This window comes from Taudactylus pleione, unplaced genomic scaffold, assembly GCF_031769625.1.
Source record: "Taudactylus pleione unplaced genomic scaffold, aTauple2 ptg000151l, whole genome shotgun sequence".
Classification (NCBI taxonomy): domain Eukaryota; kingdom Metazoa; phylum Chordata; class Amphibia; order Anura; family Myobatrachidae; genus Taudactylus; species Taudactylus pleione.
In genome coordinates, this window is record NW_028284553.1 from 3,092,105 (window position 1) to 3,380,462 (window position 288,358).

Consider the following 288,358-nt stretch of genomic DNA (forward strand, 5'->3'; position numbering starts at 1 on the left):
GACAGATAAAAAGCTCGCAAACTGCCGTACGCACATGCGCAGTGTAACACCGACGCATGCGTGGTTAGTCAACATCGGAACGCAACGAGCGTACTGCTGTTTGCGAGTGGCTCTGAATGAGGGCCTCAGTTTCCTCTAACTGAGAGATTGTGCTCCCAGCATGTCCAGTACAGTGGTCAGCCTCATCAAACAACCAGTGGTAGGGAAGTACTTATAGTGCACCAGTTCTCCACTAATTTGTGGGACCTTGATGTAGCACTGAATGCAGGGGAGTCTGTCCTTTAGTAGTGGGGATAGAGCGGTGGCTAAGGCAGGTGGTTGGTACTCAGGGCCTGATTCAGACCAGGTCGCAAGCACTGTGCGCTCGCAACTGGGTCGATGGTGGGCCAGTGCACATGCGCACAACGGAGCCGGCTCCATCGTGCGCATGCGCGAGACCCGGATAGCGACCGGCACTCCGTTGCTCCGGGTCTCGCACCAAAGGGGGCGAACTGTCGATGTTGAGTGACAGCTTGCCCCCTTTGGTGGGTGGACCGGTGGGTGGCTGCCCAAACAGAAGCGTTCCCATGAGAATGTCTTTTATTTGGGGGCGGCCCCACTGATATCACAAGCTCTATGGGGCTTGCGGCCATGAGACCCTACCACAAGGGTCTTGTCACAAGCCCTATGGTCACGATGGTCTTGACCATCATGGCTATCATCATGGCCGCTTGCTATAGCTGTGGGTGGTTACCCACAGCTATGCGAGCAGCCAGGAAGCCATTCTAAAAAAAAAAACGCCCTGATTCAGAGCAAGCGCTCTGTCAGAGCGTCCGGCTCTGAATCAGGCCCTCAGTCTGCTGTTAGTCTCGAACCTCCACCATCCCTGCTGTGCACACCACTATGCTGCTGGCATCTTCTCTGTGTTAGTGCTGCTGTAATCAAAGTGCAAGCAAACAACCAATGTAGCAGATTGTTGTGGTGGGCCCTAGGAAATAATTAGGCTGAATCTATGGTATCCCTATTGCCTTAGGCCAAGAAATTGTCCATTCTGCCTCTATTACATGTGGTACTGCTCAAAAGTGACTTGAGTTTCTCATGCTATGAACAAGTCATACACAGCCTCTCATTACTGCCAAAATAGAGCAATTTGAGCTTAAGTTCCAGGAAGATATTATATACTGTTCTTATTTATTTTTCATTTATCACAATGTTTATGTACTGTTCTTATGTGTTTACTTTTAATATAAACTGTCATTTTGACAAATCACATTTAATATTAATTTCTGATCTTGGTACTGGAAAAACTAAGTGACCTACACTGTCAGCCACAAGTCTGTCAAGTTTCTGGATCTTAGGATTTATGTGAGGGACTTAGCTACTAACAGTGGGCCTGATTCAGACCCACTCGCGAGCGGCTGTCCGCTCGCATGTGGGTCGATGGTGTGCACTGCGCATGCGCACGACGGAGGGAGCTCCGTCATGCGCATGCGCGAGACGCGACGAGCGAAGGACTTTCCTTCGCTCATTGTGTCTGATCAAAGGGGGCGTGCTGTCGATGTTGATTAACAGCACGCCCCCTTTGGTGGGCGTGCCAGGGGCGAGCCTCCCAGACGAGGGCGTTCCCAAGGGAACGCCTACCGTCAGAAGCCGGCCCCACTGACATCACTAGTGATGTCAGTAGGAGTGATTTTGGCTCTGATAGAGCCAAAATCACTCCGGGCCTTGCGGTTGAGAAACTCAACCGCAGGCTCCGGCTCGCAGTGGCGATGGTCGCGATGGTCAAGACCATCGCGACCATCAACCCGCATGCTCATATAGGCTGTGGGTGGTGACCCACAGCTATATGAGCATCCAGGAGGACGCTCCATAATTATGGAGGTGGGCCCTGATTCAGAGCGAGGCTCTGGTCAGAGCGTCCAGCTCTGAATCAAGGCCAGTGTCCTCTAATCCCCACTTTCCACCCACCATCAAGAACATACATAATGGAAAGTTTCTGAGGCTGATCCGTAACTGTTCTGATGATGAGACCTTTGAAAAAAGTTGTGACAATTTAACCACTCACCTCCTTAACTAGGGGATATAGTAAGAGGTCCATGAAGCAAGTCAAATACCATGCATCTCATATCAATAGTATATTAGCAACAGAGCCGCAACTAGACTTTTTGGTGCCGTGTGCCAGAGAGAGCATTGGTGCCCCCCTCCCTTTTTCAAAATAGGAACATAAGATAGTGCACCTGATAAAGGGGTATGGCCTCATGGGGAAGGGCCAGGGAAGAAATAGGGAAGGCCAGGAGATGCTGGGGATAAAAGAAGAGGAAGCTACAAGTGAGAATGAATATAAACAGGAAAATTGACAGGGTCCAAACAGTGCCCCCTGCCCTGCGGTGTCCTGTTCCATGGCACAGGTTGCACCACCCTAGTTATGGCCCTGATTAATAATCATAAAATTTCACCACGAACAAGAAGGACAACAACAAGGATACAAAGAAATGCTTGTAGGAGAGTTTTGCAGAGAATAGCAGGAACTGCAGAGGATAATAAACAGACATTGTCATATGCTCCTAATAGATGCTGACCTCAAGGATGTTTTTTCAGTTGGGGGAGAGCTAACAATCTCCTGGATAATTTTAAAAATAATTCAAAGAAGGAAACTAAAGAGTACCTAACTGTATGAGAACTGCAAGGCGTGCATATTCACTATGAAGAAAACATGGTAGTGGAGATCGATTCGGAAACACAATCGAGATAAAGTATTTCTTCATTTGCAACACCATGGGCATGATTTACTGTCTCAAATGCACAGTTGGATTAAGATATGTGGGTATGACGTCATGTATCTTGAAGCAAAGCACCCTTAAACAGGTTTGCAACATCAAAAATCCTCTAACATGAAAATGTAACAAATTTCCATCTGTGACAAGACATTTCTTGAACACACAAAAAAGGATCATCTAAAGACCTGAACGTTTTTGGCTTAGAACATGTGAATCTAGGAATTAGAGGTAGGCAACAACTCCACTTTTAAAAACCCACACTTTAGTAAATATATGCCTTAGAGTGCCAGTCTGCACTGCAAGCATCAGACCAGACCTGGGGGTGTTTCCAAAAGCAGATGTCATTATCTTTCTTCTATCTACCAGGTATAGGATCTGCTCACACATCATTCACTATCACTGACAAATTATGTGCAGCAGCCATCCTTTCCAAACAACACTGGAAGATTCTATTTCTAATTTTACTATTCCTTAAGTATTCAAAATGGTCTTACTTGCATATGATTAGGGTCTTGTATCCTCATGCCTCATGCTGCATACAAATATAAGAGGCATGAGATACTGTTGCTTTCAATTCAAAATATTATTGAGGACTAGAGATGAGCAGGTCTGTTTCTCTGAGAACCAGACCCACCGGAACATAGCGAATCTGAATAGGTTCCGAGACAGGTTTGTGTCTTCCTACATGACTCGGATCTGAAAACAAGAAAAAATGTCACCAATCCTGCTTTGGATTCTCATGGGTTTTGGACTGCATATAAGTCCCTTCACACGGTGATCAGCACCATTTGCTTTACTGCTGTGGTACTCTGCTATGACTGTGCTGTTTCCATCTAAGGGCTGTGCTGTCCATCCAGGGGGGCTGTGTTGTGTCCATCAAGGGTCTAGGCTGTGTTCATCGAGTTGCTAGGCTGCGTCCATCCATGGTTATGTTTCATCCTGGGGATGTGCTGTTCCATACAGAGGGCTGTGTCCATCCAGGGGCTAGGCAGTGTCCATCCACAGCATTGCTCCATCCAGGAGCTGTACTGTTCTATCCAGGGGGCTGTTTTTTATCCATCCAGGGGCGAGTCTTTATCAATCCAGGGGCTGGCTGTGTCCATCCAGGGGGGCTGTGTGCCATGCTTGTGTTTTTTATGGAACCAGGGTCAGGTAGATCTGTTTGAGCAGTGGGAGGTGTGTATGCAAAGCTGGCAGGCCTGAGGAGACCTCTTGACATGTGAATGGATGCTTCCTTGACAGGGAATCAAACCTGGGTCTTGACAGAGAGATTCCAGATCATACCCAGTAGACAACCAGAGACATTGGTGTTTTTGATTGTATGATATATGCAGCAGACAAGAGTAACAGGCTGAACTATGTTGTTAGTTGAAAATGAAAGCACTTACAGTACTTGATTCTGTAGTCCAGGACACTTGAGTGTCAGATCTTGGCAGAAGTATTGATCAGGCTTGGACTGGGTTTTCTCTGCTGTCTGGGAGCACTCTAATAATGACAGGGATGGATACAGACTGAAAATCAAAATGGATGGTAGCTGTACAGCAATTTGGCACTGAAACAGAGAAGCAGAAGTGGCTAATATACCTGAGTAGACAAGTGGATATTTGCACAGGTGTAACACAGATTCAGAAAACAGGAGTGCGCTGGAATTACCTGTGCAACTTGAGATGCTGATTACACAGGAGTAGAATGGTATAAAAAACTATTGCTGCAAATACAACAGAACTGCATCAGCATGATAACAAATGAATGTAACTGGAGCACAGTTGAGCTTCACTCAGTAGGGACTGAGCTAGAAAACACACAGTTGATTAGTGGTTGGCCAGAGATGAAGTAGAAGAAGAACTGGACCTAGAGACACCAATATCAGCCCTATCAACACTCCAGCAGCACACAAAGTTACACTCCCACCCCTATGACCAACCCCAGCAGCACCCAGAGACACACTTATGTCCTCTACCAACACCCCAACAGCACCCAGTTGCCCTCCCTCCATTGACCAACACCCCAACACCAGCAGCAGTTAAACCCCCCCACCTAACACCAGCAACAGTTACACCCCCCACCTAATACCAGACGCAGTTACACCCCCCACCTAACACCAGCAGCAGTTGCACCCCCCCACCTAGCACCGGCAGCAGTTACACCCCCCCACCTAACACCAGCAGCAGTTACACCCCCCACCTAACACCAGCAGCAGTTACACCCGCCCCACATAACACCAGCAGCAGCAGTTTCACCCCCCACCTAACACCAGCAGTTACACCCCCCACCTAACACCAGAAGCAGTAACACACTCCCACCCCTTTACCAACACCAATTAACCCCTCTTACCAACACTGCAGCACCAGTTGCATATTCCCCCCCTTACCAAAACCCCAACACCAGCAGCACTTACAAACCTCCCCCCTTACCAACACCGGCAGTACACTAGTTAAAAAACAAACTTCCTTACCTGATGCTGGTCTTCCAGTCCGGGTTGGCTCTGTAGGACTAGGCTGTACTGCTCTCAGCCTAGCACACACGTGTCACAACAAGCAGCCATGCCCAGGAACAGGAAGCTCCCAAAGCAGAGCTTAAGGAGGCAGACCTTCTCAGGCTCAGGACCTGAGCACGCTGCTGCTGCTATTTATCCGGATGATCCAGCTATCTGTAGCCACAGCTGCCCGGCTTCAATTACAATTAAAAAAATATATATGCCAGAAAATGACAGCCAGAACCCCCCCTTGCGTGATGATGATGATGCAATTCAGGTCTGCAGCGGCACGGCTACTGGCTGCATTGCAAGTGAGTGACACACACTGTTTGTGACAGTCTGTCAAGCATTTTGTGTTGTCATGTTTTGTCATGTTCTTAATGTTTATTATTGAAGAGAGCTTTAGCAGGCTTTGCCAGCATTCTTAGCTCTCTGACTATACCAAATTATGCAACAACATTGACTTCTTTCTTCCAACTGTGTCAAAATGATGACTTTGCAAGGACCCTGCTGTACTGTGAGCTGCCAACATTTTACACATGGAATGCCTCTCCCAGTCTTTCTGCGCAGAAAACAGGGAGTCGCTGTAGATGGTCATCCTGGTATCAGAGCAACAGAAGCTCTTGGCTGTGTTTACACTGTACATACTAAAATTTTTGAATGCTTCAATCTCCAAAGTTTGCTTTACACTGTTACAGGTCCTACTTCCTTTGAAGACCTTAGGACTGTTGATGGGGAAGTTTGTCACACTTTTTGTGAGGCCTGCCTAAGGAGAGGTTGGTTGGAGGATGATGTGTAAACAAACATTCTTAAAATAATGGGCAACGCTGTGTACTCCAGCTAGTAGTAAATAAATTCAAAAGTAACACAAAAATATGAACGAGATATTTTAGAGTAAATTATAACATCATATATTTGTTTACAATACAAAAGTGAAGACAATGTGGAAGAGCTCTGGAACTGGACCAAACAACCTTGGTATATTAAAAATATATTCAGGGTCCAGCAGGTTATAAGTCTTGTACCACAAAGTGCTACCAAAGCAGTGATGGATTGCCTCCTTAGTGGAGGCAGGGAGAACATAATATAAATCTCCCACATTCCAAAGAATCGTTCAGAACAGATGTGCCCAGATAGTTTGATGTTCATGGCACAGCATTCAGGCCTCTGTGTCGCACCATGGAACATTATGTGATGGCTGGACCTTGGCATACAATGGTATTCTTAAACTAAGGATACGCTAGAGCATGTAATACAGTGCTTAACCGCTGGGTGGCGAGTACTCCACTGTTGTAATTTGTACTGAATACCATACTGTTAAATTGGTTGGATATCACATTCACGCACTGTACAGTATTTGCATGTTTGCCCAACCAATCTTTTTAATATCACTTACATAAGCTCTTAGAATGGGACGCAAATCAGTACACATACTGTACATAACTGTACGGTAGTGTAGTTGCCCAAGTTGTTATGATGATATAACTGATACTTTAGATTAATGAGATGCATGCACAGCTTTCAATGAGATGGGATGAGTTGTTCTCTAATGGTGGGGTACTGTGTGTACTAATATAATATTTTGAAAGGAAGACACATTTTTTATTATTAAAAACAGCAGCGGGTGGGTGGAGTGCACAAGGACGAGTCTGCTATGTGCGGTTCTTAATATACAGTAGTTGGCTTGTGGACTAGAGGTTAGGTGATCGCTTTGCAACAGTTCTTGTTTCATGTTCGAGCCCTGGAAAATATATTTTTTTTGGCACTGTCGGCTCTGGACACTATTGGGCTGTTTAAAAGTGAGGCACTACAAACTGATGTGTTTAAAACCGCAAACTTCTGCCAATGTCGGCACGTCAGCACTGTGGTGGCTGTCCACTTTGAGAGTTTACAATGGGATCTATAGTGCATGCCCAGTGGAGGGGTTGTAATGGGATATCTGGCGCATGCCCAGTGGAGCCACTCCATACACTATGAAGCGCTATGTCATGGTGTATGGAAGATCATAGCACTGTGTATGCCCAGTGGATTGGGAATCACAAAGAGAAAGTGGGATGGCTGTATTACAGTACATACTGACTTTGCGGTTGAAGTTACACCCTTGCGACACTGTCAGCACTGCCCCAGACTTTTACACTATAGTGATTTCATGACTTCAGAAACTGGTAGTGGGCTCTGTTTGAGAGAGAGGTCTCTGTATTACAAACTGATTGTGCATTTAAAAATGCAAACTTGCACCAATGTCAGCACGCCGGTGGTGTGGTGGCAGCCAGCTGCAGGGGGTTACAATGGGATCTCTGGTGCATGCCCAGTCGAAGGGATGCAATGGAATATCTTGCACATGCCCAGTGGAGCCACGCCATACGCAATGTAGCACTATGCCATGGTGTATGGAAAATCAAAGCACTGCACATGCCCAGTGGGTCAGGAGTCACTCTACATCATCCACCCACACATCAATCTACATACATTTCATAATTTGATTGTGATTTTTCCATATCACTATGCGCAGTATCTATAGTTTTTTCTTTTAGTTTCTATTTTAACATATAGTGACTCAGAAATACATAGCAGAACCTATGAATTATGGTGTGAATGTAGTCACTAGGCGCTAACTTTGAAACTGATGGACAAGTCTTGAAAATAAATCTCTTAAAATTACATATATACCACTCCTATGTGGTTATACTTAGCATGTCAATGAACCGACCAGTGTCATAGATATCAAAACATGCACATTTTATTATAATAAAGACAATGGTAAAATAAATGAATAAAACTTTGCCAGGGTGGCACCACATAGGAGTGGTATATATGTAATTTTAAGTGATCTATTTTCAAGACTTGTCCATCAGTTTCAAAGGTAGCGCCTAGTGACTACATTCACACCACAATTCATATGCTTTACCACTAAGGTCTGGGGTAGACCTAGAACGTTCTCATAGGCTGCTCTCCTTATGTTAGTGCAGCGCCGCTGTGCATCCCGAAACATATCCAACATAGCAGAACCTATCTCGCTAAGTCTCACATGTAATGCTTCATGAAGTTGTTGGAATAATCATACTACATCTGAAACTAAACACAATATTGTTTCTGTGTTAGACAATCACTTGATCTATGACTTGATACTACTGTTTATTCCTGTTAAAAATCTGATACAAGGAATACTAAGTATCCACTTGTCAATACATTTGATACTCTGTTTTCTCTGCACATGGCATTTATGAGGAATACAACTATAGAGAAACAGGAATAAGCATATTTATTGGGATAAAAACATTTATACACGACGATTCAGCTTAAATATACTGTAAATATCAATTCATCAGTGTGGAACATTAAGACCGCTTTAATTAAGAGTAATACATGTTAATACATGAGGCTCTAAACGTTCTATAGTTAAATGTAATTTTATTTACACTTATTTCTTCCTACTTAACACTATTCTATCTTTTTTTATTTCACTGTTTTAATCAAATAAATACCAATATTTTATTATATAAACAATAAAGGTTATGTTTTAAATTAAGTGCATCGAACAACAACAATTATTTTATTTTTATTTTTGATATATTACATTCTTTATTGAAAGGTAGCACCCCCTGACCCATACTTGAGTATATCTGAATAATTGAAATGATCTGATACATAAAGGGAAAATCAGTATACATATAATTTCTTGATCTTTAAAGTACAAACCTGTGTGGATGATGTAATTTCTTATGTCATTAAAAAAAGTGATAGGTGCTGTGCCATAATTTGTGCTGTGCTGTTTGATGGGTGCTGTGCTTGGAGAGGGGTGATGGATGTTGTACTGTAATCTGTTGGTGCTGGGTGGGGGCTGATGGGTGCCTCTCCGTAATTTGTACTGTGCTGTGTGGCAGTTGCTGAGCTGGGAGATGGGTGCTGGGTTAGGGGCAGGGGCAGATTGGGCCACTGGGACAGTGGGAAGGTACCCACTGGGCCGGTCCCATCCCTTCCTCTGCCGGGCCGGCAGGCCTGACCCTGTCTGACATCCAGGCTGCTTTATAAAATTGCCTGTACCAGCAGCCACTCTTGGAAGTTATCATGATGCTGATGTGGGGGGTGGGGCTAGGTGGGTGGATGCTGAAAGACTTGGAATTTTACTGCTGCTGAGGCTCTGGGTAGTAGCAGGCAGCAGCATCACAGCAAGAGCAGAAGCTCGACAGCCGGTAAGTAGCTAGCTTAGCTGGGAGGAGGGCACCATGTTCCGTCACACTCCTGCACTAGTAAGATGCCATTATTATGTGTAACAGAAGCAAGGGATTTGTCAGACAGAGGGTGGGGACAGTTCAGCCGACAGTATACAACCATGAGCTACATAGTATAACAATACTATGACGCACATGATTGTGTACTTACAGCTGCCCTCTGTACTTTCTGACAAACACTTGGCTTCAGTTATTACATACAAGGAAATCAGACCCTCTCCCACTGTGCACAGAGTGAGTACAGTAGGCAGCATGGGAGGGGGCATGGCCACGTATATTGGAGGCGGGGTGGGCTGTCCTGGGAGCTCAACTGCTGAATTATGAAGATCCAGACCCAGCAGAAAATTGCCACCACCAGGTAGCCAGGGGTGTGTAGGGAGGGTGATGCAGAATAAGGGCACTACCAGGTTGTGTTTGTGTGGGGATGTGTATGCAGAGATGGCCACCACCAGGGGAGAGTGTGTGTGTGTGTGCGTGCATGTAGGGGGGGTATGGGCACTACCAGGTGGAAGTGTGTGTGTGGTGGGGGGTGTACCCAGAAGATGGCCACCATCAGGGGAGAGAGAGCGTGTGGGTAGGGAGGAGAATACCAGGTGTGTGTGTGTGTGTGTGTGGGTGGGGTGTATGTAGTAGATGGCCACCACCAGGGGAGAGAGAATGTGTGTGTGTGTTTTGTGTGTGTGTGTGCAGGGAGGGTATGGGCACTACCAGGTGCATGTGTTTGGGGGGGTGTATGTAGAAGATGGCCACCACCAGGGGAGAGAGAGACTGTGTGTGTGTTTTGTGTGTGCATGCAGGGGGGGTATGGGCACTACCAGGTGTGTGTGTGGGGGGAGGGGTATGGGCACTGCCAGATATGTGTGTGTGGGTTGGGGGGGTGCATGTAGAAAATGGCCACCACCAGGGGAGAGAGACTGTTTGTGTGTTGTCAAAGCTGGATAATTGGCTGAGACAAGATCAGCTTAAAATTAGACTGAAACGACGCCATCTTGCGAATGGCCACAAGACACCATCTTGAAAATGAGATCTGCGAGACACCATTTTGCGAATGGCCGCTCAGCGCCATTTTAGCTAAACTCACACTTAAGTACATATGGCGATGCTATTATTAGCATCATGTGATCGCATATTTTACCATACCCCATACACACATTAATACACACAGTTGCGCTGTTAACATGTCGCACATTAGCAACTGCAAAATACCCCACATGCGAACGCTGTTTATTAGCTTTATGCGGATGCATCTGCCCCAAGTTAACTAGCATATTTTCCCAAACCCCTAATACTTACACAGTGCACACTCACATAAAAGGTTCCATAGCTTCAACGTACAGTATTAAATTCAAGTTTTATTTAGCACTATTGCTGTGAAATACAGACTATTTGGTATCTAAGGTTTAATGCATGATAAGTAAACCGTGTTTGGTGTTGTACTGATCTGCACTTTCTCAACAGCTTTCCGGTATCATCGGTGTGAAGATCGCAACATGCATTCTCAACTTATGGACCGTAGAAAGTTAAAGCACCAACATGTACTTTGTAAAATTAACAGCTTAGGTTTGCATGAGGCGGGAAAACGGAGACAAAAGGCTGTCGGAGGCTGGTCTGTGTCCATTTGATTCAACCTGTTAAATGTCCTGTAATAGAAGCACCGTGATGTAGAACCAATGGGATTGCAACAAACGTCTCTATTGTATAGTCTATTTCTGTAAGGGTATATATATGTGTGTTCTGACCCCAGTCTTCCGTCTTCATGCTGATGCTGTTGATGGAGGTTTCTTATTGATGCCGGAATCTGGTCCCAGAGCACGTGCGTATGTATAACTGTACCTTGGGTCTGTATAATTTATTTGCGCTAAATTGTATTTAGATCACAGCATGTAACTATATGTACTTTGCTTGGATAATATACCTTGTGCATTGGAAACACATTTTCTCAAAGTCTGAGTGTATTTATTTACCGTATGACTGCATACGCAAATAGCGTCAATTTTAGAAGGTATAGGCAGGTTTTAGAAGGTATAGGCAGGAGCGTATAAAGGTTTAAATTCAGTATCCTAAGTTGGGGGCTTGTAGAGTGAGGTCACTTACCTATTCACATGATAAACATATGGTTATCGATATCTCAACTAAGAGTGGAGTGTGGCCACACGCAGTTTACCTGCAACCACTTGATGCTGAGAAATCGCTACCCGTTATAGTGTGAGTCAAGGTACACTGACTAGAATCCAGGGACAAGAAAGGAAAAAGTTTGTTTTCCTTTGTTGATAGAATTTCACGCTAAAAAGGATGGTGCAGAATTGCGCACGCGGCTGAGTCGCATTTTTGTGCGCGCAGTAGAGACGCACTTTTGCATACACAGCTAAGGGTAAGTCATACGGTTGTGTATATTAGTCGCATTATTGTGTATGCAACTAGTCGTACAATAGCATATACGTATTTCCGGTTGTGCTGCCACGTGTTTAAACAAAGCCATTGAGTTTACATTATTAACTGTTGCCAATAACTGGGTTAACGTGTATTTTTCTGCACTGGAAAAAATTGTGGAACGGTGAGTATTTGTTTAGGGTGTAACAGGGGACCTAAATGTTAAGGGTATCTTAGGACCCTTAAGTACTAGGTGCAGGAGTTGGCCTAGTAACTCGGTAGCAGCTTACCATTTACTTTACACAAGGCAGGAGTATGGGTTGTTATTTTTGTTAGGGTTCAGCTCCCAGTGTGAATATAGTATTCAATAATCAGTGTGTGTGATCTGTTAGGCTTATTTGAGCACTATAATTGAACCGCATAGTTTTGGGATAAACTATGATTGTGAACTGATGAGTGGGTGGATGAAATCAACTACCTCCTTGCAGTTGGAAAGTACTCAAAAAGGGATTGCTGAGTGGAAGCGGCCTTTCTTCCATAGGTGAGTGGAGGCATCTAGAGGTCTTCCACAGGGTTCGTGGATACAACCTTTTTCCAAGGCGACCGCAGGTAAGTGAAAGTATCTTGAATGTCTTTCACCAGCTTAAATCTTTATTGAAAATCATAGGAGTTGTCCCAAGATGGGAGCCACGCACACAATAGAGATGTTAGACAAGGATGTGCTGCTAATGGAAGTACGGCTTGGATCGGCCCGTCGTATTATGCATACTAAGTATGGTGCTTATGCAATAAGGTATTGTGACATATGGTTTAAGATAATGATGAAGAGTGTTAGGCTATTTCCCAGAATTGGTAGTTTTGATAAAGATGTATTGAATAATGTCAGAGATCACATCAGCCTGATGCATTCTCGAGTAAAAAAGGTAAAACATAACGAATGTTTAAAATTGTGGCAGCATGAAGGGAATGCGTGGCTTAAAAATGTGCAAGCAAAGCAAACTAGCGTTGCAAATGCATTGCCAGAAAGTACATCCGTGGCACTAAATCGCAATGCGTGCGAGCCCCAAAATGGCGCACACAGTCGGCAAGGTAGTGTTGTGGAAGGTATTGCCAGTAGTTCACACGCACCACCACCACCTTATTTGGATGGGGGTGCAGGTACAGTTATTGAAAAAACCCATAAAAACGTAACAAGCAATTTGTACCCTCTCTTAAGCAACCATAAGGAAAATGTTTATGATGTGGATAATGAGCCTATTGTCATGTCTGCCATTTCCCATGCTGTACACATGTTAGATGCTGCACCACGACAAGCACAAGTGGTGCCACCATCTCCATCATTAACAGCACGGGAAGTGTTATCATCCTCTGCACCCGTAGAGGAAGTTGTTAATACTATACTTTGCAGCAACAGAGTAAAACCCCAGCCAGGTAATAAGGTCAAAGGAAGCAGTGCGGCCGGTCTGCATCCTATCCAGACAATAACTGTTCCAAATGGGAATGCAGATGCGAACGGAGTAGTTCCCACAAGGGAAGTAGTAATGCACTGTCCTTGGACAAAAGTGGAGCAAAATTGCATAATGAATGATTTCCCCAATCCCAAGAAGGAATTAGCAAAATTTGAAAGATTTGTGAAAAATTTGGGTAGTTCTCACGAGCCAAATAACAAAGATTGGTGAGTAATGTAAAGGGCTTGTCTTCCATGCAATATCGATGTGACAAAATTTATCACGGATTGATTATTGGATGGAGACGTTCCCTTAACAGACCGAATTAATCAAGATAACATTTCCCGCATTGTAACTCAATTGGGTATATATTTTCCAGTAGTAGTTAACTGGAACAAAATATTCACCATAAAACAAAAAGAGAGTGAATCTGCAGAAGATTATTGTGACCGGGCTCTGCAGGCTATCACCCAGTACACTGGTTTATAAGATATTAAAGATAGCACTCACTACAGGGAAATGATTGTCACTGTACTCATGGATGGTCTTAAAGAGAACCTAAAGACCCAGGTTCTGACATCACAGCCTGGCTGGAGAGGAGTCACAATAGATACCCTCATAGAATCCACCAGAGAACATGACAAAAACATCTCTAAAAAGAGAGAGACCCAGAGTGAGAAACTAATGGCTGTCAGTATTCAAGCTCTAGAAGGAATGATGGTAACATCACAGCCAAACACCACACCTGCACCCACATCCACACCTGCACCTTAACAATTACACATCCTCACTAATCCCACACCACAGCAAACACAGCCCTACCCCACTTATCATACACAACCACAGGTCCCATACTACCCACAAACTCCATACCTCCCACAATATCCTTTTCCTCAATATCCTTACCCATACCCACCACCTTTCTCTCCTGCTCAACCCCCACAACAATCCTTTCATCCACTTCCACAAAAGTGTTTTAATTGCAACTAGCCAGGACATGTAAGTAAAAACTGTACGGCAAAAAGGGTAGGACCCCCAAACCAGGGAGTACCTGGACGTGCCCATAAATGATATACACAGTCACCAGCTCCAATTGTGTCCGTTAATGCTTTATTGGAGAGTGGGAGCCAACGCTAGGGGTCAGGTCTGTCGAAGACTAATTTACATAATTCCATATTTACATATGCTGAGAGAATGCTGTTTCTGAGGAGTGTTAGGAATGAGATGAAAATAGTGTAAATACTTCATCTATATTAGAGGGGTCTAATAAACATGATCCTATATACTTCCTATGTTCAGAGCAGGATTGTAAACTTTTGTAATGACAATCTGTTTAACTTGTTCTTTCAGTATTTTCAGAGTGAGAAACTGTCTGCCTGTGTAAGTTTGTGCGTCAGTGTGAGTTTAACTCTCTCTCTGTGTATACCCCTCCCAGATCGAGAAGCTGCACCAAGGAGAAGAAAAAATAAATAAATAAGTTTTGTTTCAGACAAATGCTTTAACTATCTCAGAGCATGAAACTGTGTCTGTATTCTTGCATCATAGGTTTCTTTTGTACCTCAGCTAGGGTACTAATAAAAGAAAGTTATGAAACATACTTTTTAGTAAATATACGTAGTATCTACATAATGTTTTAATAAAGCAAAAGGATATATTCTGAAAAAGTTTACAAACAGTTTACAATATTTTCAAAATAATCTGCAATTTTTTATGTTCTTCCAGATGACGCAGTCCTTATCTCACAGTGATCTGTGGTTATATTCAATGTTATTTTAAACTTCATTAAGAGCTGCTAACAAACAATTATGTTTCTTTTGTAGAAGCAAGTTAAAAGTTTATTGGGACAAAATCCAACTGTATACTGATAATTTTAAATATACAGGACATTGTTTTCCACAATCTCGAAGACATTTATATCCTTAAAGGGTGGCATTAATTGTAAAGTGTTGAATAGTATCTATTAGTTTTACATATTGTTATGCAGATATTTAATAATGCTCAACTTAAACATGTTCCTACAGTCAGATTTTCTCAATGGGGGATAATATCTTAGACTCATATCAATCTTACTTAGGTCATAATTTCAATTGTGCTACATTGATCTTCTTTATCCTCAACAGGGGGGGATATGGTTGATTATGGTTAATGGTGAGGAAAAAGGAAGACAATGAACATGTTTGCAATAATGAAATATAAAAATATTTTTCAGTAATGGGAAGTTTCATTAGATAATCCTGACATAGTTCTCTGTACTGATGATAACTGTTACTGACAGATACATAATGTTTTTTTTTTGGTTATAGGGAATGCATTACAGTGACTACCACATTCAATGTAGTTAGCTGAATGTAATCTACAGTATTGATTATAGCAATTGGAAGCATAGGGGTTACAGCATAGCTTCTGGGAACTACAATTTTACATGTACAAACAGTTAAAGAACTGAAAGAAGCAATATGTTTACTAATAATAAGTTGCAGTAATTAAGTGTCAGATACAAACTAAAGAGATTGATATTATTTTCATGGGTAACATATGACAGGGTAGTATGAGAGGTAATTTTAAGTACATATGATGAATCAGTTATAGAAACTCAGTTGATGGTGTTTAAGGATATCACATTTGATCAATTAAGACAATATCAGGAAAATACTTCTCACAATAAGGTCAATGTCTGGAAATTAGAGCATTGTTACAAGAGAAGATGATAATGGGTATTTGAGTAGAATTGAAATTATTACAAGCCTTATAGAGGTTGTTCATGGGTTAGTACATTTAAGAGCAGATAATATGAATCACATTGTAGAATCTTACTGGTATGCTCGAGCCAGAGATAAAGTGAAAATGTGAATGTTTATGTAATTCAGATGATAAATAATGAAGAGAAAATGATACCTACTAAAACATTTTCAAAGTACTATTGATAATTGATATTATTCAGTTACCAATGAAGAAAAAGGAAGGATTGAAGCATGTCATTTAAGAGGATTAAAGTATGTTCTTGTTAAGGTTTTAGGATGTTGTAAAATATAGTGTTTGCATGTTCGTGGAGTTTACTGAATTTATAGCTCCATAATGCTAAGAGAAGAGATTTTGGAGGAATTTGTATGTAAAGTATAGTTTGCTTACTGTAAGTGTTATTGAAAGATACAGGGGACGTTTTTCAAGTAAGTGAAATGATGGGAATAAAATGAAAGTTACACACAATGGTGTTATAAAAAACAAATGAGTTAAACTTACAAAAAAGACAGGAATGGCATTGTTTGAAGGCCTACATTTGGTGCTTCATAGTAATAGAATCACACCTGAAACTTATCTCAATCTCTCCTTATTATTAATTTTTTTTTAACTACAATCAAGATGTGTTACTAAACCAAAGACTGATTTAAGATTACAACATGATTTGACTGTTCAATATTTTATACAATTGTCTAAGCAGCTACAACAAGAAGACTTTTGGGGAAGCTCAACAGGATATTCAACTAACATCAGCATTTGATGCAGAAGATGAAATACAGTCTAGAGACTATGATGGTATGATTAGAAATTTAATACATTCTGGTTCCCTTACAGATCAATGGGATGGTCCTTGTCATGGCAAAAGTGATGCTGACAGCAGATACAGCAATAAAGATTGCTGAGAAGGACACCTGGATCCATGGCTCACAGTGAAAAAGGTCAGAGAGAGATCAGAGCTTAAAGGGGACTTATTATCAGATTCAAGTGCTGATATAGAGACTGAGCTATAAAGACTGTGATATAAGACTATGAGAACTCTTCAATCAAGATGGAGTTTATTGCTCACAATAGACTATGATATAGACTGATGACAAAGGAACCATAATTTTTCTTAGCTGCGTGATGGAAACAATCGTGTTTATTGCAACATTGAGACTTATTTTTATTTTGAAGAGAGGGCGAGCAAGGGTTCATGGTCTGGTAAGACTACACATCCAGTAGTGTGGATGATGGGGTTATTCTAATAAGTCCTTTCCTTCCTCTTTTCTAAGCAGGGAAAATGATCTGTATCAGAAATCTGATTTATCGTCTATTGAAAAGTGCATTTGCATTTACTGTACTAAACCAGAAGAAAGATGTATACTATGGTGTATGGATATTATTCAAAAGAGTATCCAATTCTACAAAAAATATTAATTGATGGGTAAAGTATTAAATGCTACTAATTGTTGAATTTGTGCCAGAACCATTCTTGAGTTGAAATATACTGAAAATACTAAGATAACTAACATAAAACCATGTGAGAATTGTGAAAAAAGGTTGTAAACAGGAAAAGGGGTTACTGATAACTATAACTTGACAAAACCACTAATAATTATGTTATTTTCATATGTAAGTGAAAGTATTCCATTTTGTTTTAATAAGGAAATATGAAGCAGACTACACTTCAGATCTGAATAACTACAGGAATATTTACTAATCCAATACAAGTAGAAAATGATGAGTCATAATATTGTAATAAACTCTTTACTGTGTACAAACCTTAAATTCCTTGCTATAATGAACAATGTAAGGAAGATTTTAAAAGGACTAAATGCTTATTATGTACAATGTATTTTTACAATGAGGCATTTGATTATACACTGCTATGGATTAGTTCCAATGTTGAGTGTTCCAAATAGTGATACAGATCATATTACTACCATATTTGGGTTTGATGTTATATTCTTGTTACCATATAATCTTTATTACCTATGAGGAAAGTATGCTTACAAATTATTGCCAATTAATTTAGAAGATATTTCCTTTTTAGGCAAAATGATACTACAATTTTATGTTATAACTCATAATAATTTGTGATAAGTTCTTTTGCAAGATGCCAGACGTTTTACAAGAGATATTGATCCAGTGAATAAAAATACATTTCTCTGATTGATACTTCAGTGAGACATCATGTTGGAAACAACTTTGCTAACATCCTTACGTATGATAATTGGGGATATTTGAATAATCAACATGAAATTATTGAACTGGAGAAATTTATTGACAATGATACTGGACTTTATATGATAAGACATTTATATATGGTGGACATTTATTTAAATATTCCGGAATGAACTATTACTACAACACCGGACATAATTGATTGCTTAATTGTACAGACTGGAGGATATTATTGAACTTTTTATACAAATCTTGAAATTCAATGTTGAAGTTATTTGACCAATAATACCACAGATGAAGAAACCATTATTATCAATTACATAAATGAGGCTTATATTATAAAAGAAGAATTTCTATGAATGCATTGTGATAGAGACTCTAAAGTGATTTATGATGATCATGATTAGATACTAATTGTTGAATTTCAGGTTTACAAATGTTTTTTAACATATTTTATGTACAGACAAAGTTTATTCTTGAAATATTAATCCTGATTTTCTTTGTAGTTGGCCTATGCTGTATTCAGATGGCTACTTTAAAAATGAAAACATACAAGAGATGGAGATGAGATATAGCACATGTAATTAATGTGCTTATCTAAGGGTGGAGCTGTCGAAAACTAATTTACATAATTCCATATTTACATATTGTTTATGCTGTATAATGAAGCAGTACATGAGATTTAATAGGGCATTTGTACTTCCATTTTGTTTCTCTGTCCAAACTCAGATTTAAATGGAAACTAGTGTGATGTCTTTAAGGCCGCACCCTAGGGAAACTGTTTATCTAACAAAGTGAACAAAATCATGCCTATATATGTTTGCTTGTGCTGAGGAAACTATTTTGACTAAATATGGGATGCAGCACGCCATGAGTATCACTCAAAAGGAATTCAGTTTCGAGTCTGATTCCTAAGGAGGAGTTAGAAAGAACAAGCTTTGTCTATTATCTGATAATGGTAATGGGTGTATAAGGAGTGTATAATCTGAATATTGTAATAATGTATAAGTACTGTGTGACAATGTCAATCATTGTTATTCCTGCATTATAACCCTGGGAGAATATGTCCCAGTTAAATGGGCTTGATCTAATTATTTAATTAATTAATAAAATGACAAATTCTTAAGTATCATGGTTTGGAGAATATTACTTATTATGGAACAACACCTGTTAAAGGTAACATAAACAGGTCATACCTGTAGTCTACAAATAGTCAGGTTAATGGGAACTACTAGGGAAGAGTCAGTCATGATGGTTGATGTAGCTGGTACTTAATATCCTTTTCTTGTAGACACAGGGGCGACCAGGTCAGTGATAAAATCTCCCGTTAATTTACAGGTAACCAATGAGACAGTACCAGCAATGGGCATAACAGGTAAAGTGCAACATTATCCTTTAACAAAATCCACAGAGGTTACTATTGGGCCATTGCATACCAGGCATTCTTTCCTCCTGGCAGCAGCAGTGCCTACTAACCTACTGGGAAGAGATTTGTTATGTAAGATGGGATATGTCATATATTGTACCCCTGATGGTGTATTTTTAGATATCCCAGAGAGAGTTGCACATGAGGTGAGGGATATGCTGGACACTCCCCAAAGGATAATGTATCACTCTACCAGTTTAAATGAAAATCCATCCCAGATAGATCAAATGTTATCCCAAATTCCAGATTCACTTTGGACCAAGGATGGACAGGACACTGGAATAATGGCAAACATAAACTCCGTAATGGTAAATTTAAAAGGCGGTAGGCAAGCTCCAAAAATTCCCCACTACCCACTAAAACAGGAGGTAGAATTAGGGGTTTATCCAATAATTGAGCGATTATTACAGCAGGGAATTTTAGTTCGTACATATAGTGTATCCAACAGTCCCATCTTTCCGGTAAAGAAGAGTGATGGGAGGGGTTATAGGCTGGTACAAGACCTTAGAGGTGTTAATAAGGTAGTAGAGAGCCAATTTCCCGTATTGCCAAATCCAGCTGTCATTCTCATGCAGATCCCACCCAATGCAACCCATTTTACTGTCATTGACCTCTGTTCTGCTTTCTTCTCTGTGCCTCTTCATCCTGACTGTCAGTACCTATTCGCTTTCACATACAGGGGTGTACAATACACATCAACACAATTTCCCCAGGGTTTCATAGACAGCCCCAGTATCTTCTCCCAGGCCTTGCACGACCGTTTACAATCTTTTCAACCTGCAAATGGGTCTGTTCTAATTCAATATGTGGATGATATATTGCTATGTTCTGATTCATTTATGTCATGTTTAATTGTTACTAAACTTGTGTTGCTTCACCTCTCGCACACAGGACACAAGGTTGCTAAGGACAAACTACAGCTGTGCCAATCCAGAGTAAAATATTTGGGACACTACCTAACTCAGTGGTTATGACATCTCACAAATGATAGAATCTAAGCCATATAGAACATGACACTGCCGCAGAACCACAGCAAATCCGTACCTTCTTGGGACTGTGTGGATACTGTAGAATGTGGATCCCAGGTTTTTCTATTTTGGCCTTGCCATTACAGGACTTAGGGCCTGATTCAGAGCCAGACACTCTGACAAGAGTGCTTGCTCTGACTCAGGGCCCTCTTACCTAACATTGGAGCTGCCTCCTGGCCACTCACATAGCTGTGGGTGACCACCCACAGCTTATGCGAGCGGCGAAAAAGATGGTCATGATGCTCAAGACCCTCGCGACCATCAGGCTTGTGACGAGATCCTGCGGTAGGGTCTCGCTGCCACAAGCCCAGGAGTGCTTTTGGCTCTTTCAGAGCAAAAAGCACTCCCACTGACATCACTAGTGATATCAGTGGGGCCGGCCCCAGACGGTAGTCGTTCCCATGGGAACGCCTCCGTCTGGGCAGCAACGCCCACGGCATGCCCACCAAAGGGGGCGTGCTGTCACTCACCATTGACAGCACGCCCTCTTTGGTGCGAGACCCATAGTGATGGCTTGACCATTGCTATACATGCGCACTAGGGCACCATCAACCCACTTGCGTGCGCTCAGCACTCATGAGCGGGTCTGAATCAGGTTCTTAGTCTCTTCCTCAAAGCCCAATCATGTCGTACAACAGAGGAATCAGTGCAGGCTTTTCTTAATCTTAAGGATAGTCTGACAAAAGCACCTGCATTGGGAATACCTGATTATGAGAAACCTTTTGATTTGTATTGCACGGAAGCCATTGGTTGTGCTGCAGGTGTTCTCACACAAAAACATGGTGATGCCAGTAGGCCCATACCATACTACAGTGCCCAATTGGACACTTTGGCAAGATCACTCCCAACATGTTTAAGAAGTGCGGCAGCAACAGCTCTATTGGCGAGTAAAAGTGAGGACGTAGTATTGGGCCATGATATGATTGTCTATACTCCCCACACTGTATCTGCTCTGCTGAACTCACCAAAGCCAGACATGTTTCTTCAGCTAGGTTTTCCAAATGGGAACTAGCTCTAATTGCTCCTGCAAACACCACTGTTAAACAATGCAATACACTGAATCCAGCAACGTATTTACCATATGTACAACATGATGTACAAAGGGTGGAAGGAGATGAGTTGCTGGCGGGAAGTTAGTTCAGCGGACATAATGATACACATGATTGTATGGAATATCTGAATCAGACCTTTACTGCTAGACCTGACATACGTGACACACCTTTAGAGAATGTGGATGTGACATTTTACACTGAAGGGTGTTGTCATAGACAAACAGACACAGGTGAATTATGTACAGGTTATGCTGTTGTAAATGACACAGACATCATAGAAGCTGAACCCCTTGGTCCTCCTCACTCAGCCCAGGTGGCAGAGTTAGTAGCACTAAAAAGAGAGTGTGAACTGGCAGCAGGCAAACCTGCTAAAATTTACACTGACTCTAGGTATGCGTTCGGAGTGGTACACGACTTCTGAGCTTTATGGCATCTGAGAAATTTTATGACAGCAGCAGGCACACCAGTTGCACATTCCAGACATATAAAACAATTACTAAAAGCAATCCAACTGCCCAAAACGGTGGCAGGAATTAAGTGTAAAGCCCATAAATGTGAGGATGATCTGGTGTCACTGGGCAACAACAGAGCAGATGAAACTGCAAAATGGGCAGCAGGGTTAAAAATGAACATACCAACGGAACAAATTATGTCTTTCCAAACAATTGATATGCTGAAATTAATTAACCTGCAAAATTTGTGTTCAATCCAGGAAAAGTCAGTCTGGAAGTCCAAGGGATGTGGGCATGAGTCCTCTGGGCTCTGGAGGGATGGACAAGGTAAGCCAGTAGCCCCCAAGGCATATTACCCCAGTGTGGCTGAGGCAGCACATGGTCTGACTCATCTGGGAAAGCAAGGTATGTGCAAATTGGTGAGAGCATACTGGTGTGCACCGGGTTATCTTCACAAGCAGAAAAGAGCAATGTCCTGTCTGACCTGCTTGAGGAAGAACATAGGGAAAGCGATCCCTACTGAACCATCCCACATTCCACCAACTGATGGACCTTTCCAGGTAATATAAATTGATTTCATCTAATTACCACCCTGCAGGAATCTCAAGTATGTATTAGTGTGCACTGATGTGTTTTCAAATTGGGTTGAGGCCTACCCAGCGGCCACTAATACTGCTGCGTTTACTGCCAAGAAATTTGTACAGGAGTTTGTATGCAGATACGGTATCCCTAAAATTATCGAGAGTGACAGGGGTACTCATTTCACAGGTGATGTTTTCAAAATATGTGTAAACTGATGGGTATTAATTGTCGACTTCACACCCCTTACCGACCACAGGCCAGCGCCAAGGTAGAGAGAATGAACGGGACTATTAAAAATAAGTTAAGTAAAATCATGGCAGACACAGGACTTGGATGGCCAGAAGCATTACCGTTGGTCCTACATAGTATAAGGACCACTCATAGACTCCCTCTAAATCTGTCCCCCTTTGAAACACTGTTTGGTAGACAACCTCATTTGATTATAAGTCCACAGGAAGACTTGAAGGGTAACAACGAGGTAACTGTAAGGTATCTTATATCAATGAGTAAACAGTTAAAACAGCAACAGCAACAGCAGAAACTGAAATTGTTGTCCCATGATATGCCTGAAACTAACTGTCATGATGTTGAACCTGGAGAATATGTTCTGATCAGAAATTTCTTGCGTTCAGGTTGTTTGACTAATCGGTGGGAAGGCCTGTACCAGGTTTTGCTAATGAGTACCACATCCTTGAAGGTGGCTGAGAGAGCTATCCTGGGACCATTCAACTCACTGCAAAAAGGACAACCAAGCGGTGGAGAAACAAGTAGGAGACAAGGCAGATGACGTGGACCTGTCGATTGCAAGCTTGTTCTGGGAGGATTAAAAGGTTGTAGTGAGATACCTGATTAAATAATGTAAGTCCCTATTCTCCCTCAAGACTGCCTATATAGGATTGATGCATCCCCACATCACTCCCATGATCTTCCAAGATCCGTGATGTGCGTATAATGGTACTTTTATGTCCCCTCCCAGAGACACATTATTGATGTATTAAGAACCACCTTATGCCATCCCATAATAACATTAAATAATTTATATAAATGTAAGCCTAAATCAATATGTTTAACACCAGAGTGTGATAGCATGTTGTTCACTATCAAAGGGTGGACTGTCGAAGCTGGATAATTGGCTGAGACAAGATCAGCTTAAAATTAGATCGAAACGACGCCATTTTGCGAATGGCCACTCAGCACCATTTTAGCTAAACTCACACTTAAGTACATATGGCGATGCTATTATTAGTATCATCCGATCGCATATTTTACCATTCCCCATACACACATTAATACACACAGTTGTGCTGTTAACATGTCGCACATTAGCGAATGCATAATACCCCGCATGTGAATGCTGTATATTAGCTTTATGCATATGCATGTGCCCCAAGTTAACTAGCATCTTTTCCCAAACCCCTAATACTTACACAATGCACACTCACATAAAAGGTTCCATAGCTTCAACGTACAGTATTAAATTCAAGTTTTATTCATTTAGCACTATTGCTGTGAAATAGAGACTATTTGGTATCTAAGGTATAACACATGATAAGTAAACTGTGTTTGGTGTTGTACTGATCTGCACTTTTTCAACAGCTTTCCGGTATCTTCGGTGTGAAGATCGCAACATGCATTCTCAACTTATGGACCATAGAAAGTTAAAGCACCACAATGTACTTTGTAAAATTAACAGCTTAGGTTTGCATGAGGTGGGAAAACGGAGACAAAAGGCTGTCGGAGGCTGGTCTGTGCCCATTTGAATCAACCTGTTAAATGTCCTGTAACAGAAGCACCCTGATGGAGAACCAATGGGATTGCAACAAACCTCTCTACTGTATAGTCTATTTCTGTAAGGGCATATATATGTGTGTTCTGACCCCACTCTACAGTCTTCATGCTGATGCTATTGATGGAGGTTTCTTGTTGATGCCAGAATCTGGTCCCAGAGCATGTGCATATGTATAACTGTTCCTTGGGTCTGTATAATTTATTTGCGCTAAATTGTATTTATATCACAGCATGTAACTATATGTACCTTGTGCATTGTAAACACATTTTCTCAAAGTCTGAGTGTATTTATTTACTGTATGACTGCTTACGCAAATAGCATACATTTTAGAAGGTATAGGCAGGTTTTAGAAGGTATAGGCAGGAGCATATAGAGGTTTAAATTCAGTATCCTTATTGTGTGTATGGGGGGGTATGGGCATTACCAGGTGTGTGTGTTTGGGGGGTTAAATCAGAAGATGGCCACCACCAGAGGGGATAGAAAGTGTTTGTATGGGGGGAGGGGTATGGGCACCACAGCCACTGTGGGTTGGCTGTGGGGTGTATGTAGAAGATGGCCACCACCAGGGGAGAGAGACTGTTTGTGTGTGTAAGGGGGGTATGGGCACTATCAGGTGTGTGTGTGTGGGAAGGGGTGTATTCAGAAGATGGCCACCACCAGAGGGGGGAGAGAGTGTGTGTGTAGGGTGGGAGAATATGGGAACTACAAGATGTGTGTGTGTGTGGGGGTTTATGTAGATGATTGCCACCACCAGAGGAAAGAGACTGTGTGTGTGCATGCATGTGTGTATTAGGGGTATGGGCACTACCATGTGTGTGTGTGTATGTGGTGGAGGAGCGGGGTGGTATGTGCACTACCAGGTATGTGTGTGTGTGTGGCACCCACAACACACACACACAGGAGTATCTGCAGGAGATGGCCTCCACCAGGGGGAGTGTGTGTATAGGGGGGTATGGACACTACCAGATGTGTGTGTATATGTGAAGAGGGAGGGTGAATGTAGAAGATGGACACCACCAGGAGACATAGAGGGGAATTCAATTAGGAGTGAAAACATTCGCCTGGCATAATCTGCGCGGCATCCGCACCACTTTATGACAGCGGGATCTTGCTCAAAACTCTTTGCTACCCCATAGGGTAGTGAGCTGTTTTGAGGGAATTGGGCATTCAGCTGATTTGGCGAAGGGTGCGGGACAGGCTCCTGCTGCTGGTGTTTAAATGTTGTGGCAATGGCAAATTTGCACTCTTCACCTGCAATTGAATTCCCCTCATAGAGCGTGAGTGTGTATGTGTAAGGGGGGTTATGCAGAATATGGGCACAACCATGGGGGGTGTATGCAGAAGATGGCCACCACCAGGAGAGGGAGAGTGTGTGTGTAGGGGGAGATATGCAAAATGTGGGCACTACCAAGATCAGGGTGGTGCATACAGAAGATGGCAACCACCAGGAAAGTGTGTGATGTTGGTGAGGGGGTATGTAGGAGATGGCCACCACCAGGAGTGTGTGTGTGTAGGGGGGTTATGAAGAATAAGGGCACTACCAGGTGTGTGTGTGGGGGGGAGGGGAGAGTAGTATGTAAAAGATGGGCACCACCAGAATTGTATTGTATTGGAGGGGATGTAGAAGATACACATCACCAGGAGTGTGCACAGGGGTACCTGGGCACTACCAGTTATGTGGGTGAAGTGAGAGTTACAGAAATGGACACTATCAGGAGTGTATCCAGTAAGAGAAGGGTATCACCAGGAGTTAGAGGGGACTACAAGAGATGGGCATTAGGAGTGTAGTTGGGGGAGTGTAGGAGTTGAGGAATGTGTTGCGATTGTAGGAGATGGACTCTGCCAGGAATGTGTCGAGCACTGAGGTCATGGGCACAATTCCCACCATGACCCTAAACAGTGTGGTATATTCTCCCTGTGCTTGCAAGATTTCCTACCACAATCCAAAAATATAGTGGTTGTTTACCTGGCTTCAGATAATCCTAGGGTGTACATCTGCATGTGCTGGACAGACTAGATGGGCAAAGTGGTTCTTATCTGCCATCAAATTCTATGTTTCTATTACATCACCCTCCATGTTTGTCTCATCCTGTCATTAACTTCACTCTCCCTATGTGTTTGTTACCATTTTTATGTTTTTCTGTCAGCAACATATATGTGAGCTACTCTGTCCCCCCCTTTGTGTGTATGTCTCCCATTGTCTCCCCATCCCATATGTTCCCCTTCTTTTTCTCCCATCTGCTCCCACAACACACTGTCCAATTGCCACACACATCCTCCTCCCTTGTCTTATACTTCTCCCTTCTTTACAGGGTAAGATCAGCACAATTTACTCTTTGAAGAGGGTGATAGATTAATAAGCGTAGAAAGTTATTTTAAGTGGAAGAACATTTGAGTCTCAACTGGTGACAGGAATGTTGAATACATCTAAAATGTATTTCACACTATCAATATCCCTATAGTTTCTGGGGGCCTAGGTGGCCCCCAGGTCCCTATCTGTTACCTTAAATATTCCATTCATGAATGTGGTGTTCATTTCTATAATATTGATGTTTTCACATTGCCCTTAAGCTTCCCTATTTTTTGTTTCCAGTACGTTTTTATTTGAATATAAATGTAAGAATTTTACGGAACAGTTTTCAAGGAGCTCCATTTTCTTATTTGTCCTGGGCGCCATCAACTCTGGTATTAATGTAGTAATAGGTGATGGGTGCTTAATAGGTGATAGGTGCAAATTTAGTAATAGGTGCTTGGAAAATGAATGGGTGCTGTGGGTAAATGTAATAATAGGTGCTATGTGTGAATTTAGTAATGGGAGCTGGGAAACTTATTGGGTGCTGGAGTTTTTTTTCTTGAGGGGCTAAAGTGATCTTTTTCCCATGTGGGAGCCCATGTGTATATTGTTTTTTCCTGTGATTGCTAATGGGTTATGTTTTATCCTGTTGGGGGCCAATGTTTGTCTATTCCTATTGGGGCCAATGTGTTTTTTATTTTTTTCCATCATGCATCCCGATAATGTTTGTACAGAGTCACAGTACAGAATCTGGCGCATGCATGAAGAAGTATATTAAAAATGTGTTTGGCCTTCTATACCTGGGTGGTTACAGAGGGTTGGCTAATCAGATGTAGGTGAGTGAGGGTGTTATTAGAGTGACACTGCATATTGTTGATAGTTTTTTTGTACAGAGACATGAATGACGCTGTAACTTATGTCATCAGTGCGACTGATGGGGGGTCTAAAATGCACAAAGCATGATTGCAGCATCTGTAGACATTAAAATTGGTTGTCTCAGTCTTGCAAATTCAGATGCATGGATGTACACCAGGGAAGGGCTCTATAGCAGCATTAGCATTATGCTGCCTGCGCAACTACAGCAAAAGATGCAAAGAAAGCCACCACTGCATCTAACTCAGAGTAACCCACCACCTCCCTCTTGACAAACCCCACCCCCTCAATAGACCCCTCCCCCATTAGGGCTGCTTCCAGAAATTTCCTGGGCTGGTTTTCAATCCCAATCCACCCCAAGTGAGGGATGATGTTTACTGTTCTTTGATTTGTGCTGGTTGAGGGGTGCTGTACTGGTTGACGGGTGATGGGTGCTGTGCTGTAATCTTTGTTGTAAGGGGTGCTGTGCTGGATGATGGGTGCTGGATGAGTAGAGAGGGGTATTGTGTTGTAAAGGGGTTTTGGGTGATGGATGCTGTGCTGTGATCTGTGCTAGGTGAAGATTGCAGTGCTGGCAGAGCAGTGATGTGATCTGTTCTGTGGGGATCGGTAATGTGGTGTAATCTGTGGTATGAGGGGTGCTGTGCTGAGTGGGGGGAACAGTGCTGAGTGAGGGGTGCAGTACTGGGAGAGGGGTGCTGGGTGAGGGGTATTGTGAAGGGTGCTGTGAAGTGATGGAAAAGGAGTGCTGTGAGGGGAGAATGTGCCTTCTAAAATGCCTTCTGAGATGGGGTATAAGAGACTTTCCCCTAAAACTTGTCCCAGTGTGCTGTGAGGGGAGAGCCTGTAATTATCTGCTGGGGGCACCCTCCAAAATCTTGCTTAGGGCACCAACTTGGCTCGGGTCAGTTCTGGGAATACTCCTCCTCCTCTCCCAATGTAAATGCTTGTTGTTTATCAGTGGATGGATTTTTGCTGTTCAGCCATCTGCTGAAGCATAAAAAGGGTGGAATTCCATCTGGTTACTACATATAACTTCAGTTGGTGACAGGGCAAATTCAACTGTTCTTGCAGCTGCTGCAATCTCCTGCATGCTGTGGCTTAATGGTGAAAATGTCTGGAAACTTTTTGGGCCACAGTCAGCATCTTAGTTTTTCTAAGAGGTTGTCAGTGGAATGCCTCTTAGTGAACTTGGGGCCTGATTCAAACCCGGTCGCAAGCGCTGAGCACTCGCAACTGGTTTGATGGTGGCCCACAGTGCATGTGCATGACGGAGCCGGCTCGTGATGGTCACTATGTCGCCCCCCGGTCTCACACCAAAGGGGGCGAGCTGTCGATGTTGAGTGACAGCTGCCACCTTTGGTGGGCAAGCCGGGGGGATGGCTGCCCAAATGGAGGCGTTCCCATGAGAATGCCTGCCATTTGGGGGTGGCCCCACCATCATCACAAGTGATGTCAGTGGAGAGCTTCCGGCTCTGTTAGAGCCGAAAGCTCTCTGGGGCTTGCGATATAGAGACCCTACCCCAAGGGTCTTGTCGCAAGCCCGATGGTCGTGATGGTCTTGACCATCGCGACCATCATCATGGCCGCTCGCTATAGCTGTGGGTGGTCACCAACAGCTATGCAAGTGGCCAAGAGGCCGCTCCAAAAAAAAAAAAGCCCGGCCCTGATTCAGAATGAGTGCTCTGTCAGAGCAAACGGCTCTGAATCAGGCCTTCAGTACACATAGTAGCCTTTCTATGAATGAGCTGGCCTTGTTTGTTAGATACTGCTGCTGCTGCTGCTAAAGACAAATCACCCACCCAGTGGGCTGTCATTGTCATGTAATCTTTAGTTTCTCACTACTACTTCTCCACATACAGTTTGTGTAGTGAGGTGGACAGTGGGTACATTGACATTTTGTAGGCCAATAATTAACATCCTGGTACTGCTGTGGAATGGATTTTTGGGTAAAATGGAACCAAGATGGAATTTGGTATTGGGAACACAGGACATCAATTACAGTAACTGTGTGAAACCCACTGCATTAATGGTGTATATTGGATGCAGACATTATACTAGCATAGCCATGATGGTATCAGTGATCCACTGTGTGACTGGGTGAGAGCTGCCATGCTTTCTACCCCTTGCAAAGGATTGTTTCAGTCAGTAGGATTTTTTGTCCCCATCTGAAATGAAAATACATCCCCAGCAGCAACAGAGCCTACACAGAAGGATTCATCTGAGTCACCTAGAAATTGGATGCATGACTAACTGTGATCATTACTGTGGATATTCAGTATGATGGTTTAAAACATTTTTTAGTTCACTGCAAGTGATGTAACCGGAAGGAGGTTCCAAGACTTTTAATGTCCCTACCTCTGCTTACTGTGGTTTTACAAATGCTACAGATGGCTTGACAATTGTTGTCAGGATTTGGTTAAAAATAATTCCACACATACGTAAAAGGTGCATTTGTTGGTCCTATGCCCAGGCATGACAATGTCCTTCCTCTGATCATAGCCAAAAGCTGCTTCCACTGGTGCCTGACTTACAGTATACAAACAGCATCCTCATCCACAACATCCTCATTAGTGCCGGCATCAGCTATACAAATATCCCCCTCATCCTCTTGCACTTCCTTTGTGGCATCCTCAATTTCTATGTCATCAGCTATATTTTTGTTGGTCATCCTCACATTAGCATAGGGAGCAAAATTGGTGGAAGGCAGCTTATCTTAGCTAAACTGTGAGTACAACAGTATCAGAAAGGTCAGGCTCACACATCACACTTGTGGACACACTTAAGGTGCATACACATGTAACGATTCTGTAACCAACGATTTTCTTTCAGATTTTCTGTCAGATTTTCCCTTGAAAAGTAAACAATTTTTTGAATTGTAAAGAACAATTTTTTGAATGATGAATGAATAATGTTCCTTCCCATAATGAATATCGTCATGTTGAACAGTCTGAAATTGAACGATAACAAACTACAAATGAGAGTGCGCATATGTGATTATCGTTCATCGTTATAACTTATAAACTGAATGATTTTTTTGAATGATGTAATTATAATGACATCCTTATCGACAATTTGTTCAAAAAATCATTACGTATGTATGCACCTTTAGACTCTCCTCAGGGATTTGTGACATCTCTGTTTCTCAACACATTTTGTTTTACTGCCTTAGTGGTTTTCATTTCTTGTTATACCTTTTTTACACTCTGAGTGATAAGGTATTGCATCATCATGAAAGGCAGAGGAAAATGCCTCACTGACACTCATAGAACCACCACTCACAAATAAAGGCCAAGGCCTCAGTTTTTTCTTGCCACTGCGAGTGGTAAATGGCATGTTGCTAATTGTATGTTTTTTTGCACCACACTTTCCATTTATTAGATGTGTTATTTTCTTAAGCACTGTATTTTTTTTCTTATTTTAGATGCCCTGACTTAGGGCCTGATTCAGACCCACTCGCGAGCAGCTGTCCGCTTGCAAGTGGGTCGATGTTGTGCACTGCGCATGTGCACGACAGCAGGAGCTCCGTCGTGCGCATGTGCCAAACGTGACGAGCGATCAAAGGGGGCGTGCTGTCGATGTTGATTGACAGCACACCCCCTTTGGTGGGCATGCCTCCTTGACGGGGGTGTTCCCAAGGGAACGCCTACCGTCAGAAGCCGGCCCACTGACATCACTAGTGATGTCAGTGGGAGTGATTTAAGCTCTGATAGAGCCAAAATCACTCGGGCCTTGCGGTTGAAAACCTCAACCACAGGCTCCGGCTCGCAGTGGCGATGGTCGCGATGGTCAAGACCATCGCGGCCATCAAACTACATGCTCGTTTAGGCTGTAGGTGGTGACCCACAGCTATACGAGCGTCCAGGAGGACGCTCCATAATTTTGGAGGGCGGCCCTCATTCAGAGCGTGCGCTCTGCTCAGAGCATACGGCTCTGAATGAGGGCCTTAGACCCTTCCTGCTCTTGAGCATCAGCTTTAGTAGATGATGTTGAAGGACTAGCATTGTCATCACTACTGGTGGCAGCAGCTGCAGCGACAGTATTTGGTTGCTCTTCTCTAAACAGTATGTTATCCATTTTTTCAATCCGCAGATCACTGCATGAGTTATATATGCACGTGAGTGAATCAAAGTGCACCAAACAGTATAAACAATACAAATTTTTTATTTTTTTTATGGTGCATCTGTATTCCTGTTTGGACTGGAGCCACAGGGCTTATAAATACATGTGAGCAAAACAAAGCACACCAATCAGTACAAAAAAATATAATAATTTATTTATTTGATGGCTGTCACGTGGATTGAAAAGATACACAAATGAGACAATTGCTACAATTGATTCGCCATTTGCGCAAATGGAACAGCAGTCTCTCAACCATTAATGTCAGCATAATGCAGCTAACTGACACTGTTGGAAACATTAATTCTAATATTAATGCTAATCTTACAAAATGTCTGATTAATGGAATCCAACCACCGTGTGCTTGAGGCACAAACCAATGCAAACATTATATTTCAAATGTGTATATTTACTAAGATTCATGTTTGGTCAAGATTACAATCTCGGGTGTGTTAAGGCATTTTTTTCAACTCTCAAATTTAATAATGACAAACTCAGGAGAGATTTCTCTGAAAACTTGGGTGAGAATGCAAACCCTATTGAATACACCATCGACCAAACTCTTTCAGTGTAAAAGCTATAACTCTAGAATTTACCAAGAGTAGTGATTACAATCCCAGGTATAATTGAAGCAAACTTGAACCTAAATAGAAGTTTCAAATAGACTTCCTCCTGAGCAGTGAGTTTGGCAGAAACATACACAGATCCGTGTGATTTGTATATGTTTCTGCATATAATCTACCTAAAGACTTAATTTAAAAAAATTCTACAAAAAGTCTAACCAGCCCCGAGCATCTCAGCCATTCCTGGTTCATAAAAATATGGGGGAAAAAATGTGTAGGGTTCCTCCGTATTTTAGGAACCAGCACTGGGCTGCTGAGCTAGTCCTGGTTTTAAAAATAGGAGGGAAAAATTGCGTAGGGCTCCCCCTGTTTATCAATTCAGAACTAGGCTTAAATTTGGCCGGGGTGTAATGCCATAGTCAGGGGACCGTTTCACAGGTTTGAAACCTGCCAAAGCATTATTACTCCAAGCTGGTCAGCCCAAGCAGGGGATTTAAGGGGAGGTGGATTCCCCCCAATTTAGGGTCCCTCCCTCTTCCGAGCACTTCTGGCCATGAAGTGCAGGGATAATGATCTGGAAAATAGAATTAAACTATTATTTTTTCAGTGGAACTACAAGTGCCAGCAGGCAGTTAGAACCCATACCCTTGCTGTAAAAAAAATAGTTAAAAAACAACAAGACACACACACCATAGTAAGTAAAATGTTATTCCATGCCTACGGCTGTACTATCCATTAAGAGGCATGCTTTCCAGGGCTGTGTTGTCCATCCAGTGTGCTGTGCATCCTCAGGCTGTAAAATAAAAGTTTCAAGTATAAAAAATAAGTTAAAAAAGTTAAAAATGTTTGTGATGCTGTATGCTTTAACCCCCAGTGTATCCAAAGCACTGTAATGCTGCCCATATTGCGAGTGATGCTATAGGTTCATAATAATGCAGTGTGTAATTTGTAAAGTATTGTAAGTGATGCTGTCGCTCAGTAACACTGCAGTGTAATATTATTAATACAAGTCTTGTGACACTGTTGGTCAGCAATACCATACAAATATTGTGACACTGTAAGTGGTAGCGCAATGTTTTCATAAAAAATGTTGTGATGCTGTAAGTGGAAACGCAGTGTATTATTCATAAAAAATATTGTGACACTGTAGGAGAGAGCACAGTGTTTCATTCATAAAAAATATTGTGATATTGTCAGTGGAACCGCAGTGTATTATTCATGTCTTCCTACAGTGCCTGATTCGGATCCAAAAATGAGGCAAACTGTCACCAATCCTGCTTCAAATTCTCATGGGTTTGTATGGCATAATAGTCCCTCCCTACAGTGATCAGCACCATTTGCTTTACTGCTGTGGTGCTCTGCTGTGGCTGTCCTGTGTCCATCTGAGGGCTATGCTGTCCATCCAGGAGGGCTGTGTTGTGTCCATCCAGTGTCTAGGTTGTCTCCATCCAGTTGCTAGGATGTGTCTATCCATGCCTTTGCTCCATCCAGGGTCTTTACTGTTCCATCCAAGGGGCTGTGTCCATCCATTAACTAGGCTGTGTCCATCTATGGCTTTGCTCCATCCAGGGGCTGTACCTATTTATCAAGGGGGGCTGTGTCCATCCAGGGGGGTTGTGTTGTGTCCATCCATGGGCTAGGCTGTGTCCATACAGGGTTGTTCTCCGTCCAGGTGCTGTACTGTTTCATCCAGTGAGGCTTTCCCCATTCAGAGGGGCTGTATTGTGTCCATCCAGCGAGGCTGTGTTGTGTCCATCCAGGGGGCCTGTGTGTCATGCTTGTGTTTGTGAAACCAGGGTCAAGTAAATGTCTGTTTGAGTAGTGGGAGGTATGTATGCAAAGCTGGCAGGCCTGAGTAGATCTCTTGACATATGAATAGATGGCAGGGAATCAAACCTGGGTCTCGTCAGAGAGATGCTGGATCTTACCCACTAGACCACCAGGGACATCGGTATTGTTGATGGTATGATGCCCAAGGTTGTTAGTGGGATAGAATTCACTAAGTGTATAGTAGCAAAATACCAAACCCCCAACACGAGTCATCTAATAAGAGGACATGCCCAAAAACAGTGGTAAAGATCAAGAGATGGATATATAAAAGAATAATTGCACTTCACTCAAGGATTAAATGTAGGTGCAAGGCCAGTTCATCGTATATCCATATCCATCCATTGTTTGATGCTCCACCACGGGCTCAAGCAAAGATGAGGCTAACACTCTTTCTCCAAATTGCCATTTTTACTTTCCAAGTGATCTTACATAGGCACGATAAATAGCAGCATGTCAGTTATTCCAGCATAGCATACACTACATATCTAGTATGTGTAAGCATAACTGGAGTCCCATATCATTCCCAGTGCATGATATCAACAGCTGTTTTGGTTAGTACGGTTTCCTGGCATAGGGGATGGTGGGTATTACCTGTGAGGGTACTGTGGCGTGGTCCTTCCAGTGGAGGAGCTGGTGTCTGGTGGCAGGTGTTGGCTGTGCGAGGTGTTCCACAGGCACTGTGTCTTTCTGGCTGGGGTAAGCCTAGTGGTGTTTCCATTGCATTCTGGTATGGGCGTCGCCATCTTCCTTCTGGTTATGTGATTTAGTTGCTCCAATCCTTGCATGTCATATGCTCTCTCTGACCATTCACGATACTGCACTGAGTACTTAAGGGAGTTCAGAGCTCCCCATAGTTGCCAGTACAACATGTTTCACAGCATATGCTGTGAGAGAGTTCCTGTGCTCGTGAGACCTGTCTGTTCCATGCTCACCTGTGCTCTTGCTTGATCACAGCTTCCAAGCAGCCTGCATTGCTCTGTCTGCCCCCAGTCTCCTGCTGGATCCACCCTGCACCTTCCATTAACCCTCTCCCTGCCTAAAGACCTGAGTGTGCAGCTATCCTGTTTCTACACTGAGCCATCTCCGTGCTACTTGTCAGCTATTCAACTACTCCACAACCTTTCTGGATTTCATCACGCCAGTATCAATTTGTAACCTGTTATCCTGTCTGTAGCCTCACAGTAACCATTTGGATTACAAATACTTTTTATTATTTCTGTCACTGCCTGGACATTACCCACTCTTGCTTCACTTCAGTTTCAAGTCATCGTCTCCTCATCTATATTCTGGACTTTATATTATCAGTGTACATGTCTTCAACTTCACCCATTAAAAAAATGACTTTTCAGTTTGTCTGTTCAGGTGTCTGCTCCTGTTACCACCCCGGGTCCACAACAAACCCAGATCCTGACAGTTTACACTGGCCCAATGGACTTGGCCATGAAACAGGAGTCTGTAACAGATTTTATTTGGTGCATAGCAGGCTGTTTGGAAACCTGGAAGCTATGCAGCACCAAATGGCTGAATTTTTACAAGAAATAACTAAATGTCAAGATATTCTACAAAATTATTTTACTTCTTCAAATGCAACAGTGGTTACACCTACTCCTCCTTCTGACTATACAGGTTACAGGACATTCCCCTGGCTGCACCTACCTTTGCCAAGCAAATTTGATGACAGTCCCAAGCTTTGCCACGGATTTATTAATCAGTGTGGTGTACATTTTACTTTGCAGCCAGATAACTTTCCTTCTGCCAAAACAAAAGTGGCCTATATTGTATCCTTATTGTCCAGCTCAGATTTGGATTGGGCTTATCCACTTTGGGAGCATTCAGACCCCCTTCTGGACAATTATACTGAATTCCTAATATCATGCAGCAGGATTTTTGATTAGCCATTTCAGCCCCATCCACTATTATGACTCTAAACAGGGAACCTGTCCTGTCAGCCAGTATGTTGTACAGTTTCAGATTGTGGCATCAGAGCTCAAGTGGAATGAGGAAGCCCTTACCTCAGCTTTTTGGCACAGACATTTTGAATTATTAAAGGATGATCTGATCACCTGCGAGCTTCTACTACTACTTCTACTAATCTTAATGATATGATTTCTCTCTGCTATAAAATAGACCTATGCTTTAGAGAACATTAGGATGAGAAGCATAGTTCTGACTGTTACATTCAACTCCCACTGTCCTCTCCTACCCGCCTTCCTCCTTCTCCAACAGATGAAGAGCCCATGCATGTGAACCATACCCATATCTCCAAAGACGAATGACAGAGAAGAATAGTAAAAAACCTCTGCCCATATTGTGGAGATTCAGGTCACCTGGTGGCCTTCTGTTCCTGTAAGTCAGGAAATACCCATTCCTAACTGACACCAGGGACATCAAGTTAGGAGTAACAAGTCCGTCCCCAAAATTTAAAGATTCAGTTTTAACCATAGCTTTAGACTTGATGAATAAACCGGTTTTTGTCACTGCTCTGTTAGATTCTGGAGCAGCAGGAAACTTCATGACCTCTAGTTTTGTGGAAAAGTTACAAATTCTTTGTACATCTCTTCAACACTCTAACTCCCTGACCTCTGTAGATGGGTGACCTCTCTTAAATGCAACCGTCTCTAAGGAAACCCAGCAGTCAGGTGTGACACCGTGACAAAGACGCCAGAATAGCGTTGAAACGCGTAGGTGAACTTTCTGCCAAGATTCCCTGATTGCTGCAGAGATTTGACTTTTAAATGACACACCTATTTATTCAGCCACCTTTACTTATGGATGTCTTCATGGAATATTTCACTGATTAAGCCTACAGGCATACATCCATCTGCCGCTTCAATAGCCGGCTAATCCACCTGCTGACTAACACATGTGACCACTTTCCTGTTTCAGGATACCGCACACCAGTGCTCCACTCCCCCTGAATCCACCGGGGTTTTCTGTTAGATGAGCTTCACTGTATACCTCACAGGAACCTGCCGCTGCTGCAGACTCTACACGGAGATCCAGGCTCCCATTACAAGGTCTGAGCCCCACTAGTGACACAGTGAACTCTGCTGTTCTAAACAGAGGACACTGCATAACAGCGTTATACTCCCGCTGATTTCAACGGGGGCTGTTGCAGGACGAGGAGCCCAGTGTCCCTAATCAGGGCAACTGCAGCAGGTACAGAAGATTCATGGAGATCCAGGCTCCCTTCAATTAGGTTTGAGCCTTCATAGTGACCCCGTGATCTCTACTATAATTCCCTATATAAGGACTCTGGCTATCAGTGATATTTAACATCTTTCCAGGACTTTATTTTTTCAACATTCCATTTGGCTCTCAAGTATATATCTATACATTTTGAACTTGTTCCTAATACACTAGAAATAATTGAAGACTCTGTGTGAGTCACAGTACTATATGTTCAAACTCTGCAACAATTTTTGTTTTAATGTTCATTTTATATTATAAGCAATACTATAGGCATAAGAACTTATGTTCTGATATATTTTAAATATTTGATAATAAACACTGTTTAAAATTATCGAACCTGTTACATTGTTTACACAACCTGATTTTCCAGCTGCTTTTTCTCTTTTTATTCTAGGATTTACATGGTTAATGACAGCACAATCCCAGAATTGACTGGTGCACAATGCAGGTCCTCTCTTGGAGTACAAATTGTCAGGAACCTTGTCTTCCCAAAGTACGACCTGGGAGGAAAATAGCATCATTAGTATCTCCAGCAATACTTAAAGAATATCAATCCTTTGCTGATGTCTTTTCTGAATAACAAGCTAATGTTTTACCGCCTCACAGAAAATGGGATTGTCCAGTCGATTTATTACCTTACAAGATGCCTCCTTGTGGTCATACTTATTCTTTTCCCTGCCAGAGACCAAAGCCATGTCAGAGTATATCCAGGAGAATCTGGAAAAAGGTTTAATTTGACCTTCCACTTCTCCTGCTGGAGCAGGTTTCTTTTTTGTTGCTAAGAAGGATGGTGGGCTAAGACTGTGTATAGACTACAGAGGCCTTAATGATGTTATGTTTAAGAACAGCTATCCACTCCCATTGATTACTGAATTATTTGATAGAGTTTAGGAATATATCATATTCTCCAAGTTAGACCTATGCATGGCTTATAATCTTATTCATATATGTGCCGGAGATGAGTGGAAGACCACATTCAATACAAAGGATGGACACTTCAAATAAATTGTCATGCCCTTTGGGTTGTGCAACTCACCTGCGGTTTTTCAAGGTTTTCTCAATGAGATCTTCAAAGATCTGTTATACATCTCCGTTGTTGTCTACCTAGATGACATTCTGATATTTTCTTCATCCCTAGAGGACCACCACAAGCAAGTAAAAGAAGTCCTGTCTTGTCTGAGGGAGAACCATCTCTACTGTAAACTGGAAAAATGTGTCTTCAGCATTTCAATTTTACCATTCCTTGGATATATCATCTCTGGTTCCAGCTTGGAAATGGATCCTAAAAAAGTTCAAGTGATTCTGGGCTGGTCTCGACCTCAGACATTGAAGGATGTTCAGAGGCTGCTCAGATGTGCCAATTAGTATAGATGTTTCATAAGCTATTTTCATCTTTAATGGCTCCCATTAAAGCATTAACTTGCAAAAATGCCAAACCAGCTCTGTGGTCTCCTGAGGCAGAAACCACCTTCCAACTTGTGAAGCAGGCATTCATAACAGCTCCAGTCTTAAAACAACCTTACTTGGATAGACCCTTCCTATTAGAAGTGGATGCATCTTCAGAGGCTGTGGGAGCTGTCCTCTCTCAACTATTTGAGGATAATTGAATTCATCCATGCGGGTTCTTCTCTAAGAAGTTCTCTCCAGCCAAGAGGAACTATGCCATAGGTGAACAACAACTGTTAGCCATTAAGTTGGCATTAAAAGAAAGGTGGTACATTTTGGAAGGCACTAAATTCCCCTTTACCATCTTCACTGATCATAGGAATCTTTTCTTAAAAAATATCCAGTGCGTGAGTCCTCATCTGGCCCGCTGGCCAATATGTTTTGCTCATTTTCAATTTACTTTGTCATTCCACTCAGAAACTCTCAACCAAAAGGCTGATGCCTTGTCAGGGTCCCTATCCTGTTATAATAATTCTGAGTTTTTTGTGAAGTACCCCTGTGCTAGAGTCAAAAGTATTTGCTACAATTCAACTACAACCTCCTGTCAGGGAAACCTTTGTGGCCCCGGAGTTAAGGAAGCAGCTACTTACATGGGTTCATTCTTCATGGTTTGCAGGACACTCTGGCATTCAGAAAACTCTGGAGTTCCTAGAAAGGTCTTACTGGTGGCCATCAATGAAAAGTGACATAATAGAGTTCATATCTTCCTGTACTTCAAGTCTCCTCGGCAATCTCCAGCTGGTGAACTATTACCTCTACCCATACCATCCCACTCATGGACACATCTCTCCATGGATTTTGTGATGGATTTGACAAATTCTAATGGCTATACCACCATCTGGGTTGTGATAGACCAGTTTTCAAAAATGGTTCACAATGTTCATCTGAAGAAATTACCTACTGTATCGGATCTGGCTCATCTTTTTGATCATCACATATTTAGTTTCCATGGACTTCCTGCCGAGATTGTCTTGGATCGTCGTGTTCAGTTTGTAGCAAAGTTTTGGAGAGCTCTCTGTTCTGTTTTACAAGTGAAGTTGAATTTCTCTATAGCCTATCATCCGCAAAGTAATGGATCTACAGAGAGAGTAACTCAGGATCTCGAGACCTTTTTAAGAATGTTCATGTCCTCCTCTCAAGATAATTGGTCTGAATTTCTTCCCTGAGCTAAGTTTGTGCACAACGCTTCTTATCATTCCTTCATGAATCAAACTTTTATTGTGTACGGCCTTCACCCTCCAATCCCTGAATTTCAGAGTCTGCCTGTATTTGATGTACCGGCTGTGGAAAACACTGTACGGAAGACCACCTCTATGTGGGATCAAGTATGCACAGTTTTGGAGAAGACCTCCCTATGTTACAAAATTCAGGCAGACTGGAAGCGAATGAAAGTGCCTCAAATGCAAGTCGGGAGTCAAGTTTGGCTTTCCACCCGTAATTTGCATCTCAGAGTTCCATCAATGAAGTTTGCCCCATGATTCTTTGGACCCTTTCCCATTACTGAAATAATTAACCCAGTTTCTTACTGTCTCCAACTTCCCTCCTACCTAAGAATCCCAAATTATTTCCACATATCCCTGCTCAAGCTGTTGATTCTCAGCAAGTTCCTCAAAGTCCTGCCAGTTCCTCCCCTTGTCTAAACTGAGAGAGGTGTGGAATTTGAAGTATTCCAAGTCATGGATTCCCATGTTTGACGAGGACAGTTACAGTATCTTCTAGATTGTAAAGGTTATGGCCCCAAAGAACACTGCTGGACTAATTCCCAAGACATCCACGCTCGTAAACTCATCAGGAAGTTTCACTCTGCCCATCCAGAGAAACCTGGTGTAAGGACTGTGACTATTTCAGTACATAAAGATAATTACTTGTTCCAAAGTTCATTTGTGGTCGTTGGAGGAGCTATCCTGCTTGCTGGCGTTCTTCACATACAGGGGATAGAGAGTTAAATTGATCATCTGTTTCCAAGGTGTTGTCAGGTTGTGAGATTCCTAGATTGCTCATTATTTCAAACCTGATTCCATTTGGGTCACATGTTCTGAACTTCCTATGGATCACAGACCTCTAGTATAAAGTCGGTTACTAACTGTGTCTCAGTGTCTGTGCAATGTTACTTTCAGGTCTTTCTTGGACACCTGCCAGATCCCTGCTGTGCCTATGGGTTGCTGTGGACTTTGCTATATCTCCGCTCATGTTCCAGCTAAACTTCTGATGCCAGTTACTAGCCGCACTACAGAGCTCAGCATAGCCATTGCCTAAGTATTGCTTTCTGCTCCACTGTTGTGGTTTCACCTTTTGCTGCACTATTTACTTTGCCTGTTGTCTCTTACTCCAGTGGACATCGAACCCATCTTTGTTACAGTTGTCAACTGCACCGTTAAAGTTATCATCACCGCATCATGGGGCTCAACCCTGTTCCAGATTCTAGTCACACCGCAGGGCTCAAACCTGTTCCAGAACCACACTGCTTCACAGGGCTCAACCCTGCTTCAACCTTCATTGCATCGCGGGGCTCAACCCCGTTCCGGATTCTTGTCACACCGCAGGGCTCAACCCTGTTCCGGAACCACACCGCTTCACAGGGCTCAACCCTGCATCAACCTCATTGCTTCACAGGGCTCAACCCTGCTCTGACCTCACCGCATCACAGGGCTCAGCCCTGCTCTGACCTCACCACATCACAGGGCTTAACCCTGCTTCAACCTCACCACATCACATGGCTCAACCCTGCTTCAACCTCACAGCATCACAGGGCTCAACCCTGCTCCATCTTTCACTGCATCACAGGGCTCACTCTGCTCCAGATCTCCATCACTAAAGAGTTCCACCCTGGTAAAGCTCCTCTATACCATCCTGAGGTGTTAGCCTCATACTGGACTCGGGGTACCCTACCATATTAGCTCTTCTGTGTTAAAGACTATATGGGGGGTTTTCTCCTATGCTCATTATTGCTTATGTGAACCTATGTGTTGTTGAGACTTTATGTGAGACATTGCTATTACATTTCTCCTGTGAATAAATTCTATTTACTTTTATTCCATTCTACCGAGATTTCATGAAAAGGTCATTCCTAAAGCAACCCCAGTTTATTATGCCTAGTAGGCCTGCCTAAGTCCCAGGAGTCTCAAGTGTCAGCAGCCATGACAGTGTGCACAAAACTAAAAATGAATCTGGATCTGGAACAGGCTACTGGGGTACAGTTGCTTCAGGGTTTGACTGCTCATTTGGAAGTACAGGAAAACACCCAAGTTCAAGTTTTGCAATGTCTACAGGATCTTTCCACATGTCTTGATACACTTAAGATTCCTGTTGCAAGTACATCAGGGGTTTCTGCTTCTCATTTACGTTTACCGACTCCTACCTCTTATGATGGTAATCCAAAAACATGTAGAGGATTTCTCAACCAATGTGAGATTCATTTTGAATTACTACCTCAAAGTTTTACCACCTCTCCTGTTAAAGTGGCTTATATGTCATAATTGTCTGGTGCTGCTCTTGAGTGGGCCTCTCCTTTATGGGAGAGAAATGATGCCTTAATGTCTAATTACCAAGCTTTTGTTTCTACTTTCAAAAGGATATTTGACGAACCTGGAAGATCAGTGGCTGCATCTGTGGATATTTTGTGAGTAAAGCAAGGAACAGCTCCAGTTGGTCAGTATGTGGTTTGTTTTCAAACTATAGCCACAGAACTTAAATGGAATAATGAGGCAGCATATTGGAATGGTCTCTCTGAGAGACTTAAAGAAGAGTTGGTGACTTGGGATCTTCCTGTGAATTTGGATGCATTAATTTCATTGACTATTAAAATTGATCTGCTTAGGCGATAATGAGGGGTTCAGAAGAGTCACTCTGAGTGTTCTAAAAGAGTAGTATAGAGCACACTTTCCCAGCAAACGAAAAAGTGACAGGTGTCCCGCCCATGTTCCTCCCATGACATGCTCACTCCCCTCCCACACTATACCCACTCTCCTCACATAACATGCCCACTCTCTGCCCTAAACCCACCCATATCACTACTCCTGACACTCCCTGTTTTATGCCCCTTTTTTATATAAATGTCATATAAATTTTATATCCTATTAATATTAACTGTATATAAATGTTATATGTGGTTGATAATAATGGGTTTTCAAATTAATATAGCATAATATATGATGATATTAATGGGGTATCAAATTAATATGGTATTTATATAAAATGTGTAATACGTAATGCATTATTGACAGTGTATAATGAATATTATTAACCCCTATAAGAGTAATAAGCGGATTATGTCTACAATCAAAAACCTCGATGTGTGATGCCACGCTGCTAGCCGGAAAATGCGGATGAAAAAAGCGTATTACACGGTATTAAATTGGAATTGATAAGTTTTATGCTGCAAATAACAGCTGGTTAAAAGAACTGATTATTAACCCTTAGACAAACAAAGTATTTAAAAGGCCATATGAACATTTGGTGTGTAGCTATAAAAGTAAAAAGCAGAATATGCCCACAAACAAAAACCTCAGCTTTTTACGCCATGCATCTAGCCGGAAAATGCAGATGAAAAAGGGGTATTATACAGTATTATTTCCCTGTAGTTATAGCGGCATTGATAAGTTTTATGTGTCAAATAAAGGCAGGTTTAAAAGGTCAGATATTCAAAAAAATAATAAAATAAAAATGGTTGCATACATGGATATAGCATTATTTCACAGCTCTGAATACTTACAGATATATAGACATTTTACAGGACTTCATGTACAGCAGTAAGAACAAAACATACCACAGAACGATTAAGTGTACGCTGTGTGAAATGATTCCCTCTAACGTATTGTGAAATTTCAAGGCCACGAACGGTGAATACTTTAAAGTCAGTAAACACACCCCGCACTGACTGTGTATAATGAATATTGTTGACATTTAGACAAACCGAACATTTAAAAACCATATGAACAGTCGGTAGATGATTCAGGATTTCAGAAGGGTTACGTTCGATGACTTGCTTAAAACATCTTCATGCAAAACTAACCACACCCTTAGAAAATGTGTTTTAGTAGATAAGAATGCCTGTACATACTGTATTCAACAGGGTTCAAATAACAAGCAACAAAATAACTTAACTATTTAAGAAACTGAATGAAATATTTATTACCACATCAATATAGTTTAACATCCTTTGATTTCAAATGATAATTGTTATAACAACTATTTAAGAAACTGTTTGATTTGTTTATTACCAGCAGGGCTGCCATCAGGAATTGTGGGGCCCGGTACTGACACAAAAGGCAGGGCCCCCCAGGGAAGGGAGGGGATTGGGGGGGCAAGGTAGGCAGAGCTGTGTATAATGCGGGTTGAGCTACAGTGGGGGTGGGGCATCAATTGGCCCATAAACCAGTTTAAAAATTCTCAAAGTTTTGGCTGTGGGGGTTGGTGTTATTATATAACATATCAATCTATCATCTAATATATGAAACTATACAAATACATAAATATAGGAGAGCACATGGAAGGCTGGCTGGACTGAGGGAACCCTGTCATAATCCATGTAAATAAAAATATAAAAAGTATATATTGGCACAAAAAATCTGTCCTTAGTTTATTTATAAAAAAAAACATTTGAAAAGATGTTTGAAAGTACTAAGGTATTACATGCATAGAAGTACAGTGTCTCAATAATGCAAAATGTATGTTTCTATAATGCTGTATAGACCTGCATTTGGGACCTCTCAATTAAGATTATTTACAAATATGATGATAAAATGATAAATAATAATTATGCATTTTAAAAGAAAAAAGTTATTTTAAAAAGTAGATTTTTTGCTAGGGGTTGTGTACATAGAAAAAAGTATTCCAACAGGTACTACAATCCCTTTGTTGCTTGGGATGTTGGGAGTCTCTTCGTATCACCAGGGGTTTGAAAGTACAGGGCATGCATCTCCTACCTTCTGGTGATCTGGTCTTCCTTCCTTGTTCTAGTTGCTATGTTCCCACTACCACTGCACTCAGCCCTCTGAGTGAGTCATAATCCTGGTTGCAGCTGGTGCCCTGGCAGCTAACCAGGCATGGAAGAATAGAGACGGCATTTTGCATATAGTGCTGGCCGCGAGCCAATCACAGCTCACGGACCGGCAGCCAATCAGGAGCGGCCGCTGCAGTCTCTCCTAATTGGCTGCCGGTCCATTAGCTCCGATCCTCCATTTGGCTTGCGGACAACAGCCAGGCACCGCATATTCAAAACGCTGCTGCTAGCTGCCTGGACAACCAGGTAGTTTATGACTCACTCAGCAGGAGGAACGCAGCTAGCGGACCAGCTGAAATCGACATTGCTGCCACCCGGGCCCCCTTTCTCTCTGGGCCCGGGACTCCGGTCCCTGCAGTCCCCCCCTGATGGCGGCCCTGATTACCAGATCAATATAGTTTAACAACCTTTGATTTCAATTGATAATTATTATAAAATAAGATGTATTTAAACCCTTTATATAAAATTTGTATTTTGTAATGAGTTATTGACTGTGTATAATGCATATTATTAACCCTTAGACAAAGTATTTAAAAGGCCATATGAACATTCGGTGTGTAGGTATAAAAGTAAAAAAGCAGAATATGCCCACAAACAAAAACCCAGCGTGTTACACCACGCGGCTAACCGGAAAATGCTGATGAAAAAACGTGTATTACAGGGTATTATTTCCCGGCAGTTATAGCAGCGTTGATAAGTTTCTGCGCCAAATAAAGGCAGGTTTAAAAGGTCCGATATTAAAAAAAAAAAATGGTTGCATACTGTACATGGATGTGTCTCAATTTCACAGCTCAGAATACTTACAGATAAATAGATGTTTTACAGTACTTCATATACAGCCATAAAGACACACCGCAGAGTGATTAAGTATACACCGTGTAAAGTAAATCCCACTAATGTTTTGAGAATTTTCAAGACCATGTACCATGAATACTTTAAAGCCAATAAATCTGTGTTTAATCATCGGTGTACATGTACGCATCTCCAAATATAGGGATATATTTCAGAAAGGCTTCAATAAGAATTATTCTGGGGAGATGTTTGTAATACACAGGGTAGTTAAGCTATGACAGGCAGTTTTACACCGAAGAGCTTCAAAGCAGACCAACATTGCAGAATGCCACTGGACTTTGGTGGCTGTTTGGGTGGTATAAGACAATACAACCATTGGCCCAGTTGCTTGTGTAATTTTGTGCTCAGATAGGGCTTCACAGGGTGTATGTATTGATGGGGGATGTGTGTGTGAAATTGGACACGTGGGGAAAAAAACAATAACTATAGGCATTTCAAGAGCAGGGTCAGGATGCTGAATTGTCAGATTAATTATATTATATATATATATATATATATATTATATATATAGAATATAGCCTCTTTCGATTTAAAATGTATGCACATTTTTCACTGATTTAGTGTATTTTTAATAAATATTATAGAAGCTACTATAATATTTTGTGGTTTCATTATTTATTTATTACCAATTATTTATATAGCACACACATATTCCGCAGTGCTTTACAGAGAGAATACAGTATTTGTCCATACACTTCAGTCCCTGCCCCAGCCTCTATATTCCCTACCACATGTACACACACATTTACACACTAGGGGTAATTTTTGTTGGGAGCCAATTAACCTACCAGTATATTTTTGGAGTGTGAGAGGAAACCGGAATACCTAGAGGAAACCCATGCAAGCACAGGGAGAATATACTGTACAAACTCCACAATGTTAGGGCCGTACTGGGAATCAAACCCTTGGTGCTGTGAGGCAGTAATGCTAACCACTACAACATCTGTGCCACCAATTATCATAATGTTCATACAGTATATGTACTATATAGTTTTCAATGTAAAGTATTTTAGATTGAATAATAATTACCTTTAGCCAAAGTGATTTTTCCTTTCTGTATGGTTTTCAAAAACATATTTAATTTCTTCTTGTTTAACATTGTATTGTCTATTGTTGTCGACATTTATTAATAATTTGTTCATTAGCTCGTATATCATTCTATTACTGTACACATGAAATCACATTTTTTTCAAATGACAAACTAATAACTTTTAGGGTAAAAAAATGTATGAAAGCTTTTAAATAAAAATTTGGTTTGTATTTTAGTTCGTCCTCCCATTAAACTTGAGCAATCACTGATATCCATTTTGATGCACAAAACTGTAACTTTACAATGTATTGCTAGTGGAATTTATGGTCCCCACATTACTTTACTAAAAGATTGATGACCGTTTAATGTTGTTAAAGGAAATTTCGTGAGTATGAGTATTTTTTACCTGTGATTCACTTATGTAGAACAGTAAATATAATTTTTTAATAGCATGTCGGTGAAAGTGGTTGCATACACATGTGCTTGACGGCACTATGATGATGATATTAATGGGGTATCAAATTAATATGGTATTTATATAAAATGTGTAATTCGTAATGCGTTATTGACAGCGTATAATAAATGTTATTAACCCCTATAACAGTAATAAGCGGATTATGTCTACAATCAAAAACCTAAGCGTGTGACGACACACGACTACCCGGAAAATGCGGAAAAATATTAAATCTGGGTAGTTATAGCGGCGTTGATAGGTTTTATGATGCAAATAACGGCCGGTTAAAAGAACCAATTACTAACCCTTAGACAAAGTATGTAAAAGACCATATAAACATTCGATGTGTAGCTATAAAAGTAAAAAGCAGAATAATACAGATATATAGACATTCTACAGGACTTCATGTACAGCCGTAATAACACATACCGCAGAACAATTAAGTATTCACCGTACATGGCCTTGAAAATTCACATTACGTTAGAGGGAATAATTTCACACGGAGTACACTTAATTGTTCTGCAGTATGTGTTATTACGGCTGTACATGACGTCCTGTAGAATGTCTATATATCTGTATTATTCTGCTTTTTACTTTTATAGCTACACGCCGAATGTTCATATGGTCTTTTAAATACTTTGTTTGTCTAAGGGTTAGTAATCGGTTCTTTTAAACAGGCCGTTATTTGCAGCATAAAACCTATCAACGCCGCTATAACTACCCAGATTTAATATTGTGTAATATGCCTTTCTCATCCGCATTGGCCTTGAAAATGCACAATACGATAGAGGGAATAATTTCACACAGCGTACACTTAATCGTTCTATGGTATGTGTTATTACGGCTGTACATGAAGTCCTGTAAAATGTCTATACAGCTGTACGTATTCAGAGCTATGAAATAATGCTATATCCATGTATGCAACCATTTTTGTTTAAACTTTTTTTGAATATCAGACCTTTTAAACCTGCCTTTATTTGACACATAAAACTTATCAATTCAGCTATAACTACAGAGAAATAATACCGTATAATACGCCTTTTTCATCTGCATTTTCTGGCTAGCTGCACGGTGTAACAAGCTGAGGTTTTTGTTTGTGGGCAACTTCTGCTTTTTACTTTTATAGTTACACACCAAATGTTCATATGGCCTTTTAAATACTTTGTTTTTCTAAGGGTTAATAATAGGTTCTTTTAACCAGCTGTTATTTGCAGCATAAAACTTATCAACGCCACTATAACTACCCGATTTAATACCGTGTAATACGCTTTTTTCATCCGCATTTTCCGGCTAGCAGCGTGGCGTTACAAGCCGAGGTTTTTGATTGTAGACATAATCCACTTATTACTCTTATAGGGGTTAATAATATTCATTATACAATGTCAATAATGCATTACAAATTACACATTTTATATAAATACCATATTAATTTAATACCCCATTAATATCATCATATATTATGCTATATTAATTTGAAAACCCATTATTATCAACCACATATAACATTTATATACAGTTAATATTAATAGGATATAAAATTTATATGACATTTATATAAAAAAGGGGCATAAAACAGGGAGTGTCAGGAGTAGTTATATGGGTGGGTTTAGGGCAGAGAGTGGGCATGTCATGGGAGGAGAGTGAGTGTGGTGTGGGTTGAGAGTGGGCGTGTCATGGGAGGAACGTGGGCAGGGCACCTGTCACTTTTGAGTTTGACAGAAAGTGTGCTCTATACTACTTAAAATTTCTCTTCCCCAGTCTCGCTCTTTTCATAGTACATCTGATGAACCTATGCAAATTAATAAAGCTAAATTGTCTGAAGTTGAGAAGCAATGTAGGGGCGTTCTAATTTTTGCTTGTATTGTGCATCCTCAGAACATTTCTTGGCTAAATGTCCAACAAGGCCGGGAAACGATCATCCCTAGTTGATGGAAGGGAAGTCAAACTAGGGGTACTTTCTAAAATTTCCCCCAAAAAGGATTGTTTAATTTCTGTGAGCATTCCTGATTTTGGTTCTTTGTGTCAAGAGTTTTCTGCATTGATAGATTCTGGAGCAGCTGGCAATTTTTATTTCATTGTCTTTGGTTCAGAAATTAAAAATCCTGTTGTCAATTTAACCCGTTCTTTTTCCATTTCTGCAGTTAATGGGACTAGAATTTCTAATGGAAAAGTTACACATCAAACAAAGTCTGTGAAGTTGAGAGTAGGAGCTTTGCATGAAGAAAGTTTAGAGTTTTTGGTATTACCCATTTCTATGTATGATATAGTTCTTGGTTTACCATGTTTAACTCTTCATAAACCTCATATTGATTGGACTTGTTCTCAAATTCTTTCTTGGAGTCCTAAATGCAAATTAAATTTTTTGACTCCTGTGGTACGATTGGCTGAAGAGAAAGCAGATGTTTCACCTTCTCTCCCACAGCCTTATCATGAATTTGCTGATGTCTTTTCTGAGCAGGCGGCAGATGAACTTTCTCCACATTGTCCCTGGGATTGTCCTATTGAACTTATTCCTGGTAAAATGCCACTCAAAGTTCGGGTATACCCTCTCTCTGTTTCTTGGACTCAAGCCGTGTTGCAATATGTACAAGATAACCTATGAAAGGGGTTTATCAGGCCTTCTTCATCTCCCGCTGGAGCGGGCTTCTGTTTTGTAAAGAAAAAAGATGGTGGTCTTCATCCATGTATCAACTTTAGAGGTCTAAATGAGATCACGGTAAAAAATAAATATCCTATGCCTCTCATTACAGAATTGTTTGACAGAGCTAAGGGTTCTCAACTGTTTACCAAACTTGATCTAAAGGGAGCTTACAACTTGATCAGAGTTAAAGAGGGTGATGAGTGGAAAACTGCAATTAATATGCGAGATGGCCATTATGAGAACCTCTTCATGCCTATTGGTTTACGTAATGCTCCTTCGGTGTTCCAGGAGATTGTGAATAAAATTTTCCCATATATACTTTATAAGTTTATTATTGTTTATCTTGATGATATTTTGATTTTTTCCAGAAATCTTTCTGATCATCGTACCCATGTTAAAGAGGTATTAAGTCATCTTCGAGATAATAAGCTTTATGGTAAGATCTCCAAGTGTGTTTTTGAAGTCCCAGTGATACCCTTTTTTGGGTATATCATTTCCGGTTCCGAACTTCAGATGGACCCTAAGAAGTTAAAGGCTATTCAAGACTGGGTTTTGCCCACTTCATTAAGGTCTTATCAGAGCTTTTTAGGCTGTGCCAATTATTACATAAAGTTTATCAAAGCATTTTCAACGATTGTAGCTCCACTTACTGCTATGACAAAAAAAGGGGCTAATCCCAAAGTGTGGTCCCCAGAGGCATTGGATGCCTGCCAGAATCTTAAAGATGCATTTTCTGCAGCCCCCATTCTATTTCAACCTGTTGTTGAGAAGCCATTTATGCTAGAAGTGGATGCCTCCACTTATGGAGTTAGGGCTATTTTCTCTCAAGTGGCTGTAGATGGGAGAACAGTGGATTCTTTTCACAAACGTTTTCTAGTGCTGAGAGTAGTTACTCCATCGGGAACCAAGAGTTGTTAGTTATTTAGTTAGCTTTGGAGGAATGGAGATATTTATTAGAAGGCGCAAAGCATCCTGTTACTATTTTTACAGACCATAAAAATTTTAATGTATTTGAAAACTGCCCATTGTCTGAAACCACGACAAGCTTGTTGGGCACTATTTTTTTCTCGTTTTGATTTTGTCCTCAGGTTTCGTCCAGGTTCATTGAATAAAAAGGCAGTTGCACTTTCACGCTCAATGTTGGAAGTGAAAGAACAAAATGAGGATCAAAGGTACCCTATAATAAACCCTCTGGCTTTTTCTTCAATTTCCATCTCTCCTGATCATCCTCCTGGGAATATATTTGTGGCACCAGAGTTACAAGGTAAACTTCTTTCCTGGGCTCATAATTCTCATTTCTCTGGACATCCAGGGGTTCATAAAATGTACTCATTTTTGCAACGTTCCTATTGGTGGTCTTCCATGAAAAAGATGTCCAAGAGATTATACGTTCTTGCTCTAAATGTGTACAACATACAGTAAGTCCTCCCAGCAGTCTATAGTGGGTCCTCTTCATCCACTACCCATTCCCACCCAACCATGGACCCATCTTTCCATGGATTTTATTACAGATCTTCCTGAATCTAGGGGCTGTACAGTTATTTGGGTAGTGGTGGATCGTTTTACCAAGATGGCTCATTTTTGTCCTTTGGCTCGAATTCCATCAGGCCCCAAATTAGCACAAATATTTATCAAAGAGATATTTAATCTTCATGGATTTCCTACTAAGATAGTGTCTGATCGGGGTGTCCAGTTTGTTGCTCGGTTTTGGAGGGCTTTATGTTCATCATTGCAAATTAAATTACAGTTTTCTTCTGCATATCACCCTCAGTGAAATGGACAAACCAAAAGAGTGAACCAGGAGTTGGAGAGAATGTATATTTCTTCTTCTCAAGATGATTGGATGGATTTCTTGCCTTGGGCTGAGTTTGCTCATAACTTTGATTATACGTCTGCTAGAGGTGTAAGTTCTTTTTTTGCCAATTCTGGTCGGCATCCTCGAGTACCTGAGCTTCAATCAATTCCTACAGTGGACATTCCAGCAGCCAAAGCTACCCTCCAACATTTTTCTGGAATTAAGAGACAGGTACATAAGTGTCTTAGGAAAGCCTCTCATAATTATAAGGTCTTTCCTGATAGAAAATGTTCGGCAATTCCTAAATATTCTGTTGGGGATCGTGTATGGTTGTCTACTAGAAATCTATGACTTAAAGTACCTACTATGAAGTTTGCTCCCTGGTATATTGGTCCTTTTCGTTTTATAAAAATTATCATCACAGTGGCATGTAAGTAACAGTTACCTCCAACTATGCGTGTACCTAACTCCTTTCGTGTCTCCTTGCTGAGACCATTGATTCTTAATCGATTTCATGACAGCTTGCCTAAAGTACCTCCCATAACAACTGCTCGAGGTGTGGAGTTTGAGATTGATAAGATTCTGTATTCTTGTAAGCATCAAAATCAATTACAACACCTTGTAGACTGGAAGGGTTATGACTCGGAGGAGAGATCTTGGTATAAAGACTCTGATGTCCATGCTCCTTAGTTGATATGGAAATTTTCATGCTCAATTCCCTTTAAAACCTGGTCGGTGTTCGGAGACCACCCAAAAGGGGGGGGGGGGTACTGTCAGGACTGTGACTATTTCAGTACATAAAGATAGATTACTTGTTTCCAAGTTCCTCTGTGGTCATTTCAAGGAGCTATCCTGCTTGCTGGCATTCTTCACATACAGGGGATAGAGAGTTAAAGTGATCATCTGTTTCCAAGGGGTTGTCAGGTTGTGGGATTCCTAGATTGCTCATTATTTCAAACCTGATTCCATTTGGGTTACATGTTCTGAACATCCTATGGATCACAGACCTCTAGTATAAAGCCTGTTACTAACTGTGTCTCAGTGTCTGTGCAACGTTACTTTCAGGTCTTTCTTGGACTCCTGCCAGATCCCTTCTGTGCCTGTGGGTTGCTGTAGACTTTGCTAAATCTCCACTCATTTTCCAGCTAAACTTCTGATGCCAGTTACCAGCCGCACTACAGAGCTCAGCATAGCCATTGCCCAAGTATTGCTTTCTGCTCCACTGCTGTGGTTTCACCTTTTGCTGCACTATTTACTTTGCCTGTTGTCTCTTACTCCTGTGGACATCGAATTTATCTTCATTACAGTTGTCAACTGCACCATCACAGTTATCATCACCACATCATTGGGCTCAACCCTGATTTTAGTCACACTGCAGGGCTCAATCCTGTTCCAGAAACACACTGCTTCACATGGCTCAACCCTGCTTCAACCTTCATTGCATCATGGGGCTCAACTCCATTCCAGATTCTAGTCATACCGCAGGGCTCAACCCTGTTCTGGAACCACACCACTTAACAGGGCTCAACCCTGCTTCAACTTCATTGCATCACAGGGCTCAACCATGCTCCGACCTCACCACATCACAGGGCTCAACCCTGCTCAGACCTCACCACATCACAGGGCCCAACCCTGCTCCGACCTCATCGCATCACAGGGTTCAACCCTGCTCCGACCATATTGCATCACAGGGCTCAACCCTGCTTCAACCTCACAGCATCACAGGGCTCAACCCTGCTTCATCTTTCACCGCATCACAGGGCTCACTCTGCTCTGTATCTCCATCACTAGAGGATTCCACCCAGGTGAATCTCCTCTATACCATCCTGAGGTGTTAGCCTCATACTGTACTCAGGGTTCCCTACCGTAGCTCTTCTGTGTTAAAGACTATATGGGGGGTTTTCTCCTATACTCATTATTGTTTATGTGAACCTCTGTGTTGTTGAGACTTTATGTGAGATGTTGCTCTTATATTTCTCCTATGAATTAATTCTATTTACTTTTATTCTGTGCTACCGAGATTTCATGAAAAGGTAACTTATAAAGCCACCCCAGTTTATTATGCCTAGTAGGCCTGCCTTCTCCCAGGAGTCTCAAGTGTCGGCAGCTGTGACACCAGGTAAGTTTCCTGAGGCCACTCATCAGGAAGGGGGTACTGTCATGTCCAGGGTTTCCCGGCATAGGAGATGATGGGTATTACCTGTGAGGGTGCTGTGGCGTGGTCCTTCCGGCAGAGGAAGTGTCATCTGGTGGCATGCGCTGGCTGTGCAAGGAGTTCCGCAGGCACTGTGTCTTTCTGTCTGGGGTTAGACTGGTGGTGTTTCCATTCTGTTCTGGTATGGGCGCCGCCATCTTGCTTCTGGTCACATGACTTAGTTGCTCCAATCCTTGAATGTCTCATGCTCTCTCCAACCATTCACAATCCTGCACTGAGTACTTAAGGTAGTTCAGAGCTCCCCATAGTTGCCAGTGCAACATGTTTCACAGCATATGCTGTGAGAGAGTTCCTGTTCTCCTAAGACCTGTCTGTTCCATGCTCACCTGTGCTCTTGCTGGATCCTAGCATCCAAGCAGCCTGCATTGTTCTGCCTACTCCCAGTATCCTGCTGGAACCACCCTGCACCTTCCATTAACCTTCTCCTTGCCTAAAGACCTGAGTGTGCAGTTAACCCTATCCCTACACTGCCTCCTGTTACGTAGCTCTCTGCAGCTATCCTGTTTCTACACTGAGCCATCTCAGTGCTACTCATCAGTTATTCAACTACTCCATAACCTCTCTTGATTTCATCATACAAGTATCAATTTGTAACCTGATATCCTGTCTGCAGCCTCACAGTAACTATTTGGATTATAAATACATTTTATTATTTCTGTCACTACTTGGACATTACCCACTCTTGCTTCACTTCAGTTTCAAGTCATCACTTCCCCATCTATATTCTGGACTTTATATTATCAGTGCACATGTCTTAAACTTCACCCAATAAAAAAATGACTTTTCAGTTTAAGTATGTTCAGGTGTCTGCTCCTGTTACTATCCCAGGTCCACAACAAAATCAGGTTCTAACACAGCTGCTGATATCATTCACTGGGAATGATATGGGAACCCAGTTATGCTTACACATATGAGATATGTAATGTATATGATATGCTGGAATAACTGATATGCTGCTATTTAATGTGCCTATGTAAAGGATCACTTGGAAAGTAAAAATGGTGAGTTGGAGAGAGTGCTGGCCTCATCTTTGCTTGAGCCACTGGTGGAGCATCAAACAGTGGATGGATGTGGATATATATACCATATATATATATATACTATATATATATATATATATATATATATATATATTGTGACAACTTGGGGTAATTAGCCTGGTAGATTGGTGTCATTGGTGCAATGATTAGGTGCAGAATTAGAGTCCACACATGGCATTCCAGTGAAATAAATGAAAATGGTGCTTTACTTCCAGCATGGAAACCAGTAAACAGAAATAAAATAATAAACTACCTAGCCCTTTCTTAGGGCACTAGCTCACTTCTTGAACCCTCTCTATAGAAGCAGCTAATCTGTGTGAAAGTCTTTTACAGTCTCTGAGATTTGTGGTCCTTCCTGCCACATGCAGGACTGGACACTGGCCTCCTGGCCTGGTATAGCTTTCTCAGCTTGTTGGCTGCCGCCTCTCACAAGGACAGTGTCAGATGTATATGGATCTGCCTGCCTCCTTGCAGGTATGATCCTGACCACCTGGTCTGCTTAACTCAAATTGCAGCCCCACCTGGACTGTCTGACTGTGTCCACCAGCAGCCTCACCTGAGATCTGGTCATATGGTAGGCATTACACATCTTCCCATAATGATTTTGTACTTTGTGTGGGTGGATCTATCCTGCCACACACAGAATCTGCTGCTCACCAGCACCATCTCTGGTGATACTGCCACATATCCCCCTCCCCAGCTTGAAACCCCTGGGTTCAGCTACATGGGATGAGGCATTCACATTGCAAAGTCCCTCTTCATTATTCTCAGAACCATCCACCGGATCCAAGATCATCCAGACTCTGGTAAGTTCTGGGGGTCACATCCTTCAAGTTCCGGAGGTAATTTTTCTCCTTACTTTATGGTACCAATGGTGGTACTTGCTTTCTTTATGTTGTACTTGAGGCTCACTCTTGGTTACTGCAACAGACATAAAGAACTTGAGATAACATTTCCTAAAGCAACACACTTCCTCTTTACTCTTGCCACTTAAACCTACTAAAGGCACATCTTTTGGCCAACTTCTACTTGACCCATCTTTAACCTGCAGCCTTGAAGCCCTGTATTGGCTACTGGCATACTTCACTGATGGCCCCTTGGAAGAAGAGGAGCTAACAGTACCCTGAGAGTCACCAGCATCACAACTTCTGGACCTTGTATTTATGTCAACATACCATGTACTGGCACTGTCACCCTCATACTCTGGACCCTCATGTCCACATAAGTTAATTAAGTGTTTACTCCATTGATCCACAGACTTGATCTCATGGCTCTGATGGCTACCTGCCACTTCATTAAAGCATAGTTTTCTTGGACTTTCTTGTGCTCCCGCTATTTGAGCCTTGAAAATATGATGAACAATTTCAACATGTTCCACCAGCACAGGTTGAAGTTCACTCTCCACAGAGGTCTTTATTTTCAAATACTATCTAGCTGGAACTTCTACCACACTGGCTTCAGCGAAGACATCGAATGACATTTTGGGTCCCGAATACAACTTCAGAATGTTATTTAACTTATTTTCCTCTTCTTACTTTCCCACCACCCTGTGGAACTGTTTCTGAGCCATAGACATGTGCTCTTCCAGCTGGGCAAATTTCTCCATGGTGCCTTCCAACTTACTCTCAGCTTGTAGCAGATTGCTCTCCACAACTTCAAATTCAGCCACTCTCAACTTTTGTACAATTACTTCAGACTCTGCCATGTTTAATTCAGATTGCAACTCCATTTCTTTGCTATTCCTCTAAAATTGGAATCATTTCAACTGGTCCCATGTACTTAGCAGACACTTCTCAAGGTTCTCACTCTGTTATTGCAACTTCCAAGCCCTGCAATGAGCAAGGTTAAGCTCCCTCTCCAAATATTCACTGTGCTCTGCTGCTTTATGAAGACTTTCCTCCAGGAATACATTTCTTTCTGTCAGACCTTCTGAAACTGTTCTAGCTGCAGCTAAATTGGAGTGGAGAGTTTGTAATTGCTCCTTACAGCTGACTTTAAGATTGACCACCTCCATCTCTTTTCCATCAAGATCAATTTCCCACTGAGTGCGAGTGTGAGTCTGCAGCATCTGGATATACTTCTCTTTTACTTCACAAAACTTTCCAGCCAGAGAATTTTTTTTCCAATTCACAATCTTTTAAATTTACTTGAGTGGAGGCAATTAAAGAGTATTTTTCCTTTAACAGCAGAGCCACTTTCACTTGCATGCGCTCTGCATCACTCCGATGTCTCTGCACCCCTTCTTGCAATTCCTCCACTTCCTGCTGAAGTACCACACACTTTTGCTGCAATTCAACAATACCTTGCTGTAATATGTAATTCTTTGCTAGCAGCACATCATTCTCACACTTTGTAACACATTTGAAAAGTTTAGCTTCCTCAAGGCGTTCAGACATGGCTGCCAATTTAAGGTCTGTCTCATTAAGAACTTCACGTATTTTTATTTTATCCTGCTCAAATGCCATTTTCAAAGAGGACAATTAACTTCATAATTTCCTTGCAGATTGCTCATGAAAATTTATCTCATCAGCCAATCGTTCCATTAAGTCATCAATCTTCCCAGCATAATACGCATTACCTTCATTCAAGACTTTACACATACTGTCAAATTCTTCCAGGCTGATATAGTCGTATCTGGATGGACCTTTGACCTACACACTATCATCTTTATATATAGATTATAAACTCCACCCCGGGTTTTCTATCTCTCTAGACTGAGAATGAAACTTTGTAGCAAGAATTTTGCCATTAGAATTTTTTTTTATTTCCCATGATTCTTGGCACAAAATACACTGGAATAACTTTTTTTTTCACTGTATCACACTTTGACTTCAAAAGTATTTTCAACACGGCAAAACATTTTTCTTCATGTGGCACTACAATTACAGGCATGTATCAAACAGTCTCAATAGCCTTTCAATAGGAACCTCTGCTCCCTCAGTACCACACCTTGACTTAATGAGCATGAGCAATTCACCAGGATAAACCACACAATTTCTTTTAACCCTTCCAATGCTGAGGAAGTACACATTTGCAAACTTTTTTGTTGTTTAAACAACAGACTTATCTCCACTCACCAGCTTGATGAGCATTCCACCATGTAGGTGCAGTGAGTCTCCTTTTGGCTTTCTAGGAGAGTCCAATTATGCAGTGCAATAAGCGTCCATATTTCCATTCGTATTCCACATTTTCTGCAGCATAGATCTTTTTGTGTAGACTCTGTATGTCCGCATTCTCTACCACATGTGACGACTTGGGGTAATTAGCCTTGTAGATTGGTTTCAGTGGTGCAATGAGTAGGTGCAGAATTAGAGTCCACACATGGCATTCCAGTGAAATAAATGAAAATTGTGCTTTACTTCCAGCATGGAAACCAGTAAACAGAAATAAAATAATAAACAATCTAGACCATTATTAGGGCACTCGCTCACATCTTAAACCCTCTCTGTAAAAGCAGCTAATCTGTGTGAAAGTTTTTCAAGTCTCTGAGATTTGTGGTCCCTCCTGCCACGTGCAGGACTGCACCCTGGCCTGGTATAGCTTTCTCAGCTTGCTGGCTGCTGCCTCTCACACGGACAGTGTCAGAGGTATATGGATCTGCCTGCCTCCTTGCAGATATGATCCTGACCACCTGGTCTGCTTCACTCACACTGCAGGCCCACCTGGACTGTCTGACTGAGTCCACCAGTGGCCTCACCTGAGCTCTGGTCATATGGCAGGCAGTACACCTATCATCCCACAATGCTTTTGTACTCTGTGTGGGCGGATCTCTCCTGCCACACACAAAATCTGCTGCTCACCGGCAACATCTCTAGTGATACTGCCACAATATATATATATATATAATTTATATATATGTATATATATATATATATATATAAATATATAATGCAATGTATACCTGCTACACCTGTCAGGGCAAGGGATAGCAGCAGGTCCATGGTGAGCAGCCAGGCAGCATGAAGGACAAGAATGTCAGGTCCTCTGCACGTGCGTTTCTATGTGCTCTGCTCCCTATCCTTCCACCTCATGCCAGATAATAAAACTAATTCAAGTAAACATCAAAAGAAGTAGATTTCTGCTATAGGCCCTGAAGATAAATAGGCTGAAACTGTGGTCTCCCTATTGCTTTGTGTCCCAGGAGATTGACCATTCTGTCACTATTACAATATACTACTGCTCACAAGTGACTTGGGTTTCTCAGGTTCTCGTTACTGCCAACATTGAGCAATATGAGCTTAAGTTCTAGGAAGATATTGTATACTGTTTTTTTTATTGTTCCACTTTTTATGTACTTTCTCCAAATGTATGAAGTGTATGGACTGGCAGATGAATCTTAACATACTGTTCTTATGTGTTTACTTTTTAATATAAACTGTAATTTTGTCATAGCACATCATGTTTGCACATCATTAAATTGCTCATCTGTTTTGCTGTTAGTAAAATAACACAATTGTCAGGTACTAGACTTTTTTCTGTGCAGAAAATTTGCAGTCTGAGGCCCTCCGAGCAACAGGCAACATTGTCTTGTCTGTTTTTAATTTGACAAATCTTTTATTATAGGGATGACTATTGACCATCAGTAGCTAAAAGCCTTTATTGATTTTCCACCAATTGTTGATGGTTTTGCCATTGGAGATCCAATGGTTATCTGCCATTGTTGGATGTGGGGCTATTATTTTATTTTACTTAGAACAGGAGGCATGGAGCTTAGCCCTGCTCCCAGTGACCTGTTAACCCTGCTCTGTTACCTGATTGTACTGCCGCCTGCTGTTTCCCACAGCAGGCATGTCCATCAATAAGTGAAAACCATCTGTGATTCCCCAATGAGTTTTTTTTTTATTTGACATAGATGTTAAATATTGCTGGCATCGTCAATGGTGATCCTCGATGGTTAAACCACTGATGGCTACCCCTACTCTATTATAAATGTAAGTTACAATAATTCTAGATAGAAGTATGCTTGTTTCATCTTTCTTTCAAAATTACATATCTAAAAAGGCCCCAGTATGTCCAAAACCAAACCATTAGGTCTAATAACACATGTTATTGCATTTTCAGTGTAAATTATAGTAATGCATGTTTGCTATTCCCTTCTGTTTCCTTGTATAATGTTCCTATGGCATTACCAGGGCTATAGCTAGGGTAGTGTGGCCGGTGCCATCGCACAGGGCACCACAGGTCAGGCGCCGCTGTTTGGGCCTGTAAAATTTCTGTTTATTATCATTCTCACTTATAACTTTCTCTTATTTCATCCCCAGCATCTCCTGGCCTCCCCTATCTCTTCCCTGGCCCTTACCCATGAAGCCATGACCCTTTTTCAGGTGCACTATCTTATGTCCCTTTTTAAAAAATGGGGGGGCAATGCTCCCTCTGGCACAGGGCACCAAAAAGTCTAGTTATGGCTCTGGGCATCACTATTACCCTGCTTCTGGGCCTGATTTAGAGGTGCACACAAAAAGCCAATGTTCACATAGTTGAACAAATTTTTGCATTTGCAAATGCACTAAAACTTCTAAAAGCTCCTATGGCGCATGCATCACACAGAGTATATACACACAGTTGATATTGTGATCGAGACATACAATGTTGTGGAGAAGTTGTGGGCATTCCTGGGTAGTGATAGGGGATGACAAGAAATATAAGGTAAAATGGTCCATTTAGTGGGTGTGTTATGGTAGTGTCACAGGCAGGTGAAAGCAAGCGGCTGCATTTATAAACACACATTTGCAGGCATAAGAGACCATAGTCAGATGGAGTAACCGCAACCTTTCATAGGGATAATGCAAGCTTGGATCAAGCTTGGATCAAGCTTGGATCAATTTAGGTGTATAAGTAAGTTTTACATACTAACCCTTTAAACCAGAACACTCATGGATCACATAGGTTCTGCGGCTTTTTAAAACCAGGTGAAATGTAGGATTGAAGTCAGCCAGCCACATAACCTGTCCTGGTTTAAAAAGATGGTATGGAAAACCTACGTATAAGGACATAATCAGTATTACATTGTGCGTGGATTGTAGAAGTGGGCTAAGACGAAGAGTGGCCACAAAATGAGGAGTATGTGGTTCTTGTGAGAGAAGTTATGGAAAACTACTGTATGAAGATTTGTTTGGCTGGTATGCCTCTAGAACAAGTGGAGGCAAAAAGTCACTCATTTGGCAGACTGGGGGTGGTTCCCATTATCACATAAATGGCTGGAATATGAGGAGCCACAATATAGCATTATTCCACCAGAAGTTGTGCAAGTTACCAATGTGCATGACTTTGATGCTTCACCCACAATAAATAAGTAATGTTGTCATGATAACCTTTGTATTGTTAGATAAATATTTAGTAAAATGACATAATGTGATTTTATACAGATTTTAAGCACCTTTTATCCTAATCTGCATAGTACTGTACAAACAATGGCCTGTGTTATTTGCAAACATAGAAATGTTACTTAGGAATCCAAACAACCATAATATTTTTTGTAACATTATTTTTACATCTTTTGCAAACTCATCAAAGTACAATATAGGACTATTTTTTTTTTAAAAAGTGTGCAAAATCCATGTGCATTTCTTTTAGCTAGTGAATTTAAAAAGGTATGTTTCCATGTTGTAAAGGGTATACTTTATGGCTATACAAAGTAAAGATTTCCACCCGAAAATTTTTGCTAGTTTTGGTTCTAACATAATTTTAATCTTTTTTGTTCCAAGAGTATTAATAACCTCAATAACATTATTTTCTACTCATTTTTAATAATTTATTTTATTATTGATCAACTTCCATCATGGCACATAATGAAACAAATGTTTTATTAATCAAGAGGCCTGGGGGAGTTGGAGTATTTAAGTAGTTGAAGATAGGTAAAAGGAGGGTTAATTTGTAGTAAACTTAATTACATTTTTTGAATCTAAGGCAAATTTATGAGGTAGAAGGGGAGGCATTTACAAATAAATATTTGACTCATTCACATCAGTACTTGCCTCTGTGGAACTTTCGGTGTTCCTGATTTAAAACAATGAAAGGGGCATACAGGAGATCTGTCTATGGCCATACAAATTTCTGGACATTTTTGTATTTATCAAATGCAGGTAGAACATTTCAGTTCAACTTTCAACATAGTGCATCTAGGAAACAGAGTGGCAGTAACTTTTCAGTTCTTGGGTTTTCTGGCCAGGCTCGGATTAAAAATTGAGGCAAAACTTCATCATCCTGGCATTAGATTGCACAGGTCTTAGATTTGATATAAGTCCCTCTTTTCTACATCATCAACTGCATGTACAGTAGAAGTTTTCAGCAGCTGTGTCTGTTCAATTACCATATTTTGAGGAAATAGCCTCTATGCCAATCACTTATAAAGTTCCTGTCAGTGCAGAAAACTCTTTCTGAGTGCACACTTGAGGGTGGAAAGTTTAGGTAATGCAAAGCCAGCCTGTACAAGGGCATCCAAATTGCCTTTTTGTCTTTCCAGTAGTCAACGGAACTCTTTTATATGCCTAAGTTTCTGGTATAATGAAAATATTCCTCTGTGCTTGGAGAGGGGTGTTGGTTGAGGGGTGTTGTATGTTGTACTGTAATCTGTGTGAAGGGTGCTGAGTGAGGGCTGATGGGTGCCTTTCTGTAAGTTTTACTATGCTGTGTGGCAGGTGCTGTGTTGGGAGATGGGTGCTGGGTGAGGGGTGCTGTGCTGGGAGAGGGATGTTAAGTGAGGGGTGATAGATGCTGTTCTTTGATTTGTGTTAAGTGAGGGTGCTGTACCAGGTGAGGGGTAATTGGTGCTGTGCTGTAATATTTGCTGTAATGGGTGCTGTGCTGGGAGGTGGTTGCTGTGCTTGGTGAGTATAGAGGGGTACTGTGATGTAAAGGGGTTTTGGGTGATGAATGCTGTGCTTTGATCTATATTGGTGAGGGATGCAGTGCTGGAAGACGGGTGCTGTTCTGGGGGAGGGATGATGGATACTGTGGTGTAAGCTGTGGTATGAGGGGTGCTCTGCTGAATGTGGGGGTACAGTTCTGAGTTAGGGGTGCTGTACTGGGAGAGGGGTGCTGGGTGAGGGGTATTGTGAAGGGTGCTGTGCAGTGATGGGAAAGGAGTGCTGTGATGGAAGAATGTGCCCTATAAAATCCCTTCTGAGATGGGATATAAGTGACTTTCCCCTAAAACTTGTCCCAGTGGCTGTGAGGGGAGAGCCTGGAATTATCTGCTGGGGGCACCCTCCAAAATCTTGTTTAGGGCACCAAATTGGCTCGGTCAGTTCTGGGAATACTCCCCCTCCTCTCCCAATGCCATGGCTTGTTGTACAACTGTGGATGGGTTTTTACTGTTCAGCCATCTGCTGCATAATAAGGGTGGAATTCCATCTGGTTACTACCTATAACTTCAGTTGCTGGCAGGGCAAATTCAACTGTTCTTGCAGCTGCTGCAATCTCCTGCATGCTGTGACTGAATGGTGAAAATGTATGGAAACTTTTTGGGCCACAGACAGCATCTTAGGGCCTGATTCAGACCCACTTGCGAGCGGCTGTCCGCTCGCAAGTGGGTCAATGTTATGGACTGAGCATGCACACGACGGAGGGAGCTCCGTCGTGCGCATGCGCCAGACGCGACGAGCGAAGGAAAGTCCTTCGCTCGTTGTGTCCGATCAAAGGGGGCATGCTGTCAATGTTGATTGACAGCACGCCCCCTTTGGTGGGCGTGCCGGGGGCGTGCCTCCCTGATGGGGGCGTTCCCACGGGAACGCCTCCCGTCAGAAGCCGGCCCACTGACATCACTAGTGATGTCAGTGGGAGTGATTTTGGCTCTGATAGAGCCAAAATCACTCTGGAGCTTGCGGTTGAAAACCTCAACCGCAGGCTCCGGCTCGCAAATTCGATGGTCGCGATGGTCTCGACCATCGCGACCATCACAATGCACGCTCGTATAGCCTGTGGGTGGTGACCCACAGCGATACGAGCGTCCAGGAGGACGCTCCATGAAAATGGAGCCCGGCCCTCATTCAGAGCGTGCGCTCTGCTCAGAGCGTACGGCTCTGAATGAGGGCCTTAGTTTTTCTAAGAGGTTGTCAGTGGAATGCCTCTTAGTGAATTTGGTATACAGAGTACACAGCCTTCCTCTGAATGAGCTGGCATTGTTTGTTTTATATTGCTGCTGCTAAAGACAAATCACCCCCAGTGGGCTGTTATAGACATGTAATCTTTAGTTTCTCACTATTTATTTTATTTATTTATTTACAGTTTCTTATATAGCGCAGCATATTCCATTGCACTGTACAATTGTCAACATTGATAGAACAAAACTGGGTAATAACAGACAGATATATAAGTAGGAAGGCCCTGCTCGCAAGCTTACAATCTATAGGGAAATAGGCATTGATACACAAGGATAGGTGCTATATATTGCATCTTGGTCCAGCCACAATGCACAGTTTCTTGATTGGCGGCATGATCCAGTCACACAGGAATGTCGGCCAAATGTCATGAGGATGTGAGAGAAAGACAATGTGTGAGGTTATGTGTGGACTGTAAGAGGGGATGTAATTAGATATGGTAACTATGAAGGTTGTGAGGGCGGTTCTGGGATCTGATAAGCTTGCCTGAAGAGGTGAGTTTTCAGGGATCACTTGAAGGATTGGAGACTAGAGGAAAGTCGTATTTTGCATGGTAAGGCATTCCATAGAGTGGGTGCAGCCCTAAAAAAGTTCTGTAACTGTGAGTGGTAGCAAGTAATGCATTGGGATGAGAGACGCAGATCTTGTGCTGAGCGGAGAGGTCGGGTAGGGCGATATTTTGAGATGAGTGAAGAGATGTATGTTGGTGTGGTTTGGTTAATAGCCTTATGTGTAAGTAAGAGTATTTTGTATTGAATACGGTAGAAAACCGGCAACCAATGGAGGGACTGATAGAGCGGGGCAGCAGACGATGAACGTTTGGCAAGGAAGATAAGCCTTGCAGCTGCATTCATAATTGATTGTAATGGCGATAGCCTGTTTTTGGGAAGACCAGTAAGGAGACAATTGCAATAGTCAAGGTGGGAATTAATAAGTGCATGGATTAGAGTTTTTGCAGTGTCTTGTGAGAGATATGGTCGAATTTTGGATATGTTTTTTAGATGTATGTAACATGATTTAGAGACAGATTGAATGTGGGGAACAAAGGACAGTTCAGAGTCAAGGATGACACCAAGGCAGCGAGCTTGTGGGGCAGGGTGGATTGTCGACTTATCAACTGTGATAGAGAGATCATGTTGGTAACTGTTGTTGGCTGGTGGAAATATAATTAATTCTGTTTTAGAAATATTAAGTTTCAGGTGGCGAGATGACATCCAAGAAGAAATTGCAGAAAGACATTCAGTGACACGGACTAGTACAGTTGGTGATAAATCTGGGGAAGATAGGTAGATTTGAGTATCATCCGCATACAGATGGTACTGAAATCCAAAAGAGCTGATTAGTTTGCCAAGAGAGGAGGTATAGATTGAGAATAACAGAGGCCCTAACAAAGAGCCTTGAGGTACTCCAACTGATAGAGGTAGCGAAGAGGAGGCAGAATCAGAAAAACGAACAGTGAAAGAGCGATCAGATAGGTAGGAAGAGAACCAAGAAAGAGCAGTGTTCTTAAAACCCAGGGATTGTAGTGTTTGTATGAGAAGAGAGTGGTCAACAGTGTCAAAAGCAGCAGAGAGATCTAGAAGAATTAGGAGTGAGTAATGGCCTTTAGCCTTGGCAGTGACCAGATCATTTACTACCTTAGTCAGTGCTGTCTCTGTGGATTGTTGGGAACGGAAGCCAGACTGAAGTGGGTCCAATAGGTTGTGTGAGTTAAGAAAGTGTGTGAGGCGAGTGTAGAAAAGTCTCTCAAGTAGCTTGGAGGGGCATGGGAGCTGGGAGATAGGAAGGTAATTTGAGAGAGTGTTGGGGTCAGAGTTTTGCTTTTTCAGAATAGGAGTAATCACTGCATGCTTGAACAGTGATGGAAAAATGCCAGTAGAGAGAAAGAGATTACAGATTTTAGTTAGGGTTGGGATAAGCACAGGAGACAGAGCTTTACTGATTTGTGAGGGTATAGGATCTAGAGAAGAGGTAATAGAGTAGGAGGATGAGAAGAGAGAAGATACTTCATCTTCATTTGTGAGATCAAATGAAGAGAATGTGCCAGAGGATACAGGTAGCGATTTGAGCAGGTCACTAGCTGAGGAAGAGCATACCATTTCATTTCGAATCTCATCAATCTTGTCCCTAAAATAGGAAGCAAAATCTTGTGCACAGATAGTAGCAGGTGGTTTGGGTGAGGGAGGGGTAAGAAGCAGTTTAAATGTATTAAAAAGTCGCTTGGGGTTAGAGGCTTGAGCAGAGATAAGAGATTGGAAATATGTTTGTTTGGCAGTGTCCAGAGCAGTACGATAAGAGTTGTAGATAGTCTTATATGTGAGGAAGTCACTTGGAGTATGAGACTTTCGCAACTGACGTTCTACTTTACGTGAGAGTTTTTGTAGATGCCTTGTAAAGTTAGAATGCCACGGTTGACGTCTAAGTTTACGTGGTGTGTGATGGGTAGCTGGAGCTACTTCATCATGGGCTTTTTCTAGAATCTGGTTTAAGTGTGATGCAGCAGTCTCTGGAGAAGTGAATGTAGAAATTGGTGAGAGTTGTTGTTGTAGAGAGGTAGATAGTTGATGAAAGTTAATAGCATTAATATTTCTGCGGGTTTTAGGAGGTGTGGTTGATTTCACTGACGTTGAGGTTGATGTAATTGAGGAGAGTGTGCAGGTGATAAGGTTGTGATCTGAGAGAGGGAGAAGAGCATTAGTTAAATCAGAGACTGAGCATAGTTGGGTGAATACAAGATCAAGGCAGTGGCCCTACTTATGAGTAGCGGAGTCAGTCCATTGGGAGAGGCCAAGAGAGGAGGTTAGAGAGAGTAGTTTGGAGGCATGAGGAGATTGTGGACTGTCAATGGGGATATTGAAATCACCCATAATGATGGTGGAGATGTCAGAAGATAGGAAGTGAGGGAGCCAGGCAGAAAAATGTTCCAGAAATTGTTGAGGTGGCCCAGGTGGGCGATAGATAACAGCAACTCGCAGAGAGAAAGGGGTGAAAGTCCTAATACAATGTACTTCAAATGATGTAAATGTGAGTGAAGGTACCTGTGGGAGAACTGTGTATGTAAAAGATTGGGAGAGTAATAGTCCTACCCCACCTCCTTTACAATTACCAGGCCTGGAGGTGTGTGAGAAGTGTAGGTTACCATATGAAAGTGCAGCAGGGGAGACAGTGTCTGATTGCATGAGCCATGTTTCTGTTATCACCAGAAGGTTGAGGTTAGTTGAAATAAAGAGGTCATGGATGGATGTTAGTTTGTTGCAGACAGAGCGTGCATTCCATAAGGCACATTTTAGTGACTTGGAGGGTGAGGGGAGGCACGCAATATTTATAAGGTTAGCTGGATTTATAGCTCGTTGTGGGTGTGGCATGTGTGTTGGACCTGGATTTTGTGCTATGTCACCAGCTAATAGAAGCAGAAGGAGAGAGATATAAATATATTGGCGGGATTTGTATGATAGATGTTTATGCTGACAGGTTGTGGATGTCATTGTCAATGCGTGTAGATAAGATAAAAGCTCATGTGTGTTTGTAAGAGGGGAATGGATTAATGAGGCAGCAATATGTACAAAAGGATGAGCTGCAGGGAGAGTAAAGGATATAGTATCACTACTACTTGTCCACATACAGTTTCTGTGGTGAGGTGGACAGGGGGCATACTGGCATTTGGTAGGCCAACAATTAATGTCCTGGTACTGCCGAGGAATGGGTTTTTTGGTAAAATAAAATTTGTTATTAGGAACACAGGACGTCATTTAACTGTGTAAAACCCACTGCATTAATGGTGTATATTGGATGCAGACCTTATACTAGCTTAGCCATGATTGTATCAGAAATCATGCTGTGTGACTGGGTGAGAGCTGTCATACTTGCTTGCCCTTGCAAAGGATTGTTTCACAGTCAGTAGTTTTTTTGTCCCTATCTGGAATGAAAATCCATCCCTAGCAGCAGCAGAGCCTATGCAGAAGGATTCGTCTTAGGAATCCTGGATAGAGGAGGAGTCACCTAGCCTTCAGAAATTGGATGCAGTACTAGCTCTGATCATTACTGCAAGTGACATAACAGGGAGGAGGTACCAAGATGGTTAATGTCCCTACCCCTGCTTACTGTAGTTTTACAAATGCTACAGATGATTTGACAATTGTCAGGATTTGTGTAAAAATAATTCCACACATTAAAAGCTGCATTTGTTGGTACTATGCCCAGGCATGACAATGGCCTTCCTCTTATCATAACACTCATAGAAACACCACTCACAAATAAAGGCCAAGGCCTCAGTTTTTTCTTGCCACTGCGAGTGGTGAATGGCATGTTGCTAATTGTATTGTTTTATGCACCACACTTTCCATTTATTAGATGTGTTATTTTCTTTAGCACTGTATTTTTTTTTCTTATTTTAGATGCCCTGACATAGACCCTTTATGCTTTCGAGAATCAGCTTTAGTAGATGATGCTGAAGGACTAGCATTGTCATCATTACTGGTGGCAGCAGCTGCAGCGACAGTATTTAGTTGCTCTTATCTAAACAGTACGTTATCCATTTTTTTCAATCCGCAGATCACTGCACGACTTATATATGCACGTGAGTGAATCAAAGTACACCAAACAGTATAAACAATACAAATTTTTAATTTTTTTAAGGCACATCTGTATTCCTGCTTGGACTAGAGCCACAGGGCTTATAAATACAGGTGAGCAAAACAAATCACACCAAGCAGTACAAAAAATAAAATTAAAATTATTTATTTATTTGATGGCTATCATGTGGAATGAAAAGATACACAAATGAGACAATTGCTACAATTGATTCGCTATTTGCATAAATGGAACAACAGTCTAACCACCATTAATGTCAACATAATGCAGCTAACTGACACTGTTGGAAACATTAATTTTAATATTAATGCTAATCTTACAAAATATCTGAATAATGGAATCCAACCACCATGTGCTTGAGGTGCTTTTTAAGAATGTACCAAACTCAATGAAATATAATTAGGGTTATGAATGTTAACATAATATCATTAGGTAGAGAAATAATGAACTAGTTAGCAGACCCACAAACTAGTGGCAGCACCATACCTCACTAGCTCCAATGCCACCCAGGAGTGGGGCCTGCACCACAGGTGGTGCTGAAGGTCCTACACACTGTACACCCTCCTCTATACAGCCTCCTAAAATACTTTAAGGTGTAAATTTACTAAGATTCATGTTTATCGAGATTGCAATATCGGGTGTGTTTAGGCATGTTTTTCAACTCGCAAATTTACAAATGACAAACTCGTGCGAGATTTCTCTGTTTTCGCTGAAAAACTTGGGTGAGAATGCAAACCCTATTGAATAGACCATTGACCAAACTCGAAAGTACTTTCAGTGAAAAAGGTACAACTTGGGAATTTTTCCAACAATAGTGATTATAATCAAGGTTGTCATTGTAGCAAACTAAAACCTAAATATAAGTTTCAAATAGACTACCTCCTGAGCAGCGAGTTTGGCAGACACATACATAGATCAGTGTGATTTGTGTATGCTTCTGCATGTAAACTACCTAAAGAGTTAATTTAACAAAAAAAATTATGTAGAGCACCCCCGCAAACAGTTTAACCAGCCATGGGCATCTTAGCCATTCCTGGTTCCTAAAAATACAGGGGGAAAATGTGTAGGGTTCCTCCATATTTTAGGAACCAGCACTGGGCTACTAAGATAGTCCTGGTTTTAAAAAAGGAGGGAAAAATTGCTTGGGGCTCCCCCTATTTATCAAACCAGAAGTAGGCTTTAAATTCCACAGGGGACACTGGAGGTGCTTATGCTGGGGTATAGAGGCGTGGATAGCTGGAGCCGGCACTTTAAATAATTTAGAAGTGTGAAGCTCCTCCCTATGCCCTCTATGCCCCACCAGCCCTCAGTTTAGAAAATGAAGGCCTAGAGGAGATGGAGAACAAGCGGAGTAAAAAAGGGAGAGAAGAACACTCAATAACTGAATCATACAACATACGGAACAAGCCGAACAGGCAGGCTAAGAGCGCATAGGTGGGCGTCCTGTGTTCCCTGTGGAATCAGAGAAAAGGATTTACCGGTAGGTACCAAAATCCCATTTTCTCTTTCATCCACTAGGGGACACTGGAGGTGCTTATGCTGGAGATGTCCCAAAGTTTTCCCTATGGGTGGGAGCGCTCAGCGGCAGCTGCAGGCGGCCAAAATGGGATGCCGACATAGCACACGTATCAAATTTGTCAAATCTGACAACGTGTGAACTGAAGACCAAATGGTCGCACGGCACAATTGTGACGTGGAGGCTCCTCTACCGGCCGCCCATGATGCACCCACAGAACGTGTGGGATGAGCTGAAATAGACTAAGGATGTCAACGGTCGGCACTCACATAAGCCTGATGAATAGTCAGTCGGATCCAACGTGCTTAGATGCTGGCCAACCCATGCGAATAGCATCATAGAGGACAAAAAGCAACTCGGACTTACGGAGGGACGCTGTCCTGGCAACATAGATCCGGAGAGCCCTAACCACATCCAAGGTAGAAGGACCACCAGAGTCCTCCACCAACGATGGTACCACAATAGGCTGATTAATATGAAAAGCCGACACTACCCTGGGAAGGAAGGCGGCTACTGTCCGGAGTTCTGCCCTATCGGCATGAAACACAAGGTAAGGTGGCTTATAGGAAAGAGCACCCAATTCCGAAACCCTACGAGCCAAAGTGAGAGCCAAGAGGAGGACAGTCTTCCAAGACAGGTACTTAAGATTAACCTTCTCCAAAGGTTCAAACATGGGTGACTGAGGAAACAGAAGCACCAAGTTAAGGTCCTAGGGAGCTATTGGAGGTACAAAAAGGAGGCTGCACGCACAAGACCCCTTCAAGAAACATCTGCACCACAGGAATGAGGGCCAATTTCCTTTGAAAGAAAATGGAGAGGGCAGAAAACCTGTACCTTTAAGGTTCCCAGACGAAGGCCAGAATCCAGACCCATCCGAAGGAAAAGCAAAAACTGGGACAAACTAAAAGTCCTAGATGGAAGAGCCTGACTGGAGCACCGTGAGATATAAGCATGCCAGATGCGATGATAATGCGCAGCTGAAACGGGCTTCCTGGTGTGTAGCATGGTGGGAATAACCATGTTTGGGATAACTTTGCATCTTAGGATATCGGTTTCAAGAGTCACCCATTAAACGCAGCTGCGCTAAGTTGTGGTGTATGAAAAGGCCCTGCTGTAGAAGATCCGGGTGCAGAGGAAGGAGCCACTGATCGTCCAACAACTTCTCCGAGGCCAGTTTGGAGCCACGAGAATTACAGAGGCTGTCTCTTCTTTGATCCTTTCTAAAAGACGAGGAAGAACTGGAATCAGAGGAAAAAGGTAAACAAAGTCGTAGATCCACGGACTTGTCAGAGCGTTTACTGCTTCCGCCTGCGGATCTTGACTTGACACATATAATGGGAGCTGATGATTCAATCGTGATGCCATGAGGTCCACCTGAGGACATCCCCATTGACATATCAGCACGTTGAACACGTCTGGATGAAGCTGCCATTCTGACTGGTTCTCGGCCCACCGGAGGGTCTGAGCTACTTCTCGCATAGCCATGCGACTCTGAGTCCCTCCTTGGCGGTTGATGTAAGTGACGGCCGTCGCGTTGTCAGTCTGAACTCTTACCGGATGAGTCTTTAAAATCTCTGTCTATCAGAGCATTGTAATTCGCTCTGAGTTCCAATACATTTATGGGCCACTTCTGTTCTAGAGGGGACCATCGACCCTGAAAGTAATAATCGAGGACTACTGCTCCCCATCCTCGAAGACTGGCATCCGTTGTTACAATGATCCAGTCCCACACTCCAAATCTTCTGCCTGCTAACAGATTGTTGGATTGTGTCCACCAAAGAAGGGCTACTCTGGTAACCGGGCTCAGATGGATCTGTCGATGTAGAAGCAGATTAGACCCTGACTCCTGTGTTAGCAGGTCCAGCTGAAATACCCTGGAGTGGAACCGGCCAATCTGTAGTGCTCCGCAAGCAGCTACCATCTTCCCCAAGAGATGCAGACAAAGAAGCATTGACACCTTCTTTGGTCTGAGGACCAGTTGAACCAATAACCGGATATCCCTGGCCTTGTCTGTTGGAAGAAAAATCCTCTGTGATTTCGTATCCAATATCACGCCCAGAATCTTCTGTTTCTGGGACAGACTGAGATTCGACTTCTTGATGTTGATTATCCAACAGTGTTGGATTAGAGTGTAATATGTCAGTAAGGCATGATCTGATAGAATAGACACCGATGGAGCCTTGATTAACAGGTCATCCAAATAAGGGATTATGTTCACTCCTGATGACCGAAGGAGAGCGATCATGACTGACATGAGTTTGGTGAATATGCGGAGAGCCGAGGATAACCCAAACAGCAATGCCTGAAACTGATAATGATCTTTCAATATGGCAAAATGCAGAAAGGTCAGGTGTGGTTCCCAGATGGGAACATGGAGATAGGCATCCTTGAAATCCAGGGATAATAGGAACTCCCCTGGTTCCAAGCTCGCTATGACTTACTGCAGAGACTCCATTTTGAAAAGATACATCTTCAGAAAGAGGTTCAAGGTTTAAAATGGGCCCTGACCGAGCCATCCGGCTTGGGTACTACCAACAGGCTTGAGTAAAATCCCATACCTCTTTAATGTTCCGGAACCGGAACTAACACAGACGATACCACTAGAGACTGGATAGCCTTCTGTAGAACCCTGTCTACAGGTGTTGACAGACTTGTAGTGAAGAACTGAGGTGGAGGGGGGACTTCAAAGTCTATTCGGAACCCCAGAGAAATTAGTCTGCGGATCCACTGGTCTGTAGAGGTCTGGTTGTTCCAAACTTGTTGAAAGTTATGCAGATGGGCTCCCACTGCAGAAGGTACCAGGTGGGACGGAAGACCGTCATGCCACCTGTTTTTTTTTTTTTTGCTGGTTTAGGCTCTGGTCTATGTGCAACCATGTGTGGACAACCTCTACCCCTGCCATCTAGGTTGTGTGGGAGCTCCTCTGGCTCTACCACGAAAGGAATGAAATGAAGATCCATTGTAAGATCTTCTAGGGGTCGGAGCAGTTGATGGGAGGAAGGAAGACTTACCCCCCGTGGACTGGAATATCCATTTGGATAATTCTAGGCCAAAGAGCATATTGCTAGTGAATGGTAAACCCTCCACCGCACGCGAAGATTCTGCGTCCGCATGCCAAGCGCGGAACCAGAGGGCTCTGCACCCTGAAATAGCAGAAGCGGATATGCGAGCACTAATCTGACTGATATCTTTTGAAGCTTCGCCCAAGTAAACTGCAGACACACATATGTGTTCTGTAAGTAGACGTAACTCTGCTCTGGAGGTACCAGAGTCCAAACCGGTAATCAACTGGTCAGCCCAGCAAATCACCGCCTTGTTAACCCAAGCAGAAACAAGGGTGGGTCTAAGTTGAGCACCCGCTGCAGTATAAATACATCTTAGCGTTGTCTCCAACTTAACATCCCAAGGATCTTTTAGTACTGTAGCCCCGGTACTGGGAGTGCTGTTTTCTTAGAGAGACGGGAGACGGACGCATCTACTGGAGGAGGCATTTCCCACTTGTCCATCATGGATGATGAAAAAGGGTAGCTAGACGGAAACTGGCACAGAATTTGGAACCGTTTATTTGGTTGTTTCCAGGCCACTGAGAGCTGCTGTTGAAGTTGCTGTGAGAACGGAAAAACCACCGAGCTCTTTGTTCATGAAATAATTCACACTCCTGGGATGCAGGAATTACATCCTCAGGTAAATTCAGTGTTTTTTTTTTTCTAACTGCCAAAATTGGAGATTCCACCCCGGGAGAAGTGGACGCCAACTCCTGAGAGGTACCGTCCTGTAACGTGTCCTCCAATTCTCCTCTTCTGTATCCTCCGCAGTGAGGAATTCTTCATCCGACTCCTCTGACTGGAGAACAGTCATCAGAGTACGCTTTTGTGTCATGGAGGGTGCGGATGCCGCTGTACCCATAAGCTGTACCAGGGTGTCTAAAAAGACTTGGTTAAATCAGCCACCTAGTAAGGCTGAGACTTATGTGCCTCAGCTAACTCTGACGTTAAATCCATCATTACTCCTACCATGTCAGCGGCCCATGGAGGAGCAGGTCTGGCCCTAATAGCCATCGGTGAATCTAATGCTATACAAGCATCACATAACGTGGATCCAGCGGCATGAGGCTTGGATAGTTTGTTGTTACACTTAGAACAGACAAACATCTTTTGAGCCGCTTTTGTTCTGTTTGACATAGATACACACAGTCACCCAGAGGTACACCAGAAGTGAATTAGAAATAAAACAGAAGGCTGGTTTGGGACACAGAGGAAGAGGTACCCCCTCCCACAGATTAGATTCCCTGCACTTACACCCCAGTGATTACTCACAGCCTCTTGCCAGGGATGTAGTCAGGAGAATCAGCCTTCTGCATGTGCTGCACCCTACCTATAATGGAGAGATGCAGGCAACAGTGGGTTAAACAAACAGCAGACATGCTGTTCTCACAGCCACTGCCACGTAAATGGGACAGGGAGCCCACGCTGTTAAGCTCCGCCCCCCTTCCTCAAGCCCACAGGGGCTCTAATATGGTTGCCACACTAAGCAATCATCTCCCCCTGCAAGCCCCCGCTGTGCTAAGCAGTGGGGAGAGGGGAGATGCAATTCAATGAGCAGCGCTGTAGCCGCTGTTCAAGCCCCGCTGAACAGGAGCCTCCAGCCGCTCAGCAGTGGGAAGAGGGGAGAAGCTCTATTAACAGTGCCATAGTGCTCTCTGCATCCCACGCTGGCCTTGGGGCAGGAGATGGGGGATGCGCAGGTGATTTACTCACTGCGCTCCCTGGACGGCTTCCCTCAGAACAGCACTTCCTTCTTGAGGGGGAGTCACCTGACTGGCAGCCGCTTCTGTAGACTGCCCGGCAGCCCGGCTTTGTAGAAGTGCTGTGTGTGCAGCGGTAAGGAGCTGTCAGTGCTTTTAGTATAAGCACTGTTCACTCCTTCCTGCCTTCGATTAAGGACAGGGCGCCAGGTACCCAGACCCCACCTTTAGAGAGGTGGCGAAGGGTACCTAAAAGGTGTTAAAAAAGATGTTAGAAAATAATAAAACTAATTCAATAAAATAAATGTGTTGCTGGAGCACAGCAGGTTGTGACCAGCTCCGTAGGCACATTTTCTAAACTGAGGGCTGGTGGGGCATAGAGGTGGAGGAGCTTCACACTTCTAAATTTTTTAAAGTGCCGGCTCCAGCTATCCACGCCTATATACCCCAGCATAGGCACCTCCAGTGTCCCCTAGTGGATGAAAGAGAAATGTTATTCCATGCCTAACACTGTACTATCCATTAAGGGGCATGCTGTCCATCCAGTGTGCTGTGTACTGTGTATACAGAGGCTGTAAAATAAAAGTTACTAAAAGTTTAAAATATAAAAATAAGTTAAAAAAGTAAAAAAAAATTGTGATGCTGTATGCTGTAACCCTCCAGTGTATCCAAAGCACTATAATGCTGCTGCCCATATTGCGAGTGATGCTATAGATTCATCATACTGCAGTGTGTAATTTGTAAAGTATTGTGAGTGGCGGTGTTGCTCAGTAATACTGCAGTGTAATATTATTAATTCAAGTATTGTGACACTGTTGGTCAGCAATACCATACAAGCATTGTGACATTGTAAGTGGTAGCACAGTGTAATATTCATAAAAAATATTGTGACACTGTAAGTTGTAGCACAATATATTCATAAAACATATTGTGATGCTGTAAGAGGAAACACAGGGCCTGATTCAGACCCGCTCGTGAGCTCTGAGCGCTCGCAAGCGGGTCGATGGTGCCCTAGTGCGCATCATGGACGCTCGCATAAGCTGTGGGTGGTAACCCACAGCTATGCGAGCATCCAGGAGGACACAGCCAAAAAAAAATAAACACACCCTGATTCAGAGCGGGCGCTCATTCAGAGCATCTGGCTCTGAATCAGGCCCACAGTGTATTATTCATAAAAAATATTGTGACACTGTAAGGTATAGAGCAGTGTTTCATTCATAAAAAATATTGTGACACTAAGTGGAACCGCAGTGTATTATTCATATCTTCCTACAGTACCTGACTCGGATCCAAAAATTAGGCCAACTGTCAGCAATCCTGTTTCGAATTCTCATGGGTTTTGGATTGCATATTAGTCCCTCCCCACAGTGACCAGCACCATTTGCTTTACTGTTGTGGTGCTCTTCTGTGGCTGTGCTGTGACCATCTAAGGTCTGTGCTGTCCATCCAGGGGGCTGTGTTGTGTCCATCCAGTTGCCTCCATAGGCAAACACAGGGGGTTTTCCGTCTGCCTGGAAACCCCCTCCCCAGCCCACACCATGACCACAATAGAAATAGTAATGTAATAGAATTTTACTAGTGCTGCATGTTCTTCACAGTATCACAAATGAAATAATTAGCACCACCTGTGATTCTTTTAGTCAGTAATAAATAACCTGTGCACTAACTAGTAGATCTGGAAAACATTCACTGATAGGGATGTGCTGCTATAGAGCTCAATACGTACATATATGTCCAGGACAGTGCTAGGTTATTCTGCTGCTCCCCCAGACTTGCTCCAGTGCTAAGGAATGGTGCCCACATCTCAAATAAAAACATTCAGCTCAGGCAGGATGTCTCTACTGCCACATTTAATGGCTTACTGTGATTGCTGATCCTGTATATGCTGATATTATGACACACAATACACTTTGTATGATGCATATTAAAGCTGGTTAAGTGCTAATCCAACCCTCTTCATGGACTGGCCACACTCACTCTAAAATCAAGCATTTGGAAACCCCCCTCTAGAAATCCTGCGTTTGCCACTGGCCTCCATTCCCAGTGCATGATCCCAAAAGCTGTTTCGGTTTGTACAAACTGAAACAACTGTTGGGATCATGCACTGGGAATTAGATGGGACCCCAGTTATGCTTACACATATGAGAAATGTAATGTATGATATACTGGAATAACTGACATGCTGCCATTTATTGTGCCTATGTAAATGATCACTTGCAAAGTAAAAATGGTGATTTGGAAAAAGAGTGCTGGCCTCATCTCTGCTTGAGTCCCTGGTAGAGCATCAAACAGTGGATGGATATGGATATATATATATATATATATATATATATATATATATATATATATATATATATATATGTCATGGAGCTATACCTGCTACACCTATCAGGGCAAGGGATAAATAACCAGCAGCAGGACCATGGTGAGAAGCCAGCCATCATAAAGGACAAGAATGTCAGGTCCTCTGCAGGCGAATTTCTATGCAATCTGCTCCGTATATTCCACCTCATGCCAGATAATAAAACTAATGCAAGTAAACATCAAAAGAAGTAGATTTCTGCTGTAGGCCCTGAAGATAAATAGGCTGAAACTGTGGTCCCCCTATTGCCTTGGGACATTGACCATTCTGCCTGTATTACAATGTACTACTGCTCACAAGTGACTTTGGTTTCTCAGGTTCTCGTTACTGCCAACATTGAGCAATATGAGCTTAAGTTCTAGGAAGATATTGTTCACTGTTCTTATTTATTGTTCTACTCTTTTTCATTCATCACATTATTATATACTTTCTCCAAATGTATAATGTGTGTGGACTGGCAGATGAATCTCCGCTTACTGTTCTTATGTGTTTGCCTTTTAATATAAACTGTAATTTTGACATAGCACATTTAATATTAATTTCTCCCCCTGGTACTGGAAAAACTAAGTGGTGTGCACTTAATTAAATTGCTCCTCTGTTTTGCTGTTAGTAAAATAACACAATTGTCAGGTGCTGGACTTTTTTCTGTGCAGGAAAATTGCAGTCTGAGGCCTTCAGAGCACAAGGCAACATTGTCTTGTCTGTTTTTAGTTTTACATATCTTTTATTATAGGGATGACAATTGACCATCAGTGGATAACAACCATTATTGGTTTTCCACCAATGGTTGATGGTTTTGCCATTAGAGATCCAATGGTTCTCTGCCATTGATGGATGTGGGGCTTCTATTATTTTTTTTCTACTTAGAACAGGAGGCATAGAGCTTATCCCTGCTCCCAGTGACCTGTTAAACCTGCTCTGTTCCCTGATTGTACTGCCACCTGCTATTTCCCACAGCAGACATGTCCCTGGATAAGTGAAAACCATCAATTATTCCCCAATGAGTTTTTATTAACTTGCCATAGATGTTAAATATTGCTGGTGATCCTCGATGGTTAACCCACTGATGGATACCCCTACTCTATTTTAAATGTAAGTTACGATAATTCTAGAAGGAGGTCTGCATGTTTCATGTTCAGTACAAATCTGCATATCTCAAAAGACCCAAGATTGTCCAAAACCAAACCATTAGGTGTAGTAACACATGTGTAAATTATAGTAATGCATGTTTATTATTCCCTTTTGGTTCGTCTTATAATGCTCCTATGGCATCACTAATACCCTGCTTCTGTGCCTGATTCAGAGATGCACACAAAGCCAATGTTCACATATTTGAACAAAACAGTTTTGCATTTGCAAATGCACTAAAACTTCTAAAAGCTCTAATGGTGCATGCATCACACAGAGTGTATACACACAGTTGCTATTGTGATCATGACAGACAGTGTTGTGGAGAAGTTCTGGGCATTCCTGGGTAGTGACAGGGGATGACAAGAAAAAAGGTCCACTCAGTGGGTGTTTTATGGGAGTGTCACAGGCATGTGAAAACAAGCGACCGCATAGTCAAATGCACAGCTGCAGGTATAGAAAACAAAAGTCAGATGGAGTAGCCATAACCTACCATAGGGATAATGCAAGCTTGGATCAATTTAGATGTATGTGTAGAGAAAAGAAGACTCTTTGTTGGGGGCACTCAGTGTAAATATTAGATATTAAAAGTTAACTTTTAATGAGTATGAGACTAAAATATAGACTTACACACAAAAAAAGACAACAACAATAATAATATATAAATACAAACAATGGTAACCAAATTATGGAAACCATTCATAAGTAAGTCTGAATGAAGGCGAATATTGAAAGAACAAAGGACTGATCCATTAGAAATATACCGACAGTACCTGCCTAATTAGTGTTAATATATTCAGTACTTGGTTAATAAATCAGCATAGTGTCGATATCTAATGAAAGTCCAAGATTGAGTCTGTTTAGATACCAATTTGATACATAGATATATATATATATAATAGTATCTCTACTGTATATCAGAAAAAAAACCCTCTTAGAGAGACGGCATACACACATAAAAAGTACAATGTTTTCCCACTTTAAATGATCCTGGTTATACAGAGTTAGTATTAGGAAGAGAGACAACTCGTCATATCATACTGCAAGTAAAGAAATACAATGGTAGGGTAAAGTATACCAACAGTTTAACTGCAATAAGAGTGAATTGAATAAATAGTGTCACCTTAATAGTGTCAGTTAATCAATACATAATAGGAATCATATTATCCAATCATATGCAAGAATTTCTAATACCTAATAGTCCAATAACTCTTTTGTTAGAAGTACATTTTATACATCCCCTTCCTTAACATTGAGGCATTAATGATAAATTGTCACCTATAAGAATTGGCTAGTTAGATATGACAATATCAGTATTAGTAGTGAACACTTTTAGCAAAAAAATCCAATAAATGGTAAATAGCACAATATGTCAGCTTGTGACAGTATGCCCTATCAGAGTGACCATAAGATTAAAAAAAAAAAAGGACCCAGAGTCTATCTCCCCCACTTCAGCTTTCGCCACGTGTTGAAAAGACAGAGGACATGGGATGAGAGAGTGGAATTGGCAGCTGGTGGGAAGGAAGGGGTAAGAGCACTTCTGCTGTCAGTGTGCGCAAATCCTGGCTATCCTGATATTTAAAAACATTGCAGGACAGGCAGAGCTGGTTAGCTGATGAGAGAGTGTGAAAAGAGATATAGGGTACAGCATGTAAATTGACCTGATAAGGTAAATTCGCAAAAGAGCGGGGAGAGGAAACCTTGGATTATGTTCTAAGAGCTACAAGATGTCCGATTTAGCAACCAAGATACTAGGCTAATGTAAATTACATCTAATACAGTAAATAGTGAGAAGTGATAAACTCAAAGACATATTATCTGGATTTATAACCTCTTTTCACTCTCCCAAGCGAATAGTAAACATCAAATTGGTATCTAAACAGACTCAATTTTGGACTTTCATTAGATATCGACACTATGCTGATTTATTAACCAAGTATTGAATATATTAACACTAATTAGGCAGGTACTGTTGGTATATTTGTAATGGATCAGTACTTTGTTCTTTCAATATTCGCCTTCATTCAGACCTACTTATGAATGTTTGTTTTTCATGGTTTCCATAATTTGGTTACCATTGTTTGCATTTATATATTATTTTTGTTGTCTTTTTTGTGTGTAAGTCTATATTTTAGTCTCATACTTAGTGTAAATATTATATATTAAAATGTAACTTTTAATATCTAATATTTACACTGAGTGTCCCCAACAAAGAGTCTTCTTTTCTCTACACACATATATATATATATATATATATATATATATATATATATACTAACCTGTTCTGACTCTGGGGAGCACCACCAACTCCAAAAAGGTACTATACCCAATTTGGGTGTTACAACTTCTATTAGTTGGTTTCCTGAACTACTTCACCACAATTTTCTCATATCATTGTGATATTTTAGGGTGGTAACTAATTTTATACTTAAACCCCCTGTCAGATTTGTCCTGTGCAAACTCAAACCAACTTAACCTTCATCAATTTAGATGTATAAGTAGGTTTACCATACTAACCCTTTAAACCAGAACACTCATGAATCACACAGGTTCTGTGGCTGATTAAAACCAGATGAAATCTAGGCTTGAAGTCAGCCAGTCAAAGAACTTGCCCTGGTTTAAAAGCATAGTATGGTAAGCCTATGTATAAGGACATAACAATCAGTATTACATTGTGCATGGATGCTAGTAAATTTACCCCTGAGTCTTATCCCACTTCTAAGAATCGAGTTTGAGTGAGTTTGGTTGTATTTGCAAACTCATGTGAGTTTAGCCTTTTTTTAAAACTTGCAAATTTACTAACTCCAAACAGTTGTGTGTTTTAACAAAACTGACATCAAAACTCGCATGAGTTTTCAAAACTCACCCAAGTACACCATCGCCAAAATTCTCAAATACTTCCCATAGGAAAGCATACAACTCGCAAATTTACCAAGAATCGAGATTGTAAACTCGTTTAAGAAATTAACAAACTCGCAAATAAATAAACTTTTCAAATAGACAACCCCCTGAGATGAGCGTTTGGGCAGAGTTTTCATGTGTTTGCAAGTGTTCACAGGTGTTTGTAGTTTCACTTATTGGCAACACAATGATGATGCTATAAAAGTTGCTAAAGCTGCAGCATACATTTGTCTGGAGTTACAATGGCAGAGTTCTGCAGCACAGATATGAATATGATGTGGCTGGGATTTATGGAGCTCGGAACACAGAAAAAAGGGATTTTCCCTCCAGCACACTGTAGCAAAATCAGCAATAAATACTTAAATCCTACATGATAATAGAGATTCAGAGGTGTTAGTTACATACATTTGCAAACACATGGGGTTCCTTAATGTTAGGGACACCAGTATAGAAGAGCCTTGACAATTGACCTGGCGCTTATTCATATATTTACAAATGTATGTAACTAATACCTCTGAATCTCTATTATCATGTAGGATTTAAGTATTTTTTTTTATTTTGCTACAGTGTGCTAGAGGACAAATCCCCTTCTTTCTATGTTCAGTGTAAACCCCACCCTTTACAAGCACCTGTGCTATGTCAATAAGCTGATATGAGCAACCACCATATTTTTTGTTTTTTATTTATGGGGCTCTACCAGCAGGCTGAAAACAAACAGGAGCAAGAAACTGAGCAAGCTTAGGAGGTAATGTCAGTTCCCCAAAGCCTGCACAGGGCAAGTTTTTTTAGAAGGCATTTGAACCTGAATGCATTGGCCTATGGCGAGGTCATACAGATGTTCTGGCTGATCCATAACAACATCTTCCATCTATATGACCAAGTCAAACTGGACCTAGATCCTGACATAGCACATTCCCACTCCATCTCAGGCCTACATAAGCTTCTGGCTGTGTTGAACTTTCTGGCTACTGGGAATTTCCAGTCTGTTACTTGTAAAGTTCTTGGTATATCCCAGTCCACATTCTCCAGATACCTCACCCAGGAACGGGCATCATTTCAGCCACTTATGGATTCCTGCATCTGCTTCCCTAGCCATGATACAAAGTGGCATGCAGTCAGGATAGCTTTTATGGCATTGCAGGTATGTCAAATGACTTTGGTGCTATTGACTGCACACACATTGAGCTGAGACCACCTAGGCCCAAGGCACATGTATACCTTAATAGGCACCATGCCCATTCTACAAATGTGCAGGTGGTGTGTGATCCAAAAATGAAAATCATGAGAGTTGTAGTCGGCTACCCTGGCTCATTTCATGATTCCTTCATCCTTAGTCAATCATCCCTTCATGATCATTTTGATGCCAGACAAAGGTCAGAGGCATGGTTGCTGGGTCAGTACCTTAGACAGTCTCACTTTACTTTTGTTATGCATGCTTAGATATTTTTATTAAATACACTGCTCAAAAAAATAAAGGGAACACTTAAACAACACAATGTAACTCCAAGTCATTCACACTTCTGTGAAATCAAACTGTCCACTTAGGAAGCAACATTGATTGACAATCAATTTCTCATGCTGTTGTGCAAATGGAATAGACAAGAGGTGGAAATTATAGGCAATTAGCAAGACACCACCAATAAAGGAGTGGTTCTGCAGGTGGTGACCACAGACCACTTCTCAGTTCCTATGCTTTTTGGCTGATGTTTTGGTCACTTTTGAATACTGGAGGTGCTTTCACTCTAGTGGTAGCATGAGACGGAGTCTACCTACCACACAAGTGGCTCAGGTAGTGCAACTCATCCAAGATGGCACATCAATGGGAGCTGTGGCAAGAAGGTTTGCTGTGTCTGTCAGCGTAGTGTCCAGAGCATGGAGGCGCTAAAAAGAGACAGGCCAGTACATCAGGAGACATGGAGGAGGCCGTAGGAGGGCAACAACACAACAGCAGGACCGCCACCTCCGCCTTTGTGCAAGGAGGAACAGGAGGAGCACTGCCAGAGCCCAGCAAAATGACCTCCAGCAGGCCACAAATGTGCATGTGTCTGCTCAAACAGTCAGAAACAGACTCCATGAGGGTGGTATGAGGACCCGACGTCAACAGGTGGGGGTTGTGCTTACAGCCCAACACCGTGCAGGACGTTTGGCATTTGCCAGAGACACCAAGATTGGCAAATTCATCACTGGCACCCTGTGCTCTTCACAGATGAAAGCAGGTTCACACTGAGCACATGTGACAGATGTGACAGAGTCTGGAGACGTCAAGGAGAACATTCTGCTGCCTGCAACATCCTCCAGCATGACCGGTTTGGCAGTGGGTCAGTAATGGTGTGGGGTGGCATTTCTTTGGGGGACCGCACAGCCCTCCATGTGCTCGCTAGGGGTAGCCTGACTGCCATTAGGTACCGAGATGAGATCCTCAGACCCCTTGTGAGACCATATGCTGGTGCAGTTGGCCCTGGGTTCCTCCTAATGCAAGATAATGCTAGACCTCATGTGGCTCGAGTGTGTGAGCAGTTCCTGCATGACGAAGGCATTGATGCTATGGACGGGCCCACCCGTTCCCCAGACCTGAATCCAATTGAGAACATCTGGGACGTCATGTCTCGCTCCATCCACCAACGCCACGTTGCACCACAGACTGTCCAGGAGTTGGCAGATGCTTTAGTCTAGGTCTGGGAGGAGATCCCTTAGGAGTCCATCCGCCACCTCATCAGGAGCATGCCAAGGCATTGTAGGGAGGTCATACAGGCACGTGGAGGCCACACACACTAGTGAGCCTCAGTTTGACTTGTTTTAAGGACATTACATCAAAGTTGGAGCAGCCTGTAGTGTGTTTTTCCACTTTCATTTTGAGTGTGGCTCCAAAACCAGACCTCCATGGGTTAATAAATTTGATTTCTAATTATATTTTTTGTGTGATTTTGGTGTCAGCACATTCAACTATGTAAAGAACAAAGTATTTAATAAGAATATTTCATTCATTCAGATCTAGGATGTGTTATTTTAGTATTCCCTTTATTTTTTTGAGCAGTGTATATTTTTAATGTATTTACAGGTGATGCTGGGTATGGGGTGTCTTAGTTGGCTTCTGACTTCATTGGCACTTCCAGTTTCTCCTGCTGAGCATAATTGTAATAGAGCACATAAGTCCATTAGATCTGTGACAGTGCGTACATTTGGCCTGCTTAAATCTAATTCTGATGTCTGGATAAATCTGGTGGTCTTTTGTTATATTCTATTGCTAAAGTTTCAGATATTGTGCTCAGCTGCTGTCTATTGCGTAGTTTGTGTTTGCAGCAGCCAATCATGGCTGAATTTGTTTTAGACAGTGAGCAGGCAGGGGACTCTGTTGTATCTGGTGACAATTTGACAACAGATAGTGGGAGGCAGATCAGGCTGCAGGTCATCAGACATCATTTTAGATGTAAGTATCCTTTACCACAGCAGTACTGTCTGTTTTTTTGACTTGTGCCCCCTTTTTTTAAAATCAAGTGTCATTTAAATAGGATGTTCCCCATAGCAATTGGGTTCTCTAATTTATCTTAGAAAGTGTTAGTTAATGTAAAGTACATTACTCACCATTTGGTTTTGCACATGTTTGTTACCACTGTTTTTTTTATTTTTGGCATAAAACGTTTACTTTGGGTTTTACCATAGGAAGTCCATACTTCCCCAAGATTTCTCTCCTGCCATGTTTTAGTTTGGCAAAACTATTTTCTCCTTTTAAGTCATACACATTGAGGTTTCTTTTAATTTGCGGCTTATTTTGTGGCCTGACTTTTATTAGCGGTTAGCACAATTTTTTTAATGAATCTAGTATTTGGATGTCCTCAAATCACAATTTGTATTTAAAAATGGTATTTGCGGGGTTATGTATCCTATATTGGGTTTATATTTTTTGGGGGCCAGTACAACTGTGTGTTTATCTAAGAATTTGTATTCTGAAAATCATGCCTATGTACTACTGGCCAGTGGTAACTGCTATACCTCACAGTTATATCCTTGCCATTTAGGAGAAGACACCTTGTAAATGTGAAGTCTACAACATAGGAATATGGCACTGTGCATGTGCGTAGTGGAAGTTTCCAGACATGGAGGTGCACTGAAAGGTAAATAAACAAAAGCTATTACTGTGGGTCCTGGACACCACATACACAAACTGGAGTTTTCAGCATCAGAAGATGTTGTATTATTCTTGGGGAAAAGGGCAATATGTTTTTTTTTTAGGTTTCTACATGAAAGTCCTAACTTTATACCCATATAGATCCATTGGGTCTGGTATGATAAGACATTTTTTATAATTTATTTTTATTAGAATTTATAAGTTAGTGAATTGCCCATTTCTAATCTAAACAAATATATTTAATTGTTTTTTTCTAAATTAAAAAGCAACAATTAAGGTAAATTCAGGATACATAGGCACCTTTTTATTTTTGTGTTTGCCACAAAAAAAACACATGTTGAAACTGCTGTAAGTCTATGTGGGCTACATAAGCTGGAAAGTGCACTATAAAAAACTCTACTGCAGTCCCCCACCCAGCATCGTAAGGTGACACTATGTGCACGCTCACTGTCATCTTCCCATGGTTGTAGTTTAATTTGCAAGTGTTATTACTAAACATTTCACACATACTAATGTTTTTGGATACTATGTTGTCAGTTTACAGAAGTCTTTTTGGATATTGATGTTGTCCATATCCAACAATCTGTTTGGTTGGTTTTAAAGATCCGATGGTGATAGGTGCCTTGTTTTTATATTAGATTGGTTGTTATGGGAAACATCAGTTTAAACAAGTACTGCTCTAAACTGCAAAGTAAATTGGTTGTTCATAATTAAGCACATTATTTTAATAAAAAACTCACCCACTAGTCCTTTAGTTAGCATTTGAAGATAGGATGGTTCTTTAGCCTACTTCCAATACTAGCCCAGGTGTGCCATTAAGGTCAAAATACCAGGTTAAATGTTATGGAGGGCACTATGCCTCATTCACAAATTAAATTTAGTCCGTTCTCAAACACATATCTTTGTTTTTATTTGTTAGTGCAAACAGTTGGTTTGTTTATAATATACAAATACAGTGTACACTTGAAAATTTGGCAATGTACAAATTAACATTCCAAAAACTATACCTAGTTAGTATTTGTAAGGCAAATATGGTAATTAAAATAGTTAAAATGTGTTGTTGTTTTTTGCAATTTAAGGAAGGAAAATACAATGGTAAATAAACACATTATTACAAATATAGAATATCATCTTGGTAGCTATTTATAAACTATCCCTTGGCCCAACCTTTCTGCCACGGCCATGTGGAGTAGTGACCTAAGTATTGGCCTGGGATGTGCTGGCACCAGAAGTATTGGCATTAGTGTCAAGAATCCTAGCTAACATCTGGGTGCCGAAGGTTCCATTAAGATCACAAAAAATGCTTGATTCTATTGCTGTAATAAGTGTCCCAAAAAAAGTTTGAAAACTTCCATTTGCTTCATGAAAACAATTCTGGCCTTCAAACATCGTAATTACTGTAGGGTGTGATGGTGTGAAGTATTTGTCGCCCAAATCTGTTCCAGACTGTTTGCCATCCTGGTCTGCTGTAATGTTTGTGCAGACATGGAGCGATTCCGCCTGTAAAAGAATGTATTCATTAAATGTAACTGCTGCACTTGTGATGTCAGGAGGTTTATTTGCTGCTCTTGAAAGCCAGCCATACTATTTAAAAAATCCCGATCTGGCTATGTAGGAGGAGGAGGGGTAAGACCGAGTAGTGGTGGTGTTGTATCCCCTGAGTGGTGAGCTGGCATGGTTGGAATGAAGGGTATTATGTTAAGTGAATTTAAATCTTCTTCTGCCTCCACAGGGTTCTCATCAAAGCTGGCATCCACATTTTGAAATGGTGTTTCGTCCAAACCTACATGGAAAGCATTGGTAAGTTTGGTAATACATTGATAAAGATGTTGGTATTAATCTTTAGGCCATATTTTACATTGTACAAATATATTAAATGTACACCTGGTTCATGCCCAAATGCATACAATGTTAAATTTGGCAACTATGCTCTACCATGGAAGGGTCTAGCTATGTCATACAAACAGAATTCCCTTTTTTGTTGATTAGATCTAAATTTGGATTTTATCCTAACAAATCCCGGTATAAATGTGTGGCACGTACAGAAGGCACCAACGTAACTGTAAATTGGAAAGAGTATTGTGTTTGTATTTAAATTTAGCCGTGATTGTCCCTAGATGGTTCATTCCGGCTGTTATATTGATTATGGTTGTTCATCTCTAAAGCTACCTTAATGTTTTCCAGTAAGTATTATGATGTGAGTGTTTTATTGTGTAGAATTCATTTATAGGCTTTAAGTTTTTATAGAAATTTTAAACTTCAAATATTTTAGGGTGGTAAATACTATAGGAAATGCAGACAGTTTAGTGATATTCAAATGTTCTTAAAAAATCCTTCAACATCCATACACACATCTCCAACAACTCTGGTAATACTGTAAAGGCATGTACCAGGCAATTGTGGCTGCTGCTATAATAATAATAATAATAATAATAATAATAATAATAATAATACACATTAGATTGTATGACACAAGATAAAGCCTCAAATTGTCATAAAAAGGGCAAAATAACATCAATGAGGGTGTCACATACTTAAAAGTCAATTAAACTCTGCAACTGACTATTGTGTTTCCAAAGATGTTTCAAATGTAAGATCTATGGTAAATATGCTTATCTTGACCTTAACATCTTTGACACAGTTTTAATGCCTTCGAGCTTGTTTAGTTTAATACAGTACCCCCCCCCCAACCCACAAAAGCCTTGGACACGTACTTAGATGTAAATTACCCAGATTAAAATGAGGCAAAAAAATTAAGTAAAAAACATTGTTTGTGTTGTTTAAAGTTCTTTGTTTTGCCTTTGGGGGGCTGTACCTTGAGCTCAGAGTTGGGGTACCACATTGTGCATGCACTCTGGCCATTTTAATTTTAAAATGGATAATCAAAGAGTATACACATGCAAGTTATTTTTAAATAACAAATATGTGACGCAGTTGCCCAACACTGACTGACACACAGAAATCACCAAATGTACTTAGGTAATGTTTAGCATAGTGAAATGGAGTTGCTTTTATTCACACACCTCACAAGATGAAGATCTATCTTGCGTTAAATGTAGTTAGACGTTGTTAAGGACTAGCATCAACATCAAAATGTGTATTTTTGAGTAGTTAATACACAGACTCACCTGCAAAAAGAGGCGACTCAGGGGCGTCTGATGGAGACAATGTTGTTTGTGAATCAATTCTGAATGTTTGGGTGTTTGTTAGATTAATTTTTGGCCAAGGATGGTCCTTAAAGGAAATCAAAACAACATTGCTAACAAGTGTATCTACCCATGTTGCATGCTCAACCATAGCAATTCCAAATGATCTACCTTGATCCTCTGATTCTGATGGCTCACGCAGCCTTATCTGCTTCCTTAGGTCATTTATTGGCAAGGTCCTGGAGGTTCCTTGTTAATGAAACAAACAAATTAATACTGTAGATACACATTTGTTTGTCAAAAAAAGTCAGACATTATGTATGTACCTGAATCCTCGCAATCAGACCCCTCACAGCCCCTAGAATGCCTTTGCTGTGCTGCTGTGGCCTGTGTTCTTGCGGATCCTTGGTAAACAAGTTTTTTTAATTTGAATTTGAGGCAAACATATGGAGATTGAAACAAAACTTTGTGTCATTTCTTTACCTTCATCATCAGAATCTGAGGCCTCACGCACCCATGTCAACTTACCCAGAGCTGCTGGTGCCTGTGTCCTGGGGGCTACTTGGAGCAAAATATTAGATCTCAAAAGTAGGTAAGTAGACATTTTGTATGCATGCCAAAGTACTGTACCATGAAAGTACCAGCATGCTTGGAATCAGACCCCTCATGGCCCATGTAATACTTTTGCAATGCTGCTGTGGCCTCTGTCATTGTGGATCCTTGCAAAATAACAAATGTATCATTACAATTGTAGGCACACATTTGGAGGCTGCCCCAAGACTTTGTACATTTAGGTACCTGCTTCTTCTGTATCTGAGGCCTCATGCCCCCCTGATAGCTATTGGTGTGCTGCTGGTGCCTGTGTCCTAGAGGCTATTTGTACAAAAACAAAACATCTATAACAACGGTAAGTACATGTCTTGTATACAGGACCAAGTATTGTAAGATGCATGTACCTGCATCCTTAGAATAAGACATGTAATGACCCCTAAACATTTTTGCAGTTTTGCTATGGCCTGTATCCTGCTGGTTCCTTGTTAAACAACAATTTTGTCATTCCAATTGAAGGTACACATGTGGATGCAGCACAAAGACTAAGCACATTTATGTACCTGCATCTTCAGTATCCGAGGCCTCATGCCCCTGTGTCCTTTTGTGATGACCTGCTGGTGCCTGTGTCCTGGAGGATACTTGGCAAAAAAAATACAGCACTAACAAATGTAAGTACACATCGTGTATGCTGGGCCAAGTATTGTAAGATGCATGTGCCTGAATCCTTTGAATAAGACAGGTCATGGTCCCTTGAATGCTTTGCCAGTGTTGCTATGGCCTGTGTCCTGCTGGCTCCTAGGTAATCAACATTTTAATTATTACAATTGTAGGTACATATGTGAAGGGAGCCCCGAAAATTGAGAACATTTATTTACCTGCATCATCTGAATCAGTGCCATCACGCTCCTATGTCCATCTGCGATAACCTGCTGAGGCCTGTTTCCTGGAGGATCCTCTTTTGAAACATAAAAAAAACCTAAGAACTAAAAGTACACATCTTTGAATCTGGACAAAGTCAAAGAACATGCATGTACCTGCTTCCTTTGTTAAAGATCCTTCACACACCCTTGTCCACTTTTGATGTGCTGCTGTGGATTGTGTTTTGGAGGTACCTTTGAAAATGTATTCGATGTGGTTACAAGTGAAGGGACACATTTTGAGGCAGGTGAAAAACTTTGATCATTTATGTACCCGCATTAACATATTCAGAGGCCTCACACACCCTTGTCTGTTTCCTGTGGCTTCTGGAGAGCTGTGTACTAGAGGGACTTTTGGAGACAACTTATTTAATCCATTAAATGTATGTTCATATTTGAAGGAAGGACAAGGTCATGTAATATTTAATTACCTGCATCATCCAAATCTGAGGCCTCACACATCCTTGCATGCTTCCTGTGGCCTGTTGATGACTGAGTCCGAGAGGGTCCTTTGAAACAAACATTTATAATAAAACAAATGTAGGGACACATTGGGAGAAAGGACAAAGTTATGTTATATTTTAATACCTGCATCTTCAGAATTAGAGGACTCTTGCAACCTGGCCTGATTCATCTGGCCTGCTGTATGTTGTGCTGTGAATAATTGATAATGCAAACTAAAATTAATCTTGTGTAAAAGTAAAGGCTTTGTATTTATTATGTGTTTCCAAAAATGCAGACACTGGAACCATACATATTCTTCAAAAATTAGGATTGCTAATAAATATAAGGATTAAATACTTACAAAATGATGTAACATTTAATTTCCATACATTTTTCAAAAATATTATAATGTTTACATTGGATTCCAAATGGGAAATACATGTTAAACTAGGAAACATGGAAACACAACAAGACACAGACCTGATGAGTAATTGTTGGCCAAAAATAGATTTAACTAAACAACACATACTGTACCAGCATATACTGACAAACCAAAAAACATGGAATAATGACACCACTCTGACAAGGCCATGCTGGGATGTCCAGGAACACAGAATTACAAGGTTCAAGAGGAGCAAACCATTGAATGATGTGTGTTAATATGTTTGTTATTCATGAAAAATGAAAAACAAGCAACTTTAGAAAATATCAGCAATCATTAGCTAAACAATGTTCTATTCTTGAAATCCCATAAAAGTATAGAGGTTGACCCAAACAAACAATTACACCAGGGGCAGAACTATGGGAGACAATGGAGGCACCTGCCACCGGGCGCCAGTACTGAAGGGGCAGCTCCTCCATTGCCCACATTATATTCACCCCACTTTGGGCTGTAAATATGTACCTGGAGTGTACCGTCATGGCCACCGAATACATGGCACCTCTTCTCAAAGTCCTCACATCAGTTGGTTTTCTCTTCTATCAGGGGTATCAGGAGGGCTCCCCACCCCATACCAGTTGGCTTTCACCTCCATAAGGACTCTGAGCCTCATGCTAATTGCACTATACAGGTCACTTTCTTATCTGTGATGAATGCATAGCTGTATATACCCGAAAAAGGGGGGGGATATCCTGCAAATTTACTTAAGTAAATAAGCCTAATAGAAACAAATTCACATATTCTATATTAGTGTTTTTGTGCGGATAGATAGATAGATAGATAGATAGATAGATAGATAGATAGATAGATAGATATGCACCATATTTATTTTCCCTTTTTTTAGGGGGGGGGGGGGCACCAAATTAGAACTTGCTTCTGGGCATCTGGGATGAACTTATGCCACTGAATTACACTGACCAAAAAAACTACAAATGCAACACTTAAATAATAAAAAAAGAATGGTATTGGAGGAACAACATCTTCACATCTTAAAACTGCAAGTAGTCAGCCCCTATGTGTTTACATAAAGTATAACCCAAATGTTTCATGTGTGGTTTAAGCATACAAAGCACAAATAACATAAAAATTTAAGGCCTTGAGGAAAGCAAGGCAGATCCTAAACTGTACGAATAAAAATAACTCAAACAAGATACAGGTAATCTGGCTAAGCAAAGATGAGGATTATCCAGAGACTAATTCAACTGAAAATAACTAAAATAATAACACTTAACCAGCTGCCCTTCACATGTAAGCCCCCCCCCTTCCTGCAACATCAACCTAGTTTGACATGGATAATTTTAACATTAAGTAAATATTTTACATTGAATCCCAAAAAAACAGAAAAAAAAATGACCATGCGGCTTTGGGGCATCTGTATTCATGCACATTGATGTGAGATATTACCTCCGGTGGGATCATAGCCTGAACTGGTATATCGTAGTCCAGGTAGTCTGGCTAGTATGGAGATCCACCACCGGTTTTTGGGCTGCCTTTGCCTCTCAGCCATCTTGTCCTTCACGTTCCATTTGATATCAGAAAAACAATTTTTTAATTTATCCATGGTGCGTTAAATGGTCCGGTCTGCATTGACAGCACTGGCAACAGCACTCCAGATGGAACTCTTACGTCGTGCAGTTATGCTGAGAGACTTGCACCCAAAAAGGAGATGGTGCAACCTCATCACTGTCTCCATGAGGGCTATATCCTCCTCAAAAGTAAATAAAGTCTTAGTCGTCCCCCTCTGCCTGGGTGCATCATTAATGCTGTCATCATAGCTCAATTGGGCTTGAGACCCAGCCACTTCTTCCACCTCACTCTTTCCCTGACCTTCACATCCCCTAGGCATAGTCTGCCTACTCACAAAACACACAAACATAGAAAAACACAGGACAACTTACACACACCAAGCAACAAGCACTATATGCCTCTTCCACACAATTTCACAAGCTCCTACTGTACACTCTTCCTCTTCAGACTTCAAACTGACAACCATACAATGATCCAGCAGTTTGGCCTGTTTATATGTGCTTTGTGATTCAGGACATAACATGTGACAAATTCAACCAATCAACACAGGTTTCCACCCTCATGAGTGCATTCTCACTTCCATTCTCACGCAAGTTTACACTTGTTGGAGTTTAACAAATACGTATCATATGAGTTTGGTATCGTGTTTGGGTGCAAACTCACAACAAACATGAAGTCCAACCCCATCAAAAAACATGAGGGTAAACAAACACACTTCTTTAGTAAATTTGCGAGTTTAAAAAAAAAAACTTGAGCGAGTTTGTGCAAACCTGATCGAGTTTAATGTTATCCAAACTAGACCAAACTGGATTCTTAGTAAATTTACCCCTACGAGTGGCCTCTAAATGCCATTCTCCTTTGAGGAGTATGTGGTCCTTGTGAGAGAAGTTATGGAAACCTATGAAGTTATGTTTGGCTTATATGCCTCCAGGGCAAGTGTTGGCAAAAAGTCACTAATTTGGCACACTGGGGGTGGTTCCCCATTATCGCAGGAATGGCTGGAATATGAGGAGCCACAACATAGCATTATTCCACCAGAAGTTGTGCAGGTTACCGATGTACATGACTCTGATGCTACACCCAAAAAGAGTGAGTAATGTCGTCATGATAACCATTGTATTGTTAGATAAATATTTAGTAAAATTACATAATGTGATTTTATACTGATGTTAAACACCTTTTCTCCAAATATGCTTAGTACTGTACAAACATACAAACAATGGCCTGTGTTATTTGTAAACATGGAAATGTTACTTAGGAATCCACACAACCATAATATTTTTTGCACCATTATTTTTGCATTTTTTGCAAACTCATCAAAGTACAATATAGGACTATTTTTTTTTTTTAAAAAGTGTGCAAAATCCACTTGCATGTCTTTCAGCTAAGTGTATTTGAAAAGGTGTAATTCCATGTATATTTTATGGCTATAGAAAGTAAATTTATGTGCTGGACAATTTTTGCTGGTTTTGGTTCTATTTAGTCATCCTGTTTTGGTTTTGCAAAAATGCAATGACTGGTTTGGGAATTTTCCAAAACTTTATAAAAAAGATAAAATCACATAATTTGAGTATTTTTTTGTTAGAAGAGTATTAATAACCTCAATAACTATATTTTCCACACTTTTTTAATAATTTATTTTATTATTGATCATCTTCCAACATGGCACATCAGGAAACAAATGTTTTTATTAATCAAGAGGCCTAAGGGAGTTGAAGTATGTATATAGTATAAGACAGAAAAAGGAAGGGTTAATTCATAGTAAATTTAATTTAAGTTTTGGATTTGGAGACAAATTTATGAGGGAGAAGGGGAGGCTTTTACAAAAAATATTTTACTCATTCACATCAGTACTTGCCTCTGTGGAACTTTCTGGCCAGGCTCGGATTAAAAATAGAGGCAAGACACCATCATCCCGGCATTGGATTTCACAGGTTTTGGATTTGATATAAGTCCCTCTTGTGTGCATTTGGGTGACATTTCACACTGGACCACTGGAACAAGAGTTTACACTAGACTGTCAGGGCAGAAATTAATTAATAATTACACCTGGGTGAACATGACCCATGTTCTGCCCACCCAATATACTTGGTAGTTCAGAATTTGTTTTAGAAATGTAATGGGCATGCAGATGATGCTGTCTTTGTCCATAAACATTTTTACATTGTGGCATTCATCAACCACATGTACAGTAGAAGATTTCAGTGGTTGTGGCTGTTCAGTTATGACATTTTGAAGAAGTAGCCTTCTACACCAATCAATGATAAGGTTCCTGGCTGTGTAGAAAACCTTTCCAAATACACACTAGAGGGTGGGAAGCTTAGGTAATGCAAAAAAAGGTCTGTACAAGGGCATCCAAATTACTTTTTGTCTTTCCAGTAGTTAACGGGACTCTGCGATATGCTAATGTTTCTGGTGTAATTAAAATATTCCTCCACTATTCTTTGGATGGTGACCCACTCAGATGGAGTTGTGGTATCATTGTAGCTCATTTTCTAAATGTTTTTTAGACCCAACCAGATGTCACAAATTGACTCCTCTGTATCACCACTGGGTCTTTTGGGAAAGTCATACACAATGAAAAGGAAAAACAGGTATTCTTATATAGAGCACACACAGATTATATCTTTCTCACACTGACATACTGTATCAGGATAAAAATCAGGTTAAAGTGTTAAAACGTAACTTTTATTAGATAAATTATAACATCAAAATATAACAAACTAATGAGTATAAACTGATGTGAAATTAAAATTATGACTATATACCTCTGTTGCATGTTATTTTGCAATTTATTCTTAAATAAATTTAGTATTATTTGTTTATAATCTTATTGACCACTATGTTGGATATAAATTATTCCTTGTTGTACATAAAAAGCCTAGTGGCATACAATTAGGCTTACTCAATTATCACTATTGAGGGTTGTATCAATAATGAGTCCAGATATATAACTGACGCCAAAGCTGGGCATCCACTATAAAATTTTCTGTCAGATTTCTGTCCAATCTGGCTGGTTGGAATGAAAACCTGGTAATATATGGGAGCAAATGACAATCGTCCATTTGCTCACAAACACTGGGAAATAGCCAAAAATGGTTGTTCAGACAAATTGGTTAAAACACACAAATTTTACCAATTTGAACAATTTTTTTGTCCTTTTTTCAGTGTTTAAAACCATATGATCTCCCATACATTATCAGGTTTTCATTCCAAACAGCAAGATTGTACAGCTATCTGACAGAAAACTGTATAGTGGATGCCCAGTTTAAGATTATACACAACCTCTGGAGAGAAGTAAATATAAATATAAAGTGTAAAGAGTTGACTCTAAAATATTAATACCACCAACCTTTGCATTATATATTGATCTAATTTCCTTGAGGTTATATATCTGTGGGAGTCAATATTACAGTTCTCTCCTTAATAAAGTATTAGAATATAATGATGTTTTATGATCTTCTTCATTCCCAATGTGTCAGAATAATCTGGGGATTACCTTAGAAAATATATATATATATAGTTTTGTAGTAAATGAACTGACTCTGATCTTAATGGCACTATGTATGTTCTTCGCTATAAAATTAATATCAGGTAACTAGGAATAATGCCGCTTTTTGTTATAGACCATTAAGCTTATTGTTGCAACATAAGTGCTTCAAAATATTTGCTTAAAAATCTCCCTAGAAGCACTATAGTAATTCAGCCATGCTTATGAATCTCACATAGGGCTCTATTTACTACAATCCGCATTGGTAATGCAGATTGTAGTGTGATATTACCGAGTGAATTCGCATTGCAAATTAATGCAAAATCACAGGGATTTACTACAAATCCCTTGCAGGGACAAAGCTTGCGATAAAGCTCTGTCCCTGATAATCCCCTTCGGTGCCTTATCACGGTATTTTTGGAAACAACACCATGATTAAGAGCCCGCGCATGCGCCGACCGATTGCCACAGCTACCCCCCGCCCCCTGGCCCTAAGCCCCGCCCCCACGATCTCGGACCCCCCACGACCCCCCCTCCCTTACTTACACTTACCTGCATGCTCCAGGCCTCCGGTGATGTTCTCCATTCCTCCGGTCAGGTGATCTCCCATACTGCACTGGGGCCCGATCACCTGATGACCGGGCAGTAGTGCACTGTGGGAGACCAGCTGACCGGAGGGGAGACATCACCGGAGGCCCGATCACCGGTCCCTGGAGTCAGGTAAGTAATTTTTTTTTTAATTATTATTTTTTCTTTTTTTTTTTACAGTTATCAGCTTGCGGTCTGTTTAGAGCACACAGCTGATTACAGGGACCGACTCCCGGCTCTGCTCTCCCTGTTAGAGTAGAGCAGGAGTCCGGTAACCAGGGGAGACCCTGGATAACACCGCCTCCTGGTGGCAATATTATCACAGGGCTTTCCCCGGTATTTTTTTCACATTTATTTTTAGTAACTATGGTCAGATTACATTTCCCATTACAGTTATGGGAAATGCGATCTGCTTACTAAAAATAAGTGATACTTAGGGGTTGGAGTAGAATTTTACGAATTCTACTCCAATTGCCATGTAATAACTATAGGTGATACTAAAATAATGTGAAATGGGTGTGAAAACACCCTTTTTCACATTATTTTAGTAAAAATAATGTTGATAAATAGAGCCCATACTATTAATTCCAAATAAAGAGTGTATTGCTGCTCATCTGATTCAACTAGACACAATGTATCAGTTCACAAGCACCAAATACAACACCACCATATTAATTAAACCACATATGGTATGCGGTTTAATAAGCATGCATTTTGTGTGTCACGAATAGTCCTTAAATAGCTATTTACTCATTCATTAGTGGAACAGCATAGATTCATGTATAAATTGGGACCCAAGTGCTTTAAAATATGTGCTTACAATCTCACTAATTCAGCTGTACTCCTTATTCTTGCATAGTATCATTTCCCAATACACAGTGTACTGCTGCTCGTCTTAATTCACATAGACTCCATATATCTAATATAGAAATACAAAATGTAACACCACTGTTTCTTCATTTACACATGGTATGCTGTTGATAAGCAGAGCATTCTGTATGTCACTAATAGTCCTTGAGTAATATTGAGAAAATAGCTACTCAAGGACTTTCCGTGACACACAGAATGAATAAATACAGTGGTGTTACATTTGGTGCTTGTGAACTGATACTTAAGTCACCCAAAGTTTTATTATTTTAAACACCACTCTTAAGCTGAACGTAACTAAATAAATAAGACACAGACAACTGTATTGGCTTGGAAAAAAAGGTGTCACAGCCAATTTATTTATATAAATTAGAATTCAATTAATTAATTAGTCCTGGTGGCAAAAAAAAGCAGTGCTACCTTGGTCTACAGCTTGTAATTAATTATTTGCTTTACCAAAATGGGGTGGAGCTTTCCACTCAATGTGCTAGCCATCCTGGGTAGTACAACCTCCCATTTACTAGCACAGTGCTGCTCCCTCCCTAGGATGAAGACCTGGTTCTCCCCTAAAGTAGAAACTGACTCACCTGTCTCAAAAGGGGAATGGTAGCCAAGTTCTGCTGTGCTAAATTGAGCCACCGAGGAGCACTGCTTTCCGCCTGCTGCGCTTCACCTGCTGGAACAAGAAACACAATATATTCCAATGAAAAATGTATTGGTACAAACCAATTTCTCAGAACGAATGAATATTGGAACAAACCAATTTCTGAATATCAAGGGTGGGTGGGTGGGATCACAAACTGGAAAGAGGTAGTTGACTCCTCCTCCAGTTTTAATATACCAGTGCTAAACCCCGCCTCAACAGGGCAGCTAATAGGCTAACAGAATATGACTGGCATCTGACCTCTACCAATTGTAAGCTAACAACACAAACCAGCTTTAACTAGTACTGTACCAAATAAAAAACAGTGTGCTTATATCTTCTCAAGCTTACTAAAACATTTGAATATTTTAAGTCACCCATAGTTTTATTATTTTAAACACCACTTTTAAGCTTAACTTAACTAAATAAATAAGACACAGACAACTGTATATAATTGGAAAAAGAGGTTGCAGCCAATTTATTTATATAAATTAGAATTTAATTAATTCATTAGTCCTGGTGGCAAAAAAGCAGTGCTACCTTGGTCTACAGCTTGTAATTAATTATTTGCTTTACCAAAATGGGGTGGAGTTTTCCACCCAATGCGCTAGCCATCCTGGGTAGTACCACCTCCCCTTAACTAGCACAGTGCTGGTCCCTCCCTAGGATGAAGACCTGGTTCTCCCCTAAACTAGAAACCAACTCACCTCACTCAATGGGGGAATGCTAGCCAAGTTCTGCTTTGCAAAATTGACCCACTGAGGAGCACTGCTTTCCGCCAATGACGTGGTCAAGCAATTGGCCATATAATGCCACCAAAGAAAAAACCTAGCCCCTCTATATTATTGCAATGAGGCCATAATATGCAATCCAAAAAACTCTAAACCTTCCTCGGTGAGGTGCACTCCATCCACCCTATATAAATGCACCTCCTCAGAATGAAGACGAGTGTGCCTTAAAACACTCCCATCCATACCAACCACAAACTTAGACACCGCAGCATTCAGCTTCCTTCTAACTCTGTCTAGGGCTGCCCCACCTTGAGTGCCATGCCAAAACCTCCAGATCTTAACCTGTGGTCATCACTCGGTTATTAACTTCAAATCCCTCTTATTGGCGATTATCAGTTCAACTCCCTTACACGTGCCAAGGTCATTACCACCTAAGTGCAATACTAGACAGTCAGGGATCCCCCATTTGCTCTCAGACTGCTGAAGAAGGTCCAAAAGGTTGCTCCAACTAAAACCTCTTAACCCAATCCATTGGACCTTAAAAGGGGCTAAGCTGGCACAGATATGCCTGCTAGCCCAGTACACAAAAGAGTGGCCAACAATCCACATCCAGAAATCTTTCCTCAAAAAATCTATGGTGGAAAAAAATGGTATAACATAGCATTAATACAATATAATAATAATATTAACAAATCTTAACCAGGAACAAAAACCAGGGGGGGACTGAGTTGTTTAGATGACCCATGGAGGTGAACAACACAAAACCTCTATATTTGGGGGAAAGTGAAAAGAGCTCCAATACTTCCTAGCGGCGGGAAGCATAAGGCACTGGGTTTCCTAAAGAACAAACAAGCCAGGAGCGCCACTACTTCTGCAACTTATCTCCCCTTAAATAACTCTTGTAAGCCAAAGATTCCATCTACCTAAGTGCTTAATTGCCTCCACAGAAGAATCTAATGCTGCAGCTCAAATTGCAGCCCCAATCCTAAATGAGCGGGTGCCGTAATCTTCAGTCAGCATGTCTAAGGCTACCAGGTAACTGTTGAATACGCTTGTATACTGGAACTTAGATAGGGGGCTAAGATCTTCATGAACAAGCCATTGAGCCTCCCCTTTTGGATGCTGCTGATTATACCTATTGGCTAGAGTTACTGGGCAGATGCTTGGCTCCGGATGCGAGGGGACAGAAATCCAACACCTCTCCCCATCTGATCCGTTTTTGACTTCTGAATTTTTAACAATATTAAATTAGCCTTAACTACAATGTTACCCATAAGCAACCCTGAGTTGGCTGGCTTTTTACTTGCTGCTACAAACTTCCCAACCTGTAAAGAGCCAAAAAATGCCAGCGCAAAGGACAAGCCAAACATAGCTGCATCAAAATTACTCTTACCTATGTCTGACAATGCTAAAACCAACTCCTGTAGCATACCCACATCTATTGGTCTACGTGAATCACATAAAGTTGCCTGCTCCCTCACCCAGCCTCGAAGGGCTTTAGTGATAATAAATTACTTTGTTGGATCAGTCAAACCATTCAGCCATGAGAAGTTGGAAATGCCAGTCAAAGCACAAGACCTAGAAACCTTTGAACACCCGCTCTCATGCCCATGCAATACAAACTTAGACATACTGACATGCAGCTCCTTATCTGCCTCTGATCTTGCCACAAAAAAACCTGCCATTCATTCCAAGCTGCAGAATAGGACCTCAACGTACTTGGAGCCAGAGCTCTCAAATTGAGTCCCTCAATGCCAGATTTATGATCTGCCAGACAAAATCAGCACAAGGCAATCCATGAGTCCTGGCTGCCGGAGCCAAGAACCTAAACTTATCCCACTGTAAATGAGACAAGGCATCAGCAATCTCATTTTCCACACCCGGAACATGCTTGGCCATAAGAACAATATTCCTCAGCAGGCAGACTGTCAGGACTGTGACTATCTCAGTACATAAAGATAAACTACATTTGCCAAAGTTCCATTGTGGTCGTTGGAGAAGCTAACCTGCTTGCTGGCATTTCCCACATACAGGGGATAAAGAGTTAAAATGATCATCTGTCTCAAAGGTGTTGTGGGATTTCTGATTGTTTATTATTTCAAACCTGATTCCATTTGGGTCACATTTTCTGAACGTCCTATGGATCACAGACCCATAGTATAAAGCCTGTTACTAACTGTGTCTCAGTGTCTGTGCAACATTACTTTCAGGCCTTTCTTGGACTCCTGCCAGATCCCTGCTGTGCCTGTGGTTTGCTGTGGACTTTGCTATATATCTGCCTGTGTTCCGGTTAAGCTTCTGATACTGGTTTCCAGCCACTTTTCAGAGCTCAGCATTGCCATTGCCTAAGTATTGATATTCTGCTCCATTGCTGGTGGTTGCATCCCCTGCTGGATTATTTACACTGCCTGGTGTCTTCTACTTCCATGGACTTTGAATTCACCTTTACTACACAGTTGTCAACTGCACCATTACAGTTATCATCACCGGACCCATCATGCATTGCAGGGCTCAACCCTGCTCCGGATCCCAGTCACGCCACTGGGCTCAGCCCTATTCTGGCCCCTTCGTGCATCGCGGGGCTCAACCCCGCTCTGGATCCCCATCATGCCGCAGGGCTCAGCCCTGCTCCGGACCCACACTACATTGCGGAGCTCAACCCTGCTCCAGATCCTCATCATGCTGCAGGGCTCATCCCCATTGCAGGGCTCAAACCTGTCCCAGATCTTCATTATATCACAGGGCTCAACCCTGCTCCAGATCTTTACTGCATTGCAGGGCTCAACCCTGTCACTGATATTCACTGCATCACAGGGCTTAACCCTGCTTCACATCACAGGGCTCAAGCCTGCCTCGGATTTTCACCATGTCTTGGGCTCAACCCTATTCCGGATCTGCACTACATTGCAGGGCTCAACCCTGTTCTGGATTTTTATCACACTACAGGGATCAAACCTAGTAATGTCCTTTATAACATCCTGAGGTCTTAGCCTCATATTGGACTCATGGTTCCCTACCACATTAGTATCAGAAACTTTATTTACATATGGGGGTTTACTCCTATATTGACTACTGCATATTTGAACTTCTGTGTTGTTGAGACTTTATGTGAAACATTGCTATATATTTTGCCTGTGAATAAATTCTATTTACCTTTATTCCGTGTTACTGAGATTCAATGAAAAGGTCAATCCTTAAACCACCTCAGTTTATAGTGCCCAGTAGGCCTGACTCCTTCCAGGAGTCGCAAGTGTCAGCAGCCATGACACAGACGACAACTAAATGCCTAATCAGCGTCAACACTTGGGGGCAGACCGACCACTGATTGTTAATACATATACAAGAGAGCAGCTCTAGATGATCGACCCATACAATGTTAGTAAGAAATATGAAAGATTTATTACAATTATATAAAATATCTCAATGAATCATTGACAAGTAATGGAACAGTTAAAACAAATTAGAGCATATAAAACATTTGGCCTCTCTTTCAATTAAGGTAAAAATAGCCTGTCCCTATAAATTTCTGGATTTTGGATAGACGTTAATCACGCTCTCAGTCTTTTCTAGGTATAACGTATATGTCCAACGTATATTTACCAATTCTCGTTACCAAATAGAGGGATTTTCCTATTAGCATACAGTCCTGTATGTGGCATTTGGAGCCCTCAAATGTCCTTGGTGTTCATTAAAATCCAATCCCTTGCACTTGACATGTATAGTATCACCAGGTAGTGGGATATTCCTAATAGCATACAGATTTGTATGTGACACTCGGAATCCTCAGATGTCCATGGTGTTTTTCAAATTCCATACACTTGGTATAGACTGGCCAGAAATAAATCCACTTGTATCAGGAAACTGGTTCAGGCTCAATAAATTATCATTAAAAAAGACCTTTAGGGTAGAGGCTAACCATCTTACGTGTTTCGCTGTGTAAGAGGTACAGCTTTTCAAAGGTGAAATTATGGTGTCCAGGAGGGTCTTCTTATACCCCTCTAATGAACTGCTCTTTTTCACATGATTGTAATTAGTCATCAATTCAATACAAGAATTAAAACAAACATACATAATAATATATGGAGGAAGGTCACTTTCCATAGTGTATCTAGTTTATATATACGATCTTATATTATAATCATTTCTTTAGCTAATTAGATTATCCTTACCTTTAATTTCTACGGAACCCACTCCGGTCATGTGACACTAAGTATCACCTTTGACCGGAGTGAGGTCCGTCTGAGGTTTTGCATCATTCTGTTGTCATGGGGATCCTTTCCTCTCACTGTCTCATTGGACAGGAGGTAACCCCATGACTTCAATCACATGACTGGTGATGTTTCCTCGGCATCTACGTAAACATAAGGCACCGGTTCTCCAGTCATGTGATGTTAGCCGCATAATTAGCTACGTAAGCACTGGTCGAAGCATCAAGAATTATGGATATTGTAGTTCTAAGCCTTAGATTCCGGTTCTCCAATCACGTGACCTTAGTCACTTGATTGCAAAAACCAATCAAAATATTGGAATTATGGGTATTGTAGTCTCAGTCAATTTTCAACAATGCCAAAAAACCTTTTTTTAAAATATATATAATAATAATACCAGTATAAATCTTAGCGAGATAACTAGTATGGGAAATTCTTCACCCAAATTTAAAATGTTAATAATTCAATCTTGTGGCATTAGACTCCACTTTATATCTATAGATCATATCACCATTTAAACATATTATTAAAATTTATTAAGGTTAGAAATCAATATCTAGTACAAACTACAACTAACACAAAGCATTACATTGAATGCGATTTTCAGAAAGAGAGAAGAAAAGAAAGACCAAAAACTATTATTCTTAACATATTTAATATACTAACAGTAAATATACCCTATTATCAATTTGTCAGCAATTCTTTGCTCCCTAAGATATACATGCACAATAGGGGTCATATTCCCAAACAGGTATTGGACACTCAATTCACATTAAAGGTAATTAGGGGTAATTTTAATATTTATTTATATTCCTTTAAATTACCATATTCAGTTCTACTGCTTCATTTAGTCCTTCTGGATATATAGAATTCATCAGAAACATCCAGAAGACTTCACAAATTTTTATAGCACCCCCTCATTTGGTTACTGGAATATATTCATATATTCAATTCCTATCAATTAGAGACAATTTGGGTCTCCATTATGGGCATCGCAGAAATGTCTGGACACACTATGAGGGGTATTCAATATGGGAGCGATAACATTGTTTTTGCATTAATATCGCACTTATGATGTCATTATCGCAGGTTTTAGTTTTACACCGTATTCAATTTCAAAGACTTATCGCAGTTTTGAAAAGTCTGATAAAAAATGATGATAACTTTTCACCATTGAATAGGTGTCGAAAAAAAGTGCATAATTGGGGTTTAGGGGTGCAGGCTTAAAAAAATAGCCTGCACCCCTGGGAATGACATTTAAAAAAGAACTGTGTCAAAAAAAACAATAGGGACACCCCAAAAAATTAATAAAAAAATTGGGGTAAAAAAAAAATTGGAAAAAAATGATTAACAATAGGGAAATAGGTTCAGGGCTATTCTTCAAGTATGCAGCAGGTGTTTTCTAGAATAGATTTATAGCGGCAGGTGCACAATTGCAGAATTTTTAAAAACTTACTTTAGGGACATAAAAATATGCTAGTACCCATTTTCATGTACCCCAAATTTGATGGGACCACTTAAAAAAACAAAAAAAAATAACCTAAGTGCTCTTCTGCAACACTTCTTCAATGTCGGGAAAAAATACCTGCTGTGGCTATTTAAATCCCTGACTTTCATTTAAAGGCTAAAACATGGGTACCCATAGTGATCCCCCATGTTTTTACAACTTTAGGGGGGTCTTACAATTTTTTTAAGGAAAAATTCATAACTTTACGCAAATCCAACTTTGGATGCTCCCGTTTTCGTTAATTTTATATTGAATACAGGGATAAGCGGGCGCGCGCCCGATACTTTAACGCAGGTAAAATCTCCGATATGAAACGTTAACTTCGACAGTGAAGTTAACGTTTCATATTGAATACACTTCTATGTGTCTATACTTTTTTAATAATATTTCTGCGATGCTCTAAAAATCTTACTTTGAGTGGCCTTGTTGTCCTCCCAATATATTTATATACAGTCACATGTAATCATGTACACAACATAGCTTGTATTACAATTAATTAAGCTTTTAATATTATAGATTTTATTTTCAGCTTTGGTATTGATGGAAATAATCCTGTTTAGTACATGGTTGCATGTGAGGCATTTATTTGCTCCAAACTTGTAAAAACCATTAGGTTTGGGTTGTAACCGAAAGATGTGGGTGTTACTCTTTTCTGTTTTTTCTTTTATGAGTTTTAGGAAGCTAGGAGCCAAGAGAGTTTTTAGAGATCTATTTTTTCTAAAAATGAATATAGGTTTATCTGGAATGCATTCCTTTAATACATAATCCTGTTTTAAGATATTATAATTATTCCATATAATATTCTTGATTTCCGAATAATGATCATTGTAAGTAGATATAAATGCCACTTCCTTGTCATTTTCTTTATCTGTATGATTTTGTATTTTAGGTTTCTTCTCTAGGAGTTTATTTCTATCTAAGGCTTGAACCTCTTCAAATGCTTTTTCCACAATTCTCTCTGGGTATTCTCTTTGGGAGAATGACTCCATAATATCAGTTGCTTGGCTCTTAAAGACTTCTGGTTCTGAGCAGTTTCATTTTAAGCGAAGTAGTTGTCCCTTTGGGATGTTTTTCTTCCATGGGAAGTAATGAGCACTTTTAAAGTGTAGATAGGCATCCCTTCCTACCTCTTTTAAATAATTTGATGTACAAATTTTATTATTACTAACTTCTAAAGTTAAATCCAGAATATTCATTTGGTTCTTGTGATATTTATTTGTAAATTTCAAATTATAAGAATTTTCATTAGTGAAGTGACAAATTTCAGTGCAGTGTTGTGATCCCCGTCTCAAATAATAAAAAGATCATCAATATAACGGCCATAGAAGACCAGGTTTGCACCAAAGTCCCCGCCCCACACTAGACGTTCTTCCACTTCGCCCCTATATAGGTTGGTGTAACTCGGCGCGAACCTGGTCCCCATGGCCGTCCCCAACACCTGTAGATAGTAAGTGTCGAAAAATAACAAATAATTGTGATGTAAGATATAAGTAATAGAGTCCAGAATAAATATCCTATGTCTCTCTGTAAGATCTTTGTCCAAATCCATTCTTTTAGTAATAGCTTGTATGCCTAAATCATGGGGAATATTGGAATAAAGACTTTGGACATCCAGAGTCAGAAAGCTATAGGATTCATTCCATACAATATTCTTAATTAGCTGTAAAAAATTAGTTGTGTCTTTAACATGTGACTTAAGAGTGGACAACCGTGGTTGCAAAAACGAATCAACATAAAAAGAAAGATTAGATGATAAAGAATTACGTAGTGCTGATGTAGCTAATTATGCGATCCATAATTCTTGATGCTCCGACCAGTGCTTACGTAGCTAATTATGTGACTAAGGTCACGTGATCGGAGAACCAGAATCTAAGGCTGGAACTAAAATATCCATTATTCTTGATGCTCCGACCAGTGGTTACGTAGCTAATTATGCAGCTAACATCACATGACCAGAGAACCAGCACCTTATGTTTATGTAGACGCTGAGGAAACATCATCAGTCATGTGATTGAAGTCATGGGGTTCCCTCCTGTCCAATGAGACAGTGAGAGGAAATGATCCCCTTGACAACAGAATGACGCAAATCCTCAGACAGACCTCACTCCGGTCAAAGGTGTCACGTGACCGGAGTGGGTTCCATAGAAATTAAAGGTAAGGATAATCTAATTAGCTAAAGAAATGATTATAATATAAGGTCGTATATATAAACTAGATACACTATGGAAAGTGACCTGCCTCCATATATTATTATGTATGTTTGTTTTAATTCTTGTATTGAATTGATGACTAATTACAATCATGTGAAAAAGAGCAGTTAATTAGAGGGGTATAAGAAGACCCTCCTGGACACCATAATATCACCTTTGAAAAAGCTGTACCTCTTACACAGCGAAACACGTTAGGTGGTTAGCCTCTACCCTAAAGGTCTTTTTTAATGAGAATTTATTGAGCCTGAACCAGTTTCCTGATACAAGTGGATTTATTTCTGGCCAGTCTATACCAAGTATGTAAAACAAGGTATTAATAATCTGAGCGCTTCACGTATAAGAAGGAAATGCTTCAACAGGTTATAAAGATGTATACCCACAATGCACCCAAGTTATAACAGAAAAATACACAGATAAACCCTGCGCATAACCTTCAATAGGGGTAATATTTAATGGTTTGTTATGATTTAAACCACCATAGAAGATCACTAAAAATTTCCCAAAACAAATGTTCTTGTAGCGATATGTTCAATATTAAATAATTTTCATGCTTCTAAATCCTCTTCTTAAGAGTATATCGGTCTGCCCAAAAAGTCACAAATGTCACTCGCTGATTTCTTCATATACACTGTGGGATCTCTTTGTTCCTCAATGAAGAAAATGGGAGACAAAAGAGGGCCACAATAGTGTAATACAATTTTTATTTGACAATGTGTTTAAAATATATTGAAGCTGCGTACCAGATTATAGGATGTATAATAACACCATCAAGCATTTGTAGATAACAACAGGGTACCTCCTGGGTTCAAGAATCCACCCTCATCTCTTTCCTGTCTGGGATAGCTGGTCCTCAAGATAGTCACCAACGCGTTTCAGCTTACTGAAGAGCCTTTGTCAAGGTGTGTTTGGGCTAGACCACAGATCTTCCTTATATCTCTCCCCATGTGTTATGATTGGTTAATACCCGTTTCTTACAGTCATTAGGGGTATCACTTCATTAACAAGAAATACATCATAAGGGACGTTTTATGTGTCCCCCCTTTGATTATTTGGATGTTAATAATTGTCATACAATGTGTATAATTTATTAAAATCCATATGCGTTCCACTGCGATTTCCACGTGGAACGCTTACTCTTCCGGGGTTCCCTTCCGGGGCTCTACCTATTGTGCATTCCACCGATGCTTAAGGGTGGAACGCATCAACTTCCAGCTTCCGCCGGAAGGATTTCTGTGATGTTCATCTGCCAGAAGTAGGTGGTGTCCACAGCGTTCCATCTCTTTGCTGCATGGAACGCAGACACTTCTGCTACCTCCCCGCTGAGTACAGCTATGTAGTCAAAGCAATGCGGTATCCATAAGTCCAATTTTGGAACCATCACATACCATGCAAGGTCAATTAATTAATGGATTTAGTGTGACTCATATCATCCAATAATCGGGGACACATAACTATAGTTAAATAAAGTGCATAAGTGTATATAAATATATATCCAAAAATACATAAATATATAAAAAGTATATAAAAAATACATGCAAATCTGAAGAAATTACAAATGGGAAAAATAAAAAGGGATTACTATACATATAAAAGAAAACAATTAAAAATGCATCTTTAAAAATCAACTTTAAAACCACTATAAAAACCACTTCAGCTCAAAATCCATATTTAATCCTTAAGGGTGGAGCGTTCCCATCTCATAGATCATTTTCATTTCTGTTTTTGCTAGACTATTATCTATTTTCTTTTTCCTTCAATGCTTTTCAACTATTTTTATACCCATTATCTTGTTAATACCGGAAATAGAGCTATTGTGGTATTCTTTGAAATGACTGGAAACTGAGTGTTTGTCAAACCCATTTTTAATGTTTCTCACATGCTCAGACCATCTTTCTTTCAGGGAACGAGTGGTGCAGCCTATATATTGTAGACTGCACTTACACTCAATGAGGTATATGCAATTGGTACTGTTACATGTGATAAATTGAGAAATATCATGTACGATCCCAGTATTTTTTGAAAAGTATTGTTCCAATTTGTTTGGTTGTGTTAGATAGTACTTACAGATCTGGCACATACCACAACGATAAAATCCTTTTGATTTAATCCTATTTGTTCTTTTTAGTGGGATCGCACTCTTTACCAATTTATTCTTTAAATTACCCGCTTTCCTATATATAAAAGTCGGTTTGTCTGGAATGAATGGTTTTAAGACTGGATCTTTTTGTAAAAGGTACCAGTATTTTCTAATCAATTTTTCAATAGTTTTATATTGTCCATTAAAGGTGGTAATGAACGGTATTTTCAAAGTCTTTTGATTTGTATTTTTAGGTTTTGGTACCAGTAAGGATTCTCTGTTGATTTGTTCCATTTCTCTGATCAGGTTCTCTAACTCTTTGTTGGAGTAACCTTTGGCATAAAATTTCTTTCGCATAACTCCTGCTTGTTCCAAGAAGACTTCTTTTTCCGTACAGTTTTGCATTATTCTTCTAATTTGTCCTTTCTGTATGTTTTTGAGCCAAACTGGATGGTGGTTACTTTTTATGTTTATATATGAATTACTATCAGTGGGTTTCGTATGGTTCTTCGTATGTATGTGATTATCCTTGATATAAATATTGAGGTCTAAAAATATAATATCTGTTTTACTATGATTGAATAAAAGACAAATATTAAAAACATTCAGATTCAATTTATTGCAAAAGGTTGTTAGTTCTTCTTTATTTCCTTTCCAGATAAATATATCATCGATGAATCTATACCATAATATTAGATTTTCTATGAATGCATTATTAGTCCATATGTTTTCTTCTTCCCATAATCCAATAAAAAGATTGGCATAAAAGGGGGCAAAACGAGTTGCCATAGCGGTCCCCCTCTTCTGTTCATAAAAAGTCCCATTGTGCCAATAGAAATTGTTTGTTAAGATAAAATAAATACTCTCTAGAATAAAATTCATTTTGTTCTCACTCATAACGCTTTTGCTTAAAAAGAACTTAGTGGCTTCTATGCCTTTTGTATGTTCGATAATAGTGTAAAGACTACTCACATCTGCCGTTACTAAGATGTAGTCCTCTTGCCACTCCAGATTATTAATTTTGTTGAGGATGTCTGTGGTATCTTTAATATAAGATTTAAATTTTGTAACTTCAGGTTGCAGATGGAAATCTGTATAGTGTGATAAATTGGACGTCAAGGATTCTGTACCAGCTACAATTGGTCTTCCTGGATGGTCAGTTAAGCTTTTGTGAATTTTAGGGAGTATGTAGAAGACTGGGAAAGAGGGATTATCAGTGATAATGTATTTAGCTTCATTATCCGTGATAGTATTGTTCTCTTTGTATCTATCTACCAATCTCACCAATTCTTTCTCAATGCAATCACTGGGATTTGTTTTTAGTGGTTTATAAGTGGTTCTGTCTTGTAGTTGGCGGAGGATCTCTCTTTCATATTTCTTTATGTCCATTATAACAATACTACCCCCTTTATCTGACGGTTTGATTGTGATCGCCTCGTTTTTCTCCAGATTTTCTATAGCTTCTCTTTCTTTTTTATTTAAATTGTTTTTAATATTATTCCAAGCTTGTTTGATATTGTCTAAATCCTCACAGATGGCTTTTTGGAAGCTTTCAATGAAACATCCATGGTTAAATGTGGGATTTTTCATCTTGGGTAAGAGTATGTGTGCTAAGATTGTAGATTTTAGTTTTTACCTGGTTGATGTTTCCATATTGATTTTTCTGTTTTCTAGAGTTTCTTTATTTCTGTGTCTGTTAGTCCCTTTCCCTCTAGAGCCCCTCTTATGTTTCTTTTTTATACCTCTGATTATGGTTTTTTGTTCCTCCTCCAACTCCTGTCTAAAAAATTCTTGTCCTTAAGAATTTTAAACCTGTTGGTTGACCTTCCTTTGTCTGGACGATATTGATTTGAATACCATTCATCTTTTATGATATATTGATCATTGGTGAAGGGTGTTCTATGATACCTTTCATGATTATGTGATTCCAAAGGTCTTTTATTTCTAGTTGTGTTAGGATATGGCATTGTACGGCAGTTTTTAACATCCAAATAATCAAAGGGGGGATGCAAAAAACGTCCCTTATGATGTATTTCTTGTTAATGAAGTGATACCCCTATTGACTGTAAGAAACGGGTATTAACCAATCATAACACATGGGGAGGGATATAAGGAAGATCTGTGGTCTAGCCCAAACACACCTTGACAAAGGCTCTTCAGTAAGCTGAAATGCGTTGGTGACTATCTTGAGGACCAGCTATCCCAGACTGGAAAGCGATGAGGGTGGATTCTTGAACCCAGGAGGTACCCTGTTGTTATCTACACACGCTTGATGGTGTTATGATACACCCTATAATCTGGTACGCAGCCTCAATATATTTTAAACACATTGTCAAATAAAAATTGTATTACACTATTGTGGCCCTCTTTTGTCTCCCATTTTCTTCATTGAGGAACAAAGAGATCCCACAGTGTATATGAAGAAATCAGCGAGTGACATTTGTGACTTTTTGGGCAGACCGATATACTCTTAAGAAGAGGATTTAGAAGCATGAAAATTTTTTAATATTGAACATATCGCTACAAGAACATTTGTTTCGGGAAATTTTTAGTGATCTTCTATGGTGGTTTAAATGATAACAAACCATTTAACAATTACCCCTATTGAAGGTTCTGCGCAGGGTTTATCTGTGTATTTTTCAGTCTATACCAAGTGTACGGAATTTGAAAAACACCATGGACATCTGAGGATTCCGAGTGCCACATACAGGACTGTATGCTAATAGGAAAATCCATCTACATGGTGATGAGAATTGGTAAATATACATTGGACATATACATTATACCTAGAAAAGACAGAGTGTGATTAACGTCTTTCCAAAATCCGGAAACATTTATAGGTACACGCTATTTTACCTTAATTGAAAGAGAGGCCAAATGTTTTATATGCTCTAATTTGTTTTAACTTTTCCATTACTTGTCAATGATTCATTGAGATATTTTATATAATTGTAATAAATCTTTCATATTACTTACTAACATTGTATGGGTCGATCATCTAGTGCTGCTCTCTTGTATATGTATTTTGTATATTGGGTCTGACAAACCCTTTTTTTTTTTCAAGCAGCTGCTTAGTCAAACAGTTCATTCCAGCACCTGTGTATTCCTCCAATTCACTGATTGTTAATAGCCTGAACCACCCCCAAGGTTGTCGCACCAAAATACAATATTCCTATTGCTGAACCTTGAAGCCCAGAGTTCAACTGCTACTACATTTGGAAATAGTTCCAACAGGAGTAAATTACATACCAAACCCTCCAAGTGCCAGAAATCAGACCAAGACTCTGTGCACCATTCGCCATAAAAAAATACTCTATACCCCAATGCCCCTGAAGCATCTGTGAACAACTGAAGTTCACTATTAGCCACAGATGAAGCTAGCCAACTCCATTATATTCCTGTAGGAATCATAACCAGACCTTAAAATCCTCCTTCATGTCCGCCGAAAGGCGAATCATATAGTGAACTTTCTTGACACCTGCGGAGGCTCGCTTCAGCCTGCGACAAAAAACCTTACCCATGGAAATGATGCAACAAGCAAAATTGAGCAAACCTACCAGTAACTGCAGCTTCTTCAAGGATATTTTCCTAACTGATTCAAATTCCAATAACAACTCGCTAATCTTTTGCACTTTTTCATATGGGAGCCTACACAAACCCAAATCAGTGTCAATTTCAATAGTCAGGTAAGACAACCTAGGTAACAGGCCCTGTCATTTTGTGTGCAATGGAAACCCCCATTGAACAAAAAAACGCCTGTGCCAAAAACAGCAGCTCGCTACATACTGCGCTATCGGCCGGCCCTACCAAAAGAAAATAGTCAAGGTAATGAGTGGCGCCTGACTGGCCAGTACCTGTTTGAAGACACCACTGTAAAAAATAGCTAAAACAGTCAAAAAAGTAACAAGAAATAGCACAGCCCATAGGTAGACACTTATCCATGTAAAATGAACTGCCTACCCGAAAACCCATGAACCTGAATGACTCAGGACATAAAGGCAGCAACCTGAAAGCTGATTCAGTGTTCTTCTTTGCCAACAATGCTCCTTTACCAAAATCCTGCACACTACAGAGTGCATCCTCAAATGACTGGTATGTGACATTACATTCTACTGGATCTAGAGCATCAATTACTGACCCTCTTTCCGGGAAAGATAGGTCTTGTATTAATCTGAACTTTTCTTGTTCCTTCTTTGGAACCATGCCCAGCGGGGAAATGCAAAGATTCTCCACTGGTGGGGAGGTAAAAGGGCCAAACATACACCCCAAACTCAACTATACCTCTATTTTTTCTGCCACAACTTCTGGAAAATCCCTAGCTGACTTCAAATTCCTTTTGGCCACTACTAGAACTGGACGAACCAATGGTAACCTAAATCCCTCCTTAAAGCCCTGTAATAAGAAGGCCACTTCCTCCCTAAGAGGATACCACCTCAACCAATGCTCTAACACCTCCTCCTTAATTGGTGTCAATGCTTTACTTAGTGCCTGCACGCTGATCCCCCATTCCTGCTGTGGAACTTCCGGGATGACTGCAGTCCTTTGCTGGGTGACTTCCCCCACAAAGCGTGCAGATGTGCCGATAGTGGTAACTAGCCCCTCTGCTACACTGGGCATTATTAATCCCTGTAGCACTACCTCTTCCCTCCGGTGTTAAAAACTGGGCGGGCTGGAATAGGGTGTTTACATCCAATGGTAGGCTCGACAACTGTTCGGGCCTGCTGCGTAACTTCCAGCCACACCTCTATGTCTTTAAATCCTGAAAATGTTCTGGTCATCCAGCTTTTTCCTATAAAGCTCATCATACTGCCTCCAAGCATTGTGCTTAGCCAACACCTGCATGCCCTGCACCAAATGTAAATATTTCAGCACATTCATGCATTCAGTTGGGTGTGGCTCAACGTATCAGGCAGCAAACACATACATACCAGTAAGCCAATTTTGATAACTCCTCCTGGCTTCCTCCACTGCCACTCCCCCTTTTTTTCCTGCATCTAACGCTTTCTTAGCATCATGCGTGATAGTGAACATGTCAACATAATGACCTCTTCATATCCACTCCCTGATCTTGGACCCAACGCCCCCCAATATTGCCATGTTGGAGCAATGTACTGCATCCCCTGTAGCATCCGGAACCAAGCTGACCGCTACACTACCTGCTCTTTTAGGACTTGTGCCCTTACCCTTCAACTGCTGCACAAAATATTTCATGAGCTTTTGGAATGCGATAGTTGAGAAATGGAAGGAACTGCAATACTCATCTCACTTGATCCAGATGCCGACAGGATTGCAGGAGCGTCCCTGGATGTGGAGGCATGTCCCTCAGTTTGCAGTTTGCCCACCATGCTTTGACACGATGACAGGCAATCATCTGCCACGACATCCATAGAAAACGATTTGGACACCAACGGCCGTCCTATGGGCTTGAGACAATTTCATTAGGAACAGGAGCTGAAGGTGCACATGTAGAAATGGGTGCAGGGGGGGTGATCTGTGGTGGGGGAGTTCATGGGGGCTGCGCACTAGGTGCTGAAATAAACCCCATACCTCTTGTTCCTAGGACAGATAGTCTGAGGAGGTTAAAACCTCCCCAGCACCTAAAATGGATGCCGGAGACAAGGGGGTGTTGCTATCGGCCAGTGAACCTGGCACACAGCCCCATTATTATTTATGAGACTGGCCATGCAGTGGGTGCCTGGCACACTCGTCGCACCCCTCGCCGGCAAAGCTTGAAGGACAGACGATGCAGGAGCCAGTGGGGTGAGTTTGTAGCTCCCGCCTGCTGCTGCAGCATCAGGCAAGAGGCGGGGGCACTCATGGCTTTAAATGGCCGCTGAAGGTGAGGAGGTGAGGCTAGCGGTCGGGGGAAGCCTGGCATGCAGTTCCACCAATGCTCGGGGAACTAGTAAAGTGGGGGGTTCCAGGTGCACTCGTGGCACCCCTCGCCAACCAAACCTGCAGGCCGGATGGAGAAGGGGCCAGCAGAGTGGGAGTGGATAGTTCACCTGCTGCTGTAGCTGCGGACGGGGGGTGGGGACCCACGTGCGCTGCTGACAGGAGCAAACCCCGGGCCAAAAGAGAGGCCTTGGTGACCACTAAAGGTCTGGCCATTTCAACAAGGCAGTGGGGTGGGGGGGCATTACAGCGGGGACGGGACACATTTAATAAAAGGGGTGGAGGATATAAGAGTAGAATTGAGGAGAAGGAAATTGAGGTAAAGAGAGGGGGGTGAGAAGAATAGAGAGACAGAAAAGGAGCTGAGAACATGCAGTGAACTAAATAAAACAATAAATCTAAGGTTTTTATGCTATATAGGCAAAAAACAACAGCAATGGAGATACTGGGTACTTAGCAGTCTGGGATCACAAACTGGAAAGAGGCAGTTGACTCCTCCTCCAGCTTTAATATTCCAGTGCTAAACCCCGCCTCAACAGGGCAGCTAATAGGCTAACAGAATATGACTGGCAACTGACCTCTACCAAGTGTAAACTAACAACAAAAACCAGCTTTAACTAATACTGTACCAAATAAAAAAAGGGTGCTTATATTGTCTCAAGCTTATTAAAGCTTTTGAATATTTTTGTGTCTAATTGAATCAGACGAGCAGCAATGCACTTTTTATTTGGAATTAATATTGTGTGAGATTAATAAGCATGGCTGTATTATTATAGTGCTTCTAGAGAGATTATATGCAAATATTTTGAAGCACTTGTGTTACAACAATAAGCTTAATGGTCAATAACAAATAGTGTCATTATTCCTAGTTACCTGATATTTTATAGTAAAGAACATATATAGTGCATTGATATCAGAGCCAGTTCATTCACTACAAAACTCATATTTTCTAAGGTAATCCTCAGATTATTCTGACACACTGGGAATGAACAAAGAGAAAAACTAAGACTTTTTGTTGGGGGCACTGCTATGAAATGTTAAATTCAGTTTAAAAATTAACTTTTAATTAATTCTTTATAAAATACAGGTTTAAACAGACAATAAAAAACAAACAAAGTATACATGTAACATAAATAACCCTTTTGAAAAAAAGGGGAAAATAATATTATATTGTATAATCCAATCACTTATATGGGATCAATGCCCAATTATCATATCATGAACAAAACAGATTCAATCTGTCAGTGCAAGCAAGAATTTTAACTCAAATATTAGCCTCATTAGCTTGATAATAATACACACAACTCCGTAAGTCGATAGCATAAAGTCTAAGCACCATCCCAAATCAGCATAATATACAATCAATCTTATTGACATTAGTAATCATACAGTATATTGCTGAGCGTAGTATGGGAGCTGAAACAGAGCATACGTGCATGTGCTTGTAAGTTGTGGGTGATCAGTAGAGATAAAGTATACTTTTTTCTCATCTAATATGCAGCGGCTTCCTAGGTCGAACCTGTGCATTAATCAGCAAGTAGCTCAACATGTACTCATATATGTAATAAGTCTCTAATCAAATAATAACCTTTATTGCCTGAAAAAAAAATGCATAGTTAAAATGAATAAATAGCGATAAGGCATGCATAATCAAGAGTCAGCTTATTATTTAATTATACAAATAAAATTCACAATCATACAATATAATTGCTGACCATAATATGTGAGTTATAGCAGTGGCTCAATATATATGCTGTATAATTCTAAGCAGGACATAACAGATTAGATATACATTGTTTTTTATAGACTGATGTAAATACCGGTCTCTTAAATCGGACCTGTAGTCTGATCCAAACTGCCTCATGCAAACATATAGAAAATTTCCTGGACTTGATCATCAGGAATAAGTTGCCAATTATATGGTTCATTTAGCACCCACTAAATTTGTATATAGTGCCAAGTGTCAAACTGACAGTGAGATATGCATCCAGACTGATACCAAGTTATAACATAGATAAAACTTTCCTCCGGAGATCCCCTCCTAAGAAACTAGGAGACAAGACTCTCAAACAGCAACATAATTGCACATCTGCACAGAGAATAAATGACAGTGTAACAATGTAGCAATCACGCTACAATATACTTAGCTTGTGTTGTAAATACTGGTTACCCAGCACTCCAGCTACTGTTCAAAGTGAATTGCTTCAAGATGCAGGAGTCTGTGAGTATGTATGAGGGACAAGTCGGAGTGGTAACAGCAGCGGGAGTCTCCTTCCACGCTGCTTCACAGGATGGTGCCCGGCCGCTCCATCCACTGGCCTCGTTCTATTTCAAAGGGATGACGTACATTCGCAACAGAAAGTGCTTGATCAAATCATAGTGACTTGCACCTGGGGAAACCCCTTCTTTATAGGGAAACAAGACCAATCAAAAGTGTTCAGATAAAAATCCAATTAAATTACAACTGAGTATAGGTGGAAATGGTGAGCAGATTTAAACAGTTAAAAGCTTCTGTTATGCCACTCATTATTCACTTAATGTGAGACAACGGTAAAAGATTAATTATTTATCCTAAAATCTTGGAAGAAAAAAAAAAAAAAAATATCTATCTATCTATCTATCTATCTATCTATATCTCTTTCAAAATATGGGCACTCATAAATAAAACGAGCAAAATATATCCTGCTGAGGTGCTCACACCTCCACATAATACCAAATAACAAAGTAGCACTCTGTCCATTTTCAGTGAAAAAAATTCATACTTCACTGTATCAGTGCATCAATGTTTCGGGGTCCAACCCCCATCTTCAGGACACAAATAGTGAATAACAAATAAAGCAATTTATACTTTCAGGTGAGTGGACATTTCCTGCAGCATGCCAACCAGGTCCCCGGTGTTTGGCGTCTATCTTCCGGTTATTGCGATGACATCACACCGGAAGTGATGCTAGCCGAGTCCACGGACTGGCTCAGCTGGTAGGAATAACAGTGCTTATTACCATAGTGTCAGATGTCCTAGAAAAACGTATAACACAATAAAATATAAATACATGTAAAATGGCCTAATCACAGCAATACCTTATTATACCAATTTAATAATAAACATGTATATATCTTAAACATTCTTTTGAAAGAATATTCTCAAAAAGTCGTGATCTGTTATTATTAAAAGATCATCTAGTGGTAAAAATAGAGACTACATTTTTTATATATTGAAAACAGAGTATCAGTTATCAGTTTTACCTTATAATATCATTCTATATTTAATTAATTCATTATATCAAATAATCATGCATTGTTACCTACATATTTCTATTGCATATCAATTTCTACATTCCAAATAATATATCAGTGACAATAATCTCTCTCATGAAGCGGATACATTTTTGTTATCTCCCAATTAAATTTTATAAGAAACAGTTAAGATTAAGCGCTTCATTTAAGCCATATGGACTCACTGTATTCAATGTGAATATCCAATGGCTTTCAATCTGAAGTAGTCTTTTAGCCTGATCACCGCCCCTGATTGTCCAAAGGACATGGTCTATCATGCGATACCTTAAGGTGGCCATAGAATGATTGGCTTCCATGAAATGTCGGGCTACTGCCTGCTCATTATTACCTTGTGTTAGAGCAACCCTAATCGCTGCTCTGTGCTGGGCCATACTTTCTTTAAATTGTCTCTCTGTCTTGCCCACGTAGTTCAACCCACATGGGCAAGACAGGAGATAGACCATGCATATAGATGTACAAGTTAGGGAATGTTTTATGAAATAAGTTTTGCTTGTGGATGGGTGTTTATCACCCGAAGTTAGAAAACTACATGTTACACACCCCAAACTTTTCTAGCCAGAAAATTGGTGCTTATTGGATTTTGGCTATATCTGTGCATACCAGTAGAACCTTTAAATTAGGTCCCTGGGTCCAAGTTGGGGATACGTTGTCACTATTGGCAAAGATGTTTTGCCCATTTAGTGATTTCCTTGCTTTTATGGGTAAAGCGATTAACCCATGGTATGCAGTTCTCTTTTGATCGATTGCTGCTTTTTTCTTGCAGCAACAGAGATCTGTCTGTCTATCTCAGCAGCCTTCTTTTTAGCATCCTCAACCAGCCTTATTGGATAGCCTCTATATAAAAATGTTTTGCCATTTCGTTTAGCTGTCCCTCTTTTTCAATGGGATCACTATTGATACTGCATACTCTAACAAATTGTGAAAAAGGCAAACTAGCCACTGTTGATCTCGGGTGACAGCTCTCATATTTTAATAGTATTTCTATCTGTTTCCATGGAAAATAACTTAGTATTAATTTTGTTAGCTCTGACACTCAGATTGACGTCTAAAAAAATAATGTAATCATGGCTAAACTTCAATGTGAGTTTAGCTGGGCTACAGGTCAAGTTGGGTGTATCAATTAACTGTTCTAAAGCATTACTGGGTCCCGTCCATAGAATAAGATAGTCTATATGTAACGCCAATATTTGAAAATATATTGACTGACTTCTATGGAGCTGAAGAACAATTATTTTTCGACTTGGTACATGCAAGTTTGCAAGCACCGGGGCTGCACATGAGCCCATGGCACATACCGCTATTTGCAAATAGAATTTACCATCGTAAACAAAATAATTATGAGTCAAGGTGAATTGTAATAGGCCCAGAAAAAATTCTATATCATGACCCTTATACAGCACATTATCCTTAATTAATGATCTTATAGCTCCCAGGCCAGCTTGATGAGGGATGCAAGTGTAAAGGCTCACCACATCATTACTGGCTAATTCAAGATCATCAGGAACCAAATTAATTTGTGCTAAATTACGTAAAAGTGATGACATATCTTTTAAGTGGGAAACCGTATTAACTATGCATGGCTGCAAGTATGCATCTAAAAAAAATTGCTAATGGTTCACATACAGATCCTCTGGCAGAAATTGTTGGTCTGCCAGGGGGTTGTTTCACATTTTTGTGGATTTTGAGAATGATGTAAAATAATGGAGTTTTAGGACAATGTGTGTGCAGAACTTTCTGTGTTTCTGCTGTAATAAATCACTAAATGGACAAAACATCTTTGGCCCATAGTGACAACGGATCCCCAACTTGAAATGTTAAAAGACAGCCATTTATTGCCTAGTTACACCCGGGGACCTTAAATTAAAGGATCTACTGCTATGCACAGATCAAAATTAATCCAATAAGCACCAATTTTCTGGCTAGAAAAGCAGGTTTCCACAAATGTTTGGGGTGTGTAACATGTAGTTTTTTTAATTCTGGTTGATAAATTTAAACACCCATATACAGGCAAAACTTATTTCATTAAACGTTCCCTAACTTGTACATCTAAATGCATGGTCTATCTCCTGTCTTGCCCATGTGGGTTGAACTACGTGGGCAAGACAGAGAGACAATTTAAAGAAAAGGATGGCCCAGCACAGAGCAGCAATTAGGGCTGCTCTAACACAAGGTAATAGTGAACAGGCAGTAGCTCGACATTTCATGGAAGCCAATCATTCTATGGCCACCTTAAGGTATCGCATGATAGACCATGTCCCTTGGACAATCAGGAGCGGTGATAGGGCTAAAAGACTACTTCAGATTGAAAACCATTGGATATTCATGTTGAATACAGTGAGTCCATATGTCATAAATGAGGCGCTTAATCTTAACTGTTTCTTATAAAATTTAATTGGGAGATAACAAAAATGTATCCGCTTCATGAGAGAGATTAATGTCACTGATATATTATTTGGAATGTAGAAATTGATATGCAATAGAAATATGTAGGTAACAATGCATGATTATTTGATATATTGAATTAATTAAATATAGAATGATATTATAAGGTAAAACTGATAACTGATACTCTGTTTTCAATATATAAAAATGTTAGTCTATATTTTTACCACTAGATGATGATCTTGTAATAATAACAGATCACGACTTTTTGAGAATATTCATTCAAAAGAATGTTTAAGATATATACTTTATTATTATTAAATTGGTATCATTAGGTATTGCTGTGATTAGGCCATTTTACATGTATTTATATTTTTATTGTGTTGTCCTAGAAAAACGGACATCTGACACTATTTTAATAAGCACTGTTATTCCTACCAGCTGAGCCAGTCCGTGGACCCGGCTAGCGTCACTTCCGGTTATTGCGATGACATCACAGCAGAAGATAGACGTCAAACACTTGGACCTGGTTGGCATGCAGCAGGAAATGTCCACTCACCTGTAAGTATAAATTGCTTTATTTGTTATTCACTATTTGTGCCCTGAAGACGGGGGTTGGACCCCGTAACATTGATGCACTGATACAGTAAAGTATGTACTTCTTTCACTGAAAACAGACTGAGTGTGCCACTTTGTTATTTGGTATAGGTATATATATATATATATATATATATATATATATACATATACACACACCTCCATCAGAAAGAATGTAATCATCGGGAAATTTTTTTTAAAAAGAGATGTTGCTGGATAATATTATTGACATGATTAGTGCCATATTAAGGGGACATGGTAGGTTGTTGGTACATGATAATATTTAAAGGATTGCTGGTTCAAAGTAATTATCTATAATGATACATAGTACACATATTTCATCATTCTTATTGCTAATACATTCTTATTATTTTCTGTATGGGTCTGATTATATATACTGCATTGCCCACAAAACGTGTGGCCCATAAGCCGTGGAAACACTCTGTGTCGGTAAGGCATATATAATTACATGAGTCTTACAAGATTATCACTGCCTAATTGGTAGATTAGCTAAAAGTGCAAGCCATGCATTAGAAAACAATATATACTCATAATAGAGTATCTATTGTGATAGTATAAATAACATATCCTAGGTGCTAAGAATATTCTAATAGATATATCTTAACCCAGGTTTCATATAAACACAGTATCTAATTATTTACAACCTCAAAAGCCCAAAAAACATTTATCAGTAAGAATCTTGCAGTACCCTTTTGAAATCATTGTTGAATAATGAATATATCTGATATAAAACATGTGACACTGTCATCATATAGATTGGTATATCCACAAATACCATAATAGTATGAAACTATTGTCTATGCTATTTGTATCTATATGGATAATTCATCACATCCAATGGGCATACTGTATACACAAGGATTCCAGATGAGATAATTGACACATATAATTCCAAATGATATCGTCTCCATATACTATTCAATGAAAAAAAATCACACATAAGTTGCAAGAAACAAAACCAATAAATATTTATAGGTTTTAGAGAGTGGGACTATAGTTAATGTATTCATTGAGTCCACCCGGTGAAAGAACTCCCAATCTAAAAGTCCAAAAACTCTCACTTTTTAGGAGTTATTTTGTCAAATCGCCACCTCTTATTCCTAGATGTACTTGCTACAGACCAAAAGCCTTGAGATTTTTCAAATCTCCATTATGCGTGTAATGGAAATGTTTGGCTACTACAGGCAACTGTTTGAATTTGGTAAGATTTGAGGCAGCGTTTCTCATGTTGCCAACATGTGCTAAAATATGCGCTTTTAGCATCCGTGTCATCATGCCTATGTATTTCATATTGCAGTTGCATGTTATACAGTAGATTACACCTTTTGTTCTATAATTAATGTAGTTCGTAATCTCCATATCGTTACCATATCTATCCATTACTTCTTTTGTCTTGATCATATATAGACAGGCTTTACACGATCCACATGGGAATGATCCTTTTATTATGGATGGTCTAGGTATTGTACGTTTGTAGTGACTTTGAGTTATTTGGTCTCATAAGTTGGGAGATCTTCTCCAATTTAACGAGACCCTGTTCCCTACAACTTTAGACAGATCCTTACCTAGGTGTAGGATGTGACAATACTTTTGTGTAATGTCTCTTATACTTCTCCATTCCTGGCAGAAATCTCGCACAAATCTTGTCACTTCTCTAGTATCTTCAGTCCAAATGGTAGTTCCAAAGATAAGAGTCTCTCTATTGATTTCTAGTATAGATGACTTAGCTCTCTTGATACTCTTATGGCTATATCCACGTTGTTTCAATCTAGTTGTTAAGGCCATACATTGCTGTTTGAAAAATTCTGAATCAGAGCAATTACGTCGTAAGCATAGAAACTCCCCTTTAGGGATATTTTCAATTGTTGGTGGAAAATGCGAGCTAGTTTGATGTAATACACTGTTCGTCGAAGTGCTTTTATGATATGAATCAGTTGCAAGCATTCCTTCAGGGCTTTTATACATTTTTAAATCCAGGAAAGAGATGGATGTATTGCACATTGGGAATGAAGAAGATAATAAAACATAATTATAGTCTCCTACTTTATTAAGGAGAAAATTAATATTGACTCCCACAGATATATCCTCAAGGAAATTAGATCAATATATAATTCAAAGGTTGGTGGTAATATTTTAGAGTCAAAGCATTACACTTCATATTTATATTTACTTCTCCCTACAGGTTATGTACAATTTTAGTGTCAGTGATATATCTGGACTCATTATTGATACAAACCTCAATAGTGATAATTGAGTATGCCTAATTGTATGCCACTAGGCTTTATATGTACAACAAGGAATGATTTATATCCAACATAGTGGTCAGTAAGATTCTAAACAAATAATACTATATTTATTGAAGAACAAATTGCAAACAAATATGCAACAGAGGTATATAGTCAATTTTAATTTGACATCATTTTATACACATTAGTTTGTTATATTTTGCCGTTATAATTTATCTAATAAAAGTTACATTTTAATACTCTAACCAGATTTCTATCCTGATACAGTATGACAGTATGAGAAAGATATAATCTGTGTGTGCCCTGTCGAAGTAAAATAATTGAATATGATCGCTTACAATTATTATCTGATGATCTGGTCATCTATAGTCTGATGTCAAGTAAATCGTATGCTACTTTGCGTCGGTGCAATCCGATGCACAGAAATGTGAATCCAACACACACATATCCTGATGCACATAACGCACACACAAACTTATATGCATACACATAGACACTTGTATGTTTATCCACTTGTGTACACATAGACGCTCACATGCGTATTCACATACATACATACGAACATTTCCTATTCAATGCACAGCCGCACATATGCGAACACATATGTATAAAATGGTTCCCATTCACAATAGTTACTAACCAGAGTTATTAAAAGGTATTTTTAACTAATAATTATTATGTAATATGTACTTAAATGAGATCTAAGGTTTAGAACATAGTGGACATGTCATGTTTGGTCTCATACTAAATCCCTGCTTATTTGCAGCCTTCCATTCCTATCAGCAAAGTAGTCGCATCTTACGTCCGCTAGTTATGGATGATAGGGGGTTATTGCTTAGAATGATATTATCTGTATTCTGTGTTGTAGCTAGTATTAACCAGTTGTTCGGCGGGAAACTACACAATGTGATCGTTTGAGGACTGAGCCATGCCCCTGATGACACCGTATGAACTGACCAATTACCAGATTATCCTGAAGCAAGGACCAATGGAAACCTGTCAACTAGTTCCTTTGTTAACATTCAACTCTGTAAGGTATATAGGCTGTGACCCGACTCCAGTGAACAGACATCCACTTTGATGACCAAAGCCTTCTGGATTGATGACTGTATACTGGGACCAGTGCGCATGTGTATGTATTGGCTTGTACTTATTGATTGCATTTTACTCTAATTGTTAAATTTACCATTGCATTACTTTTTCTTTACATAAATAACTTTTTGTGCTTTGAAACCATATTATTGGACTGGAAAGCAATTCTTTCTTAAAAGACTTGCAGTGCTAAATAGCAACTAGCGACTATTAGGAATCAACAGCCCTATATAAGAATACTTGTTTTTCCTTTTCCTTGTGTATGACTTTAAAAATGTATTCTTAGGTGCACCTCCCCATAGAAAATAAGAAATTAAGTGTAAATTAAGTTTACATTTAAAGGGTAATATATTTACATTAAACATATGGAGCTCCGGTGCAGATAAACAAACAATTTTATTTCTATAGTCTTTTGGAAAAGCTCAGTTGTTTCATGGCAGCTGCCTGAGAAACTGAAGATGTCATATGTTGTGTACCACTTGAGCTGCCACCTTGCTCACCAGGAGCTTTTTTGCATCACTTAAGATATGGGTCAGTTGGAAAGAAAATCATAACATATGACTTAAACCTATTATCAAGCACAATCACCAAAATGTAGTAATCAGATTTGAAGATATTGGCAACTCTTGGATCCTGGTGAAGCAAACAAAGAACTTGATATAAAAGTCTGACATACTTATCAGAATCTCCTCTTTCTCCAAAAGCCTAATTAGGGGAATCACCTGACTCAAGCTAATAGTGTCTGAACTCACTTGGGAGTATGGGCCCAGCGGCATATGACATTGCTATGGGCATGGGTGTACTCCATCATCCATATTGGTAAGAAGGGAGCCAGCATGTGGACTAGTGATCATGGTCTCCATGATGGAAGGAGGTAGGGAGCAATGACAAGATGCAACCATTGGCTACAATTCTATTGAGTAGTGCTGCAACTGCCTACATGGGTGTCTTGCAAACTTAATTGCATCAGGTGGGGTTGGGGTCCACCTGTACTGTGAGTGATGGGTGCTGTGATCTGTGCAAGTTGAGGGTTGACAGGAGCTGTGTTGTAATCTGGGCTGTTAGGGGTGCTGTGCTGAGTGAGGGGTGATGGGTGCTGTGCCATCATTTGTGCTGTGCTTGGAGAGGGGTGTTGGTTCAGGGGTGATGGATGCTGTACTTTATTCTGTGTGAAGGTTGCTGCATTAGGGCTGATGGGTGCTGTTCTGTCATTTGTACTGTTCTGTGCTGAGAGATGGGTGCCAGAAGAGAGGTGCTGTGCTGGGAGAGGGGTGTCAAATGAAGGGTGATGGATGCTGTTTTATGATCTGTGCTTGGTGAGTGGTACTGTACTGGGTGAGGGGTGATTAGTGCTGTGCTGTAATCTTTGCTGTGAGGGGTGCTGTGCCAGGAGATGGGTGCTGTGCTTGGTGAGTAGAGAGGGGTGCTTTGCTGGAAAGGGGTGTTTGGTGATGGATGCTGTGCTGTGATCTGTATTGGGTGAGGGTTGCAGTGCTGGGAGAGGGGTGATGTGATCTGTGTTGTGCTACTTGAGGGGTGCTGTGCTGGAAGAGGGGTGCTGTTCTGGGGGAGGGATGATGGGTACTGTGGTGTAATCTTTGGTATGAGGGGTGCTCTGCTGAATGTAGGGGTACAGTTCTGAGTGAGGGGTGCTGTACTGGGAAATGGGTGCTGGGTGAGAGGTATTGTGAAGGGTGCTGTGCAGTGATGGGAAAGGAGAGCAGTGAAGGGAGAATGTGCCTTATAAAATGCCTTCTGAGATGGGGTATAAGAGACTTTTCCTTAAAACTTGTCCCAGTGTGCTATGAGGGTAGAGCCTGTAATTATCTGCTGGGGACATCCTCCAAAATTTTGCTTAGGGCACCAAATTGGCTAGGGTCAGTTCTGGGAATACTCCCCCCTCCTCTCCCAATGTCAATGCTTGTTGTATAACTGTGGATGGCTTTTTATTGTTTAGCCATCTGCTGAAGCATAAAAAGGGTGGAATTCCATCTGATTACTACCTATAACTTCAGTAGGTGAGAGGGCAAATTCAACTGTTCTTGCAGCTGCTGCAATCTCCTGCATGCTGTGGCTGAATGGTGAAAATTATCCAAAATTTTTTGGGCCAAAGACAGCATCTTAGTTTTTTAAGAGGTTGTCAGTAAAATGTATCTTAGTGAAGTTGGTAATACACAGAGTAGCCTTCCTCTGAATGAGCTGACATTGCTAGTTAGATACTGCTCCTGCTGCTTATAAAGAAAAATCACCTACCTAGTGGGCTGTCATAGTCATGTAATCTTTAGTTTCTCACTACCACTTCTCCACATATAGTTTCTGTGGTGAGGTGGACAGTGGGTACTTTGGAATTTTGTAGGCCAATAGTTAACGTCCTGGTACTGCCGAGGAATGGCTTTTTGGGTAAAATGGAACCAATATGGAATTTTGTACTGGGAACAAAGGGCCCAATTTAGAGCCGCTCGCAAGGCTGTGTTCTCTTGCAGCTGACCAATTTTTGCTATCAGCGCATGTGTATAAGTCACAATGTGGGTGCGTAAGCCAGTCACTGCAAATGGGAAGCAATTGCATGTTAAGCTCAGACGGCCTGAAAGAGTCAGTGACAGGACGAGCAATTTTTTTGTGGTGACAGGGGAAGGACAATGAACACAGGGGTGTGGATGTGCAAATGCAGGTGTGCCTGTGCACAGGGGCGCCAAGAAAGGGGGGAGAGCAGGTACAGATTACCCGGGCCTGGGCTTCCTGAGGGGCCCGGGTCTGGCACTGCCCCCCCTCCCTCCCTCACAGCAGCCCAGCACACGGCATGTGCTGAGCTGCAGTGGGAGACAGCTTGTGGCTGCTGAGCAGCAGCCACAGCAGTCTCTTATGCCTGTGCAGGGGAGCGATCACACCGATTGCACCCCCTGGCATTGCACCAGGCTGAGGGGGCTCAGCATGCAGCGCAGCTTCGCAGTGGTGCAAATGTTTTTTCTTTTTTTTGGGAAGGTAGCGTGGCCATGCTTCCCGTGTTTAGCCCATGCCCTGTTATACGGGCCTTCCACAGCTCTTGGCGGGCCTGCCTGTGCATTATATCAGTGTTTCATGGGCATGCATAATTAACATGAAGTGTCATTGTACACATCACATGGTTGTATCTCACACTGCAGCGATTGCAGTGCTTGCAGCGGGGTATGGTCAACCTCAAGTGCTGCGAACAGCTCTGATGGCATTCGATGTTATATATATTGCATACACTTCCTGGAGATGCCATGTACTGCAATGGGAAAGGGGCCATCATTAGACTGACTTGTTATTGCATTGCCACCACACGCTAAGATGTAGTGGGCATACTAATGTCTTACCTTGCAATCACAGCATATGCATATATTAGCAGCTGACAGCTGCATACAAATACAGCCTCTTGTGTGGCTCTGAATTATGCCCACAGGACCTCAATCTACTGTGTGAAACCCACTGCTAAATGTTGTTTATTGAATGCATATCTTATACTAGCATAGCCATGATGGCATTAGTCACTGTGTGACTGGTTGAGAGCTATCATACTTGCTTCCCCTTGCAAAGGATTGTTTCACAGTCAGTAGTTTTTTTTTTTTTTAAATATGAGTATTCTTGTTCCCCTTCTGGAGGGAAAATCCATCCCCAGCAGCTATAGAGCCTGAACTGAAAAATTAATCTAAGGAATCCTGGATAGGGGTAAGGGTCACATAGATTTAACAAATTGGATGCAGGACTACCTCTGATCATTACAGTGGATATTGAGGATAAAGGTGTCAAGTTTGCTGAAAGAGACATAACATGGTGGAGGTTTCAAGATAATTAATGTCCCTACCTCTGCTTAACATGGTTTTACAAATGCTACAGATGGCTTGACAATTGTTGTCAGGATTTGGGTAAAAAAACAATTCTACACATAAGAGGTGCATTTATTGGTCCTATGCCCAAGCATGACAATGGCCTTCCTCTTATCATAGCCAAAAGTTGCTTCCACTGGTGCCTGACTTACACATACAACATCCTCATCCACAACATGCTCATTAGCACCGGCATTAGCTATGCAAAGATTCCCTTCATCCTCTTGCACTTCCATGGGGGCATCCTAAATTTCTATAGCATCAGCTATATTTGTGTTGCTCATCCACACATTTGCAAAAATAGCAAAAATGGTGGAAGGCAACTTATCTGCAAGTACAACAGTATCAGACAGGTAAGGTGCAAACATTGCACTCATGGAATACTTAGACTCTCCTCAGGGATTTGTGACATTTCTGTTTCTGCTGCCTTAGTGTTTTACATTTCTATTTACATCTTTTTACTCTGAGTGATAAGGTATTGCATCATCATGAGAGGCAGAGGAAGATGCCTCACTGACACTCTTAGAACCACCACTCATAAATAATGGCCAAGGCCTCAATTTTTCCTTTCCACTGCATGTGGTGAATGTCATGTTGCTAATTTTATGATTTTCTATACCACACTTTTCATTTATTAGATGTATTTTTTTCTTTAGCACTGTCATTTTTTTTTCTTATTTTAGATGCCCTGACTTGGACACTCTATGCTCGAGCATCGGCTTTATGATGTTGAAGGACTAGCGTTGTCACCATTACTGGTGGCAGCAGCTGCAGCAACAGTATTTGTTTGCTCTTCTCTAAAAAGAATGTTATCCATTTTTTGAATCTGCAGATCACTGCATGACTTATATATGCATGTGAGCAAAACAAAGTGCACCAAACAGTATAAACAATACAATTTTTTTTAGTATGGCGCATCTGTATTCCTGCTTGGACTGGAGCCACATGGCTTATATATGCATGTGAGCAAGACAAAGCACACAAAACAGTGCAAACAATACAATTATTATTATTTTTTGATGGGGCAGCTCTATTCCTGAGTGGATAAGAGACACAGGGCATATATATGCATGGGAGCAAAACAAAGCACACCAAACAGTACAAGCAATATAATTATTTATTTTTTGATGGCACAGCTCTATTCCTTCGTGTACTGGATCCACAGGGCTTATAAATGCAGGTGAGCAAAATACAGCACACCAACCAGTACAAACAATACAATTATTTATATATTTGATGGCTGTCATGTGAAATGAATGGACACACAAATGAGACAGTTGCTACAATTGATTCGCCATTTGTGTAAATAGAACAGCAGTCTCACAGCCATTAATGTTAGCATAATGCAGCTGACACTGTTGGAAACATTAATTCTAATCTTACAAAATGTCTAATTGATGGAATCCAACCACTGTGTGCTTGAGGCACAAACCAATGCAAACATTATATTTCAAAGGTGCTTTTTAAGAATGTACCAAACTCAATTAAATATAATTAGGGTTATGAATGTTATCATTAGGTAGAGAAATAATGAACTAGTTAGCAGAGCCACAAACTTATGGCAGCACCAGCTTAAATACCTTATTAGCTCCAATGCCACCCAGGCGTTGGGCCTGCACCAGAGGTGGCGCTGCAAGTCCTACCCACTGTAAAAACTCCTCTGAACAGCTTCCTAAAAATACTTTAAGTTGTAAATTTACTAAGATTCTTGTATGGTTGAGACTGCAATCTCAGGTGTGTTTAGGCATTTTTTTCAACTCGCAAATTTAATAAAAGCCATACTCGGGAGAGATTTCTCTATTTACACTGAAAAACTTGGGTGAGAATGCAAACTCCATTGAATAGGCCATCAACCAAACTCGAAAGTACTTTCAGGGAAAAAGATACAACTCGGGAATTTACCAATAATCGTGATTACAATTAACTGCAGATTCAGCACTCACAGAATGAGATTGCTGTCACTCACAAAATGGTGGAGCTGCTAATTCACAGAATTGTGTGTTCATTGGTATACACACATTAACCACAGGGTGTGAGGGTATACCATATCTGTATTGCACAAGGAACATATCCATTAAGGCATCAGCCTTAATGATCACAGGCCCTCATTCAGAGCCGTACGCTCTGAGCAGAGCGCACGCTCTGAATGAGGGCGCCCTCCATAATTATGGAGCATCCTCCTGGACGCTCATATAGCTGTGGGTCACCACCCACAGCCTATATGAGCGTGCAGTTTGACGGGCTCGATGGTCTTGACCATCGCGAACATCGCCACTGCGAGCCGGAGCCTGTGGTTGAGGTTTTCAACCGCAAGGCCCAGAGTGATTTTGGCTCTATCAGAGCCAAAATTACTCCCACTGACATCACGAGTGATGTCAGTGGGCCGGCTTCAGACGGTAGGCGTTTCCTTGGGAACGCCCCCGTCAGGGAGGCCCGCCCCCGCCCCGCCCACCAAAGGGGGTGTGCTGTCAATCAACATCAACAGCACGCCCCCTTTGATCAGACACAACGAGCGAAGGAAAGTCCTTCGCTCGTCACGTCTGACGCATGCGCACGACGGAGCTCCCGTCGTCGTGCGCATGCGCAGTGCACAACATCGACCCACTTGCGAGCGGACAGCCGCTCGTGAGTGGGTCTGAATCAGGCCCATAATTTCATTGCTTTTTGAAGTTTGAGTGGCATAAAATCAATAGGTTTTGTGAATTTTCAGATCATAACTAAGCAGCCTTAAAGGGACATATGAAACTTTAAGGTGTTTTGGCTATGGAATATATACAGTAAATATATATATCCCATACGTGCATGCAGGGGGGCTTCTGAGTACCTAGAAACCCCCCTGGATGCCGCTCCATCGCAGCTGAACCACTTTATCCCCTTGCTGAATATTTAGTCTGCTTTCCCTGCTCTGCTCAGCAGGAGTTAGTGAAGAGAGGGACAGTAAGGAGATTGGTGGTGAGTTTTTGGGGGTGTCTGTATATGTGATTGTTGATTGGTGAGTGGATTTTGTCTGGTGCCTATTTGTAGTCTTGTCATTTTATTGTGGGTGTCTATTTTTTGGTCTCTTGTTGTTTTAATTTGGACCTGTCAGTGTTTGTGTGTGTTGTGTGTACATTGCTAGTGCTGGTGGGTTTGTTTTGTGTTTGTCTTTTATTTTTATTTGTAATTTGTTTAATTGTGGAGAGGTTGATGTCTGGGGAGCAGGAGAGACAGGGAGATATTGAGGGTGTGGAGGTGTCATGTACCCAGACTCATGTTACTTTTAGTGAGGAGAGTGAGGTTGAGCAACGCCAGAGGGGCAAGACTAAAACAGGCAGAAATGTAATGTTTACATTTGACCAGAATGTTGCTCTTGTGACTGAGGTCATGAGGCACCAGTACTTGCTATTGGCCAACAGGCTGCCCACACCTCTGCCCAGTATAAAAGTTCTATTTGGGCAGGTGGTGTCAATGCAGTGAATGTGGTGGGGCCGACTAATCATGATGAGTGCCACTGCAAGAAGCAACATGTTAAAGAGAAGATGGTGGATGAGATGAAGTCTGCCTGTGGTACTGGCAGTGGATCACCATATGAGATATATTTAGATTATGAGGAACCCCTGAAAGTGTTCATACCTCCTGAAGTGGTGCACAAGAGTTATGTTCGGGACACAGATGCCCCTAAGCAGACATGTGAGTTTTTATTTTTTGCTTTTTGGTGTGTGTTCTAATAGTAACAATGAGTTGTTTTCAACAATCACTGTCCTGTGTTGTTGTTCAAGTTACTGAAATGGATCATGTGTATTAATGTATGTACACATTGTTATGGGCAGACTTCTTGAATTCTTTGTTTCTTTTTTTAAGAACTTAGAATTATTTTTGATTTTGTGCGGTAACCCACACCAACAAATGTTTAGTTTTGGATTATATTAGCAATAGCACATACATTCTTTTAGCTGGTTTTACAATGCTTGCTGTTTTGTTTTCTTGTTATGTGAAACACAATTGTTATTTATTTTTCAAACATCTTTTGATTATATTCAGGGCTTTGGACATTTTATTTATAGTCTACCAACACAGCTTGTACTGTATTTTATTGGATACAACATGATTTTTTAGGGCAAAAATGAGGAGTAGTCAATTTTCTTAGTTTGCATACAAGCTATTCTATCTTTATGTAAAGGTGATATACATTCCTCACCTACACACATTAGTAACCATGATCCTTTTTAGTAAATGACAATGTCATTAATTATGCATAAACAGATTTATCATGGCTAATTGATCTCAACAAATGTCAGATATATGTGTAATTGTTTTTATTTTTTTTTCTCTTTCATATAGTAGCTAAGAAACAAAAACAAAAGGACACTTCCACAAAGGGAGCAGCAGCAGCAGGAGTCAGAGGAGGCTGGTAAGTAAAGGGCCACTAGTCTTTTGAAGACACATAGTAAGGTAAATTACATAAAGACACTGTGAATGTTGCTCTGTAAATTCCTTTAATCTGCCCCTTAAAAAGAGGTACATTACACCAATCATTAAAACAGCCAACAACACCACCAATATGTCAGGATGTGGTTGTTTTTTCTCAGGGACCCTCTTCACCTCATCTGGTTGGTGAGTTTTTGTTGATCAGAAATTGGATAGATATGTGTTGATTAGGAAATTATGCATCTAGCATTCATGCTTTGTGGTGTTAAAAGCTACATATTGGTATTGGTGAGAAAAGGACATGTGTGTTTGCTCACCTTGTTTTGACTTTGTCCAGTTGCTGTTATGTTGATTTTCCTTTGGTGCAGTCGGAAAGAAGTGTTTTTTTTTCTGGTAATTTTTTTTTTTAAAGTACCACTATCCTCCTTTTTTGACCTTTTGAGGTATATATGGCCCTTGAAGTAAAAATATTACTTAGTTTTAATTTAATGAGTTATTCTCTAATACTCTATTTTGAACCATTTTGAAAATTTCTCATCTCTTGTTTTTTAAATGTAATCTGCAATGGTTTTGAACCCGTCTCATTATTCCATAAATGTAAATTTAGGCAAATACAATAAGTCTGATTAAATTCGAAGCTAGAATTACTGTCCAGATTGCCTGCCTAAGGTGGTTCTGTTTTACCTGTTGGAATAGTAGTTGGTCTGCAATTGACTTGTATGTCCCGCACACTACATCACGCATTGTTTTGTTGTTGATGAAGTACTAGATGTCATGTTCCAACAGTAGAGTTGTTGCTGTTTGATGGTTTGTCCTTTTAAAGGTGAATAAAAGACTTCATCCTGAAATATAGTATTCATGAAATAAAAACAGGGGGTTAAGCAGTGCAATTTTACAAGTATAACCCTGTTTTTGTTTTGCTTTTTCTTTTTTTGGGGGGGTGGGTGAAATCCAATGAAGTACAACATTAATAAAAGGAAAATAAACTGCAATCCTGGACCATGATCATTTAAATGGTTACTCCAAAATTTACAACTAGCACAAACCAAAAAATCCACAGGCCAACAGTTCATGTTAGTACAATTAGTAGTTGAGAATACAGTCACACAGTACGTTTATATCTGAACAACAAAAATGGTTTAATGTTTTAAAATGTTTACAAACAAGAAAATGCTATACTGTACATTGTTTAAACATGCAAAAAAAACAATACATACCCAAGTGTCTCTTATAGATTCATCTGAACAACCTGACCTTACCCAAGACACATTTTCAGATGCTGAAGGCCTATACAAAAGTGAAGAACAGAATACATTAACACTTATCCCTCCAATGCCAACTATGCCGACAACAAACACTGTGCCATCCACTCTACCCATTTTACTACCTACTCCACCCCCTCCACCTCCACGTCCCCAGCCAGAATCAACATACTGGCAAGAATGTTTGCATTCCAAGAGCAACAAATAGATTTGCTATGCAGACACATCACTCAAAGTGAAACAATAAATAAAATAGGACAAATGTGTTTTACAATCTAATGTTATACGTCTGTTGCGGAACAACAAAGTTGCAAAGTGGAGATGTATATTTTGGTGTGTCTAGAGCCACACATTTTGGAGAATGTAATGGTAAAATTAGTATATGCATTTTCTGTTTTTTTTCTTGAAGCATTAAAAAAAATGTCCTTGTGCATTTCTGACATTTCTATAGTTAAAATATGCATTAACAATGTGATTTTGAATAATAAGTATACATATCCAAAGTTTGGATACTAAACAACATAAATAAACATTTTGGAAAGAACACATGGCTCAATATTGTTTATTTAATACATTTGGATGTCCTTATGTTTACACCAGGTATTAACCATGTAATTTTAAGGATAAGTTTAGGGTATAATAAATGCAGCACAAACCCAAAACAAACCAAATACACAGTACAACAATCATTGTTGGACAACATGCAGCACACATACACATATTGAACACAGATTAGGGAACTACAATACTATTTAAAAAAAACGTACAGTACACCAGAAAATTGGGCAAAACAACTAACCTTGCAAAAATGGACAAAATTTTATGGAATAATTGTGTTTGTTTAGAGTTTATGTTTAAGAATGCAACATTCAGGCAATTCAAAGGGCCAACACAATGGAAAATGCATCAAAGTGTAGTGAAAGCTTACTTCACAATATACACTTTATTACAAACCATTTTGAATGTGTAGTTTACAAACAAAACATTAAACATGTGAGGAATGACACTTACCAGTAAAGTGCTACACAATGAGATTCTGCCTCACCTGTCTTCCAGTTTCTGTGCTCCAGCTGTAACCTGATGCCTCCATAATTTCAGCCTGCTCGCTGCTCTCCACATAATCAGCGGTTAAAGGCTGCTGCAAACACATATTATGCAAAAGACAGCAGCAGAGCACAATATCTGACACTTTATTGGGCGCATACAAAAATCTTCTACCAGATTTATCTAGACAATGTAACCTAGACTTTAATAGACCAGAAGTAAGTTCTATCACACATCTGGTGGACTTAAGTGCATCATTATACTTGTGCTCTGCTGGAGAATTTTAAAGGACAGTGGAGTCAGTAACCAAGAGCAACACCCATAGCCAGAGTCACCTATTGTGGAGAAATGAAAAAAAAAAAATCAACAAATTTTTAATTTTAAAAGCAGGGAGAAACAGTATTGCTAAATACTTACCCAACAGCCATCCTTCCGGCATTTGACCAGCCTTGAATTTGTCATGGAGGGATAACTGACTGAGGACAAAGGCATCATGACATGAGCCAGGGTAGCTGACTACAACACATGATTTTGAGTTTTGTATCACAAACCACCTGTACATTTGTAGAGTGGGCATGGTGCCTATTCAAAAATATGTTTGCCCTATCCAGAGGTGGTCTCAGCTCAATGTGTGTGCAGTTTATTGCACAAAGGATATTTGGCATGCCTTCAATGCCATAAAAGCTACATTGACTGCATGCCATTGTGACTCTTGGTTAGGGTAGCAGATTGAAACTTGGAGGAGAGGCTGAAATGAAGCCATCACCTGGGTTAGACATCTGGAGAATGTGGACTGAGATATCCTTACTACCCTCCCAGTTACAGACTGGAAGTTTCCGGTTTTAAAAAAGTGCAACACATTCAATGCTTATGCATTCCTGAGACAGCGTGTGAGTGACCTGTCTCAGGGTCTATGTCAAGTTTGACAAGGTCATACAGATAAAATATGTTGGAACAATTGAGCCTGAACATCTGTAAGACCTCACCATCGACCAATGCGTTCAAGTTCAAACGCCCCGTACAAAAAAACGCTGCCTGCGCAGTCTCCATGGTACCTGCATAACCTCTTCTGCCTGCTCAGTTTCTTGCTCCAGTTTACTTCCACCCTGGTGGTAGAGCCTCTGGTATCCTAGCCACATACCAAACACCAGCATTCACAAAACACAGCCATCTTCCCTCACTACAAATAAATTTAAAAAAAAGTTAGCCCCTTTTATAGTCTTAAATGAGAAAAAGTGGGAGTGACTCTGCACAGAAAATGAATATATTATACCATAGTATTAAACCAACATCCTAATATATATTCAAGAACAATATGTCAATTTCTTCGTTGGTGGTGCTCCCTACAGCCTTTAAGTATGGACAGAAAAAAAGAAAAAGAAGGCTCTTTTCATGGGGCAGTCTTGTGTAAAGTTTATTTAGTTAAAATGTAACAATTATTTATAGCCTTTAAAATTAAAAATCTCTAGAAGGGATCTTGAAAAATGTGCCCAATATTGATAGGGCTACTATAAATCACATATACATTTGGCATACACACAAAAAACATTTAAAGTGTTAATGGCTTAAATATTTTACTATGATAGATTGAGAACAAAAGTGCTCATGCAGGGTTCTCCTCCTAGGTGTTTTAGTACCTATGGCCTAAATTGCCAAGATTGTAGTGGTATTCTAGGTACAGCAATGAGTTTGTTAATCTATAGTGTATAGGTTGTCAATAGATGCAGAAAAATAATAACCATCCGTTATTGGCCTGTGGATGATAAGTCAAAGATCATGGACATGTAATAATAATAAAATATTATAAATATATATATATATATATATATATATATTTGATAATCATTCTATATTAGAATAAGTCCAAATGTATGATCCTGAAAATATATATCCATGTGCATTTATCATGGCAACAGGTAGCCCACAGCACCAAAAAGGATGTTTAGATATTTGTTTAAAGGAACAACACACATATATACAAGTGCAACTGTGATAGTCCCAATATCACCCATCACTCAAGACAGGATCTGATTGTCTACATGCAAAAAGATGACAATGTACAGTGTATAATATTGCCTGTTGATTGCATAAGTATAGCATATAATGTTTATGACAGAATCTGATTATCTGCATATCTATAAAACAGTTTCTCTTGTTGCATAATCGTCATTCCTGGGTGCTGTATCACCATCATCACCTAATGCAAGAACACAACATTAAATATAATCATAGAATATTTTATATTCATACAAAGTTACAGGCTGCCAAAACAGCCACTGATGAATGAAAAATAGAGAACACTTATTTTGTTACAATCACTTATGCAGAGTATATAGCATGAGACATGATGCAAGAATGTTCTGTAGTTTATAGTCATACAGGGTTAGTGGATGCTGGAATAGCCACTGATAGTTAAAACTAGAGAACACCGTTGTCTTGTTAGAGTCACCTATGTAGAGTATATAGCATGAGACATAATGCAAGCATTATGAGCAAAATCAGATTCCCAAAAGGATGAAAAGTTTACCCATTTGTAGATAAATATGGAGGGAGAGGTGGTTGGCATGTGCACCTGCCAGATCCAAACTGTCTATCACCATTGCTGTGCCGTTCAGGATGCGCATTTCGCCTATAGGACTTGTTCACCTGTGCATAGATAGAGAGCCTCTGCTCTCTGTTTAAATACATGCTTCTGGGTATTACTCCTGGTCACGTGAGACATAAAATACCATTGATTAATGGTGAGCGGGGACACGAGTAAAAGGTAGTATGCCCCTCCCTACTGGTTGGTCAGATCACATTGTGCAGAATGATGTGTACCAGGTAGTATACCCTTGCCTATTGGTTAAGCAGATCACATGGTGTAAACAATAGTGGGATCTGTGATTAATAATCACTGCTGGATCACACATGTGTCAATGCCCAGAGGGAATAGATTGGGGTTATCCGCTGTGTCGGAGTTAAGGAATTAACCCTCACTAGTCCTGAAAGCAGACCCTCACTAGTCCTGTCAGATATCGCTGAAGGATAGATGATCAATCTCAGCAATGTGTAGTAGTGAGGAGTATTGTATGCTGACAGTGTATGTCAGAATTAGGTCTCATTTAGAGAGTGTAGAGATACCCATCCCTGTATAGTGTATTAGATTGCTGATTGCTATTGCATATTAAAATGCCCATATAGGTATTTTTCCACAGGGTTACCATCTGAGTTAGAGAGTTGAAGTCAGCCCTCGCTACTCCTACCAAACAGACCATAGCTAATCCTATCCTAAAGGATAGGTATTCAATATTTGTGATGTATCATAGTAAGGAGTATGTGCTGACAAAAATATGTTAAATTGAGGATCTCATTCAGAGAGTAAAGGTCCCCGTTGCTCTATATATTATTTAGATTGCTAATTGCTATAGCATGTTATGATACCCATATAGGTATTATCCTGTATAGGTTATGTACCAAATATGGCATTCTGGGTAAAGATGTGGGTCATATCATGGAGGACTACATTCAGGGATGATTATCATGTACATTAGCAAATATGGAGAGAAGGAGGGTGTTAGAAAGAAGACAGCTGAATACAATGATAAATCCGACATATATATAAAAGGATTGCAGCTACTGCATGTCATGTGAAACATAGGATGGCATGTGAGCATACCATTGTAGGGATTAGAATGAGTGAGCTGAGAATCTGCTATTACATTGTATCAGCAAGAGAGGTCCTGATAGAAACATTGCAGGAACTTTCCCTGAAAATCTATAATGAAAGTACTCCTAGTAAAGGTCAAGATAAAAGGTAACACATCACAGGGGTGGATATCTGTGCTACTGCTGATCATATGTCATAAGACATTGGTGATAAGTGAGCAATCAGGCCAAGCATGTGATGGTTAAGAAATAAATAATTGAAGCTGCAAATATAGCAGTACTGATGAATGCTTTGCTCTGTTACCATAGCATTGCAGAGTAATAGATCATGCTCCTCCTGTATTATCGCATGCTAGAAATCTAAGATATAGTATGATATAGCCAGAAAGGTGTGGTAAGAGGATGTTCAGGGATAGAGAGTCTATGTGTTGTAAAAAAAAAAAACCAACAACATTAAAACCCAAAGAGGCCGCATACAAATAGATATCATATTATTGTTCCATATATTAGCTAATCATTAAATAAAAAACAAACAAACACATATCCCATATATTTCAGTGACTGATATATATAATATAGAGTTCTAAATGAGCAATAAACTAAAGGCTCATAAAAAAAGCCATATTATAACCCAGGCTAGTTCGATTTCTGGGTAATGTGTGCCATTACATATTAGAAAAGAGAGTGAAGAAGTGTCTGTGTTAAGAATGAATATACCTACATGGCTGTATGGACTCAAAAGTGACGGGGTAAGTAAGGGATAGTGGAGATTTAACATAGATTAGGCCCATTGAAAATAGACCATAAAAATAGATGCTTCAATGTAGAAAAATAGTATTGAAGTGCATCCTCAAACGAAAAGAGAGGCTGTATAATAGGATTATAATCCCAATTGGTGAAGGTGAAAGTGAGCGAACTAAAGTGAGAGTGCATAGAGACAATGAGAGAAATGATAGAATAGATATCCAGTTGTGTTAATAAATGCAATGATATGAAAAACATATTGTATTGTAGGGTACGTGTAAATGAAGTACCTCTCATAAGACCTATACGGTTATGAGCATGCTCAATGTTCTTAAAAGGATTCCTAGGACAGTAGACTAACCTAGGTATTAATATATCAAACTGGTGATAGCATCTATAGAATGGTGGAAGGTATTGTGAGGTTGTTGGTGTTGGCATTAATCCTCATATGAATACATTATAGTTGATTTATTCATTAAGTCCATCTGGTGTTCATGATCCAAGCTTGAAGGTCCAGGCACGCTCTTGTTTCAGTAGTTCCTGAACCAGGTCACCCCCATGTATTCCTAGGTTGACTTTTTCTAGGCCAAAGACTTTGAATTCTTAATTAGATCCATGATGATATTTGATAAGATGTCGGGCTACTGATGTCAGTTTTTTTTTATGTTATGTTTCATCAGATCTGTAGTGGCATTTCTAATAGAACCAATGTGTTCTAGAATACGATATTTGAAGGCCCGAGATGTCATACCAACATATTTCATATTGCAGTTGCAGGTTATGCAATAGATCACCCCTATTGCACTACAATTCATAAAATTACTGAGAGATATAATTTGACCAAGTTTGTCCTCGACTTCATTTGTTTTCAGGATAAATTGGCATGCCTTACATGTACAACATGGGAAGGTGCCTGTTAGTTTAGTTTGTCTTGGTGGATTCTTGACAAAATGACTCTTCACCAATTCGTCTGTCAGGTTTTTCGAACATCTCCAAATCATGGAGACTTTATTTTCAAGAATATTGGATAAATCCTTGTCCAAATGTAGGGTATGCCAATGTTTTTGCACAATATTCTGTATTTCCCTCCACTCATGACAGAAGTCATCCACAAAGTGCAGTTTTCCATTGTTTTCTTTTTATTTGATTCCTTTAGGAAGATCAGGGATTCTCTCGAGATATCTGATGTGCATTTTTTTGCTCTTCTGTTAGACCGTTTGCTGTATCCTCTTTCTAGGAGTCTTTCAGTGAGTTCACAACTTTTGTTTCAAATGTTTTTGTCAGAGCGATTGCGTCTAACCTGAGGCATTCCCCCTTGGGCAATTTCTCTATGGTATTTGGAAAATGTGAGCTTGTCTGATGTAGAAGACTGTTGGTTGCTGTTTCATTTCGGAATAGCTCTGTATGGACTGTCTCTGTGGGGTCCTTATAGATTTTAAGGTTGAGGAAGGGCACAGATTGATGGCTGATATGATGTGTTAGTTTCAGATTCACTGAATTATTATTGAGCTTTTTGATAAAAGACATCAGAAGTTCTTCATAACCTTCCCATATCATAATGATGTTGTCTATGTATCTCCACCATGCTATGGTGTGTTTAGTAAGGGTTGCATGGCTATCGTGGAATACTATTTCCCTCTCCCACCACCTGAGAAAGAGGGTAGCATAGGTGGGGGCACATGCTGCCCTCATTGCTGTACCTCTTATCTGTATGTAGTGGTGGTCTCCAAATGTAAAGTTGTTCTTCGTGAGTACAAACTCAAGGAGTTCCAGGATGAATTGATGGAAATCATTAAAACCTTCCATCAAAAGAAAGTATTTAATGATATTGATTCCCAAATTATGTTCAATGCTCGTGTACAGTGATTCAACATCAATGGTCACAAGTAAATTATTTTCATCCAGTTTCACATCATGTAGTTTACGTAGTATGTCTGCTGTATCTTGGATGTAGAAAGGTAAACCTATTACATGGTGTTGTAAGTGGAGATCCACAAACCTCCCCACTATTTCTGAGATGCCGCCAATGCCTGAGACAATAGGTCTCCCTGGTGGTTCTCTGAGGTTTTCATGTACCTTCGGTAAAAGGTAAAGAGTTGGTGTTTTAGGATATGGTGTTATAAGATAGTCGTATTCCTGTTTGAGGATGGTCCCGCTTGACAAGGTTTTTTTTAGAATTAGATTTTGAAAGTCATTGGAGTTATCTGTAGGATTGATAAGATCTTTTTATAGCACTTGTCATCTCCTAGTTGGCATATGGCTTCCTTTATGTACATGTCTGTGGGCCAGATTACAATATTGCTCCCCTTATCAGAAGGTTTGATCACCATATCATGCCACTCTTTCATTTTCCTCAGGATTAGTTTCTCCCTATGGTTGAGGTGCCATGTCTAAGTTTGTTTCTTCTGATCCTGTAATATGTCCAGATCGCAGGATACAAGTTCCTGAAATATCTTTACCTCGGGACATATGTGTTCTTGAGGAAAGTAATCAGATTTATTTTTACAGAGAGGTCTGTTGGATAATTTGGCTTTAGTTGCTGGTGTGCTCTCCTGTTCCAGGTCCTCCAAGATTTTTAATGCCAAAAGTACATCTTCTTCCCAAAAATGTGAGGTTGGTCCTGGTGATTATGTGGTATCCTCCATCCCCTCCATATTTCTTTCCTTATTGAAAAATAATTTCTTAAGAAGCAATTTGCGCCCAAAGAGTTTTAGATCTTTTTCCCACAGGACTCGATTAAATGTTTTGGTCGGTGAGAAGGGCAGTCCTTTTTCCAAAATTTTTGAGGCAGTGTCAGTCAAAATTCTTTGAGAGATTGATTATTTAAAGGTTTTGTTTATTGGTGTTCAATTGCCTTTCCATGTCCTTGTGATGTATCTTGTTGTTGATAGAGGGTCCCACCCTGCATATGTTGGGTTTCTTCCTCCCCCTCCTAGGTCTTCCTCTTGGACAATGCTTGCTTCTGCTGCCTCTCCCCACTCCTAAAAAAGAGAGGGATGGGTTCCAATTGTAAAGGTCCCCTCTGTATGTAGAGGTATTGGATCTAGTGTCCTCTATAAACTCTTTTCCTCCTGAGGATTCTGCTTCTGAGGATATGTACAGATCTTGTCTGAAAGTATGTTTCTAATTTTTGAGCTTATTCCATCTGAAAATGTTCCCTGTTTTTAAATCTCTTTTGTCCCTGTTGAATGTTTTTCTTGCGATCGATGATATGGAGTTAGTATTAGTTATTCTTTGGGATATGGATATCCTTTTCCCAGGTTTCGAGTTTTATGCCTAGATCCTCAATTTCCATCTCCCAGGTGTCAAGTATAAGATTATTATGTTTGATGATAATGGAAATAAAATCATTTGAACATTTAAGTAGAGTTGATTCCAAGTCTTTGACCAGGTTTTCAGTTGTGAGTTTGAAGGTTGGAAATAATTTAGGTCTAAAGACCCCTGGGTGTGATCTTATGTTTTATATAACTCTCCAAGCTTGTAACATTCCAAGAAACTCTAATCTTGTGCTGTAAAAGGGCTTTTAATTTGTGGAGGTCTTCACCCCAATTTCCAAGTATTGTTTCCTCTACTGGAATGTCTGGAAAGATTTCATCTAGATTTTCTGGAAATTTTCTTCTGGTTGCCAGCTCATTTTTCAAGGAAAAGGAGGACATAATGTGTCAGATTATTATGTTCGATTTGTCCTACTTATACAACATAACCATGTACATATTATTTTAAGTCTCCAGCGTCTGACTATATAGGCAATTGGGTATAAGAGTTATATACTGAATATGACATATTGGTCAATGAATTTACATTGTGTGTAGTTGAGTCGGAGATAAATATCTCTCTCTTTCTCAATTGCTCCGACATCAATACATTTGAAAACAAAAGTTGTGAACTCACTGAAAGACTCCTTGAAAGAGGATACAGCAATTAGAAGAAGAGCAAAAAAATGCACATCAGATGTCCCAAGAGAATCCCTGATCTTCCCAGAGGAATCAACCAAAAAGAAGAAAACAATGGAAAAACTGCGCTTTGTGGGTGAATGTCATGAGTGGAGGGGAATACAGAATATTGTGCAAAAACATTGGCATACCCTACATTTGGACAAGGATTTATCCAATATTCTTGAAAATAAAGTCTCCATGAGTTGGAGACGTTCGAAAAACCTGCAAGACGAATTGGTGAAGAGTCATTTTGTCAAGAATCCACCAAGACAAACTAAACTAACAGGCACCTTCCCATGTTGTACTTGTAAGGCATGCCAATTTATCCTGAAAACAAAGTCGAGGACAAACTTGGTCAAATTATCTATCAGGAATTTCATGAATTGTAATGCAATAGGGGTGATCTATTGCATAACCTGCAACTGCAATATGAAATATGTCAGTATGACATCTCGGGCCTTCAAACATCGTATTCTAGAACACATTGGTTCTATTAGAAATGCCTCTACAGATCTGATGAAACATAAAAAAACTGACATCAGTAACCTGACATTTCCTCAAATATCATCAAAGATCTAATAAATAATTCAAAGTCTTTGGCCTAGAAAAAGTCAACCTAGGAATACATGGGGGTGACCTGGTTCAGGAACTACTGAAACAAGTGAGTGCCTGGACCTTCAAGCTTGGATCATTAGCACCAGACGGACTTAATGAATACATCAACTATAATGTATTCATATGAGGATTAATGCCAACACCAACAGCCTCACAATACCTTCCACTATTCCATAGACTATCTCTAGCTTGATATATTAATACCTAGGTCAGCCTACTGTCCTAGGAATACTTTTAGGAACATCAAGCATGCTCATATCCCTATAGGTACTTCATTTACAGGTACCCTACAGTACAATATATGTTTTCAATATCATTGCATTTATTAGCAAAACTTTAGTTCGCTCACTTTCACCTTCACCACTTATCATTATAATCCTATTGTACATCATCCCTTTTCATTTGCGGATGCACTTCCAATACTATTTTTCTACATTAATGTATCAATTTTTATGGTCTATTTTCAATGGGCCTAATCAATGTTAAATCTCCACTATCCCTTATTTACCCCATCACTTTTGAGTCCATACAGACATGTAGGTATATTAATTCTTAACACCGACACTTCTCTCTTTTTTCTAATATGTGCTGGCACACATTACCAACAAAAATCAAAACTAGCTTAGGGTTATTATATGGCATTTTTTATGAGCCTTTAGTTTATTGCTCATTTAAAACTCATTATATATCAGTCACTAAAATATATGGGATACATGTGTTTGTTTTTTTATTTAATGATTAACTAATATATGGAACAATAATATAATATATATTTATATTTGTATATGGCCTCTTTGGTTTAAATTTTTTTTTTTACAACACATTTACTCTCTATCCCTGAACAACCACTTACCAGACCTTTCTGGCTATATCATACTATATCTTGGATTTCTAGCATGCGATAATGCAGGAGGAGGATGACCTATTACTCTGCAATGCTACGGTAACAGAGCAAAGCATTCATCTGTACTGCTATATTTGCAGCTTCAATTTTTTATTTCTTAACCATCACATGCATGGCCCGATTGCTTACTTATCACCAATGTCTTATAACATATGATCAGCAGTAGCACAGATATCCACCCCTGTGATGTGTTATCTTTACCTTTATCTTGATCTTTACTATGACTACTTTCATTATAGATTTTCAGGGAAGGTTCCTGCAATGTTTCTATCAGGACCTCTCTTGCTGATACAATGTAATAGCAGATTCTCAGCTCACTCATTCTAATCCCTAAAATGCAGAGGAGGTATGCTCACATGCCATCCAATGTTTCACATAATGACATGCAGTAGCTGCAATCCTTAGCGATATGTTGGTTTTATCATTGAATTCAGCTGTCTTCTTTCTAACACCCTCCTTCTCTCCGTATTTGCTAATGTACATGATAATCATCCCTGAATGTAGTCATCCATGATATGACTCACATCTTTACCCAGAATGCCATATTGGTTTTATAACCTCTACAGGATAATACCTATATGGTTATCATAACATGCTATAGCTATTAGCAATCTAAATAATATATAGACCTTTACTCTCTGAAAGAGATCTACTTTTGACATATTTTTGTCAGCACATACTCCTTACTATGATACATCGCAAATATTGAATACCTATCCTTTAGGATAGGATTAGCTATGGTCTGTCTGGTAGGAGTAGCGAGGGCTGACTTCAACTCTCTGACTCAGATGGTAACCCTGTGGAATAATGCCTATATGAGCATTTTAATATGCTATAGCAATCAGCAATCTAATATACTATACAGGGATGGGTATCTCCCGGGGTGCCGAGAGGGGAGGGGGGCGGGATGTGGTTACAGATTAACCAGGCCCGGGGCATGGCAGGGGGCCTGGGCCACTGGAAGCACACTGACGTTTTTTTTTCTTCTACATCCTGCGAGGCTCTCATCACCAGAAGGCAGCACGGCTCAGTTCAGCAGCGGCGGGCGGGGCCTGAGGGATCAAAGACAGCAGTGATGCAAAATGGATGTGCCACTGGGCCAAGCCCCTTTTCACATGTGCCTTCGGCGCCCAGATATCCCGAGTGCAGGAACAGTATGCAATGGGGTCAAGGTGACACTCAGTCAGTTAATGTGAAGTAAAGACACAGAGCACTGCAAGTCTCTGTCAACATTTCAATGCAATAAGAATTTTCATCCTTTTTTTGCATACTAAATCCTCTGAGTGCCGCACTTCCCATAATAAATAAATATTTATATATATGCTGCCCTATCCCTAACATGTTGTGACCACACCCTCTCCATAGGGGGGGCCTGCAAAGTTACTGTACTGGGGCCCAGGATTTCTCTTGGCAGCCCTGGGTATCTCTACACTCTCTAAATGAGACCTTATTCTGACATACACTGTCAGCATACAATACTCTTCACTACTACACATTGCCGAGATCGATCATCTATCCTTCAGCAATATCTGACAGGACTAGCGAGGGTCTACTCTAGGCACTGCCACATATGATCCAGCGGTGATTATTAACCACAGATCCCACTATTGTTTACACCATCCCACTATTGTTTACACCATGTGATCTGCTTAACCAATAGGCAAGGGTATACTACCTGGTACACATCATTCTGCACCATGTGATCTGACCATCCAATAGGCAGGGGCATACTACCTGGTACTCATGTGTCCCGGTTCACCAAAAATCAATGGTCTATTATGTCTCACGTGACCAGGAAGCACATATTTAAAACAGAGAGCGGAGGCTCTCTATCTGTGCATGGGTGAACAAGCCCTGTAAGTGAAACACGCGTCCCGAATGGCATAGCAATGGTGATAGACTGTTTCTATCTGGCAGGTGCACATTCCGACCACCTCTCCCTCCATATTTATCTACAAATGGGTAAAATGTCTCATCCCTTTGGGAATCATATTTTGCTCATAATGCTTGAATTATGTCTCATGCTATATACTCTACATAGGTGACTAACAAGACAACAGTGTTCTCTATTTTTAACTATCAGTGGCTATTCCAGCAGCCACTAACCCTGTATGAATATAAACTACAGAACATTCATGCATCATGTCTCATGCTTTATACTCTGCATAAGTGATTGTAACAAAATAAGTGTTTTCTATTTTTCATTCATCAGTGGCTATTTTGGCAGCCAGTAACTTTGTATGAATATAGAATATTCTATGATTATATTTTATGATGTGTTCTTACATTAGGTGATGGTGATACCGCACCCAGGTATGACGATTATGCAACAAGAGAAACTGTTTTATAGATATAACATTTATCACAGAATCTGATTATCTGCACATGTTATACTTATGCAATCTACAGGCAATATTATACACTGTATATTGTCATCTTTTTGCATGTAGACAATCAGATCCTGTCTTGAGAGATGGGTGATATTGGGACTATCACAGTTGCACATCCTTTTTGGTGCTGTGGGCTACCTGTTGCCATGATAAATGCACCTGAATATATGTTTCAGGATCATACATTTGGACTTATTCTAATATAGAATGATTATCAATTACACATACATTAAATATAATATATATATATATATATATATATATATATATATACACATACACACACACACACACACACACACACACACATACATATTCACACACACACACACACACGTCCATGATCTTTGATCATCATCCACAGGCCAATAATGGATGGTTATTTTTCAGCATCTGTTGACTACCTATACACTGTAGATTAACATCCTCATTATTGTACCTTGAATACCACTACAATCTGGGCAATTTATGCCATAGGTACTAAAACAACTAGGAGTAGAACCCTGCATGAGAACTTTTGTTCTCAGTCTATCATAGTAAAATATTTTCGCCATTACTTATTTAAATGTTTTTTGTGTGTATGTCATAAGTATATGTGATTTATAGTAGCCCTATCAATATTGGGCACATTTTTCAAGATACCTTCTAGAGATATTTAATTTTAAAGGATATAAATAATTGTTACATTTTAACTAAATAAACTTTACACAAGACTGCCCCATGAAAAGAGTCTTCTTTCTCTTCTCCCTTTTAATATTCTCCCTGTGAGTGGCCTAATTAATGGAATTGGAAACACATGCTAACTTATGATAAAACAGGTGCGAGTTTCACAAATGTTTGCATTTTCAGACTATTTTACACTGCCTTCGCTGGAACCCGCAGCTGCCAGGCACATCTGTTTGTATCAGGAAAATTCGCCCGAGGTAATGTGTTTCATGGGCAACTTTCACAACTCGATTCTCGATTCTTGGTAAATTTGAGAGATGTATTTCTTACATGATGTCATTCTTACCAGATGTCACTAGTGATGTCAGTGGGCCGGCTTCTGACGGTAGGCGTTCCCCCCGTCAGGGAGGCACGCCCCCGGCACACCAACCAAAGGGGGCATGCTGTCAATCAACATCGACAGCATGCCCCCTTTGATCAGACACAACGAGCAAAGGAAAGTACTTCGCTCCCTCCGTCGTGCGCATGCTCAGTGCAGACCATCGACCCACTTGCGAGCGGACAGCCGCTCGCGAGTGGGTCTGAATCAGGCCCTAAATCCCCTGTGAAGAGAATTAAAATCCTTATTTACCTCTTTAGACAGCATATAGACATTGCTTGTCTTCAGGAGACTCATTTGACAGCAGAGGAAACAACTAAATTGCAAATGCTTAATTGGACACTGGTAGCACCTGCTCCTTTTAATTCTAGTTGAGATTTGTATTGATAAAACTAATTATATTCTGTATAATATATATGCTCCAAATTGTATGTATATATATATATATATATATATATATCTTTTTTCCAGGTACTCCTCAATAAGCTATTAGTGTATAACTCAAATTCCATGATATTCTGTGGTGATTTCGACCTAATATCGTCCCCAATTTTAGATAATTCACAGAATGTTACTTCTACAATCTCCTTACCTAAACTAGGAGTCCTTACTCTAGCTTCTAGATTACAACTAGTAAATGTTTGGTGGGCTATTAATCCCATAGAAAAAGATTATACATGACTATCTGCAGCCATCATACCCTTTCACGAATATCTTATGTCTTGCCACCTTGTGCTTTTTCCACAAGTTTTGAAAACAAATATTGAGTCTATAGTCTTATCTGACCATGCATTGTTATGGATGTTTCTTCGGACAATGATTGATAGAGGTCCGTACCTTCACTGGTGGTTTCCTGCATACCTTTCACAATCAATCACTTTTCGTGATAAATTGGAGACAGCATGGATGGATTATAAACACACTAATCTCTCTCATGCAGATTCTAATCCTTCACTGTTTTGGCAAATGGCAAAATCAGTTCTTCGAGGTTACATTATTTCATGTTTCCACTGAAAATAAAACACTTGCCGTTGTATACTCAGATGTTCAGACTAAACTCACTGATGCCTTTCATTATTCAAATCCAATTCAACTCCCTCAGCCAAAATGAAATATTATGAAGCTAAAATACACTTCACAAATATATGAAAAATAAAAGAAGACTTTAATTTAAAATTTCACAAATTTGGCAATAAAACTGGAAAAATTATTAACTAATCTGTTGCAGGGGACTAGGAAGCCAATGGTGGTTAACCCATTATGAACTGTAGATGGCTCTTTCACCACCTCTAGTGAGCAAATAACAGAGATTATGAGAACTTTTTACGCCATACTGTACTCACATAACACCACCTCGGTGGACTCCGACAATGTTAACCCTATTTGGTGGGATACTCTTATTGCCACAGATAACATAAGATTTAGCTGATTCTATAGTAGAACCTATAACACTTGAGGAGGTTAATAGGGTTGTACAGCAGCTGAAGCCTTCCAAAGCTCCTGGTCCAGATGGATTATCGACAGAGTTTTATAAAAATCATTTTATCACAGATTGGGGACACTTTAGTCTCTAACAATCATATTATTAAAACTAAATCTGTTCCACTTTATTTTAACTCTGCAATAATTAAAGTTCTCCCTAAATCTAATAAAGATTTGTCACTCCTGGGATCTTATAGACCAATATATTTGCTCAATGTGGACTGTAAGCTATTAAAAATATTTGCTGAGCGATTAAAACAATTCCTCCCACAAATCATACATGTGAACCAATCTGTATTTATAATGGTGCGACATTCTGTGGTAAATGTCAGGAGAGTTTTGGTTGCGGAGCAACATCTTCATTCTTCCCAATGTACTACTCCTAGCATGATTGTCTCCTTTGCAGCAGAAAAGGCATTCTACCTTGTAATTTGGAAGCACCTTTAATCAACTTGGAGTAAGTTTGGACTTCCTTCAACATTTTAAAAACATTATATACAAACCCACTCTCACAGGTTTCCTGTAATGGATCTATATTTCTCTATTGGCAAAGATATATAGGAACGAGACAAGGCTGCCCCCTTTACCCACTCCTTTTTGCAGTGGCGATTGAACCACTAACTATAGCTTTGAGATCTCAGTTAGTCGAGGGAATATTAATTGGTAATGTCAGTTTAAAAATTGCACTTTTTGCAGATGACATAATGCTCTTCATCTTTAATCCTCATACTTCATTTCGAGAGGTGATGGATATAATATTTTGGGTTAATTTCAGAGTATAAAGTGAATTTGGATAAATCCAAGGTATTGCCTATTTGTGGATCAAAAGCTTATTTTGATTCTTTATTCATTTTACAATCACTTTGTGGTGTTTCCAATACCCTTAAATATTTAGGTGTGCATATTACATGGGATTTATTACATCTTTATGCTGTCTATTATTCACCTATGATAGTTAAAATTAAATCCTTACTGGATAATTGGAAATATTTACCCCTTTCACTATTGTGCAGATTAGCGGTAATAAAAAAATTGGAAAAATTATAGATTTTATCTAACTCAAATGCTGCCAATTGGTTTTACCCTAAAATATATAACAATTCTTACCAAAATGTTTTTGTTATTTCTATGGCAGGGTAAATGCCTAGGGATAGCATTGGCTAGGATGACAGCTCCTCGTACTAAAGGAGGATTTGGTCTCCAATTTTAAGAGTTATTCTCTTTCAATATTTTTTCGATATATTAGTGATTATCTGTGTAATTACCTTTATCCAATAGCCAAACAATTGGATTTAGCAATGTTCTTACCCTACTCCCCTAGTGAGTTATCACATACTGTACTAAAATCAAAGATATTGCTCCATTTATCTTACATATTTTTTTTTAAAGATAATTAATTATTCATGGATTTCTATTAGCAAGAAGCTGTGAAGTAATTATCTTCACTCCCCATATATTCATTTATGGGGCAACCCAGCTTCCCCTTCTTCATTGACTAATAGTAACTATCATCGATGAAAAGAGAGAGGTCTTTCAAGCATAACTAAAGTTTTTGATCAGGGTGGATCATTACTGTCTTTTACTAATTTGCAACAACATTTTAAATTACCAAAACAACATTTTTATACGTATCTACAAACCAGACATTTTATATAAACTATCTATTTAGATTCAGATGTAGATATTGAATCTGATTCTCTTCATTTGCTATTAAAATTATTATATACTGTCCCTTATACAATTAAGAGGTTATATATACACACATTTGGTTGGTAATTCTTCAGCTGTTCAATGGGGTTCATTGCATGGTGCATGAAAGAAAGATATTATGACAACATTTTCCCTTCCTGATTTAACTATGCATATGGATTCTACGCTACGAAAATTACAATCGGCATATTTGCAAGGAGTATATTTGCATGCGATTCACAGGGCATACATCTCCCCAGCATAGTGCAAACATATGGTTGAATCAGAATATGGTGTTTGCCCTAAATGTCACATGGTAAATGCTACTTTTATTCACTGTATGTGGGAATGCAGACAAGTTCAGAAATTTTGGAACCAAGTTGTTCAAATTATTAATAACCTATTTACACTTAATTTATAACCTGACCCATTGGCTTGTTTGTGCGCTAATTTTGAACCTTGGGATTTAGGAGTGAACAAAGCATTAAAACTCCCTTTGGTTATTAGCATTGTCACAATAGCAAAGAAAGTGATCTTGATAAATTGGACTAATAGGTCATCTCCCTCTCTTATGGATGTTAAACAGAAAATGTTGCAATTGTTATATTATGACAGTTGGTCAACCTTAACAGAGATAAAGGGGTGGAAAGATTCTATAAAAAATGGGAATCCTATATTAATACACTTGACAAATCGATTCATGACCAAATTATTAAACAATTTGAAAACACGGATTGGTTTCTTCTCAGGCGCATTTCCTACTCTTAAACGATTTAACAGGTACAGTATGTTATAATGCCTTTTTCTCCTACTCATTCCACTGATTTTTTTGGAATCTACATAGTTACCAGGATAAAGAAGCTCTCACTTCTGAATAAGCAACTATGGGCCTGATTCAGACCCACTCGCGAGCGGCTGTCCGCTCGCAAGTGGGTCGATGTTGTGCACTGCGCATGCGCACGACGGTGGGAGCTTCGTCGCGCGCATGCGCCAGACGTGACGAGCGAAGGACTTTCCTACGCTTGTTGTGTCTGATCAAAGGGGGCGTGCTGTCGATGTTGATTTACAGCATGCCCCCTTTGGTGGGCGTGCCGGGGGCGTGCCTCCCTGATGGGGGTGTTGCCATGGGAACGCCTACCGTCTGAAGCCGGCCCACTGACATCACTAGTGATGTCAGTGGGAGTGATTTTGGCTCTGATAGAGCAAAAATCACTCCGGGCCTTGCGGTTGAAAACCTCAACCGCAGGCTCCGACTTGCAGTGGCGATGGTCATGATGGTCAAGACCATCGCGGCCAACAAACTGCACGCTCGTATAGGGTGTGGGTGGTGACCCACAGCTATACAAGCATCCAGGAGGACGCTCCATAATTATGGAGGGCGGCCCTCATTCAGAGCGTGCGCTCTGTTCAGAGTGTATGGCTCTGAATGAGGGCCTATGTTTCCCCCCACTTCTCCTCCCTTTTCCCCTTATGTGTTGTTCTTTCAATCTTTTTGATGCTAATTACAGAAACTTAGCTATTTACTATTTCAGAAAACATTAATGACTATTTGATCTTAGGCCCTCATTCAGAGCCGCACGTTAACAACAGTACGCTCGTTGCGTTCCGATGTTGACTAACCGCGCATGCGTCGGTGTTACACTGCGCATGTGCGTACGGCAGATTGCGAGTTTTTTTTCTCTCGTTCCTAAAATAGCGTACAGGAAGTGACATGTCAAATGTGATTGACAGAACAGGGCGTTTTTGGGTGTTGACGGGGGTGGAGATGAAAAAATGCAGGCGTGGCGAGGCGTTTTTGGGGCGTACATACATTAGCAGATGCGAACGTCAAATGTGTTCGGACCGTCACATACGTCACTGGAACATCCGCTTTCCCTTCAAAATGCTCGCACAGCTTAGGGTCAGGAGTACTCGACCACATTGGCGATGGCCTTCTCCTCCGTCCCGGGACTCAACGATGGTGCTGCGATTAATCGCGGCTGGTCAGTAAAGTAATTAGTGTTGGATTGAAAACCGGCTTGGTATGTGTTTGGAAAGCAGTTTATTGGGATAGCACAAAAGCGTACGCAGGTGGAAATCAGAGCTGCTAATGTCATGATTACACAATCAATTAGCGTACATTTTTGGTGTTTTATTTTGGCCACAATTTGTTGGTTATGGCCTATTGTAACAATAATGTCATCATGTTTTAATTAGCTCCCCTTTTTTTTGGTTTACTGTGGAATTTGCATCGCTATGTGATTTTTTAAACGTTCCTTAAAGAGGCCTTTTTTTTTTTTTCAGAGGGTCAGTTTTTGCCTTCAGGGCCAGGATTAAATGTAACCCATTTGTACAATAATGTCACAATACAATGTCAGTTTTTTGTTTTAAATTTATTGTTTAAACACAAACAAATTGGCCTAATATTTTGTTGCCTTTTTTTTGTGGCAAAGATATTTGTTAAAAAAAAAAAAAAAGCCATAACTGGTAACATAAACGTAAATACCAAAATTAAAAACATTTCACAAGAAAGGAGAGGGAGGTTTTGACCAGAAAGGAATATGAGCCAAGCACAGAAGGAGTGTGGGAAAAGTCGCCATTGCTGTCACTGTTTTCTCGCCCGTTTGGCTGGGTGAGGGTGGGCGCCAGACCGGGTCCGGGATGCCATCGGGCTGGCCTGTCCAGAGGCAGATGTTGTGGCCTCTGGACTAGGCACAGGGCTAGGCACATTTGGAGGATTGGCTGATGTTGTGCCAGAGGTGGAGGATCCGGATGTTCCGGCAGGAAGGGAGGTCGGCTCCACCATGTGCTGGCGAACGAGCTGCTCCAGGGCATCGGCGATGCGGATGTTGGCCCTGGTATTTTCCGCCAGGGCCTGACCAATGGTCACGTTGGCCGCAGCATTTTGCTCCAGGGCCTCAGCCACCCGTATCAGACTGGCGTCCATCCTCTGCAGAATCTCCGTATGGAAGTCCGATTTAAAATTGAGTTCTGTGAGGAGGCCCACAGCCTGCGAGGGGGCACGCCCTGGACTGGCTTCTGCAGGGTCCTCAGCCGGATGTACTGGTTCCTCCCCTGCAGAGCCAGCAGAAATTCTGCGGCCAAGGCTCCCCTCTGGAGCAGACTCATCCGCCTCTGTCTCTGTTAGGAAAAATGCGAAAAGACTCACATTAGAATCTACATATTGGCACAATAGCATTTCAGAGTTGGTGACATCACAAGACTTACCTTGGCCAACATGAGGAGCCGCAAAGTCTGGCATGTCCGTATCCATGTTGGACACGCCAAACACCTCCACAGCCTGCACACACCCCTGTGCCAGCTCTTCTAAGTCTTTCAACTCCAATGACACAGGGGTGGGACCCCCACCTGTACCCCTTGCATGCCTAGCCCTGTCGGCAAGTTTTTGCTTGAGACGATATTTGAAGTCTGCCCATCTGTGGAATGAAATTGGAACCATTATCCTTTTTTTTACAATGGGGTTTGTTTATAGGATGGGAAAGTGTTCACTTACCGCCGTTTGACGTCCCGGGCTAGACGGACATAATCACCCACCCTATTGACAGCAACGGCGACCTCCTCCCACATTCTCCACTTCTGGCTTTGGCTCATATTCCTGGCTGCCTGGGGCAGGATGTCAACGCACTTCTGGATCAAAACCTCCATCTCCTTGCTTGTGAAATGTGGCTGCCTTTTTTTTTTGGCAGCTTTGGCGGGTTGACTGGGGCCAGCAGTCTCTTCCATGTCATCCTCCTCACCTATTTGGGTAAATATGCAGATTTAGCCACTTCACAACTTGCACAATATTATTTTTTAAAAGAATCATTGAGCCAAAATGCATGAAGGCATTACCGCCGGAATTTTGGCCATTGTTTCCCTGGTCTGAAGCCATGTCTCTGCTTCCAGAATGAAATCAACCAGAAATTAAATGTGATTTCGTGACGTATTTATACATGCGTCCTTAGTTTGCGGCCGCATCATTGATTGTGCGTCCCTATGATTCATCCTTAATTTGTGCGGGAAAATAAACACTATTTATGGCTTGGTGTGTGTGGAGTCGAGGTTGCGTTGTTGGATTGTTGGCGGTTAAGTTGGTTGGATTTGGTTGTTTGCGGTTGGAGGATTTGGCGGTGTTTGTATTTTTTTTGGTTTGCTACAGTTGTTTTGGTTTTCCGTTCGCATTTTTTTGGTTTTTTTTTTTCCATCGTTTCCTGATTTGGTAAGTTTTGTGCAGTCTAATTTGTGGCCAATTGGTGCCTACTTCTGGTTTTTTGTTTTATATTTTTTTTTTACACTAATTTCATCTATTTTAGTTTGTTTTGGCTTTCGGACCCAAAGACCTTTTTGAGGGAAATCTTATATATTCGATTTTGGTAAGTCCATTATTTTTCTTGCATTTGCGAACTAATTAACGCATTTTTGACTGTTGGTGTAGTGACTTGCATTTGCGAACTAATTAACGCATTTTTGACTGTTGGTGTAGTGACTTGCATTTGCGAACTAATTAACGCATTTTTGACTGTTGGTGTAGTGACTTGCATTTGCGAACTAATTAACGCATTTTTGACTGTTGGTGTAGTGACTTGCATTTGCGAACTAATTAACGCATTTTGGACTGTTGGTGTAGTGACTTGCATTTGCGAACTAATTAACGCATTTTTCGAGGCTTATTCATCATGTAAACCAGTTTTGCTTTTCCCTTTTCCATTTTTGGGGTCCATTTGACCCCTATTTGACGTACGGTGTGCAATGTCGTTTTCATCGATGGCCAAATGTGTGTTTCGCCTATTTTATGTGTTGGCTTGCACCAATTTGACAAACATAAAATCACCCTCTAAATTTTTGATGTCTCATTTTTGGCTTTTTTACAGTTTATACGTATCATGACAATACCCCGGCATGTAAGCAGCTATGGATGGTATCATAAAGCTAAGTTGTTTTATGTTACTTTTGGGGTGGCTCAAAAGCCTTACATTGTAAACTTTGAATTTCAGGTAGATCTGGGGCGAATTGTTCTGGCCCTGCTCCCGGAAGACGACCAACCTCAAACTCGTCCCAGGCGTAGGCATCGTAGGCATGCAAGGCCCCAGATATTTCGAACACGTGTCACCCTTTTTGGAATGCCCGATGATGAGGTTTTAAGACGCTACCATCTACCTCCCAAAATCATCATAGACACTCTCTCATTAATAGAAAGTGATCTTGAGCGGCAAATTGACAGTCCAACAGCAATACCACCACTGACGCAATTTATGGCGGTGTTACATTTCTGTGCCTCAGGATCGTTTCAAACAACGGTGGGAATAGTGGCGGGCATCTCCCAATCCTCCTTTTCCCGGATCCTGAGGGCAGTGATGGAGGCACTTTTCAAGCACCTCCATCATTTTATTAAAATGCCTTTGGATATGGGTGCCCTTAGTGTGGCCAAGGCCAATTTTTACCAAATAGCTGGCTTCCCACACATCATAGGGGTTGTGGATGGTACTCACATACCACTTCAGCCTCCAGCACGGCTGGAGGCAATATTTAGAAACCGTAAACACTATCACTCCCTGAATGTAATGGTGGTATGTGATGCCTCCCTCCAGATCCTGTCCCTGAATGCTAAATTACCAGGAAGTGCTCATGACTCCTTCGTCATCCGGCAATCAGGGATATGGCAGAAATTAACCAACCTACAAGCTGGTGATGCGTGGCTTCTGGGTAAGTGGAGACCTTTAGTACATAACAATGTTAAGCTTGATACACAGTGTTCCTGATGTTGTCTATTTTTTGTCACAGGAGACAGTGGATACCCTTGCATGTCCTGGCTGCTCACTCCTTATTTGGCTCCCACACCAGGGCCACAAAGTGCATATAATTCCGCACTTACGGCCACCAGGCAAGTGGTGGAGCGCTGTATCGGCCTTTTAAAAGGCCGATTCAGATGCCTCCACCGCTCTGGTGGCGAGCTCATGTATGTGCCGGATATGGTGTCTAAAATTGTGGTCCTGTGTGGGATATTTCACAACATTGCCATAAGGAGTGGTGTCCCAATGCAGCCAGAGGATGCCTTACCTGAGGATGGCCCCCCCGAGGTTGGTCGGAGGTCAGTATGTGGGGGGGCCATACGCGATGATGTGGTGGCCAGATTTTTAGGTAAGTTGTAACAAAACTACAGTGTTTATACCTAATGTGTTTGTGTTTGTTTGCGAACATCTAATTTTGTGTTTTTTTTCTCACCATCTTCTGTTTGTTCACATAATCTTTGGCACTCCAACGCTCACTACTTCCTGCTACCCTTACCAAACCTGGATCTGGTCCTTTTGGGCATATATTCTGGAACCCATATCGCAACGCCATGTTTGTGGAATCATGTTGGCATGGTCCTTCGTCAACCAGTTCTTGATTTTTGTTTTTATTTAATTATTTCTTGGTATGTGTTGTATTTGAATTTATCACTGTGTTCTTTTTTTGGGAGTGACCACTTTGTTTTCTCTGTTATGTTGTGAATAAATGTTTGGAGAGTGAAATGGTCTTCCTTTTTTGGGACGTTAACAGCAAGTGTAACCAGGTTAACACAAGTTACATTTGACTAAGGGGTAATCCAGTACTGACGCCAGTTGAGCTAAACTGAAATATGTTTTCAGCTTCCCAACCCACACCAAAAGGAAGCCTGGCCCAACCTTGGGATTTGTAAGATTGGCCTAAGCAGCTTGCACACCAACTAGGAACCTGTAAAATGTAGAAATATGTAATTGACACTACACCCAAAAAGGGAAATGACATTGTTACTGTTATGTGTTTCTTGTGTCTGTTTGACATACAAAGACAAAACACAATCTAACTTTTAAAAAAGGGAAATCCTTGCAGGAACAGTCTACTTATGTCATGCTAAACTATCTTGGTTTTGGATTTAAAAAATGAGCCAGAACGTATATTTGTCTGAAAAAATTTATTTTGAAAAGTTAACAAAAATAAAAAAACTACTGGCGAAGGAGGCCAGACAGCCGGTCGAGGGCCACAAGAATGCCAATTACATGTTGGCGCATCTGGCCAACACAATCCGCCACCTCTTGCCGACGCCTCTGTTCCTCTGTGGGTGAGAAAAGTGTGTGGGTTAATACAACAATAGGGAATCCACATTAAAAAAACAAAAACACAACGAAATCACTCCGAAACCTAAAAAAAAAAAAAAAAAGGGGGTGCTGCCAAAAATACAAGGCCTATGTACAAATTCCCACAGGTGTGATATGTGTATGTTGAAATCACCAGGAAGAGGTAAAGGCAAACTACAAAATCACCAAAAGTCAAGCCACAAAAACACGAAGAAAGGCACGACACATGATTACATACAAACAGTTTGTGCTTTAAAAAAATAAAAAATAAAAACATACCGGGAGCCAAAACGGGAGCTCCGGAAATGCCTCCATGATCCTCCTCGGAGGATCCATCATTCCCCAAAGAATGGGGAGGAGTTATGATGGACTCCGGGGAGGGGGTAATTGGAAGAGGGGTGGGTGGAGGAGAGGGGGAAGTGGGACGGAGGGGAAGGAGGCCCGACATTTCTGGGAGAGGGTCTGGGAAGGATGGGGAGGAGTGGGGAATAGGGGAAAGATTTGGGGTGGAGTGTTGGCTGGGGGTTGGGGATAGTGGCCGGGAACGCCGTCTGGACGGACGGTGACGGCGGAGTCTTGGCTGTCCCCCTAAAATATGTTAAAGAAATTGCGGTTAGTTTATGGACAAATCCGGGGACCAAAACTAAAAAAAAAAAAACAACCCAAAAAATAAGCCAAATAGGAGTAGAATGAATAAATCAGAAATAGAGGGAAAACATGCACATGCAGATATGAGTACAAATAATAAATAGGACAGACAGGAAAACATGCACACGCAGATATGAGTACAAATAATAAATAGGACAGACAGGAAAACATGCACACGCAGATATGAGGACAAATAATAAATAGGACAGGCAGGAAAACATGCACACGCAGATATGAGGACAAATAATAAATAGGACAGACAGGAAAACATGCACACGCAGATATGAGGACAAATAATAAATAGGACAGACAGGAAAACATGCACACACAGATATGAGGACAAATAATAAATAGGACAGACAGGAAAACATGCACACGCAGATATGAGGACAAATAATAAATAGGACAGACAGGAAAACATGCACACGCAGATATGAGGACAAATAATAAATAGGACAGACAGGAAAACATGCACACGCAGATATGAGGACAAATAATAAATAGGACAGACAGGAAAACATGCACACGCAGATATGAGGACAAATAATAAATAGGACAGACAGGAAAACATGCACACGCAGTTTGCCCCACAAACACAAACATTAAAACCACAATACATAACACTTACTTTCCAGGATCTGCATGCGAAAGCATGCCAGCAAGCGGGGCGTTCGCCGTTGCAGGTCGGACCACCTGCGCTCCAGCTGCCCGATGTTGCGGCGTGAGCCGAAGGACCGCAGGCGGGACCGTGCCTCCGCATACGCGGAGCGCTTCTGCCGGTTGGTGATGGGTTGAGGTTGGCTGGTGATCCGGCGATCCATGACCTCCGTAAGCACCAGCAGCTCGCGCCTGGTGAATGCGGAGGCTCTCATGATGGCAATGGTGTTTTTCTTAAAAATCATTTTTGATAAAGTGTGTAAAAATTTTCTGATTGGCTAATGTATTTTGGAAATTAACAGGAGCAATTTTATTGGTTAGTGTATGAGTCATGTGTTCGACAGGGCCAGAAATCTCTGGAGAGTTATGATAGGCTTGATGCAGTGACATGCGTAAGCAAATTTAAATAAAGAAATGAACCCAGGGAAATATGCGGGGATCCACAGCAATAGAACAATTGTTTAATTGTGGTTCACATGTTTTTTGAACAATAAAAGCGAATGTTTCATCCGTACGTATTCTGCGGGTAAACACAAACACGGACAAGAGTAAAGTTTCTTGCATTGTGTTGAAAAAAAAAAACAATTAAGCTAATTGATACATTGATTGGCATGATACGATTGATGGAGGTAGGCAGAATAAAGGAGCAGGTAATCGACATCTGACAAGGCCACTTCCTGTTTATACTTGTGCGTGCGTTCCTTTCAAGCCATTTCGGGGATGTACGCTCGCTATTTCGTACGCTCGTTAGTTAGAGGAGGGGTCGTCAGAGTTTAGGGAGGAATTTTAGATGCGAACGAAAATACGAGCGAGCCATTGAATTTAAATATTTTTGTACGTACGCCTAACGTACGTGCGCCCGCTTGCGAGTGGGTCTGAATGAGGGCCTTAGATCTTGTTTGTTGATTGATACTTCTGCTCAAAGATAAAGGTTATGTTCACCTTTTTTCTATCAGTAATCTGATTTTATATTACTTTTATCCTTTTGTCAATCATATCCTATGATATTATGACTGTATTTGTTTATTCATTGTATATTTCACTGATATTATGCTGAAAAAAAAAAATAAATAAAAAAAAATAAAAATAAAAGTACTTTAAGAAAAAAATAGCCTTGGTCAACAAATTTCACACTTTGCAACCACTTAGGCTGGTCACATACATTTGCTCTTTGCCTTGACCAATGAGGTTTGGGGCATGAATAGGGTAAAACACTGGGCACAGGTACCAGATGTCATTTTAGATAAGAAGCTGTAGTCATGCAAGGGTTAAATAGCCTTTGACATCAAATTTAAACTTGGAACCCACAGAGGGTGTTCAGGTACATATGACACAATTGCCATTTGTCTTGACCAACAAGGATTGGGCATAAAATACAGTAGGGTGTAAAAGCAGGCACAGACACCAGATTTTGTCATTTTGAATAAGAAGCAGTAGTTTTGCAAGGGTTAACTAGCTTCAGTCGACAAATTTTACACTTGGAACCCACAGTAGGTGGCCACATACATATTATCCATTTGCCTTGACAAACAAAGTTTTGGGCATAAATACTGTAGGGAGGTAAAGCCTGCACAGGCACCAGATGTTGTCAATTTGGATAAGTAGCTGTAGTTTTGCAATGGTTTAGCCACAGTTTTCTAGGATAGGATCCTGCGGGTAAAAGTACCAACAGCAGCATCCCGACAGTTGAATCCCAACAGGATAATGTAAGTTCCCAAACACTAACCCTTACCTTCCCCGGTGCCTAACCCAAACCCTCCCCCCTTTGTGCCTAACCATCGGGGTAGGTGCCTGACCCTAACCATCCCTTCTAGTATCTAACCTTAACCCTCTGGTAAGTGCTTTACCCAATCCCATCCTCCTGGTGCCTAACCCTCCAGTAAGTACGTAAGACTAACCAAAAAAAAAAAAAAAGAAATGTGTCAAGCATTTTTGTGTCTGCATTTTGACCCTGTTGACCATTTGTACCTGCCAACCTTCCTTTATGTTGACATTTAGTGTATCAACCATTTCTCCCTGTTGACATATTCACTGTCTAACATCTGGTGTCTATCAAGACATTGTCGACATTTTTACAGTTGATCTATAGTCCAGATCCCAGTATGTCTGTCACATTTTACTAAATTACGTAATTTTAAAAGTTCTAAGAAAAACTTTGGGGCCAAAATGTATATGCACTGTAAAACCCATCCGTTACAATATTGCTTTTTTTTTTTGTACATATGTATCTTTGAGAACAGGGGCAGCTCAAGGCATTATGGCACCTCTGGAATCAGTGACTATAACCTGGAATTGGTTTTGATCCACAGTCAGTCAGTGTAGCAAAAGCAGTTATTGGCCAGCATGGGTTCATTGGCATCAGTAGTACCAGATGTAGGTACACTTATTAGCTTCTCCTCCCAAGGACCCAATTGGCTCTACTTATTTCTACTGACTGCACATGTATCCCACCCCCAGCTTTCCTCCTCCACCATGCATTCATGATCCAGGCAGATTACCTTATCTGTGCGGTGCACACAGGAATGCAAAGTAAGTAGCTACACTACACAGACATCAGAAGTTACCAGATGTGTGCCTTTGACCAGTCGGCCTCATTTCTATAACACTATGCCACCACCCTCCTTGCAATTTGCACCACTTCTATTTTTAATACATGTGCATCTGCCCCCTCACCAGCTGTGTCACTGTGCCCTCACCAACTTTGCTTCTGCCCCCTCACCACCTATGCCACTATTTCTCTCACCATCTGTGCATCTACCCCCAACCCCATCGATGCCTCTAACCCTCACCTCATATGCCACTACCTCCATCATCACCTGTGCATCTAGCCCTACACCACTCATTCTGGTGCTTTCACTCCAACTATTACACATCCTCCCTAATTTCCTGTGCCTCTATCCTCACCCCACCCATACCACTACTCTTTCACAACTCATTCCACTTCCTCCCTTACTATCTGTGCCTCTGCCCCAACTGTGCCACTGCCAGACTCCCTAACTGTGCCTCTACTCTTCATTTGTGCCTCTGGCCCCCCATCATTGGTGTCTCTGCACCACACACCATCTGTACCTATGCACTTCTGCCCCATCAATGCCTCTGCACCCCACAGCGTCTGTACCTATGCTCCTCTTCACCATCAGTGCCTCTGGTCCCCTTAACCAACCCCCCCAACATGGCTACTAATTAGATATGTCTTGATTGAACAAAGGAAAAATCACCTATAATAGACCCTATGGCAGGTTACCACAATTTAAATTTAATAAATCAATATGTTTTTTTCTCAATTCCTAGGATTACCAACAGAGATAACTATGCAATCATCAAGACTAACTTTGAAGGGAGAAGACTACTTAACAAGTACATTTATTTCAGTTGTAGTACCATTATATTACCTTAAAATTATTATTTTTTTAACCTTCAAAGTTTTTTTTTTACTTATCTACTTTTCCATTTTTTGTTTTCTACCTATTTTATGTGTATATGTCCATTGTGGGAAGGGTTGGAATCCAAAAAATCATAAATTAGGATAATAAGCATAGCACAGGCTGTATAAAAACCTTTAGATTTAATATTGTATGTATATTAAGGATGAAGGTGAAAGCACTCTTCTGTGTTACAAAACAACAAGAGTGAAAGACTAGGCAAATGGCAAGTGGGTCATCTGTACCTGACCACCCTCTGGATAATATGTATGTGGCCACCTACTGTAGGTTCCAAGTGTGAAATTTGTTGACCAAGGATAGTTAACTCTTACACAACTACAGATTCTTATTCAAAATTACAAAATGTGCTGCCTGTGCCCACTTTAATGCCCTATTTCATGCCCAAACATGGCAGGACTTTGACTATTTCAGTACATAAAGATAAACTACACTTGCCAAAGTTCCATTGTGGTCATTGGAGGATCTATCCTGGTTGCTGGAGTTCATCACATGCAGTATGCAGAGAGTTATTAGGTGTCATCAGGTTGTTGGATTGCTCGATTGCTTATTATTCCAAACCTGATTCTATTTGGGTCACATGTTCTGAACTTCCCATGGATCACAGACCTCTAGTATAAAGCCTGTTACTAACTATGTCTCATTGTCTGTGCAACATTACTTTCAGGTCTTTCTTGGACTCCTGCCAGATCCCCGTTGTGCCTAGTATATGCTGTGAACCTCACTACATTCCTGCTCGTGTTCCAGTTCAAGTTCTGATACAGGTTATCAGCTGCACTACAGAGCTCAGCATTGCCATTGTCTTTCCGTTGTTATCCTGCTCTATTACTGCTATTCCATTCTACGCTACACTATTTGGTTTACTTGTTATAATTGACTCATATGGACACTGGGGTTACTTCTTTTACAGTTGTCAACTGCACAGTTACAGTCTATCCTCATCGGAACCCCATCACATTGCAGGGCTCAACCCTGCTCCAGACCCTCATCACGTCTCAGGGCTTAACCTCGTTCCGGATCTTGTTACATCTCAGAGCTCAACCCTGTTCCAGACCTCCGTCACGATACAGGGCTCAAACCCTGTTATTGACATCCATTATATCCTGAGAACCTATCCTCATGTCGACTCTGGGTTTCACCCCCACACCAGGTCACTGTGTACTTTGAACTTTGTTTCTCACAGGGGCATACCCCTGCATTGGTTAGCGCATGTCATGCAATCTGTGTTTTTGAGATTTAATGTGGAACTTTGCCATACAGGTTTTGTTCTTGAATAAATTCTATTTACTTTTATTTCGTGCTAGTGATATTTCATGAAAAGGTCATTCTAAAACCACCTCAGTTCATACTACCTAGTAAACCTGACTCTTCCCAGGAGTCTCAAGTGTCTGTAGCAGTGACAGAACCTTGTTGGTGAAGGCAAATGGGTCATATGTATGTGACCACCCTCTGTGGGTTCCAATAGTAAAATTGTTGATCAAGGTTAATTAACCTTTGCACAACTACAGCTTCTTATTCAAAATGACAAAATCTGGTACCTGTGACTGCTTTACTGCCCTATGTATGCCCACATTCTGCTTGGTCAAGGCAAATGGGTCATATGTACCTGACCACCCTCTGTGGTTTCCAAGTTTGAACTTTGTTGACCAAGGCTATTTAACCTTGCACAACTACAGCTTCTTATTCAAAATGCCCTATTTATGTATTATTCATAAAAATTATTATGACACCAAGTGGAAACAGTGTAGTATTCAAAATGTATTGTGACACATTGTTTGGTAGAGCAGTTTTACTCATAAAAATATTGTGACACTAAGTGGTAGCACAGAGTATTCATACAAAATATTGTGACACCAAGTGGTAGCACAGTGTATTCATACAAAATATTGTGACACTGTGTGGAAATGCAGTGTATTATTCATAAAAAAATATTGCGACAGTGGAAATTCAGTGTAATATTCAACACATATTGTGATAGAATGGGTATGAAGTCCTAGCGGCAGAATAGCCGTCAGTTCATATATGGATGTCGACAGCCCAAAGGAAGAAGATCCTGGTTTACACGTGGGTCTCAGTCAATGAGGGGATGCTATATGTCAAGCGGCCTCTGATGGGCTGTTTCGGTAAATCCCATAGCCTGCCAGCCAATCAGCTGTCATTTGCAAAGTATTGCTATTGTGTGACAACACACATAGCAATACTTGTGCATATGAGTTTGGTTACTCGGCTTGTTATGTTGCCATGTCCCGGGGATGTTATGGAGAGCAGCACATAGATGGAGTTAAGTATCAGATATTTATTTCATGTACAGACATTGGAATCGACATAATAACCAAAGTGGCAGCTGCTCAATCAATGTAGCAGTACTAATCAGCTGCATGAAAGGGAGGGGGTCATACTAAGTAGAAGGAGGGGGGTTTAACCCCCTATTGTTCCTCAGCACACTGAATAATACTTGCAACAATATATGAAGACTATATGGTCATAGAAATTCTGAGATATTGGTTGCATGCATTTGCAAATACATGGGAGGCTGCTAGGCCACATCACGGCATCTCAGTCACTAACAGTCCAACACTAAGGGGTTCATGTCCAGGGCATAGTGCACCCTGAAAAACGTCCAGCTCAGTGCATCACATGAAAAATGGAAAAAGAGTGACAGTGCAGTGTAAAGTGTAAGACTAATTAGTAAGTGTTAAAGAAAGGGGTTAAAATATATTAAATATTACATGAATAAAATACAAACATAACAGGTGATGTGAAAAGCAACTATGTGTATTAAGTGGTGATGCCCTGAGGAGGCCCAGTCAAACCAGCCACAGGGGCCCTACACCCAAACGCTCACCCCAAATGTAAAATATACCAATTATAAGGACTCATGATAAAGGCTTTTTTTACATATAAATTTTGTCAAATGTTAGGCTTCCTGATAAAGTCACATACATAAATGCATCCAAATTGAGAGCCAGCTTACCTGGAAGTCACCCCTGGGAACTCCAACTAGCACTACTAGAACCAGCATGCCCTACTAATGCTGGCTCCTTCATGCAACTCATAACAAACTAACAAAATGGCAGCTAATCAATCTAGCAGTACTAATCAGGTGCATGAAAGGGAGGGATCATACTAAGTTGAAAAAGGAGGGGGGTTAACCCCTATTGTTCCTCAGGACAAAGAATAATGGAATCTACATGTAAGAAGTTAGTATATGCGAGTGAGGTAGGTATAATAAAAAAGCTGTACTTTAGACAGTGTGTGTACATTTTTTTTGTTAATTATTTATTTTACAGTGGGGGTACGGGTGCTGGCCATCTGCTGGCACTTGTAGTTCCACAAGTGACAAAGGACAGACATGCTGGCACCCTTGGTTCAACTGTAAAATACAATAGTATTGAATCATTTAACAAATTATTACCCACCGTACCCATAGCCCAGGGGTGCGAGGAAGAGCCCCGGACTTCAGCCCAAGCTCGGGGTTTCGGGAGAGGAGGGACCCCATCTTGGGGGGTCCACAACTCCCATGAGATCCCCAGCTTGGGCTGTGAATGCTTTGGCCATGAAGACCCAGTGATAGGGTCTCCTAGCTGTGACATTGCACCCTGGTTGGTTTGGGTCTGGTGCTGGTTTTAAATATAGGGGGAACCCTACGCATATTTCCCCCCATATATTTAAAACCAGGACTGGCACATTTTGTTCCCCATAATTTTAGGAAACAGGACTAGTTGACCAGTCCACGGGTGGTTATGTCTTTTGTAGGGGACCCCACTTTTTTTTTTTTTTTTAAATGAAACCTTAACATTACAAAAACAAACAAGCAGCCTGGACATATATGTCACTGGTCTGTGCAGGCTGCTTGTTCGGTAAAGAAAGTTGAGCAGGGAACTCAGGGCTTCAACATTAACATGCTCAATAAAATACACCATCAAAACAACTCATACCTGTCAAACTTGGAGAATGGTAAATTCACGATTTTTTAAAAAATATCAGTTTTTGATCAATCCTATCAGAGTTGAAAAACAGGACAAATTGTGACCAATACTGGTAAATTGACCCCTAAGTGTGTCGGCAGGTGCCATGTGTGAGCTTGACCTTTCCAAAACTGTACTCAAAGAGGAGCCTCCTTCCACCACTTGTGCATCCTCTGCAAATGTGGGGATGAGCAGCACAAGTCAATTTGCTGACACAGAAATCAAGGATGCTTCTATGGAATTGCACCATGATGAAGAGGATATTTGTGTAGCTGACACTAAAAAGGATGTTGACGATAAGGATGATGTCTGTGTAAATCAGGCCCCAGTGGTAACAGCTGTTGCCCATGATAAGGAAAAGCCCATTGTCATGCCTGGGCATAAAACAAAAAATAAATTTCTTATGTGTGGAATCATTTCTATCCATATCCGGACAACAATTGTCAAACCATCTGTACACATTGTCATGCTAGCGTAAGTAGAGGTAGGGACCTTAACCATCTAGGAACCTCCACTCTGTTACATCATCTTCAGTGCATCCATCCAAAGTGTTTGCAAAATTCAAAAACTTTGGCTAAAAAACAAGCAGTCCAGTGTCAGCTAGCTCCCTTCTTTTTTCTAGATCCAAGCCCCTGGCATCTTCACCAGTGTGATGCCATGGGGAGGTTCTGCTGGGTTAGCTTGGGGGGGTCCTGTGCCCTGTATTTGTTCCATAGGAGTGTTAAGGACCTGCCTGATGGAGGTCACCTGGATATGGTGGGCAGGCCCATAATTACGGCCATCATTATGCTAAGAACCTCTTGAATGCAATTTAGCAGTATTATCAGGTTCAGCATAGTTAGAGTGTACACTTGCATTTGTTTCTAATTTTCTGCTTGCAGAACTTCAAGTCTCAGCAGGTAGCACCTCACATTGTGCTTAGGGTGTGCAATCTAGGGCCCCTCCCCCTATGGACTCTGAAATTACTCCAGCACTCTTACTGGTGGCCATCCATGAGGGAAGATGTCAGTGACTCCATTACCTCCTGTGTTAACTGCACCCAGTGCAAGTCCATTTGTAAAAAGATGGTTGGTCCTCTACAACTGCTACCTATTCCAACCAGGTCATTGTGTCACATGTCCATGGACTTCGTTGCTGACTTACCTACCTCAAAGGGATACAGTACTACATTGGTGGTGGTGGATAATTTTTCCAAAATGGCACACTTTATTCCCCTAGTTGGTCTTCTTTCAGCACCTCAACTGGCCAAAATCTTCTTATTTGAAATTTTCTGCTTGCACGGGCTGCCTACAGAAATCATATCTGATCAAGAGTTCCAATTTGTAGCAAGATTCTGGCATGCCCTCTGCTCATCCTGTGGTGTCAAACTAAAGTTTTCATCTGTGTACCATCCACAAACTAATGGGCAGACAGAAAGTTAGCCAGGAACTTGAGACCTTCCTTAGATTGTTTAAGTCTTCCTCCCAGGATGATTGGTATGACTTGCTGCCTTGGGCAGAATTCACCCATAAGTACAAGTATCATATCTCTTCAAACTCCACACCATTTTTTGCTGCGTTCAGCAGTCATGTTAGTGTCCCTGAATTCCAAGATTTACCACTCACAGAAGTACCTGCAGTTTGGGGAGGTGTAGCCTAGCAGCTCATCAAGCAGGATACATATCTCTGCGTCTCCCACCATCCCTGTTTTCTACATCCCAAAACCGGCCTCCCTCACATCCCAACACAGCGATTCAGCTCCCCTCACTCTACACTTGTCATTGAGACACTTCTGCCACCAACTCCCGTGGCTGACCTCCGGGCCTAGCACAATGCCAGAGCTGGGGTCTCAATTAGTGGCTCACACCCGGCGGCAACTGTCGGCTATCTGTCCACCGGCGGACCGCACCATTAGCCTGGCTAGTGTCCATACATAGTGGGGACGCTGTAGGCCATCACCTGAAAGCCCCAGCTGGCCCTCAACCTCCATGTTGGCCCCCCTACCTCCACTGGCAGATATCACCATTAGCCTTACTGGCATACTTCCATAGTGGGGATACTGCAAGGTACCAGAAGCCCCAGCTGGTCATCAACCCCCTTCCTCTCAATTTCGGCTAAAAACAGGTCAGGAGCTGTTGTTGTGAAGACTCTGCCTGCTATATAGCCCACTCTACCTTTAAGCTGCAGTTAAAGACTGAGGCCCTGATTCAGAGCAGGACGCTCTGACAGAGTGCTCGCTCTGAATCAGGGCTGTCCCTCCTCCTTTTTGGAGTGGCCTCCTGGCCGCTCACATAGCTGTGGGTTACCACCCACAGCTAGCGGCCAAAATGATGGTTATGATTGTCAAGACCATTGCGACCATTGGGCTTGCGACGAGACCCTTGTGGTAGGGTCTCGCTGCCACAAGCCCTGGAGTGCTTTTGGCTCTATCACAGCCAAAAGCACTCCCACTGACATCATTAGTGATGTCAGTGGGGCCGGCCCCAGATGGTAGGCGTTCACCATCGACAGCACGCCCCCTTTGGTGTGAGACCCATAACGACAACTTGGCCATCATTATTCGGGTCTCACACATGCACGACAGAGCCGGCTCAGTCATGCACATGCGCACTTGGCGAGCGGGTCTGAATCAGGCCCTGAGTTTGTTTTTCTCTTACTACATAATGCCTTTCTTCTATAATATAATATAATATGCTTCTTATGCTCTAAGTGATACCCTGACCAAAGTGTGTGAGTGGGGTTAACCTGCTCCTTCAATGAAAGTCTATTTCTGATCAATCCTCTCTCTAAGGGAGCCCAGCCTGTTGACCTACAATCCATAACTGCTTTGTGCTTGAATATTACTGCTTACATCACCCTTCTGTGGAGCTGATTCAACATTCACCATGTCGCAGAGACAACGTAGACCTGCTGCTACTCCTAAAATAAGCATCCTCCATGCGTGGGAAAAATCAGGTTCAATTGCTCGACAATCCCCTACTTCCGATCATGTGTCGGATTCTGATGATATCTCTCCTTCTGATGTGACCCTATCTCCTAAAGATTTTGTTTCTATTGTAATCAAAATGACTCAATCTGAAATGAGACCTATTCGCGCTGAATTCCGGTCGGAAATTGCCGAACTGGGTTCCTGTACTGATGCTATAGAGCACAAAATGGAGGAGGTATGTCAATTCCAAAACATCATGGAAAAAGAGTTCACTGATCTAAAAGCAGAGCTAGAGTCCCAGAAAGATCAACTTGAGGACTTGAAGAACCGCAACAGATGAAACAATATTGGTATTCACAACATATCGGAAACAGTGTTGGCAGAAGCCCTCCCATCTTACTTGGTGGGCCTGTTTTTCCAGGTCATCCTGTATATTTCCAAATACTTCCTCCTTTTGGATCGTGCTCATTGAGCCCACCACCCCAAACCACCACAAGATCAGCCACCACAAGACGTCATATTAAGATTTCATAATTTCAAGACTAAAGAATGACATTAGAGAGGTCCCAGCAGTTTCCTATTCTGGCTCTCAGCTCCAAATATTTGAAGACCTTGCTCAATCAACGCTTCAGAAGAATGAGATCTTGTTAATGTGACAAAGGTACTTCAGAATCATAACATTAAGTTATAATGGGGCTTCCCTTTTCAACTCCTCATCATCAGAAATGGTAAAACGCATGTTGTTAAGACTCCCACTCAAGGATACAAACTCCTTCAAACTTTCTGCATCCTAGATGAACTTCCTGAGGCCTTACAAAAACAGATTGATTTTCCCAGTCTTTCCGCACCCACTTCAGAATGGTCTACAGCTTGACAACTCCCTACACTGGATGTTACACACGTAACTATGCCTTTGAGGTAATGAACTTGCCATTATATACTGTTTACCATTTGGTATTCTTTTTCTAAGTTCTGATTATAGGCTTTATTCATTATCCTACGATGATCTACTTACACTGTTTTATATATGCCATTGTTTATTAGTAAATACCTGTTAACTCTATATACTGTATGTCTTTTATACTACTCTTTAAGTAGTGCAAAATATGATATAAAGGGTTATAATTAGGTCACACTTTATATAATTCAACAACAACCTAATTATACCGTATTGCATATACCATTGTTTATGAGATTACTATTGCTGACACTATCTAAATATTTACCTCTATGCTACACTCTTTAGTTAACTCCACTTTGTGCTTTATTAATGTTTTCTATGGGTATTTATGTATTCAAGTGTACAAAGTCATATTTATTTCATTTTTATAATTTTTATCACTAAGCCATCATTTTTCTTTATTTATTCTATTTTTATGTATTCTATATTCTTTAAAGGCAAGTTGTTATTCGGTCACACTTGATGCTCTATTTTATTTGTCCCTTTTAGGAGCTCCCACACTATACCTAATTAAGTTTTCCCAACAAAACCCCCTGATGTTTTTTCTTACTATTTCATACTGAGCTTTTGCCATGCTCCCCTCCAAAAAGGAGTGTCTCCACAACACCTTTCCTTTCTGTGATAGACCCAGACTTTTCTTAGGAATGGGTCCTCTACCTCCCCTTATTCTCTTTTCTTTTTCATATGTTTTTTATTAGATCTCCTTTTTGCTTCTATTTTTTCCTATCCCCCATTCGGTGTGTCCCCATCTCTCTTTTCTGCTCAAACCTCTTTTATCCACCATGAAATTAAAAGATCCTTACTCTTAATGTCAACTCCGCTACTAATCGTACCATGGCTATCAAATATTTCTCATGGCACAAGCCTGACATTGTTATGCTGCAAGAGACCCACTTGAAAGCCCCCCCATACTCCCCTAACATGTAAATAATATCCCCATGTTTATTATTCCTCCATGTCAGCCAAACACAGAGGCACTGCTGTTATGTTACACCGTGACCTTCCTATTGTTATCCAGGATTCTATCACTGATCCACACAGTCACTTCATCATACATACTGGCACTTATAATCAAACTCCCATTATACTTGCATCCATTTATGCTCCAAATGTGCAGTAGGTTTCCCTATACTCAACTTTCTTTAGTCAAATAGCTAATCTTCCAAAGTGTCTTACAAATATAGGAGGTGACTTTAACACCACTCTCAATCCCTCCCTGGTAAGATTCCACAGAGGTGCCTCCCTCCCAGCCCATGCTAAACTTTCAAAAAGTCTCCTTTCACAGCTTTCTCTCCATGATCTCTATGATGCATGGCAGGTCTTATACCCCTCAGCAAGAGGTTATACTCACTATTCCCCCTCCCCACGATTTATACATGCACATGATTATTTCTTTGTAGACCGTGCATCCACTCAAAAACTTTGGTCCGACCACTCGGCATTGGAAATAACCATCCCACAATCACCCAGTCCCACCCATCATTGGCGTTGCAATGATTAGTTATTGTTAAAAAAATCCAACTTAGATGACCTAAAAAAAAAAAAAAAAAAAAAAGGAAAAGAAGAGAGAGGAAGGAGTCCAAAAGGCTATAAACTGCAGGCATTTCTAGCATTTGGAAGAAGATTCACTCTTCTTTAAAGGAAACTTCCAGTAATTACAAAATCTTTGCAGTTCGGCGACATCTGGCAGTTCATCTTTTAAAACTTGGTGATAAAGTCTGGCTCTCTACAAGGAAGAGGCTGAAGGGTGAAATTTCTGAGCATATAATTCGCTCCATGATTCATCAGGCCTTATCAGATTCTTAGAGTAATTAAACCAGTATTTTATAAATTGGATCTACCTCCTAATATGAGAATACCCAATTCCATTCATGTTTCATTGCCTTAACCATTGATAATCGGTTTCAACATGCTCCACCCAAGACTCAGCAAGTTCATACTCAATGTGGAGTTAAATTTGAGGTAAAGCAAATTCTTGATTTTCTACGTTACTTAGGGTCATCTCTAGTACTTGGTCAACTAAAAAGGCTGTGGCCCAAAGGAACAGGCATAGATCAAAGCCTCAGATGTGCATGCTCCACAGATTATCGGTGCTTACCATAGGAAATTTCCTGATAAACCATCTAGGTATCAGGAGTCCACCCGAAAAGGAGGAGTACTGTCAGGATGCATCCTGGAATCAGCCACTAGAGTGCTAGTTTCCCCTGAACTTCCAGACAGACAGACACCAGGTGCAGTGGCGGGTGGACACAGTATTCTCCCCGGGGTCTGCTAAGACTTTTATGCGAGTCACCATTGAGGAGTTTCCTATTGCTGAGGTCATGGGTGCAGCAATTTTGTCTGTATCACCTGAGCAGACCTTCCTCCAATGGTAGTCCAGCGGTCACAACTGATTCTGTTCTCCAATGACCAACCACCTAAGGATATATAGCTGGATTCCAGGACCAGGAAGTTGCCTGTACAACTTCATGACTACAATGACTGTTTGCTGGGATAGCATCCCAGGCTCCTCGCTGTGATTGTGCCTTGTGATCAACTACAGTATTTTCTCTCAGAGCAAACCTGCATCTGGATCTTCAGTGATTCCTGCAGTCTGCCTACTGATTTTCCTGTGACATTCTTTAGTGTCCTGCTCAGTGAACTCTTCTTCAGAGAAGAGTCTCCGGTGTATTCTAGAAACTGCATACTGATCCTCTGTACTGCCCATAATGCATACCTACATCTAGATCCTCTGTACTGCCCTCAGTGCACACCTGCATCTGGATCCTCCATACTACTCACTGTGCATACCTGCATACAGATCCTCCATATTACCCACAGTGCTAAACTACATACAAGTCTCCAGTTCTATATGCAGTGCTAACCAGTGTACGCATCTCCACCTCTAAATCACATTTACTGAATCCATTCTTCAGTGTTCTTCTACAGTGAAACTTTCTTCTTCAGTTTTGTTCTCCTCGCTGTTCCTACGTACCTGACCTGAGGTCCGCAACCTGCTCACTTGGTTTGGCAAAACCCAAATCCCAATTGGAGGAGTCACTGGTGAAGACCACCAGTAGGGTTAGACTCCATTCCTCAGGTCAGGTCTCAGCAACACCTGGGTTTTAACAATATTGGATCAGAACCTCTATACACACCTTCCTATACCTTCTAAGGTTGACGCTAGTTTGCGTACGTAGTCACACCATAAATAAAGACTTAAACATAGAACCTGTGGTTCCAAAGCACAAGTGATATTCAGGTAAAAGTTCAGACAGTTACACGCAATTGTTCAAGACACAATTTAGGCGCAAAAGTAAATCATACAGACCACAAGTACAGTATACGTATGCAGGCGCTTCTGGACCCAGAGATAGGCTTCAGCAAGAGACCCCTCATCATTCAGCATGAAGACTCCCAAATAGTGTCCGTGCGCCCATACTTATACCCCCCCAGTATAAACAAGACAAAAGGTATGTCTGTTGCTGATGTCATTGGTTCTCAGAGGTGAAGCATCTGTTACAGTGCATCTAACAGGCTGGTTTAAACAGACTTTCCCTGCCTCTAACAGCTTGGGGTCTTCCTCCTCACGCCTTCATCTGCATCCTAACAGTTGAATCTAAAATATACATTTTGGTTGCTTGTAGGTTCTGCAGTCCATAACTCGAGAATGAATAATGCAATCTCCTCACCGATAGCACCGGGAAACTGTGGAAAGAGTACGCATCAGAACAACTCCAAGAATGACGTGTTTATCTTGTATAATTCCTTAGTTAACAAATCTTTATTTCTTAGCATTTAAACTAACTGAACCTTCTTGAATCATACACTTTAAAGCTTACTGAACCTTATGTATGAATATGAAATGTGTGGGTATTCAGGGTTTGGTATAAAGACATATTTAATGTGTGTATGAAAAGGCATTTGTCTTTAACTGAGTGAACATTTTAGCAGTGTGGCATGCTGGGTTAGATAGTTCTACATGTCCTGTCAGCAGCCATCCCACCTTTCCTGTGTACAAAGGAAAGACACCTCTGTCGGTCTCTTGTGTGAAAAATATCCCAACTACAAGAGATAGACCCAAGGTGTCACTCCAGCCCCCGAAATCATGTCATTGCAGGAAGCCTGCTTATTTATTCTAGCCAGACCACCCGTTGTGGGCAAACACTATGCAGGAAGCTTATTTACACAAGCCAGTTGTCACCTGGCCACTTGCTCATCAATACTATAAAGCCATTTCTGGAATATATCCTTTATAATATGTCAAAACCGGATAATTGGCGAAGACAGAATCTGTTTGCAATCAGACGCACAATGCAATTCAGTGCTGTTTTCCCCGCATACATACATTTAAAAGCAATGGTCCCGTAACGCAAAAAGGATAATTATTACTTGGTTTAAACGCGATGTCAGTATACTGTGTAAAGAGATGTTTTCTGTAACTATGGCTTAGTAAATGATAATTGAACTGTGTTTGCAACCGTTCTGATCTACCTTATTTCCACAGCATTCCGGTGACATCAATATGAAGATCAGAACATGCGGCTATGAAATATGAATGTTAGAGAGAATATCTATTTGAAATGTTGTTTTCCATAGCAGCTTAGATTTGCATGTTGGGGGATACAAAAGGAGATTGGAGACCTTTTGTATCCATTTGGAGTTGTCCAATAAATGCCCTGTAACAGAATTCTAACCTTTACCAAGACAATAACATGGAGTAGGCCTATTTACATTTTTCTCCAAAGGACTGGTTATTCCAGTCTAATCAATAGAGCTAGCTAGCTGAGAGTAGAATCTAATTAACAGTAGTTTCAGATAACCAAAAGGATACTCCCTTTCTGATGACCTCACAGGTAAAAGGGGGCGGGAACATAGCATGCACATCCTGAGAAAACACAGTTTAGCAGGGGCACTTGCAAATTTTAGAAGGAAGAGAGAGGTACACTCCCTGACCAGACAACGGAAGAATATGGATCTCAGTTCCCCTGGGTTGTTGTAGCCAAGTATAAATTGTGCAATATTTAGCCTATTTGGGTGTCTGTGGCTTTTTGGTGTTAGTCTGTTATTAGCTTAGCATGGTGTGTGGTTTGTAGTTTTCTAAGGATATTCATGGGTCTGTGTTGGCATGCAGTGGATGATGTGTTGTCTGGTCTGTGCTTTTTATCTGCACTGTAGGGTACAGTGGTCTGTTGTCAGCATGCAGGAAAGGGATTGATTGTGGAATTGTTGTGATATTTGTGAATGATTGATGCTGGTTGATTGAGATCCTCTGATGTGTTCTTTGTTTGGGCCCTGCCATGTGTTCTGTGTTTGGGCCCTGCCATGTGTTCTGTGTTTGGGCCCTGCCATGTGTTCGAACGGTATCTCTGCTAGGGAGAGATGGGCTTTGTGTGTGTTGTATACTCATGAATGTGATCATAGTGTGGTGTTGTGTGAGTCAGATGGGTATGTTGTCTGCGGTTTGTTGGAGATGGCTTGCCTCCATGTGGGGTGAACAAGGGAAATTGTGATTCTGCTCAGTTGTGGTGTTGTGTGGGTCAGATAGGTATATTGTCTTTGTTGTGGTTGTAGTCATTGATGGATGATTTGCAGAGTTGCAGCTTGGTGCAGGATGGAGTTTGCCTAGGGATCATGAGGTTTGCAAACAAAGGAAAAACATGTGCTTCAGCCCAACCCCCCCCCACACACACACTCCATCACCAGCCATCTTGAACATGTGCTCTCAGCAGACATTGATATAGCTCTCATTGTATTTTAATATGTCTCTTTCTCTCTCTCTCTCTCTTTCTCATATTGCTCATTGTATTTTGATCTTTAATAACCGTTTTATGTATTTTAACTGTACCTTATGACCTAATGTTTGTACAATTTGTTTGCGCTCATTATTAGATCATAGCATTGTAACATCTGTACTTTTACCTGAATAATAATCTTTAGCGCTTCGGACCGCTATTCAACTGTCTCGGTATTTCATTAATGGTATAATCAAAATAGCGACATCTTGTGGTTTTAGAAGGTATAGGCAGGGTTTTGTCTTAGAGGTTCTAGGCAGGTGAATCTTAGAGGTTTATAGGAAGGAATGTATTAAAATTTAACATTTACAAATTTTACAAATACGTAAAGTAATGAAATAGGCTTTAGTGAATCACCGTAACATATGATAATGGTCATAGATGCATTCATATGATGCTAATGGTATTATCGCCACATGTACTAAAATTTGAGTTTATCTAAAATGGCGCTTAGGCAGCCATTTCGCAAAATGGTGTCTTGTGGCCAGTCACAAGAAGGTGTCGCTGCGATTCAATTTTAAACTGAACTTGTCTCTGCCAATTATTCAGCTTCGACAGTTTGGCCTATGATGAAGACATATACACAGCCACCATGTTTGTTGCTTCATGTTCACCCTAACACCCCGGCTCTTAGACCTCTGAGGATACCCAGTGTCAGGACATGCCACTCTTCATTTAATACCTGACCCTCTAGCATGCCTCTGTGGTAACTTTGACAACTGAAATCTTTAACAGAACAAGAAAGCTGTATTACCCATTATTGCCATACTAGTTACAGTTGCAAAGAAGTTCATACTTACTCATTGGACTTCCTGCTCAGTAGATGTTACAATTAATCTACTTCTACAGGTGAGCCACACTACCCACTGTAAACAAAAATGTGGAATCCCATTATAAAAATAGGAGCAATACATAGATACCCCAGATCAGTGATTTTAAACTGAAGGCACACTACACAAGATTTTAAAATTGCCGAGGCACACCATCCAGCGATGCAGCTTGCGTGATCAATGAAAAAACAAAAACATTGTCTCCCACATAAAATATGCACACATATTGGCCTCCACAGGAATTAAACACTTAAGTACAAATGTGCTGAGCTGAACACCGTGGCACACTTGACAACCGCTCCCGGCACACTAGTGTGCCATGGTACAGTGGTTGAAAAACACTGCCCTAGATGAAAATACACAAAATAGAATCTCAAAGCTGTTTGAATCTACAAAATGGTACTTGACATAGCAATTGTTTGATGACTCTTAATATGCTACAGTACCTCCCTTCCCCTTTCAAAGTTATTTCACTCCAACTTTCCCATATTTCTTATTTTACCACTTCATGATATGAGAGAAGCTTTTTTGACGACCCTATTTTCAATCTGCTTAGTTTATTAGATAATGCTGATTTGATGCTGCCATCTTTGGTATATTCCCCCTCGTTACTAGTTTACCTTTGTCTCTCTCTCCCCCCTAACTCCACCTTGTGTTCTCTATTAGAGATAATACATAGTGTACTTTGTCTATGTTATATAGTTCATCTCTTCAGTATCTCACTGATAAGGAATTTCCATCACATATCTACAATGTATATCTATATCCAATTGTTTATTACTGAAAAGCATATGACAATGATGATTTATTCTTCTGTCATCATGGATCATCTGTACTAGGTCAAGTCTTTGATATACAGCTTGTTTGTAAACCTTGAAAAACAATAACAATTATTTGAAATATAATATGTGATGATAGTATGTGGTGTTTCCCTGAATTCATGCTATCCAGGAAGCTTGCATGATTCCAATGTGATTTGGCAAACAGGGATATGGCAGAAACTTTCTCTGATGCAACGTGGTAATGTGTGGTTGCTGGGTAACTATTAATTTCCTACATATTTGAAAATGTGTTTGGGAAAAATATGACCATACATTCCTTACTAACAAATGTGTTAGTTTTGTTCATAGTACTGGCTTGGCTTCTTTCTCTATTTGCATCACCCAAATCAGGTGCAGAATCTTATTTTAACTCCACACAGGTGTTAAGATCGCTCTGGTGGCACACTCATGTATGCACTGGAATTGGTTGCCAAGATCATGGTCCTGTGTTGTGTGTTTCATAACATAGGAATAAGGATACATAGTGTCTTAAGCTGGCCACACACTAGACCATCTTACATCCAACTTTTTGATTGGTTGGAATGAAAATCTGGTAACGTATGGAGTAAATGATAATCAGCAATTTGCTCCTAAATGGCAAAAAACAGATAAAAATGGTTATTCAGACAAGTTTGAACAAATAGTTTAAATCAAACATTTAACAAAACAGTTTTTGTCCATTTTCCAGCGTTTGGAAGCAAATTGCTGATTGTCATTTGGTTGGAATGAAAGTCTGGTGAGGTATGAAAGCAATCAACTGGTTGGCTGTAAGTTGGTCTAGTGTGTGGCCAGCTTTAGAATTGACAGGGCCACTTGATTGATAAGGAGGTAATGTTAGGGGATGGGAATGGCCATATGGTACATAACTACTGTACTTCTTGACAGAAGTTAACTGCTATGTCAGGTAAGCAAAGTTGTTTGACTTTGGGACCTTTCATATGGCTTTGTTATAAATATTTATCTGCTTTAAAAATGTTTCACTTTGCCATGCATTTAATGTGTTAATTTGATGACACTGGTGTTTCCTTTTAAAAAAAAAAAGTATAACCTTCAGTGTTAAAGTAGCCAAAGTTAATTTTTTATTTTACCAAGGCTCCATAAAGTGGAGTTAGTTGCAGAATTAAGCTTTCCAGCAATATTTTCTTAAATAAACCATGAGGAGGTATTGTGTATGGATACTAAGTGTGCCAACACTACTGCTGAATCATTCAGAGTGATTTTTTTTTCAAACTGAGTAATTAGATAGGAAGCCTAGACCGTAACACTTTACTATACATTGACTAAGATAAGGTCAGGAATGAGGACAACTTGGAGCCTATCAATGTAATTTTGAACATATGTAGTACATATGTGATGAAGGACCTGCAGAATCAACGTCATTTTGAACATGTGTAGTACACATACATTGGTGAAGGTCTTGCAGACTGACAATATCAGACAGCTGATAATATTATTGAAGTAAAGGGATGTATAAAAAAATTAATTTTTTAATTTTAAGACCATATACCATATATGACCAGCAATACTGCAACCAATTGTCTATCTTATCACACAATTGGATATAAAAACAAAAATATTTAAAACACAATGGTGACTAGTCAGACCTATACAACATAACATCAATAAACATACATGTGTGAATGCTCTGTACGGGTACCTATAATTACTAGAATTCGCAGAAAGAAACAATAGTTTCTATAGTATTACGCATACGATATTATAGACTTGTATTCTTATTACACATAAGGCCAGTAAATCGTATTATGTTCAAAATATATAACCAATGCATATAACCGCAATTATTAAGAACATATTGATTGTAAATGCACAATACCTTGCTACATGTAAATTACTTCAAAGATTGTGAAACATACTGGAGCTGAAACAAACCAGACAAAATATAGCACTATATACATAGATCTAAGATGACATCCATAAATATAAAACAGCGACTTCTGTATTAATCCAGAGATAGTTTCAGCAGTTTATATACTGCAAATGCAGATTATCAGTGTTTTCACCTGCCTCTCCTTCACTTCCTTAATTGGTTTTCGGCAATGAATATCTGTATTGTTTCTATAGATCCTTGTATAGCACTTAGAGTAATAGGACTTCCTCTATATCAATCATTTGTTTTCTTTAAGCAGTACTTATTCTCCCCGCTCACATGGGTACAATTTGTTATACAGACTCCTTATATTGGCTTCTGGAAAATATATTTTCACAAGGAATTCCTTAGATTGATTTTTAAAGCTTATGCATAAAAATACTATTCACCATAGCCACAGGATTCTGTATAAATAAGTCACTATGGAACTTTCAAACAGATCCACTGTGGTTATGTTCCACTGTTGATACAATTAAATCACCTGTGTAGCAGCAAGGAGTCCATTCACATCAATAATAAATCGGTATCTGAAAGACAGTCTCTGTGGAACTTTCAGACAGAGCTAGTGTAGCTATGTTCCATTGTTGATACAATTAAATCACCTGTGTAGCAATAAGAGGTCCGTTCATACCAGCAGTAAGAATCCTTCTGGCGTATAGCCTGTAGCTGTTACCAGTAGTGTATCACTCGGCTCTCAGGGTACCCTGTTTATTGGCAGACAATCAGAGCAAAGAAGTGTTTAACCAGCATCTCCGGATGATGTAAAATCAGTCCATGCAAAGCAGTATTAGCCAGCATCTCCGGTTACTCAAAAAACGCGTTTCTCCGCCTGACTATTCAGCGGCTTCCTCAGTCAGTGGATTTATAATAAATTCATTTTTTAATTTTATCATCTGTCTCAGCACTCTCTTTTATTTATATATAATTTTTCTATGTGCCAGATTAGGAGATCGTGAGTAGATTTCCTCTTGAGAGCTGCAGTCTCAGCCTAAGTATTTTATCTAGAACAGCGCCAGGTATTCTTTTCTCTGACAGTATCAGACAGACAATCTTCTGATGAACTTCATACCATTTTTTAGATTGCTGTAATATTTTTCATATTATACATTCTACACTTGTTTTGTTTACACAATTACAGTTTCATAAACAATGATTCAGTACCAGAGTTATTGTTGATTCAGTACCAGAGTTATTGCTATAGATATGCTCAACTAATTGCATGACCTTTATGTTTTACTATGTTTATAGAATGTATATTTTATATAGAGATTGTGTATATAACCACTGTGAACAACGGTTTTTCAAAATGAAGATTACCCTAAAAATATACAGTCAGGTGCATAAATATAGGGACATTGACAGCATTTTTTTATTTTGGACTCTATTTACCACCACAATGGCTTTGAAATGAAATAAACAAGATGTGCTTTAACTGTAGACTTTCAGATTTAATTTGATGGTAATTACATCCAAATCAGGTGAACGGTGTAGGAATTACAACAGTTTCTATATGTGCCTCCCACTTTTTATTAAGGGGCCAAAAGTAATGGGACTGTCAACTCAAAAGCTATTTCATGGACAGGTGTGGGCTATTCTCTCATTATTTCATTATCAATTAAGCAGGTAAAAGGTCTGTATTTGATTCTAGGTGTGACATTTGCATTTGGAATCAGTTGCTGTCGACTCTCAATATGAGATCCAAAGAGCTGTCACTATCAGTGAAGCAAGTCATCATTAGGCTGAAAAATCAAAACAAACCCATCAGAGAGATAGCAAAAACATTAGGTGTGGCCAAATAAACTGTTTGGAACATTCTTAAAAAGAAAGAATGCACCGGAGAGCTCAGCAACACCAAAAGACCACGGAAAACAACTGTGGTGGATGACAGAAGAATTATTTCCCTGGTAAAGAAAAACCCCTTCATAACAGTTGGCCAAATCAAGAACACTCTCCAGGAGGTAGGTGTATATGTGTCAAAGTCAACAATCAAGAGAAGACTTCAGAAGAGTAAATATAGAGGGTTCACCACAAGATGTAAACCATTGGTGAGACACAAAAACAGAAAGACCAGATTAGAGTGTTTGCCAAACAACATCTAAAAAAGCCATTACAGTTCTGGAACAACATCCTATGGACAGATGAGACAAAGTTCAACTTCTACCAGAGTGATGGGAAGAGAAGAGTATGGAGAAGGAAAGGAACTGCTCATTATCCAAAACATACCACCTCATCAGTGAAGCATGGTCGTGGTAGTGTCATGACGTGGGAATGTATGGCTGCCAATGGAACTGGTTCCCTTGTATTTATTGATGATGTGACTGCTGACAAAAGTAGCAGAATTAATTCTGAAGTGTTTCGGGCAATATTATATGCTCATATCCAGTAAAATGCTTCAGAACTCATTGGACGGCACTTCACAGTGCAGATGGACAATGACCCGAAGCATACTCCAAAAGCAATCAGAGTTTAAGGCTAAAAAGTGGAATGTTATGCAATGGCCAAGTCAATCCCCTGACCTGAATCCGATTGAGCATGCATTTAACTTGATGAAGACAAAACTGAAGGGAAAATGCCCCAAGAACAAGCAGAAACTGAAGACATTTGCAGTAGAGGCCTGGCAGAGCATCACCAGGGATGAAACACAGCGTCTAGTGATGTCTATGCATTCCAGACTTCAGGCTGTAATTGCCTGCAAAGTATTTGCAACAAAGTATTAAAAAGTGAAAGTTAGATTTAGGATTGTTTAGTTTGTCCCATTACTTTTGGCCCCTAAAAAAGTGGGAGGCACATATAGAAACTGTTGTAATTCCTACACCGTTCACCTGATTTGGATGTAATTACCCTCAAATTAAATCTGAAAGTCTGCAGTTAAAGCACATCTTGTTTGTTTCATTTCAAAGCCATGGTGGTGGTAGATAGAGGCCAAAATATGAAAATTCTGTTAATGTCCCAATATTTATGCACCTGACTGTATATTTAAAAACATTAGTAGTATACAGCACTATTTCAAGAATGTCCAATTGCTTAAAATGTACTTAGACAAGTTTATCTTTAATCCAATCCCAGAAAGATTACACTCCTCGTATTGCGATTGGCAGCTTTCGAATCTCCAAAAAACAGACCATTGTTCAAAAGTCCAGAAAATAATACTAAACAATGGTGAGAAAACAACCCCATCTAGTGTATACAAACAAATTCCCTTTGGATTAAATTTGCTTATTTCACAGAACTTACTTTCCAGAAACTCCTGATGTTCTCGATGGAACATAGAAAGGAATATTTAAACAAGTGTATCAGTAAAATGTTTTAAAAACAAAGGTTTTGTTTGCTCATATAAACCACTCCAAACAAGTGTTAATACCACAATATTCCAACAAAGTGCTTCTCAAAAAAATGCAATAACAGTGTACTTGTGCTTTTTCACAAAAAGCCATAAAGTGCACTGTGCAAAATAAATCAAGCATGTACCAAAAAATTATTCCATAACCCCAACATATAAAGTGCATATGCTCATACCAAAGGACTAATACGCTTCTGTCTTGACATCCCCAATGGTCACTCAAATAAGTTTTTGTGGGGAAAAACAAGGAAACAGAGGTACCAATGAAGTCTATAGTAAAAAGCACATCTAAAATATCTAAACCATACATCTAAGAACAATTCATGAAGCTTATCTGGTTCAGGTCACCACATAGCAGAGGGTGGAACACGGTCACCTCAGTGCTTCATCAGCTAGTTCAGCTTTCCCATTTGCCAGACTTCTTCAGTCTGAAAGACAAATTATATGTATATAATTTAGAAATTACACAAAGTTATGTTAGTAATGTCAATAAACATATTTTAGATCTAAACAGCTTCTTCTGAATATAGATTTAGAAAGGTCCTTATCTACCTTACAATGTAATAAACAATGTATATCTGTGTGTATGAACACATATACCTTTTAAACATATCACATTGACAACCATAAAAACATTTAATCTATGCCATTATTTACTTACAACCTTTCAAATAAGTGTTTTTTTTTTGTTAGATTTTTTTTAACAATCAAAACATAATTTTTTGCTTTATATATTTTCCAGGCCCTAGTGTGCCATAAGCAGGGCATCAGCCACTCTGGCCACCTCCATGGCCAAGGCCTCCAGCTCACTAGAACATGGAGATGCTGTGGATATAAATATAAGGTCACATTTAATATACTGTAATAGTATTAAACTGTAACATACACCTTTAAAAAGTAATTGCACTACATACCTTCGGGGGACACTTCTTCATCTCATGCTCCAGAAAAAGGTTTACCAAACATTTTGGAAATATATCTAGGGCTGGGCAGGGTGAGAAAATGGGACTGGGAGAATGTAAAGGAGGGGAACATTGGATTTGGGAGGGGGGAGAAGGGAAAGAAGAGTTCTCATCCTCCAGACCCGCCAGATAAGACTGTGGGTTCCTCAGTGCAGGAGCAGGTGGGGGGATACTTGAGTCTCTGGTGGGCTGGGGGGCTGAAGGACTGGCTCTCCGGAGTCTTTGGGGAATACACAACAGGGGGAGACTGGCTGGCAGGTTGAGCAGGACCTTGCCTGCATCTTGTAAATACTGAAATATGATATTATATTACGCCATTAACAATATCCTTATGAATGATTAATATAACAATATAAAAAGTTAATATTAATAGGCCAAAATTAATAATAATTGTTTATTTAGGTAAATGTTAGATATTGTTGATGAGAAATATATTATATATATATATATATATATATACATATATACATACACACACACACACAATAATTGCAGGTATATTGTGTGCAAATGATAGATGCAAAATGACTTACTTCTCCTGCTTAAGAAAGCATGTAATGGTGCTAGGAGCTCAGGTTGACTCCTCCGAAGATCACTGCAGCACCTCTCCAGTTACACAACAGTATGGCGGGTCCCTGCTGCAATGCAGATACAGCACCTGGCCTCCTTATATACATCCATTTTAGCTGATTGGTGATGTAGGGAACTGCCAATCCTAGCCTATGAGCTCCCTACGTGTGAAAGTGGCTGCCCAAATTTTGGATGCACATTGAGAATGCGGTAAGAACATGGTTGACTGGTCCAAGTAGGACAGCATGTGTATGCCTCTGCCCCATGGATCACATAGTGGACTTCCACAAAATGGCTTATTGCCATAAACACCGGATGCCATCTCATTTATAACATATTCACAGGTGACACACAAGTTATATTAAAAACCCAATATGGCCCCCATTTATTGATAAAAGTTTTATCACCAAAGCAAGGGATACATTTCACTGTGTATAATAAATGGTGCTCCAGGCCAATCAGCTCCCAACTGTCATTTTTCTAACAGTTAACAGTTGGGAGCTGACTCATTTGTGATAAAAATCATTAATAAATGAGGCACTATGTTTCTTATGTGAATCTGTGTGTAATTCTGCATACACATGGTATGAGAGCAACAATCAGACGATCATTGTCCTATCGTTCTGGATCAAACATCAAGCACATGCAGCATACCCCCACTACTATAATGACCCATGATCAATGATAGTAAACAGGCTAACCTGGTTGATATCAACCAGGTATTCCTGCTTGCACAGGTGACAGTAGTTAGTCGTTAACAACCATATGTGGAAGTGCATCGTCCATCGTATGGTCATTAGCTGGGCCCAGAAACTGTAAAATTATAATGATAGGATCTTTATCATCATTGAAATCTGACATGTTATTGCACCATGTGTACAGGCCATTAGATTACAGAAAATATAAAAATAGACATTTGTAACCCCCCATTTACCCTCTAAAAGGGACACCAGGTTATGTACTCATATATAACTTTTTTACCCACCTTTAAACTCATATTAAGTGGTGTACCTCCTTTTCTCTATGAGAGTATGGCTATCTCCGTCTCTCAATATAATACTGGTCAACTACACTCCTATTCCCTATACTATGCTAAGCTAGTTCCCTTATCTCCTCTTTCACATTTCCAATTTCCCTGGGGATTAAAATCAATCAGTCCTCACCCATAACCACAGAGGGATGCTCTGCTGGTTTAGGATTGGACATCTTCTTCACTTGCAGTTTCCACAAACTCTTCACCCCTTATTTCTCTCTATAGAGACTGTAAGATTCCCATATAACACAAAACTCCTCTCTTGAGCAACTCCATTTACATGCCATTACCAGACTTCCCCACTCACAATTTCAGCTATGTTAGCTACTGCACTAAACCTGCACCTGAGTTACGCATCTCAGTAGTGCGCCTCCACCCAAGTATTGGTAGTAGACCGGGCCTAATTGGGAAAAACTAAATGAGAATAAACTTATGCTTCAATTATATCACTGTATGCTTATAATTTTAATTAAGCTCAAATCTGACACTCGCAAATAACATCTTGTATAGACATTAATTACATAACAAAATTGCAATATGAGAGGTAAAATTTAACAGAACAGAGTAACATTCAATCCCCGTATATAAATTAACAATTTAGATATATATATATAGTAGTAATAAGTCATATTTTACTGTAACACTTTACACCATTGGCAGTGTGTAGTCCCCTTGACACTTACCGGTAATATGCTGTTCCTAACTTAGTATATAAGTTATTTTGTTGGAATATCCTTTGACAGTAACTTTTTCCTTTATGTTGCTGTCTATATCCACTGAAAGATTAATAAAGTTGATACATATGTTACAAATGTTTCTAAGAGAATAGCATTTGGTTATAAACAACCTCCTGAGTTTTGAAATATTTCCTGAAGTTGTTAGTTAGCCTTATCCCTTCAAATGTATAATGAGAGAGAGATATAGACACACACACACACACACACTTCCCCCTCCCCCAGCTATTTGCTACGGCTAGTAGTTTATATCCAGCTCAATGTAGCTATGTATGTGCAGAGCTTGGAGTCTACACACTGACCAGCATAAGTATTCATACCACCGCTTTAATGAAACTAAGGATTTATCTGCCGGGGATTTGCTGCTAACACTACATCAGCTGCCAATTAAAGTGCATATGATGAGGCTTCAATACACTAACAGACTAACCCCAGCCTTGTCCGACAGTAGCCTGCCTCCTTCCTACAGCTGACATTTCTCAAGTCTGGTTCCACACCTCTCCTGGCCACTTCTGCTGCTATTCTGCCTCACCTTAACTTTATGAGCAAACATGCACACCTACTGGAAAACAGCCAGTCAGCTGCAGTTGTGCCGTGACTCCGTCCCCTCACAGCCACTGCTCATGCAGATCCCGCCGTGCCACTCCACCATCAGAACCACTGCTGTTGCTCCTCCATCCCCATGACCTCTGCCTCTGACCTGGCTCCTGGGACCAACACTACTGGTCACTCCAAAATGCCACACGGTGAGCTGCTTACTAGGACGCCACTGTCAACCTGCTTCCTCAGCTCCAGTTGAGCTCTCTCTCCGGCTTTACCACCCTTCGCCCAGAAGCCCATCGCCACTTGTTAGCTACCTGGGACACAGGAGAGCAGGCTCGGGATGGAGGGATCTTCAGACTCCCTGTAAGTTAACTGGCAGCACCTTTTATACCACTCACTGTACCCTGCCCTTCTTTTCCTGACAGGAACCCAACCACTCCCAGCCATATCACTCCACCCCTTTTCTCCTTTGTACGTGCATGTCACACACTGTGGCATATCTCCACCAATGAAAGAAGTGCCACACGGTCATATAAATACATGAAACATATATTTTTTTTTTATCATAAATTGTACATATCCTTCACCAAAGGCTATTTCTTCATTAATAAATTAAGCATGTTTTACCTCAAAATATAGATTTCTCTATCATATATATTTGTATCTTATCTATCAGTTGTCAACCCATGTACACATTACCAAACGAATTTGTATAGTATTAATAAACATTCTAACACATATAGATATGTACAGAAGAACAATATTAATATTTCATTTAACAAGTGGGATTTTGGTTCATGAATAGATCAATGCATTTAAGCTTGCAGCCCCCGTCAAGGGATCCCACTTTATGCAAGTCCCTACTCTATTGCTTAGAATTATAACATGGAAATAGCAATCATATCAGTGTTAAAATCAAGGTACAGCAACTTTGCTTTAAAAGGTGACAGTCACCAAGCACACCTGTTGTAAAGCTCCTAGGAAAAAGTTTAAATTTCAAAGAGGTGCATGATAAAATGTGATTACAAATATTTAAAAATGTATTCAAATAAAAAAAAAAAAACACACACCAGTAATCCATGGCACTCACCCTTCCTAAATTTGGGGTGCAATATGCTATGTGACCACAGTGTTTAAATAGACATCTCAGGGGCTCTGCACTACCATAATAACTAACAATCAGGGGTGGATTGGGCTGCCGGTAAAGTGGGAATGTTCCTGCTGGGCCAGTCTCATGAACCCATCTGCAGGGTGGCTCAGCAATGCATGCAGTGTGCCATGCTTCCAGGAAGCCAGAAGCTCACGGCTTCACCATAACTGTGCAGTGTTCTTTCCATCGGTCTCCGCCTCCGGCCGTCAGCAGCTCCTTCCCTGTCTGTGGGATTGTCAGGGTTATCCCTTGGGGCTGCAAGGTGGACGTGACCATGAGGGGATGAAAGGGGCGTGTGCAGGCTGCAACTGTATTGCTGGGAGTCCTGGGACAGAGTAGGAGGCAGAGCCAGAAGGAGCATTTCACTTACTCTGCATGTGTAAACTGGCTTCTGTCAGTGCGAGAGAGGGACGGTGATGAGGACCCATGCAAAGAGAAGGTGACACCCGGAGTGGAGGAGAGTCATGTTCAGCTTACTTCTTCCCAAAGAGACCCCATCACTCCCATCCTGCCCACTTATTCCCACCACTTCTCCCACCCTGCTACTCCCATCCTGCCCCTGATTTCTACTATTACTCCCATCCTGCCCTGGACTACTACTCCCAGCCTTCCCCCTGCTCCACACAACTACTACTTCAAGCCTACCCTAAATTACTTTTACTCCCATCCTGCCCCTGATATGTACTACTACGCCTCTAATCTGCACTACTACTCCCAACCAACCCACAGCTTCCCACTGCTACCACTCTCATCCTATACCCTGCATCCCATTACTACTTCTCCCATCCTGCTACAGAGTAATAAATAATGTAGTGCGCCACTTATGGTTGAGGCTGCTCCCAAAATAAATTTCCAATTCCCTTTTTTTGGCTGAAAACAGCTACAAACACAACATCTAATGTAATTGAATGGGAGAGCCAGAACTGAAAAGCTGAAAAGCTAAATAAAACTCATGGTTTTTGTACAAATTAATTTAATAGCCATTATTAATGATTACATAACATGTAAAATATAAAGTTAAAAAAGCCTTCAATCAAAAGGACAAATATAGAAATGATATTTTTCAGAAATAACTGCAAAAATCAACTCACAAGGATGAATATCCAATTATGGGCCATATTCAATTTGGAGCAAAAACCATTATCGGCAATAATTTATCGCTGATTACATCAATTTTTCCTGTTTTAATTATCCCTGTATTCAATTTCAAAGACTTTTTGCAGGTGGGGTTTAGGGGTGCAGGCTTAAAAAAAAAAAAGCCTGCACCCCTGAGAATGTCTCCTTAAAGTAATGCATGTCAAAAAAAGTAAAAAAAAAAAATCTGGACCCCCTAAAAATTACCTCTAATTTTGAGGGTAAAAAAAAGAAAATGGCGGACAAACTTCTAAATTAACGAAATAGATTCTAGAGGGGTTCCCAAGTATGGGGCAGGTGTTTTCTTCATTGCGGGTGGTAGCGGCTGGTGCATTTTTGAAGAATTTTTAAAAATGACTTTAGGGACTTAAAAATATGCTTGCACCCATTTCAATGTACACCAAATTTGATGGGAAAAGTCATTTAAAAATAAATGTAATCTAAATGCTATTCTTCACCCCTTCTTCTAAAGCCGCATTTATGCACCTGCCACGGCTATTAAAAACCCCTACTGACTTCATCAGGCAAAAAACGGGGGTACCCATAATGATCCCCATGTTTGGACATCTTTAGGGGGGTGCCAGGAACATTTCCCAAAATTTCCGTGGATTTTTCTATACTTACCATTCGGGCAGGTCCTGTTTTCAGGAACCATTGAATATGGGGATAAAGCGGGCACGCGCCCGATACTTTATCCCTGAAAAATCTGCGATAATGGTGAAAAGTCTGAAGTCAGACTTTTTGCCATCAAATTGAATACGAGCCATAATATTGTTCTTAGAGCCGCTGACTTGATGCAAATGTATCACTGGAAAAAATAATCCAGCAAACCTACACATGTCACTGATAGGTATGCACTTGCATTGCCCCAGAACGTGCTAATGGCATATGCAAATGCGGCAGGGGGGGGGTTCCGTCTGCCTGGAAACCTCTCACCAGCACACACCATGACCACAATAGAAATAGTAATATAATAGAATGTTACTAGCACTGCATGTTCTTCTCAGTATCACAAATCAAATGATTAGCACCACCTGTGGATCTTTAAAATGTGTCAGTTAGGAATAAATATACCTGTGCACCAACTAGGACATGTGGAAAACATGTACTGTTAGGGGTGCACTGCTATAGACCATCAATAGGGTTAATTAGTAATACTGTATAATAATACACTATCCAGTACATAATGATATATAGATATATATATATCTCCAGGGCAGTGCTAGGTTGTTCTGCCACTCCCCAGACTACCGAACTTGCTCCAATGCTCTGGAATTATGCCCACATCTGAAGAAAAACATTCTGCTCAGACAGGATGGACCTACTGCCGCATCTAATGGCTTACTGTGGTTACTGGATGCAGTAGCCAGCAAAGTTCTTTTTCACCTCCTATAATGCAAATGCACAATTTTGCCACCTCAGCCTTGATGTGGAGTGTGAAGGCCGGCAAAGTAATAGATCAGCTACTCCAAATGCAAATGCAAATGCACAGTGCACAGTGCACAGTGCACAGTGCACAGTGCACAGTGCAGCCACCTGAGCCTTAACTCATTTCTCTTTATAGCAAAGTTCCTTCAGAAGGCTGAAGGGTGTTGTCTGTGGTTCCCTTATTATAGGGCAAAAATCTATTTCATTGGTGGAGTCTTAATTAAGTTAATTTATCCACTTGGGACTAATGAAGTCATACACCAAAGAACATATTTATTAGACATCTAGTTAATCCTGTACAGACCACTATCAAATTTATTCAAAATTATGAGTTCATAAAGCCATATAATAAACCAAAATTCAGCCTGTATATAAAATGAAGTATATATAAAAAAACATTTTCATAAACAACTAATTAAATGCTCATTTGGCAACTGCTGTGTATACATAACAATCAAATGAAGGTATATTTCATATAATCTTTCTGTCTTTTTCGGGAACTATACTTATCTATTTTCCACTATAAGGTCAAAGTAGTGGAAGAAAACATTTTAAAAAGGAGGGAACATTTTACTAAGAGAAAGAAAAAAAAGTTAAGAGCACATTTATTTCTTAAAGGGGTAGACCACCAATTCAATAATGAGCGTACCATTAATACACTGCTAAGAGCATACATGGATACATCACATGGTAAATCTAGGACCTACAGTACATAAAGGTATTCCCAGAACAGAATGAAGAATTAGAAAAAAACAAAAAGGGAAGAAAAAACAAATTATATATGCACAGAATGGACACCTGTCAAATAATAACAGACCATTCTATGCATCTCTCCCAATATAAATTATGATCATTAGAGGAATTCTAGATCCACTATTTCATTTAATCCATCAGGGTAGAGAGAGCCCATATTATGAATTAAATAAGCCTCCCTCATGCATAATCTCCTATACCTATCAACACCCCTGGAGGAGTTAGACACCTGTTCAATTCCACAAATTTTCAACCCTTCTGGATCTCCATTATGGTGATATCTAAAATGCTGTGAAACACTATGACCATTATGTAGGTTTGCTGGATTATTTTTTCCAGTGATACATTTGCATCAAGGCAGCTGCTCTAATAACAACATTAAATTGGATATTCATCCGTGTGAATTGATTTTGCACAGTTATTTCGGAAAATATCATGTCTATATTTATGTCCTTTTGATTGAAGGCATTTTTAACTTGATATTTTACATGTTATGTAATTATGTATATTAAATTCATTTGTACAAAAACCATGAGTTTTATTTAGCTTTTTAGCTTTTCAGTATTGGCGCTCCAATTAAATTATATTAGATACTCTATCCTGCCCCCTGCATCCCACTACTACTACTCCCATCCTGACCCCAGAGTGTATGGAGCTTGTGCTCCAGTTGCTGCCTCTGGTGGGGCCGATTGACTTGCCAGACTATACCTGATCTCACAATACAATACCCACACTATGACCTCTGCCTCTCATACCCATAATCAGCCTATCCCCTGGCCTCTGCATCATACCCTACTTCCTGGCCCCCTTTATATACAGCACCATATAGGCTATTGATGCACACTAGCCACCATACCCCCTGGCCCCAGAGACATAGACTGCTGACCCTATACTTTTTCTTGTTGAGGCCAATGTTTGTTTATTTTTCCTGTGGTGACCAATATGTTTTTTTTCCTGTGGTGACCAATATGTTTTTTTTCCTGTGGTGACCAATATGTTTTTTTTCCTGTGGTGACCGATATGTTTTTTTTTCTGTACGGGCCAAAATAATTTATTTCTTGTGGAGGCCAATGAGTTTATATATTTTTTTCCTGTGGAGGCCAATGTGTTTTTATTTTTCTCCCTGTCGGGGGTCAGTGTATTTTTATTTTCCTGTGGGGGCCAAGGTGTTTCATTGCTTTCAAATCGGGGCCAATGTGTTTTTTGGGATTTTTTTTCTGCTGCATTGTTTTTCACCTGCACATGTGTGTGCTTTATACCGCTTTCACATCCCGATGGTGATGGTGCCACGCCTCCCACGATTAGGCTACGCCCACCTCTTTACCGGGGCCCGGCGGCGCTTTCAATGGCCCTGTTGATGGGGACTGCAAGCTTAATTGCATTGGTCAATTCAATAAATCAACATGATCCTACTATGGAAACTGTCTTCTCCATTATAGTGAATGGAGATGACCACATATGACCTTAACGTATCTATTTATTAAGCAGTGTTAGTATAAAAATTGAAATGAGATGGTACCAGCCAATCAGCTCCTACATGCCATGTCACAGGCTGTCTTTGAAAAATAACAGTTGGGAGCTGATTGGCTGGTACCTTATCTCATTTCACTTTTTATACTAACACTAAATAAATAGACCCCCGAGTAACTTAGGGTTGCAGCAGGCACTGCCCACTACATGACTGTGGGGTCCCTGTCACTTTTTATACTAACACTAAATAAATAGACCCCCAAGTCACTTAGGGTTGCAGCAGGCACTGCCCGCTACATTACCGTGGGGTCCCTGTCATTTTTTTATTTTATAAAGACCTTGGACATCTACTTGGAGAAGAGGACAAACCTCATTCAGGGAGTAAGTAAGAAGTGAGTGAGTGAATGTGTAATATAGATTTACAATATTAAGTGTGTTTGTACTGTGGTTTGTTTAGTATTTTTTTCACAGTGGGGATACAGGAGCCACCGGCCTACTGACGCTTTTAGTTCTACAAGTGACAAATAACAGGTTTGCTGGTACCTGTAGCTCCACTGTAAAAAACTATATTACTTGTTCATTTAACCCATTTTACTTCCATACACCGCTACCACGGATGCAGGGCTGGTTAATGATCAAGAGGTTCAGCCTGGTACTGGTTAATGGAAAATAGGAGGAACCCCACACCGTTTAGATTTTCTATGATCAGAACTGAATAAAAGGTTCAGGGCTGGTTATGGGCACCACACACTGATTTTTTATATTTATTTTCAACTATTTAGCTGCTTTTGGACCTAAGAAGCATGCACAGATCATATAAATCTGTGCATTCTATTTTCTATTTGTTTCTTTTATTTTTTTAGGTTTGATTTTCATTCAGTTTTTAATAGAAATGTCAAAATCAAATGTAATTACCCCTGCCATATCTGACTAACATTCAATATTTTTGGTAGTGTTTTTTTTACTGTCGATTTCAGTTGATTAGAATCAACATAAAAATCAACTCAAAAATCATCCTTTAATAAATATACCCCTCCAGACCAGACTTTTATACTGTACAATCCTTCTGCACATCTGGTAGCAGATTCTACATCCAACCTATGCATACACTTTTGTCCAATCTACAGCTGTTGAACAGTCTGCTGAAAGTGGCTGTCACTCACACTTAAATTTACATAATAAGGAATGGACCTACACAGCACAGTACGGTCTGTGCAGGCTAATTAAAAGAGAAAAAGCATATGGTCCCCCCTCAAATCAGTAACCAGCCCTGCACTCTGACCCTAATCTTGTATTGGAAAATAGTGAAAAAAAAATGTGTGAGGTTTCCCCTATTTTTCAATAACCAGAACCAGGCTGAACCAGCCTGGGGAATAATACCATAGCAGGGGGCACAGCATGGAGTCCCCCTGCCATCACATTAATCACCTGCAAACTGTTCAGTCCAGGGCCTTTGGCTAAAAGTGCAGGGCTATGTACCACAACCCTGGTGATGGTGGGTGCTGGGTTCTTATGCTTAAATTTATTAAGATTCGAGTTTGGTCGAGTTTTTTACTTTTTAAACTCACTTTGCTTCACCAAAACCCGGGTGAGTTTTTCCTTATCAAACTCGCAAATTTACTAAAAAGTGAGTTAAGCTGAAAGTGAGTTTTTCGATGGTGAAACAGATCGAGTTTTTTCTTCCAAATTGTGAGTTTAGAGGTGAGTTTAAGGAGAGTTTAAGGAGAATTTAAAGAGAGTTTAGGTGAGATTACTCACCCGAGATTGCAGTGTTTTCTCTCTTCCAAACTCAACTGACCAAGCATCCTGTACGGTATACAATCGGGAAACCGGCTGCCTTAATACTGGCAGCCGGCTTCCTGACTGTCATATCCCGGCGAGGGTGAAATGCCAGGCGTCCATATCTAGACGCCTGTCATTTCCTCTACGTCGGGAGACAGGTGCCCATCATCCCGATCGAAGGGAGCGGACAGCCATGGGGGGAGGGTTAGGCTTAGGCTCCCCCGGGGGGGACTTAGGCATAGGCACCCCCCTGGGGGACTTAGGTTTAAGCAGCAGGGAAGGGGGGGTAGGGTTAGGCACTTGGGGGGAGGTTAGGGTTAGGCACCTGTAAGGAGGGTTAGGGTTAAGGGGTTAGTTTATACTTACCTTAGGGACGATTGGGATTTCCAGCGCTGTCGGGCTTCTGCTGCCGGGCTCTGCTGATCTGTTGGACTGTCACTGCCAGGAATCAAACTACTGGCCATGCGGCAACCGGGATTCCACACCAATTCTGCGTGCACATATCAGTGAGATATGTGTATGCTGCTTGTGTGTTAAGACATGTAAAAACAGGTTTAATAATTAAGAAAAAAATGACATAAGGTTCCCCACTAAAGCTTAACTGGCCCCGGACTTGCCAGCCTGTCCTAGTACCTAAAATTATGGGGAACAAAACATGTAGGGTTCCAACGTAAATTAGGTACCAGCAGCAGGATGCAGGGCCAGTCCTGGTTTTAATTATAGTAGTAAAAATTTGCGTAGGGGTACCCCTAAAATTAAAACCAGCACTGGACCCTTTCTAGCAGGGGGCTGATGTCACAGCCAGGGGTGACTTTTCACTGGGCCACCCAGCTGCAGCATCAGCCCTGACCGCAGGTCAGCCCAGGCCATGGATCCCTGGGGAGTTGGGGACCAATCCAATAATGGGGACCCCATTTTTTTCTCACCCCTGGCCTAGACTGATAGCCTGGAGCTATCCCCGCCATCCCTGGGCAGTGGGTGGTGGGTTGATAGTGTAGGTGTAGTGTTAAAAATTGAATTGCCAAAATTGTCTTTACAGTTGAACTGCATTTCTCAGCAAGCTTCCCCCACAGGCTGGTACTTGGAGAACCACAAGTACCAGCATGCGGGGCATTAAGGGTCCACTGGTACCTGTAGTTAAGCTGTAACGAAATGTGTAAAATAAAACATGACACACAACGTGAAAATTAAATTTTATTACATACACATACATACTCACCTGCTCCCAAATGTTCACGTCCCCTTCTCAACAAAAAGTATCCATTGGTTGTACCTGAAAAAAAGATCCAATACTCACCTTTTGTCCCACGATGTTCTCTGCAGTATTCCAAAGAGGGACCCGGAGACACTGTAACAAGATGCTACAGCATATTGTTACAGTAACGCTAACGACAGCTCCGGGCTTGCGCTATCATTAGTGCTGGGGTGCCAGACAATCAGCTGCAGCTTCCATTAGCGGCTGCTCATTGGCTGGGACCCACGTGGGCTTAGACAATGAGTGGCTCCTCCACGTGGGTCCCAGCCAATGAGTGACCACTTATGGAAGCTGCCACTGATTGGCTGGTGCCCCAGCACTAATGATAGCTCAAGCCCGGATCTATCATTTGTCCAAAAGGTTGCACCAAGGTAGCTAAATGACTATTCTAAGCAACACGAGTGGGTGGCACCAACATGTGGCCCATCTAGGAGTGACACTGCAGTGGCAGACAGGAGGGCAGTTTGAAAAACTAGGCCGCAAATAGTACATAATGCAAAGAAATAAAAGAGGTACAAGATGGAATTGTCCTTGGGCCCTCCCACCCACCCTTATGTTGTATAAACAGGACATGCACACTTTAACAAACCAATCATTTCAGCGCCAGGGTCTGCCACACGACTGTGGCTGGAATGATTGGTTCATTTGGGCCCCCACAAAACAAGCTGGCAATTAATCTGTCCCTGCACAAACTGGCTCTACGGAGGCAAGATGTCGTCCTCATCCTCCTCATTCACTGATTCCTCACCCTCTTCAGTGTTGTGTCATCCTCATCCTCACAGAGTATTAATTCGTCCCCGCTGGAATCCACCACCACAGGTCCCTCTGTACGTTCTGGAGGCTGGTCTCCTTGGAAGAGTTGATAATTCATTTTGATGAACATCATCTTCTCCACATTTTGTGGAAGCAACCTCCTATGCCTTTCGCTGACAAGGTTCCAAACTGCACTAAACACTCTTTTGGAGTACACACTGGAGGGGGGGCAACTCAGGTAAAATAGAGCCAGTTTGTACAGGGGCCTCCAAATTGCCTATTTTTCCTGCCAGTACAGGTACGGACAGTCTGACATGCCTACTTGGATGCTGTCACTGATGTAATCCTTTAACAGACAGATGCACGCTTGTCACTGTGGCTTTGAGAATGCAGGTGCGGCTACAGCCCACACATTTCACAATGACAGAAAAAAAAAGAAGAATTTTTTATTTTTTGTGGAGTGCTCTTTGAGGGTTACACCACCCTTTAACAGACAGACGCATGCTTGGCGCTGCTGCTTTGAGGATGCACGTACAGTGCAGACAATTCACAAACACAGAAGAAAATATTTTATTTTTGTTGGAGTGCACTTTGGGAGTTACACCACCCTTTAATGGTCAAGCCAGCAGGCCCTTTACCTATGACACAGGTGCACAGTTAGCGCTACTTTGTTGATGCACGTGCAGCTACTGTGCACACAGGGCCTGATTCAGATGCTCTGAACAGAGTGCTCGCTCTGAATCAGTGCCCTCCTACATGAAAATGGAGCGGCCTCCTGGCCGCTCGCATAGCTGTGGGTGACCACCCACAGCATATGCGAGCGGCCAAAAAGATGGTCGTGATGGTCAAGACCATCGCGACCATCGGGCTTGTGACGAGACCCTGCGGTAGGGTCTCGGTAATCGCAAGCCCTGGAGTGATTTTGGCTCTATCAGAGCCAAAATCACTCCCACTGACATCACTAGTGATGTCAGTGGAGCCGGACCCAGATGGTAGGCGTTCCCATGGGAACACCTCCGTCTGGCAGCCACGCCCCCGGAACGCCCACCAAAGGGGGCGTGCTGTCAGTCACCATCGACCACACGCCCCCTTTGGTGCGAGACCTGGAGCAACAGCTTGGCTGTCGTGTTCCGGGTCTCATGCATGCGCACGACGGAGCTCCCTCCGTCGTGCGCATGCGCATTGGGGGACCATCGACCCACTTGCGAGCCTCCTGCGCTCACAAGCGGGTCTGAATGACCCCCACACTTCACAAACACAAAAAAATATATTTTTTTATGTTTTTTGGAGTGCACTCTGGGGGTTACAGCACCCTTTAATGGACAAGCCAGCCGGCCCTTTACTTATGGGACACAGGCGCACGCTTGGCACTGATCCTTTGTTGATGCACGTGCAGCCACAGTGCACATAATATAGAAAATTGTTTTTTATTTGGTTTGGAGTGCACTTTGGGGGTTACAGCACCCTTTAACGGTCAAGCCATCCGTCTCTTTACCTATGACACAGGCACACGCTTGGCGCTACTTTGTTGATGCACATGCGTCTACTGCGCACACAATTCACAAACACAAAAAATATATATATATTTTTTGGAGTGCACTTTTGGGGTTACAGCACCCTTTAACGGACAAGCCAGTTGGCCCTTTACTTATGGGACACAGTTGCACGCTTGGCGCTGCTCCTTTGTTGATGCACGTGCAGCCACAGTGCACACAATTCACAAACACAGAAAATATTTTTTTATTTGGTTTGGAGTGCACTTTGGGTGTTACAGCACCCTTTAATGGTCAAGCCAGCCGGCCCTTTACTTATGACACAGGCACACGATTGGCGCTACTTTGTTGATGCACGTGCGGCTACTGCGCCCACAATTCACAAACACAGAAAAAAAAAATATTTTTTTAGCACTTGGGGGGAGAACCCCGGATGGACAGAGCATCCCCTGGACAACACTACAGCACCCCTTTAGGACTGCGACACTGCACAGGACTTTGGAGTGGACACAGCCCCTATGGACAACTGACTGCACAACACAGTCCAGCCAGCCCTATGGACTTTGGAGGAGTGGACACAGCCCTTATGGACAACAGCAGCACAGCACAACACAGCCAGCCCTTATGGACTTTGGAGAAGTGGACACAGCCCATATGGACAATAGTAGCACAGCACAACACAGCCAGCCCTTATGGACTTTGGAGAAGTGGACACAGCCCATATGGACAATAGTAGCACAGCACAACACAGCCAGCACCTATGGACTTTGGAGGAGTGGACACAGTTCCTATGGACAACAGCAGCAGAGCACAACACATCCAGCCCCTATGGACTTTGGAGGAGTGGACACAGCCCCTATGGACAACAGTAGCACAGCACAACACAGCCAGCCCCTATGGACTTTGGAGGAGTGGACACAGCCCCTATGGACAACAGCAGCACAGCACAACACAGCCAGCCCCTGTGGACTTTGGAGGAGTGGACACAGCCCCTATGGACAAAAGCAGCACAGCGTAGCACAGCACAGCACAACACTACACTGCACTACACTACACTACACAGCCCAGCCAGCCCTAACTTCCACCCTCCCTCTTTGCTGTCCACATCCAAGTGAGAAAATGGCGCCGACGCGGGTACCTTATATAGAATCCAAAACCCGTGAGACCCGGAAGGCGTGATGATGACATTTTGCCTCGATTTCAGATCCGAGTCAGGCGGGAAAAGTCGAGCCTGACTCGGATCGGCCTCGGATCGGGGGGGCTCGGGGGAGTTCGGATTTCAGAAATCCGAACCTGCTCACCCCTAGGGGAGGGTGCATATGTTTCCAATATCAGACCAAATGTTCGGTCATGGGATGGATCTGCTAAGGATTGGACAAGTGTACCCAGGTTTAGTTGGTGGTAAAAAAAAATGCTCAGCAGCGTCTATACTTTTTATGGAAAATGCGTGCATCAGGAATGTGTACGGATATTTTAGTGAACTTTTATGGGTGCATTATAGAAAGTTTATTGACTTACAGAAGTGTTGTGTGGTTTGGGACTGCACAGCAGTTAAACATAAATCTTTGGAGTAGTTACCTGGTCTCATTGACCCAGGTTGCCCTTTCACACTGCATCATGAGCCAGGTTGAACCCGTGTTCAACCATGCTCAACCCAGCTTATTTCAACCTTTCCCTTTCATGCTGCACAGTAACCTGGTTTGCTGTGCGTTCATGTGCAATAACCCAGGTTATAAAAGTGTGATATTACTTTTACATCTGACTGCTGGGCTGCACGGCCCTTTACTTATGGGACACAGGCGCACGCTTGGCACTGATCCTTTGTTGATGCACGTGCAGCCACAGTGCACACAATATAGAAAATTGTTTTTTATTTGGTTTGGAGTGCACTTTGGGGGTTACAGCACCCTTTAACGGTCAAGCCATCCGTCTCTTTACCTATGACACAGGCACACGCTTGGCGCTACTTTGTTGATGCACATGCGTCTACTGCGCACACAATTCACAAACACAAAATATATATATATATTTTTTGGAGTGCACTTTGGGGGTTACAGCACCCTTTAACGGACAAGCCAGTTGGCCCTTTACTTATGGGACACAGTTGCACGCTTGGCGCTGCTCCTTTGTTGATGCACGTGCAGCCACAGTGCACACAATTCACAAACACAGAAAATATTTTTTTATTTGGTTTGGAGTGCACTTTGGGTGTTACAGCACCCTTTAATGGTCAAGCCAGCCGGCCCTTTACTTATGACACAGGCACATGATTGGCGCTACTTTGTTGATGCACGTGTGGCTACTGCGCCCACAATTCACAAACACAGAAAAAAAAAATATTTTTTTTGCACTTGGGGGAGAACCCCAGATGGACAGAGCATCCCCTGGACAACACTACAGCACCCCTTTAGGACTGCGACACTGCACAGGACTTTGGAGTGGACACAGCCCCTATGGACAACTGACTGCACAACACAACACAGCCAGCCCTATGGACTTTGGAGGAGTGGACACAGCCCTTATGGACAACAGCAGCACAGCACAACACAGCCAGCCCTTATGGACTTTGGAGGAGTGGACACAGCCCTTATGGACAACAGCAGCACAGCACAACACAGCCAGCCCTTATGGACTTTGGAGAAGTGGACACAGCCCATATGGACAATAGTAGCACAGCACAACACAGCCAGCCCCTATGGACTTTGGAGGAGTGGACACAGTTCCTATGGACAACAGCAGCAGAGCACAACACATCCAGCCCCTATGGACTTTGGAGGAGTGGACACAGCCCCTATGGACAACAGCAGCACAGCACAACACAGCCAGCCCCTATGGACTTTGGAGGAGTGGACACAGCCCCTATGGACAACAGCAGCACAGCACAACACAGCCAGCCCCTGTGGACTTTGAAGGAGTGGACACAGCCCCTATGGACAAAAGCAGCACAGCGTAGCACAGCACAGCACAACACTACACTGCACTACACTACACTACACAGCCCAGCCAGCCCTAACTTCCACCCTCCCTCTTTGCTGTCCACATCCAAGTGAGAAAATGGCGCCGACGCGGGTACCTTATATAGAATCCAAAACCCGTGAGACCCGGAAGGCGGGATGATGACATTTTGCCTCGATTTCAGATCCGAGTCAGGCGGGAAAAGTCGAGCCTGACTCGGATCGGCCTCGGATCGGGGGGGCTCGGGGGAGTTCGGATTTCAGAAATCTGAACCTGCTCACCCCTAGGGGAGGGTGCATATGTTTCCAATATCAGACCAAATGTTCGGTCATGGGATGGATCTGCTAAGGATTGGACAAGTGTACCCAGGTTTAGTTGGTGGTAAAAAAAAATGCTCAGCAGCGTCTATACTTTTTATGGAAAATGCGTGCATCAGGAATGTGTACGGATATTTTAGTGAACTTTTATGGGTGCATTATAGAAAGTTTATTGACTTACAGAAGTGTTGTGTGGTTTGGGACTGCACAGCAGTTAAACATAAATCTTTGGAGTAGTTACCTGGTCTCATTGACCCAGGTTGCCCTTTCACACTGCATCATGAGCCAGGTTGAACCCGTGTTCAACCATGCTCAACCCAGCTTATTTCAACCTTTCCCTTTCATGCTGCACAGTAACCTGGTTTGCTGTGCGTTCATGTGCAATAACCCAGGTTATAAAAGTGTGATATTACTTTTACATCTGACTGCTGGGCTGCACCCAGGATTATGCCCACGCGCCAATCCCGGGTGCAACCCGGCAGAGACCCCTTACAGACAGGTGGCCTGACCCACCACTAATGCTGGGTTGATGATGTAATTGGCATCACATGAGTCAGTGCATGGAGATGATCTCATCTCCAAGCGCTAACTCTTTCTATGCAGAGAACAGTTACCCATTCACACTGCATCACGAGCTGTGTTGAACATGTGTTGAACCCTTCTCATGACCGGGGTTGAAATGTCAGTTTGCTCGACCCTGCTTATTTCAACCCGGCCCTTTCACACTGCACAATAACCAGGGTTGCTGCGTGTTCACGTTAAAAAAAACAGGTTGTGGGAGCTAATGTAAAAGGTGTATCAAAGGGGTATAATTGATTAAACACATCCAAATTGCGGCTTATTTAATATGTTGCCCCTGAAAAAACAGTATTGTTCGATATTGTTTCATACCATCTGATTAAAATTTTTCTTCCAACTGCTATACTTAGGTTAAATAATAACTAGTGATTTCAGGTAAGATGTTATTGCTTTTTATGATTGGATGATTTGCATATGTGTTTCATTGATAATTCATGTTTCACATTTTTTGATCACTATAATGCTATAATGAGATAGATAGATAGATAGATAGATAGATAGATAGATAGATAGATAGATAGATAGATAGATAGATAGATAAATACTGTAGATCCTTCTAAAAAAATTATAGTAGCAGCTTTAGAGAAAATTTGCAAATTTTCTATCATTACTTTACAATTTTTGTTACAATTCTTAATATATATTATGCAGTTGGTTAGGGGGGAATTGCGCACATCCAGTGTGTGGTGTTGTAAGGGAGTGATATGGGAGGGATTGGGGAATGGGGTATTGTGTATAGATGTTTTGTTGGTGGGGAGTTGTGGGGAGAGGGGGGTTAAGGTAGAAAGTATAAAGGGGAAAGTTTGTGGGGTGGGAAGTAGGGGAGCATAATGGTGGGTAAGGGAGTGTGTGTATTGTAAATGGGTGGGGTAGTCTGGTTGAGGATATGTGAAGTACTGCAACATCTTACAGGAGTACCAGGTCCTGATAATGTTGTTAGTTATAGGTCAGGTGCACTCTTCTTGTGGGTAGTGGGTTTGCTGAGAGCTGAGTTGTGATGAATATAATATATATATATTATAATAATGTGTATTGTAACATAAAGATTTTTTCAAACTGTTTTTCTTACTAATCTGGTGCAAACCATAACTCATCACCTGCTCAACTCTATACAGTTACTATTCTATTCTGCCTCTCACTAGCACATATAAGCACACACTATATTTGCCATCCTGTAATTCTCAGCCATTCACATTATGCAATATTTTATGCTCATTCACTATACTAGGAAAAATACAACTAAATTGGCAGATCACCTACTTGATATTGGGGATCACCTACTTAGTATCAGGGGCATTTCAAGAGAGGAGGGGGCCTGTGTACTGTTTCCGTCACAGGCCCCCTCCTCTCAGTCCAGCGGCCAGCTGCGCAATAAGCGCTGTGCGTCCAGCACCGCACTAATAGACTTCAGCAAGCACCTGCAATCAAAAAGAAAACCTCCACATACAGTAGTTGTAGACCCCCCAAAATTTATTTCACTAGTTTGTAAGTTTTTACCCCCACTTTGAAAATGGTGGCGAAAAAGTACAAAGTGCTTTTTTGGGATGTTTCTCACATTTTTTTAGGGGTTTTTGATGCAGTTATCCTTTGGGGGGCTGTCCCAAGGGTGCAGAGTGGTTTCTGCATCCTTGCACCCAAAAACCACAATTCTGCACTTTTTTTCTGCCTGCTATTCAGAGGTGAATCTTTTTCACCTATTACATTGCATTGCGTCTTTGTGTATGTGGAAGCTATTTGGAATTGAATACGGAGATAAGTGTCTGCCTGGCGAAAAGTTGCAATCAGCGATACCTTTTTGCGGATCTCAGCTTTTTGCAGCTAATTGAATATGGGCCTAAAACTGAGTTGTTTGCAGTGCACTAAACTAGTGGTTCTCAAACCCGGTCCTCAGGACCCCACACAGGTCATGTTTTCCAGGTCACCCAGCAGGTGCACAGGTGTAGTCATTAACTCACTGACATTGTGAAAGAGCCACAGGTGGAACTAATTATTTCACTTGTGATTCTGTGAGGAGACCTGGTAAACATGCACGGTTTGGGGACCTGATGACCAAGTTTGAGAATCTGTGTACTAAGCAATTCTTTTAGTCTCATTCACAAATATCTAAATGTTTTAATCTTTATGTTACAGAAATGTATATAGTTATATATTATTATTAAAGATGAGTGGGTCTGGTTCTCTGAGAACCGGACCCACCCAAATATAAGGGATCCGAGTCCAGCCTAACTCGGAATCCATAACTAGGCAAAATGTCATCATCCCACTGTCGAATTCTCACGGGTTTTGGATTCTAAAGAGATCCCGATGATTGGCGCAATTTTCAGTCTGGCTGTGGAGAGTGTACAGAACAGATGTGCTCTGTTGTTGAAGGTGCAGTGTTGTTGGGCTGCAGTACATAAAGTAGGGTGTATTGCTGTGTCATTCACTGTTGTCCAGTCAATCAAGGGGCTCTGTTCTATTCTGTTCATGGGTGTTGTAGTTGTTCAAGGGAGCAGTGTTGTTAGGCTTGCCTACCTTTTTTATTTCTCTTCCTGGGAGAAGCCCGGTTAAGAGAAGCAGGAGGGTGGCGATGGGGACAGAGCCTGAAGAATCATATCAGACCCGTGATCGCTGCAGAAACTCTCCTCATTCTGCCCACTTCAGGAATTGGCAGAATGTTAGAGAAATGCCTAACCTTATGGGGGTTTGGGGGTGTTACCTGAAAAATTGTGAGCCTCCCACGAATTCTGGGAGAGTAGGCATGTATGGGCTGGGGCTGCTGTACATAAAGTGGGGGGTGCTACTGTGTCACTGTTGTCCTGTCAATCAAGGGCCTAGGGCCACAGTTCATAAAGCGGTGCTGTGTCGTCCAGGAGTGCTCTTCCCCTGTCTAAAAAAAGTAAAAGTTATAATTAATTATCATTCCACAACAAATACAAAATTAAAAATATATTTTTTTTTTGTGTGTGTGTGCTAGCTATGCTATTATTCGGTGATACTGCCGGCCAGACCGCAGTTTATAATGCACATATTTGTGACTCTGCGGGTGGTTCGTCCTCACTCCACAGGGGTGCTTTGTTGTCCATAAAGGGGTGTTGCGGTGTTCATCAAGGGACAGCTGCCTCAACCAGGGGTGATCTTCACCAGTGTAAAAAAATAATAAAATTAAATAAAATTAGCATTCCACAAAAAATGGAAAAAAAATCAGTTGAGAGGAGAGTGGGAACCTCAAACTAGTGCTGGAGCTGCTGCCAGTGCCACCGGTCATGACGATACTAGTCCATCTACTAAAGCCGCAAGTCAGGGCATCTAAAATCAAAGAACCAATCTTTTACAGTGCTAAACAAAAAAACATCAAAGGGAAAGTTTGCTGCAGAAAGACATAAAATTGTCAATATGCCTTTCACCACATGAAGTGGCAAGGAAAGGCTAAGGCCTTTGCCTTTATTTATGACTGTTTTTTCTGCCTCTTATGATGGTTTAAGCACAAGTGAAAACGGGACTGCCAACTCCCGACAGCTTGTTGTGAGTACTATAATCACTATTTCAGCAATGTATATAAGTTGTACTGTAATGTACTGTAAGTTACTTGTTTCTTGTTCACCTATTAGTTCTATGTACTATGTAAGGTGCTGTGGAACACTTGTGGCGTCATATAAATGAAGGATAATAATAATAATAATAATAATAATAATAATAACAACATGCTGACATTGAAATTGTGGACGCTTCTGTGGAAGTGCACCAGGATGAGGAGAATATTTGTGTAGCTGATGCTAATAAGGATGTTGAAGATGAGGATGTTTGTGTAAATCGGGCACCAATAGAAGAAACAGTTTTTGCCCATGATAAAGGAAAGCCCATTGTCATGTCTGGGCATAATACAAAAAAAATCCACTTCTGCTTTTGTGTGTAATTATTTCTACCCAAATCCAGACAATAATTGTCAATCCATCTGTACCCTTTGTAAAGCAAGAGTAAGTAGAGGTAGGAACCTTAACCACCTGGAAACCTCATCCCTGTTATGTCATCTGCAGCACATCCATCAAAAAAGTTTTTTTTTTTTAAATTCAGAAACTATGGCTAAAAAAGTAACAACAAGCAGGCCAGTGTCTGCTAGCTCCCTCCTCTCTGCTAGATCCAAGATTCAACCAAATCCTAATTGGTTTTCCTTAGGGGCTAATTGTGCACAGTGTCCCTGCTTGTATATATCCTAATAAAGGGCTCCAAACAGTCTCAATCACTGCCCATACTGACATTCCCCGCCCAGCCTCCTAGTTGCTCATAGGTTGCTTGGTGTCAGGTGTGTGGGCAGAGTTAACAATGTAATCCAACAGCCCCTTGTGTATCTGGTGCATGGGCTGTCATGCTGATACACAGTACAGCCCAAGTGTCACAACACCTATCACTGTCAGACGTGCAACACTAGCCCCACAGGTTAACCAATTAGGATTTGGTTGAAAAACAGTCATCGGGCTGGTGACTGCTGCTGCTGACTATTGGACACTGTATTTTTCATATGTGACTTTCACAATAAATCTACTAAAGGAGAGTGATGAATCTTTGTTGCTTTTTTTCCCCCTAAAAAATGAGTGCATATATTTATTTTACATGAACCAGGCACCCATCTTTAAAGAACTATTTTCAAGAGTGTTGTCTTGTCTTAAAGTGTGTGTGTGTGTGTGTGTATATATATATATATATATATATATATATATATATATATATGTGTATATACATATATATTATATATTATATACAATGATGTGGTAAAATGACAAAAAAAACACTAACATCACTGGATAAATAAAATCACATGACTGTTCATTATTTCCCAATGACCACACACCCCCCAGCATAACTGTATCCCTGAAGTACTTCCAACTGTCACTTTAATAGCATCACTCATAGAGATACTGCACAAAGAAAATACTCCTCACTGACAGAAATTCACATTTCTGACATAAAAAGTTACACTATTCTTACACTATTATCCAATAAAATGCTTATTTATTAAACATAATTAAAATGTAAAACAGCATATTCTAAATAATTGTTTTCTCCTATTCTATATCTGTTTCACCTTACATCAACTCCACATTATCCCTGATGTTACAAAATAGTTATATTTTATAAGATACAAATATTCCACTTTTGGTTGTGCGGTTACACATTGGGTGTTTCAATATTAAGACGTGTACATTATATCAGAGCGTGACCACACTCATCCAAATCACACGAGGGTATGTTGCCCAGGTGCTCTCAAAAACAAACTTAAAGAAAGATGAATAAATCTGAAACATTGGACTGAGCATCTGCTGTGATTATCATTTTGTTTGTATAGTGCAGGTCCTGTGAGTGCTGCCTAAAAAAACAAATCAGTGCATTATTAATGTTTACACTTATCCCTAAATGGAGAATTGCTGGCACACAAGTACTGTCTGATTACTGCCATTACAGTGTAATACAGGATCTCTGAACATTACATACACCATTGGTTTGGACACATTCCAGCCTATGATACCATGTTCATGTTTTTGATGTCAGCGTCTTTTACTAGTATAAAAGCAGGAGCCTCTTACTGGCTGTCACATACACTGTGTGCTGGACTCAGGTGTCTGCAACATGAAGGTCATCACACTGTTTATGCTGGTTGGTGTAACCCTCTGTCAGGGAAAAAGTATGTATATAATAGGATAAAGCAACATCTGTATTTGCAACTTTATAGTATTTCTATTCCCACATCTGAGGGATGTAGTTATAGTTCCGGTGACCGGGATGCCGACACTCAGAATGCCAGAATGCCAGCACTGGAATCGCGACCACTGACATCCCGATGGAAAGTATTAGGGTAAAGGGAATGGTTAGGGGTTAGAGTCAGGCTGTGGGGGGGAGGGTTAGGGATAGCCTGCGGGTGGGAGGGCTAGGGTTATCCTACTTATCTGTACGAGTCGGCCATGTAACTCAGTCGGGATACCAGTGTCAGAATTCTGTGCACCAGAATCCAGACCACAACATTCCGTACCCAATCCGCTAATGATATTTTTCTGTTTCATTATTATATATTAGTTCCAAAATTCTACGATGATGACATTAGTCCCCATCATAATGATCCGGAATGCCTTTTAAAGACAATAGAAGTAAGTATTGTTGTACTTATGTTACATATATCATCTGCTTCACACTTTATTCCCTCTCCTCACCACTTTCTTTTTCTTGTAATTACTCAATCTCCTCCACATGATTTCCTTCTCTCAATGTTGTTATGGTCTCTCTCGCTCTCTCTTATTAACTATTTGGTTCAGCTGTACATTAATTCTGATGTATGAACAGAACTGTATAAAAATGTATTGTGCTTTGGGCGAGAACACAGTGAGGCACCTTCCCGATACCTGAATGTCCCTTTTTGCCCCTAATATGAGGGTGGATTCAAAAATCGGTATCCTGACCGTGAAAAACTGAGAATTTGAAGTTCAAATGGCATTTATTTTTCAACATAGTCTCAATTTACTTCAATACACTTCTCCCAGCAATGCTCCAACTTCTTGATTCCATTTAGTTATAGTCTGGTGAATAGTCCTTACACCAGTACTGTACAGCAGTCATGACACCATCATCAGATGCAAAAGTCTTTCCACAAATGTGTTCCTTGAGCAAGAGTGTGAATGTCAGTTGGCATCATCTTCTTCAGTTGCAGATATTTAATGATGGCTCTAATTTCAGTTTTCTCCATTTTTCAGCATTCTTTATTTTTTGGCTTTTAGTGAAGTTGTCCTGTTTATTATTCAATATCTGCAAAAATAAAAGAAGCATTGTGCTGTAATTTTCCAGTTTTCTACTAAGACCTTTAGTACATACAGACATCTCTTACTACGTCACACAGATTTTTTGATCCACTCTCATACTTCTCCATTTATCCCTGTCCACTCTCCATAAACCCCACCTCCTTGTCCACCCATCCTGACATCACATTTTCAAAATAGTTTGTTTCAAACATTTATTTATATTCACTCCTATGGAGATGAGTGTCAGGGAGAATACAGGAAGCAAGAATGGCTAAGGGGTTTTGGTAAAGCAAAGAATGGTGTTATCTTCCAAACGTAAAGAAAAATGTTGTCTTTGGACGTGTAATGCTGGGTACACACTGGCCGATATATTGGCTGATCAATTGATGTGTGTACAGATGATATGTCTGAACAAAGTCATTCACAGACATAGACATATCGCATTGGCTGACCTGGAGACATATCTGTCCATCGCAAGTGTGTACAGGTGGTCTGCAGACAGTCTGTACACATGTAGTGGTAGCCGCAGCCAGCATAACCTGTGGCTGCCAGATAGATGATGGCCATTCAATGGGAATGAATGACCATCATCTACAGATACATCTGTCAGGTATGTACCCACCTTTAGACTCAAATAAGCTTGAGCAATAGCAAAAATGTCACCAAGATAAGTGATAATGATGTTAGGAAGTCTATCAAATGAAATTATATGCACACTATAAATATCCAGGTAATAGAAAATACATAAAAATGAATCCATAACAGCATTTATTGCATTTGGAGTATTTAACATTATTAAAATGAAATATAGATTATTTATAAAATTTAGTTCATCAAACTTATAAGACATCCTACATAAAAACTGCAACTATTGCACCTAAATGGGATACAGTCAATATACCAACGGATGGGAAGCTGTACGTCAGAATCCCGCTTTCTAAATCCCGACACGGGTCTGAAGACAGGCATCTAAATCCAGACGCCTATCTTTAGCCTGATGACAGAATACCGACAGGATGGCTTCCCAATGTAGGTAAGTGGGGACACTTAGTTCTTAGCTTCTTAGGGGCAGGAGTTAGGTTTAGGCACCTCCGGGGGGACTTAGGCACCCCCCAAGGATGGTTACGTTTATGTTGCAGGGAAAGGGGGTTAGGTTTAGGCACCCCAAGGGGACTTAGGGTTAGGCACCACCAATGGAAATTCTAGGATTAGGCACCCTCAAGGGAGGGTTAGGGGGGGGGGGAAAGGGTAGGACTATTAAGGCACCGGGATTTTATACCCAACCACAACCCCTCCTAAATGCATAAGAACATTCTCTATAGTTCTGTTTTTTTATTATTCTTAGCATATTCTGCACTCTTGCTTTTACAGTAATTTATCATATTGTCCGTTTTTATGCTTGTTACCATACTGTACTTTATCGTCTTGTATTTAGTAATTTAAACATTGTATTAATATTTTATTTCTGGTTGTATTTTTCAATAGCAAACTGATGGTTTATTGAGAAGACTTCTAGACTACCTTTGTGAATGTAATGATTACCTGGTACAGTAAATAATCTTTATATGTTTTGCATGTGCATATAGATAAAAATAAAATCCAACACAAACATGTAGCACATTCCTGCCAACATTCCCAGCTGGAGAGTTTTTGGAAATATCAAACGCCTTAACAAATAAAATAACTACAAATACATTATACACCATTTACACAGAATAAGTGAAGGTTAAGAAAAAACTTGTAATTAACAAGCACTGTATGTATTTAGCAGCAAGAGAGAAAGGGATAGAGATTATTAATATATTCTCTAGACTCATGTGCATTATGCTGAGTGTGTTCATAATGTTAAATTGGCAAGTCATATGCATATAAGCAGCGTACTGACCTTCAAACCACTCTGGGATAGTAGCACCACGATAGCTGAGCATTTGTTCAGTTGCCCGAGATTAATATCTGTTTTAAAGTGCATAAATTTTATTTTACTGTAATAAAAAAAAATCAGCCTTGCTGTAATTAGGACTGAGTTAGTAAACATAATTATTGGTCAGTTAGCAAGTAAAATATTGCTAGTCAGTAAATTACAAGCTTATTGATAGTCAGTAAACTATATTTTTAGACAATAAGACAGTAAAATATGTTTTGTCTGTTTGCTGTTAGTCATTTTGTCAGCTCATTACTTACAATTTGTCATTCAGTTTGCTACACAGTCTGCAATGGATATATAGTTAGGTCATCAGTTTACTTATACCCCTTTCAGACATATAGAAAAAAAATTGGGTTTTTGCTGTGTGAACAGAAACGACCAGGGTCGAAGTCCTGGGTCCGTGACCCTGCTTTATGCCAGGGTTTTCCCCGGGTGCAGCCCAGGTAGCCTCTAGTGTGAATGCATCCAACCCAGGTTTTTAGACTTGGGTTTTTAGAAAACCTTCTCAAACGCAGGATTTTGAAAGGGGGGTTTCCAAATAATTGGTTACAGATTCAATGACAAAATCATCTAACCAGAATAAGCCTGCAACATAATATTTATTAGATTATGCCAGCTGTATGTTACTCTGGGGGGAGGGGAGGATTCCTCCCATTCCCTACCCCCTGGGAATAACATACAGCAGACAGCTGGCATAATATAATAAATATTATCCCCCCCACCGCAAATACATGGAGCAGTCAAAATGTAATGGTAATACACATTATCCCCTCCTGGCTGCCCCGCCGCCCGCACCTCTTCTCCACCTCCTCCTCCTCCTCCTCCCCCCAAGGGAAAAATGGCATCTTTCTAAAAATATTACTCCCAGAATCCCACCCCACCGATGCTCCGCTGACATACAGCAGTACTGTATGACTCATCAGACTTAAACATAAAATATTATCCCCCCCAGTGGGTGGGGTGGCACCCGGCCACTTACTTCTTGCGGCTGACAGTGGATTACACATCGCGCCGCTGGCAGCTGTGACACAGTGTCCAGGGCGGGCGACATGAGAGGTGCTGAGTCATGCGACATCATTGCCTGGGAACTGACTGGGAGAGGCTTGCGCGCTGCAGCTCCCCCTACAGCCAGCCCAGGCAGTGTCAGTCTGAAAAAAAATATATAGATTTTGTTCAGCGCTACTCGCCGGGTCGGGTAGGGGGGGTTTCTAGGTACTCGGAACCCCCCCCCTGCATGCACGGGTGTATATCCCCTTTAAATCTACACCAAATTCCAGGGCAGACCCAGGTTTAGTGTGAACATATCTGAAAATGGAATTTCCCTGGTCTCAGGTGTAAGAGTGAAAAGGGGTGTCAACCAAAAAACCGGGTCTGAGCAGGGAAATTCCTGGGTCGTATGTCTGAAAGCGGTATTACAGAGGGTCAGTTGCAAAACGAAGCTATAGTAACTAAATGGTTTCATTTCAAAGCTTATAGAAAAGAGGACCCTAGACTGCCAAAAACAGCAACCATTATGCTAGAGAAAGGTAGACATTGACAGGGAGAGTCAGTTAGACCAACATGCAGCTAAACCTAACTATTCATTCAACTGGCTTATCTGGGAACCCAATAATTGCTTATTTATGGACTGTCCACATGTACAAAAGGCTTAAACATTCAAATTGTTTTAATCTTCTATTTTTACAGGTATTGCGCTAATACACAACCTATACACTTACATTTTCAAGCGCTCATTTTAAAGTTTTTTGTTTCCTAAATCATAGTTTATTATTTTGGTACATTGCACAGAATACACTAATTAGTTTTGCCTTTAATATCAGTTGAATATTTAATTTTGTTTTTCAACAGATAAATTCCAAACTGTTATGATTGCAGCATGTTGGCAGAAGACATATTTATATGCATACACTATAACTGACATCTGGTCATAAAACACAGGACATATAGTACTATTTAAGTGGAATGAAACACAATTGGAAATATTAACTACAGAATACTAAGCAGTCACATTCCCTTTTATACTATCCATACTATAATTGTATATACTTATGAAAGACCATCTACTTCTTATGAGAACCTAAAAGATTCATCATCATTCATCATATTTAAATGTATGTGATCTCCACCCTCCTGCAATCATACTCTGAACTTTATTCATTCATCATATTTAAATGTATGTGATATTTTAAATTGTTGCAATAGTCATTTCCTATTTATGTGATGTTGTTGTTAGTGAAGCATAGTTTATGATGGCAAACTGGGCTGTTGTCTACATAGTCAAACACAAGGCAATTTAACACCTTAGGTCAGCTGGACATGTCTCAGATGTAGCCTATGTTAATCAGCCACAGTATATCTTACTAGTCAGATCTAGAGAGCTGGGCTCGTTTGAGCTGGGCATCCCATGCATGAAGTATCAAAATGAACAGTTAAAAAACAGTTGAACAAACATTGAACAACATCATAAAGCAGGTAATTTCTAAATGCAAACAATAAGTATTTGTATTCTACGGATTTTCTAATTTTATTCTAAACCATCATGTACCAAACATTATTCATTCTTATTTCACTCCATGGCATGTTCTCTAAGGCTATTGCATCCTTTACTCTCCCTGCAGCTCACCCCTCTGTACACATTGCAGCCTCAATAATCTACTCCCCTCTTATGAACACACATGAGCTATTTACTTATCTTTCTAAATTGACCATAACATCCACAACCTGTCGCAATAAAAAACTTTCATACAAAACACAGAACTATATTTATGTCTCTCTCCTTCTACTTCTCTTAGCTGGTGACATATCACCAAATCCAGGCCCTACACACATGCCCTACTCACGGAATATAAATCCAGCAAACCTCAGACACATCACATGCCTCCCATCACCCTCCAAAACACTGAAATGTGCCTTATGGAATGCACGCTCTGTCTGCAACAAACTAACATCCATCCATGACCTCTTTATTTCTAATAACCTCAATCTTCTGGCATTAACAGAAACATGGCTCACACAAACAGACACTGCCTCCAATGCAGCACTTTCACATGGTGGTCTACACTTCACACATACCTCCAGGCCTGGTAATAGTAAAGGAGGTGGAGTAGGAATACTACTGTCCAAATATTTTACATACACAGTTATTCACAGGTACTATCCCTTACATTTACATCATTTGAAGTACATTCTATTAGGACTTTCACTCCTTTCTCTCTGCGCATTGCTGCTATCTATCGTCCACCTGGACCACCCAATCAATTTCTGGAACATTTTTCTGCCTGGCTTCCTCACTTCCTATCCTCTGACATCTCCACCATCATCATGGGTGATTTCAATATCCCCATTGACAGTCCACAATCCGCTCATGCCTCCAAACTTCTCTCCTTAACATCCTCTCTTGGCCTCTCCCAATGGACTGACTCCTCTACTCATCAAGATGGCCACTGCCTTGATCTTGTATTTACCAGACTATGCTCAGTCTCTGATTTCACTAATTCTCCTTTCCCTCTCTCAGATCATAACCTTATCACCTGCACACTCTCCTCCATTACATCAGCCTCAATGCCAAGCAAATCAACCAAACCTCCTCAAACCCGCAAAGATATTAATGCTATTAATTTTGAACAACTATCCACCTCTCTGCAACAATCACTCTTACCTATTTCTACTTTCACTTCTCCTGAGACTGCTGTATCACACCTGAACCAGACCCTAGAACTAGCCCTTGATGAAGTAGCTCCAGCTACCCATCACATTCCGCATAGACTTAGACGTCAGCCGTGGCATTCCAAATTCACAAGACACCTACAAAAACTCTCACGTAAAGTAGAACGTCAGTGGCGAAAGTCTCATACTCCAAGTGACTTCCTCACTTATAAGACGATCTACCACTCTTATCGTAATGCACTAGATAATGCCAAACAGATATATTTCCAATCTGTTATCTCTGCCCAAGCCTCTAACCCCAAGCGACTTTTTAATACATTTAAATCACTTCTTAACCCTCCATCACCCAACCCACCTGCTACTATCAGTGCACAAGATCTTGCTTCCTATTTCAAAAACAAGATTGATAATATCCGAAATGAAATGGTATGCACTTCCTCAGCCAGGGTCTTGTTCAATTCCCTACCTGAACCCAATGGCACGTTCTCATCATTTGACCCCACTAATGAAGATGAAGTAGCTACACTCTTCTCATCCTCCTACTCTACTACCTCTCCTCTTGATCCTATACCCTCACAAATCAGTAAATCTCTGTCTCCTGTGCTCATTCCACACTTAACTAAAATCTGTAATCTCTCTTTCTCTACTGGTATCTTTCCATCACTGTTCAAGCATGCCGTGATCACTCCCATTTTGAAAAAACAAAATTCTGACCCTAACTCTCTCTCAAATTACCGTCCTATCTCCCAGCTACCTTGCCCCTCCAAGCTACTGGAGAGACTTGCCTACACTCGCCTCACACACTTTCTTAACACCCACAACTTATTGGATCCACTTCAGTCAGGCTTTCGTTCCCAACACTCCACTGAGACAGCACTGGCTAAGGTAGTAAATGATCTGGTCACTGCCAAGGCTAAAGGCCATTATTCACTTCTAATTTTTCTAGATCTCTCAGCTGCCTTTGACACTGTTGACCACTCTCTTCTCATACAAACACTACAATCCATAGGTCTTCAAGACACAGCCCTTTCTTGGTTCTCATCTTACCTATCTAATCGCTCTTTCACTGTTCGCTTTTCTGATTCTACCTCCACTTTGCTACCTCTATCAGTTGGAGTACCACAAGGTTCAGTATTAGGTCCTCTGCTTTTCTCAATATATACCACCTCTCTTGGCAAACTAATCAGCTCTTTTGGTTTTCAGTATCATCTGTACGTGGACGATACTCAAATTTACCTATCCTCCCCAGATTTGTCACCATCTGTGCTGGTCCGTGTCACTGAATGTCTCTCTGCCATTTCATCTTGGATGTCATCTCGCCACCTCAAACTTAATATATCCAAAACAGAATTAATTATATTTCCACCAGCCAATAGCAGTTACCAACCTGATATCTCTATTACTGTTGACAACTCAACAATCTACCCCACCCCACAAGCTCGCTGCCTAGGTGTGATCCTTGACTCTGAACTGTCTTTTGTTCCCCACATTCAATCTGTCTCTAAATCCTGTTACATACATCTAAGAAACATAGCCAAAATTCGATCATATCTTACGCAAGACACTGCAAAAACTCTTATACACGCACTCATAATTTCCCGCATTGACTATTGCAATAGTCTCCTTATTGGTCTTCCCAAAAACAGGCTCTCCCCACTACAATCCACTTTGAATGCAGCTGCGAGGTTGATCTTTCTCACCAAACGTTCAGTGTCTGCTGATCCACTCTGTCAGTCCCTCCATTGGCTGCCGGTCTTCTACTGTATTCAATTTAAAATACTTACACTCACACATAAAGCTATTAACCAAACCACACAACATACATCTCTTCACTTATCTCAAAATATCTTCCAACCCGACATCTCCGTTCTGCACAAGATCTGCGTCTCTCATCCCCGCGCATTACTTGTTCCCATGCACGGTTACAGGACTTTTTTCGGGCTGCACCCACCCTGTGGAATGCCCTCCCATGCACAATAAGACTTTCCACTAGTTTCCAAACATTCAAGCGTTCTCTGAAAACTCACCTCTTTAGACAAGCTTATCAGATTCAAGGACCGCCCACCTAACCTTTTATAGCTCCCTAGCTAACTCTCTTCTTATAGTAAACACCTATCACATCTTCTCTTTCTTCAATTGAACATCCTCCTAACCCTAGGCCAACTTTCCAGTGTGATTGGATTATACAGCCCACCAAGAATATCTGCAATTGGGCTGGATCAATTTGCAATAGCACCTCTCCTTGTGTATCAACACCTATTTCCCTATAGATTGTAAGCTTGCGAGCAGGGCCCTCTTACCCTTATGTATGGCATATATGTATGTCTTTTACAACCCAGTATAATGTTAATCTTGATTCAAATTGTAAAGCGCAACGGAATTTGCTGCGCTATATAAGAAACTGTTAATAAATAAATAAATAAATGAAAGAGCAATGGAATTAATCCTTAGATAGGATCCATTCACACTGGCACTTTTTTATGTATAGTCCTTATTTTCTTTATTTACAATTGTATGTGTTATGTATATCCCTCTGTATAGTATTTGTTAAACAGATTTTATTTAACTTATTATTCCTATTTATTGCAGAATGGAGAAAAGACTGACAAAGAATTTATAAAATTGACTAAAAAGATATATAGAACATTTGTAAGTACATGTTTATGTATAAACAAATATTAACACTAAGAATAATACTGTATGAGTGCATGTGGCAGTGCAGGGGTATTATGTAGAGGTGGAAGAGGGTCAGGATATCCATATATTAGAATCAAAACTGAAATGCTTACAATGAAGGTTAAGACCACATGAGACAGTAGAGCAAACCCAGTGGTGTCATGTACAAGACAGAGTAAGTTCCACCTTTAAAACAGCAAATATCACACAACTGAAGTGCAGAAGGACCATGATGAGACTCAGTACAGACATGTAGCTATGTGTGATTAGACCTATGAGTAGGTGACATTACGCATGTATAGATGTGCTGCATGGTGCTTGCCTTGTGTTATCTGTGAATTTGCTAGGTAATAACATAATAATTGGAGAATTCCATTTGAGAGGACACAGAATTTAGAGAGTGAGAAATAAAACCTGGCTGACAAAAAATCCCCTTCATTTATATGTGGAAATTATTACATGTTTATCATGTGAATTTATATAGAAGCAGAACTACTCACATGTAGGGGAGAAAACCTATGCAACTAAAAGTTTTATTCAGTCTGTCTCTAAGCATGTGTATTGTCTTATAAGAAAATAAAAGTGAAGCATGGTTCTGGGATGCAGCATATTTTGGTGGAAAATCTTAATACAGTTGAGAAAAAATTTCTGAAAGAAATGTAAATACAAATATGTAATGATATTTATTATGAAAGTACATTATTTACATCTTGTTAATTCTGATCATTTCACAGATATTTATTAATTGTAACTTTGATAAAATGTTACAATCAGACACTGCAATCGTAAGTTTATATATATCAAATACATATGCACAGTGATTTCATTATATCGTAATATATGTTTTCAAAGCTCTGTCTGTGTGAATGCCCACCACATACTTCTCACTGTATTCTTCCTGAAAAATGCAGTAAGAGGATGTCCACGCATGTGCCGCCAGCATATCCAACCTCCCCCCGCATCCGTGATTATGCTGCTACATCAACTTACTTCCCATCTCCTATATATTATATAGAAATCAACAGAATTAAAAAATACTCTAATATACAAATTCTTAAATATTTGCTCTATCCAGAAATGTATTAATAGTAGTTAGGACTACGGCCCAGAATAAGTAGCAGACATAAGTGCATTGCTGAAAGCAGACTCCCAATGGTTTGGAATCTGTGCAGGTGCCTGACCCATACTGTACATGGCAATACCGGTCCTGCATGATTGCACTCAGAGTGGCAGCAGACCGTCAGTGATTGACAGTCTGCTGCAGTTTGTGGGTGGGGAAGGGGGTGGCGACGGCCAGGCCTGCCAAGAGCTGTGGCAGGCCCGGGTAATGGGGTATGGCCTAATCGCGGGAGTCGTGGCCATGCCCCCTTCAGAAAAAAATATATATTTTCAGCGCCGCTTAGGGTGGTGCTCTGAGCCCCCTCAGCCCAGAGCAAAGCCAGGGGGGGCACGATCAGTGTGATCACTCCCTCCCACAGGCATAGGAGACTGCTGTGGCTGCTGCTCAGCAGCCACGAGCAGTCTACCACTTCAGCTCAGCTCATGCTGAGTGCTGGGCTGCTGTGAGGGAGGGGGGGCGGCATTGGACCCGGGCCCCCGCTGGGCCCCTTTGGAAGCCCGGGACCATGTAATTTGTTGCTGCTCCCCCCTCTCTCGGCGCCCCTGGTGACAGCCTCTGTTTCCCAAAACCTAGGCATGTGGCTGCCAATTGGGGGAGGGAAGAAGTCAGGATCTCCATTGGCTGATTCACCCGGCCAGCTAAAGTAATTGCAAATAATCCAATGCTGCATCCTTGGACGCAGCTCTAATAATAATGCATGCAGGAGGCATGATGTCTCCTGCTGCATTACCATATTACAGCTATCGCTGTGTTAGCAGCTGTGATAGCTATTACATCCTCTGCTAAATCACCCACTATGTGAAGTAAACCTGATCCTTTTTAATTTTGCTATAGGACAAAACTTAGAAGAGTAGGAATATACACTCAGAACGTATTTGTTTACAGATGCAGTAGAATGTGTTGCATCATGATAATGAGTGCTTCATTTTGAGTTTGAAACAAATACAACTAAATTCTATAATTCTGATCTTGAATAAAATATGTTGGAAGAAATGGTAATTAATATTTTTGGTTACAGGAAAAATGCTGCCTGTGTTATCATATAGCACACTAAGGGCTCAATTCAATTGATCATGAATTAAATAGCGCTGGAAGAGAGCTCCCAGAGCTATTCAATTCTGTGCACTGCTAAGGATTTCTTTTCGCAGGGGTGCTAGCAGAAATCCAACAAAAGTACAGGTGTTATGCTGTTTTCAGCCCTCAGCGCAGCAGAAACAGCATCACGCCGGGAAGTTTTGTCAAAGAATGCCCATTCTTGTGACTAAACACCCTGGTGAAGGCATGAGGGATGGGAGAGCGTGCCTTCCCCGACCTAACAGAGCACAGAATTGAATAGTTTTGGGAACTCTCTCTCGGCGCTATTTAATTCACAATCTATTTAATCAAGCCATTATACTGGCCAGATTTATTTTTACCCTGCAATCTAGAATCTAGTAATTATGCTTTCTTGACTCAACTTCATATCAGACGGCTCATTTTACATTTGCCCCCTGCAGAGCAGCATGGTTTTGCCATGGTGCAAAATTGCTATTCTAACTGAATTTACTCCTAACTCTACATGAGGCCCTGCTACACTACTCAGAGACACCTCACCAGATAGTAGATTATCCAATTGAATTAACTTGCACATTGAGGTCATTAAGTAACAGGCAAAATTGTAAGAGATATATAAATTAGAATATCCTAGGGCACAACTTTGAATGAAATCCATGTTTCATCTAATTTGAGAAAATTAAATGTTCATGTTTTATTTTTAATCATGTCATCTTATATTGTGAGTTTTCACATTTTAACAGAAAGAAGAGAAAAAGAAAACAAAAAAAACAAAAAAACAATTATATGAACAAATAATAATAAATTTACTAAAACTGAAAAGGCTGCCATAGAAAATGTATATAAACTTGCGTGTATGGATGTAATGAGTGAGGCCCAGAAATTACTAGGTCCATCTAACCTTCAAAAGCTTATAATTTGTTAACCACTTGCCTGACAGTCGTATCAGATACAACCATACCATACTGGGCTTTACCTGACATAGACATATCTGATATGAGCAGTCAGGAATGAACACTGGGTGACTGCGGGAAGCTAATCTTCCCACAGCTGCCTACATCAGAGGGACTTGCTGGTCCCTCTGCACCCGTAGCTGCACCTCCAGTGTGTCACGATCACTGCTGGCCACAGTGATTGGGCATCCAGTGGCACCCCCCTCCCTGCGTGGCTACAGGCACCAGTGTATCCCAATCACTGTGGCCTGCAGTGATCGAGCAGCCTGCGTGACCTTCCTGACTGGAAGTAAGCACCACTTTATCTTCTCCCAGCATGGCTGGGTCACCTTCTCCCGGTGCTGCAGTGTCCCTGGGCCAGCACACCCTCTTCTGGCACTGGCATGACTTCCTGCACAGGCACACTCTCCACCCCCTTCCCCCATGTCAGCCCACTCTTCTACAGCCCTGCTATCCCCAAGCCAGACCACCCTCCACCCCCTCCTACCTCTGTGGCGGCAGCTGCTACAGTGTACTCACCTTCTCCTACCGTCCCGATGGCAGCTACTGTGTGTCCTTCTCCTCCCAGCCCGAAGGCTGCTGCTGATGTGTGCCCTCCTTCTCCAGACTCCCCGTGCTGGCGCACCCTACATCCCCTTCTACCAGCACTCCAGGGCCCCCAGGCCACCCTCTCTTCTAGAGCGCTGCTGTCCCTGTGCTGGACCACCCTCCACCCCCTCCTCCTGGCATGATGGTGGCAGCTGCTGCAATGTACTCAACTCCTCCCGCTGGCAGCTGCTGCTAATGTGTGAATGTTCCCTCCTTCTCCTTCCGGCCCGGTGACTGCTGCTTTGTAGTTAACGACTGCCCCTTCTGCTCTGTGCAGCTGTCAGTAAGTGTGTCTCCCTCAGAACAATGATCTGGTAGTGTGTATATATATATATATATATATATATATTTGTTCCTGAAGAAGGGGTAACTGAACCCCGAAATGTTGAACAAACATGGTTGTTTACACCAGTTTGGAAAGTCTCCGGAGTGCCGCCTAAGTGTCTACTGTATATATATATATATATATATATATAATATAATTGGTGCATAGATTCCTTACATATAAAAATCAATAAAACACAATAAACCAAACAGTCCCGTTAATTTTTCAAATACTCAATGCCGGTCTGTGTGCACAGCCTCGTGTATTGGGCAGGCGTCCTCAACTTTTTTCCTCTCAAGGATCCCCGTATCTGCACACTTGGCTAAAAATTCAAAAATGCAAGCAAATGGTGCGCCACATACTGCTTTACCAATGACATTTATTCAAAGTATCACAAATGATAAAATGTACAAACGGTTGCGGTCAGACCACCATGAGTGTTGAAGGCTTAAAACATGGAGTCTCCAGGTGGTACAGCATCCAGCTCCGGTGAACAAAACCAAAGAATTAGGTCACGCTAGGCCACGTCCCTTTGTGTTTCATCACTAGGACTTCGTCAGAGGGCTGGCCTAGCATTTTCAGTACTCCCCTTAAAAACACATTGTAACCAATCATTCATAACAACTCAATTAAAATCATTCACCTGCCATTAATTATAGCATATACAGGTATTACAAGCCTGATACTTATATAAATTACATAAAAAAGCTATACAATGGCAAATATATCACTATCATAAATACGCAGAGTGGAATGAAATGATCTTATCATACAAAATCATTTTGTTCAAAATTATTATAAACAAGCATATTTGTAGTACACATACTCTAAACAGAAATAAATAAAATAAAAATGTATAATAACACTTCTATTTATAACACTTCTATTAATAATATTAAAGATATTAAATTCTGGCACAAAAATACTGCATAAAAAGAAATATTTAACAACCAAATAATTTAGCTAAAAACATATTTAGAAACATTTATTTAAATAAAAAAGGAGTAATTTCAAACCCCTCATTCAAACCTAGGGGTGTAATGTATTCAGTGTTGCAATCCAATATGTCTCACGTTTGCAAAGTAAATTGAGTACATCTCCCCCTCTTTGTTCCAATGTGACGTGTTCAAGACCAATAAATCTATTTTTTTTTAAATTACAAGCTTGACAAGATTTAAAATTTTGAGGAACACTGTGGTTATCAGTCAGGTTCTTTACATTCCAGGTGTGTTCCAAGATTCTGATTTTCTAAGAGCATTTTGTCTTCCCAATATATTTGTTTCCGCAGCCACATATTAACATATAAATAACATGTGTAGTACACAGTTTATCATGCCTTTTATTTTATATTCTATTTTACTCTCATTCCCTGCAAAACTCTTCTGGCCTCTCAAGCCATATTGACATATTTGCAGGCGTTACAAGTAAAAAAAACCTCTTAGTTTTACTAAACAAAGAAAGTGGTTTTCATATGATTATTAACCATCAGCAATAAACAAGGGGAAATATAATTCTTTACCGTTCTTGCTCTCCTAAAGACAAGCTCTGGTCTCTCAGGAACAACAGAGGATAGCACCGGGTCCATCTTAATCAGATGCCAATGTCTATAGAGGATTCTTCTAATATCCTCACTCTGGCAACTGTACTGTATCACAAAGGGACAATTGAACAGTGCTTCTTTAGCGGTGATGTCTTCCTTTTTCTTATAATTAATTCGGTCAGTTCTATCAAGATTCCTGGCCCTGCAAATAGCAGCATTGATTAAATTGGGGGGTAACCTCTCTCAAAAAATCTAGTAACATAGATTTTGGATTGTTCTTCAAAACTATGAATACTGGTACAATTCCGCCTAAGTCTAACTAATTGAGAGAAAGGTAGGTTTCTTTTCCATTGACTGTAATGACAGCTTTTATAATCCAAATAATTATTGCTGTCAACAATTTTAAAATGGGTAGTAGTGACTATTTATTTAGTGTTACCCTGGCAATCATTTATGCATAGAGCCAAATCTAAAAAGGCAATTTTCTCAGGTTGAAATTCAAATGTAAACCCCAAATTAAAATCATTGACATTCAAATATTGCACAAATCTACAAAAATCACTCTCAGGTCCATCCCACACTATTAACAGGTCATCTATATAACAGTTAAACAGGACTATATTATTTGTGAACAGGTTATTCATATAAACAAATTTTCTCTCCCACTCTACAAGGTATACATTAGCAACACTGGGGGCACAAATTGTCCCCATTGCAACCCCACATGTCTGCTTATGAAAAACACCTAAAAAGGTGAAATAATTATGTTGCATGACTAACCGAGTAGCATTCACAATAAACTCAATTTTATTAGGATTCATATCAGGGTCATTTTCTAATGCAATTTTAATACAATCAAGTCCTTTCTCATGGGGAATTGATGTATAAAGCAACTGAACATCAATCATACCCCATTTAAAGGTACTTTTCCACCAAAAGTCCTTTAAAATCTGTAATACATGTGTAGAATCTTTTATATATGAATCTAATAATGGAACATATTTTTTCAAGTTTATATCGACATACTCAGATATTCTTGAGGTTTAAATAATTTAACCCCGACACAATTGGACGGCCAGGTTCGGACACCTGTTTTTTTTTTTTTTTCGGCAAATGGTATATTGTAACTATTCTTGGGGTTTCATTATACAGGTATTTATATTCTTCGTTAGACAACTCTTGATCCAGTAATCCCTTATCGAGAATAATTTTTAGATCCACTAATAACTTTTTTGTTGGATCATTACATAATTTCACATAGGATTTAGTGTCTGATAATAATCGATCATTATCAGGCACTAAATCCTATGTGAAATTATGTAATGATCCAACAAAAAAGTATTTAGTGGATCTAAAATAAACAAAAACCAGGTGCCCCCACCTGGCCGTCCAATTGTGTTGGGGTTAAATACTTTAACCTCAATAATATCTGAGTATGTGGATATATACTTGAAAAAATATGTTCCATTATTAGATTCAAATATAATATATTCTACACATGTGTTACAGATTTTAAAGGACTTTCAGTGGAAAAGTACCTTGAAAAGGGGTACGATTGATGTTCAGTCGCTTTATACATCAATTCCCCATGAGAAAGGACTTGATTGTATTAAAATTGCATTAGAAAATGACCCTGATATGAATCCTAATAAAATTGAGTTTATTGTGAATGATACTCGGTTTGTCAGGCAATATAATTATTTCACCTTTTTGGGTGATTTTTATAAGCAGACTTGTGGGGTCGTGATGGGGATGATTTGTGCCCCCAGTGTTGCTAATATGTAACTTGGAGAGTGGGAGAAAAAAAATTGTTCATATTAATTACCTGTTCACAAATAATATAGTCCTGTTTAACTGTTATATAGATGACCTGTTAATAGTGTGGGATGGACCTGAGAGTGTTTTTTGTAGATTTGTGCAATATTTGAATGTCAATGATTTTAATTTGGGGTTTACATTTGAATTTCAACCTGAGAAAATTGCCTTTTTAGATTTGGCTCTATGTATACATGATTGCCAGGGTAACACTAAAGAAATAGTCACTACTACCCATTTTAAAATTGTTGACAGCAATAATTATTTGGATTATAAAAGCTGTCATTACAGTCAATGGAAAAGAAACCTACCTTTCTCTCAATTAGTTAGACTTAGGCGGAATTGTACTAGTATTCATAGTTTTGAAGTACAATCCAAAATTTATGTTACTTGATTTTTTGAGAGAGGTTACCCCCCAATTTAATCAATGCTGCTATTTGCAGGGCCAGGAATCTTGATAGAACTGACTGAATTAATTATAAGAAAAGGAAGACATCACCACTAAAGAAGCACTGTTCAATTGTCCCTTTGAGATACAGTAGAGTTGCCAGAGAGAGGATATTAGAAAAATCCTCTATAGACATTGGCATCTGATTAAGATGGACCCGGTGCTATCCTCCGTTGTTCCTGAGAGACCAGAGCTTGTCTTTAGGAGAGCAAGAACGGTAAAGAATTATATTTCCCCTTGTTTATTGTCAATGGTTAATAATCATATGAAAATCACTCTCTTTTTTTAGTAAACCTGAGAGGTTTTTTTTTACTTGTAATGCCTGCAAATATGTCAATATGGCTTGAGAGGCCAGAAGACGTTTGCAGGGAATGATTATAAAATAAAAGGTATGATAAACTGTAATACTACACATGTTATTTATATGTTAATATGTGGTTGCAGAAAGAAATATATTGGGAAGCCAAAATGCTCTTTGAAAATCAGGATCTTGGAACACACCAGGAATATAAAGAACCTGACTGATAACCATAGTGTTCCTCAAAATTTTTAATCTTGTCAAGCTAGTAATTTTAAAAAATTTAGATTTATTGGTCTTGAACACGTGACATTGGAACAAAGAGGGGGAGATGTACTCAATTTACTTTGCAAACGTGAGACATATTGGATTGTAACATTGAATACATTACACCCCTAGGTTGAATGAGGGGTTTGAAATTACTCCTTTTTTATTTAAATAATTGTTTCTAAATATGTTGATAGCTAAATTATTTGGTTGTTAAATATTTATTTTTATGCAGTATTTTTGTGCTAGAATTTAGTAACTTTAATATTATTAATAGAAGTGTTATTATTCATTTTTATTTCATTTATTTCTGATTAGAGTATGTACACTACAAGTATGCTTGTTTATAATAATTTTGTACAAAATGTTTTTGTATAATAGGATAATTTAATTCCACTCCACGTATACAGTGTATGATAGTGATATATTTGCTTTTGTATTGCTTTTTGATGTAATATAAGTATCAAGCTTGTAATTCTTGTATTTGCTATATACTATATATCCTATATATGCAGGTGAATGATTTTAATTGAGTTGTAACAAATTATTGGTTACAATGTGTTTTTAAGGGGAGTACTGGAAATGCTAGGCCAGCCCGATGATGAAGTCCTAGTGATGAAATGTGTAGAGGCGTGGCCTTGTGTGACCTAATTCTGTGTTTTTGTTCACTGGAGCTGGATGCTGTACCACCCAGAGACTCTATGTTTTAAGCCTTCAACACTTGCAGTGGTCTGACTGCAACCGTTGGTACATTTTATCATATGTGATACTTTGAGTAAATGTCATTGATAAAGCACTATGTGCCGCACTGTTTGCTTGCATTTTAGAATATATATACTGTATATATATATATATATACACACATATACATTTGTATATATATATATATATATATATATATATATATATATATATATATGGGCACACATATACTGTATGCGTATATATATATATATATATATATACACACATGTTTTTCTTTTTTTTATTTATTAACTTGAGTGTGGACTTGCTTTTTCACTATGGATTCAGAATGTGGAGACATTACAGGCACCAAGCATTTTTTAGAGGTGTCCAAGATCCTCTTTGCTGACACCACTCAATTTGCTTTTGACTTTGATAGTCCAACTGAAATACATGCTGACTTACTCAAACTCCATAAGAGACTAATTGAGCTAGAGCTGCATGGGTTAACTCTGTCCCAGTATCATAAGGATGGTCTTATCCCCAGGGGGTTTAGGATTCTTAACCAACCCACATTGGTGAGAAATAATAAAGAATTTAGTAGACAATGGTGTTTTGTTTTAAACCAGTGCAGTCTCGACCTCATGGTACTTGTGGTACAACAGGTCAATGTTGATATAGAAATTGTTAAAAAAGAAATTGCTTGTTGTGAGGCCAGCAAGATTGAGGTTTTAAAAAATGACAATGGTACAGATTGGCTGACCAAATTGGATGAGTCCTTATGTGAATTTAAATCAAATCTGTTGTCATTTAAAAAAAAAAAATTTCGTAAAGTTAAGGAGGACTACAAGGAAAAAAGGGTTTACCCTTGGATGACAAATCAAAGTAATAGATGTCCCTGGAGATCTGGGCAGGGATCTTGGAGATGGGGTGAGACCCAATTTACTGATATAGAGTCATACCTACCATAGTGATTCTGATCAATCCACAAGTGGTAGGGCCTCTTTTTAGGGGAAAAAACCTGCACTTGCAGCAAGGGTTCAAGAAATGGAAAAGACCATGCAGGAGAGGGGGCAATAGGCCTAGGAAAAATAACAGCAAAAAGAGGGAAGGGGACAAGGAGATAGCTTTTATTAATCTTTCTAAGCATGTATTAACTGAGTCTGAGTCCTCTGTTCTTTCTAAAGGACTATCTTTTGTACAAACTTTCAAACAGAGCAGCTTTGACTGTGAAACAGAACTATATAGTCTCCATAGACAATTGAGATTAAAGGATTATTTTGCAAAAAAAAATAGGGTTGATTCGATCCCTAGTCCCTTTAAAGTTAAAAGTAACTTTGATCCTCCCACCTCCAATGCCTCAATTGAAACATTTATTCATTTAGTAAAGGCAGATGTACTTCCCATTGTACTTAAGGCAAAAATTACACATTTCATTTTAACCAGATTAGAAAACCAGGCTATTTCTAGTTTATGTGATAACACTGAAATTGTGATTAGCCCTGCCGATAAGGGCGGGGGAATTGTTATCCTAAATCGAAGTGACTATATTGGGAAGGTGGATAGACACCTGTCTGATGATTCCTTTTATAAACAGTTAACTTATGACCCTACTGACCAATACAAGAGAGAAATTGATATACTAATTCAATTGGGTGTATATAACTGCTGGATTGAAGAACATACAGCACAGTTTTAGACACAGGATTTTACGAGGGTTCCCATGTTGTATGTATTGCCCAAGGTCCATAAGTCCTTGACCCAGCCCCCCGAAAGGCCAATTATATCCTCCAAGGGATCTTTGAGCCAAAGTTTATCTCAATATGTTGACCATTTTTTGCAACGTGTGGTCCAAGACATGCCTTACTTTATTAGAGACAACAGATTTTTTGACTAAAATCACTTCAGTTGGTCAGCCACCTGGACGATTGTCTACTGGTCACGCTTGACGTGACCAGTTTGTATACGAATATTGAACATGTTGAAGGTTTACATGCAGTTAGAGAGGCCATTATCTCCAGTCCAGGGTATACAGGTCTGCCAAATGAGTTCTTACTGGCATTGATGGAAAAAATTTTATACAGAAAATACTTTATGTTTAGCAATGCGTTTTATTTACAACTAAAAGGAACAGCAATGGGGTCGAATATGGCCCCATCATATGCAAATTTATACATGCATGTTTATGAAAAGAGGTATATTATGGCAAATCCCAAATTTTCTAAGTTTATTAAATTTTATGTAAGATATATCGACAACCTGTTTATGATTTGGACTGGGGATGTGGCCACTTTGGATGAGTTTGTCAAGGGTTTGAACACAGGCCCTGATTCAGACCCGGATGCTCTGACAGAGCGCTCGCTCTGAATAAGGGCCGTCCCTCCTACTTTTTGGAGCGGCCTCCTGGCCACACCCACAGCTATAGCATGCAGCCAAAATGATGGTCGCGACGGTCAAGACCATTGCGACCATCGGGCTTGTGATGAGACCCTTGCGGTAGGGTCTTGCTGCTGCAAGCCCTGGAGTGCTTTTGGCTCTATCAGAGCCAAAAGCACTCCCACTGACATCACTAGTGATGTCAGTGGGGCCGGCCCCAGATGGTAGGCGTTCCCATGGGAACACCTCGGTCTGGGCAGCCATGCCCCCGGCATGCCCACCAATGAGACCCTTGCAGTAGGGTCTCGCTGCTGCAAGCCTTGGAGTGCTTTTGGCTCTATCTGGCCTGCCCCAGATGGTAGGCATTCCCATGAGAATGCCTCCGTCTGGGCAGCCATGCCTTCGGCATGTCCACCAAAGGGGGCATGCTGTCAATCACCATTTACAGCATGCCCCCTTTGGTGCGATACCCATAATGACGGCTTGGCCATCATTATTCGGGTCTCGTGTATGCGCACAATGGAGCCACCTCCATTGTGCGCATGCGCACTTGGGCAACATCGACCTGCTTGCAAACGCTCGCGAGCAGGTCTGAATCAGGCCCACAATTTCTGGATCTATTCAATTCACATGAACACACAATAAGGAAAAAATTGAGTTCCTCAATGTCTGTATTAAGATCGTTAAAGGAGAGTTTTCTACTGAAATATTTAGAAAACCGATAGACAAAAATACGTTGTTGTCAGCAATGAGTTTCCATCCACAACCCCTGAAACGTGGGTTACCCTACTTCCAATTAGTTTGTGTGGTTAGGATTACATCTAACAAGGAGAATTTATTGGAGGCATTGGAACAGATGGGCCAGAAATTTATAGACAGGGGCTATGACCCCAGAGAAGTCCGCAATGCTATACATAAATGACAAGCACTGGATAGAGATACACTACTTACTCCGGCCATTAAGGACGACGCTAGTACCAAAATGGTATTTACAAGCACCTACTCTATCACCTCAGGTGTTTTAAGAAAAGCCATCCTTAAACACTGGCACATAGTTCAAACTGATACAATCCTTAAGGACCATTGTGCACAAACACCTCTCTTTTTTTTACAAAAGAAGCCACAACTTAAAGGAATCAATAAGCTGTTCTGACATCAGCCCGAGAGCTAACTAAGCGAATAATTGGTTACGATTGCAAAATGGTGCCTTTAGATGTGCAGGATGTGTTAATTGCAAGTTTATGCAAACTTGGAAAACATTTACACATCCAATGAATGGAATGTTATTCCAGTTGAGAAATTGTATGTGCTGCGAAACTCACTTTGTGACCTATATTATTATATGTCCTTGTAAGAAGATCTACATTGGCAAAATGATCAGAATGTTAAAAGAATGAATTGCCATGCATCAGTCCACTATCAAAAAAGCTGCTGTTAAAATTGAACCCAACACACCACCTGTTGCGAGGCATTTTAAGGACTTTCTCTTTATGCCCATGTCCCACCCATGAGAAGGGGTGGTGATCAACATAAGCTGCTCCTAAAACAGGAGTGTAGATGGATTCATCATCTCAGAACCATGGTGCCCCATGGGCTGAATGAAGAGTTTTTGCTCACTCCATTTTTGTGAACTCTACTAAATGTAGGACTCTATTGTGTATTTTTGATAAATAGAGATTTAAATTCTATATCCAGGATAGTGTCTCCTTGACTGTTGAGAATGCAAAGGCCTGTACAGGACTGTACCTTTGAATAATTCATTTGTTTAACAATCTAACCACAGCCTGCTTATATTTACTTGGTGTCTCCACATCTATTCCATAGTTGCTGCTTTATATATGTTTTTTTATATATGTGTTTTGTTTATTTTTTGTGAGGAATATTTCTGCATGTTTTTCGATAGTATTGTTAAATATTATGCACCCTATGTCCTTTTAGGACTTATGACCTTATAGGTGCATGTTTTCTGAAAGTATCATCAAGCACAATGCACCTATTGAGGTTTCAAGACCTTACAGGTTAATGTTTATTTGATTTGAGCCATTTGTGTAACCGGTACTGTTTTCTAAGCTATACAGGGTTAAAGCAGGTTGCTTAGCAACCCATTGTTGTTTATTACTAATAATAGTATAGGTTACGGTTACCCGGGTGTCGATGACATAACATCCGGTGGCCAGGAATCTTTTCTGTTTTACCAGAAATTAATGCGAATAGTCTGGTTTCACTAATGCTTGATTATGTCTTATTAGCATTCATATGATATGGCGCGCTCTGTAGGAGAGATCATTATCGATCATTACATGCATTGTTTATGTTTATTTATGTGTTATGTTGTTATGGGGTTTGTTTTGGATATCTCTGTTTGTGCTACATCACTTCCTGTGACAGGGAACGCTGCTGTCTTCCCCAGGGCATGTGTGCGTCCACTCTAGTTCTGCCCTGCTGGCTAAATGTATGCTGCCGGGTGGATAGTGTGTGCGACCAATGCCGTGGGAGATGGCTGACCTGTACACAGGTTGACGCAGCTGTTGGGTGTTACATCACCAAGGTGAGTTACATTACTCATTGAAAGAGGGTGGGTTTATAAGCCAATTCACGGGTTCAGTAGTTTCACAGCAGTCCCCTGAGGAAGGAGGACCGAAACAGCTGTTGGGGCTGGTTACTGGACTCAGAGCTAGGCTCCCCAGTTTACATGGATACTATGTGCTAAGTATTTTTTCTATTTTCCCTAACTAGTGTTCACTGTGATGGCTTTTCACTCATATATGGGACCATTAAAGATTTGTCCATTTTTTCAAATGGTGTGCTGGCTGATATTTCTACCTTGTACTATACAAGCAGTAGAAGGAGGATTTGCATTACACTAATGGCCTTGTACCTGTTTTTATTGGACTAAAGTGATGTGTGCAGTTTACTGGAACATATCAGCAGGAACTGAAGACATTTGCAGTAGAGGCCTGGCAGAGCATCACCAGGGTTGAAACCCAGCGTCTGGTGATGTCTATGCGTTCCAGACTTCAGGCTGTAATTGCCTGCAAAGTATTTGCAGCAAAGTATTAAAAAGTGAAAGTTAGATTTAGGATTGTTTAGTTTGTCCCATTACTTTTGGCCCCTTAAAAAGTGGAAGGCACATATTGAAACCGTTGTAATTCCTACACCGTTCACCCGATTTGGATGTAATTACCCTCAAATTAAATCTGAAAGTCTGCAGTTAAAGCACATCTTGTTTGTTTCATTTCAAAACCATTGTGGTGGTGAATAGAGGCCAAAATATGAAAATTCTGTCAATGTCCCAATATTTATGGACCTGACTGTATATATATATATATATATATATATTATACTGTACATAGATTGCGTGTGCAGCCCCCCAACCAATGTTAAGGAAACATTGACAGCTGCGGTCTCAAACAATTGAATATTTCTATTGATGTTTGAACCACAGCTGTCAATGGCCATCACTACAGTATACCATAAAAATTTTATTTTTATGGTATATTGTGTTTAAAAAAAATTGCATTGCAATCGTTTTAAAAAGATGTTCTTGACCTAATTCAATAATAAAAAACGACAATTTCGGAGAGGTTTTTGGGAAAAAAAATTGTCAGGTAAGTGGTTAATATGAACATGCAAAGATTAAGAGCAAAGGTAGTAGAGCAACATGAACTTAAACATGTGAAACCAAATTATAGACTGGCAGGAGGGTCCCTGTATATTCCAAAACTAGAATTGCACCAACGATCCCAGATCTTATGGTATTATGGGAGGGCATGTCCTGGAAATTCTGATTTAAGCAAGGGCAGTAAGACCAAGTGTATACTTTATAGAGAACTTTATTATATTGCTTTTCCAGACTAAAGGTTAAATAAGAAAATTATAGGATCTAATGAGGGGATTATAGGAGCAGTGAAGTTAATATTTGCCAATGCACAAGTCCAGAAAGCAAAATACCATGACAATCTCAAAGCAGATGCTAGAACCTGGACTGTACGGCCCCAAATTTAGAGAGCTAGTCAGGGCAGAGTCTATATTTGGACTAAGAATAAAGGAGAATGGTACACCATATTAAGGAAATATTCATGAATCTGATGGTACTGAACACAAGTACTCACATCCTTAAGTGCACCCAGGATATGTCCCAAGTCCTCATCAGAAAGGGGACCAAACTCCATTTCCCACCTCAGTTTCAAGGGAAGGAGAACATCTGGTAAATAGCAGGAATTGAGGTCAGAATATATACTAGACACTTGTTTCTTGGGGCCAGACAGAGGAGCATAGTCTTCAGAAGGGACATGTGGGTATTCCAAATTGAGCACACATAGCATGATGGAGCTGAAGATATCTATAAAAGGCTGTGTGTGGGAGGCTGTATTCTCCTTGAAGTTGTGCAAATGTTTTTTAAAAAACATCTACATAAAGTTGTACTACAGAGGAGATACCATATAATAACCAAATATTTCAGTGCTTAGCATGTCAACTTCAGGATACTGTAGGCACTTAAATGTACAGTTTTTCTTAAATAGGATTTATTGCTAATATTATGAAGTATGCATGGATACATTATTGTTTAGTCTAATAGTATCCATTGTTTACTAAACCCAAAATGACCCTAAGCTAAATGTATCATGTTAATCATTCTTCTAAGAACATGGGCCATGTATTGGATATCCTTTCAACAATTTTATGGACATGTCAATTTAAAATGATAAATAGAAGGTGCATCAAAAAAAAATCAAAAATAATCAACATATTCAGACATTGTGAGTGTTTTCTGAGATACTACAATAATGAGTTAATGTAGCTGACATACCATTTTGTTCGGCTTCATGTGCTATTGTGCATATATCTAAATGAATCACATACTAGCATCTGGGGATGATATAAAATATGACTCCATATTATTAGAATTGAGAATGTGCCATTTGGAGGGGTTATTCCTGATTAGTAGATAGCTAAAAAATACATGATTTTCCCAGCTTATATAGATGAATCATACAGTATTTCTTTATTAATGGTGTAATACAGTGACACAGTGGGTTTGTTGTACTGTGGAGCAATAGTGAATGGTTGAGCTGACATGCTGCATGGCTGTTCTTGATCATGCTACTATTTTCTAAAATAATGCTATTAATTAATCTATGGTCTAAAAGCGATTGTTGAAATTACTTTAATGGGATTATATTACTTTCTCTGGCACATGCATTCACATCTGAGTTTCAATCCTACAAATAATAGTACAAATCATCTAGGCAGAGCCACTTTTCAAAAGAAAAAACTAGATGTATGAATGCAGAACAGATCATGTGTGTAACATGTATGTACTGTATGGCAGATCTGTACTTTTGCAGTTTCTTAAATGTTCTATTTTATCTTGATATTTTGCTTTAAAGAGTTTATCTTTAAAATGTTTTAAAACAGTACAATGTGTTGCTATAATAATTATACATGTGGATGCCTGTTTGAGCCACCATACATTTTTTTATTTGGATAAGGGTATCAACTATAAATGTTAATGTTTTAAAATATATAATGAATGTTGCATTCTAAGGTATTGTTAATCAGGACTTGTCACAGTACTGTATATCTATAATGTTTAATTCTCATTTTAGAAAGATATTGCCATTCGCGAACGTTCTCCAGTCATTGAGGAAGTGGTAAAAATAATAAAAATTATTTCTGTAAGTTATATTTACTATTTTTTAATTGTTGTTTTTGATATTGCAAAAACACAGTTAAGGGGCCTATCCATTTAACGACATGAAAGTCTGAACGTCCAGCATTCAGACTTTCATGTCGCTGAGGTGCGGGCACCGCACTGAAAGACGTTCACTAAACATCTTCAGTACAGGAGCCCAACCTCGCTATCTATCAACATGCAAACCTGACGACCGTCATCAGGTTGACCGGCATGTTCGATAGATAGTCGGGGTCAGCAAGGATCCAGTGTGCATGTGCATCGCTGGTCCTTGCCGTCTATTGTCTAGCAGACTTTCTGCACATTCCGTCCAAAACCTCCTGGTTTTGGTTGGATCATGCAGAAAGTCGGCAATTGGATAGGCCTCTTTAGACAATGTTAAATACTGGAAATTAAACTATTGCTATAAAATGTCACTCGTGATGATGTTATATCAGACCTGTATTATTCCTAATGTTATTGTGACACATAAAAAACATCCATTTAGAGACTGTACAAAGGTTGCTTAAGAACAATTGCAAGTTATTATATTTCCAAATACCTTCCTGTGGGAGAATACTGATCACTGACAGCTCCATTCAGCTGTGCAATTGATTTCCAAGTTTGCTCTCAATTCCATATTACCTCTCAGTAAAACCCTTGATCCAGCTTTCCTTATACCAGAGAATAGCTGTAGACATCAGTACATAGAATATCACCTTAAGATCTGATCTAGCTCTGTCTGTAACTACACAAAAAATACAAACATTTTCTTTAGATAGTACAAATACTGTATGCACACATATAACCTGGTTATTGTCACTTTACATTCACGGCTAACTTGTCCAAATCTCTACAGTTCCAGAATCCTGCACACCCTATTACATTTGGCCCTTAGACTTCATAAGGAATATTGCTTTATATTTTATGTCTAACCTTTTGCTTATGTTCTAGGAAAAGATACAACTTGTTGATGGGGTTCTGAAACCATTTTGTGAACTGGTAAGTCTATATTTACACCACAACAAAATATTTGTCATTGTGGGGTCTATTTACTAAGCAGTGTTAGGAGACAGAGGGAAAAGTGATAAAAAAGTGATAAGGTGCCAGCAAATCAGCTCCCAACTGTCATTTTTCAAAGGAGCTGATTGGCTGGCACCTTATCACTTTTCACTCTGTCTCCTAACACTGCTTAGTAAATAGACCCCTGTGATCGCTATATTACAGAATGTTTCCATTGGTTTAGCTCTGTCATGTTCAATATATTAAGGGTTAATCCTCTTTCTGATGCTCAAGGGCTGAATGCAGCATTTATTGCAGTGTTATCATAATAGTGTTTGGATGTGTAAAGCTGGCCTTACACCTACGAGATTTCGGTCCGATTACCTGATTTTTGATGCCGTACAATGAAAAGTGTGGAAATCATTTTTTTTTTTTTTTGGTAGGATATGATGCGATGCGTGCTCCCACGGCTATAAAAACATATTGTGTGATCAGATGTGCAGTCAATCTTATCCGTCGTGTTCGTATGCTGTTCATTCCGTTTATTTCAGCAAGCAATGCATCGTGCATCAAAATGTACCAGTGGCAGGGCCGGATTTACCGCTAGGCAACCTAGGCGTTCGCCTAGGGCCCAGAGGGTCCCATGGGGCCCATAGTCGGGGCCCCCCCCTCCTCACGAAATCCGGCCCTGTGTATAAAGCTGCTGCTGGTACTAACTGCTGCCCGGACAAGGAGAGGGCACACACACGTCTGGTGCCCTGCTCCTACCTATAGGGGGAGGAGGCGGAGTCACAGACCACAGCCAGCCGGTGGCCCTACCACCAAGCAGTGTTTGTGCCTCATTCAGGAGGCTTGGATGGATCCATGAGGGTGACGTGACGTCATCACGTCACGTCCAAGTTATACTTACAATTATTGAGTACTGCTGTCAGTGACACCCACGTGAGCGGCCACGCAGGGGGAGTGGCTGGGTGTGTGGCATCCTCCGCTCTTCCCTTATGTGTGAAGGGCCCAGCTGGGGACACCCCGACCTCGCTGCGACTCACGTGCGGCGGCAGCACCAGTAAGTGTGCGCGGCTAGGAGACATCACCACCAGCCCCAAACCCGGCACCACTGTTGGTCAGCCGTCTCTCCCAGGCCACATCTTACCACACCCCCTCCCTCACCGCTTGGCCCAATGAGAGGCGCCCCACCAGATCTCCTCCCACGTGATTGGCCGCGGCTCGGCAGCTTTTTTCATGCGCCGGTAAGTCACGATGTTTGTTTAGGGGTTGATAGGGGAGAGCAGTCTAGAATGGTTTGGAGAGATGGGTCTGGGCTAAGAGGGTTCTATGGTGTGAGTGGTCTGCTCTGAATTAGAGGGAGAGGGGGTCTGTGCTATGAGGGGAGGGGGTCTATGCTAAGAGGGAAATGGAGTCTGTTGTTAGGGGAAAGCAGTCTAGGTGGTTTGGGGAGAGGGTCTGGGCTGAGAGCGTTCTATGGTGGGAGTGGCTTGTGCTGAATGAGCAGAGGGAGGGGGGGTCTATGCTAAGAGGGAAATGGGGTCTATGCTGTGAGAGGATGGAGTGCCTGTGCTAAGAGGGCAGAGCTGTTACCAAGAGGGCAGAGCGAAATGTGCTGTGCAGGGGAAGGTTTGTGCTGTGAGGGAGGGTCTGTGCTATGAGGGTAGTGTGTCTATGGGGAGAAGAGTCTGTGCTGTGACGGGTGGGGGTTCTGTGCTGTGAGTGGAGAGGGGTGATGTGAGGGGAGGGGGTCTGCTGTGTTTCTGTGCTAAGAGAGTTATGTGCTGTGAGGGAAAAGGGGCGCCGAGAGGTGTTTTTGCTGTGAGGAAAGAGGTGATGTGCTGAAAGGGTAGACTGGTACTTTGAGGGGAGAGGGGTGTTGTGCTGTGAGGAGAGTGGGGTGTTGTGCTGTGAGGGGAGAGGGATGTTGAGAGGTGTTGTGCTGTGAGGGGAGAGGGGTGTTGTGCTGTGAAGGGAGAGGGGTGTTGTGCTGTGAGGGGTGAGGGGTGTTGATAGGTGTTGTGCTGTGAGGGGAGAGGGGTGTTGTGCTGTGAGGGGAGAGGGGTGTTGTGCTGTGAGACAGGCAGTCAAGGGGGCAGTATCTGGTGCTGTGAGGTGGGCAGTAACTGGCTTAGGGCCGTATTAATTAGGCTGCGAAAACGGGTTATCGGCAATAATTTATCGCTGATGACGTCATTTTCACCTGTTTCACTTATCCTCATTCAATTACAAAAAGACTTTTCGCAGGTGTAAAAAGTCATTGTTAGAAAACAGGGATAAGTTTTCACCATGTAATACATGGCGAAAAAAAGTACAGAATTGGGGTTTAGGGGGTGCAGGCTTAAAAAAAATTGTCTGCAGCCCTGGGAGTGTCTTCTAAAAGTAATCTGTGTTAAAAAAAATCAAAAGTACACCCCCAAAAATTTACTTTCATGTCAAAAGAATTTGGGTGGTAGCGGCAGGAGCATTTTTGAAGAATTTTCAAAAAAATCACTTTAGGGACTTAAAAAGATGCTTGCACCCATTTTCATGTACCCCAAATTTGATATTTTTTTTGTCAAAAACAAAAAGCTACTTCCAAGTGCTATTCTTCATCACTTCTTCACAGGCGCATTTATGCACCTGCTGCAGCTATTAAAAAACCCAGACTACCTTCAGCAGGCCCATAGTGATCCCCCATGTCAGATCATCTTTAGGGGGGTGCCAGGATGATTTCCCGAAAATTCCCAGGACATTTTGATACTTACCTTTTCACCGGATCCTAGTTGAATACGGTGATAAAGCGGGCACGCTCCCGATACGTTATCCCAGAAAAAACGGCGATGATGGTGAAAAGTCCGACCTCGGACTTTTCGCCTCAAATTGAACATGGCCCTTAGTGTCTGTGGTATGGGGGACATGAGTGAGTTGGGATGGAGGACAGTGTGCTGAGTGAATGCTGTCAGAGGGCAGTGTGATATTTAATGGACAGGCAATAAAAGCTATAGAGGGGCAATCAGCGGGGCCTATCTCGGAAAAGCTTTGCAAAAGCTAGGAAAAAGCAAGTGTATTATACATACATAGCCGATGTTTGAAGGACGCAGTGGACCTTCACGTTGCTGTAAAAGAGGCATGAATCAGGAATAAAAATGTAGTGCTATGGATTGAGGGAGGGGGCCCCAAAACTGGTATCTTGCCTAGGGCCCCATGAGCTCTAAATCCGGCTCTGACCAGTGGCATCATTTTGACAATTTCCTGCCAACTCCAGTGCAAACAGCAAGTGGATGAGAGCTATTTATACCCCCCAGTCAATCCAAGCAACCCCCTAGTGAAGCACAACCCTCTGTTTAAGTTTAGGTGCATGATTGCATGTTTTTATGTGCGGCACACGATCAATCGCATCATGATCTGAGGTATAGTGATGCGTGATAGTATGACGAATCGTGTGTAAATCGTGTGTGAAATCAGCATGAAAACATATGGCAGGGAATGCCAGGGAGCTCCGGGGAGTTAAAGGAAAACGGCACGGTGAGTCGCATCGGCACTAATCGTGTAGGTGTATAGCCAGCATTAGCCATCCAATAAGTATTGTCAAAACATTGCATTAGATGATGTATTTAATAAAATGTCTTCACTGCATTTGGCCTATAGGAGGGACTCATTACAGGTATTTATGTATGTAGGGACTGTGGGAGACTTGGACATAAAATAATGATTTTATATATTCACCTTAAGTATTCCAGTACATGGAAAATACATAAATGCACTTAGTGTATAGGACATAAAAAACAATAAAAATGGTTTTTGTTCAATTTCTTCAGTTGTTTTATACAGTACATCCAGAATGCAAGATAATTAGTATTTACTTCCAGCATGCAGAACATCAGTGTAACTGTGCAGTCTTCTATATATACATACAGTAGGTTTTAAACTAAAATTTCCCTTTAAATAAAAGAGCAACCAGCATAGGTAGAGTGAGATGAATGAATGATAATATAGTAGTTGCTTGGAATCAATCGAGATGCAGAAACATTAAAATTCAATATCTTTTATTTCCCTTCTTTACATTCCTACAGACTTTTAGTGTACTTGGGACTTAGGGGGAAATTTATCAAAGCTTGTGGAGAGATAAAGTACCAACTAATTAGCTCCTGTGAATTTTGACACACAGCCTGTAACTTGTCAGTTACAAGCTGATAGTTTGGTACTTTATCTCTCTCCACACTTTGTTAGATCTCCACCTTAATATTTTCACCTTTATTGCAATCGTGGCAGTGTACTGTAAATTTGCACAATGCAGCGTAGCAGTATGCATGCCGGGGCAAAGTGATATTGGTTCCTAGTCCCTAGTATGTTGCCTTTTTCCTCACAGCTTGTAGCAAAAAAGCAGATTTTATGTCCGCACGGGCATAACTGCCCATGATTGCGTCAGCAGAATCCGTAACTTTCCCTTGTAAATATTTATTTATCTGTATAATGTCATGGTAAAAGTCTAATGTGAGGTGTCAAAACCCTCAGTGTAGTTCTTTGAAGCTGGGATGAATGGTAGGAGGGATTTCCTACCCATAGCATCATAAAACTTGGTGAACTGTTAAAATCTGTGGTTCTGGGTATTGAACCCAGAGTACATTGTCTATCCATAGCCCAGGGCACCAGGATTTGCTAACACCAGCCATAAAAAGCCCTGTGTCCTGTTTAGAGATGGAGATAAAAGAATTGTTGCTTATACTCACAGACAGTCAGGCTACAGAGGTGTATGTTTAATTACTTAATCTGTGTGCATGTTTATTGACCTAAGCCCACTTTTCAAACGTCAGAAAGGGCTGAAAGGTAATTAAGAATCCCTGCTCAATTGATATAGAAACCCCATAGTTCAGCTAGAGGGACAATACACTCTGGGCAGAGAAGGATTAAATTACCCCATTGATTGGGGGTCAGGGGGAAGGAGCTGGGCACAGAAGGATAAAAAACAGGCTCACTGGTAAGAGTGTGTGATTCTCTGCTTGAGGCTGTCAACAAGACACAGGGCACCTGAACTCATTGGGGAGGCCTCACCTCAAAGCTGTTCTATCCATTGTGATCTGAATGGTTTGTTTTTCCAATTCTATTATTTTCTTTGATTTACTTGAAAGTGTGATTAACTGTGTTTGTGACTTTTTGTAACATCCTTATATCCTTTGTAATGTTTGTACATAAGATTTGAAGATATTTCTTGAATTTAACTAAACTAATTTTAGTTCTTGGAATCTGTGTTTTTATGACCAAAACGTCTCATGTTTGGCATGTTACCTACAGTATGTTTAAATATTGATAAGTTGTGTGTGCAGGTGAGAGCAGAAGCTTGCCTTATGCTTTAGCATTAAATTGGTCTTCTGCTGGAGGCAGATACCGAAGTTAATAACCACTCGCACTGAGTTAACTGGTATAAGTCATCGGCAGCGATTCTCAGATTGGCGTATCTGGAAAGATCGGCTGGAGATCCGTGACAATTGGTTAGCAGCGGTGGAATAAAAAAGTGTTTTATTTTTTAAAAAACTTAAGTGAAAAAGGGAGTGCTCGGAGCGAGGAACCAAATTTCACCAGATACCTGAACTCAAAGCTTATATTAGTAAAAAGTCACACAGTGAAAGCAATTTCTGTTCCCCTCCACTGTCCTTTTATTTTTTTTTATGAACAATGGCCACAAAGTACAAAAAGCTCAAGAAGGAAGAGCTGGTAACATTGTGTGCAGAAAGGTCTGGTCTGGATGGATCATTCTAAGAAGAGATTGATCCGGGATCTATTGGACTATGATACAGAGCATCAGAATGTTATCGAGTCGGCTACTGCATTAGCTTTGGATGTACCATGTACTGGGGTTTTATGTACTGCGGGAAGTAATAGCGGAAAGTTGGACTCTGATGTGGACTCTGTTCTTACCCATCCATTCGTGGAGCTGGGCAGAGCTGAGTGCCTGGCAGAGAGAGAGTTCCATGGCAGAGGGGAGTTCTGCAAGATACCAAGCTGAGGGAAAGAATGCATCGGCTGGGACTACTGCATAGTCTGGGATGTACCCTGTACTGGATTGTTACTTACTGCAGAAAGTAATAGGATACTTCGTATGCAGATGTGGACTCAATTAGCAAATGAGCGAGAGATATGTAATATATTGACAAGCTGGAGCGCTAGCTAGACTCAGTCTTTTAATATGTGAAAGAGTCGGACTCTGAGATGGTGCTGAAGCTTGTAAAGCAGTTCAATACCATGTAGGCTGCTGAACACAGAGCAGCTCGGGACCTGGAAGTGGCTGCCAGGGACCTGGAGGCTGCAGAGCGTAGAGCTGCTATGGACCTGGAGGCTGCAGAGTATTTCCCTGTGTAGGAATTTCATGGAGAAGGCCCAGAATATGCTAGCTATGTCTGTCTAGAGCATTTCCCTGAGTGGGAATTTGAAGGAGAAAGCCCACAAATGCTAGCTGTGGTTTTGGCAATCAGACAGCCCTGGACATTATAACAGACACTAGATAGAGATCTGAACCCTCTGTTAGTTCCAGGGAGATTGCAGGATGTGTGGCAGCTAAGGAGGCTGCAGATAACCAATCCATTGCAGCACCAGCAGTCCAGCTGGGGTATTCTTTCCAAGACACCAAGGACTATTTTACCATAAGGAGTATGGAGGAACTAGCTGATGAAAGTCAGCTGCAAGGTCTCTCCTGCAGTAACAATACCCGCAGCGAGATGATTAGGCAGCTCAGGAGGGCACAGGATGAAAAATGTAATGCCTTCAGCCCATATCGCAGGGCGATTCTGGATTGTAAGATGAGTTCTGCGGAACTGCTGGACCACCTGGGAGTATTGTTTTTACCTTGCTTTGGAAGATGCAGAAGATTGGGAAAAGCTCGATACCCCTTTCAGGTAAGATCAGTGTCGCCGGCTGGATGCTGAAAGGAATCGCCTGCAACAACTTCTTTCGCCAGCTGAAGAAGCAATGACCCAGCTTACAGGGGTACCCCATGAGGAATAGGTAACCACACCCAAGTCAGCCACTGTGGAATATGATACCGAGTTATCACAGCCCGAGGTGCAGTGTGCTCTGCTGGGACAGGCTGTTAGTGCGAGCAGCCTACTCCCTCAGGCTGCACAGAAATGGTGACTGGAGGAACCCACCTCAGGCTGCACAGAAATGGTGACTGAAGGAACCGACCTGGAAAGAGAATTGACCTGGAGAAGCTTTGCCATTGCCTTCTACTGGTACTGCGACTCCTTTTTCAGCATCAGTGAAGCGGGTGGGGGGAAAACCAGATTGGGCCATGGGCCACCAGTGTTGTGTATGTTATGATCCCAGGCACCTCAGTGCCAGTTGTCCAGTAAAGGAGAAGATGACACCCTCTCCTACAGGGGCCTCACCAATGAAACCCGTGCATGTTGTTTTGTACGCAAAAGGGTCCCAGTAGGGTGTCAGTGAGAATCTGCAAGCCATGGTCATAGGAAAGCAGGTAACTGTGGGGCTATGTGACACGGGGACAGATTTGACTTTAGTGCATCCCACATTAGTGGACTTGGAGAAGTTTATTCCTGGAAAGACAATGGCCATACGCGAGGTCAAGGAAATCCACTTGGAAGTAGCCATGGCCCAGGTAAACCTGGTCTGGGGGGTGGGCAGTGATTTTTGGGAGGTAGGTGTGCTGCCCCATATACCCACCAATGTGTTATTTGGGACTGACCTAAGTCATTTCAGAACTATCTATGAATGTGATGTACCCAATGCGATGTGGTCAGTTTTTCCCACTAACCTCATTCCTTCCCAGGTGGCAAGTGAGCCTGATAACATAGCAATGCATATGTGTAAGAGTGGGACAATGATGCCATGTAATGATGAACATGCTTGTGTTCATTTACATGTACCCAAGGAGAATGCACTAGATCAGGTTAAGGCTGATACTGTTGGGAATGATATGTCTGCTAAGGATGGTGCATATTCTAATGGAATAGGGATATGTGGAGATGAGAAGCGAACAGGTGACCCCCACAATTATGTGGACTTATGCAAGAAACCCAATATAGGGTGGAATGAAGGAGAAACCCCTAATGGTGATATGTTTAGGGAGAGTACTGTCAAACATGCTACTGGGTTAGAAAGTAAAACTGGTTTTCCCATGGCACAAGAGTATCTGGAGTTGGAAGCAGGGCAAAGCATTAGGGAGGAGAGGCATGTGCCTACTAATGTGTTGCCAGAGACAGAACAGATCTGGGGAAATCATTGAATGCTCAAGATGAATGTCCTTTTACCATGATGTGTGCTAATGCCACTTCTCTGCAGGTACCCATGGATGCTCGCCCATGCATGGGTAATGATACTACAGGGACTGGTAATGGGTCTATGTTGAGAAATGACCTGTTGAAACCATTATGCTGTATTGAACTTTCCCCTTAGCTGGCAAATAATTCTATGAATGTCTGTGGTATAGGTGACAATGTGTTTGCTGGTAAAAGTGTATCAGAGCCAGGGAGTCAGAGTATGAGCCAGGACTCAAGTGATGTTATGCTGGGGGAGGTGTCAGGGGTTACTGAGGTCACACAGCCTCCCAGGTCTTTGGAAGGAGACCTGGCTGACTTTGTAGATTCCTGCCTGACCCACCTTATTGCCATCAATTTACTCACACAACCCAAGGTAGATCTCCGTCCACCTCTTGAGTTCTCTGTGAAAATCTTAGCTATTCAGATGGTACAGGGGTCTGTCTGAGGCACAGCACATGGACCGGCTAGGATTGCATGTGAAACAGAGGTTGCTGTATGTCCCACTGTATGGGGTGATACAGAACCATCTTTCACTGTTGAGGCAGGCATCCCTAGAAGCATGAACAGGGATTTGTTAGCAACCACAAGTATACCAAAATTTGTTGCTGCTGACAAACTGCAGGTAGCTTGACTGCCCACCAGAATGGAGCTCATTAGACTGGTTACCATGGGCAATGAGTTGCCTGATGTAGTAACTCATGTGCTAGAATCTACTCTTGATAGTATGGAGATTGCTAGTCAAATGTAGGGACAGAGGAGTCTGATCCCCAAGACATGATGTCCAATTCTATAGTAAACAAGATATGTTCCCCATATGTTTCTGATGGTATATGTAGGATTTCTGGAGTATCAGAAACAGCAGGCTGGCAAATGCTGCCTTGTGCTAAGATTGATCCTGAGGGTGGAGACTTGTCTAGACCCCTGGAGCAGCTAGAACAGAACATGAAGGTAATGACAGATGATAATGCCGTAGCTGACACTGCAAAGAAGAAGGGTCAGTCAGTTTCTCAGCCTGCCCTTCTGAAACCCCTATCCCCTGAGCCAGCAACCCAACAGGGTGATGGCCACATTATCAAAAATATGGATTCTGGGTGTGCTCTCTATCCGGACATGACATCTAAAAAAACATTATTGACAATGTCAAGCTCGTGTGGGATATTTTTGAAAGATACCTCTGTGCATGGAAAATCCCACCGCATTCCAGATAAACCATCCCAGTAATAACAATTTCCTTTATTTACAATCTCCTTTATTACAAATATGCAGACAACAGCTTCACATTGCTCAGAGTACAAATATTTTCCATATGACAATCATTAGATGAGCATCATCTGACTACATAGAGGATGAGGCCTTCTTATTGCTAGGGGTTCCAGAGTTTGCTTGGGTATCGTTCTATCAAGTTATTATATATTTTTCAGGATCCCTGAAAAGCTGACTAGTTTTATGAAAGAAATAGTTATGAGTGGTTATGTGTAGTAATGTGCATTTTAACTTTATTTTTAATTGTTTCTCCAACAAATTACCAACATTCTTGGTAAACCATCCCGGCGGCTCCCGATAATTAAATATCCAACTTGCTGTGAGTAGCATTGATGGAAAAAAATCTCTGGAACAATAAAACATTGCTATAGTGTGGAAATCTGACCCAAAAATCAGCTGTCTCCATGATCCCCTTCACTGCTCCATTTAAAGCAGTGAAGCTTAGCACTGCTGAGTCTGACTCGATAGTGCTAGCGTACCTGCATAAAAAAAACAGGCTTCACGTAGGTGCATAAAGACAAAGAGTCCGGTGCAAGGAGTCAGACATGGGTGAAGGATTTCCCAAGAGGATCCCTCTTCGCAACCTAGGACTCTTTCCCATACAGAAGTAACAGGGGTGCGGAAGCAAACTCTATCTGAAGATGGCAAATGCTTCTGCAGTCAAGCTCTGAAAAATATTTTTTTTGGAGCTTTATGAATTTAGGTCCCCATAATAATGTATGGGGACAGCGGGACAGATCAGGGCTGAAAGGTAAGCAAGAGATACAGTATCCTTGAATTGCTTTAAAAAAATGTATCAAATTTTTATTTTTTTAAACAAAGATCCAAAACCAAAACACTTGTGGGTGGTTTTGCAAAACCAAACACAAAGATTAATCCAAAAGCAAAAAAGGGGGTCATCATATCAGTTATTAAATGTTTATGTATTTTATCCTTTCTGTATTCTTTGTTTTTTATTAAATATTTTATTATTTAAAATAGTTTAGATACTCATACCTGAATCAAGAATTTCGTAAAGATAAGGTAAGATTTTTATTACCTTTCAAAATTATTTAATATTCAGTTGGCTTTTTATTGCATAGTCAAATTTGTGTTAAGCAATAGCTCTTTACTATATCAGTAACATGTTTATTTTGATTTATTACATAGTAACATTGAATAAAGAGTTTATTTGCTAATCCGTTGTACTATACACTCAAACTGTAATTAAAGTTATATTTTTAAAATAATCGATAACAAGTAAGACTTTTTAGAAACAGATATACTTTTTGATGTATTTTTTTTACATAATGATTCCCTTGGTTTTTAAAAAGGCTTGGCACTTCCGCCATTGTTGCATAGAACATGACATGATTTTAAGAGCATAGAGGGGAATAAAATATAACATTTCTTTTCAGTGGGTATGGAATTCTCTATTTGGCAGAGAATGCTGTTCTAAAAAATAAAACCTGGCTTAGAAAAATGCCCCTTTTTAATTTATTTGTCGAAATTATTAAATGTTTAACATGTGAATTTATATAGAAGCAGAACTACTCATGTGACTTCCATCATCTGAGAGAAAACCTACTGTATGCAACTGAGAGTTTAATTCATTCTGCCTCTAAGCATGTGGATTTCTTATAAGAAAATAAAAATGAAGCATGGCTCCGGCATGCAGCATATTTTGGTGAAAACTTGATATAGTTAAGCAGAATTTTCAGAAAGAAACTAAAAGTAATATAAACATGTAATAATATTTGTGAAAGTACATTATTTACATCTTTCTAATTATTTCACAGAATTCAAATTATCAATCCGTAAGTTTATATATATATATATATATCAAATACATATTTTTAATATTATTGTGCATAAGTTTGTAAATGTCTGTGTACAGATCAGTGATGTGTTAGATGAGGAAAGTTGAACTTAGTGGCCGGTTTGGTCATTAATGGCCATATTTACTACAATCCGCATTTCAAATGTAGTTCTAGTGTGAAATTTCACCTAAATTCTTATTGCAGATTTTGAAAATACCACAGAAATGTTTCAAAAATTCCCTGTAGGGACAGAACTCGGTCGGAGATACTGAAAAATGAGGGTGTGCCATGAGGCCAGGCCCCTGTGACTTGCTACACACTCCTGTTAGGCAAGGCCACACCCATGTTGGGGTGAGGCCACACCCCTTTTGTGTTAGAGCAGGCACCTACAGCGCATGCAGGGGGTCTGCAAGGGCTGCTCAGCAGCTCCAGTCTGTCCCTGGTGTTCACGTATGTGCTACCGGCACATCCAAACACCCCGTATCCATGAACACCATCTCAAACCCCTCTGAAACCACCCCGCATCTGTCTTCAATCCCCCCTGTTCTTCTTACACTTACCTTAGTGATTGGTTCTTGGTGACCTGGCAATTTTCCCTGGGGCTCTATTCAGCTGGTCTCTTGGATACTGCACTGTGGGCCTGATTCAGAGCTGAACGCTCTGACCAGAGCGCTCGCTCTGAATCAGGGCCCTCCTCCATGAAAATGGAGTGGCCTCCTGGCCGCTCGCATAGCTGTGGGTGACCAACCACAGCATATGCGAGCATCCATGATGATGGTCGCGAAGTTCTTGACCATCGTGACCATCGGGCTTGCGACGGAGACCCTGCGGTAGGGTCTCGCTGCTGCAAGCCCTGGAGTGATTTTGGCTATATCAGAGCCAAAATCACTCCCACTGATATCACTAGTGATGTCAGTGGGGTCGCCTTCAGATGGTAGGTGTTCCCATGGGAATGCCTCCATCTGGCAGGCACGCCCCCCACATGCCCACCAAAGGGGGCGTGCTGTCAATCAACATCGACAGCACGCCCCCTTTGTTGCGAGACCCGGAGTGATGGAGAGCCCGTCGCTTGCCGGGTCTTGCGCATGCACACGATGGAGCTCCCTCCGTCGTGCGCATGCACAGCGGAGGAACATTGACCCGCTTGCGAGCGTCCTGCCGCTCTCTAGCGGGTCTGAATGACCCCCTGTGACTCAGTCAGCTGCTCTATACTGCAAAATGAGATGCCAGCATAGAGCAGCTGACTGGGGTCATAGTGCAGGAGCTCGGAAACCAGCTCACCGTAACCACAGCGGACATCACCAGATGCATGGATTACTTGTCCCTGGATGCAGGTAAGTGTTTGGGCTTTTTTATAGCTATTTTTTTAAGTGATCTATTTTTGGTCTATTTTAACCACAAATTTGATAACAGGGGCTGGCTCTTGGCTCTGCTTTGCCTGTCAGCAGTAGTCAGGAAACCTGGGGAAAGCATTTATGTGAAATGGATGTGAAAACACCCTGGCCTCTCATATGTCTTCCCTGGCCCTTCCCCATGAAGCCATGGCCCATTTTTGGGTGCATTATGTCCCTTTGAAAAATGAGGGGGGCGCCATGCTCTTTCTGGCACAGGGCACCAAAAAGTCTAGTTACGGCTCTGCCTCTCAGTAAACCTCCTGATTCAGTTTTTCTTATACCAGGGAATTGCTATCTTCCTCCTAGACATCACTAAATTTCACCTTAAAGTCTGATATACACAGGTGCAGCTCTATCTGTAACTATGCAAAGAAGAAATACAAACATTTTCTTCAGATAGGACAAACACTGTATGCACACACATAACCTGGTTGTTGCCACTTTACATTTGATGCTAACTTGCCCAAATCTCTACAGTTCCAAAATCCCATACCCTATTCCATTTGTCCCTTAGGCTTTATAAGGAATCTTGCTTTATACTGGATGTTTTTTTTTTTGCATATGTTCTAGCTTGTTGATGGGGTTCGGAAAATTGTCAATGAACTGGTAAGTCTATATTTACACTGTGGCAATTTATTTCTCATTGTCATCATTATATTACAGAATGTATTCATTGGTTTACTGTATCTCTCTGTTATGTCTTCACTACATTTGACCTATGAGAGGGACTCATTACCCACAGATGTAGCTTTCTCTCTTGCCTGTTCTATCTTCTTCAAATAGTCTCTTATTCTGTTGGTTCTAACTGCCACTGTAGGTTGTCTCCCATTCTGTATGTGGTCTTTTTCCTCAGTCTTATATCATTCTGATCTTTTATTATAATGCTCTGATCTGGCTACAAACCGGATTATAGCGTTGGATTCCTGGGTCAATGAATAAATAACCAAAAGTCGAGGGTCAGAATGGCCCACAAGGGTACAGGGGAAACCCCCTGGTGGGCCCCACTGCCTTAGGGCCCACACCCTTTTCTAGGAATCAGTTTCCAGACTGTGCACTTGAATTATACATTACGCATACTTTATGTTACATTATACATAACAGGACTATGGTGGTTCTTCTACAATGTATGGCTGTTGTTAATCTGGTACATTATCATGCATGCACTAGAAGTGTGTATATATATATATATATATATATATATATTCAGAATACAGGGGCACTGACCAGGCCCATTCTATTGGTTAGCGAAGCGTCTGTTTGAGCTGGCCACACCCCTTCCAGAGTTTGGCCACACCCCAAGGTATGGGTCCCTATCACTGCACTCCCCCGATGGGCCCATTATGCACCATTCTATCACTGCCCAAGCCTAATAATATGCCTTTGTCAGAACTTTATATGTGTCTAACAAATAGTCCAACCTTTATAGACTTCTGTGGCTTAAGCTTTAGTCAGGTTACAGACAGTTACAATCGCTCCTGCACTGTTAATTTCAGTAGCCATGTGAAATTGTTTCAAGCCTTGAAGAGTAGATGACCAAAGCAACCCATCAGCTGCTAACGGTCATTTCAAAGACTGTACTAGATAATTAACAGCTGATTGGTTGCTTTGGGCAATTCTCCACTTTATCACTCTCCAAGGCTTGATACATCTCTCCCTCAATCTGACAGTGCACTCTAAGTAAATAATGACTTTATTCAACAACAATACCATTAGCCATTTAGTATAATTTTGTTCAGTATCACTGCGTTTCACAGGGAAACTTACTTAATATGCATATGTGACATCCCCAAACTGTTGTCATCAGCCTTATACTGCTGGGGGCAGCATACTTACAAATGCACAGGGATTCATATGTATAGACATATATTGCTGCTGCATGATGTAATAATTGTATATCTTTTACATTTTGGATTATAAAGCATCACATTGATATTAAAATGAGTATTGCATATGTCGCTCATGGAAACCTACTGTAACTGTATACATATATCCTAAAATTATAAGAACACTGTATATGTCTGTTTTTGTCAAGAAGGCCTCCTGGTTGTATCTGCAGTGCCATAATATATATAGCACACGTAATAAATATATATATATATATATATTTCAAAGTCCTAGTGGCACTCCCAAACATATCCATCCAAACTTGCTGGGGTGCATAGACTCAAGCTATAATGCAGAGACTATCCATGGTGTGCTCTAATATATACTGATATAGAGAGAGCACTCACCAGTCTTCTTGATATGAAAAAACTAAATTTTTTAGTGACTCATATAGCGTCACGAGTCCATTATTCGACATTTCGGGCCACGGTGGACCCTTTGTGGAGACCCAGAGATGAATTTCCAGAGCAGATACTAACTTCACACTCATTAGAGCCTATATATACCCTTTGTGCAACCTTAGGACACACCCATAAACCTACATCAAATTACACAGCTAATTAACTGTGTATAAGACAAATAACTATCTAAAATTACGCTCAACCTAAATATGCCAATAAGGCCAAGTAGCCTTAATACATATCATGATCCCAATGCGTACTGGTAATCATCTTCCCAATGAAAGTTATAAAAAAAGAGATAAATATACAGCTTGCGTTCCATCTCAGTGGAATGCATAACATTTGTTGACTAATCACCATCTCATTATGGACACCACAGGATCACTAAGTAATGGATAACCTGTATTACCTGTAAATACACTTGAACCTTCCAGCGTGCTGCCGACGGCAAGTATCGGGAACTCCCAACAGCCTGAAGGTATGCCCGTCTAGCATGCCTGTATTCCTCAACACTGGAAAGCAGGTCCCGCGTCACCATGGAAATGAGTGCTGGGAACCACTGCTACAATTAAATCCCTAATGTCCACACATCCCATGCGCCACTATAGATGCAAGCACTAAATACTAGGGCTACAGTTAGTCCCCTAGTGTCCACATATATCCCTGATCATGCTATAATCATGCTCCTCAAGAGCATCCTGCATAAACAAAGCATAACCATGGTAACACTAATTTAAATGGGTGGGCTGTGTCCCAGGACAACACAACAGATATCATATATTATATCTATATACCTACCACTGCACAGCGGCTGCTCGCGCCTGCTACTATATCCCCTGCCTACAGTATCTCTCCAACTGCCCACTGCTACTGCCCTGTGGGAGGCAGGCAGAGAGGATGCTCCCAGCTGCTCAATTGTGTTATAGCAGCATCCACAGAGCACGTCGGGAGCATCCTCTCTGCCTGCCTCCCACAGCCAGCAATAAACAGGGCAGCAGTGGGCGGTTGGAGAGATACTGTAGAGAGGAGATATAGTGGACACGGGTGCTGGTAGGAGTGGACCACCTGGCTGAATCTGTCAGTGAACCTATGTTTGGCAGAGGGGATGTAGTGGTCGGGCGGTTGTTAGGAGCAGGGTGGGTAGACGGGCAGACGACTTGCTGTGAGGAGCTTACTGTGGGGGGTTGCTGTGAGCTGTCCTCTGTATAATGGGGGCTGGGGGGCCCTGCCTATTTGCTCTGTCCCGGGCCCCACATTTTCTGATGGCAGCCCTGCCTGGAAGGGACCAAAACTATTGAACATTGGATGGGTTATCTATAGATAGGAAATCCCTAGGTGGCCGGACTTGATGCTACTGTAAATAGCTTTGGCATTTTGTTTATTGCCCTAGATGATGCATTGCAGAAGCTGCAGCTGATGTGTGCATTTTAAACTGACTGCATATTGACAGCAGCTTGTTCTCACACTCCAAATCAGTGACTGCCATTTGCCACAATTGCTGGAAAATTATTTGTAAATTTACCACAAATCTGTATTAAATCACAGCCATAACGTTTCAACAATTTCTTTTGTGGACTGCTTATTTTAAAGCAATTACTTGTAGGCACTCTTTATATAGATACATGGGTTTCAAACACACTTCAAGTCAGACAGTGTAGCTACTGTAAGGTTGGGATGCAGTAAATAGTATGGAAATTTTTTATAATTTTGAACAACAAAGTAACCTATTGCACAGTGGGCCTGATTCAGACCCGCTCGCTCCCAGCTTATGGAAATTTTGCTAAGTGATGTCAAGGCATCAACTCGCTTGGCAAGGCATAAGCACGCCCTTGTCTTGATGAGTGATCACTTTGTGTTTATAGACACCCACCAGCCTGTCTTTAGCCACCCACTAGCGTATGTCATCTCCAGGAAGCTGTCAATTGCTTCTAATTAGCATATTTGCTCAAGTGGTGAAGAATAGCATTAAGCATTTTTTTTTTGTGAAAATAAGTAGTCCTGTCAAATTTGGGGTACTTGAAAATGGGTGCAAGCATAGTTTTAAATCACTAAAGTGAAGTTTTAAAAAGGTAAAAAATGCATGTTCTGCAAGCACTTGCAATAAAAAAACACCTCCCCCATACTTGCAGACCCCCCAAAAAGTCTATATTGCTATTTTAAAAGTTTGTTCCCCACTTTGTACTTTTTTGCCCCCATTTTCCAAGTCATTTTTTGGGGTGTTCCTCTCTATTTTTTAGTTTTTTTTTTATGCAGTTATCCTTTGGGGCGGGCTGTCCCCAAAGTTGCTGAGTGGTATCCCCAACTTGCACCCCAAAGCCGCAATTCTACACTTTTTTCCACCTGCTATTCAGAGGCAAATCTTTTTCGCCTATTACATTGCATTGAGATTTCACGTACGCAAAAAGTCTTTGGAATTGTGGGCCTGATTCAGAGCCGGATGCTCTTTAAGAGTGCTCGCTCTGAATAAGGGCGTTTTTTTTGTTATTGCCGCCTCCTAGCCGCTTGCTAAGCTGTGGGTGACCACCCAAAACTTTTGCGGGCGGCCAGGTGATGGTCGTGATGGTCGGGACCATCGCGACCATAGGGGCTTGCGATGAGACCCTTGTGGTAGGGTCTCGTACGTTGCAAGCCCCAGTGAGCTTCCTCCTCTAACAGAGCATTAAGCTCTCCACTGACATCACTGGTGATATCAGTGGTGCCACCCACAAAGGGCAGGCATTATTCGGAAACGCCTCAGTTTGTGTAGCCACTGCCCCGCCTACAAAACTGGGCGATCTGTCAATCAACATCGACAGCCGACCCTTTTGTAGTGAGTCCCGGAGCGAGAGAATATCTCTCTCGCTCTGGGGCTTGCGCATGCATGCGGCGCGTGCTGCGTGTGTGCAGTACCACACCATTGACCCACTTGTGAGTGCTATGTGCTCACAAGCGGGTCTGAATCAGGCACTGTATACGGAGGAAGCTTTCCGCCTGGCAAAATTACGTCATCTGCGATACTTTTTTGCCGATCTCGGCTTTTTGCATCTAATTGAATATGGCCCATAGCCTGTAAAATGACAGAAGTTGAATGTTTGGTACTTTCTTTCTCCATGCTGTGATAAATGTCCCCCTTAATATTTGCACTTTTCTTTCAATCGTGGCAGTGTAAATTTGCACGAAGCTGCATGGCAGAATGCACGGTGGGGCTAAGTGATATTGGTCAGATTATTTTTCTCAGATTACTGCATACATACCGACTTTATGACAGCCCCTTTCTGGGAGGGGGCTGCCAGGTCAGTCCAGCAGGGAGGGTGCGGGCAGCTGTAAAAGGTGTAGTGGGGGCATGTCCGTGCATTAGCATCATCGCGGCCCCGCCCCCACTTTATAATGCCGATATTACCGGCTTTACAACACAGGGGGCAGAGTTACGATGACGCGATTTAGCACAAATCGCGTCATCGTCACCCAAACTGCCAACTTTTACATGTGGTGACGGGGGGGTCGCAGGGGGCGGCGGATGATACGGGAGACTTGCCTCCTTATGCGGGGTGTCGGGAGCGGCACTCGATTTTCGGAAGGCTCCCAACAGTCCCGGGAGAGTAGGCAAGTATGGATTAGTGTCACACAGCTATAACCCTCAAATGCACTAGTTATGTACAGGGTACCCATACCTTGTGCTTTTATGGCATTAGCAGTGTGAAACAGATGACAATTTAGTGACATATTGTGCAACAGAGATCTATGGCGCAGCTCAGTTGTATTTTTCATGGTGTCCCAAATGGAGCTCTTTGGAACAATTCAAGGATAGGTTTCTGTAGTCAAATCTATAGCAAGACCTGAGCCTGACACATCTCTGCGGATGATGATTTGTATACTATCTGCTCTTTGGTGAAATATAGAAGACATCTAGAAAAACATTATTGACAATTTCAAGCTTGTGTGGGACATTTTTGAAAAAGATACCTCTGTGCATGGAAAATCCCACTGCATTCCAGGTAAACCATCCCAGTAATACCTGTTTCTTTTACGTACAATCTCCTTTATTACAAATATTTAGACAAGGACCTCACATTGCTGAGAGTAAAATAAGTTTCCATATGACAATCAGTAGATGAGCATCATCTGACTACATAGATGATGAGTCCTTCTTATTGCTAGAGGTTCCAGAGTTTGTTTAGGTATTGTTCTAACAAGTTATTATATATTCCAAGATCCCAATTTATATTCTAGTTTTATGGAAGAGATAGTTAAATGCTATTATGGGTAGTAATGCACTTTTTTAACTTTATTTTCAGTTGTTTCTCCAATAAATTAGTAGCATTGCAGGTACACCATCCCGGCGGCTCCAGATATGTAAGTATCCAACTCGCTGCGAGTTGCAGCAGTGGATAAAAATCATTGGAACAATTCAACAATGCTATAGAGCGGAGACAGCTGATCAGAAAATAAAGTGCCTCCATGATCCCTTTCACTGCCCCTTTCAGAGCAGTGAAACTTAGCACTGCCGAGTCTGACTCGACAGTGTTAGTCCTCCTACGCGAGGAACTGGGATTCGAGAGGGCACACAAATACCCGGCGGAAGGAGTCGGACATGTGTGGAGGAAAATATTGTATTTTTTGGAGCTTTATGAATTTAGGTTCCCATAATAATGTATGGGGACAGCGGGACAGATCGTGGATGAAAGGTAAGCACGAGATATCCTTGAGTTGTATTTAAACATTTTATCAATTGTTTTTGAAAAATCCCAGATTCAAAACCAAAACACTTAAGGATGGTTTTGCAAAAGCACAACCAAAAACATGAAGATGAATCCAGATCCAAAACTAAAACCAAAACATGGGGGTCATCACATCACAGTTATATGTATATGTATTTTAATATCCTTTGTGTATTCCTTGATTTTTATTAAATATGTTATTATTTTAAAATAGTTTGGACCCCCATACCACGATAAAGAAAAGTATAAAACATTTTCGGTAAGATTTTTATTACCTTTCAAATTTATTTAATATACAGTTGGCTTTTGAATGCATACTCAGTTTTGTGATCCAATTACTCTAAATTATTTCAGTAACATGCTTAATTTGCTCTATTACATAATAAACAATGAAGACAGTTCATTTGCTAATCTGTTGTACTATACACTCACACTGTAAAAGTAAATTTTTAAAAATGATTTATAACAGTTTAAACTCCTATGACACAGATATGCTTTTTGATGTATTTTTCACATAATTATTTCATCCGTTTTTAACAAAGCTTGGCACTTCCCCCATTGTTGCATGGAGAATTAAATGTTTTTAGTGCATGGAGGGGAATAAAACATAAATTGTCTCTATATTGGGTTTGAAATTCTCTATATGAGAGAGAATTCTATTTTAAAAAATAAAACCTGGCTTACAAAAAAAAAAAAAAATTATATGTAGAAATTATTACATGTTTAACATGTGAATTTATGTAGAAGCACGTGACTTCCATAGTAGGAGAGAAAACCTACAGTATGCACCTAAGAGTTTCATTCATTTTGCCTCTAAGCAGGGCCGATGCTACCATTAGGCAGCTTTAGGCATCTGTCTAAGGGCGCCACCCACTGGAGGGCGCCACTGAATCCACAAAATAAAAAAAGGATGTCTCTTTCAGTACCAGACAGGTTTGTTTAGTGTGTGTGGGGGTGGTTTTATTGAATACTAACATGGTTAGTGTATGTGTGTGTGGGTTTAATGAGTGGTGCTGACAGGGTGAGTGTGTGTGTTTGCAGGGGGTAATGGGTGCTGACATATATTGGAGCACAGTTGTGTGGCATAAATATATTGGGGCACAACTGTATGACATATAAAGAATTTGGGGCATATGTATATAAAGAATTTAGGGCACATGTGTGGCATATATACTAGGGGCATTGTTTGGTATCATTCATGGCTATGTGGCATACAATAACTTGTTGCACAACTTTGTGGAATATGTATTGGGGCACAAAAGTGTGGCATATTATGTACTGGGGGCATAAACGTGTGGTATATGCATTGGAGGCATTGATGTATAGCATAATTATGAATTGGGGATACAGCTGTGTAGCATAAAATTAATTGTGGAACATAACATTATGAATAGGGGGCAGAGTATGATTTGGGGTTTCTGCTGTGTGGCATATTATAAATTAGCACCACTAATATGTGGCATAGTATGAATTGGAGGGTGCAGGAGCGGTGGGTGAAGTGTTGCCTAGGACATCCAGACACCTTGCACCGGCCATGCCTCTAAGCATGTGAATGTCTTATAATTAAATAAAATGAAGCATACTGTAGCTCCGGGATGCAGCATTTTTTGGTGAAAAGCTTGATATAGTTGAGCAAAATAGGAAATTTAGTAATATAAACATGTAATAATATTTATTGTGAGTATATTATTTACATCTTTCTAATTCTAATCATTTCACAGAAATTTTCTTGTCAAGTTCAATATTGGCAAGTAACATATAAATCCGTAAGTTTATATATACCATATACATATGCACAATATTATAATATGAGTTTGTAAATGTCTATGTACAGATCACTGATGTGTTTAGATAAGGAAGGTTAAACTCAGTGGCTGGTTTGGTTACTAACGCCCCTATTTACTTCAATCTGCATTTCTAATGTAGTTGATATTTTACCTAATCTCTCATTGCAAATGTAGGAAATACCATAGGAATGTATCAAAAATCCCTTGCAGGGACAGAGCTTGCAATAAAGCTCTGTCCCTGCGAATGTCCTCTGTACACTACTCACTATATTGTTTATTAAAAAAACAGTAAGAAGGTGTCAGCATGTGCCACCAGCACATCCAACCACCCAGCATCCGTGATTGCCACCCTTGCCCCAGAGCACACAGCACCCCTTCCCCCGTGATCCCCCCTTACACTTACCTTGGTGATCTGTGCTACGGTGAGGTCCTCTGGTGTTCTGGCCAGATGATCTCTGTGCTCCTAGACTGTGACCCCGGTCATCTGCTTTATGCTGCAAACAGATGACGCCATATAGCAGATGACTGAGTTCACAGTGCAAGAGCTTGGAGACCAGCTGATCGGAGCCTCAGAAGACCTCACCAAAACATGTGTCACCGGTCCCTGGATGCAGGAAAGTTTTTTATTTTTTTATTTTTAAAATTAGTCTTTTATAAGTGACAAGTTTGTGGTCTATTTAAACCACAAAGCGGGTCATAGGGGCCGGCATCTGGCTCTGCTCTGCATGTCAGAGCAGTAGTTGGGTAACCTGGGGAAAGCCCTAATAATGCCATCTAAAGATGACATTATTATTACAGGGCTTTCCTACTTATTTTTTTTACAATGTCATTTTAGCAACCTTCAGACACATCACATTTCCCACTACAGGTTGAGTCTCCCATATGCAAATATTCCGAAATACGGAATATTCTGAAATACAGAATATTTTCAGCATGACTGAGATAATGAAACCTTTGATTTTTGATGGTTTAATGTACATAAACTTTGTCTAAGGCACAAATTATTAAAAAGATTGTATAAAATAACCTTCAGGCTGTGTGTATAAGGTGTATATGAAACATAAATGAATTTCATGTATGTACACAAACTTTTTTTGATGCACAAAATTATAAAAAATATTGTCTAAAATGACCTGCAGGCTGTGTGTATAAGGTGTATATAACACATAAATGCATTCTGTGTGTATATTTGGGTCCCATTTCCAAGATATTTCATTATAATATGCAATTATTCCAAAATATGGAATATTCCGATATCCAAAATACCCCTGGTCCCAAGCATTTTGGATATGGGAGACTCAACCTGTACCAGTATGGCAAATTTAGTCTGTATACTAAAAGTATCTGAATTGAAGGGATTGGAGTAGTTTTTCACAAAAACTACTCAAATTGCCTATTAATACATTTATGTGATACTAAAATAGTTTGAGAAATGTGTAAAAACACCATTTGAACCCTTTTTTAACAGAAAAATAATATTGATAAATAGAGCCCTAAATATTTTTCAACATATGCTAAAAAGATACCATTGTCCAATACAATGTGTAGGCTATGCATATTTATGTGTTTATATATATATATATATATATATATATATATATACAAACATACATACATACACACACATTATATATATATATATATATATATATATATATATATATATATATATATATATAATGTACTATATACATTCCTTGATTCAGTTTTCTTTATATCAGAAAATTGCTGTCATCCAGCTAGATGTCGCTACTTCTCACCTTAAGATCTGATTTACACAGATGCAGCTCTGTCTGTAACTATACAAAGTAATAGAAATGTTTTCTTCAGAAAGGACAAATACTGCATGCAAGGGCCGTAACTATGGTGGTGCGACCAGTGCCATGACACAGGACACTGCAGGGCAGGGGGCGCTGTTGGGGCATGACAATTTTCCTGTTTATTATCATTCTCACTTGTAGCTTCTTCTTCTTTCGTCCCCAGCATCTCCTTGCCTCCCCTATCTCTTCCCTGGCCCTTCCCCATGAGGCCGTGGCCCTTTTCTGGTGCACTGTCTTATCTCTTTATTTAAAATATAGGGGGGCGCCAATGCTTTCTGGAACAGGGCAACAAAAAGTCTAGTTATGGCTCTGCTGCATGCACACACATAACCTGGTTATTGTCACTGTACATTTGATGGCTAACTTGCCCAAATCTCTTTGGTTCAAGGACCCTGCACCCTATTACTTTCAACCTTTAGGGGTCTATTCAGCAAGAGTGACGATGTTGCCCAGAATATTATCGGGCAACATTGTCACTAGTTTTGATCAATTATGTTAATTTATGGCTGCTTTTCAGCATTATTTTCTGCAGGGACAGCGGTTGCGGTAACATACTGTCCTTGCGATGTTACAAAAGGCATTGTTTTTGGGATTCCGAAAACAATCCCTTCTGTTTGTTCTTCTGCAGATGCTCAGTCATGCGCTCGGGAGTAGTCTCTGTTGTCCCTGCTTGCAGTGACCGCTGATGGGGTAAGTAAATCTCAAGCCTGTCCAAACTGATTGACTTGTATACAGGCTTTATATTACAGTAGTTGGTATACATGTATACTTACTGTATGTGCTTTTATATTTAACATTTATATATAAATGTTAAATGTAGTCGCACATAAATATACATGTATACAGGCTAATATAAAGCCTGTATACACATGTCAATCAATTTTGGCAGGTTTGACAGGCTCTAGGTAGACTTACCTGTTGGTGATCACCGGGAAGCAGGGACAGAGACTGGGTGGAGTTACAAGATGCTACAGGAGCTTATGGGAAAATTTCCCTCTGTCCCTGCCGTTTTCGGGATATTTAAGTATTTTCTTCATATAAAGCCATTCTGAGATGGCGTTATACTGTATAAAGTAAATATTTTTTTAGTGATTTAACACTTTTTGCTTCACTGAATAGCAAAAAGCTTTAAAGCACTGTAGAGATCAAAAGCATGATCCCTACAGTGCGGTACTCTGCGAGCAGGGAATTAATGGGGAAGATAATTGCTTTATCTTCTCCGTTATCCCATTGCTGAATAGAGGATTTACATAAAAAAAAAAATACGGAAATCATATTTTTATCTAAAGAAATCATAGACCTCTTAGACTTAATAAGGAATATTGCTTTATACAGGATGTCTTACCTTTTGCATATATTCTAGGGAAGTATATAGTTTGTTAATAGGGATCTGAAATAAGTCAGTGAACCAGTAAGTTTACACTAACAATATATTTCTCATTGTCATCACTATATTACAGAATGTATTCATTGGTTTATCTCTCTGTCATTTTTGATGTATTTAATAAAATGTCTTATAACAAAGAAAAATTTGAATGTGCGCTCAAAAACACATGTAGGCCCACAGAAATAATATCTAATATTTTATTAAAATAGTAGTAAGTATTCACCATTTAATTATACTACTATATAAAATAGTACAATATCTCACTGGATAAACAATACAGTATCTGAATACATTAGACTAAAACAGATTTACATTAACAAGCAATCTGGAAAACTGCAACAAATATATACAAATTCTTCACTATAAAAAAATACCTTTAGATATACCGGGGTGGTCGTAAAAATATATCTGTAATTATCTCAGATGGCTATAGTGTCAGACTTTTGATATACAGTCTCAATGTAAGCAGAAATAAGTGAAAGTCACCTTGAAAGGTTTCACTGGATCACCACTGGGTTAATTAACTGACTTCTGCACATTTCATCTTGCCTGCAGCATTAGGCTAGTGGTAAATCCCTGCACAGTGGTAAATACACTGCAATCCCTAGGTCTTAAGGACACTGTTCTTTCTTGGTTTTCTTCCTACCTATCTGATCGCTCTTTTACTGTTCGTTTTTCTGATTCTGCCTCCTCTTCGCTACCTCTATCAGTTGGAGTACCGCAAGGATCTGTCTTAGGTCCTTTACTATGCTCAATCTATACCACCTCTCTTGGCAAACTAATCCATGCTTTTGGATTTCAGTATGCGGATGATACTCAAATCTACCTATCCTCTCCAGATTTATCTCCATCTATATTGGTCCGTATCACTGAATGTCTTTCTGCCATTTCATCTTGGATGTCATCTCGCCACCTGAAACTTAATATTTCTAAAACAGAATTAATTATATTTCCACTGGCCAACCTGATCTCTATATCACTGTTGATACCTCGACCATCCAACCCGCTCTACAAGCTCGCTGCCTTAGTGTCATCCTTGACTCTGAACTGTCCTTTGTTCCCCATAATAAATCTGTCTCAAAATCATGTTATATACATTTAAAAAACATATCCAAAATTTGACCATATCTCACACAAGACACTGCAAAATCTCTAATCCATGCACTTATTATTTCTCGCATTGACTACTGCAATAGCCTCCTTAATGGTCTTCCCAAAAACAGGCTATCACCATTACAATCCATTATGAATGCAGCTGCAAGGCTCATCTTCCTTGCGAAACGTTCTTCTTCTGCTGCCCCGCTCTGTCAGTCCCTCCATTGGTTTGCCGGTTTTCTACCGTATTAAATACAAAATACTTTCACTTACACATAAGGCTATTAACCAAACCACACCAACATACATTTCTTCACTCATCTCAAAATATCTCCTAACCCGATCTCTCCGTTCAGCACAAGATCTGCGTCTCTCATCCCCATGCATTACTTGCTCCCATTCATGGTTACAGGACATTCTTCACGCTGCACACACTCTATGGAATAACCTGCCTCACACAATAAGACTTTCCTCTAGTCTCCAATCCTTCAAGCGTTCCCTGAAAACTCACCTCTTCAGGCAAGCTTATCAGATTCCAGAACCTCCCACATAACCTTCATAGCTTCCATATCTAATTACATCCCCTCTTAAAGTCCACACACAATCTCACACATCGTTTTTCTCTCACATCCTCATGACATTTGGTCGACGTTCCTGTGTGACTGGATCATGCAGCCAACCAAGAAACTGTGCATTCTGGCTGGACCAAAATGCAATATATAGCACCTATCCTTCTGTATCATTGCCTATTTCCCTATAGATTGTAAGCTTGTGAGCAGGGCCTTCCTACCTATATATCTGTCTGTTATTATCCAGTTTTGTTCTATTAATGCTTACAATTGTAAAGCGCAATGGAATATGCTGCGCTATATAAGAAACTGTTAATAAATAAAATAAATAAAATCCCACCGAAGTGCAGGGATAGGTTACAGAGCCACTGCATGATAAATAGCAGCATTAGAGCATTCCATATATACTGTAGTTGTCAGATGCCAACTACATTTATAGTTATTAAATCTAAAAAGAGTACAAGTGATGCATAATTAAAAAAAAAAACTATAAGAATATTTATTTCTGTCTCAAGATTTTGTACCTTGTTTTTCTTGGTAACTCAATTGTTATGGGTGTCAGCTCAGCAGTGTACATCTCACTCTAGTTGGATTCAAGACAAGCACAAGCAGCACTGAGAGCTCCAGCCAGGTCTGTAACCTCCTGGTCTCCAAAGACTCCATATTGGTTTGCTCTTCTGTTTCTATTCAAATCTTCTCCAAAGTGATACTGAGGGACGCTATATCATATTGGTAGGTCAAATTGGCCATCAAATTGTTACTTTAGTTAATCTATATACTCCTAACACAGATCAAGTGGGATTTTTCCATGTGCTCTTCTCTGATTTACAAAGGATGCGTAGAGGTATGGTAATCCTAGGAGGAGACTTTAACACTATCTTATCTCCTGATTAAGGTAGATCAGGCCCATGTAGCTATTTTCCTCAGTGTCACCCATCAGGTGCTTTACGTAGACACATGGGCAAGGCTGGTCTTTTTGACACATGGCGGGCACGTCACCCATCCTGTTGGGATTATAATTTCTATTCACAGCCTCATGGATACTACTCTTGCATTGATATGTTAATGGGTTGTAGTGAAGTATTAAAGACTCAGACTAATGTAAATATTGTTTATAAAGTATGGTCAGATCTGTCACGACCAGAGTTGTTGTACCTGGCGGTTCATGACTGGAGGTTTGCACGAGTTGTGCATGGTTATTCCAAGGGTACAGGCCATCTGGTGACAGGTGAGACTGGCAGCGCTGCCACGCTGGGGACTGCTGGACACCACCATCTTGGTTTTGGGCATGTGACCTGAATGTGCCAATCGCGTTGGAGCTTCTTGCTTGTGACTCTCAGCAGCCTATCATGCACTTTCCCACTCTACTTAAGAGTGTTCCGCACACCCTATAGTTGCCAGTGCAATGTGTACACAGCGTGAACTGTGTGAGAGTTCTCTGTGTTCCTTAGCTCAGTGTGATTATTACATCCCAGCAGTGCTCAGTTTCCTGCTCTGTCTCCACCTCAGGCTGTTCCCAGATACCCGCATCTACTTTGCTATACCCCGTTACTCACCCCACGGTTGTGACTCCCCCAGCTCTCCAGACTCAGAGCCCACTACACTACTTCAGATCTCTGTTCTTCAGTCTAACCTCCATTGGACTTTATTTATCTGCCTGACACACCTGTTCCCAGTTTAATTAATTGGACTTTGTGTTTCTGCCAGACACCTGTTTCCAGCCTCATTAAATTGACTTTGTTTTTCTGCAAGACATTTGTTTTTAGCATCACATCATTTGGACTTATTTATTTTCTGACAGTTTATATTCCTATTACCATTCCATGAATTGTAATACTCCTATTAAACTCCGCTGCATTTCAATATTGCAACCCCATTCCAGTTTTTTCTCCTGCATCCACACCGGGTTCAACAAATAATCCAGACCTGACAGCTTGCACTGGTTAAATGGATTCAGCCACTGGACAAGAGTCAAGAATGGATTTGCTATAGGGTATAGCCAATCAACTGGAAGGCCTGGACCTCCCAGAAGCAACTGACTCTATTCCTTCAGGAGATGTCTCACAAACAAAATGCCTTACATGCTTCCCTCATCACAGTCAATATTCCAGCAAACCCCAATCAGCCCACAATAACTGTCTTGGTTCCCAGTGCCCCACCTCATCTGTACTTACCTATGCCCAGTAAATCTGATGGCAACCTCAAGATGTGTTGTGGTTTACTTAATCAGTGAAATGTTCCCTTTACCCTTCAACCCTCTTCCTTAATTCCAGGGCCAAAAGTGGCTTACAGAATGTTGTGTTTCTGCTGTCCAGACCCACATTGGACTGGGTTTCCCCACTATGGGAGTGATCAGATCCTCTACTGGATAATTACTCACAATTTCTAGCATCATTCAGGAGAACCTTTGATGTTCCCGGAAGGATGACTTCAACGTCTTCCAAGATTATGCACCCCAGACAAGGGATTTGTCCTGTCAGCCAGTATGTTATCCAGTTTCAAACATTTGCACCAGAATTGAAATGGAACAAGGAGGCATTAACAATGGCCTTTTGGAATGGCCATTCTGACTGGCTAAAGATGACCTAGCCATTCGGGACCTTCCCACTAAACTCAACAACCTATTTTATTTGTGTAATAAGGTGAATTTATGGTTTCGGGAATGACAGGCAGAGAAAAGTAGAAGTGATTGTTCCAGGTTTCATCCTGTCATTTCTCCCATCATCTCTGTTCTTGGATCCACATATGAAGAACCTATGCAGGTTAACAAGGCTCGCCTCACTAATGAAGAATGACAGAAGCAACGCAGAGAAAATTTTTGCATGTACTGTGGGGAGTCCACCCATCTTGTAGCCTCCTGCTCCTGCCGTCCGAGAAAACTCCCTCTCCTAACCAGCCCTGGGGACACTTGGTTAGGAGTAGTGACTCTGTCCTCGAAGACTGAGGAGTCTGTTTTGCCCATTACCCTGGATTTAAAACAAGGTCCTGTGTTCATTTCTTCCCTCCTAGATTTGGGGGCAGCAGAAAATTTTATGACTCTCGGATTTATAAAAAAACTTCAAGTATTCTGTAATACCTTCGATCACGTTATCACCCTATCTGCAGTCAATGGCAGCCCTATTGCCAATGGTATAGTTTTCAAATGGACTTGTCCTATGTTGGTTCATATAGAAGCCCTTCATTCAGAGCATATCAGTTTCTTGATAATACCCAAGGCATCTCACAGTGTGACTCTAGGATACCCTTGGCTAAGCAAACACATTCCCAAAATCAATTGGAATTACATGCAAGTCCATTCCTGGTGCAATGCTTGTCGAGAGTCTTGTCTTTCACTCACCAAACCTGTAAGGAAAATTCAGACATCAGAAAATCTACAATTTCTCACTCCATACAGGTCTTTTTCTGATGTTTTTTCTGAAAGTAAGGCTAATATCCTACCTCCACACTGAGACTGGGACTGTCCAATCTGATGCTGGATAAGACTCCTCCTCAAGGTCGTACATACTTTTTGTCTTTGCTCGAAACCAAGGCCATGTCAGAATATATCCAGGACAACCTAAAAAAGGGCTTCATCAGACCATCCACTTCTCCTGCCAAAGCTGGGTTCTTTTTTGTGTGTCCAAGAAGGATGAGTTCATTGCCTCTTGCACTCAGGAGCTCATTCAGACCCACTCACTAAGATGCATACTCTCGCTGCTGCCGATGGTATGCATTTTGCAATAGATTTCTATCAGTCACAATTTAGTGCTGCAAGTCGCTTAAGAAAGAATTGCTTTCCAGTCCAATCGTGTGGTTCCAAAGCACAAAAAGTTATTTATGTAAAAAAGTAACACGATGTAAGATTTAACAATTAGAGTAAAAAAGCAATAGAAATAGTACAGCCAATACATACACGTGCGCACTGGTCCCAGTATACAGTCATCAAGCCAGAAGTTTGCGGTCGCAAGAAGATGTCTCTACACTGGCATCAGGACACAGCTAATATACCTTACAGGTTTCAGAGTTAACAAAGGGACAAATGGACAGGTTCTCATTGGTTCTTGCTTCTGGTCAATCTGGTCATTGGTCAGTTCATACGGTGTCATCAGGGGTATGGCTCAGTCCTCAAATGGTCACATTGTGTAGCTTCCCGCCGAACAACTGGTCAAATCTGGCTACAACACTGCATATAAGTTATAACATTCTATTCAATAACTCCCTATCATCCATAACTAGCGGACTCATGATGCAACTTCTTTGCTGATAAAAACAGATGTCTGCAAATAAACAGGGATTTAGTATGATACCAAACATGACATGTCCACTGTATTCTGAACCTTCGATCTCGTTTAACTGCATATTACATCATAATTATTAGCTAACAAAATTTTTAATAACTCTGGTTATTAACCATAATGTGTAGGAACCATTTTATATGTATGCGTTCGCATATGTGCATCTGTGTATTGAAGTAGCAAATATGCATCTGTATGTGAATACGCATACGAGCTTCTATGTGTATGTAAATATATGTGTTCATTATACGTGCGAGCGATCACATCTAGTGAGCAGCTCTGAATCAGGCCCTCAGTGTGCTCAACACAAATCATCTAGACAAGCCCCTGCCAGAGATCTGGTGTCTCTTCCTATTTCTACTCATCCATGGACCCATCTGTCCATGGATTTTGTGATGGACCTGCCGGTGTCCAATGGCTACAACACCATCTGGGTGGTGGTCGACCATGTCACTAAGATGGTCCACTATGTTCCACTCGAAAAACTATCCTTCGCTTCTGAATTGGCTCAGTTATTCGAACATCACATATTTTGCCTGCACGGACTCCCAGCTGCAATTATATCGGACCATGGAGTACAGTTTGAGGTCAAATTTTGGAGAGCACTTTGTTCCACTCTACAAGTTAAATTAATCTTCTCTACAGCTTATCACCCTCAAAGTAACGGATCTACAGATAGGGTGAACCAGGATCTTTCTAAGGATCTACATGGCGTCCTCCCAAGATAATTGGTCTGACTCTTCCTTGGGCAAAATTTTTGCATAATTCTTCTTACCACTCCTCATCCGGTCAGTCACCATTCTATGTGGTTTATGGTCTCCATCCTAGAGTTCCTGAGTTCAAAGACCTGCCAATATTTGATGTTCATGCAGTTGATTCAACATTATGGAAATTTGCTCAGATCTAGACACAAGTTCATGATACTCTCCTCAAGACCTCTCAGCGATAACAAAAAGGGGCAGATATAAGATGTAGAACTGTTCCCAAGATGCAAACAGGGGATCACATCTAGCTTTCCACATGCAACTTACGCCTTTCTCCATCATCTAGTTCATTAACCCTGTTGCTTACCAGCTAAAACTCCCTTCTTACCTCAAAATTATGAATTTGTTCCACATTTCCCTACTAAAACCGCTCATTCTCAATAAATTCCTCAAAGTCATACAATAATCTTCTAAAAGTTCACATTGAGAAAGGGGTAGAATTCGTAGTGAAACAAGTCTTGGATTCCAGTTTTTGATATGGACATTAACAGTACCTGCTGGATTGGAAGGGTTACGGCCCAGAAAAATGATGCTGGATTAAAGTGGAGAATGTTCACTCTCCTAGCCTCATTCTCAAATTCCATGCTTCTAATCCAGAGAAGCATATGAAGTGTCCAGAGGCCACTTGTAAAGGAGAGGCTGCTGTCATGACCAGAGTTGTTGTACCTGGTGGTTCGTGGTCTCTGACTGTGCGGGTGCTTTGGCACGGTCCTACCGGTGGGGGTGCTGGTGTCTGCAGGTTGTCAAAAGGTGTGCGTGGTTGTTCCAAGGGTACAGGCCATCTAGTGACAGGTGAGACTGGCTGCACTGCCACGCTGGGGACTGCTGGATGCCGCCATATTGGTTTTGGGCATGTGATCTGAATGGGCCAATCAGGATGGAGCTTCTGGCATGTGACTCTCAGCAGCCTATCATGCACTTTCCCATGGTACTTAAGGGTATTCAGCACACCCTATAGTTGCCAGTGCAATGTGTTAGAGTACTCTGTGCTCCTTAGCTCAGTGTGATTATTGCAGTCCCAGCAGTGCTCAGTTTCTTGCTCTCTCTCCACCTCAAGCTGTTCCCAGATACCCGCATCTACCCTGCTACACCACGTTACTCACCCCTCGGTTGTGACTCCCCCAGCTCTCCGGACTCAGAGCCCACTCCATTACTTCAGATCTCTGTTCTTTAGTCTCACCTCCATTGGACTTTATTTCTCTATATAATAAATAGTTATGCAAAGAGCAAACACTAGAAACAAAGACAATTAAACCTTTGTTGGGGCACTCTTAGAAAGAAAATGTAATGAAAATGAATAAACAGAATTATATGAAATGAAAACTTAACTTTTAATAGTGAACTTGGTAAGATAAAATCTATTCAGTTAGGTAACTCACATGTAAAACAAATACATATAGTGAACAAACGTAAACAACATAAATGTTGCAATCAGCATACAATAAGAAAACAATTGTTGGTATATATAATATAATATAATATAATATATGAGAGCGATTTACCTTGTATCACAAGTCTTTGATTGAATGGCAGCAGGGAACAAGATTATTTAAACCCTATATGAACCATATACATCAATCAGTGTAAATCTGCTGCCAGTAAGAATGATGTATAAACATGGGCAAAAAGCACAGATATTGCAATCAGGACTAAGGAAACACTCAGTTTATATATACATAAAACAATGTTTTACCTCATCTTTATCTTGCATAAAGGATTATTTAACAACATATATATTCTCCTGTTAGATCTATAAAAGTAATTCTACTGTTAATTATAGGCTAGGTGAAACAAAATGGGCAAATATCTAAGACTGAATTAACCCCTCTTCCTAACTCCACTTGTTTGAAAATCACAGTGGGTAAGAGAGAAAACACACAGATGAGTAGAATTATAAGAATAATCGAAAATATAGAGTCAATATACAGACACCAGCAGTTCTAATCTATAGGTCTGCTGTAACTATCACTTCTAGGCAAAACCGGTTTAATACAATGCAGTTGAATTGCTCAGGATCTTAGGCAGCAGTAAGGTGAAGATTAATTACATCATGTAACAAGATAAAGTTCTGTCTAATAGGTACAATACAATAAAAGAACAGCAATTAGATCATATAAGATAAATGAGTGTCACATGCAAAAGATTGAATGCTGCCAAAGACAGTAAAGTCTGTGGTTAGTAAACTGCTAAATCACTTCTGCTTTCCTATGTCCAATTCTAACAGGGGATGAGAGAGTGCAAATAGCGTAACACACAGAAGAAACAACAGAAAGGCACTTCTGCTGTCTGTGGAGAAGCAGCGTCTCTCCCCTGTTACCTTAAGGCATTGCAGGGGGAGTAATACGCTGGGAACTCAGATGAGAGAGTGCATTGAAGTGACAGTAAAGTTACCACGCCAAGATAGTCAGCGGACCAAGGCTGTGGTTCCATGTGTGTGGTATTGCTGATGCTAATGCAGTCTGCAGGCATGATGCATGTTTCGCCAGGGTGGCTTGGTCACCTTTACTTCTCTGCCAGACACTTGTTTCCAGCCTCATTAATTGGACTTTGTTTTTTTGCCAAACATTTGTTTTCAGCCTCACATCATTTGGACTAATTTATCTTCTGCCAGGTTATATGCCTAATGCAATTTCATGAATTATAATACTCCTAATAAACCTGCTGCATTTGAATACTGCAGAACGTATTTCATTTTTTTCTCCTGCATCCACACTGGGTACAAGAAACAATCCAGACCTGACCAGATCACTCTATAGTGGTAGTACAGTTTGACACCCTGCAATCTCCTAGAGGCTGTCCCTCATGGAAACAGAATGAAGCACTTCTCCATATCCCTAAATTTAAGGAGTATCGTTGGGCTCAGATTGCTGACAATTTTCAATTGAATATTACCCCAGATGTTAGTCTTCACACAATTTGGGAAGCACACAAAGCAGTAGTGAGAGGCACTGTGATTAAATATCCTCCCACAGAAAGAAACAAAACTCTGAAAAGACTGTTGTACTTAACGCTAAGTTAGAACAGCTTGAGCGCGTTCATAAATCCACCCTCTTTTGTTCTATATACAACCAGATCCAGGCTGTAAGAGGGGAGCTCCAATCCTTGCTGGCTGAATGAACAGAAATATTCCTTAGATAGTTGAATCAGAGATTTTATGAAAAAGTAAATAAATCCAAAACATTGTTAGCTGCTCGCTTGCATGCTAAACGAGCATCCAAAACAATTACGTCCCTTAGGAATAAAAAGGGTACTCTTAGCTATGATCCAGTGGTTATAAATGACTCTTTCAATATATCTCTGTACAACCTGCAAGATGGAGGCCCTATACTTGTACCAGATTTCCTCGATTTACAGGCCTATTTGGATTCTTGTATCTCTCCCAAACTGAATAGTTCCTTTATAACTAAAATGTACTCCCCAATTTCATTTGAAGATCTTGTCGCTGTCCTGAACAGCCAGAAATCTTCTAAGGCCCCTGGCCCATATGGCCTTTCTGCTTCTTACTAAAAATATTTCTCAGGCATATTGCCATCCCATTAGGTCACTTTTTAATAAGATACTACAGGGGGAGAGTGTCATGGCTGCTGGCACTTGAGACTCCTGAAGGGAGGCAGGCCTACTAGGCACAATAAACTGGGGTGGTCTTAGGAGTGACCTTTCCGTGAAACTCAGCAGCACAGGATAAAAGTAAAATAGAATTTATTCACATAAGAATTATAAACAGCGAGGTCTCAAATAAAGTCTCAAACAGCACAGAGGTTCACATATGCAATAATATGTATAGGAGAGAATCCCCAAATATATATATAAGCAGTCTTTAGCTTATAAGAACTAACGTTGTAGTGAACCCCGAGTCCAGAATAAGGCGAACACCTCATTATGACATTAAAACCCTTTGCCAGGGTAGAACCCTGTAGTAATGGAAATCCAGAGCAGAGCGGGCCCTGCAGAATAATATAGTTCCGGGACAGGACCGAGCCCTGCGGTGCAGTGAGGGATGAAGCAAACTTGAGCCTTGTGGAGCAGTGAAGTTGGAGCAGGGTTAAGACCTGTAAGACGATGAGATTCCAGGACAGGGTTGAGCCCTGCGGCATGGCTAGAGTTTGGAATGGGGTTGAGCCTCGTGATGCAGAGAGGATTGTAGCGGGGTTGAGTCCCGTAAGGCGGACAAGGTTGTTGCGGGGTTGGAGCCCCGTGACACAGAAGATTGTAGAAGGGTTGAGCCCCGGGATGCGGAGAATATTGTAGCGGGGTTGAGCCCCGGGATGCGGAGAAGATTGTAGTGGGGTTGAGCCCTGGGATGTGGAGAAGATTGTAGCGGGGTTGAGCCCCGTGATGTGGAGAAGATTGTAGCAGGGTTGAGCCCCGTGATGCAGAGAAGATTTTAGCAGGGTTAAGCCCTGCAGCGTGGCTAGGGTTCGGAGCGGGGTTGAGCCCCGTGATGCAGAGAGGACACTGTAACGGTGCAGTTGACAACTGTAACAAGGATGAGTTCAATATCCACAGGAACGGAAAGACAAAAGGCAAAGTAAATAGTGCAGCAAAATGGTGAAACTGCAGTGATGGAGCAATCAGCAATACTTAGGCAACAGGAATGCTGGGCCCTGTAGTGCAGCAGGTGACTGACATTAGAAATTTAGCTGGAATACAACAAAGTCCACAGCAATCCACAGGCACAGCGGGGATATGGCTGGAGTCCAAGAAAAGTCCTGAAAGCAACGTTGCAAAGACACTGAGACACAGTTAGTAACAGGCTTTATACTAGAGGTCTGTGATCCATAGGAAGTTTCAGAACATGTGACCCAAATAGAATCAGGTTTGAAATAATGAGCAATCTAGGAATCCCACAACCAGACAAAACCAGGGAAACAGATGATCACTTTAACACTCTATCCCCTGAATGAGAAGCATGCCAGCAAGCAGGATAGCTCCTCCAATTACCACAATGGAACTTTGGCAAAAGTAGTCTATCTTTATGTACTGAAATAGTCGAAGTCCTGACAGAGGCCCTGATTCGGAGCCGGACGTTCTGACAGAGCGCTCGCTCTGAATCAGGGCCGTCCCTCCTTCATTTTGGAGTGGCCTCCTGGCTGCTCGCATAGCTGTGGGTGACCACCCACAGCTGTAGCGAGCGGCCATGATGATGGTTGCGATGGTCATGACCATCGCGACCATCGGGCTTGCGACGAGACCCTGCGGTAGAGTCTTGCTGCCACAAGCCCAGGAGTGCTTTTGGCTCTATCAGAACCAAAAGCACTGTCAGTGGGACCGGACCCAGATGGTAGGTGTTCCCATGGGAATGCCTCAATCTGGGCAGCCACACCCCCGGCATGCCCACCAAAGGGGGCGTGCTGTCAATCACCATCGACAGCACACCCCCTTTGGTGCGAGACCCATAACGACGGCTTGGCCATCGTTATTTGGGTCTCGCGCATGTGCACAATGGAGACACCTCCATCGTGCGCATGCGCACTTGGGAACCATCGACCCTCTTGCGAGCGCTCAGCGCTCGTGAGCGGGTCAGAATCAGGCCCAGAGAGCTTTCATGCAGACACCCTTAAATCAGTTATTTTTTTAATTCCAAAGCCACAAAAAGACCCTACCTGTTATGCTAATTATCGAACAATCTCATTGATTAATGCTGACCTTAAATTATTCACTAAAATACTGACCAATAAACTTAACTTGTACCTCCAGCAGCTTATTGATATAGATCAGGTAGGCTTTCTGGCTTCTAGACAAGCTCTGGACAACACTCGGCGTACAGTTAATCTGATCACATACATTACTAGATTTAAAATACCTGCAGTATTGTTGTCATTGGATGCAGATAAAGCCTTTTACAGGTTGTCCTAGCCCTTTATGTTTCAGGCATTATAGGCATATGGTTTTTGTGGTGGTTTCCTGCAAGCAGTCCATGCATTGTATTTCAATCTGACATCTGTAGTATCCACTAATGGGCTCTTGTCCCCGACATTCAAAATAAATAATGGAACCAGACAGGGCTGCCCCCTCTCTCCTTTACTTTATGCCTTAAACATCAAACTCCTGGCAGCCAAGATACAGGCAAACCCAGATATCAAAGGTATCTCTATTTTAAATAAGGAATATAAATTATTACTATTTGCGGATAATGTATTGCTGACCCTTTCCTCTCCCCTGACCTCACTTCCCAACCTGGAAGCTGAGGTAGCCTTGTAAGGTACATATTCGGGGCATAAGAGAAATGGATCAAAATCAAAGGCATTGGCTTTTCAAATTTCCCCTTCCGCTTCAAAATTATTGGAACTTAACTTCGGTTACCTCTGGCGGCCAAAGTCTCTTACTTATCTTGGTATCCAGATAACAAAACTGTATGACCAGTTGTATGCAGATAACTATATCCTTCTTTTGAAATCTATTAAAACGGACTTGTCCAGATGGGCTCCCCTCTGTTTTTCCTGGACTGGATGTATCAATTCTATTCTAATTAATATTTTGTCCAGATTGCTTTATTTGTTTCATACAATCCCAATCGCTATCCTGACTACATTTCTTTGCACCAATCAGTCGCTATATGGAATTATCATATGACAGAGTAAAAGACCTTGTACTTGCAGAAATTGTCTTGCTAAAACCTCTATTAACAGTGGATTAAGCTTCCCTATTTTTGAACATTATTCTTTTGCTGTACAGCTTAGCCACATTATGTCTTGGCATCTAAACCCTGGACATAAAATATGGGTGGATTTTAAAAGTGATTTGATTGGGGACTAGATGATGGGTTTTCTCCCAAGGCTCCCTCCACATCTGAGACCAGCCTTGATGCATGCGGTTCTGTGTTTTAAGGCCACTTTGAGTATTTGGGACAGAGTGAATAAACCATTAGAATTAGACTTGCACCAATCCCCCTTGACACCCCTTTTGAGACACACTCAGTTCTGTTTGGGTTGTGTGGGCCCTTACTGGTGCACTTGAGTAGCTGTTTGTGTCACTAGAGTCTTATATATTGTTGGGGACTTTGCCCCTCGAACTTTTGAAGAACTGTTAGACAAATATGGCCTACAACCAAAATACCACTTTGCATATTTACAGATCACTAGTTGTATCAATTCCCTCAGTAAATCACATTCCTTCAAGGTACTCGGCTCTTTTGAGCACCTCTGCACTTACGGCCCTGGTCGTAAACCTGCTATTTCCATTTTATATTCTCTATTATCTGGGTCTTTCCCTGAACTCAAAGAACCAGTTGAACTAGCATGGGAGATTGACTTGGTAGGATTATAAATGGTGGTCAGATATTCATCAGATGGTCTCTAAGACATCTATTAACACCAAACTTAAAGAAACTGCTTACAAACTTCTAAATGGTCCCTGAAAAACTTAACTCCATCTATACATTAACATCAGACCTTTGCTGGCATCAGTGTGGACATAAAGGCTCCTATTTCCACATATGGTGGGACTGTCCACTGATTTCAATGTACTGGGATTAAGTCTTGTTGCTGTGAGGCAACAGCTTTAGCTCTGCACCGATTAAGAATCTATTACATGTCTTGCTATGTAAACCTTTTCCAGACACTTCTAAACCCTATAACAGACTATGTGGCCATGTATTTAATGCTGCTAAAATCTTAATTGCTAATAACTGGAAAAAAAAAACGTAATCACCCCTCATTCCTGCATTACACAACAAAATATGGTACACTGCTTCCATGGAATAGATCACTGCCCTCCTCCATGACAAAATGCCAAAATGTCATGAAGTGTGGACCCCTTGGTACTTTTAATTTAATAGGACCCTTCCAGGTCTGGTTTGACCCTCATTTTAAACTATTAGAACTGTTTTATTTATTTATTTATTTATTTTTATTATCATTTTTTCAACTCTGCTACCTGGTGTGTGCCCCGCCCTTCCTTCCTACCCATTTTCTCTCATTTTATATTCACTACTGCAATTATTAGATGTTGTTGGTTTTTATGCCACATTTTTCCAAATCCAAAATCAAGAAAATAAGGTAGTTTGAGGTCTTTAAATTGTTATGTTTTTTATGGCTGGATATAATTTTTCTTTTCTTATTTGAATGTAATCTACCTTGAAGTTAGTGCATTCTATTGCACCTGCTGGATCCACAACAATAAAAACACTACAAACATAGGCCCTCATTCAGAGCCGTTCGCTATTTGCGTTCGTTCGTTCAAAAACAAGGGGTGGCTATTCAAATGATCCGTTCGCACATTGCAGTCTGTTCACACCTCTAAGTCTGAACGAGCGAGCAAAACATACGCTCGTTTATTTGTTAAAAACGCCCCCTGGCCGCTTGCACCATACGTCATGTCCGCTATTTATTAGATTAATCGAGTACATCGAACAGGATATGAACTGCTCGCTATTCTTATGGTTGGTTTTTTCAACCGCTATTTTGCGAGCAGTTCTGAGTTAAAAAAAAACAAGTGACGTGGTCAATGACGCTGCTGTATTAATTATGCACACCCATAAAACGCCCGTTTTGACCTTTAAGCACTCCCCGTTTTCAAGCACCATCCCCTGTTACCACCCACATACGCCTCATTCTGTCACTCAAAATAGCAGGCACTCGCTATATTGCGTACAAACAATTTTCGGCCGCACTGATTGGTTCGCGCATGCGTACTAAAAACCGTACGCATGCGCAGATGTGCGAACATCGCTCAGAACGAGCATACTGCCGCTAGCGAGTGGCTCTGAATGAGGGCCATAGTTGTGAGACTGGGCGTAAATGCCTTTTGTAAACCTCCTATAACAATTCTTATGCATACACAGTGAGCTCATCTCAAATGGTTGAAGAAAAGTGGTTGAACAAAGTAAAGTATTAAAACATTTGTTTTCTTTCACAATAACAGCATACATTTATAATGAATGTTAACATTTATAATTAATTATATTTTCTATTTTTTAAAGCCTGATACTGGGGGAAGACCCTTTGGGCACACATGCAGGGCTGCCATCAGAAATCGTGGGGCCCGGTGCAAATGAAAAAAACAGGGCCCCCCACCTCCTTGGTAATGCACCCTAAAGGATTGGTGGATGCAGTGGTGTGAGGTTGAGGTCTGGTACCTGGAGCATGTGCATGCAATGAGATCCCACCACAGTAATTAGATATAGATATATATATATATATATATATATACACACTCAGTAAGGTCCATAAATATTGGGACATTGACAGAATTTTCATATTTTGGCCTCTATTCACCACCACAATGGCTTTGAAATGAAACAAACAAGATGTGATTTAACTGCAGACTTTCAGATTTAATTTGAGGGTAATTACATCCAAATCAGGTGAACGGTGTAGGAATTACAACAGTTTCTATATGTGCCTCCCACTTTTTAAGGGGCCAAAAGTAATGGGACAAACTAAACAATCCTAAATCTAACTTTCACTTTTTAATACTTTGTTGCAAATCCTTTGCAGGCAATTACAGCCTGAAGTCTGGAATGCATAGATATCACCAGACCCTGGGTTTCATCCCTGGTGATGCTCTGCCAGGCCTCTACTGCAAATGTCTTCAGTTCCTGCTTGTTCTTGGGGCATTTTCCCTTCAGTTTTGTCTTCATCAAGTGAAATGCATGCTCAATCAGATTCAGGTCAGGGGATTGACTTGGCCATTGCATAACATTCCACTTTTTAGCCTTAAAAAACTCTTTGCTTGCTTTTGCAGTATGCTTCGGGTCATTGTCCATCTGCACTGTGAAGCACTGTCCAATGAGTTCTGAAGCATTTGACTGAATATGCGCATATAATATTGCCCGAAACACTTCAGAATTCATTCTGCTACTTTTGTCAGCAGTCACATCATCACTAAATACAAGGGAACCAGTTCCATTGGCAGCCATACATGCCCACGCCATGACACTACCACTACCATGCTTCAATGATGAGGTGGTATGTTTTGGATCATGAGCAGTTCCTTTCCTTCTCCATACTCTTCTCTTCCCATCACTCTGGTACAAGTTGATCTTTGTCTCATCTGTCCATAGGATGTTGTTCCAGAACTGTAATGGCTTTTTTAGATGTTGTTTGGCAAACTCTAATCTGGTCTTCCTGTTTTTGTGGCTCACCAATGGTTTGCATCTTGTGGTGAACCCTCTATATTCACTCTTGTGAAGTCTTCTCTTGATTGTTGACTTTGGACACATATACATCTACCTCCTGGAGAGTGTTCTTGATTTGGCCAACTGTTGTGAAGGGGTTTTTCTTCACCAAGGAAATAATTCTTTTGTCATCCACCACAGTTGTTTTCCGTGGTCTTCCAGGTCTTTTGGTGTTGCTGAGCTCTCCGGTGCATTCTTTCTTTTTAAGAATGTTCCAAACAGTTGATTTGGCCACACCTAACGTTTTTGCTATCTCTCTGATGGGTTTGTTTTGATTTTTCAGCCTAATGATGGCTTGCTTCACTGATAGTGACAGCTCTTTGGATCTCACATTGAGAGTTGACAGCAACTGATTCCAAATGCAAATGTCACACCTAGAATTGACTCCAGACCTTTTACCTGCTTAATTGATAATGAAATATTGATGGGATAGCCCACACCTGTCCATGAAATAGCTTTTGAGTTGATAGTCCCATTACTTTTGGCCCCTTAAAAAGTGGGAGGCACATATTGATACTGTTGTAATTCCTACACCGTTCACCCAATTTGGATGTAACTACCCTCTAATTCAATCTGAAAGTCTGCAGTTAAAGCACATCTTGTTTGTTTCATTTCAAAATCATTGTGGTGGTGAATAGAGGCCAAAATCTGAAAATTCTGTCAATGTCGCAATATTTATGGACCTGACTGTATATATATATATATATATATATATATATACACATACTCATTAAACAACAAAAATAAACAGTTAAACAGTTAATTTAAAATATGTAAGATATTTGCCTTTATAGATGAAATAGGAATAAAGTATTTTTTTTTTAAAGTAAGAAAAACCTAATGATTTACAACAGGAAACTGGACCTCACTCAGACCCGGAAGCAACCACTGAGCGCTTGCAACCGGGTCGATGTTTAGGCACTGCGCACATGCAGCGGCCGCACTGCCCGTGCGCTAGCCCAGGAGTGAGAGAGAAATTCTCTCGCTCTGGAGCTCACTACAAAAGGGGCGGCTGACGATGGTGATCGACAGCTTGACCCATTTTGTAGGCATGGCGGGAGGGTGGTTTCACAAATATAGGCGTTCCTTAAGGAATACCTATCATTTTGTGGGTGGCCGCCCTGACATCAGCAGTGATGTCAGTGGGGAGCTTCCTGCTCGATCAGAGCAGGAAGCTTCCTGGGGCTTGCGGTTGCTGAGACCCAACCTTAGGGTCTCGTCACAAGCCCCAATGGTCGCAGTGGTCTTGACCATCATGACAATCAACCTGGTCGGTCGCTAAAGCTGTGGGTGGTAACACACAGCTTAGCTAGCGACCAGGAGGCCGCACTTGAAAAGGCAACCGGCCACCCTCATTCAGAGCGAGTGCTCGGTTCTTGCGATTGCCTCTGAATGAGGGACACTGTGCTTACCTTGCTACCGGCAAGAGGGCTGAGGCACACATGGGAAGGGGCACACCTTGGTAAAAGGGACAGAGGTGCAAATAGGGAGAGTCACACTTAGGTAAAGTACACTAAGACACAGATAGGAAGGAAGCAGAGTCAAAAATGGAAAGCAGACAGAGGCATAAATATGGAGAGGGGGCAAAGGCTGAGGTATGTGGGAACAGGGGCACATATATGGGGGAACAGGGGCACAGATATGGGGGAGCAAAGACATATCGGGAGAGTACAGTGATTTGGGGAGGGGTTCCGAGGCAGAATTCAGACATAGTAAAGGGGACAGTGAGGTAGATTGATTGTATAGAATGGGGAGGGGGCATAGGCACCACAGTTGCTCTCTCACATTTCTTTCCTTAGTACGGTACATGCAGTAGCTGGCCAATGAGAGCAGGGGGGAGAACAGGAGGAGGTCTGAGGGTGGAGTAACTAGTATGGAGGCAGACTTGCAGAGGTGATACTACTTACTTATTTGATGGGGTCCTGATTCCAGAGAGGGGGTCCTGTCTGTAAGAGGGAGCCCAGTGCTCCTATCTTTATTATAAGATGGTCCTCCTGCAGCTGCTCCTTATTCACAGTATCAGAAGCAGGACAATGGTGCCGGGTAGGTATGTGCTGATCATGCAGTGCGCTGGCCGGAGACTTAATTAATGAATGAGTCATCACACACTGCTCAGCTGTGTCCTGTGTGTGATGAATCATTCATAGAACTCTCTCTGTGTCCTGTGTGAGAGTGATGAACTACTGTAGCAATTAATCTGCCAGCAGCCGGGCCCCTCAGCTGTCCGGGCTCGGTACAGGAGTTCTGGCTGTCCCCCCCTGATGGTGGCCCTGCACACAGACACATTTATAGCGCTGACACATCAGACACACTATTATAGGGGCAGATGCTTCGCACACATTTATAGGGACAGAAATACTTAGGACACATTTATTGGGGCATGCACATTGGGCACATATTTAGAGGGACTGATGTTGGGTATAAATTTATTAGAAAAAAGAAAATGCAAATGCTGGTGTACACTCTAAGCACTAAGAATACTAAGGGTGGTATTCAATTAGTTTTGCACCCGTGGAAAAGTATTCATGCTGTACTTTTCGCCAACATCGTGTGTTTTGGACACAAAAACTTTGTGCACGCCCCGCTATTCACCATATTCAATTCCAAAACACGTGAAAACGCAATCCGGGGAACCACACGAAAAGTGCTGTCAGAATTGGTGAAATCAGCCTGACACCCCCAAAAAGAAGCACTAACATTGGGGATCAATGTAGATGTCCCCAAATAGACCTAATAAAGCTTTTTGGGTTACTTAAGTTGTGTCACAAGGTAATAATTAGCATCTTTACACAAGCGGTGAAGAATGGCATTAACCAGTATTTTTTGGTGAAAATAAGTAGTCCTGGCATATTTGGGGTACTTGAAAATGGGTGCAAGCAGGGTTTAAAGCGTTAAAGTGAAGTTTTAAAAAACTTAAAAAACACACTTGCACCAAGCACCAGCATTCAAAAAAACACCTCACCCATACTTGCAGACTCCCAAAAAGAATATTTTGCTAGTTTTTATGTTTGTCCCCTACCAGAGCTGGCACTAACCAATTTGGTGCCCTAGGCAAGATTTTGTCTGGTGCCCCCAGCAGGTAATCCCAGGCTCTCCCCACACAGCACACTGCTGTAACTAAAGAAAAAGGAACACATTTTAGGGGGAAAGTTCTTTATGCCCCCACCTTAGAATGCATTCTATAGGGCACAGTCTCCCCTCACAGCACCACAGGCTTTCCCCTCATGAAACACATCACATCTCACCAGCACCCCTCTCCTACCACAGCACTCCTCACATCACCATTCAACTAGCACCCCTCTTATAGATCCCCTCATAGCACAGATTACAGCACAGCGCCCCTCACCCAGCACTCCTCTCCCAGCACAGCACCATGTTCATAGCAGTGTCATATCCCCTTGGGCTCCCACTACCAATATGTCTTCCTTTCCCCACATTGCAGTGTCATTAGCACCCTGAGCCACCACTTCCAGGGTCGGCCCTAGCAATATTTATTTGGTAAGCAAATATATTAACTGGCAACACTGGGTGTATTGTTGTGCATGCCTGAGGCACACACCTGATAATAATTAGGGGGCATAATCTAGTGTGTAAAGCCAGATCCACGAGCCACACCTCATTGTTATCATGCAGGATGTATGCCCAGCACTCTGGGAGCTACTGGGCATGCTCCCAGTCCCTCTCTCCAGTGAATAGATGCACCACAGCATTTATTCACCACTAGCTCAAAGCAGCTACTCGCCTTTTTGTTTTTTTTACTGAAGATAGATATGGCTACTATGCAGGTTTATGGAAGTCACCCATTGTCTAACACATCATTAATTGTTTCACATACCCACAGCAGTCACCCATTCTCTCTCACACACACACACACACACCACATACAGCAGTCACCCATTGTCTCTCTCACACACAGCTGTCACCCATTATCTCACACTCACACAGCAGTCACCCACTGTCTCACACTCACACAGCAGTCACCCATTCTTTCTTACACACAGCAGTTGCCCATTGGGCGAGATGCATCAAGGGTAAAAATGTGGCCAAACCCCCAAAAATTCGGGTTTGACAACATTTCTCTTATGCACTAAACCCTTGAGTGCAAGGTACAGTACTCTGGGACTGGGGTTGCAGTGGGTAACACCATATTTCTGATGGCATTACTCATAGAAGCCTATGGGCTTCTCTCCACAGAGTGCTGATAGAGGGATCCATTCAGATCCCTCCAAGCAACCCCCACAGCATGCACAGAAGGATGCCAGAGGGGCATCTTGGTCATAGACCCAGAAGTCCCTCCACCACAAAGGGCCGCTCTTACAGACAGAGTGGTCCTTTACAGGGAGGGTTGTGCTGCCAGCTGCCGCTTTAGCCTGCAGCTCTGACAATTATTGTTTAAAACTTATTTTGAAATTGGTCACATTTAAAGAGAAAAAGATAATTACACCTGGCATAGATTATCAAAAAAAAAGGGGGATGGGGAAGCAAAAACGAATATCACCAAGACAGCATAAACATTCAGATATATGTCATTATGATACATCTAATAGGCTTATCTGTGCCAACCAACAACAAAATATAATCAAATATATATTTTTCAGTTGTTAACGGCAACTGGCAATAAAGGTAACATTCATCTTAGGACATATTTACAATAAATTATGAACACTTTAAACGGCACTTATGAATGATGTTTATAAGAATATCTCAGTTATGTACATGCAACTAATTTAAGAGATTACCATATGTAGATGTATAGTCCTGCATCATTATCTGCAATCTGAATATACCAGAAACACTTGAGTATAAATGATAATAGATGGTATGGTATAGGTAGCAAACAAAGAAAATTATTATAAATTAACACACTGACCATGAAGGATTAATCTTCATGTGTGCAAAAACAAAGGTGAGAATAAGACACAACACATATAACATGACATAGTAACATAATATATATATATATATATATATATATAATTATTAAAAAGCTGTTCACCATAATCCAAAAAATCAATCAATTTATCTCAATGGATATAATGGTAATCACAGGTGTCCCTCTGTTATAACTTGGAGAGGATAGAGTAAATGTATATCTAGATAGTGATGAAAATTTGAGTATGTGCACTAATAGGTCAGATTCTGCTGTTCCACGTCTTATGCATATAGAGGATGTGTAATGAGTTTCACTGTCTCATGGCACAATAGAAACAGTGCAGTCTGCTTCTGCTGTTAGTGCCAGAGAGATAATTATATTCCTGTTGCTCTAGGCAGCGCAGGGAATCACAATCAGTGGCAGCTAATGAGAGCAGAGAATAATAATAGCACAGATACCTGTCAGTAATACTCTCCAAGTGGATAAATGGTGTGGGGTCCTCAGGGCGCACTGGGATCCTCCCAGCTATCGAGCCAATGCATGTTTCGCCATAGATAGGCTCAACTATGAAAAATAGAAGTGAGATCACATAGGGGGGCAGAGCCACACACCATCCCTGTGTTAGTCAATAAGTCAGAGAGCCCCACAGGTGTAATATAATAACGGAAATCACTGTAGCTGTACATAGATATACTATGTCCCACATCCATAAAATGTGTATATTATTCTACTCAGCATATCCTCTTTGTGGTTTAATGTCAACACTGCATAATCATTGTGTATAGTTGTCATTAAAAATTAAAAGTTACTTATCGATGAATTTACAGAGAAACTGCATTGTGATTCAGAACATTTAAAAGGAGATAACAAGAACAACTAATTTTATCATAGTAGTTAGATCATTTATATATGACAGAGCTAATATACACCTTGAATCTTTAACCTTGTATTTTCACCTCTAATCCCATATAGAAAGAGCAATAATAAAAATTCAGATAAAAAAAATGAAATAAAAATATGATAAATATACTGAACTACAAACCGCGATCATTATCAAAAATGTAGATAACTACAGAAAGCATATAATCAAAGCAGCATATTGATACTATGATATAATATTGTTTTGATAGAATAATAGGAATAATCAATATATCCTTGTATAGTGACAAAAAATAAATTCAATATAATATACTGATAAATGGGTGAGTAATATAATTATTAAAGTGACCATATATGAAACTAGTGTAAAATACAATTTGGATAAAAATATGATAAATATATTGTACTATATGCCGCAATTGTGACAAAACTTATTTTTTATAGATAATTGCAAAGGACATATACTCAAAGCACTATATATTGATATTATAATATTATTTTAGTAATAATTCATAAATCCTTGTATAAAATGACAATACATAATAATAATAATAGAATTTACCAATAAACAGGTGATTAATTATTAAAGTGACAATATGTCACTTATGTTTTATTTGAACTATAATCATTATTATTCATTATGTTAAAAACTACAATTTGAAAACTGTGAAGTGTAAAAATAAATAGAAACTAAACAAATAATATATGATAGAATAATGTGTGAATAATAGTGAGATTAAAATAAGGAATGCTAATCTTTATTAATGAAGACAATATATAAGAGATGATGAATAACTGAAAAGTGATTGTGAGAGAAATATACCATAAGTGTTAATTGTGAATAATTCATATATCAAATTAAAATTAAGAAGAGTGGTTAAAAAGCTCAATTTATATAAAAATAAGTCAAATATCGAGGCAAGGGCTATAGTTAATCATCTTGTTCATTCCTAGTGGACTGACTGTGTCTAGTCTAAAAATCCACTCACATTCTTTTTTGAGAAGTCCCTTTGTTAAATCTCCTTGTCTTGGACCCACAGATACTTTTTCTAGGCCAAAGGTCTTAAGACCTTTGTCTGGTAAAAAAAAAAGCCACTGTGGTGATCTTTTTCATCCTTTGTATGTCCGTAGCCACATGTTTAACATCCCCAATATGCTCTAGGATACGTTGTTTTAGTGGTCCGGTCATCATTCCAACATACCGCTTATTGCAAGGGCATTCAAGATAGTAAATATCTGCCGCAGTGTTACAGTTGATAAAATGCTGAAGAAGATGTTTCCAACCAAACCAATCCATTATCTTTTTTGTTGTTAATCATATTGGGACAGGCTTTACATTGTCTGCAAGAGAATGTACCTTTAGTGATTTGATTTTTCTTGACTTCCTTTGAGAAATGGCTGCAGACACATATATCTTTCAAATTTCTTACCCTGTGCCAGACTCTTGGGCCCAGACATTGTTGGAGATCAGAATCCAACATCAAAATGTTCCAGTGTTTTTGTAATATGGCTCATATTGGTTGCCATTCATGGCAAAAGTTACCAATAAATCAGATTTTGTCTTGTACCTTCGTGATGATGAATACTGGTATAGAGGGACTCAACATTGATACTAGCTAGTATCTGTCCTTCCAGTTTGATGTTGTTATTTTTTCTTAGGACATCCCAAATGTCATGCACATAGGAGGGTAATTTAGTGACAAATTGTCTAAGATGTGTATCGACAAAGATACTGGCTTGTGTGGATATCCCCCTATGCCAGATACAATGGCTTGCCCTTTTGGTTTGGGTCGTCCCTTATGGACTTTGGGTAGTAGGTAGAATGTTGTTATTCTGGGGGATGTCACTCTCAGAAATTCAAACTCATGTTTAGTTATTACACCCTCACTTTTAGCTTTGTCAATTATCCTGTTTGTACAGGATACCATAATTATCAGTGGGATTGAATAGTAGATGTAGATAACATTTCTGGTCCTCTGTTTCCCTCCTTTTTTGGGGTTTGAAAACCACATTTGGCCAAGTTTCAATTTCCTTCAGTGCTTGGATTTCATAATCATCCAGAGTGTGTTTTCTATGTAATGTTTTTTTCTTCAAATTCTTTCAAAATATATCATCCATATCTCTAGACGCTAGGTCCTGAAAGATTTTAATTTCAGGACAATTAGTGTTTTGTGGGTAGAAGGAATATTTTCTTTTGCATATGGGTCTACAGTATTTGTCCCTACAGATAATGGCGGATCTGAGGTACTAAAAGGATCCCAAAAATCCTCTAAGTTCTCAAGTGCTTCAGTTTCATCTAATGTAGTAAAGGGGGAAAGCTCTGCTCCTTCTTTCAAAATCTGGGGTGTGCCTCATTTAGGAGTCCTTTCTCTAAAAGTTTGTACACTATATACTTATATATTTTAGGGAGCACCACCTGTTTTACATTATGTCTGTTCTCATAATTGTTTATATATTATTCATACTCCTGTGCAGTTGTGTGTCCCATTTTCCCTTTCATACACAGATTAATGGTAATCCACAGGTGAGGAGGAAATGTCATCCAGTATCATGTGCCAAAATCTGGCATCCCAGTCTCCTAGTGACAGAAGGTGTTGTCTCAGTACAGTGATGCCAACAGTAAAGCATCCTAAAACCATTCATTTGTGGGGTTGCTTCTCAGCCAAGGGAGTGAGATCACTCACAATTTTGCCTAAGAACACAGCCATGAATAAAGAATGGTATCAAAACATCCTCCAAAAGCAACTTCAAACAACCGTCCAAGAACGGTTTGGTGATGAGCAATGCCTTTTCCAGCATGATGGAGCACCTTGCCATAAGGCAAAAGTGATAACTAAGTTGCTCAGGAAACAAAACATTAAAATTTTGAGTCCATAGCCAAGAAACTCCCCACACCTCAATCCCATTGAGAATTTGTGGTCAATCCACAAGAGGCGGATGGACAAACAAAAACCCACAAATTCTGACAAACTCCAAGCACTGATTAGGCAAGAATGGGTGGGCATCAGTCAGTTTGTGGCCCAGAATTTGAATGACAGCATGCCAGGGCAATTTGCAGAGGTCTTGAAAAAAAAACGGTCAGCACTGCAAATATTGACTCTTTGCATAAACTTTATGTAATCAACAAAATCCTTTGACACTTATGAAATGTTTGTAATATTACTTCAGTATACCATAGTAGCAATTGAGAAAAAGGTCTAAAAACACTGAAGCAGCCAACTTTGTGAAAACCACTTTGTGTCATTCTCAAAACTTTTGGCTATGACTGTATAGCTATCATAGCATGAGGGTTTTTATTTTAATATATATTATAGATTTTTTTTATTTATTTTATTTTTTTAAATATATTTTGAATTTTTCTTATACACATTATACACAAGCCCTGGGCATTGTTTTGGGTTAACAACATCCTGACCACAGGAAGTGACATCTATAATTATGACCAATTTGTCTATGCTGATGGGGTGTAAGTATCAGATTACCCCAATGGAGCCATATCCCCTTGAAGTCTGAAAGCCAGATGAAACAGCTTGGGAGCTCCATGATCTTACCTTTCATGAACCTACCTCATACTCTGATTAAGATAAGCATCTTGTACTCAGTACTTTGTTTTTACAGTATCATCTTTGCATTATTTTGAAAATATTTAATAAAATGCTTTGAGTATTAGGCCGCCATATTTTTACAATTATTTTGCTGTAATAAATTGTTGTTTTTATTTGAAATTAGTTTAAATAAATGTATTTTTAACTGTCATTTCTTGCATTGTCGTTGGTACCTAATAGATGAGCTAGAAGTCATTTTAATTGTTAAAGGTTATTTACTTGTACCGACTTCAGCTGCTTTATGTGATACATTAAACATGTTTTTTTAGAAGATTTTAACCCCTTCTTTGACACTAGTAACCTCATTTTGGACACACATTATTGCACAGGCACTTGATGCACTTTACATACTTAGCTTGTGACTCAAGTGAAGACATTTTATATCTTCATCAACACCTTTCTAGCACTGACACTTTAAATATCTTGTACATGATACCTTATTAAACAGAAGGTTATTTTTATATTATATTGATTTTAATACATGTTTGGTGCTAGTTATCAAGTCCACTGTTCACTATTCTTAAGCAAATTGTAGATCACCACTGCCTTAAAGCTCTTTATTCTGCTACCCCTGGGGTAGTGCAATTTTAAATCTCTTTTAGCTACAACGTTATTATTGTAAAACAATGGTACTGTATAACTGGACTCAGGTAGCTTTCGTAATCCTCTACTTACCCTAAACATATACATTAATCTCATTTAACATTTTCTTTTTTTTTCTGTATAATTTTAACATCATTTTTCAGTTGTCAACGATCAATGGGCAAGAAGATCATCCTTGCCTACGTGTAGAAGATATGGTAAATATGGTGTACATCATCTTTTGATGCTATAATAACACTACAGCATAGAGTTTTAATTGCATTGCATTTTGGTACAGTATAAACAAACAGAGAAGTCAGATGTTACTGTCATAACACAGGTGTAACATTAGTAGACAAAGTGTCTGGTTCTCAAAATTTGAGTTAGTACAAAAACAACATTTTTTTATTCCCACTTTTCTAAATCCATATTCAACATGTCTAATGACCATTTTTAAGACATCTTGAGGCATATTCAATAAGGTGTGAGTTTAACAAAACAGGTGCAAGGTTTTTGGTATTCAACTGGGTGCTTCTTTTTTTTTTTTCTTGCATCTTTAGGACAGGTCTAATTTTTCCTAAAATCGTAATTTTTTAGGAAAACTTGTATGGACTAGCTTTTTTTAAGCCCTTGGGCTCCTCTGCCTCCCTCCACCCAAAGACTAAGGATGCATACACACCAGGATGATATCGGCACGATTAAGGTAATTGCAACGATGAATCGTGTAAATCGCATAGTGTGTACGCACAATTGCGCGCTCCCGCTGGTCGTATGAGATGTCTTATGATTGCCTGTGCTGCACAGACAATCATAAGATAACACATACGATAAGGTGCCAATCGCACAGTGTGTACAGACAACTGGATGATCAGCCCACTGTACAGCACATTCGATTTGATGATTCAACAAATTGTCAAATATTATGCGAAATTGGACAGTGTGTACGCTCAATTTAGGAAGTTCTGCCTTCAAGGGAAATTGGATAGGAAATCGGAACGATTACAAATCATTCAGGTGTGTACCCTGCCTAAGTAAGCAATTGGAAGTTTACAATTACGTAATTAGTCCATAAGATAATAAGAGGAGCTGAGTCAGTGTCCTGTTTCAGACTTGACCTGAATATGGTAGTATGTAATAAAATAAAAACCCAACAGGAGTGAATTAAATTATTATTCTGAATCAGTGGCAGAACTAGAGAGTGGTGGGCCCAGGTGCAAGAATATGCTTTGGGCCCCCACATCCCACCCCCACCCCACCCATTCCTGGCACCTCAACATTTTTTCATCACCCCTCACCCCTCCCCAGTAA